The sequence below is a fragment of the Bombus pyrosoma genome, linkage group LG9, assembly GCF_014825855.1.
Source record: "Bombus pyrosoma isolate SC7728 linkage group LG9, ASM1482585v1, whole genome shotgun sequence".
NCBI lineage: Eukaryota > Metazoa > Arthropoda > Insecta > Hymenoptera > Apidae > Bombus > Bombus pyrosoma.
The window spans coordinates 13,720,953-13,972,385 of NC_057778.1; the positions used below are offsets into that span (position 1 = coordinate 13,720,953).

At 39.7% G+C, this 251,433-nt stretch overlaps 19 protein-coding genes, 3 long non-coding RNA genes and 1 pseudogene across 88 annotated transcripts in view; 15 read left to right on the plus strand and 8 right to left on the minus strand.

Annotated features, from left to right (window-relative positions):
- Positions 1-3,715, minus strand: part of LOC122571141 (histone deacetylase HDAC1) — a 4,855-nt gene extending 1,140 nt beyond the window's left edge. The window contains exons 1-9 of the mRNA XM_043734515.1: positions 3,563-3,715; positions 2,480-2,592; positions 2,200-2,317; positions 1,733-2,106; positions 1,505-1,652; positions 1,132-1,417; positions 817-1,045; positions 597-687; positions 1-515 (exon numbers count right to left, since the gene is read on the minus strand). The exon at positions 1-515 is cut by the window's left edge and continues 1,140 nt beyond it. Coding sequence (XP_043590450.1) covers positions 445-515; positions 597-687; positions 817-1,045; positions 1,132-1,417; positions 1,505-1,652; positions 1,733-2,106; positions 2,200-2,317; positions 2,480-2,592; positions 3,563-3,611 — 1,479 coding nt within the window. The 5' untranslated portion in view covers positions 3,612-3,715 and the 3' untranslated portion in view covers positions 1-444. The remainder of the gene's footprint in view (positions 516-596; positions 688-816; positions 1,046-1,131; positions 1,418-1,504; positions 1,653-1,732; positions 2,107-2,199; positions 2,318-2,479; positions 2,593-3,562) is intronic.
- Positions 3,716-4,416: 701 nt separating this feature from the next.
- Positions 4,417-10,954, minus strand: LOC122570556 (F-box only protein 32). The gene is made up of 7 exons (XM_043733047.1): positions 10,500-10,954; positions 7,985-8,031; positions 7,733-7,782; positions 7,132-7,318; positions 6,879-7,054; positions 6,562-6,812; positions 4,417-6,429 (listed from the first exon to the last, which is right to left on the minus strand). The coding sequence occupies exons 1-7, from the start codon at positions 10,619-10,621 to the stop codon at positions 6,231-6,233; spliced, it is 1,032 nt and encodes a 343-aa protein (XP_043588982.1). The 5' UTR covers positions 10,622-10,954; the 3' UTR covers positions 4,417-6,230.
- Positions 8,607-10,105, plus strand: LOC122570570. The gene is made up of 2 exons (XR_006317847.1): positions 8,607-9,748; positions 9,891-10,105. It is a non-coding gene; the product is annotated as an uncharacterized LOC122570570 (long non-coding RNA).
- Positions 10,955-11,090: 136 nt separating the features above from the next.
- On the minus strand, positions 11,091-12,383 carry LOC122570558 (18S rRNA aminocarboxypropyltransferase). The gene is made up of 5 exons (XM_043733050.1): positions 12,366-12,383; positions 12,088-12,285; positions 11,843-12,012; positions 11,379-11,766; positions 11,091-11,300 (listed from the first exon to the last, which is right to left on the minus strand). Exons 2-5 carry the CDS (start codon positions 12,209-12,211, stop codon positions 11,161-11,163), a joined length of 822 nt encoding a protein of 273 aa, XP_043588985.1. The 5' UTR covers positions 12,212-12,285; positions 12,366-12,383; the 3' UTR covers positions 11,091-11,160.
- Positions 12,384-12,731: 348 nt separating this feature from the next.
- Positions 12,732-17,756, plus strand: LOC122570552. Of its 2 annotated transcripts, XM_043733040.1 has the most exons (6): positions 12,732-12,891; positions 13,081-13,093; positions 13,424-13,727; positions 13,807-14,102; positions 14,886-15,110; positions 15,171-17,756. In XM_043733040.1, exons 2-6 carry the CDS (start codon positions 13,084-13,086, stop codon positions 16,169-16,171), a joined length of 1,836 nt encoding a protein of 611 aa, XP_043588975.1. In that variant the 5' UTR covers positions 12,732-12,891; positions 13,081-13,083; the 3' UTR covers positions 16,172-17,756. The 2 variants fall into 2 exon arrangements, with proteins under 2 accessions (XP_043588975.1, XP_043588976.1); XM_043733041.1 differs by lacking the exon at positions 13,081-13,093 and having other exon boundaries at positions 12,734-12,891.
- Positions 17,757-18,060: 304 nt separating this feature from the next.
- Positions 18,061-20,646, minus strand: LOC122570559 (nucleolin-like). Its single transcript, XM_043733051.1, has 5 exons — positions 20,406-20,646; positions 19,201-19,458; positions 18,977-19,117; positions 18,761-18,885; positions 18,061-18,654 (listed from the first exon to the last, which is right to left on the minus strand). Exons 1-5 carry the CDS (start codon positions 20,511-20,513, stop codon positions 18,636-18,638), a joined length of 651 nt encoding a protein of 216 aa, XP_043588986.1. The 5' UTR covers positions 20,514-20,646; the 3' UTR covers positions 18,061-18,635.
- Positions 20,581-24,224, plus strand: LOC122570553 (dipeptidase 1-like). Of its 3 annotated transcripts, XM_043733042.1 has the most exons (10): positions 20,581-20,705; positions 20,798-20,922; positions 21,011-21,261; positions 21,529-21,652; positions 22,160-22,331; positions 22,416-22,853; positions 23,025-23,283; positions 23,548-23,632; positions 23,691-23,766; positions 23,836-24,224. In XM_043733042.1, the coding sequence occupies exons 3-10, from the start codon at positions 21,064-21,066 to the stop codon at positions 24,068-24,070; spliced, it is 1,587 nt and encodes a 528-aa protein (XP_043588977.1). In that variant the 5' UTR covers positions 20,581-20,705; positions 20,798-20,922; positions 21,011-21,063; the 3' UTR covers positions 24,071-24,224. The 3 variants fall into 3 exon arrangements, with proteins under 3 accessions (XP_043588977.1, XP_043588978.1, XP_043588979.1); XM_043733043.1 differs by lacking the exon at positions 20,581-20,705 and having other exon boundaries at positions 20,784-21,261; positions 22,096-22,331; XM_043733044.1 differs by lacking the exon at positions 20,581-20,705 and having other exon boundaries at positions 20,784-21,652; positions 22,096-22,331.
- A 317-nt stretch (positions 24,225-24,541) lies between these two features.
- LOC122570550 (neprilysin-4-like) lies at positions 24,542-32,206 on the plus strand. Of its 5 annotated transcripts, none has more exons than XM_043732989.1 (18): positions 24,579-25,810; positions 25,889-26,087; positions 26,739-26,790; positions 28,176-28,246; positions 28,411-28,589; positions 28,809-29,054; positions 29,185-29,390; positions 29,486-29,662; positions 29,763-29,861; positions 29,939-30,083; positions 30,187-30,401; positions 30,499-30,675; positions 30,744-30,906; positions 31,007-31,055; positions 31,137-31,204; positions 31,322-31,464; positions 31,572-31,736; positions 31,915-32,206. In XM_043732989.1, the coding sequence occupies exons 3-18, from the start codon at positions 26,779-26,781 to the stop codon at positions 32,089-32,091; spliced, it is 2,292 nt and encodes a 763-aa protein (XP_043588924.1). In that variant the 5' UTR covers positions 24,579-25,810; positions 25,889-26,087; positions 26,739-26,778; the 3' UTR covers positions 32,092-32,206. The 5 variants fall into 5 exon arrangements, 4 of the variants coding, with proteins under 4 accessions (XP_043588924.1, XP_043588923.1, XP_043588925.1 ...); XM_043732990.1 differs by adding an exon at positions 27,687-28,102 and having other exon boundaries at positions 24,580-26,087; XM_043732988.1 differs by having other exon boundaries at positions 24,579-26,087.
- Positions 32,207-32,361: 155 nt separating this feature from the next.
- LOC122570557 (p21-activated protein kinase-interacting protein 1-like) lies at positions 32,362-33,955 on the minus strand. The gene is made up of 3 exons (XM_043733049.1): positions 33,605-33,955; positions 33,329-33,491; positions 32,362-33,226 (listed from the first exon to the last, which is right to left on the minus strand). The coding sequence occupies exons 1-3, from the start codon at positions 33,680-33,682 to the stop codon at positions 32,547-32,549; spliced, it is 921 nt and encodes a 306-aa protein (XP_043588984.1). The 5' UTR covers positions 33,683-33,955; the 3' UTR covers positions 32,362-32,546.
- Positions 33,956-34,856: 901 nt separating this feature from the next.
- On the plus strand, positions 34,857-36,955 carry LOC122570555 (mitochondrial enolase superfamily member 1-like). Of its 2 annotated transcripts, XM_043733046.1 has the most exons (7): positions 34,857-35,079; positions 35,192-35,294; positions 35,384-35,499; positions 35,612-35,766; positions 35,877-35,991; positions 36,073-36,460; positions 36,535-36,955. In XM_043733046.1, exons 1-7 carry the CDS (start codon positions 34,999-35,001, stop codon positions 36,831-36,833), a joined length of 1,257 nt encoding a protein of 418 aa, XP_043588981.1. In that variant the 5' UTR covers positions 34,857-34,998; the 3' UTR covers positions 36,834-36,955. The 2 variants fall into 2 exon arrangements, with proteins under 2 accessions (XP_043588981.1, XP_043588980.1); XM_043733045.1 differs by having other exon boundaries at positions 34,859-35,079; positions 35,877-36,460.
- A 116-nt stretch (positions 36,956-37,071) lies between these two features.
- Positions 37,072-38,411, minus strand: LOC122570564 (histidine triad nucleotide-binding protein 3-like). The gene is made up of 4 exons (XM_043733056.1): positions 37,974-38,411; positions 37,697-37,814; positions 37,421-37,614; positions 37,072-37,328 (listed from the first exon to the last, which is right to left on the minus strand). The coding sequence occupies exons 1-4, from the start codon at positions 38,046-38,048 to the stop codon at positions 37,272-37,274; spliced, it is 444 nt and encodes a 147-aa protein (XP_043588991.1). The 5' UTR covers positions 38,049-38,411; the 3' UTR covers positions 37,072-37,271.
- Positions 38,412-38,804: 393 nt separating this feature from the next.
- On the minus strand, positions 38,805-64,220 carry LOC122570549 (protein bric-a-brac 2-like). 6 transcript variants are annotated; one of them, XM_043732983.1, is made up of 10 exons: positions 63,703-64,220; positions 53,987-54,095; positions 53,678-53,822; positions 53,263-53,427; positions 42,607-42,870; positions 42,268-42,475; positions 41,828-41,983; positions 40,997-41,335; positions 40,424-40,874; positions 38,805-40,215 (listed from the first exon to the last, which is right to left on the minus strand). In XM_043732983.1, exons 2-10 carry the CDS (start codon positions 54,019-54,021, stop codon positions 40,011-40,013), a joined length of 1,968 nt encoding a protein of 655 aa, XP_043588918.1. In that variant the 5' UTR covers positions 54,022-54,095; positions 63,703-64,220; the 3' UTR covers positions 38,805-40,010. The 6 variants fall into 6 exon arrangements, 5 of the variants coding, with proteins under 5 accessions (XP_043588918.1, XP_043588920.1, XP_043588921.1 ...); XM_043732985.1 differs by lacking the exon at positions 63,703-64,220 and adding an exon at positions 55,166-56,224; XM_043732986.1 differs by lacking the exons at positions 53,987-54,095; positions 63,703-64,220 and adding an exon at positions 56,328-56,400.
- LOC122570864 lies at positions 59,799-63,099 on the plus strand (annotated as a pseudogene).
- A 1,683-nt stretch (positions 64,221-65,903) lies between the features above and the next one.
- LOC122570551 (longitudinals lacking protein-like) lies at positions 65,904-214,800 on the plus strand. Of its 50 annotated transcripts, none has more exons than XR_006317840.1 (8): positions 65,904-66,061; positions 67,581-67,779; positions 68,599-68,978; positions 69,057-69,300; positions 69,598-69,775; positions 75,694-75,834; positions 212,157-213,452; positions 213,679-213,820. XR_006317840.1 is itself a non-coding variant. In XM_043733028.1 (8 exons), exons 2-7 carry the CDS (start codon positions 67,606-67,608, stop codon positions 154,482-154,484), a joined length of 1,383 nt encoding a protein of 460 aa, XP_043588963.1. In that variant the 5' UTR covers positions 65,904-66,061; positions 67,581-67,605; the 3' UTR covers positions 154,485-154,531; positions 154,873-155,609. The 50 variants fall into 50 exon arrangements, 43 of the variants coding, with proteins under 43 accessions (XP_043588963.1, XP_043588942.1, XP_043588935.1 ...); XR_006317841.1 differs by having other exon boundaries at positions 212,157-213,135; positions 213,679-213,786; XR_006317842.1 differs by lacking the exons at positions 212,157-213,452; positions 213,679-213,820 and adding exons at positions 207,867-208,116; positions 208,468-208,577.
- On the plus strand, positions 82,523-220,357 carry LOC122570562 (zinc finger and SCAN domain-containing protein 26-like). Its single transcript, XM_043733055.1, has 2 exons — positions 82,523-82,603; positions 219,006-220,357. Exons 1-2 carry the CDS (start codon positions 82,546-82,548, stop codon positions 219,416-219,418), a joined length of 471 nt encoding a protein of 156 aa, XP_043588990.1. The 5' UTR covers positions 82,523-82,545; the 3' UTR covers positions 219,419-220,357.
- LOC122570565 (zinc finger protein 771-like) lies at positions 133,989-137,006 on the plus strand. Of its 3 annotated transcripts, none has more exons than XM_043733057.1 (2): positions 133,989-134,127; positions 134,719-137,006. In XM_043733057.1, exons 1-2 carry the CDS (start codon positions 134,118-134,120, stop codon positions 135,126-135,128), a joined length of 420 nt encoding a protein of 139 aa, XP_043588992.1. In that variant the 5' UTR covers positions 133,989-134,117; the 3' UTR covers positions 135,129-137,006. The 3 variants fall into 3 exon arrangements, 2 of the variants coding, with proteins under 2 accessions (XP_043588992.1, XP_043588993.1); XM_043733058.1 differs by having other exon boundaries at positions 134,029-134,127; positions 134,725-137,006; XR_006317844.1 differs by lacking the exon at positions 133,989-134,127 and adding an exon at positions 134,135-134,447 and having other exon boundaries at positions 134,719-134,858.
- On the plus strand, positions 142,332-142,726 carry LOC122570568 (longitudinals lacking protein, isoforms A/B/D/L-like). The gene is made up of 2 exons (XM_043733062.1): positions 142,332-142,470; positions 142,539-142,726. The coding sequence occupies exons 1-2, from the start codon at positions 142,464-142,466 to the stop codon at positions 142,724-142,726; spliced, it is 195 nt and encodes a 64-aa protein (XP_043588997.1). The 5' UTR covers positions 142,332-142,463.
- Positions 157,168-158,454, plus strand: LOC122570561 (zinc finger protein 211-like). Of its 2 annotated transcripts, none has more exons than XM_043733053.1 (2): positions 157,168-157,299; positions 157,773-158,454. In XM_043733053.1, exons 1-2 carry the CDS (start codon positions 157,227-157,229, stop codon positions 158,198-158,200), a joined length of 501 nt encoding a protein of 166 aa, XP_043588988.1. In that variant the 5' UTR covers positions 157,168-157,226; the 3' UTR covers positions 158,201-158,454. The 2 variants fall into 2 exon arrangements, with proteins under 2 accessions (XP_043588988.1, XP_043588989.1); XM_043733054.1 differs by having other exon boundaries at positions 157,169-157,299; positions 157,776-158,454.
- Positions 158,482-160,252, minus strand: LOC122570571. The gene is made up of 2 exons (XR_006317848.1): positions 160,164-160,252; positions 158,482-159,850 (listed from the first exon to the last, which is right to left on the minus strand). It is a non-coding gene; the product is annotated as an uncharacterized LOC122570571 (long non-coding RNA).
- Positions 167,463-169,243, plus strand: LOC122570560. Its single transcript, XM_043733052.1, has 2 exons — positions 167,463-168,695; positions 168,808-169,243. The coding sequence occupies exons 1-2, from the start codon at positions 168,196-168,198 to the stop codon at positions 168,830-168,832; spliced, it is 525 nt and encodes a 174-aa protein (XP_043588987.1). The 5' UTR covers positions 167,463-168,195; the 3' UTR covers positions 168,833-169,243.
- On the plus strand, positions 216,194-218,998 carry LOC122570567 (zinc finger protein 224-like). Its single transcript, XM_043733061.1, has 2 exons — positions 216,194-216,419; positions 217,461-218,998. Exons 1-2 carry the CDS (start codon positions 216,344-216,346, stop codon positions 217,763-217,765), a joined length of 381 nt encoding a protein of 126 aa, XP_043588996.1. The 5' UTR covers positions 216,194-216,343; the 3' UTR covers positions 217,766-218,998.
- A 3,798-nt stretch (positions 220,358-224,155) lies between the features above and the next one.
- Positions 224,156-231,624, plus strand: LOC122570566. Its single transcript, XM_043733060.1, has 2 exons — positions 224,156-224,924; positions 226,897-231,624. The coding sequence occupies exons 1-2, from the start codon at positions 224,817-224,819 to the stop codon at positions 227,188-227,190; spliced, it is 402 nt and encodes a 133-aa protein (XP_043588995.1). The 5' UTR covers positions 224,156-224,816; the 3' UTR covers positions 227,191-231,624.
- An 18,345-nt stretch (positions 231,625-249,969) lies between these two features.
- The window catches only part of LOC122570569, a 2,871-nt gene continuing 1,407 nt past the window's right edge, over positions 249,970-251,433 (plus strand). For both annotated transcript variants that reach the window (XR_006317845.1, XR_006317846.1), the window contains exons 1-2: positions 249,970-250,915; positions 251,371-251,433. The exon at positions 251,371-251,433 is cut by the window's right edge. This is a non-coding gene — a long non-coding RNA (uncharacterized LOC122570569). The remainder of the gene's footprint in view (positions 250,916-251,370) is intronic.

A 251,433-nucleotide genomic window follows, 5' to 3' on the forward strand; every position in this document is an offset into this window, starting at 1 on the left:
AAGACTGACCGATTACTCAAGATATCGTTCATCGCACGATTTAAAAAATATTTCAAGAACTGATTGCTTAATGGCTTATAACTTTGAGAATTTCGGCTAATGCTTATAAATTTAATGAGATAACAACTAAAATTACTGAGCGTCTATCATGTCAATTGTATGCTCGTAGATGTATATAAGTGATAATAATGTCTCTTGCCTCGAATTTAATAAAGATATATGTATGTGTGTGTGTGCATATATATATATATTCTATTGAAGTATTTATATGATTTTGAATCAAAGAATAAAAAAAATCATATTGTTTACAATGGTATGTTCAGTTCAAGGCAACAGGCATCTATTATGCACTACACGTTTATCTACTTAATTTATCTATACTGATTTATGATTAATTTAAATAAGAACTTTTTTCAATTTCTTTTCGGAAATAAATACCATTTATCAGGGATTCGACCCACCATCTTTCTTCGTTTCCTCATTTGTGACATTCGTTTTTTCATCTTTTTCATTTTCTATAAAATATTTTTTTTTATTATGATAAAAGTAAAAACAAAAGTACATCAAAAATATACAAAAATATTAAAATTACATACCTTTTGGTTCCGATTTTATATCCTCTTCTTTTTTTAGATCACTTTCTATACCTTCTTGTCCTTTTTCTAGACGTGGTCGTTTCCTGGAACCCTATTAAATAAAAAGAATGGTGACTTAAATACAAAAATATTTAATACAAATGAAACATTACACGTGCGAGGTGAAACGAAAATGTGAAATAATAAAATATCTATATTTACGAATAATAATGGATGTTACCTTAAATGACCTATTATCTCTTCGTCCCCCTTCACCTTCATCCTCACTGTCGCTATATTCATTTTCGTGTTGTATTCTTTTATCTAAATCTCGTTGTGGTAATCTTTCATCTGGATTTACCTTTTCCTCAGCCTCTGAATCTTCAATGACTGCACCATCTTCTGGAATTGGTTGAACCTGCACACCTGGGGCATGCGGCAACATTCTTAAATTTTCAAATAGTCTGGTTCTGTAGAAAATATAGAATATATGGAATTAACTACAATAAAAAAAGGAAAAGAAGTGGTCAATTATTATCCTTGAGATAAAACATACTTAATTTTCTCAAGATATTCAGGAGTATTTTGATTTGCCATGTTTGAAGGACTAATGTGCAGCTTAAAATCAGGACCAAAATATTCAAAATAATCATTATAGGGTAACTCATTTGCAATTTCAGAACCAAGAGCGACCGAAGTTTCATATGTCCAACATCTAGATACATTTCTAATTGTATATCCACCACCACCAACCATTAAGAAGGGTAGATTATATTTTTTTACAAATTCAACACATTTCCCATGACCTCTCACTGTTAAATTAAAACAGCCTAACCGGTCTCCTACAAATAACATTTTAATTTTTAAATTTAATTTAATTTTTATTTTATTTCCTTCATTTGATTTTACTAAATGATATTTATGTATACCAGTTAATGAATCAGCACCACATTGTAGGACCACAGCAGAAGGCTGGAAAGTTTCCATCACTTTAGAAATAATAGGTACAAATATTGATTCATAGCTTTCGTCATCCATACCATCTCTTAGTGGTATATTGACTGCATAATACTTTCCCTGTGAAAACAAGGTTTCAAATTAATATAAAATTCAAAAATAGAAACATATCAAACGTATACTGTTAACAAAGTTTTTACCTTTCCAGCACCAATATCACGCAGATCGCCAGTACCAGGAAAATATTCACCATATTTATGAAAGGAAACCGTCATAACTCTATCGGTGGTATAAAAAGCTTCTTCTACACCATCTCCATGATGAACATCAATATCAATATATAATACTCTTTGATGATATTTGAGCAATTCCAGTATTCCTAATACAATGTCATTTACATAACAAAATCCAGACGCTTCACTTTTTTTGGCATGATGCAAACCACCACCCCAATTTATGCAAATTTCTGAAGCCTGTTTGTTAAGTTTCACAGCAGCAGCTACAGAACCTCCAGCTGATAATTGACAAAATTCATATAAACCGTCAAAGACAGGGCAATCTTCTCCTACATTAACTAAAGGAAAAAGGAAATATTAAATGTAATCACAATTATCAAACATAATTCATATATTCATTGAACGTATAAATATTAGATCTATAATCTTACATCGTTGCATTTGTTTGTTATACTCTGACATGTTATCAGGTCTTATGGATCTCAAAAACCTAATATAGTCATCACTATGGAATTTTGTCATTTCATCTGCTGTAGCTTTATGTGGACGCTAAACGAGAGAAAGAGAATAAAATTAAAGAAATAGAAAGATATTAAAGAAAAAGAAAAGAACAACATAATATTTGTATTTTTGTACATTTTTATAAATTAGCAAATATATAAATATTGAAAATTATAAAAAAAAGAATATCATTCAATGAATAATTCTTACATATATTTCCATCTTCCTATAAAGACCATAATTCAAAAGTAAATTATGTGTCATCCTTATACGATGTGGCTTCATAGGATGTCCTTGTCCATAATAATAATTTCCAATATCACCTAAAATATAATTTACTTCTTTATTTATTTTAATGTTTGATATAAGTTTCAGGAAAAGAATTATGTTAAATATTTGCAACAATTTTATTAACTTAAGATAGTTTTGATTTTACATGTGCATACATATATATCGTTTCCTCTGATACAGGCAACCGAGGTACACTTGAGAATCTTTCACGTAATTTGCACGGAGAAGGTATTACCGTTTATCTACTCGACTCAAACTGTATTATCTTCCTCAAATTTAATAAAAGTATTAAGCAGGTCTATAATTTTATACGACTGCAAAAGTGCTAATATTTTTTCGAAATATTCTTAAATTATAACCTTCAATTAATCTGTTTCTTTGGAAAATTAACATTCTCACGTAAAAAGTATTAACAATAATATGTGAAATAAATATAGAGAATATAACCAATATATAGATATAAAAGATAATTATGATATTAATAATATTTATAATTCCTATCCTCTTATATTGGCTATATATTATTAAAATTTAATGATTGTTATTGAATTGAAACGTTAATATTAGAAAATAATTAAAAAATAATTTAGAAAGAGAAAAAGAAAAAAGATATATATATATAATATAACATGAAAGTATATTATCAAATGATAATTGAATGATTGTACGGATCGTGAAAAGCGGACGCTCTTTCTTGGTTGGAGTAAGGTAACATGGAGTAATAGCCATGAATCTTTCGCCTTAACGCGTCTGAAACCGTGGAAGCAATCGTAGGAAAGATAACAAAAAGCGAACATTGTATAAGAAATACGTTTTCTCAATGATTAAATAAATATGTTAAAATAAGAAGCGCGTTAGAAAAAGTAAGTAAATGTGAAATAAATGCATGATAGACGATACAAGCGCGGATAGCACAAACACATTTTGACAATCTCTCTATGCATGTACGATATTTTCGCGGGATATTAAGTATATCAACATTTTTTTAACTTTTTTACTCACTATCATAGTAGTAGCAGACACGCTTCTTGCTATGTGGTAACGTCGTCATCTTAACCGATTTTTTCTCCTTAATTGTAAAATACACGATATGAATTAAACGTGAAGCGTGGAGCGTCGCGTTACCCACCGACAGGACACAGCGTCACTAAACCTCTGAATTAGGCGTGCGCAATATTCTGTACTTAGCTTTTAAATTTGTTGTATAGGTGGCGTTTTCATCAAAAAATGAACTTAACCATAAAACGAATGAAGTTGAGAATAGATACATTGTTGTTTAAATTATTCTAGAATTATTAAAACTCAGTTCACTAAATAACTAAATTTATATACTTACACTTCTACCAATATAGCAAAAATGAAAAATCGCCACTGCATATATACGCATATGTAAATAAGATTCATATGTTTGTCTATATATAAGTATAACATGTGTAAACTTAAGTGTCGTATATTGAAATGCAAGTAATTATATGTATAACTCTAGGACTTCTTTATTTTATTTTAGGAAAAAAGAGCAGCATCACGAAGTAGATTATAATTACTTTTCTTATAATTTACTTATATAATTAATAAAATAAATTTAAGAAGAAATGAAATATCAAATTTTTTATCTATATATATGATTAAATATATTTTATGTATAACTTTCTTATATAATTTATATAATTTATATATCGTATATAATTTATAATTTTCTTATAATTTACTTATATAATTAATAAAATAAATTTAAGAAGAAATGAAATACCAAATTTTTTATCTATATATATGATTAAATATATTTTATGTATATACGCGATATGAACGTACATATATATGTACATTCGTATATAAACAAATTTAACACATATATATACAGAAATAAATTTTTTATTTTGGAGCATCTGGCACAACATTGCTTTACATCCTTTACGTAAAAAAAATGTTGCGTCGGTATAAAAAAAATTACAGAAATCGATAAAGAAAATTTTAAAAGTTATAACAACAATTTGATAAAATATTGGATTGATAAGCACAGCTTTCATGCTGTATTTTTAGTATTCTTACTTGTCAAAGAATGTATACATATTTTACGATACAACTACCTCGGGAAGATATACATACATACATTGATTGATTGCAATGCAATTGTATTAAGTAAAGAGAAGCAACATATCAAAAAAGGAAATTAATTGTGTATATAGTACTTAAGGGAACTGTACCAAGAAATGCATTGATATGGATAAATGCAGCAGTATTGATTTTGGCAGTATAGATTTCAGCATTCCAAATGAATCGCTTAATCAATTTTAATATCTATATAGTCGTGAAGCGCTTAAACATTCGGCAATATTACAGTTAAATGAACATGTGTGTAATAAATGCATACTAATTGTAACTAATGGAAATATTTGTATTCGTTACAACGAGCATATAGACCCCCTTCTCCTTTCTTCAAGAGGAAAAAAAGTATCAATTCAAGATAAATTTACAACGTATCTCTATTATTATATTTCATTTTAAGAATAAAACCTATTATATTAAAGCAACCCATTTAAGAGAAATGTTCGCAGAAAATAACAAATGTAAAGATTAATATTTTCCACTGAAAGTTAGCGTCAAGGGACGACATTATGTATAAAATAATTTGACATTTCTTTATTCTACGATGGTTATGACGATTGTAATGACGATGATGCTGATATACAAAACAAAAAAAGCTATATAAAATATGTAAGTGTACAAAATAGACGCAAAATTGGTAATAAGTAATATTACAAAAGTAATTAAAAAATAAATATTGATTTAAATGGATGAGAGAAATATCGATAAAACTATAGGGAACAGTAACATATTTAACTTCGTTGCAATAAACAATACGGTTCCAAAATAAATTCCACACATACATATATCATAAATACGTTCTCAATAAGTAACGTTTGAATAAGTATGTAGTACCATCGCTGATGATTATGTGTCTTTCACAGAAATTTTGCAACAAGATCAATGTTCGTTACACTTAATCAACGTAATTTATGTAAAGACGCTTCGATGGATAAACATAAAATATTCGTTGACTCAAAATAAAGTTGACACAAAATTTTTATTTTGCTTCAACTTTTCTTTAAAAGTCGAATGAAGAATTTTTTTCCATTTTGAGAAGGGTAGTGAGTGTCATAGTGTTGTACGATTACAAGTAGATAAAGAACGAACACACACAGCTAATTCTACGATTCACAATACACACGAATTTGTGCCATGTTATTACACTTCGTTCATTTTGTTTGGCGTCGGAAAAATCGAAAAGCATATGATAACATTCGTCAGGTAACGATATGAGATATCAAAGAGAGAACGAGATGGTTACGATATTTTCTCTTTCTTCTTCTTATTATTATTACTATTGTTATTATGTCGATGTTTTCGAAAGAACTGATCGAAGTAAGTCGGAACCATCGAGATCGAAAGGAGTCGAAAATTTAGGGGTTGGTGATCGGGAGATTTAAGCAGCGCATTTCTGAACGCATTCATCGGGGTCAAGACAAGGCGAAAACAAGAAAACGAAGGGCATCGAAGGTTGTTACGCAATGCGCGTATACCTTTCTGATCGTTTATTCCTTTGCCAAAGAAGGCTAGAAAAATAGATGCGTAGATCCCTTGTTTCCTCTTCTCTATCTGCCTGTTTGTTTCATAGGGAAAAGAATTTGAGAAAGGTCTGCGGAGGAATCGGAACATGAAGAGATGCTCGATCGACATCCGCTAGTTTCTCCTGAAAGGCTGGATCTTGATCGGCGATACAGGGATGTCCGAGCGACCGCCAAAACAGGCAGCGGCAATTGCGGCACAACTGTATTATCTCTGCATATTCTTCTCGCAGACCAAACGACCTATATGTAACATAATAAGTCCATTGATTTTGCGAACAACAAGACATAGGTGGTAACGGATTAAGCATAAGAATACCAAATGAATATTTGTATTATTTAAGAAATGTAATAGTATCTATATGTACGATGTACCTTCGTGCGATAGTAAAAATAGTCTTCCAGTCTTTTCCAGGATTATGTTGTCTAGTGGAGGCTATTTGTTGAGGCGTGAAGTGATACTGGGCAAGCTCCCGCCAGATTCTCTGTTCCTGTGCTAGAACAGCTAGATGTTCGCAAGCCTCCGAGGACGCTTCAATGTCTCGTGGATCACTGAGTCGAAGGAGAACCTCCCGGCGGCATTCCGCTGGCAAATCCGACCATTGCGGCTGCTGTTCCTCGTCCGGCTAAGAAACAGCAATAATGATCAAACGAATGTCTCGTCTCTCTTTGCCCTAGTTACGCTTTTCTACCTGAGTTATAGTGATGGACGAAGCAATTTGCAATATTCTTTCTAGAGCGGCTTTGTGTTTCTCCCATAAAACTACAGAACCCAAAGGTCTACCGCCCCAACAACAACCCGCGCTGAAAGCCCGAACTCTTTCGATCAACCGACGAAGTTTTCCGGTTTGTTGCTGCGATAATGATACTGCCGAACATATCGTAAGAACAGAGGTATAAGAGAGTTAATGTGATCGCGATCAATTTAGTAGCTTAAATCTTTACCTTCCAATGCGACTTCTTCCAACATATTGAAGAGAACTCGTTGAGCGCATCCACTAAGACCGCCCATCCTGTGACTGACCAGAAGATCCAAAAGTTGCACGATGTAATTAAAACGTCGGCAATCGTGCACCGCTGATAAAAAGTCCAAGCTTTTCAGCGCATCGCTTAAACCGTTGAAACCAGCGATCTACGAATTTAAATAGAACGCACAGTCGCGATCGTTTCTTTTTCCTTCGTTTAATCTTATTTAAATGTGCGCGTACCCTAGCCCATGTTCGCGATTCAACCCTAACAATATACCGTTTGGAATCGAATGGAAGAAGAGTACAATCGTTCTTCTTTTACTTTCCCGTTCTTTTCGTTTCGTTGCTACCTTTATCCTTTTATTTTTTTCTTTCATTTCATATCTCTTCTCTCTTATTCTTTTTCTCTTCCTCTTTCTTTTTCTTCTTCTCTTCCCATTTCTCTTTTTCTTTCCTTTCCTTCCTTTTCCTCTTTTCCTTCGATTCTTTCTTTCTTAACCTTAACGACCAAATCCCATTTCTCTCCTCTTTCACGAGGCTAAGGTTAAATATAAGCATGGATGGAACAAGTCACTCACCTCACGAGTGCATTTCAGCGTGATGCGGCAATGCGGCTGGACGGCGTTTTCTAAAATTACGTGAAAAAGAAGAATTAACCGAAGAAAGATTCAAAGGACGATCATATACTTTGCCTTCCAATCGACAATCAAGTAACGTTCTACTTTCAGCCGTTTTTGATAGCGCATGAAACGCGCTAAAAAAGGGAATATATACATATCGAAAAAGTACGAATCGATAGCTTCGATAGCTTCTACAAATATTCCGCTCACCTTTCTTTTTATCCTTCTCCTTTTTGTCGAGCACATCCTTATCGCCGCTGCAAAAAAGACGAACCATTAATATAATTCTGCTCCTTACACTAAAATTACTCGACAATTCGTAAACGCGATTCTCGCGAATTCAATATATGTACATTGAGTATGTATACTTATGTATTCATGTCATGTAAGCACAAACGCATAACAAGTTTGTAACGATCTGTCGTTTTACAGATGCAAAAGATACGTGTTAAAATACCGTTTACCATTTAAATATCTTTTAAATTCGTTCAATACTAGCCACTGAAAAAAAATGCGAAATTAACGGATACATTTATCAGACTTCTGTGGAAAAAATGCGACTTTCTTCGTTCAAAATCTATTTCATTAATTTCTTTCTCGTGTTTTTTTCCATTTGGTTGATTTTTCAAGTCAAAACGCAACGTGCTTTTTCAAACTTTATGATATACAAATTATCTATACATAATGATCATCACAAAATGAAAATCGGTAAAAACGATTTATATTGTTCCCAGGGCGAGCAACTTTTTAGCCAAACTATCGTCTGATGCGAAAGATGCTATTGGAACTCGAGCAAGAAATTTTCTTTTAAAGATTCGTAATATAAATACATAGGTCCTTATCTTGAAACGAGCGAGACGGGTGAAATGATCCAGTTGTCGATTCGCGACGATACATGATCATCGAGGGAGACCTTGCAGTAATGTGCTTACGCGTCGCGGGGAGAGAAACCCCGCGCCAATAATCCGTAACATTATATAACTGTTGGTAATGCTCCATTCGCGCGTGAAACGAATCGCGTAGTAACTAAGTACTACGCCTGTATACAATAAATATTACTTGTGCTGTTGCTTGTTGCACATTACATATTGTAGAAGAATATCTAAAATTTCGAATCTCACCATTCTGTCTAGACACATACTCAGGTACATTTATGCGTTCGCGATCTTTACGTAGCTGTTCCAATGCTTTCTAAAAATCCACGCCTTAATACATGGCCTATTATCGTATAAACGAACTGTTCACTAGGTATATGCTAGTGAAAAATACACGAAACTATGGAAAATCGAAGATAAAATAATTTACATCGTGCTGTTTGTTAAAAAGTATTACACTGCCGCGAATTGAATGTATCAGAACAGCATGGTGATGAAAAAGATTTACAGAATTGATACAGATCGTATTAGCTAGGTTATGATCTATTTCAAATACATGCATGAACGAAAGCACGATTTTCTTTCTGCTATTTCGGGAATTTTCTTATCCAAGGATAAGATAACTACTTAAATACTGTCTCAACGTTCGACAAATTTCGTAAAGCAAATAATAGTTTTTCTGCTATGCTTTACACTGGACTGCATAAAACTTCATCAAGGCAACGTATTTGATAACGGACATATTTTGTGGCAGAAAACCAAGATTTTATACGAAAAAAGAGAATTATTTTCTTTTTTTGTGAAGCGCGCGAAAGCGTGACTATGCACGATGCAGCTTTCTCTCTCTCTTTCTCTTTCTTTGTTGTACGCTTTGCCATAAGCTTTCACGGTCTCGCGACACCAGTGCTTAGTTCCAGTATGAACGCGAGAACGCGTCCAAGTCCAAACTCATCGTATCGTACGAAGTATATACGTACATACGGCAAGCAAAGAGGGAAGACGTTCAGAGCGTGCACTATGCACTACAACGGTTAGACACACACACGTACACACGCACGCGCATTTCTGCGTATGCAATATAGTGAATAAGGAATAAGGAGTACGTATTATTAAGTAGAAAATTCAATCCTTTATCATTGTAAAAAATGACAAGACATAATAAAAAGATACGCTCGAAATTACATATATATTGTAAAGTATTTTTTTCGCTTTCTTCTGCAAAGAAAATCGTGCTGTTTTAGAATGAACCAAGAATGCATGAAGAACAACATGGACAGGCTATTTTTGGACTTGTGTTTATACCGATATAAAATGAATAAGACAAGATAGAAACTTCTCTAACAAGTCAAGGAAGGGTACTTATGAAACATTGAATTAATGGAAATCGCGATAACAATGTGATGCGCAGATCGAAAACGATATGTATTAAACAGGAATAAATCGTATCATAAAATAATGTTTAAAAGTTAAGGATTGTAACTCCATAACTAAAAAAGCGCGTGCGATAACTAATATTCAGTATAATATATAGGCATTTCTTGAAAAATGGGAAAATTCTATTTTCGCGTGGTATCTCATTCTATTATTTATTAATTCCATTCACATTAACTTGATTTTGGTAGCTATTTAACAATAGACACATAACTACTAGTGTATGTCAAGTTTGCAAGAGTAAACAAACTGAGAACTGTCATTCGATCGATGTAACAGCTGTGAGACAGATGGAAGATTCGGATAGAAACGATTGGTTGTGTTTCTTCGGTATTATTTGCAAAGAAAAAATATATTCTCAGCGAGAATGAAAAAAAAACAAAAGGGAAAGGATAAGAATCAGTGATGGCAGTACTCACCGAAGTAAAAGAGAAAGTGTTTTATTGTTGGCGCATTCGAGGATTTTCTTCTTTTCCCAACCTTCGACAGTTTTTACCCATTCTTCGCCAGGACTGCGCCAATCCTTCGATATGAATGGCATCGTTCGCAAGATATATAATTGCACGAGATGCTTGCTCTGCTTACGTGTGCAAACCACGAGCGATCCTTCGACTAACGATCAAATATATTAAGGAACGCACCTCACTGGACCACGGACGCTCAATGTTTGCTCACAAGACAGTTCGGTCTGCTCGGTTTACTTCGCGGCTGCGATCGACCGCGCATGGCTTTGTTTTACTGACGTCACTTTGGTATCAGCTGTGCAACTGACGTGACAAACCAGTGCACTCTGAACAACTCTGAACCACACGTTCGGCCATTTTAAAATGTATATGTTACGCATGCGCAATTTTGTCTTGAAGAAGTTCGACATTCACACGTTATTCATTTCGATTTGTCATCTCGTTCGATTTATTTTCTTTCTCTCGGTTACTTTTATTAGTTACAAGTAATATATCGATTGGTTATTTTTTGTTAACTATCTGCAAAGATGAAATTTTACAAACGTGTGTCATAACCAATATGTTTTTATTATATAAAGAAAATACATATGTATATACAACTATATTTGAGTCATTTTTATACTATTTTCGTGTCCTTTACTAGCTCATCTATTTTAGAAATAATATTTACAGGTACAGATTCTTCTTTCCCTTCCTCTTCTTTTTCTTCTTCTTCCTCTTCCGTTTCCGAATCGGTTGGTGGAAAATCTGACACAACTATTGAATAAACACAAATTATAAATACATATTAATAAGAAGTGATAGGTCAATAATCAAAAAGATTATAAGAATTACCATGTCTGTTTAACTTTTCTTTCCTTGCATCTATGAGAAATTTTTCTTGAACAGATATAATTTCTTTTGCATTTGTACAAAGCGAATATTTCTTTAATAATTCGCCATTCAATTGTAAAAACGAGTGACCCCAGGAGAATTTTCCAAGATAAAAATTTGCTTCTTCGGGAAAACCTGTTATAATCAAAGTAGCAGCTATAGCTTCTACACAACTTAATTGACATGGTCTGCCATAATTTATCGGATTCGCAGCAACTAGAAATGGTAAAAGACGAGGATTGGGAGTTTTCATTCTACTAAATGGAGTATCGTCCAAACGTGCCCAACTGCAGTCGACGACCGCACAACCATAATCTTGTATGATATCGCGATCTGTGGGACTCACACACTGCAACATGATATTCCAATTTCGAGTATTAGAAATCAATTTATCTTCTATATTGCAACAAAGATATTTTCTATACCTTTTCACCAACTGGAGTAAGAACTAATCCTGAAAATCGAGCTCCTAACCTTAATATTTTTACTAAGCCATGTCTAACCAATTTTTTGCCGGAACACTTTTTAGGGTCACAGTGTTCGAGATCCCACATAGCGACGGGAAAAGGAAGGGACCATTCTTCTTCTTCTTTTTCTGAAAATTAAAACAGTCGAGTCTATTTCGGAGTTTCTTATGAATCTGTATATAACCAAACTACTTTATTCTAACCTGATATTTCATCTTCCTCATCCAACTTATCCCTTTCTTGACGATATTTTTCTTCTTTTCCAACTACATGTCGCGGTCGTCTTGTTAGTATTCGTTTTCTATTTTTCTTCCCATGAGATGACATTTACAAAACTTCAAAATATTTCCTAGTACAATGAATTGTGTAAATATATGTACACGCACGTCAAACTGATCTCCCTAATTCAAAGGTTACTTGTTATTTTGTCATTGTCACTCAATGCGTACATCTATAAGAAACTATATATACACATACGTACATATACATATGTATGACAATAATATGTAGGCATGCGCGCAACTAATTTGTTTTTACTCAAATAAATATTATACTATCTGAAAGTACTTGCTATAACATAATAATTCACTCAATACTGGTTGTTTTACTTGACATGTATACATTTCTTTTATAACATCGCTTACTTCATGTACCAATCTGTTTATACGCATTGTTGCGATCGAATATTAGTATACATAGTATTTATGATTATAAATGTCAAATTAAATTTATATATAATACAATTGTTATTTAATAAAAGCATAAAAGCTAGATATATGACAATTAGTTATATTTACTTACTTAAATGTTAAAATTTGTAAAAGTACCACTGCATTAGACGGCCCTGAAACCCTGTTAGAGTGGTTAACAAGTGGCTGTTCTATTCTCAATCGCTCCGCGGGACACAAATCATTCAATGAATAGAGATTCTTCAAAACATGTGTTTAAATACGATTTGATTAGAACAGAAATGTCTTCTTTATTCATGTATTTCTCTTAAATTTAAGGTAGGTGTTGGTTTGTAATATTTTATACCCATAGTCTTTATAGTATATCAATACGCATTATTAAAATTATTATTTCGCAATCATATACATATAAAAATAATGACTAGTTAATGCGTATCTGTGCAATCGGATATTTTCAATTTTTATTTAATATTAATTCTATTTATATACTGTTTACGCCGCTTAAAGGATATGGATCCAGGTACATATTGTAGAGGAAAATAAATCGTTTGTTATTTTATAACATTTTCGTGTGCATATACACTGCATCTAAATATTTAAATTATTATTAACTATTAAAATTATCGTTTAAATCCTTTTAAAGAAATTATTTTTAATATTTATTGTGCAACATATGGATGTCATTGAATTTTACACATATACAACAAACTTCTTGCATTTTACGGTGGCTAATATTAATTCAATTTACAGTTAATTCTATCATAAGTAAATTTATTTTAAATTTTATATTATGTCCATCATTGAATTTCTAATACTTTTATAATTTTATTATGTATCTATATTTTGTAAGAAAACACAAGGAAAGAAACAATTGTAAAGGTAACGGATTGGTTACGTGGAATTTGGGAGATGAGACGTCAAACTGGGCCTGTTCAGCAATGGATAGATTCAATACCATCACCTATAAAGTCTAATTTTTCAATGAAAAATGATAATCAAGGAGAATCAAGCAGTAAAAAGCCTAATATTTCATTGGCACTAACAGAGCCTAAGGACATTCCATATTCTATGAGAACAAAACAATTAACTATGACAGTGTCTGCACCTATTAATGTTCCTAATACAACATCAAATAATACAACAGGATTACCTAGGTATAATAAAAGGCATAGTACAAAAAATATATAATAAATTCAAAAACATTATACTTACAATTATATTTACTTCATACAGCTCATTGCCTCATAAATTGGTTCGGGATCCAAGTCTACAATCTGATAGCAGTCATTGTAGTAGTGTAGAAAGCTTGTTAGAGCTAAGAAAAGCAGATCCAGAAGCAATTTTGCTAGGTCTTGGATTTGGTGGTTGCTCAAGCAGTCCACAAGAGAATGGTTCCTTTTCTCGTATACCGAAAAGATTTCTTCAGCCATCAAAATTAAAAGGCATAGCTATTAATGATTTTATGAAGCAGCAACAGGAAACTAGTGAATCCTTTGATTCTGTATCTCTCGGATATAGAGGTTTGACAGGTGAGCTGCTTATCAAAAACTGACACTTAAGAGAAACACATAATGGAATTAAGAGAAGAATAAATAGTAATTCAAAAGTTGTTGCACCTTAATGCAGGACAGTCCAAATAAGTTTTATAGTTAAATTATTAATTATGTTAAAAATAAATTTGTGTTACACAAATAGTAATGTTATAGGAAGTGATGACACATTATCTGTGTCTAGACTTCATCCACATCGCAGACATTCTGGACCAATTAATTTTGTAAGTCTTGTGGAAGTTAGATTTTTTCTCAAATTTTCTTGATTCTTAAACAACTTTCGTTTAAAGCATTAAAAGAATTACTTTTCAGTACAAGCAAAATATTTGACTTGATGTGCTTTAAACTATTTGCGTTTATGGGTTTGTTTCAAGTATGTTTGATTTTATCATAGATAACAAGGAAACAGAATTTGCATGAAATAGTTATATTACCATTGTGAAAATATCTAATGCCTGAAATAAGTATGTAATTGTTTTTGTATCATAGATGTGGTGTGATTATAATCATTTATTTAGATTGCAGGACATTTCTTAAAATATGACAAATTGATCATCAAATATTTAGGCTGGTAGTATGTTTGATAAAAAAAAATAAAGTTGCATAGTTTTTATAACTTGCGTATTGTGTTGTATTTTCATAAATTGTCATTGCTTCTTGTTTACAGTTACTTTTAGTATTGTACTATATTTATTTATTGTTAATGTGTACTGATATTTAATTACTAAGGGATGTGAAATCATTATTCTCCTTATGTGATAGGCTCACCGTATGTAGCGCCATCGGAAATTGTGCAAAAGATTATGCAGCGTTTACGAGAGCATGAAAGTCATGAACACGATCCATATGCAGTGTATAATTCATATGAACAATACAGTCCATTACATTGTGGTGGTACACTTTCTGTGTTGTCTCCTGATAGCAGACAATTTTTGGAACGACCACGTTCAAAAAGTCCCGACATGCGTAATAAACGTATGATTATTGGTAAGAATTGTATTTTATATACGTTTTTTATTTGTAGTATTGAACATTGAACATTTTCAGGACAAAAGTCATTTGCATTTGGTCATGATGGTGATCTAATCGAAATTGATCCTTCTAACGAAAAAAAATTGTTCGAAAGTATTCCAAGTGATGATTCTAAGGCCGTAGAAAATTCAGGAATATTTAATGATTTAGCTGATAATAATAATGAAGTATATGAGCAAACACCTATCCAGAAAAAAATATTACCAAAACGATTATTTTTTAACGACAATACGGAACTTAATGACACCGATGTTTCTTTATCAGTAAAAGTTTTTGAAGAAAGCGAAGACCAGCAAAATGAAAATTTGAATAAAAATACTGACTACAAAGATGATATTTTTCCAAACACAGTTTCAGAAAATGTGTCTGATATTCGAAGAGCCAGTGATGGATTTTATGATATGAAAGACAGAAAAATATCAATAGTAAATAAACGAAGACACAGCGATGGCTTTGTGCAAACTACCGAGCATGTTGACGATACTGTACTTACTCGAAGGAGAAAAACTTTGAAGCGACAGTCTAGAATAAGTGATACAGATGTGGCAAATTACTGCAATATAAATTTCAGTAAGTCTGATACAGCGCAATGCTTGGGAATGAATTGTAACACGAATAAAAATTTACATGAAGTTTGTAACCAAGAAAGCATTTCCACGAAATTTTCAAGATTAAAAAATAAAACTAAAGATTATGACGTAAATGAATGCGGAGAGAAGTTACTTGAAGGAATGTATAAATCAGCAGAAGATAGTTTAAGTAAAAATAAACAGGAAAATAAGAATGAATACTATGTTGAGGAAACCAAGCCTGTAGAACAAGTGTGTATAGATAAAGGTGAAAAAACAACCTGTTGCTGTCATTCTGGTACTAAAAAATATTGGAAGAAAATGGAGAAAATTATTCAAGAAAATAAAAATTTGGAAACTATGGTGACGAAGAGCAGGAGAGAAATGGCAGAAATTCGAGAAATGTTAAATAATGTGTTATCTGTACGATTAGAACCCGGTTTTTGACCTAAATTGATTTATGGATTTATGAAAACATGTTGTTTTCATATTCATTATGATGTTAGGATATCTAAAACCTTTGGAGCAATTTCGATTGTATATTTTCAAAAGTATTTCGCGCATCACTTAAAGTGATTCATGAAATTATTCCAGGTGATAAATATTATAATAGATATCAATGCAACAAGAATGCATTTTTGCTTATAGCAATTATATTTTATTCTGTTCTTAGTTCCAAATAAAGATGTAAATATTGTTATATAATTTAAAACTTTTATTACTTAGTAAATATGGATGAAATATCAATATTCATTATCTTATATATTTACAAATAACATATTGATTCCATTACTATGAAATAGTTTTAATGTTTCGTTATGTTTGAAAATTATTGCTATTTTGTTATTATTTTTGTTACTATATTTAAATCATATTACAATTTTGCTTGATGCCGAGAGTTTAATTGTAATTTTATATTGATATATAAATCGTTTCGTTTTATTCTTGTTCAATCATACATAATGTACGTGTATACATTCAAGTATGATTGAAATGATTTTTATGACATTTAAATCTTAATTAAATTTTAAAATTGTGCCAATCAAACACTACATATTCTTTAGTGAAAAAAAAATTGAAATTCTTATCTCATATACTTTCGTAATAATAACGTGCTCCGAATATATTACCATAAAAAAGGAAAATAATGATGATGATATCAGTAATAGTAGTAACCATAATAATAGTGGTAATTGCAATAATAATAATAGCAACAATAACAAGAATAAAAACTCAAATTCAATGCTTTTTGATAAACATATGCCACACACACAGACATATTTTTTCAAAGATATAAATTAGTTTCAAAATAATTTACAACTTATCACACAAGTTAGTACTATATCAGCGAATGTTTGGAAAAAAGAAAATTAAGAAAGAAGATAATTTCACTTTGATTGAAGAACTTACAATCTTATGCTCTTAATTGAATAAATATTCGAATTTTCGTCTATTCAAGAATATATATATGTATAAATGAAAGAAATAAACTTCTTGTTGAAATCTTTTTATAATAGAAAAAGTTATCTTGTATAATTATTTTTATAGAGTTATAATTTTATAAGTTCGTTAATTGTTTTTAATGCTCAAGTATTATATTATATATTTTTGTTATTGTAAGTTGCTCGTAATACGAACTAAACATAGTTTTATTGGGGCTCTTTGCTAACATTAACTACATTTCAACACATAGTCTTTGTAATTAAGTTAGACATAATTACAAAAATTATATTTACGTATTATTAATCAAAATATTTAAAGTACAAATTAAAATGGAAATTACAACAGGACTTATTTATATACGTGTGTATATATAAATATAATATATATACACACATTTTTTCTTTATCTAATGTATCATTTAATGGTTTAAAATTTATTAAACTCATAACGGAAATTGTATTCCTTATTATGTGCCTACATTCCAATAAATTTAATGTATACAAATTATATAAACAGGGTAGGAGCTTTGTAGAAAATATGAAATGTACAAATAATATAGGAATATTGAATAAATATTTGACACGATTAATTTTTACTCTCTCTCTCTCTCGCTCTCTCTCTCTTTTTTCTTTCTTTTATATACGTAAAACATAATTTTTATCCATAAAGCTAGATCGAACATGACATACCACTGAACATGATTGATGACAGTACATATAATTAATTTCTTATTCACACTGTTGCCACTAACAGAAGTTCATCATACATATTATTTATAGCCATGAAATTTTCGAGGTGTAATTCAAGATAATTAAAAGTATTTATAATATGATTTTCCAATATGAATTTATACGGCAATAGGAACGTAAGACCACAACGGTAACTGACACTGATTTATTTTCTATATCTAAAGTTTTTTATTTCAACGACTAAACATAACACGAAATCTAGTTACTGAAGGTGTTCTTATAACTGGGACATTGAATTATTTAAAGTGCAACAGAGGATCGAATAAATTTTGCAATTAAAACTACGCCGAAATTTGTATATCAAGATTATTACCAATATTGTAAGCAATACAATAATATTTTGAAAGTAACATGCAGTCTAAACAAGAAATTTTAGACACGTCGAATTTATAAAATACGAAATATGAGTGGATATCATATTTTTTACGGAAACAAATAATGTTTGAAATTGTTTGATAACTTTTATCAATTGAAACATACACAAACAGCTCATAAAATTGTCAATTATATGTAAAGCTACCCTTAGTAAAGAACTGAGATCCATGGTCCACTCAATCTTATTTTAAACACGAATCTGCTAGGATATCATTTTGTAAACTGCATCCACGTATTTACGTAATATGTCTGTAATGTTGATGTGTACCTGTGATTGTAAATGTATTCTTCCTTAGCATACCTTAAAATGTATATAAACAAATATGATCAAACATGATCTATATTTAGTCTTCTTTTTCTTCTCTGAAAAAATAAGAGATAGAATATCAGTTATTGTTGCGCATTATTCTATAATTATAACAAAATAATAGTATAAAAATACAAAAGAAAGTAGAAGGAAACTACATACTTTACAACTTCTTGTTGATGTTGATCAAGGTGAAGTTCAACAATGGTTTCTGTTCTACTTTGCACTTTGAAAGTTACTTGGGCTGCTAAGTATTTATCTTTGTTATTTACTGACCATCCAGAATACTATAGAATACATATAATACTTATTAGGCACAAAGGAAAAAGAGGTGGTGTTGATTTCATAATGGAATTAATAATTATGTTAATAATTTACCGTCGATGTGCTTTTATATAACGTTTTCCCATCTTCTTTGAATGGCAGAAACTTTTGAAGTAATGCCTTCCCATCTATCCTCCACAATGTTGGATCCGTATTTCCACCAATGTCAGCTTTTGCCACAACGAATGCACCAGACTAGGATAACCAATACAAACAACATTGTATTCTCATTATGTAAGTAGACAAATGTATAGAATTTTATAGACTAGATAACTAACGGTAAAATCTTTTGGTGTTTCTCCCGACGATTCATTGAAGCTATTATCATCGGAGTCTTCTTCATCTTCGTCTTCTTTTTCATCTTCTTCTTTCTTAGACCGCCTTTTTCTTTTGGGTTTCTTTCCTGTATCTGAATCAGATTCGTCATCCTCTTCATCATCATCTTCCTCATCTTCTTCTTCTTCTTCATCTTCTTCTTCTTCTGAGTGTTGCCGTTTTTTAGCAGCTTCCCTTTGTGGCCTCTTTTTAGCACCACTCTAAATATTAAAATTAGTATTACTGAAATAATCGCTATTTATACCATTTTATTAAATGTCTATGTAGGTTAATTGAATTGAGACATACGATAACGAAATAAAGTATCTTTTGTATATTAAATGTTCAATTTTTATTGTTATTTGAAATAATTTTTCTCGTGATAATATAAATGTACAAACAATTATATAATGATATATAACAGAAATGAATAACAATTATTCCATTATAAGAGAAAAAGTGGTTAAATAATGAAAGGCGTAGATAGTAGAGTTGCATTGTTTTGAAAAATGTATATAGCGCCCGGCGCCACCGACCGGCCGGCGATGATAACTCGCCAACTGTAATAGCATTTCCAAGAATAACTGATCTTCTAAGCATATAATGAAAAGTAGGGTTTAATTATAAGTTTCTCGCTGATAATAAATATTAAGAATCATTTCATGATAAAATGTACTTTTTGCGAGACATTTCATTAGTAGTAATAGATTTGGTAAAGTACGGTATATCGTGTAGCATGTTTGACACAGCAACGACACATCACTACTATATATATATATACATAACTAAATCGACTTGTGTTTTCTCGTTATCTACTCAGGAGAATTGATTGATTAAAAATGATCATTTTTTCTGACAATAACGGAAGGTATTAAATTAGGAGTAAGGCGCAAGCATTAGAAATGATAAGTTGAATGTTATATCTAGAAACATTTGCGTTTCTTGTTTTTACTTGGATGGAAAATATAATGTATTAAAATAAGAGCAACTAGCCGACTGACAGAAGTTTATTTACGAATAACTAAACACAAATAAACGTTTTAACATATGAAGAAATTGGCAGAAAGCATAAGAGAAAAGCGAGAAAGTAGGGTTAGTTAAAAAACAGTTACAAATTTGATTGCGATAACAGCAAAGAAGAAGAAAGTATTAGTAGCGTGGGCTTTACTTCAGCTCCGGCTTCTGGAGTCCACTCTTCTTCAGAGGCTCCTTCTACTTCTTCCGGATCATCTGCGGAATATTCATCCTCGTCTGATACGTCCTTCGTTTTCTTCATGTTGCTTTTTCGCGAAATGTTTGCAAATTTTCCCAATGGGGCTCACCGAACAAGAGAAAAACTCCACGAGACCACGTACAAGATAGACCAGAGCACAATCACGATTTGTCGCAAACAATATGGCGGTATATAGCGGTCGGAACTGACATTTACGCATATCCTCCTGCGCAGCCTGGAAGCGACGCGTGCTTTGTAATTTCCTGCGCGTCCATAGAACCGCGAGACACGGAATTTTTTAGGTAACCATTTTAATCATTTACACAATTTTTCTATTATACTTGCAGATTGCGGTAATACAAAGTAAAAAGTGGCATTGTGGAAAAGAAGTAAAAGATAAGAGAAAATAAGTGAGAGAAAGGATGACGAGAAACAGAAGAAACGAATATATACGATTCACGATGATTTAAAAGTATGTCTAGTCACGTAAATAGATAATTTAGTTGCAATATAATTAAGCAGTTATGTAGTTGTTTTTAATACCGATTATTTTTTAATAGCATGTATTGTGTGAATTCGTCTAAATTCAAAATGTTTTTCAAGTCGGATCGATATGAGAGTTGGCGCATGCGTTAATATTTTAGAGCATAGGACGCTCCCTTTGATATTTACGGAGGGAAGAACTCAATGTACAGAGGGAACAAGCGATCGTGGAAAGAAAATAAAGATGTTTGAGCTATATGGTGTGAATAAAGATGGTATGGTTTATCGGTCACCACCGCCGAGAAGAAAAGAAGTTGATATATTAGAGGTAATTAGATAAAATAGTCTAATTCTAATTTGCTTAGTTATTTGTTAAGCGTTATTATATTCATTAGTGATGGTTTTTCAATCGATATATTTAAGACTGCTAACTTGTATAGAATAATGTGTATGTCTTTTCATCAAATATATAGGTTGGGTCGTTGACCGAATTTTATTGACACAATGGTGTCAATGGTGGTACTTCGAACGGTGACTAGTTTGATTGTTCGTTTTTGATAAGTAAAGTAATATTTGCTTGCAACTTACTTTACAGACTTGCTTACAATTATCGTCTCCCGAGTTAATGAGAAAACTGCCAAACGGTGATGCGGTACACCATACAAAGGATTCAGTTTCCACCTCTTTCGATAAGAATAAAGATCTACCAAGGGAAAACAGTAAGTTTGAACGACAAATTTTTGTATACCGTTAATCGTAGGAATAGAGGCGAGAATATTACGGATGAAATGAAGTGGTTTAGAAAACAGTTAGGACAGATTATGTCTGTTGTGGTGATAGCTAGTTGACCACTTCAGTTTCTTTTGTAATTTCGCACGTCAGTGAGTTTATTTAATGCTGCGTAACCGTGTAACTTCTGTAGCAATGAAACAATGGTAGGGCAGAATCGTAAAAGTGGTTAATTTTTGCTCGAACTTCACAGAGATCGGAATTCGTTACGGTTTTCATTCTTTCCACGTATTGGCGATGTTATCGCAATGATAAAATCGCGTTATCCAAAATGCGATAATAAGAATCATCTATTGATTCGTCACTGTGGTCGGCAAATAGGAAGAAAGATAATTGCACAATAGAAAGTTATTTCGTTTTTATTTATATTTAGCCCGCATTCGTCGAGAATGAGATAATGACATAACCGAAAGATGTGTGCATGGTATGATATACAGGACGGAACGTGTTAAGAAAATGGATAGTGATGATTGGTTCCTTTTTCCTTGGATGCGCTTTGGTCGCAGGCGTTGGATTACCTTTAGCTTTGGAACTACGAAGCTCGCATTTATTGGAAGCTAGACTTCAAGTTGTAAGACGAATGCTCTCTGAAGTTCCTTTGATCGATGGGTAAGAAAGTATCTCGTAAAAAAGCTTTTGATCCAAGCAGTATAAGAGTTTATGAATTCAAGCGGTCATTATTTCTGATATCAGACACAATGATTTCGCATGGAATCTCCGAAAACATCGGGGAAACACAAAGTTGAAAGACTTTCCTTTCGACGAGAACTTGTCGCGAAACATAAGTTGGGGCTCTCAGTGGCAAACCGATTTGGTGCGGTTACGGCAAGGTATCGTGGGCGGGCAATTCTGGTCCGTTTATGTTCCGTGCGAAGCACAATTTCTTGACGCGGTGCAACTCACCCTGGAACAGATAGACGTAGTACGTAGGCTAACTTCGAGATATCCAAAGAAAATAAGAATGGTAACGAGTAGCAAAGAGCTTGAAAAAGCGCACAAGGATGACGTGATTGGGAGTTTGGTAGGAATCGAAGGTGGTCACAGCATTGGGACATCCATGGCTGTGCTAAGAAGTTTTCATCAACTGGGAGCTCGCTACATGACCCTGACACATAAATGCAATACTCCATGGTAAGTTTACATTTCTCATTCTCGCGTTCTACATCAAGTCTGATGTAGTCATCAAGTTCTGATATACGAATAATACAAATAGGATAAGGGAAGTATCAATCGTATCAATCAATGTGTGCCGGCGTTCGTATACATAAGCAGATGATGATAAGCCGTTGTAATTGTCCGCAGGGCTGATTCGTGTTCGGTAGAAGATTCAAATTCGGATGCGCGATTGGATTTTCACAGCGATGGATTATCGGTATTCGGCAGAGCGGTAGTAAAAGAATTGAATCGATTAGGAATGCTTGTAGATTTGTCTCATGTTTCGGTAAGGACCATGAGACATGCATTGGCGATGAGTAAAGCACCAGTGATATTTTCTCATAGCGCGGCCAGAGCTCTCTGTAATTCGTCCAGTAACGTTCCAGACGACATACTCCGTAATTTGGTGAGAAAAGAACATCGAACAAAACAGTTTTTCCACTGGAGCCTTAATTTCTATTTTATATTTTCTCTTATATTATTTTATTTACTTATTTTACTTATTATACTTATCTTATATTACACGTGTACGTGTATGTACAATTTATGATTATTCCTTGTCTTATTTTCCATCAATAGCATTAACTGTTTGTGTTAATCGATGACTCGTACACATACATGAAAAAAAAACAAGAAAGTTAGCGTTATCGTGTTTTTTCTCTTGTTTCAGTCGGTGAATGGAGGTCTGGTTATGGTAAGCTTTGACAGCGCGCATTTGAGCTGCGGCGATAAAGCTTCTATGTACGACGTGATAGGTACGCCTGCATGGAATTCTATTTGAGAAATGTTAAAAAATGTTACTTGTCTTTACAGCTCACATCAATCATATCAGACGAATAGCTGGCGTTAACCACGTGGGTCTTGGAGCCGGTTACGATGGTATATCGAAGTGAGTACAAACGATTAGTGGCTTATTTTAAAACAAAATGTCGATAAATAAGCTTCTATATATCTTTAGTCCGCCGATTGAACTGCCAGACGTTTCTGGTTATCCTTTGCTACTGGCTGAATTGACCAGAGATAGAAGATGGTCAGCTTTGGACATCAAGAAATTGGTGGGCGGAAATTTATTAAGAGTGTTGAAAGAAGTGGAAAATCATGCGACAATCATGTCCCATCAATCTCCAGCGGAAGAATTGATTCCTCAGGAGTTGATAGAGGATACTGCCTACTGTAGATATCAGGACGCCTAGAGACGATTCGATATACAACGTTCCTATGGCATCGGTAATCGTTTATCTTCGATCCTTCAGAACGTCGAACCGTGTGCTCCTTATCATTTCCTCTCTTTGTACCTGGATTACTCCGTTTTACATTTTTTAATAAAGTAGCCACGGATCGTACGAATCTTCGTTTCCTCTCTATTCCTTGCTTTTCGTTAATTAGCCTACTATCTTAACATAGCATCATATATACAGTATAGCTATAACTCGTAATATTATCGTGTTAGAACGAATATATTTTACTACAGTGAAAGAGTAGCGGCCGGCCCGTTTAAACGTAGTGCAATGAATAGAAAATAAATTATAATTAATTGTGATCGTTTCGTAATCGACTCGGCCACTTGTGATAAACGTCACGACAAAACGTGTGTAGAATCAACGGTTGTTTCCGCATATATATAAGTATACATATTTTTCGTACGAATAGCGTCGAGATTTACTCGACGTAATATCATAATTACGTCGCACAATTACAAAGTTCGCAATTGAGTTGTAGCGATAGGCGCGACACTCCGATAGATCTTTCGTCCAGTCGACGTGGTTATAATTAATCAGTCTTTCTGCGAATTTAACATGCCATGTGGTTACACATGGACGGCTGTCGGCATACATTAAAGCGGTGTATTATTTACTTTTGAGATTGAAAGTAAGAATTGTTTCCTTCGAACGTAGGAGAAGAAGATAGAGAAGAGGGGAAAATGGAAAACAACCATCAATGATTGATTACACGTGACGTATTTGTCGGATAAATCGAAAAGATCGAGATAAATCGTAATTGGATCGAAGCCTTGTTGTGAACGAGGGAGAGAGAGAGAGAGAGAGAGAGAGGGAGAGAGAGAAAACAATCAAAAGAGGAGAAGGCGAGAATGAAGGAGATAGTAGCAAAAGAGACGAAAAATGACAAGGTGGTAACACGATTGATAAAAACAAAATATTCGTGCTGTAGTTTTACAACGGATATCAATTACTAACTATCGATCGCAGACTATCAACTACCAATTGTCGACTATTGACAGCAAGCGAGTTTTCTTGGTTTTTCAAAACACTCGAGGTCATATACAAGCGCGAAATCAATACGCTGTTACGCATTGATCCCACAACTACAGAACTGTACGCGTTCACGTAATACTCTAGCTGCTAGAGTTCAGCAGAATCAAGTTTAGTATTTGTATTAAATAGTCAGAAAAAATGATTTTTGCACGCAAATGACACTGAATCGAAATAATTTATAAGCAAAATATGTTTCAAGAGATAGTTAAGAAAAAAACACGAGCCACTACAACTCTCAACTCTCGTACAAAGCACAACGTTTCATGAATACACGGATTTATATCGTAGCAGAAATTATACATCTCACGTAGTGTTTTTGAAATCGATCTCCTGTCGATTTTTTGATGCAAATAGTCCACTGTGGATCACAGTGTGGTGCGGTATGTTATTGTAAATCGAAGAAAGTTTGCGTTCGAATGATCGATCACGGCTCGATTCAAAGTGGAAAAAATCCATTCCTAGACAACATGGTTTCGTCGCGCGGAAGTGGTAGGGGAGTCGAAGAGTATACTCGCTGGTTCGTACGCCGAAAGCTCAGTTTAGTTTAATAGCGGTTTCGAGTCACATTCTTCTCCGAGCTTCGAATTTTGGAATGTCCGAATATTGAATAAAATTCGCAATCATCGAAGCGTTGAAACCGGGATCGAAACACAATCAAACGTAAGGAAAAGAAAGAAGAAACGAGGACCAATGGCTGTTGAGCGAATTTTTGAATTGACTGAATTTCATATACCATAGGAAATTGGTTTATTGTGTATGCGTTTCTTTGATCACTTGCTCTCCGACCGTTTTTACTATTTCTATTTTCTCCTTCGATTTCAATCTCGTGTGATCGCCTATGAATTAACGAAGATACCCGGAGCAAGGAAACATAGAGAACGTATTAAGGCTTAATATTCGTATGCAAAACGGAAACGGGGAAAGAAACAAAATCGAGGTGAGTCTTTTGCGATCGTATGCTGTTTTAGAAGCACATTGAGTACATAGTTTAATCGACAAATACAAGTTCGAAGAAACGATCATGCTGCGGTATGACAAACGACAAGAAATAGCCTTTGCAATGAACTCGAGACCATAGATCATGAATATGATTGTGATCGTAAAATGTTTCTTTTTTTTTGTAAACACCTATTCGGTCATTTCCCCTTTCTTTACTACGACTCAATTTCAATTTTCAAGTTCGATGAACTGTGTATACTACAGATGAAACCGAAGGTTTCCGTAAAAATAGCCATGGCTTATTTCTAATCAGGGAGAGCAATATATACACTTGTCATATTGTGAAACGCGCATAAATCTCTTCCCATTCGTCCTCTTCTCTATTCCCCTCTTTTTTCTACGATTTTCAACACGATCACCACTTTTTCATAAATGAAAATTTGAGTCCAAGTACATGTTTGATGTGTACTATTCGGTGTAATATTTCCAGACAAACGACAAAACGTGGAAAAATGTATCGGATACGATTATATCGTGATGCATGATCAACCTCTATAACCCCGGATGGGTACCCATAACACTGTATAATATATATATGGTACATTTGGATCACCAGACGATCCTGTTATTCGATCGTTCTTCGTTTCAGATAAATCCGATCGGCAAAGGAAGAAATAGAGGGGCGAACAATGAAATACAAGGTAAGGCAACAAATTTCAGCAAACTTGGGATTCTTTATCATTAGCATCGTAGCAGTTTCGTTCTCTCGTGTTATTGAGAAATTTGAGAACATTTATATATTATTATATATGTATTTATTATACATTATAGTTGCAAGCGACATCGTCGTTTGTCTCCCATTGAATAGCCGAATACTGAAAAACTGGAAAAGCGTCTTATCGTGACTCGTGCTTTTTCCTTAATTACGTCGTTAGTTGCATAAATAAGTCGATAAGCGAATAAGGAAGTCTAATTAGAACATTTAATCGAGGCAAGCGTCGCGATGCGTCGATCTATTTAGAAGAAAATATCACGATACGGCGATTATGTTCGCATCGTTACTCGACACTCGCATCGTCTCTTTTAAGTAGCGCAAACGAAGAAATCCTCGGATCAACGCAAGAATAAGAAATCAAACGTGAAATTTGAATAAACGCGCAAGGTCCCCTTGCAAGATTAAAGTTGCGATTGAATTTTCATCTACGTAATTGTACATACAAACGATTAGATTTTCTCTAGAAGGTCATAGTTGCATTGAACCAACTACTTTTCATGTGTTTCTGCTATCTTGTAGTGTACATCTAGACATTCGTTCTATCTATAGTACACATTAGTCAACTGAAAATACAACTATCTGTTTGCTGTTTAATTATCTGCTATGCTACTTTGTATCGCGTCTTTCTTTTAATTAGTTTCTCCAACATCGTACGCTTGTATGTGTACATCTTTCTAATCAATTAGTAATTTTTCAAACATTAATATTCAATCGAATTCAATTTATTAACTTCTTCTTCGCAATCGCATCATCTGTTTGTTTCATACCAATCTGATTACACATGGTAATACTATTCTTTCTTTCCAATTTCTTTTTTCATAGCTTTCGTTTTCCAAATAGAGCATTCAATTTGACAATCGTCGTTTTCGAAAATTCAGTTGCGTGCAACGAATCGGAACACAAGAAGAGAGAGCATGCCTCTACAGCGGATTAGATTTGTTCTTGTAATACGTGACACAGCCGATCGGATTAGACGGATTGCACGACCCGTTCAAGTTTATTTACGCTGCCGACGCATCGTCGACGAGAATCAATTAAAATTCATTCGCTGTGCCGATTGGATTTCGCAAGTATAGAATAAACAGCTGATTAACTTTTAAACATTAAAAAGGTATCGGCGACGATCCATCTACGCGTAACTGTTCCGTGTCCTTAACCACTCTACGAATGGAAGAAGAACTATCGTTGTCGGATCTCTGTCACGAATCTAGAGTAAAAACGGCAAAAATAATGTCAAAGTAATTTCAGTGATTCTGGAGCGAGGTAAAAGAGCATCGATCCTCGCCACTATTATTATTTTCGTTTTTATAGGTAAACGATCCGGACGCAAACGACGAAAGGAATGGCGCGATTGAGATGAAACAAGAATCGATATTCTCGTGGTAATTAGCAAATTACAATTAACTACGAAAGACTAAATTTGAAATCTTAAGATACGCGTTTTTATTTCGATCGAATTAGAAAATACGTTTATTCGATATTTCGATGAAATCAAGAATGTGGGTTCACATGTTGTCGACGTTTTACTTAATTTTGATTCGAACAGGCAATATGGGCCGAGAAACGAAAAGGAATTGGACAAAAATAGATGGAAATTGATCATAATCGTTGGTATATTAACGGTAATCGTGGTTGCGTTGCTACTAACGCTGGCCTTGCAGATGGTTATTTTCCGCAAGGAAGTCTACGATGAGATGTGCCAGAGCGAGGAATGCGTGAGGACAGGTACCGTAAAATCAAGGTTTCCTCTATTCCTTTTCTATACTTTTCCCTATCCCCACCCGAGTTAGCCTCGCGATGTAATCGAAACACAGAAATATCCCATTTCAATTTCAATTATCCTTATATAAGAAAAATAACAATTTATGCTTGCGTCGATCCTACGTTTATTCGCGATGAGCAACTACCACATTGGCGCGAAACAAAAGTTGTTGGACGTTCCAGCCGCCAGAATAATAGAGGCGATGAACAGATCTGTAGATCCTTGTCGAGATTTCTACAAATTCGCCTGCGGCGGTTGGATTTCAAAGAATCCTATACCGCAGAGTCAAACATCCTGGGATCAATTGAGTCTTCTTAAGGAACGGTTGCTGAAGGATCTAAGGATATTGCTCGAAGAATCGGACGATGGAAACGATTTGAGATCGGTCAAGTTGGCTAGAACTCTATACAGGACTTGTATGAATTTAAGTAAGAATAACCGATTTATCCTAATTCGAAATAACTAACAGAAGAAACATCGATAAACGTAAAACGAGAGAACGCACGCAACTCGAATTGTCAGACAAACGTAAAATAATACGAGTTATCGTTGTTTTAGCGAGCATCGAAGCTCTGGGGTTGAAACCCGTCTATGAAACGTTCAACAAGCTCGGATTACCAAAAGATCCGCCTTTACAAAACGAAACTTTACCTTTTGATCTTCCCGGTATTGTCGGGAGGATACAGAGAGTTTTAGGTTTGAATATATTTCTAAATTTTTATATTAGCGAGGATATACGAGACACGACGAAAAATATGATGATGGTAAGTGTAACAGGTAGAGCAATTCGTTTGATTAAATTCTACAACCACACGACGATTTCAATTTCGGCTTCGTCAACTAATTCGGACAGTTTTAGATAGAACAAACGTCACCAGGATTTAGCGAGCGTTATTTGCTCGATTCTTCGCGATTTCAATCGGAATTAATGGAATATAAGAAGTATATAGAAAGCATGATCGAACTGGCTGGCGCAGGGAATAGAAGCACCGAATTTGCCAACGAGATCTTAAACTTTAGCACGAATATCGCGCGCGTTAGTATTCATCGAAGCTTATTGCATTATTAAAATTATATTCCATCGAGCGCACATATTCCGAGCGAGTAAATCCGCCAATTGTTTTACATTTGTTCAGATCATGGCGACTCCAGAACAAAGACGCAACGTAAATCATCTTATTTACGATGTAACTATCAATGAATTTCAACAGATGACAGATTTGCACGTACAACAGGTGATTGAATTGAAGCTGGAAAAGCTTATGAACGATATTAAAGAGAAAGAGAGAGACTTTTAATCAACCCGTTTCAGTGGAACTGGACCAGATATTTGGAAGCGGTGTTCGACGATACAAACGTAACAATAAATACTGAATCGGAGCGTGTGATCGTAATGGATCTGCAGTATTTACAGAAACTACCTAAACTGTTAGCGACTACTCCATTCGCCACGATAGGTAAGTACATACATATATCAACCATTTTACTGTGAAACTTTACCTGTCGCCACTTATAATTTGAATCGTATCAAGCGTTATCGATAATCAACTGTTGATTTAGCGCGATTCGTATGGTGGAACGTCTATTCGGCGATTGCTCCATTAACGTCACAGCGATTTCGTGATCTTGGTTTCAAATTCTCGCAGAAAGTTTTCGGTTTAAAAGAAGAGACATCGAGATGGAAAATTTGTACTGGAAATGTAAACGTAAATTTTGGTATGGCTCTCAGTTATATTTACGCACGAAAACACTTTGACGATAATGCTCGACAAAAGGTTCGTACGACATGATTTTCTTTTATTTAACGATCGCTATATGTACAATTACGACAAGTATGTAGAGAGAAACAAAGAAAGGATAGACGGTTTTCAGGCTCTAGAAATGTTGTTCGACATTAAGGCAGCATTTGAACAAATGGTTGCCGAACTAGATTGGATGGATGCTGAGACAAGAGCTCAGGCTCATAGAAAGCTGCACGCGATAAGACCGTTCGTAGGAATTCCAGACTGGATTACTAATTCAACAAAATTGGATAAATTTTACGAGGGGGTGAGTTATCTTAGCTTAAATCTCGGTCAGTGAGAAATCTGGAAATCCAAGATGAAATTTTGTTGCAGAAAAACGTTGTGCCTGGGCGATTGTTCGATACATTTTTGATGCTAACTGACGCAACAGTCAGGAAAAGTTTAAATAGTTTGCGTGAGAAACCGGACAAAAATCGATGGATATCGACTGGAACAACAGTAAATGCGTTTTATAGCGCGATATTAAACTCAGTCAGTAAGTATTTGAATATTATATGGATATTATATTTTATAAATATTATTTTATCATTTCGTGTTCCTGTTGCGATCTAATGCCTCACTTTTCTCACACATAGCGTTTCCAGCTGGTATTTTGCATCCTCCGTTTTATGGAAATGGTTTACAGTACGTATAGATCATTGATAATCAACGAATAAATTAAACAAATTTTCAATACGAAATTGAAATACCAAACATATTCCGCAGGTCTATCAATTACGGTGCCATGGGCGCAATCATGGGTCATGAACTAACTCATGGATTCGATGATCAAGGTAGTATATCGATGTCGATGCGCTGTATCAATATGTATCGTAATAAATTGCAGAAAATTAAGTAAACTTCATATAGATCAAATACAATTTCTACGAGCCGATCTGTTTATATGCAAGGTCGTAGATATGACGAAAACGGGAATCTTCAACAGTGGTGGAGCAACGAGACGTTACAACGTTATCACGAGAAAGTTGAATGTATAATCAAACAGTACGGTAACTACCATCTGCCAGAGCTAGGCAGTAATAATAATTTCACGGTGAGTATCACCGTCCTTTTAACCCTAATGCAAATTGAGCCAAGGTGAAGATGGCGTGTGTAAGTCTTTGATCTGTAATTCAACAAAGCGTACGATACTCTGTCTAGGTAAATGGCATAAATACACAGGGAGAGAATATAGCTGATAACGGTGGTATACGAGAGGCCTACAAAGCGTATCAACGATTTCGAACAAGAAATGCTAATCGACTAGCTCTACCCGGCCTCGCTAATTATAGCCAAGAACAATTATTTTTTATAGGTTTCGCACAAGTAAGTAGTCGCCATTTATAAGAAATGATACAACTTTTATTGAAAAATCGTGATAATTCCTAAACCGAAGATATCGTTGAACGTGTAAAATAAATGAATTCATGAAAAACATGTACATATTTACAATATATGTATACGCTGCCTATATGAATATGTACACTTCTATACATTTTCGTAGGTCTGGTGCGGCAGTTATACGAATGGAGCGCTAAAATCTAAATTGATACAAGGAGTTCATGCACCAAATCATTTCAGAGTCATCGGAACTTTATCGAATAACGCGGATTTTGCGAAAGCATGGAATTGTCCGGTTGAAAGTCCCATGAATCCGTCTCGCAAATGTATTCTTTGGTAATTATTTGTAATTACACAGCATGCACGTATCCGAACATTACTGAACATACGAGATTATGTTATTCTTTAAAAAGAACGTTGTATAATATTCATAGTAAAATTACATAAAGAGCAAATCGTGTACTGGAACTTATTCCCAAGACGAAAAAATTGGCAAACAACAATGTCAAAACAGAATATCAGTGAAATGAATTCAGAAACATTATATTCGAATATAACGTCCATAAAAGTGGATATTGTTCTCTAATAGAAAATATCGTATCTTATAGTATATTTAACTTAACACTAAATTTACCACTGCTGGTCAAATTGACCATTTTCAAACTTCTACACAAATTTAAGCATATTTAAATGTTATCATATCGCTTCATAATTTCTGACTTTTCATAAACACTTTGACCGGACTCGGTCACAAAGTGTTACACGAAGTGGTAGGTTTAGTGTTGAACACTAATTCTAACACAACATTGCAAGAGATAAACAGGTAATTCTAGCACCGCAATTAACTTTTTGCAACATATCTAATCTGCGTCTGCGATACCTCCATAGTTTAATTTCCCCATTACTCGAAGCTGTAACTAACAAATTATCTTTAAAAGCCATACATTTCACTCGTTTATCATGTGCAACTACTTCTACAATTTCCACAGATTTTTCAAGATCAAAAAACTTGATTTGACCATTTTCCAAACCAGCGGCAATTAAATCATCATTCAAAAATTCTACGCAAATAATTTTTGAGTCGAATTTTAATTCATTATCGATCCCCGCTGATTTTACGGAATATACGTCTATTCTCTGATTTACAGCTAATAAATACTTTTCGCCATTAGGACTCCATTTAAGAACGTTTACATTTCTAGCATCTGATCTCAATCTTGGGACTAGATTTGTGGCATATGCTTGTCTTCCTTTAACTAGATTCCAAGTTCGCAGAATTCCATCTGCTCCAGTAGACAGTGCTATTTTTCCTGTTGGGTGAATAGCCAAAGTATTAACAGCTGAACCCTTATGCGATTTTTGCCAATGTTTTTCTGTTTGCCAATTTCCACATCGAATTGCAGCTATGGTTCCGTCGCTACTGCACGAAAACAGATGAGATGTATCAGGAGTAAACGCAATGCAATTGACGGTATCTGCATAAACATATAAAAATATGTAAAACATATTAAAATAAATGATTTCATCCCCTATTTTAACATGGCATGCAAATAACGATCTTATATGATCACACCTACCATTATGGTGCATTAATCTACCAAATTCTACTCTGTTATGTAAATCGTATAAATAAACAGAATCATCAGCTCCACCAGATGCTAAAATATTTTTGTTACTCGCAACGCTACGTATGCTACTGACATGGCTATGTGTTGCGAAACTTTTTACTATGTTGTATTCCTGAAAGTTCATCAGATTTATCAGTAAAATATGAAATTATATTCAACTGAAGTAAGTTCCATGCACCGAACATAACCTAAAATATAACAACGGAAAGGAACTTGTTCACTTACGTTATCAGTATTGCTTATTTTGTAACCGAGTAAATACTCTTCGTATGTCCCTACGATTATTTCGAATAGATCCGGCATGTTGGAATTCAAACAAAATGATACGTACAAACTGGACTACTTTATTCGTGGAATCGAATTAATTGGAATGTATGTAAATATGTACATTCGCAAACTGGTTTGATAGGTACATACATACATACATAATTGACGTTTGTTACAATTTCTGTTGCTGATGATAACAAAATTGTAGTTGTACTTGTAGTTGTAGGGAATAAGAAAGAGGAAATGAGAGTAATCACACTATGATCTGGTTGTTCCCGGATTAGTACTGCACCATGATGCTAAATACTGAAGATAGCACGCGCTAGCATATACAAGATCCTATAAAATTACAGGTGTTATGAACTGGTATAAGCCTGTGGCTCCCTCCAGCGTGAATATCTTGTATGATAATAAGGTAAACTCTAGCGCGGCGAATTTAACTGTAGAGCAGTGTAGACGAGGCAACGAATACGTTAAGCGTCAAGCCTGTTTTGCCTTCCTTTTTATTTAGCGAGCGATGTCCGATTTCACCAATATGCTGGCGGCCGGAGATCTGTGTAAGGTTGCGATAAGACAATAGAGGGACAGATGTTTTCAATCGTTTATGTAAAATATAACAACAAATATATAACATGGAAATAAATTTCAAAAAATATTATGATTCATCTGAAGTTATGTGTATCGATGAATCTTTGATACCATTTCGTGATCACATAATATTTAGGCAATATTTAGAACAAAAGCGCCACAAATATAGTATTAAATTAATAAATAAATTAATTAGTTAAGTCGTGCTGTGGATCTGGGTATGCTTTTCGTGTATATGCAGGGGAACGATGAGAAAGAGAAAATACGACTAATGTTATAATGTCTTTTTGTAGAGATATATTCAATAAGGAACACAAAAGAACACACGCGTTGTGTTGGATTTCGGATGGTGGAAATTAGACAACACGCGTTGAAAAGTTAGAAGTTTTATTTGTAACGAGTAACTGCACGATATTACCGACTGCAGAATATTTATTTTAACATTATATATATTATATATTATATTATGACATTCTGTGATACCTGCAAAAAACAATCATTTTTCTGTACATCGTGTTTTAATAATATTCATAATTTTAAAATTTCTTATCTGTAATTACACTTCTTTTTTTCTTTTGTACGTATCAAATTTATCAGAGATTATATTTACGTCATGCATATGATAAAAGAGATGTAATATCTGACGGAATCCATGTTGTCCTACTGATATTCAGGGAAACGTTGCATGAAATTATTTCGTTAGAAACACCGCGATAACCCATTGTTAAAAAAAATTGAAAATTCAGAAGATCTTCACATAAGCGATGGAGATTCTGATAACAGAAGTGGAAGTGAAAGATGTAAGGTTCCCAACATCGTTATTAGCTGACGGAAGCGATGCTATGGTACGTGGTATATGCTTTAATCTTCCTTTCGATGGGATGTTGTGCGTATTTCGCATTTCATGTTAAAATTTAATTTTATAAGCTCTGGTTGTAATATAATATTCAATTACAGCACACTGATCCTGATTATTCTTGCGCGTACATTACGATTAAGACTAACGAAGGAATCGAAGGATATGGATTAACATTTACTTTGGGTAGAGGCACAGAAATTGGTATACATATTTATTTATCTTCTAAAACGACTAATTATTGTTTATGGGGTAAAATGATATTATCAAACTTTTCTTTGAAATGTTCATAGTCGTACAAGCTTGCAAATCAATGTCGTATTTAGTGAAAGGACAAAATGTCAATGAAATTTTTACACACTTTGGATCTTTTTGGAGAAAACTAACGAGTGAATCGCAATTAAGATGGGTAACGTATTACAAATACGTGATCATATAAGAGAGTTACTGTTACATGTGGGAAATGTAGAAGCACGCTAGGAAATTCAATGTGTTTAATATAAATGTATGAAATGTAATAGATCGGACCAGAAAAAGGCGTTATTCACCTCGCTACGGCTGCTATAATAAATGCATTGTGGGATCTGTGGGCTAGAATAGAAAATAAACCTGTTTGGAAATTACTTACGGATTTATCCCCTGAACAATTAGTCTCTACGATTGATTTCAGATACATGTAAGTTGCATACATGTGCATTTTACGAAATGAAAACAGCTTTGAAACGAAGAACTCACTATATTGTTATTTAAAACTGAAACGAATTTTTATGATATTCTCTTCCATAGTACCGATGTTATTACGAAAGAAGAAGCAGTGAAATTACTGAAAGAGAATCAAAAAGGAAAAGAAGGACGCGAAGAAATGCTACGAAGAAATGGATACCCGGCGTATACAACGCAAGTGGGATGGCTTGGATATAACGATGCTAAAGTTAAAGAGCTTTGTAATAAATTTTTATCTCTTGGCTTTACATCTTTCAAGGTAAAAGTTGGTCAAAATGTAACGGACGACATAAGAAGATGCCGATTGGTACGCGACGCGATAGGACACGAAAATAAATTGATGCTAGATGCTAATCAAATATGGGATATCAACGAGTCGATCGAGTGGATGAAACAATTGGTAAAATTCAAACCAATTTGGATTGAAGAACCAACATCTCCTGATGATATATTAGGGCATGCGAAAATCGCAAACGAATTAAGACCGTATGGCATCGGTGTCGCGACCGGTGAAATGTGCGCTAATCGCGTGATGTTTAAGCAATTATTACAAGCGAGAGCAATCGATTATTGTCAAATTGATTCAGCTAGAATAGGAGGAATCAATGAAATATTAGCTGTTTATTTGATGGCAAAAAAAATGGGCGGTAGGTTGCACAAATAATAACTACTTTCTGAAGATACTAGGTTGACCATTTTATCATAATTTTTATTATATTAGTTCCAGTATGTCCACATGCTGGAGGCGTAGGTTTATGCGAAATGGTTCAGCATCTCCAGATGTGGGATTTTATATGTTTGAGTGCATCTACCGAAAATCGTGTGATAGAATATGTCGATCAACAACACGAGCACTTTGAACATCCTGTATGTGTTCAAAACGCTTCTTATATGCCACCCATGAGTCCAGGCTATTCAACCAAACTTAATGAAGAATGTATTAAGAACTATTCATATCCAAATGGAGAAAAATGGAAGGACATGTACGAACAGGGGCTTTTCTACAAATCATTTAATTAGAATAAATACAAAAATTTATGTCAACTTAAATCTGTATAATAAGCTATATTTTAATATAAATGAATTGAAATGGGCATCAGCACTTTAAATACTTAATAAAATAAACTGATTTATTATTTTTACATTGTTTTAATTCAATATTATTTCAAAGTTTTATTCTTTATTTAATGATCATGATAATTTTAAGAACGAGTTTAGGATGATTTTTATTATCATTGTCAAAAATCCACACCTTAAATCCACTTAAATTTCCTTTAGTTATTTTTCCTTACATTTAACAACAATGGAAATAATTTACATATATAAACCATGTTTATACATTTACAATGTACAACACATAAGGTAATGTCTGTAGTGAATTTAATTGTTAAAATGTCATAATCATATAAAACTCCAAAAAAATATATCACAGCTATTGATCTTGCCTTTAAGCTTATTTTAGCTTGATGTACTAGGATTATTTTTGTCTTTAAAATAAGACTTCACATACTCCGTCTATAAAACATAATAACAATTACTTTTAAATCAGCTAGAACCAACGAGATATATGAAAATGAAATGATATATGAAATATGTATTATACGTACGTTTACAAACCAATACGAGTTGGGTTTGAACATAAATCTTTTAAATAAGCCTATATTGCATATAGGGGAAATAACGTGTAAATGCAAATGATGTATTGTATTAAATGGTGGCCAATGAAAACCAGTACGTGTAACTGCAAGGTCCAAACCTTGTTTTTCTGCTATTATATCCACTGTAGAAAGGATTCTGTCATCTAAAAATTGTCATTGTACAAGTAAATATGCAAAGCTTAAACTTAACATTTAACACAAGTATTTATATTTGGTCAGACTTACAAAGTGAAGCATCTTCTGGTTGAAGTTCTTTTGCATTGCGTATATGTTTATTTGGCAGTATTAAATAATGATGGGTCGAAGCTGGATTAATATCTTTAATACACGTCACATAATCATCCTAAAATGATATGTAACATTCCAAATTTAACAACTATAAGATAATGTAAAAATATTTTTTTCTAAATGTAGACGTCATTATATATCAGGAATAAAATTGTAAAAATTTAGTTATGCTACGTTATATTATGCTAAACAACAAAGGTTAACTTTTTCATACCTCGTATATCTTCTCGCTTGGTGTTCTGTTATTTATGATATCGCAAAAGATACAATTATTTATATGAGTTTCCATGCCGACAAAGATATAATCACGTTAAATAGTTTCCCCAGGAAAAAATTGTTTCCTTGACAAATTAAAAGAAGTTGATGTCACTTGACTACTTGATGTAGGTGCTTATACATAACATATGTATAGGATGACTCTCTCGCTATATACGTGTAAACTCATAGGCAGTGTCGCCGTGTCGGTCACATCGTATGTAGATCGACACATTCTTCTTTTCATATTACATATAACATACACACAACACACACTTCTGTCTCAACTCTGGTACAGAAAAAATAGCAATTTCCGATGACAGAACATAAGTAAAGACTTGGTGTTATCGGTAGTTTTTTGGCTTCGACGTAACTAACGGGAGTATCGTCCCGTACTTATTTACGTAGATATGTATGTACGTGTTCCAAAGTGTTGTATGCTGCTAGGAACATAAATAGAAATAGCTATAGCATATCAGTACATCTTTTAGATTCTATCGTATTTAAATATATTTTAAAAGCTTTTCTAAATATATCATGTTAAATGAATTAAAGGATTATGAATAAACCTGTCAAATTAAAAAAAAGATAGGAAATAATATATATTATACATTGCTAACGAACCTCAATGTTATTGTTTATATGCCAAGCAAAATATAAAATAAATATATAGGTAACTGAGATTTCAAACTATTATTATTGATAATATTTATCGATAATTGAATCACACTATTGATCGGTGATCATTAAAATAAAAGAGCAATATAATGGGCATTAAATACAACATTTATTTTGTCGCATTACTTTTTAATTTAAAATATATAAACTGTACATATATATATTTATTTATTTATTTATATTTATAAGTAATATATGTTTTCATATAATAGTCGTGAGCATGAGTAATGGATGTAATATATTCTTTGCATGTGGCAGTTTATTCGAACGTAAAAAGTATCTTTGCTCTCAGAAATTGATCTGCTGAAATTTCCACGCAATTTTTTCTTCAGTTCTGTTGATTCCATATCTTTGAAAAAATATTGAAAATATCTTACTCCTGATGTAAGTGGAGTTGTATACGTAGAGTTGAAATTTGAAATTTTGCAATGTAAATATAAATGCGAAGAAAACCATTAGAAACACGTATACAATATTTCATCGTCTCAGCGAACAAATTGTTGGTGAGACGTAAGAAAATAATTGAATCTTAGAACGATTTGAAATGCAACGACACACCTGTTTATATTTTAGTTAGAATCTATTTTAGTTTTTCAACAAAATCTTTTTATTACTTTTATATATAGTATTTGATCGCGTGGTAAGTAGTGAATAATTTTGTAAAAAGTTTATTTAATAAAGTTATAAAAATAATGTAGCCAACCAATAAAGAAAAGAAAATGAAGATTGAGCTAACAGAGAATTTTTCATCAAAATTGCTAACATAAAAGACATTAGTTCTTAGAATGTTTTATATCATCTTTTGAATGTCCTCTATTGGCCCATCGCATCGGCAACTTACACACTACGGTAGGTTCATCGGTATTATCCCGACTGTACAGCACTTTTTCTTTTTTATAAATAATTCTTATAAATTATAATTAATCTACTTTTCCGATTCGACATAACAGTCATACAATATACATAATATTTGCTTACGACAATCCATCTGTAATACTGCAAACCCTTCACGACCATTCCCTCGAGAGAGAGATGATCATGTTTCGCATCTATTAGTTTAGTCACATTTCAACCCTTCGGTTGTCACTGTACTGTTTCGTGATGTCACAAGTTCCTGCTTCCGGCTTTAAATTGTCGAGAAGAATTCGTTCGCCAATTGTTCTCGCACAATAAAACGCGTTTTTGGTCGGTGACTCTTGTCATCGTTTGCCGTTTGCTCTCGTTCAAAGAACGATACGCTGAGTGTAAATTGCAAAATCGCAGCAAGAAATTGAAAAATTTGAAATAAACTGAAACGAATCTAATAAAGAGGCAAGTTTCAGCTGCCTTGGTACGGCATTTGATCGGGTACAGCGGACGAATGATTTTGACTCGGGCTTTGATGAAAGTGAGGACTGCTACCGTCTTGCGATATTTCACCCACCGCTGGTTCTTCGTACTTTCCTCTTTTGAAGCGACCGTATAAGGAAGAGTAGGGCAGGTTGTAGTGAATAGCCGCTTGGTTGATGCTCATATGGCCTAACCTGAAAAGTCGTGAATAAATGGAAGAAACCACTGAATTTCTCGTGCGTTTTTTACGAAACCACCGATCTTATAGATGATACATGCTTAGAGAAGTTGCGTCACGGTAAAATAGAAAAAGAGAAAAAGGAAAAGTAGCAGAATGAAACGTGTCGTTTGAAAGGATAATATGTATTATAAGAAGAACGATATGAAGAAACGGTAATTTACCTGACAGCTTCGAGAGCTTCGGTCATAGCATCTTCGCTCCACGGTGTAGGATTACTCCTACTGAGTTCAATGCCTTCTCTTTTGCATCGACCATATAATGTTCCCGTCGGTATACCGAATTCCGTGGAAGCTCTCTGTACTGACGTTTGACCAGAACGTATCGCTTCGAGAGCACGATCTAGATCGGCGGGCGACCAGGTTGTGGGACTTGCGTTGAATGGCGCAGCCAGCCTGATACCTTCTCTTCTCGCGATTTTGTACAAGGTACTCGACGGTATACCAAACGCCTTTGAAGCTTTGTTCGCCGATATCGTTCCGGTCCGTAACGCTTCTAGCGCGCTGTTTAAACTCTCGTCACTCCACGACTTAGTAGGCCCGTCTTTTTTTGGAGTATCGATGCCCAGTCGATGTGCTCTTTGCCATAAAGTTGTCGACGGTATACCGAACGTTGCTAAAACGATCGCGACACCACTGGATTAAATAAGAGAACGCTGAGAAAGTTTGTTAACGGACTAACCGTAGGCTCGCGTGTACTAGCCGAGCGAAAAAAAGTGGTGCGTGCTTTTGAATTACCGGAGGCTTTCGTAAGGCTCATATCGTGATTTCGTAAGGCTTCCAAAGCGGCATCCATATCCTCTTGCGTCCACGATTTCGAACCATGATGATGAGAGCTGGATTGTCCGGGATGACCCCTCGAGTTATTTTCACCGGAATCCGAGTGAACCGAACTTCCAGAAGGCATTAATCCAAGCAACTCCGGTGTGATCATCATCATGTTGTCGCTATCGGCCGCGTTCTTTGAACTGACGCTCGCTCGATCCGACATGTGGCTATCGATATCGATCGTGTCCGACGAATCCATCGTGTGCAACGTTTCGAACTTGATCTTCACACTGTCACAATTTTGGATCTCTGCGAACAGATCCGAAAAACAATACAGTTTCAATGAATGCCTCCTTCGGTTAAAAGAGTCTGCATAACATCGAGCCGCAATATCGTGCCGGAATAACAAATCGCGGTGTTTCTTCTAATCTCGTTTATCCGGATTCTATGATCTAGACCGTAGACGATATCGGTATCGTCGACGTCGCGCATCGCAACCTTGTGCCGGAGAAAGGAGCGTGCCACCGAAAGCAAAGTTGAACGCATGGACTAAACGAGGTAGCGTGGGCTGTTGCGAACCGAGCAACGTAAATCTAATCGCAACTTGTTAAGCTCGATTAGACCGATTATTTTAATTCCCTCCCTGTCTAATAACCAACTACGGTTTTATTTCCCCCCCATATACGATTCACGCCGAGTTCGACATAGTGGAAAAAACGATACAACATCGATACACGGACGATCATGGGGTACTGATAGAGCGACCGTGAATGTCGATATAAATATTAATAGCAACCGCACCTGTGGAATGATGATCCGGGTCCCTTAAATGTGTAATCGTAGTACCGACCAATGTGGCACTTGGTGGTGTAGGTTGAGTTTCTGGAGGTAGGTCAACCTCTCCGGGATCCGGATGATGACCGTAATGACCGAGGCCTGTATGACAAAACATGTCACCTTTTTTATTTCAAGTGAAAACGGTCTGCCCAGTGCGTTGCCGTAAATCTGTAAGTCGCCCCACACCTAAAATCCGCCACGAATATTTCGCTATTCTTTCGTATAATTTAGTTGCAAATTAACAAAGAAGGAGAAAGAAAAAAGAGCTTAATGCAATCTATAGTAATAAGTACATACATATGTACTATACTGTTGACACAGATGTGTGATAAACGATGTTACGCTTTTACGTGGAAGCAAAAGGATCCAGGTGTGGGGCCCGTATCTCATTATCGATTACTTACCGTTGTTATTGTTGTTGCTCGTATTGTTACCGTTGCCGTTGCTGCTAGCGTTGTTATTATTGTTGTTGTTGTTGTTGTTGTTATTGTTATTATTGGTGGTGCCAGTAGTGGTACTATTGTTACTGCTACGTTGGCAAGTTTCCAAGACTACTGCTCCCGCGGTTGCCTCCGTGCACTCCTCATCTTCGGGTTGCCAGTCTATGTGATTCTGCGAAATATCCGGTACGAATTTAGCGACGACCGTGACGAGATCGCCTCGTCGCTTTCAAGACGGCTGTCGCGTTCTTACGTTCTTTGGTTTTTCCAAAGCTTCGCGCGTTCATCGACATCGCCGCTTACCTCTTTGTTCTCCCAATCGTAGTTTTCGTTCGATTCCTCTTCTTTGTACCGATCGTAATGCCTCGAATCCGTAGCGCGAGGTTCGAACGTGGTTCTGGGCCTCTTATACCTTGGATGATGTCTCTTCAACTTGGTGAAATTTATTCTAGGAGTACCGGGTTCTCTTGGCGGCGAACTCAGACTTACCGATGGTGGCCCGTCTCTGCTTTCAGGTACCTCGCACAGTCCTTTGATCTTTAGCTGATCGGCTGTTTTTAACAGTGACTGTAACATAGATAGCATACAATTGTAAGCAGGTTTATTCGACCACCATATACTCGATTTGTCTTTGAAATCGCAGATTCGTTTTTATAAGATCGCCGAGAATGCAACTAAATATTCGCTTAGACTGACGATTAGATAAAAGTCCGAACGACGTAATCGTCGCGATCAATTGCAAAGAAGTTTCGGGTGTATTTTGCTTGCACGACGAATACAGCAAACGTACGGAGATTCGTCGATTAAATCGGGAATGAAGCAAAAAGTAGCCGATCTAGATGAATCGTACTTCGAAAAAGAATAAAGAGAGAAAAAAAAGAAGAGCACGAGAACGAAAGAAAAAGAAAAAAAAGAAAAAAAACAGACTGGCTAGACTGGGTTCGCATATTCTGAGTAAAAGCTCGTCATCCTTACGGCTCGTTTCAGTGGGTACGGTTTCATCTTGCGATTGCCGCTTGCGGTGGCTCGGTCTAAAATCAGTATTCGCGATCCAGTTTCGGCGTACGACGACGATTCACCGGCACGGTGCGTCGACCCGTATCGAGCAGCGCAACGGGCTCCTCGCAAGAACGACATTCACCTCACCGGTCTCTTTAACCTTGAACCGCTAGTAAGGGAACTAGGCAACTAAACGAGGAAGAAAGGAGAGGCAAGAAATAAACGGGAAAAAGAAAGTGGAGGAAAAGAGGAGACAGAGAGAAAACCTAAATAGAAGAAAGGGGGTAAAAGAGAGGAGTGAACGTTAAGAAGTATGGAAGAGTAAAGGGAATAATAATTTGTAAGTTAAGTATACTCGTATTTCTAAGATACTGCATTCGTCCACGTGGCAATGACAATGAATTTAAATTGCAAGCAACGAACAATAGAAACTATATATATATATATATAATACAACATCGACATGGATAGACGAATATAAAATAGGAAAAGAAAGTCAATGAAAAAAGGATTCCTTACAGGAAATAGGAAGTAGGAAAGAAAAGGAACGAAGAACGAGCGGGCCAACGAACGAACGAGACCGAGGTTCGCGTTGAAGTTGAGGTTTTCTCTTCTTTAATCAAGGCAGGGGTGGTGCGATTAGGCGGGGTCGGCAAAGAGACAAGCAGCATGAGAGCGCGGCTATGGTAGCGGCGGCGGCGATGGCAACGCGGCGGTGGCGGCGATGGTGGTGGTGGTGGTGATGGTGGTGGTGGTGGTGGTGGTGGTGGTGGTGGTGGTGGTGGTGGTGGTGGCGGCGGCGGCGGCGGCGGCGGTAACGACGCGGCTAGGAGGGGGTGAGGAAGCAGAGGAAGAGTTAGACGATGGAAACGGTGGTTCAGGTGGGGGTTTAGGCAGACTGTGTCGGGGGTGTTGGCGGCGACTGGAAACGTGGAGCGTGGGTGGAAAACTGGGTGGCGCTAGGTAGGACTACGTTTGCCAGTGTCAGGAAGAGAAGGAGAGTAGTGTAACGAGAAAGCGAGAGGTACAAAAGTGGAGAGGACGCGGAGGAGGAGATGGGAAAGGAAAGAGAAGGGGGGAGGGAGTGAACCAGCGATTGAGTGAGCGACGGAGAGAAAGAGGGGGACAGAGGCAAAAACGCCCGCAGGAAGAATGGGGAGGCCTCCGACGCGGCTGTCGCGGCCCCAGGGCCGTATCGACCACCCCAAACTCTGATCCTCTTCTCAACATTCGCGACGGCATGGGCACCGATATGACTTCCAGCCGTTTCCACCTATACATGCATATATTTTGAGATTCATTCTGTGGGTCTTGATCTCTTTCTTCTTTCATCGTTATCATCATTATCATCGTCATCGTCGCCGTCGTCGTCATCACCATCATCACCATCATCACCACCATCATCATCATCATCATCATCATCATCACCACCACCATTCTTTCACACTTTATCCCATTCGCTAAATGCAAAGAAAGCTTCAGAAAGCAAGGATATGTATAATCCGGTTGAAATATTCACAAATGTTCTCAGGCTTGACGAGATATGAGAATTCATGCTATCGATTGAAAGGTAATCGAACTTTCACGTTGGATGCATGTACAGCGATTACCGACACTAGCATCATCTTGACATGAAAATACAACTTGCACTCGCAACGATTGTGACAGGACAGTTTTAGAAGCGGTCTCTGCAAACGATCTTTCGATGCTACAGTCTCTTTCCCGTAACTCAACGATTTAAAATTGGCGATGTCAAAGTTGCAAACCGATAGCCTATGTAAGTACAAAGATTCGATTATTGTATTGCAAGCGAACGGAGAAGATGCATTTGTTCGCGGATTAATTAAACGAATAAAGAAGGAAAGAAGCGTTTAGAAAGGTGCGATGCTTTAACAAACGATAAAGGCAGCGGCGATGACGACGATGACGACGACGACGACGACGACGACGACGACAACGACGACGATGACGACGACGAGAGCGAGGACGAGAGCGAGGATGAGGGCGAGGGCGAGAGTGAGGGTGAAGGTGAGGTTGAGGATGAGGGTGAGGGTGAGGGTGAGGGTGAGGGTGAGGGTGAGGGTGAGGGTGAGGGTGAGGGTGAGGGTGAGGGTGAGGGTGAGGGTGAGGGTGAGGGTGAGGGTGAGGACGAGGACGACGGCGACGGCGACGGCAATTTGGAGAACCACGAACGTTGGGCGATGGGTAGAGTTGTACGTGTGCTGGTGTAGGGGTTAGGGAGAGTGGGTGGGTAGTTGGTTGGTTCGGCGGTGGATGCATAGGGGTGGTGCCATCGGTTCGGAGGCAAGAGGGAAAGACACCGGCAGAATCCAACCTCACCAATCAATACTTAGGGTTCAAGGGCATCGCCCGACCAATTATCCCAGACTAATTGACACGAGACAAGGAAAAAAGGATTCCTCCTATACTTCCTTCCTTTCGTGATTTTCGCGACCGACAACGATGACAAGATTTTCCAGGATCGTTGCAAGAACGGCGCGCCACTGAGGCCGGTAATCAGCGAGTAAGACGCTGCGAGAAACGTATTTCCTTCCGATAGAATCAAACCGAACGAACGTTCGTCCCGTTCATGCCTTGGAGAATACTTTCAGAAAATAGGCTTAAAAGAATTTGTTTTTCAAACCGGTAGACGAGAGCGTGTATGTATCTTTTAAATGTAAATTAGTAAAGTGGAATCAAGCTAAAGTGGATAAAAGGTGAGAGGGATAAGGAAGCGTTGGCGAAAGATTCTTACACGGAAATGGAAGGATGTGGATTCGTGTTCTTTCGTGAAAAGAAATAAGGGGGCGACAAGAGAAGTTCAACAGGTGTAAATCCGCAAAATGATCGACCGTGGAAACGTTTCACGAGAATAGGAAGGACGCGAAGGGGTGGTTGGGGGCTTGGTTCGTAAGAGACGGCGAAAGGTACGCGTTACACAACCATGCTGGTACGAAGAGACTTCCCGGTTGGAGAAGAAGAGCAGAAAAACTGAGAGAGAGGGAAAATAACATGAAAGAGAGAAACGAGAGAAGATAAGCAAAGAGGAGAACGTACGGGGGAATCCCCGAAGATAGTCCTAGGGTCGTCTCCGCTATTACGAATACGGCGTCATAACGGAATTGATAATGTAACGGGCGTCACGAACATAACCTTCCTCTCTTCTTCTCCACGCTACATAACCTCCTTTCTGAATGGGAGTGTGACTCTCGCCACCACGTGCTTTTCGAACAAGTAGCGACAACAAGTAGATGCCGGATCGTGGAATTTTTATTATTTTTGATACAAAACTCAAAATTTACATCTTAACGTACGTCTTTTCACGCGACATTCTATGTTATTTTTTCCCTTCGCAATAATTTCGTCCCTCGTCTTCCGCTTTTGCGACACCATATTTTTTTTTATTTTATTATGCCGCGAAAGTTATTCGAAAAATCATCGTTTACGCGTCGATTTGTGTTTGAGAATTTGACTAGCAGTTAACAAAAGCGTGCGTTAGTTTACGACCATTTAAATGGTAAAGATTTAAGCGAGTAAGATAAGGTTCTCGTCGAATGTTTACAAATGTGAAGCGGAGAAGCCTGATAATGCGAATGGTGTAATTTCGTACACATTTCACAGGATTCTTACGTTATGCGCACGTTGCATGTATGCATAGACGCATGCAGACATGTAAACGCATTAACTCGATCATTATCATACTCTATAATTATTCATCATTCGCAGAAAATCAATAAATTTACTCATCCAGAACCGAATGAGTTAATTTTATAACTCACAAATCACATAGGCACTATATGTTTGACGGAAAAGAACGGGACTGAATGCACTTGACACGAATTCATTGATTCAAGCACTTTAACATTTCACTATTCGAAACTCGTAAACTTTCTATGAACGTACCTTAATTTAGCAAAATTATCCGAACAAGCGATGCCGTTTGATTAAATCATCGAGGGTGACGATTATGCGCGACATGTTGTTTCCACTGCACACACGACACTTCACTCGTTTGATCGATGCTGCGTGCATCGTAATTCATATATTTATTCCAAAGTAAATTATCCAAATGTCGCACACTTGGCAAACACTTTGCGCCGAGTCGTTGCATCTTTGCTTCATTCAGAAAAACAGACAAACACTAATAGATAATCACGAGGTTTCTTCGTATTGGTAGATTATCACGTTATAATTGATCATGGTATAGATCTAGTTAATAATATGCAGATTTGTTATGCTTCATACGCACTGCTATGTATACTAAAATATTTCGAACCACGATAGTTCACGTGCACGATACGGTCGTCCAAGATTCGGCGGGCAATAGTATGTGTCGTGTATCCATATAAAACTTTCGCCTCCTTTTCTCTTTCCTCTGCTCTCTCTTTCTTCCTTTGTTCCCCTCACCATCCGCCTCTGTCACTTTCTTTGTGAGTTGCGAAAACTTTATCGCAGCAATACCCATTCTATGGCAAGTAGCAATAACGCGACGCGTCTGCCGAGACATACTCCTATCCTGATGCAAAGGAACTTGTATCGTTTATCACTTACCTGACTGCGATATTCCGTAGACGAACGATCCCTCGTTGAAAATGTAAAGATGTACACAGAAGGAGGACGGTGAAGACAAAACAGGATGAAATGGAAAATGAAGCGAGGAAAGAGAGAGAAATGGGAAAAATTGGACGAATGGATGGAGAATAAACGATGGAGTGAGTAACTATGACAGGGAAGAAAGAAGAGAAAGAGAGAAAAGAAGAAACAAAGCGAAAGATAAATAGAGAAAGAGCGGAAAGAAGAAAGAACGGAAGAAGGAGAGGAGGAAGAGAAAGTGGACGATAAGCTAGAGAATGAGGAACAGGTAGCGAAGGAAGAAGAGAAGGAGAAAGAGATAGAAGAGAAAGACGAAGGATGTGGAAAAGAAAAAGATACAGGAGAAAGGGTAATAGGATGAGGAGATGAAAGAGAAGGAAGAAGAAGAGGTGGAGGAGGAAGAGGCGGAGAAGGTGAAGAATGAGAAGAAGAAAAAGGGGAAAAATAAAAAGGAAAGGAAGAGGAGGAGGAGTTGCAGAAGGAGGAGGGGGAGGAGGAGGAGCAGGGGGAGGAGGAGGAAGAAGAAGAAGAAGAAAAAGCGGCGCAGAAGTCACGACGAGAAAACGAGGTGATATCAGCGTTAGTAGAGTCGACGTCGTGAAAAAGCCAGACGAAACCGTGTACGAGGAGGTTACGACCACGTAGAACGAGAGGATAATTCCTGGCAGGGCCCGATCTCCTACGCGGCGAAGCCCAACGAAAGTGAAATGGCATTCGGCGCTCCGTGCTGAGGGCGCACGGCATTCGGAGGAGCGAGGAGATGAAGAGGACGCGGCGAAGAGCGGGAGGAGGCAGAGGCAGAGGCAGTGGCAGAGGCAGCGGCAACGGCAGCAGCAGAGCCAGAGCCAGAGCCAGAACCGAGGAGGAAGAGGAGGAGAAGGAGGAGGAAGAGGTGGCGGCGGTGGTGGTGGCGGCGGCGGCGGTGGCGGCGGAGGACGCCGCGAAATTCGCCGACGCGACGAACAAGGATGGATTCAGGCCGCGCTCGAGCGCGTACAACGAGGAACAGACTTGTGGGGGATGCGTGCTCGGCAGTGGACAGAGAGCGATTGAGCATACGCGTGGAGCGAGCGAGCGAGCCAGCGCACCTGACCAGTCCCCGAGAGAGCGGGGAAAGGGGTTGAAAACCGGCGGGTGGCAGGCTCGTTGGAGGAAAGCGGCGCACGGTGAGGGGAGCGGGACGACACAAGTCCGTTCAGTGGAAGGGTGATAGAGAGCATCGAGTACGAGAGGTGGGAACGGGGATCGGCGGAGAGGCAAGTCTGCGGTGTTTGAGAGAAGCGCGCGCTCGCCTCTGACGGTTAAGCGACGAACATCGACGAGCAGTTCCCGTGGGAGCGAGTAAGACTTTCTCCGGCCGAACAAAAACAGAAATACAGTCTGTGCCCGAATGAACGAGACGGAATATAGAAGACGAAGAGCTGAAACGCGTTTGGCCACGGCAGAACGGAGACGGATGCAAGGTTCGCGAGAGAATAAAAAAGGATGGAATCGTGGCTCTACCATCGGTACGACAAAGCTAGCGTTATATACTCGCGTGAACACGCTGGTCGTGACTATATGTGCATATATGCGTGCATACATGACATAGACAAAGAGAGGGAGAGGAGGAGGGGATGAGCGCTGCAGTGATGTATACCTAAAGTTAGGATCCTGTTTTCCATGCGTTATAATTGAACTACGAACCAATTTATATTTTTAATCGGCTTTGAGATGCAAATAAGAAAGTACGATAGTGTTAAGTAATATACATTATGATAGACTTTTGCTTACACGAAAGAAGGAAAAGCCGTGTCGAGAAAGAAGATTTGTAGCTTGTTTTTGCTCAAGTTTATATATATGTGTATATTTGTGTTTTCAAGAAAACTACAAGTTTATTAATTGGATGGCATGTTGAAAATGCGAAGAAACACTCGACGAAGATCAAATCGTCTTCACTTTCGATGAAATTTGTTAAATAGAGCCAACGTGAAATAATGAGGGTCCTTCGAGGCCGGCCCTGTATCGAGCAGACTCGACTTTATTCCATTCGATTCGACGTAACTCGATTCACGATCGAGACGATGAGTTGCATGGTCGAGGAAAGAGAGCTTGATTTCGGGAGAGCGAACAGCGTAGGAAAGGACAGAAGGACCGAAACAAAGAAAGATAGAAAGGAAGAAAGAGGACACGAGACATGAATTGCAGTGCTTGCGCGGACAAAGGGAATCTGCGGCGGCTCCAGGCGCGTCCCTACGCACACGCGAGTTTACTGTACACTGTACACGCATGCATGAATAACGTCCAAGTATGCGCACGCATGCACGCCACTGTAGAAAACCGCGTGTCTAAAGTCGACGCGACGGAAGAAGCGCGAATTCTCTTGTTTCTCCCCGTTCGACATTGCCGCTTGCCCTTCCACCCCTTCGCAGGATCTTCTTCTCCGTCACTCTTCTCTGCGTTTCTCTTCTTGCACTCCTTTTCATTTCTTCTCCTCTCTTCGCTTTTCTTCTAGTTTGCATCTATTAAGAGGAATAAAGAAAGCACGATCACGAACCCTGTGGTGCGAATCACGCGTACGTTGCTTACTTTGGTGCGTTGTCTTGCACCCTTCCGATCCCTTTTCCCGCTCCGGAACAGAAAAAGATTATTAGTTGTAATTACCAATAATTTCGACTATGCGTACAGGCTTACCGAAAACGCGACGACAGAGAGTAGGTGAGTCTAGTAGCAATCGAGACGCATATCACGCATAGATGTTCAAAATGTCCGTCACGATGCTGTTTTCAATGCTTTCGTTCAATAATCGCATTCTACGCTAGTAGTGCCGAAATAATGCGATCGTTCTATTTACGATCTGTTCCGGATCTCGGTACCCGTTAAACATTGAAAGTCGTCGATTTGATCTCCGATCAAAACGTATATAGTCAAATTGTCTCCAAACGCAATGTTAACAATTTCTCGTTGCATCGATCTAGCATAACAGCAATTATTTATTGCTAAGAATTGCAAACTTTCAAAAGCTTAATCCGGTACCGTAGCAACTTAAATTTAAGTCGCGTCAAGTTCAAGGTAACGGCAGGAACAATATCAATATAATTCTCCGATATGCCTCTTCCGTTTTTGATCTCGTTACGGAACCTGTAGGTACGGAGATCCTCGACAACTAGTCGAAAACGAGGTCAGTAGAGAATACTAGCCTTGTGCCTGCGATACTCGCCCCCTAAATATATGTAAGTAGTACGTGTGCGTAATCCATCTCGCTTTTCTACCGATCCTTTCTAATTCGATTCTGTCGTTAATTGCATTTCGAAAATGGAGAATCAGCGACGATAATTCAAACTCGTTCGTTCATCGATACAAAACCCAAACCAATTGGCGATCTAACGCGTGCTGGTAAGTGCACGCGTACGTATATATAGGGTGAAAAGTAATTTTATCTCGATTACCATAGACATTTTCTACACCTCCGGGTCGGTGCAGATCTGTGAAAAAGATCTGACGTAAAATTGACCTTGTCCTTTGAATTCGAGGTCAGATGTTTGTTTCGTGGTATCGTATTCTACTTATGATAAGAATCAACAGTCTCGTAGAAACCATGGGTCCCTTCCCATGTAATACATACGGCGGTCGAAAGACCATGCTCGATACTTCTGACCATCCATTAATGTAATAATATCCATCTTGGATGAGTGGTTAGAATTATAATTTGTCCGATCGTGAATTTTCCTTCGGTTATAATATTTTCCACAAGTATTCTCCCCGCAGGGAGGTTAGAATCTAGTATAATTTTTATATCTGAGAAAACAATACTAACACGGTGGTGTCGAGGCGAGGAATTTTAGCAAATAAAAGATAATAATAACGATAAAAGAATATCGAGCAACGAAAAAGCAATGAAAGGTCAACACGAAACACTCTAATACACATGTAACAAGAACAACAAATAATCAGGTATCAGGAAAAGGAGGTTAAGAGTAACACGGACACGACGGAGACATTAGTGAAAATACAGTAGATAGACTCATGCAAGATATTTTTGCTACCGAACAGTGCATAGGATACGAATTGTGCCACCACGGAGATCTAAGACGATGAAAAGCACGAAGAACAGCAAACTACTTCCCCTAGTAATTGGGGATCGTTGTATTTTTTTAGTCTTCTTGTAAAAGGTGGGAAGTTGCTTACTTCGTGACAAGCGACGATGCGATACGTGACCTTTTTTCCGACAATTTAAATTTGGCTTGTCGAAGCACGGCGTGCCAGTTCGATTTAAACGTTTAGCCAACTATCTTGATCGTACATTACGAACAAATACAAAGAGACTTGATAATAATAGCCGAAGGGGAGGCTCTCGGAACTGATTGTATCATTGACGAGTATCGGTACTATTAGCAAATTAATAATCGGTATCGGCAAATAACATTCTTAAGTTCATCGAACGGTGATTCAATTTTAACGCGAGTTTGAAATTACGAATAAAATATAAGATTAAATCACGGTGAACGGGGCACGCGCTATTTCTGAGATTATGATAACATTTCAGCTAGTTACTAGTAATAGGTCTTAATAGGGATAAAGAATGGGAAACAACAAAACATGAATCGGGAAATAGGAGACGAGAAACGGGAAATGCAGAAAGAATACATGATAAACGAACGACCGATGGAGAGGTCCGTACTTAACGCGTGCAGAAAGATGCAATCGCGCCATTTGAAAAATGCAGAAAATCTACACTATCGACAACCGGTTTGCAGATGACTGCAGCAAAAACGAGAAGAGGAAACGAATCCTGATCGGTAAGTTAGGAATCCGTATCGCGAAACTATTCAAAGTTGGTGTCGATGGCAATGGGTTAACTTCCGACGGATGTGTAGAGTCGATGCTTGGCGCGTGGCTCGACTGTCGCCGTCGTCGATAAAAAGGTCTGTAAAGGTCGTGCTCGTATACCAGAGATACGAAACAATGTAGGGGGGAAAGAGAAAGTTTCGAACGTCTCGTCGTTTATAGACGTCTTGACGTCGAGTCAAGAGGTCTAAACAATGCGACGTTAGAAGGGCTTATGACACGGTTGCACGGTATGGCGCGGTTATTCGCGCGACGCAAAGTATAGTCAACGTTTGTTCGTGCCGCAAAATCTCTGTTTTCCGATTTTTATTCGTCTCAGAGTGCGTATACGCGATCGAAACTGCGAAGTCGGAATTACCTTTGTTCGTCTAACGTCATTTCGCGCACTGTTGCGTGATCGCAACGCCATTGTTTTAACGGATAAAATGAGAAAAAGGAAGGAGACGCACAAAACAGAAGAAAGAAAAATAGAACGGTAAAACATATCCAGGGTTTAGATATATAGTTGACCAGAGTATAACAAAGTACAGTGGTTCTTACCTGAAGTTCCGCTTGCGAAACGTCGATCTCTCCTCTATAGACGAATTCTATGATGAACTTGAGATCATTGAAGCACACATCTTGGGGCATAATGATTGTCGGATGTTTGCAGGGATTTGAAAGTAGAAGCTTTTGAAAGTAGGAACTGCACGCCGATAGTACCACCTGCGCAAACAGAAGGAGTTGTATCGAACGATCAATAAGGTAGGTAGAGGAAAATCGGTGCATCGACCTGGAGCCATGGTGAAATGAAACGACACGACGTGACGCGACGAGCGGCCCGCAACGTCGTGCGCTATAGGTATGTATATCGATTACAATCGAGCGAGGATTGGCGAGGAAGAATCGGTAGGAGGATTATCGATCATACGAATCTAATTCGGATTAGATCGACTGTCGGTCGCGATTCGCTTACCTTGTGTGCCTTTAAAGAAGCTTCGTTGCATGCTAAGGTAACATCGACGAAAGCTTCCGTCTGAAGGAGTTGGTGGAAAACGGACGTCATGTTCGACTGATAGTTATTCCAGCGCAGGCAGTAGTGCTGCCCGGCCATGCCGCCGCTGCAACAAAAACAGTAAAGGAACGATCACTTGTCGGTTTTTGATCGTGAACCAATTGTTTCGTCGATTTATCGTAAGTGGCGAGCGATGGATCGAGCTGTTGCATATGTCGTAACGATGCTCTTCTTCCTTCCTTCAAATCGATCCGTAAAAGGGGACAGTACCTGTAGTGCACGCCCCAATAACGATCCGTCTCCATGAAATATTCGTTCTCCTTTCCGGCACAGTATCGGCGGCGCGGAGATCGTTCGGTCGAGATCGTATTTGCGGTGGCTGAGAAAATAAAGAGATAGCGAGAAACCGGTAGAGAAGAGAATAAGAAAGATAGATAGAGATCGGTAAGAGGATCGAAGAGTGGAACGAATCGAGCGCGAGTGGCCGAAGGGAACGGAGGCGGATGAGTCAAGGAAAATAAAGACCGATCGGAAAGAGAAGAAGCCAACTGTTGGTAGCGGCAGCGGACAGTGCACAACCAGTCGCTGTTTTCGCGGTGCAACGATATGGAGAAACACTTTCGCGGTTTCACCAACGACGACAACGTGAACAACGGAAACGATGATCTAGAATGGAGAATCGAGGCCCGCGTGTAGAGGATCGAGGATCGAGAATGAAGCATCGACGAACGACGAACGACAAACGACGAACGACGAGCGACGAACGACGTACGACGAACGACGAACGACACGAAGCTTCGTCGCGATAACGTCAGCAACGTTCGCTCGTTTGACGGAAAGGAGGAAGAAACGTGAACGGCAAGACGGAGAAAAAGGCCGGTAATACACGGTGAAGATGTACGCGGAGAAAATAAACGATACGTATCGGTGCGAATACGCGACACTGTAAAAGCTACGAAGAAGGCCGGGCGTTGGTCTGTCTTGTAACATTCACCTGTTCCGTGGACCGTGCTTTATCTGTCTCTATCTATGTGACTCTTTATACGGACCATTCCGCGTTATCTATCCGTAGGAATACGGACTTTTATCAGTTGCTTAGACGTGCGCCGATAACGCGAGAACTTTAAGCTTTCCACTCGTTTCGCGCCTCCTTTAATTCCCCCCTGATTCTTCGTTCACCGATTTCTCTTCGCGCGTTGATATGGCATAGAAACCACGCCGCTCGTCTCAGTCCAACACGACTCATTTCATTCGCGATAACAGTAACTCGGATTGCGTTTTCGGCTCTTCGCAAATACAATTCATTCATATCGATTAAAATTAAGCGTTTACCAAAGATGTAGGTATATCGTCAGCGGATATTCCATTCTACGATCCACAGCCTCAAACTCTTTTCACGGATGTCGTAGATAGAAGTCGTTGACAAATAAACGTAGCTAGCGTACTTACTGATCGGTTTTTTTTCTCCGCTCGCTGGTCGTTAACAGCGTTTTCTGCGCGTGCTTATATTCTTGCTTCCGCGTTTCCCAACGAGTTAAGCGCCAACTCGTCCGTACACGATGATACGATAGCCAGTCGCGTCGCGAATAGGCGTAATGATATCTAAAAATTCGGTTAACCGGTACGCGTAACGTTCGAAAATGAGTCGATAATCAGCGATAACGGATAAACACCAGTCGTAATCGGCAATCGTTTGATCGTTTCCTTTGGCCACGAACCATGGTAAACGTCCGCACGATCGACATTTATTCTCAAACGTACTATAAAATCATCGTTTTCTCGTGATCCGACAAATCATTCGAGAAGCCTGATATAATCAAGAGGGAGCAGGGAATAAGAAAGGAAGGAAGGAAGGAAGGGAGGGAGGGAGGGAGGGAGGGAAGAAAAGAAGGAAAGAAAGAAGAAAGGAAGGAAGAAAGAAGGGACGGAAGGAGGAGAGAAGGAAGAGACGATCAAAGTGGCGGAGCGAATGAAGAGAAAACCGGATGTAATGCGAGTCGAAGAAACGGAGTGAGACCGCGCGCTCGCACAGTCTCGTTCGGAAAGCGTGCTGTGCCGTGCTATGCTGTATCGTCGATATGTCTGAACGCTTGCCGATGGTTTGGAAAATAAAGGATGGATCGAAAATAGAGTGGGGAAGAGATCGAAATCGATCGCAACCGTTCGCGGCTGATCGAATCGATCAATACGCTTTCTCGCCGGTCGATCTTTCGCGCATACTTTCATCGACGATGCTTTACTTGCGCACCTTCTCGCTATCGCCATATCGACCGTATGTAATTACATTTTCATTCGAATGAACGTTATTTTATTACTGCGTGATATAATCTCTGTTGCTCCTGTTAAATGGTGAATTATCGGATAGCGATTCGCGGCGTTCGTAGCCAGGCTGAATGCGAAATGGAAAATTGTAAGAAAAGAGTAGTTACTCGGCCGTTTCGCGTAAACGTTGACCGTGAAAGAAGCAACGAGGGTAAAGAGAAGCTAAACTACTCGAGCGGGACACGGTAAACGAGAGCGCGCGCGTCACTCGCCAGAAGGTGTAGCAAAGGTACGGTGATGGAAAGAAGATAAGCACAGAGCTAGACAGAGCACAATAGCGTTCACTTACACGATCGACGTATTTGCGGCACCAGTAGCGGTCACAGTAACGAAACCAGTAACGAAACCAGCAACAACACCGATCAACAAAAACAGCGACGCCAGCTACGTTCTTATATCGGGTGTCGCAGATGAAGACACGCACGCGAACAGAAATACACAGAGAGCGGGCGATCGAATCTCGCTTAGCGATTATTAAAATTGGCGATAAATATATCGTATCGGTGAACGTTCATCCCTCGTGTGTTCGCGCTTTCTTTCGCGGTCTCGAAGAAGGACACTGCGTTGGTCTCTCCCTTTCAGAGAATCCTCCCTTCCATCTTCCCTTCCACGATTCATCTCAATTTTTCTTCGAGCTTTTTGTGTCCAATTTCACCTCGCCTCCCTCGGATCCCATCCTCTTTCTTTTTCCCCGTCTGTCTCTCTGCCATTCGTGGAGTAGACGAGCGCCTGCTCCCCTCTTCTTCTACCCTCGTATCGTTCTCGTTCCATCTCCTTCTTTTCTTTTCTCTGGCCCTCCTCGTCCCTCGGTCGTTTCGTCGTTCCTTTCTCGACCCTCCTCGTCTCTCGTTCCCTCTTTCACCGCGCGTTGGCTCCATTTACTCGTTCCCTCGTTCCCTCCCCACGAGGCGAAGACGCTATTTTCTCGTGGCCCCTTTTCTTCCACGGTCTCCGCCACCCTTCTCTCTTTTTCTCCTCTCCTCTCCTCTCCTCTCCTATCCTATCCTCTCTGCACAACTCTCCTATCCTATCCTCTCTTCCGCTCTCTCTCTCTCCACCGCTCGGGCACTCCGTTTTCTCGGTTCGCTCGATGGCAAGCTTCTACCCTCTCTCTTTCTCCTCTCTTCCTCTCCTTATACTACACGCGGCGTTTCCTTTTCCTCCTGGTCGGTGCGCGTTTTACGTTTTTCCAACGTTATCGACGTTCTTCCTCGGCTCTTCTCGGACTTTTTCCTTTCGTCGTACCATCGTACCCATCGTACCGTCCGCGTCTGTACCGTCGTACCGTCATTCTCGAGACGACCAACCAGCTCTTTCTCCGGGAAAACGTAAGCGGAAACGGCTTCTCCCCTCCTGCCTAGTCTTCCAGTCAGAACCGCGTATCTAGGGGGAACACTCTGAAATCTTCCAGAACAGTTTCCTTCGCTTCTCGCTTCCATATTCTCGTCTTTCTTTCTCCGTAGAAAAGCAGCGGCCGATAAAACGCGTCACTAATAAAATTTTCATCGCCACCGGCCAATTCTCCGCACTACCATCCTTTCTTTTTCTTTGCACCCCACCTGCCTTTTCCCTAAGCATATCGTCATTTCCAACATTTTCCACGTTACCGCCATTCGTTACCGATGTCCGAACGTCTCGCCTACCGCTCTCGGATTTCCAATCTTCTTTCGCGTTACACCATGACCCTGCTATACCTTGAGAAACACGACGAACGTCTTGCTATCATTTCCAACATTCCCAGTTTTGTACCTTCGTTAGGAACGCTTTAACGTTCTTTCATTTTCAAACGGATTCTATGGATTCTCGTTTGGATTTCACAGGTATGTTAACGTCCAGAGCCAGGTAAAATATCGCGTTTTTCGACTGAATGCGCTGCTCGAGAATTGGAAAATAGCATTTATCCTTATCGATAGTGAGAAATCGAGCGAGAGCGAGTCGCGTTAGATAAAGTCTGGTTTTGATGAGTAGGAAAGCACGCAGGAGAAGAGAAACAACGCGTTTTCACATTCGTTCCTCTCGTATTTATGGAAGCACCAATTTTTCTTTTCCAAGATTCCGCTAACACCCTACAGATTTCTATATTTTCCTTATAACGCGCGGTTCGTGCTCGTTTTTCTGTTCGAGAAGATGTCGGCTTATCGTCAAATTGTCGAATTATGGTAATATTTACAATCGATGTATCTTTCTGACAGAAAACTTAGCTTCTCTATCGATTCGTTGATCGCACGACATGGACGAACGTATTATAAAATGCCGAGTTTCGCTAATATCGCGTGGATATTGGCACCGTTCTCTCACCGACTCTTGTGCGAATAGGACGAACGAAAACAAGAAGAGGTAAAGAGAGAATCAATGTACGAACGAAGTAAATAACGAGCAGTGGTCAACGAGTCGAAGCAGTCCTAATTTCCGTCCTGTCTGTACCGTAAGGCATAACAGTACCGCATTCCAAATGCCCTTCGTTTCTTCGTTTCTCTCCGTTCACCTTTCCGAGAGAACCGGGCTCTCTCGGCCTCTCACCTGTTCCCCTTCGCCCTACCACTTGAAAGAGCAGTCGTATATATAGTGCTGGCTACGTTGTCTCCGTTCTTCCTACCGCTTTTACATCCCCGCCATTACCCTCCGATGCCGTTTTCGAAGAAAAGGTAAAGAGAGAGGAGGAAGAACGAGCTGCGGAGACATGGAGGGAGTAGAGAGACCCGGAAACGCCAATTTCACTGGAACCGAATGAGAGCGGAAGAATTGACACGTGGAGATGCGCAAGAAAAGAGAAAAGAAAAATGCCCGGTATGCACGAGCTGCTTTTCATCGTCCTTTAACGTTTCTAATCTGCGTGAAAAAAAAAATCTGTTCGACGAATGCTGATTCTACCAAAGGAAATTTCTATATTAGACGAATCGTGCATCTCTTGTAATCGTTAGGTTTTTTCCTTGGAAACTGTTTTTCGATCGAGGCTTTGCGCGTTCTTACGTATCGCTGTACATCTTCTCTTTCCATTTTCCTCTCACAGAACAAGGATGAACGAGGGTTAGAAACCACCCCCGGGATCCACGTGATCAGGGTTGCGTCCCTTCGAAGGGTGCAACGTAAGAGGGTGACGTGGACTTGTCCAAGGTCGCACGTGGCTTGCCCAGAGGGATCTCTTCTTCCTTACAACGAGGGTGCACAATTTTTTTCTTGTTCGCTCGATTCTTCCACCGTCGAACAACCATTCGCGTCACGAATGAAAAACATTCTTCTTTCGTTGCGATATTTTCCGTCCTTTGATATATCGATGCCGTTCCCATTCCAAAATTTCCAATTTGCATTTCCAACGTTGCCTGCTATTTTAACCTGAACGTTGTTTGTCTGTCTCGCGATAATTATCAATAGATACTGGTTAGCCGACGAAGGAACCTGGTAAAGTTTCGAGGAAAGAGAAAGGAGTAACGAGGATGCGCAGGAGTAGTCGGCCGAACGGAAGCAACGAAGAAGAAGGGAGTTGGAGAAAGGGTGAAGAGAGGGTGGTGAACAGCGGATAAGAGAGTCTCTTTGTGTGCTCGTGTACAGCGGAGGGATGAAAGCGGAGGATGAAAAAGCCGGGGGACAGATGGCCCTTTCAGACAATGAGAAACTCCGGAGATAAGGGGAACGCGAGCGAGAATCTAAGGGGAGATAGAGAATGAGGAAGAGCAGCAGGGAAAAGGTTTGCGAGAGAAAGAAGGAGAAGAGGCAAAACTGCTTTTTTGAGACAGCAATAGAGAGAGGGACATAATGAACGATGAGGCAGGAGAGCGCGAGGACAGGAGAGCGAAAAAAGAATAAGGGAAATAGGAGGAAAAGAGAAAGGAAGGCTGAAGGAGTAAGAGAAAGGATAGCATACAATTGACAATGAGTCAGACGCGGAATCGGTTGTACGAACGATCGTTTAAACGCGATTAACGATCCAGCGATACGATATTTTTCGGACACATGTATACTGCACGTTTAAACTGTTTTCCAGCGAAACAGGAAGTTTATGACGTGACTCTGCATTTAGGACGCAAACAAATATAGATAGGGATGATTTGAAATTTGTGCTTTTATATGTTTTCTAATCCAAAAGCTTTAATGTTACATCGATACGCGAATAATAATAATGATAATATTATTTTCATTCACGTAGAGATATCTGCCCTTTTGCATTCTTTCGTTCGTTTAAATAACAATTATTGTGATGTTAGCAATAAAGCTGTTTAAAAAACATTTAACGCTTGCGTACTTACGTAAAAGTTTAATCGGTCTGTATAGACTTTTATGTAAATAACTGGTGAGCAAAAACGCGAAATGATCGATAAACACAGTTCTCTTTCTCTTTCTCTCTCTCTCGCCTTTTCTTTTTCTACCATCTTGTTCTTTTCTTTTTGCTTACTTTTAAAGGAACAGGACATATATATGTATGTACATAAGGTTAGCAGAATTAGGAACGAAGGATATAGAGTAGAGGGAGAAAAGCAAGAGGGTTACCAGTGGAAAAGATCAGTTTCGAGGTGTAGGATAGGAGGCAACGAAAGAGGAGACAACGGCAGCGCTAGCGCGCCATGACGGTGGTAGTGGTAGTGACGGTGACTGTAGCAGTAGCGACGACAACAACAACAACAACAACGACGACGACGACAACGACGCAACGACGCAACGACGACGACGACGAAGACGACGACAACGAACGAACAAGACTGTAGAGAAGGAAAAAGAGGTAAAGTGGAGGTGGAAGTGGAGGTAGAGCTGGAAGTGGTGGCGACGAAGAAGGTTATCGAGGAAGGGGAATACGGCAAGGAGGCGGAGAGGAAAAGGAAAAGATGGGTAGAGGCAGATCGAAACGTAGGAAAGAAAGAAAAGAGAGGTTAGGGTGGTAGACAGGATGCTTTGTGAGAAGCCAGAGGGTGAAGAGAGAAACTGGACAAAGCCGAGCGAAGCAAGAGAAATTTCTTGTCTTGTCATCTCCTTCTACCTTCGTTCGTCTCTACTCCATCTTCTCGCACTCGTCTCTTTCTCGATGCGACAAAGGCGCTTGCCACGGATCAAAAAGAGAAGGAATACAAAACGGAGGAGAAAGACAAACACGAGAAAGCTGAAGAAGAAGGAGAAGAAGGAGGAAGAGAAGGAGAAGCAAGAGGAAGAGGAGAAGGAGAAGCAGAATGGAAAACAAAAGTAGCCATCGAATGGGAAGAATGGCCAAGTTGTTGGTTGTTTCGCGTGAATTTGGCTATATGCAGGTATCGTAGGAGATAAAGAAACCGAAAAGGAGTGAAGCAGCGGCACGAAAGGAAAAGAGAGACGGAAGGAAAAAGAGAGGAAAAAGGGGAGAGAGCTCTTCGAGAGAACGGCGAGCCCAAAACGAGGACAAAGAGAAAATGACAAAGGCGAGAGGGGCGTTCGATTCGATTGGAAAGGCAGGCAGAGGGGCCTCTTTCCTTTTACCAGCGTTTTCTCCGTATTATGCTCCGTACTTTCCGTTGTTCCTATGCGCGCGCGTACAGCGGTGCACACAAACGCGTACGAATACGAGTACATGTTCGTCTGTACATGCATATACATGTATATACAGTATATCCTATCCGGAGGAACATACATTCACCTGAGTTCTCTTTTTTTCCTGTTTCTTTGCGTCCATCACCTTTCATTATTTCTGTCTCTATCTTTTATATCAACATATTACATCTATCTCTATGCCTGTGTTCTTAACACTTGTACAGAATTTTTTCCGTTCGTCTCTCTGCTTCCTCTCTCTCTTTTACTATCTCAATTATTATACGAGATTTCACGTTATGTGGCTCTATGCTTTTGCGGTGAGAGGGCAGCTTTATACTTTATACGTGGGTGAACGGGAAAATGTCTTTTAAAACCTTTCTAGGTCGCTCTCGATCGCCCCACTGTCAGTCATATACACGCGATTCCGCTTGGGGCTCTTGAGAAAATAGTTGATCTCATCGTAGTTTTCTTTTAGAGATAGTACGACTTGAAATTATAACTCTTGTACTTCCCTTTCCTCTAGATCTTTAGCCCTTTATCGAGAAACCTTGTTGTCGCTGCAAGTATACACCGCATATTAAAGAACTAAATGACTCTTCGTGCGTATTTACTGTTTGTTAAACATAAGCTTAAATTTTACAAATTTATAAATGCACTTACTAACATTATCCCTTATAGTTATAGTCGCGTACGGCGTCTGAAACTCGAGTCTTGGATCGTTATAAGAAAAAATGGAAAAGGGGGGGGGGAAGAGAGAGAGAGAGGGAGATTAGCAGGAGGATGGGAGAGATTGAAAGGCGACGAGAAGAAGAAATAGATGAGAAGAGAAGAGAAAATATACGCGGTTCTCCCGGTAGATACGAACGCGGCAAGGCCGAGAGAAGGAACAGTAAAATTGTGGAGAATGTGTACGCGCCATCAGGGTGGCCTAGATTCAGTCAAGACCTGCTTTCTAGGCAGCATTTCTCTTTATCATCGGTACCGCTGGTACAATGTATGGGTAAACCGTTGCTTGCCGCACGATCACGGAGAAAATCTCAGATGCATACAGTGCACCTTACTAATGATTATACATACTTATTAACGATTCTTCCAATTGTTTTATCAATGATTTATTAAATAATTTCTGCTCGTATAAATGCGTAAAATTACGTTTCCTTTCACCCCGTACATTTATCGTAGCCTATCTTGATCTATTGGAAACAGTCAACGAAAGACGTATCGTTGTTATAGAATACAATTATCATAGAAATGTGGCCATCGTTTCAAGCTCACAGTGCAGTATATTACGAATAATAAATACTGCTGTATATTCTTTATCCAAGAGTATCCTATTATAGAAAATACACGCATAATATTTTCTTTAGGTGAAAAATAAAATTAATGAGAGATGAAAAATGAAACAGGAACAGAGGGAAATAGAGAAAGAAAGTTCGTGCGAATGATTTGCGAAAAGTAATTATTGGTGCACGATTTACGTTTTACGAGTAATTTTGCACCAAGACATGATACTAGTTGTGTTTTCCTTCGTATATGGCTACAGAGTACGCGCAAACATTAAATAAGTGTTTCCTGCGCATACGTAATCGTTGATTATTGGACAGTTATCGTGCACGTGACCTACCGTAATCGGCGACAGCGATTCGAACGTGCACGCGGCAACTGTTCCAAATCCTCATGGAGAGAAGACACGAGGCGCGCGTGGAGGGATGTGTAATTCGTCTTTCCGAATGCGACAGGTCGTTAAACGTCGTGGATCATTGCCACGCACACCTATACAAGTACGCACACCGAATTGACCAGCTGTTCGGGGCTATAGGTGAAGCGGATGAAAGTCAAAACAATACGCGCGAGCCATATATCCGTAAACTCGATGTAAAATGTCGCTTGTGGAAGATCGACAGAATTTTCACACCCAATTCTCTACACAGCTATCGTTTACAGATTCTTATTCGCAGAGCCAATATATCTTTCAATACATTTCAGTAACGCATGTATACACGCGATATGTCGGAATAACAAGTAGCGACATGAAACTAGTAGAATTTTAATGCGTATATTTATGCGTTTGTTCTCGAACAAAAGGAATAATTAAGATGCGATCGTGAGATGTAATGAATAAGAGTGAACAGGCTAAAAAAGGTCGTAGTATAGAAATTTATAATTGCTCTTACCTTACCATGACCTGGCCCGCGAATAATATCACCACTGGAACTAAAGTTTGGCTGATGTTTGGCAACTCCGTGCCAAGGTTCGCAGAAGACACTCACTTTTGCTATAGTTATGACACTTGGTATAGAGAACTCCGCGCAGAAAGATGTCTTACGAAGAATTTTCAGAAAACGCGTGTTCACGCGATGACACACGGACTATTGTCAGTCGTCGCGTAAAGCACGTACTGCGCTGACGACTGCCAGTTGTCACTCTCCGTTTGCCCGTGAAAACGTCGCGACACGAAGTGGCGTAGCGAATCACGGAGAAAGATGGAAAAAGAGAAAGACATAAATGCACACTAGGGGGCACCGTGATGGCGGCGGACGACCCGTGTTCCGTTGCGGACGGTGGCGCAAAGCGATTAAGCGATTTTGTTGTGGACCCCGATTCTTCCCTTCGTCGGCTCACTCTTCCCGGCTTTCCACTTCTCCCGCGTCGCCTTTCGCCTCTCCCGCCGGCTGCGCTACGCCGCCGTAAACGCGCCCCTGAACGGAAATCTGCCTTTCTCCCCACTACCTTCACGCAAACCCCTTCCACCACCACGAATTGCTATAATGTTCAACCGGCAAAAATCAGGATTGTATCAACTTTCTTCTTTACAACTTGTCAATTTCTTTACCCTTATCCCAATCATTATCTTTTGAAAATCGTTTATCTGATAGAAAATGATGATCATTGCGTCAAATCCCAACGCGTATCGTATATTGTACCGTTGAAAACGGTTGTTACTACAGGACTTCGCTGTTCCTATACGTTTATATATCATATCTGTGGAAAATTTCGGCATAGAGTATATATTTACAAATTTATTCTTCTATAAAAAAATAATTAACAATTATATGATCGACAAGCTTTTTCGCTTATATTTATCAATCTTCTTTCGTACGAAAGTGATCACTAGGTTCTAAGAGTCTTTCGACGGTCCTGTGTTAACCGGCCGTTCTCTTTACCCCACTATTCGTAGCTTGATGCGCACAACACTGAGTTGAATTCTCTGCGCCGCGTCTCCCCATAAGAAGCACACTGTTTCCGAGCATCCCGGCTATCCCCTAGCAGAGCGGGTCGATCGTTACGCGTAGAAGTACGGCCATTGTGTAAAAAGAAGCCACGGCGCTCGGATAGTGTACGCTGAGGACAAGACGTGTAGTTTTTTTTCCAAGTTTTCCTCTTGTGATATTTAGATTGTGCCAATATAGGTGAGTAATTTGCATACATATCCGTTGATTTATGTTTCAATTGTATATTCAATTTCGGGCAAGTTTATCGTCCTAAAAAATTGATAAAAAATCAGGTCGCGCTGTTAAACCGATGGGCAGTACTTAAGTATCTTCGTCATACATGCGTGATCTTGGAAGAGTGTGTGTGTAGTGTTTGGAATATCATGATGGGGATATTTCGTTCGCGATTTAGATGAACTATCTGCTAATGCGAATGCAATCGCTATCATTTTTCATGTATTTTTGTACGCTTTTCGCCATTTTGCCTCGGTCAAGTGTATAAAGTCGGCCATTACGTTACGCGTGCTAGGTTGTGGTCCAGGGCCGGATGACGTACATACAAAATACTTTATGATTTTTATCATTGATTCATGAATTTTAATTACGCATCATTCCTATCGTTCTAATGATGAATAAGTCATTATGCGTGAATATATTAAGCAAATTTTCTAATTCAAACATATCGTTTGCATCTCGTTTTCTATCGATCAGTCATTCGCAACTGACATATATTTCTTTCTTGTTGCTTTACATCAAATGATACAACTACATAATGACATACATAAATTATGCACTGCAGATTTAAACAATGTGTGTGATTTCCGTGATGTTTGTTTCAATATAAAACAATTTTGTTGTATTATTGTGTCAAACATTTTTCCATTGACTTTTCAAATAAAAAGGAACATGTCTGTCAGAACAGGATTGTAATCTGTGATATTTTTTCCTGGTAGCTTGAACATTATGTCAAACGTCTAATGTTTGTGTAAGCTATTAAGTAAAAATAAAAAAAGTAAGTATTTTGTCGGTTAGCGTCCTCTGGCTGTAGTTTCCAATCACGGCAAAGATCGTGATAGGTTGTAAGAGTAGAGCGCATGCTCGTTAGTTTCGTTCGCGTTTTTTCTTCTCTTGTTCCCTCTTCCGGAGAAGCCTGCGCTCTCTGACGGCCGGCATAGAGGCAACCAAGTAGGCAGTCGGCTACGCCATTGTTGTAAAGGGCAGCGCTTGAGGCGCACGCCGAGTTCGGACGCTTACGCAGTTTATTTTCACTTATCACCCATCCCGTTGCTGTGATATTAGATTGTTTTATATTCCATATTAGGTGAGTGTTATAACAAGTAGTCAATTATTTATTTTCGATTTCGGCGAAAATCTTCAGAGAATTTCGGGAAATCTTCTTGCGGGGTGACATGGCGCGGGCGGATCCTCTCCGTACTTTTAAGAAAACATCGTTTTTGCTTAGTTACCGGTCAAAACAAATTTCCCAGTGGAGCAAGTGTTTGCGATTTTGATGTTTTCGTCCAGACGATGCTTTAACGGGAAATTCGAATAGCGGAGATCGATCTGAAATCTTGTTTCTTCTTGTGAACTTTTCCTCTATCGCCATTTTGTCCGGGCGCGACCTCGCGGGCGGCCATATTGCGAACCACGTTTCCTCTCTTCTCCTCTTCTAGTTTCTGGTGGCGGTATGAGGAAAGTGTATGGTTCATTTTCGCCGGTTGGTAGTCGATTCGCGATTGAAAAATTATCTGTCGCCAATTTGTTTTTGTTTCGCACATGTTGCTCGGCGTCATCTGACGTAACATTCAATACGAGATAACAATATAAATAGATTACGCAATCGGACGTAAGCCGTGGTGAATGCACTCCCCTTTATTTCGTATTAATCTTTACGCGCAAGTATCTGTATACTTATGTTATACATTATGTTATCCCCTCCATTGAGAGACTTACGCGTTGCGCATGTGAAGAGAGTAATCGATTTTCCATTTTATTGCGCGTTAGTGATGTAAACCTCGGTGATGTATATAAATTGTGTTACCCTTTTTACCTGAGAGATAAACTTTATCGTGGTTCTTCAGTGGTCCTATCAAACTTTGTGTGCTTTATTGTTCCAAGTGATGTTTATATATTTATATGGTACGCAATTTTGATACGCTGTCGCATGACGAATAAAGATAGAAAAATTACAAACCAGCGCCGCTCGCAAAATATTTTGATACCAATACTAGGACATTTATGTATTCATATTGGGGATAATATAGCATTTTTTATTTCCCAAGCTTTATTCTAACAGTATCTTCTGATATACAGTTTGTAATGTCGATCGTCATATCATTAGTTATTTTCATTACAACTGGCTTAATGTGGGGTTTTCTCGAAATTTGATATTATCGTTAGGGTACTGAATATCCAGCAGACGTCCCTGAATTCCAGGGGCCTCGAACTAGTGCGCAAGTTAAATGCGCAGGTCGGGCGCAGCTGCGCATGCGTAGTGCTTGCGCGTCCTTCTGCATCATCCCCACCAAATCGTCCATTACCGTTATGAGAACACGCACAAAGGAAAAGGCCAGAAGACCAATTCGACCGACGCGCTTGCACCGTACGGCCATTTTGGAAGCTTTGCTGCTTCCTCGCGGAGCTTTTATCGTGGTTACACATATCAATCGGAATAATATAGATATCATTGGTCTTGCCTTTTATTTCCAAATCATCGGCCTCGATGTTCGTGTTAATTCAACACAACATAATTAGATAGCATTAAGCACGGTCGATCATCTTGAACGACAAACGGATTTATTTGGTTCATCATTATCCCGAATATTTCCTTCCTTGTTCAGTAACGAGGGAACGAAGCCAGAAAGAATGGAAGACGACCAGCAGTTCTGCCTTAGATGGAATAATCATCAGAGTACATTGATCCAGAACTTCGACACGCTTCTCGAAAGCGGGACGCTTGTCGACTGCACATTGGCAGCAGAGGGGAAATACCTGAAAGCCCATAAGGTAGTTCTATCTGCGTGCAGTCCTTATTTTGAGGTAAGTGAATCTTGCGAATATTTTAATTTTAATATCGTTTTTATCTCATTATTATTGCCATCACGCGATTAATTTTATTATTATTATTATTTAAATTATTATTATTAATATTGTTTGTATTTTGTCAATTACATTGTATTACATCTAATACTCGTACTTGGTTAATAGGCTTGGTTGAATTGAAATTTAAAATTGTTTCATGGTCTTGAATTTTTTCCTGTTAAGAGATTGAACACCTTATGTATTGATTCTCATATACGAAGTATAACTGTTATTTAGTTTGCTAGATAAATAGAAAAGGAATTCGGATCTAGATTATCAAAGACATTGGTTATTTAACATTTAGGCTTTTTTTTGGTATTGATGTATCGTTTTCATTTATTCATCGTACTTCGAATTGTAAGAAATTTTGGAATTCAAGCTAAAAGGGGGGAACCTCAAATTGAAACAAGATGGCTGCTCTTGTTGAATGTGGCCTGGGCAGAAGCCAGAGAGGCAGGGAGACTGAAAGCCCAAACCCCCTCCTGGTTCCTCCTGGTAATCAATACAGAGAAAGCAAGATGGCTGATTTCCAGGGCACTTGCCCTGGGATTTTACCCTGATGTGGGAGGAGGGGTGTATAAAGGAGCAATACATCTTTGAATTAGGAAATTGAATTCTATTATTTAGTATTATTTGACTTTTCTACATTAATTTCGATTGTTAATTTGCTAATGTGACATCTACTTGTTTATTATTATTATCTATTAATATTTAAGTCTAAAGTATTTGATAAAATTTGTGCAATTCGGAGGTTTAATGGAAATATTTCCATTATAGGGGCTCCTCAGTGAACATTATGACAAGCATCCTGTCTTTATACTCAAAGATGTTAAGTTTAAAGAATTAAAAGCAATGATGGACTATATGTACAGGGGAGAAGTAAATATCTCCCAAGACCAATTGGCAGCACTCCTTAAAGCTGCTGAGTCTCTGCAAATTAAAGGTCTATCGGAAAGTAAAACAAGTGGTAGCAGTAAGACGGATTCTAGGCAACAAAAGGTCGTTCCGCAAACATCACAGCCTGACATTCCAATTTCGTCTTCCGGTCTTACGATAGAAAAGAACAAAGTTCCTAGGCAGGGTGTGTCGCAAGGTCCCCTGGGGGATTTACCTGAAGACTCTGCCAGTCCTCAAATACCGAAGGGTTTGTCCTCTAGGTAAGAACGTTGGAACTTTTCATTTGTCATTCGTCATTCGTTGGGAATATAAAATTATTATTCTCGTTATTTTTACAGGGAAGGTTCCCAAAGTCCCACATCAAGGAAAAGAAAAAGATTTAGACGAAAAAGTATAGGTGATGATAATTCAGTAGAAAATCACGAAGCTTCGAATTCAAGTGACATGCCTCAACAAATGGGTGTTCCTGCGCTTGGAATTGCACCTGTAGCAGATGAAAAATCGCATGCAGACCCCACAGATTCCATTGGCAGGTCAGCCTTAATGACGCAGCTGACGAAACCTGCCGATGAAATGTTACAGGTGAGTCTTATGAAATTCGACGTTGAATTTTTACCGTATGAGATCATGTATTAATTATTCACCAACATCTAATAGAAGCTGTTATCTAGTGATACTGTTTCTTTCGCGTGTTGGTAGAGCAAATGATATCGTACTTAATCCTACTATTTGATGTCATATCTACTTGATCTTATAGAGTGGAAACGGTGCGATACATGATAGTAATAATTCACATGTTTTATATATTTTGACAACATTTAAATAGATAAATGATACAAAGAGAAATACTGATTCTTATAAAATGATTTTCTCCCTCAGTTGCCGCTAGAAAAACCCGAACCAAGTGATAATCTCATTGAACCAAAGTCTGAATATCTCGAAGATCCAGAAGAAAGCGTCGAAGATCTGACGCTGGATGACGACATGAATGATTTGAACGAGATGGAACAAGATAACAATAGAGCCGGCCCATCCCACGACCCCTCCCAGCATCCTGGTAAGTTGAACAATCGTATTATTTTTATATTTTATTTATTCTTCTTTCGTTATAACGTAGTAGCGAAATACAGGGTATTTTGACGAATTTACGCGATATGTGAGTCGATTTCAAATTTTGTGCGCATACGTTTCGAATTCTCGTTTGTTGTCCAGATATATACTTACATAGTTTCACGCACGGCGAGTTTCCCATACGAAATTAAGCGAGAAATGATACCATGTTGTGCACACGTTATGCATGTATGTAGTCCAGCAGCAAAACTTCGATTCAAAGAAACTTTGAATCGAAGCGTAGCTGCTCTCTCCATCTGAGTGAAATAAGTTTGATAAAAGGATAGGATTTATATATATATATAATATGTAAACGTATCACGTTAACATAGGTTTATGAATTTAAAATGTAAAATTAAATTAGAGGAAGGGACTCGTTCATTAATGACTTGTTCGTTCAGTTATGCGAACGTTTCGTTTTTTGTTTGTTAAATGTTATACGGGTCGTGTAATGATCGGCCGACACTAGCTTGGGTTTCCTCGTTGCAGGTGGGGGGGCGGGAGCGCGGTCTCGGTCGAGAGGGAATTTGATGGGTGGTGATGGCGGTGCCCTCTGGGCGTCTCATTTCCTCGAATGTAAAAAAGGGCCGAATATGAGGCGGCCGCGCACAGATGTTGACGTAGGCGCGTTGCTTAAATCGCTGGAAAAAAAACAGGGCAGAAAGTATAGTTTAGACTCGGTTAAAATGTCCCTGGATGCAATATTACAGCAGGGAGTTAGCACCACTCAGGCATCAGAGATGTACGGCATTAATCGTTCAACCCTGCAATTCTATTTGAAAAAGTTGAACGTCGTCAGAAGGAGATGGAGACAACAACCTAGTAACCTGATCCAGCCTAGACAGCCTTAGTGTGGTGTATGCTTTTACGTGTGTAGTTTATATAACGTCCGATAGCATCGAGACTTGTCAGTGAATAATAATATGCCATTGATCGACAGTGAACCGTTCGATTCTATTCTGCTCTGTTTTCTTGTATTTTCATTTCCGCGTTTGATTATAAGTATATATATTTATTTTAGATTACATATATATACATATATACACATACACATAATAAAAATTGGATAAGTGCCCGAAACGAACTACAACGTAAGTGCTCGCTAGTCATCCCCACCATTCGGGGGAGGGTTCCCTTCGATATACTGCGAAGCTCGATAGTAGAATGGCGTAACCTCTGATCCGACTTTAAATGTCAATGAGACAATTCAATGATAACACATTTTTATTTTTGACATCTTTTTAATTAAACTTATATCGCATTTTTGAGATCTTTCTGATTAACGCGTTGACGCCATCGCTGATATTCATGGTTTTCTCTGTGAGGCGGCGCCCGAATGCACGGTTTGCTTCGTGGGGCGGCGCAGGGTCACATTAGACTGTTCGACACGACCGCAATTTTTCAACTTTGACCTTAATTTATAGTTAACTTACAAAAGCTATACGATTCCTGTTGGGTTCAATGAATTCCATGGACTTCAATTAATACATTGATATACAATAGTTTGGCAATATCAATTTGCCATATATCTATAAATGTTAAGTAAAGCCAATGGGGACCAGCTGTGGCCCTAATTTTGTACTTTCAATTTTTCTCAAAAAGTAGAGGTCTGACGCGAATTCTGACCATCGCACGCAATTCTGTGAACATTTTTCTATAAGAAACGTTTATAGCGCGAATCAAAAAATTTTTCAATTCCGCACAGGAAAAAAGAATAGTCATGCATGTTCGTCGAAGAACAACGGCGTAAGGAACATGCACGACGAAAATAGTGTTAGGTTACGTTAAATTTTTAAAATGGACTGACAAAAGGCCCCAGTATGTATGCTAACTACTTCTAAAAATGTTATTGTTCAGGAGAAAAATAGTAAATTAAAGCCAGACACTTTTTTTTATAATGATGCTAAAAAGGGGGTTGATCTATCCGATTAGATGTCATCCTATTATAGTTGTTTGCCCAGAACCGTAAAATAGTATAGAAATATTGTAATAGAATTAATATGCGGGACTTACCTCGTAAATGTGTGGTGTGTACATAGAAAATGGGGTACTAAAAGTTTTAAAATCTTAAAATTTCGCGAAGAAATTATTGATCACCTTTTAGGTACAGTGAATCCCAACAGAGAAGAAATGCCAAGTGAAAATGAAGTACTGCCCAAAAAACAGTTACATTTTCTGCAGTCGTACCAAGGGCCCGCGAGCAAAACGAGACGTCGGTGTAAACAATGTTATAAACGCATTTCTAAAATAAAAGGTAGAGAGTATGCCTTGAAAAGAGCCAAAAAAGTAACAACATATTGTGATCGTTGTAAGGGCCAGCCGACACTTTGTCTAACTTGTTTTAGAAAATTACATGAAGAAAGGAAATAATTATGTTAAGTTTATAATATTGAATTGTTATGTTTTTATTATTGTATGTCTGCTTATAATGTTGAGATAAATAATATAAACATATTTTGTACTATCTATTTTGTAAAATACATGTGTGATCCATCGCGATGCACGCCGCCCCACGGGACAGACACGTGTGACCCGCCGATGGTGCATGCCGGCGTCAACGTGTTAACCCCTTAACCTACGATTTACGTTCGATAATTTTGGGCCGAAAACGTAAACAAGCTCGAGCAGCCTTCGAGCCATTCGCATGACTTGTGTAGTACGATGATCGGGTCAATCGTAAATATTACGGATATGGCTTGTGGTATGATGGTCGCGGTTTGTAATTTGCCCCACCACAAATAGCGCAGACAAGGCTCGTGATATATTCTTGTTATCTCTTCGTATCGTGATCAGTTTCAAGTTATTCTTGGTCACATTCGCACATCGAAATTTATTTTCATAAATTCTAGAGAATTATAGAGGACGAGGACAATTATCTTCCGGGGATATGCCAGAGAGACTGCACGCGAAGCATTGGGCTCATTTTCCAAAACACATTGACCCAACAGCATCAAAATTAAGACCGTCAAAACCTTGTAGAGTTTGCCAAAAAAATAAAAAACGTAGAGAAACAACGTGGGAGTGTAAGAAGTGCAAAGTTTCCTTACATCTACCAGAATGTTTCGAATTGTATCACACCATTGCAGATTATTAATTTTGTATTAGTGATTTTTGTATAAATAAACTTTTTGTAGTACTTGCATCTACCACAATTATTGCATCAGGTTGTAGTTACTTATCAAATATTCCACAAATATCTATAGCTTTAGGAGGGCGCCGCCGCTAATATTTATATTTGGCCCGATCATCGTACTACGGGCTATGCCCGTAATATTTACGTTTGGTCCGATTATCTACTACGGGCTATGCCCGTGATATTTACGTTTGACCCGATCATCGTACTACGGGCTATGCCCGTAGTTGTAGGTTGAGGGGTTAAAGTAAGGTCAAATGCGATATACTTTAATTTACATTTACCTATTTAATGAATTTGTTATTCTTTCAATCAGGGGAACTTCAGAATTACATTGGTGAAAGTTTCACTGAACAAAATTGAAAAATGAAATTCAATCGTTGCATTAGTATCGTCTCATCGATGTATTTCATTCGCATTGTTCTTTTCTTCGTTTGGTAAAATCTTGAATCGTATCTATCATTCTGATTAATAGCTTGACTGAGTGAGTGTGCGGCTTGTATTCAGATTTTTGGGCACTTATTCAATTTTTACGGTATATCTTTTTTTTCTATAAAGACTGTTCATTTTTATTCTAATACACCACCATAAGTAATTTTTTATTTTCTTATGTTTTTCATTGATGGTACTTATGCGTGTTTTCTTGCAATTTCTTGGAATTATCAGAGAGAGAGCAAGAGAGTGACAGACAGAATTATTGTCAGAAAACGTCCTTACACATATCGCAGGTTTTTTCAAAGAAACACAAATGTACGTGATGTTTCATGTCGCGTGAGCAAAAATGTTTAATTTTTTCAAATTATTGTCTTTTTGTTATTTAATCAATTTTGTGAGATACTTACGTAAGAAAATATGGGCTTTAAATTTCATTTATTCTCTGGATTTTCGATTACTGCCTTCTTAGAAATATCGTCATGTACTGAAAGAATCACATGCTTAGTTCTTTCATTATTGTTATATATTATGCATATTAGAATGAGATATGTATGCACGTTTAGACGTAATTCCTTTTCTTTATCGGTACATTTAAACAATTTTCAAAAGCTGAGCTTCGTTGTGAGGGTATCAAGGGTACCGATAATATCTAAGCAGTATATTGAAATCTCGTTAATTGTTCATTACATTTTGTAGTCGTGTTATCTTTGTTATAGAGTAGTCATTAAAATTTATATTAATCACCATTACTATGAGAACTGAAGTACGATAAGGAGTGTACAAAATGCCAGACTGTGAAATAGCTTGAAAACGATCAGTATTACTTTGTCCTAAGTGTTACCGTAGTCGTTTAATTATGGAAGAAGTATTTGAGATATATCAAGAATTGTGCGCGTGTGTGCGTGTTGTGTGTGCGTGTGTGCGTGCGTGCGTGCATGCGCACAACGACCGAAATGAGTTTAACACGTTGGTCGTCCAGCGTAATTTGGTTAAGTTTCCCGCGGGATCCAAATCCGACCGTCAGTATGCAGAACGTAAACAGGAATTAATTGCTTATCGCCTTCGATCGATTGTAAGGAAAGGATTTAGTTCTGAAATGGAGAAAGCGATAAGCTTTCCGGCTAGAGTATTCCGAGGGATGTCATGGCAGATATCCCAGATTTTTCATTTAGTCGGGAAGCATATTTCTTGTGAGACGCATGAAAATATATTTGAAAGTGAGGAGAATAGTATACAATTTGAAAAAACTGGTATCGACAGAAGTGACCTGATGGTCTTATATGCCACTACGATACGGAAAAGCATCGAATGCTATCGGAAATTAGCACTAAATTTACTCTTAGGAACAGCTATAGTAAATGCTCATATTGTGTACCAAACAGCTACAAACAAAAAAATACAGATAAGAAAATTTCGGGAAATTCTCGTTTCCGAATGGTCCGATGTGTCCTCAGAAAATACTGTGCCCGACAACCATCGGAAGAAAACGACCAAGGTGTTCCACCATTTGGAGATTCGTAAGAATCAGCAGGGCAAGCCTATAAGAAGGATGTGCGCCCTATGTTACGAGAAGAAGAGGCAAACTGTCGGACGCCAAGAAGCGAGAAAAAACGTAAAAAAAACTACAACATATTGTTCGAAGTGTTCAAAATCACCCCAAATGTGTTTGGAATGTTTTAACGAATATCATGCGACATAGCATACATAATATAATATTTTATCCAGAATATAAATTAATGAAGAATATGATATAATGTGTTTAATATTTTTATGTTGTGTATCCTATATATATATTATCCTATATTTAATTAACCCGAACAAGAAAAGCGTCACCCAGATATGGACGATGTGGCGACCAACGTGTTAATAAAAATGTAAAATGTTATTTGCGGAACATCATTCTCGCAACAATAGAGGGAAACTGGGATTTTAGGGGTTTGTTGTGCTACTTTACACTATATGTGACACTGCCGAGTGTACTTATTCTATAAGAGGATATGTATGAGATTTCTGATATCACCGATACCCTGTATTTCACTACTTCGGATAATTCCAGAAGTATTTTCAATGTTCTTGTTTGAATATGAGAAGAAACTAAGAATAATAAAGTTATCCTTTGTTCCTAGTATTTTGTTGATTTTTTGATATGATAACGCACAATCCATAGCGATTATATAGTTATCCTTTTTTTCTCCGTACTTAATTTCATCTCTTGTTTCATATATAGAAAGTATTTGGTGTGTACTATTGACATCAGGAGGAAAGATTTTATGAGTACGGTTGTTTTGTTTCATTAGCAGGTATAGGTGCGTGGCACGTTACCGGTGACCGAAGTAACGCGGGAGGAGTTGTGGGCTCGGTGGCAGGAGCTCCCGGAACGACAGATGAAGTCTTTCTAGCAGCTCAGGAGGCCGCGCAGGCCCATCGCGACTCTCAAGGTAGGCTCACCCATATCATTTCTTTTAGATCCTGCCCGCTGTAACAATAGGCACTCGCGTTTGACGCAACTTTCTCTTACTTACGTGTTGATATTGATGGAAAACTGAAACCTTTGAATTTGTCAAATACAATCCAGATATCATGTAGGAACAAATGAGTAAATGGATATTTTGTCAATGTATTTAAGAATTATTCGTAACTTGCTTGTACAGTTTCGTTCATTATTGGATAAGCCATGAATCGAAAATGGCCTTGTATAAAAGCATATTTTGGATTCGGATAGATTTTCCTATAGAATAAACAAAAGTGATACGAGTTATGTTAGGCGTTCAATTGCAAAAAGTGCCTATTGCGCAGGTATGACAGGACTTACATTTTTTTTCACTGTCGAATAACGTGGTTCAACCTAGCAGCCGGGGTCCGTTCAAGAGTAGCACGGTCTCTGAAAGAGCTTTTTCATTTCCTATACAGGGCATGTAGCTCCTTGTTAATTTCAAAGTTCCTTGTATCTTTCTCAACCTTTTTTATTTTTATCGCGATACCACGTTACGAGGTTAACATAGGATTCGCCACCATCGTTTTACTTTTCTATTGCATATTCTGTCGTTTCGAACTATCTGATGGTTTTTGGTCGGTGGTGCAAGATATACTGGCATTCATTCATGTTTATAACAGTTTCCGTTACATCTTTTCCCTGTTCCTCTCATTTTATTCTGCGGCTAGTCCTTATCGTTGGCCTCGCAACGCGATATTGCACGACCTCTCTCTCCTCTGCGAGGAAAACTTGGAACGTACGGAGGAACTCTCCTCCGCGACCACCGACCAAAGGAAATACGAAACTCCTCGCTTCTTTCATACCGCGCGCGTAACGAACAAGTAGTTGCTATGTACATACATACAGGTATGTATGTATATATACCCTCTCTAATATGATCGGTACTGTGCCTTACTTTCTCGTTAGTAAATTATCGTGGTTACGTATATTTTATACGAGAAAATAATATTATTAAAGGAATAGGTTAGGAAAAGTTACGTGTGTGCGCGTGTATGTGTGTGTGCGCGCGCCTGCGCGTATGTGTGAGATAACAATAGGTAAAAGATCCGCGGAATAAAGGTGTTTGCGTGTCCTAGTTCAGAAAGTAATAAAAGTGATATTTATATTCAGAATTTAGGTGTGTTCTCGTTTTTAAGCATCTATCTATTGAAAATCGTATAGAATTACGTATAATAACGATGTATGTGATTACCCGTGAGTTACGCGCGGAATTCGATGCGGATAGGCAGTCTCTCCAAAGTATCTCTTCAAAGTCTTAAATTTGGTGTACCTTTTAGTACCGGTTAAGTATGAGAATATGCACTTTGCATAAAAGTATTATTTCTACATTTGATCGTATTTATTTTAAGATGGGAATTATATAACTATGTGGTCTTAACGATTTCATTATTCGATTAGATCAGCTCTTTTCATATCGTTGCATTTTTGGTTTAGACACACGTGAATATTTGTATAACGCAATCAAGTTAGACGTCAACCAACCTTTCCATATTAGGTACTAAGAAACGTGTTGTGCGGATCGACAAGGGGTTTCCATGAATTTGAAGCAGCATCGTCTTCAAAAAAATTCGAAGTTCAGGGACCAAAAGATTTCACCAGAGATTCCATAAAGTATGCGGAAAACGCAAGAGTACATGTTATAAGTAATGGAGTACTATACACTTTGCTCAATCGAGCGTTCTAAATGCTATCATACGAAGGGACAATACTAAATTTTTGTTATGCGGTTTTCTATCTATTTTTTATCTAAAGCTCCATTGTTAACATTCGTAACTTGTGGATGGTGTTCTAAGATAAAAAGTGCGTATAGTATGACAATTCTATTATATCTCAGTTGATGTAAGATGATGAAATTATAAATTTTGAGCGCAATAACTAAAATTTTTGTAGCTAATCAAACTGTCTAATTAGAGAAGAATTTATTATATCGCGACAATTCATCTTAAAACATTAGAGCACGTGTATTGGTCGAAATGGCTACTGAACTGGTCACATCGAAACCGAGTGGGGTAGGGCGATAACGATGCTGGAACTTCAAAGTATTGGCTTGATGTTAATCATTATTACGTATAACAGAAAGATTTTTTTCTCTTTTACAATATATTCAGAAAAACTATGTTCCATATAGATAGATAGATAACTTGGCGAGGTTCTTCTAGTAAAGAACAATTTAAACAAAATCTCGAATAAATTGCTCATAATTAATATCCTAAGTGAAAGGATTAATTTGAATTTCATATTGTTATAACTTAGGGAATTTTTAGTACTCTACTTATTCGCGAATGCGTATCGTATGTGCAGTTTCATATATTCATCATAATGGTTGGAATTACATATTACTCTGATAAATACGAACCTTTCACGACTGTGTCCAAGCTTGTGTTGCGGTCAGAGTATACGTGAGAGCTTGTGGAGTAGGCCTTTGATACAACGAGTGGAAAAAATACTCTTACCTTTCTTATGAACGACGCCCAATATGTATATATGTGTATTTGGTGCACTTTTTTTTGTTTTAAGAATTAGTACATAATAAGATACGCCAAAAGTGTACACCATATTTTCGTGAATAGAATTCGAGTATCATATATAAATTATTTAACAAGGCTTAGGATAAATGTACGTATTTTCTGAAAATATCAATTGCAAATTCGTATTGTTTCTGTATAATACGGAATAACATTGTAATAATAGAACAGGCAACAGAACTTATTATAGAAATTGGTTACTTTGGCGCTCGATAAATCTACGGGAGTATATAGTCGTGATGTTAAGAATTTATACAATCCCGATTTATTAGAAGATTTAGATTTATTAGAAGCTATACGAATTGCAAACATGTGACGATAACATCTATTGTTTGAGATCGGCAAAGCACAGCTCGTTAGATAATTTTCGAATATGTGTACGGGAGCAGGAAAGAGAAAGGGGCAGGAGGAAAAAAAGGAGAGTAGAAAAAGAGGAAAAGAAAAAGAAAAAGATACGTGCAGCTGTTATTTCCTCCGGCTGATGCATCTGCTGTAGTAACTATGCAGCTGCTGGTGGCAGATGCAGCGCAAAGCTGTTTCGTATATATGCAGTGGGCGCATAGTATGATGACATTGAGAAATGAGAAAATTAAACTGGCAGACCCTTTGGTGCGAAAACTTCTTTCGCCATTTCTTGTTGAACAAATTTTTCGGGATACGAACCGTAGTTTCAGTATGAAAGAAACTTTTTTTAGAACAGAATGAAACGAAAAAGGAGAGATATTTTTGGAGAGATCATTGAGGATTTCGATTAGTGGTAACAAATTTCGATATACGTAGCAGAAAAAGAATAAAAAGGACAACATTTTTCACGCGAACACGGTAAGGATTTCCCCTTGCCGCTTTTTTCATTTTTTTTTTTATTATCGTCGAAGGAGGCGTTAGGTGAGAAACGTAAATGGTCGCCTAGAAAGGTGATCCTACGCGGGAAGCAAGGTAACTTCGGAGAGAGAGGAGCGGCCTCTCTGTCAATGCTAGTTCTTGATTTCGAAAAAACTTGGTATTCGTTTTCTATTAGTTTGAAATCAATCGTTCTTACAACATGATAGGATTGTTTGTCAAATGGAATACGACTCGCACATTTTTTATATGTTCTCATGTACGGAAAGTTAATTCGTGAAAAAAGATTTGAGAAGTACTCGCATTGATGGGGAAGGTCGTTGGTTTTGTCGTCAGAGACTTGTTACCTTGAATCGATTGTTCGCGTCGAATCGTATTAAAATTTTGAAGGAGCTTTTAGTTGAATATAAGTTTCACATTTTCTACTGTGTTTTAACACGTTCCGTGATTGACTCATGCTGTTTTACGATTTCTGTTTGCGCCGTTCAATATTTCCTTTATCTGGAAAAGTACAAATAATATCGTACAAGAGGTATTAACGAAATATTAGCTAACACAGTAACTGTTGCCTTAACCCTTTCGCTTCGGATGCCGCTTATAGGCGGCACCGGCTAGATGACCTGTGGGTACGGGTGCCGCTTATAGGCGGCAACCACGCGACGATCGGCACCCCATATATCAGGCATACACCATTGCCATCTGTAGTCAATAATATATTTTTTCGTTATCTGCACAATGTAGTACAGCGTCAAAGCAGACCCGCTGACAATCCAAAGAGGTTAACAGAGAGACATTTTCCCTCATTCTATGAGCCAAAAAATAGAAAACGAAGATGTGTCGTTTGTAGAAAAAATGATAAAAGATCCGAATCACGATATGAGTGTAAAGATTGCAATGTTGGCTTATGTATAGATCCTTGTTTCAAAATATATCATTCAAAATTATGTTACTAATCTTTACATATTAATATATTAACTAATTTACGTTTCGTAAACAATTATATTAAACATTTTATCGTAAAGTCTTGTAAATATGTAATATATTACCTGTAATTTTGTAAACTTTTTCATATTAAAGATGCAAATTATACTTATCATATTGGAGCAAAGATTGTTTTATTATTGTTTTATTCAGCAAAGTAAGACGACCTCGTTTTTTTGGAAGATTTTATCACAAAAATGTGAAGCCTTTCGGTGGTCAGAATGTATAAAATTCTTCTAGTTCTCTTTAATAATATTCTCTTCGCAAACCTTCTATCTGTTTTTTTTTTCAATAAAATTATTATTTCCCTTTAAAGATCGTATTTTGTACATGAGGGATCTACTATTATCAACAAATTTTAACAGTAGTTTAGCACAATACATATTTATAGAGATATATATTTATAGGGAAGGGAAAGGATAAAAGCTAAGGACAGATACGAGTGAATAGAATGAGTAAGTGAGTGAGTGGATAATAGGGATAATGATGTTGGTGGATGGAAGGTTCTTGAGAGCAGATGCAAACGGCGCAAACAGATATGTTATGTTATTCATAATAATTATTTATAAATATATATTGATGTAAATTCCGCATAGCATGGAACGTGGTTTTTGCACCCGATATTGCGTTCGATTCTATCCTAACCAAATAGCACGCCATTATATTTAATTTGACCTAGATGGTCGTTTCAACCATCTGTCGCAACACGTACCTTTGTGTACTTGGACTCCCGGTATTTTTGGGGAGATACGAAACGAGCTATCACAGTTTGATCGTTTCAAGCTGCGATCTTGGCTCAATGATATTCCATTCTCCACGTTAACGCGTGCGTAGGTAAAGCGAAAAGTAGAGCCGGCGTTGCGCCACGTTATTTGCAGTGCGTAGAGTATCTTTTCTGTAAATGTTGTGGAAACAAATATATATATATTTCGGTAGAAAGGGTAAAGGTAAACACGCAATGTTGACTGGCCAAATGACATTACCTTCGTTTCTATTTTGCTTTATTTTGTAATATAGAACGTAAACGTACGAAAGCTATCGAGGCTTTTTTTCGGACAAGAGATATCGCGTGTTTACCTCTGCTGTCGAAACCGAAATCAAACCCTCGTATCCTAAAGGAAAAGAAAATACCCATTTGTAGTTGTTTACGTGTTTTTTTTGTTGGCCGTAAGATAAAAAAAGTCCATGGAGATATATGGTAGTATAATGTGTAAGGAAAAACAATCGGACGAAAGAAGGGATTGATGCGTATTCGTGTATCCACCGCGCGTAATAATGATGCACACGAGATGATGTCAAATTGGCTGCGTTTCTCTCGTGTACATTTCTTCATTGCGACGTAAAGCCAATCGTTATGCGCGTGTGCATTAGAATTTCTTTAATTTTGCGGTTAACCGGATACGTCGGGAGAAATGTGTACGTAATTAGCAGTATCGAAGTAACTCAACGTTATTTTTCTTTTTTTTTTTTCACTTGCATGAACGGAAGGATCCGATATGTACATCTCACTCATTTTTTACTATCATTGTCGTGTTTTTGTTTTGTCGCGTTATTATACACACGGTTGCTTCTACATCGTATTTTTAACGGCACAATGAGCGCACCGGTTGGCAGTGCGTCGTCGATTGACGGACGTGTTCTCCGGTTGCACGATCCTCGCATTGGAAGCGCACGGCGTATGTTCGAAAGGTTATCGAATATTTAGTTACTCGTTCTCGTGACGAAGATGAACGTCTCGTGAATACGGCGATGGGATATGTTTTTCCTTCTATTGGAACACGATATACGTGTGTTCTTTCCGCACATTCAAATCTGTAGGTCAGTGTAACATCAACGATCTAAAAATCAAAACAAAAAAAGCACGTGTTCTTTTGGTAGCCGTGGCACGCGTGATACGCGCTGCGCACGTATTCGCATAAAAGCATGTGATACACATGCAGCGTTGAAGTCACGTGTCGTGTGAACGCGCGTTTCACGCGTGTCCAATCTTTTCCACGCGTATCGATAGTGTGTGCGTATTTGTATGTGTCTGCTGTATGCATTTGTATGCTGCGTGCGTATACATGTGTATATGTATATGTATACACGTAGCGTACATAAAACATGCATGCATACACAGGTATACGTACAATACATATAATACGATGTGTGACTCAACGTACTTTTTCTTTATCCATCCGTGTATGCGTACACTCGATAGTTCTCAATCCATTGCGTTGTGCCATTTTTTGCGTAATTCGTCTTGCATGCTACGCTTCCTTCGGTAGTGTAATTACGACTCTTTAACTTTACGGAGGTGAGCGAGCGCGATGCGTACTCGTTGCGTGAAAAATCTTGTGATTTGCCTGCAGTCAACGTATTTTTCTCGTGGGTAGTTATGTATATATACACACACGTACAAACGGTGGTGGTGCTCATTTTGCGAACGTATGTCTTCCTTTCTTGCATTTCTACGATAATATGCGAGGTATACTATAGTACGAGGCGTACGCGCTTGCACACGTTCCATTACATTTTGATTTTTTTTTTAAACTAACCCATGTGTACATAACTTGCTTCTTTGTTCGTAACGCATATAAACATCAAGTATTTAATTAACCTGATTTAAAATGCATATTTTACATGTGCGCATGTATGTCGTGTATGTACATGATACGAACGTATATCGTGTATTTACTTGCGTGCGTTATATGTATATGCAGATGTGAGTTTATATATACATATAAATACGTAGCAGGTACATGCGCGTATATGTCTGCATGTACATGCATACGTACATTCACACATACCTACATGTATACGTAACATTTAAACATACATCTATTACACAATGTTTTCCACTCGATATATGTACTATTATCATATATCTATACTGCGTATGGGAACATTTATTTGTATACAATTGTTAATACTTTTTATGATGTTATATTTTATGGCATTCGAATTTCGTTGTACTATGCCATGTGATTTTACGATGTACGTTGTTGCTATCGTTTTACCTTCCAAGTGTTTAGGCCATTTTGCGAAGAGAATAAATAAGTTAAAAGGAAGATCGAAGCAGCGAGATACGAGAAGTTTTTTTGGTCACGATCGAGCGATTTCTCGATCGAGACGGTAAACGCTCGTTCAAACTCTGATAGTGCTAATGCTACGGAAGAAGAGGAAAGAAAAACCAATGTACTCTTTTTGTGCATTGGTCGGCTTCATGAAATGTGTTTTCGTTTGGCCTTTTGCTACGAAAATGCTTCGGTTCTTAAAATTTCGACAAAGTATTACGACGGTATTACTTTATTGCATTTTATAATGAGCAATACGCGGAAATACGCGTGAAAGATGAATTTAGTGCATGGTAAAATTTGGCTCGTAACAAATCGGCTTTATTTTCCCGATTTGTGCGTTGACCATTACCACCATGCCGTGTGTTGTGTTTCCACATACGAATCTAACGAAGACGAATAAAGAAACACCAGAGGAAAATATTGTATAGGTTGAACAGGTAACGTGATGGTAAAGGTATTAATATCTAGTCATATGATAGCACGATAATATAAACAAGGTAATGTTTCATTGATATTAGTACGTATATTTCTATGTCATGTGACAATTACTGTTTCTGTATTTATATCTTCGTGCATACCGCTCGTACATTTCAATTGTTTGATATAAAATTTCTACATACGTATAATTTTTATACGTAACAAGGTTTTCATTTTGCTGTTGCTGGATTCAAATTAATTTGTGGTAAGAAGATTAAAGCCTATATCTCAGTACCATCATGAGTTTGGTATATTCGTTGTACTATATCGTAACGATGCGAGATAAAAATTTACGTTTCTGATGTGATATACACATAGTTACAGCATTTTGTAGCGATGTGTTCGTTATTTTATGATAGTTCCTTTGAATGGGTATGCTTATTTGATATGTGCAAAAGATACCCGCAGTTCAATTTTTCACATAATGTTATTTTGTTGTCTCTGATATATTGAATAACTGTATCTATCTTAATGAATCAATTTAATCATTCTTTTTAATTATTCCTACACGTATGATCAGAAATTTGTAAGAAATCATTTTTCTGACTCTTTTTATTTATTCAGCTGTGATATGTGTTGGTGCTGTGTTCATGTTTTTCGATTGAAGAAGAGGAGGCCAAGGACTAGTTTTATGAAAGATTTATTCGATGTAAGAAGACGAAAAGACGTTTTGCTGTATGCTTTTATTTCCGAAAATTTTCCATTTGAAATTTTTTGGAAATAGAAACAGCTAAGCAAGTAGAATTAATTTTACTTGTGAAACTTGATATTGTAGAAGTTTTGGGTTTAGAAGTAATTTTTCTTTTTTAATTAACCGAGTTGCAATTTCAGTTGCGCGGTGTTCAATTCTGCTGTGCACTGTTTTAAAAAGCAGTTACAGTTTCATGACCATTGAAAGATATCGAATTTGATATCTTTCTCGGCGAGAGAAAAGCGAATGCGACAAATGTGTTATCGAGTTTTCCAGTGTTCACGATAAAGCATATCGGATATTGAAATCACCGGAAAGATTTCTCAACTTCGTGGGAAAATCGCTATGTTCATTGACAAAAAGGTGGTATGATAATTTTAATAATGTTTCCCTTTCCTTATTAAATTAAGTCTAACTGCAGTTAGATTCATATTTGTTATTTCATACTGTATATTTATACATCGTGTTTCTTCCTTTCCCTACATATGGCTATATTTTTGCAATCAAGCTTTTATGTGATTCTTTTACTGCTCACATTATGTAAATGTCTTGTTCTTAGCATTTTAGGTTATTTGATTATGTTCATTATTGTTCATGATTGACGATTTTATACGCATTATTTTCGTTCAGAACACTAATGATCGTTGGCTTTGTATATCTCCTATTATTTATGTATTCTCGATTGATGGCGATTTCTATTTATTCTAATTGATATTCATTACCACCGAGTTTAAGGTATTGAATATTTATAAGCACATTAATGTTGCTCTTTCAACTCTGAATAATTTGAAGCGTTGACGCAACTTATGTACCTTGCATAACGTGTGTACGTAACTCGATCGATGCTTATCACTACAATAATTTTCTGTAGTGATTTGATCCCCGTGATCTTGTTGTACTTTGTCGGTACAAACGCACTTACAGTCTTGTTCTTATTCTTTATGACAATGCAAATTTTCAGACTTCTTTGTCTGCTTGGTAATTTGGTATTCGAAGACGAAAGTAGAGGTGGTGGCACTTGACGGATTTGGAGCTGTGGAAAATTCGTGTCGTGTGAAGACAAGTGCAAGAGAAGAACTTAAGATGTGCAGTGTGCGGTAAACGCGCGTGTGACGTGTTCAGAAGCGATCGATGAAAGTTCACACAGGTTAAGTATTTAATCTTGCGTGTTGTATCGTCACGCAAGATGCCTTACGTTTCAGTATGCTTTAATATAGTAGTACTTTTCGTAAAAATGATTGCTTGAATACTTATTACTTGAATTGTTAATTCCTGATCCGTTGTAAACAAGTGTATTCAAACAATCATTTTTATTGTAGTACGATATATATAATATATATACTTGCGATTATTATAACACTTGGTCACGTTATAAATTTGTATTATCTTTCTTTGCAATTATTATTCCGAGGATTACAACCGATATTTACGTCTTCGCTGGAAAAATTACATCTCGTTATCTTTTTAGTCCAGATAAAATTAGGATATAGCAGGCTTTTAATTTGTCTTTTTATTTGTCATATCGTAATCGATCCTTCATTCTTTCATGTAATTGGTATGTTGCTTGCGACACATATATAAGTGTGACGAATACTGTCTTTTCCTCGATACAAAAATAATATTGGTAAAGCTAAAGCGATAAGAAAAGGTGTTGGGGCAATACAAGTCTTTTCTCGTGGTCGCATTCGTATTCGCTTGTGGTGCAAGATGTTATCGTTTTTGCTGGTTCGATTTTCTGTGTGGTTGGAGTTATGAATGTGTCGTTTTGTGCGTCTGAGGAAACGTAAGATAATTTAAGAGGTATCGAAGCATTTAATCGTGCGAAGAGGAATTCAGAAGGAAAATCACAAGATGGATGTGCGTTCAATCTTTACCTTTCGTACTCTAAGGCGCCAGATGACGAAAGACCGATCGATTGTGCTTTCATCCATCGTGATTGTTTTCTCTGATAAAAAGTTGCACATTAATTCAACGTATTCAGCGACACAGTTATGAACGAATTATTTATCGACTCTCGATCGATTTTGGTAACCAGCTGTGTGGCTATGTTAAAGAGCATGTTTCGTCCCGTAACGTACGTTATCTGTCAAGTATAATCATGAAATACGTAGGGATTTCCAACAAATTTAACGGAAAATAATCATTTACTAAAAGTTTTCTACTTGAGATACTTGAAGGAAACATTGTTGTTCAATTTGATTCGAATTTCTCGTTGCGGGTATCGCAGAGATATTGTTGTCATTTTGAACGTTAAATGTTAACAAGTATCTATCGGAAAAATTGCAAGTCAAAAAACAATGTTCTATTTAAGATTTATTCGGAAATTTATTGGTCACGTACTACGTAAGCATTTGCGATTAAGGATTGAATACATTATTCGCACTGGTAAAAAAGGAAGGGAAAGAGGGAGAGGGTGGGAGACATGTTTGTTATAAATTATCGTTAATGGTGTAAGATTTGCTAGAATGTTGCAAATATTATAAAAGTTCTATTAGATTAGTAGCAGGATAGGAAATTGTTTGCTGTTTTGCGCTCGTCTTTGATAAGACGACCTAATTTTTTTTAATCTAATTTTGGAGTTAATCGTTTTTGTTCGTGATAGATTAATTATTGAAGAAGCGAGCGTTTCTCGATACGTCGAAATCGCATTTTAGAGTAGACAGTACTAGATTGCACGGAACGAAATGCGAGAAGCCGAGACGAAGCAGGGAAACGTCAATGTGTATCATGTACATATTGTACAATCATTGTTCCTCTGATAATGTTTGCTGCGCAGTGATCATTATTGGAGTAGCGATGTATTGTAGAATGAAATGTGGAACGTGTCGTTTCATCGCTATGGACCTAGGACTTACGTATACAAGATGACCTAGCTAAATGGGATCATCTAAATACCTGTTCATTGTACGAAAAAACTTGAGAACAAAATTACATTATTTCAAGGCACACGTGCAACGGTGGGAAGAATTTTTTTTGAGTTCACTTTGTTGTCTTTAGAAGATATCAAGGTCGTCGGCATGTTTTTAAATAATACTTCTTTGATCTATCAATTGACGCGGTTTTTTATTCTATATACAAAGGTACTAAAGTATTTATTTACGTGAGAAAATGCATAATTTATAAGATATTTTCATTTTAATTTCATCGAATTTAGTGTACGAAAGACAAGGAAAACAAACACGAGTTTCAACATTACGTTTTTTTCTTGTTTTTCGTATGCGCAATTTTACAAAATTAAGGATTAAATATCTTCTAAACTACGCATTTTCAGGTATAGTACTTTTGTACAGGAGATAGAAAACGCATCAATTAATGGATAAAAATACAGGATTTCATTGAAAAATGTACCGATGACCTTGAAAGTAAGTAAAGAAAGAAACGAACTTGAGAAAAAATTTATTCCAGCGTTACATTTTACCCTTTGAAATAGTGCAACTTCATCTTGAGGATATTTTTCATACAATAAATAAGGCAGGTTATCATTAGCTGAACCATTCTGTGTGTGTTTTGACGGGACAGGGACATCCAGACAGATGAGAGAGATACACGTATGTCGGTATAGAGAGACGACTAGTAGAGTGGTACGAGTGTTGGCGTGATTGTGGTAAGGACCACGGTGTTTCAGAGTCGATTCTTGGGTATTGTTGCTCGCGATGTGGTCGACGTTACGCCGTCCATTACTCTTTGGTCAGGCACCGGAAATATGAGTGTGGAGTAGAGAAGCAGTTTGCCTGCAGAACTTGCTGTCGTCGTTTCACTCGGCTGGACTCCATGCGGGTACATCAGAAGCGGACTGGTCATCATATGGTACCTTACTGCAGAAGAAGGTTTCCCATCTCGAATCAACAGTTCTCCGTTGTAATTTTCCGCGACTCTCAAGGAGAGACTAAGTGAAGGAGAATTGTTCCATAATACATTTCCCTTCTCTTGTTTCTTACTTATCTCGTTACGCACGTTTTATCAGAAACCAGAGAAATCAACCATGTTGCGATGCCGAATATGTTTTACGTTGCTCGTTCTCTCAATCACACGGATTCGCGATTGTTTTACAGATGATTATTTAATCTTCGAATACGTATACGTTATTGTTACATTTGTCGTAAATATAAATACGTCTATTTCCTTAGAAATAAACTTAATCGACGTGTCTGTTTTCGAGTTTCTTGCACTTTCGATGTCGTGAAAGGTTATGTTGTATTTTTTTTCAAGTTTTTTGTTATGTTCTTTTCGTTGTAATATTTGTCGAGTTGATCACGTCGGTCAAGTTAGATAAAGTTCAAGCCATTTTGGCCCGTGACATGTTAAACGATGATTTGTTGTAAGTCTCGATAACAACGTTACTTGAAAGACAGCAAGTAGGTCGCAGATAATAGGATGATGGCTATAAAGCAGTGATTTAAACTTTAATTCAGGGATCAAATGTAATTTTATCTGATATTTCTAACCAATTAGAAATCATAAGACTAATTTTCTTTGTTACATTTGTGTATAAGGAAAAGGAGAACGATTCTAACGACTGTTATTGTAAATGAGACTAAAATTAAAAATTGGCAGCGCGTGTACGATTTTCCTTTGGAAAGTCGCTTGTCCCGCGAGCAACCGACGTAATAATTGTTAAGTAATTCTGTACGAAAGTAATTGCAGTAAGATATTGTACCAATTAATGTGTTCCGACAACACGTTTATCTGGTAGAATGAACTGTGTACTCGTTTTACAGTTCATGAACGTATAAAATACATTTAAATTTCAATGTTCGTGTTTGCTACTATAAATCAATATATTGATCGCGTGAAAAACGGAACTATATTGACGAGCTTGAAGTACCAGCAGGCAGGGAATGTGTCGCTAAAATGGTTTTGAATAACGCATATCCGCGACGAGAACTCTTAATCGAAATGCGACTATGATATAAATTACGTATATTGAAGTACGAATATCCTAATGGATACTGTCTGGTTCAATACTGTCGAGCTTTTCGAACTAACATTTAACGAAAAGGTGGTCGATTCCATTTTTCAAACTCTGTTTATTCAAACGTATGTTCATAAGTGGTCAGAATATACAGCGTTTAGGAGGAATATCCTGCAGTTCGCATTCTTCGATTGCACGTATTCCAGCTGTGTCGTCCAGTGAAGTGGAGCATAAGAAGATATGCAATAAATTATTTGTCATAAAGAATAATTGTTTTTCATCGCTTCTTTTCATTATCCTTCTCCTATCCTCTATTCTCTTTTTAACTTTAAAGTTATTTTATACTTTAAGCGTGATATTAAAAAGAGTTTCTAATCGGAAAACGTAGTTAAATTATTTTTCTTTGAAACTCGCGGGCAATTTTGTAAATATGTCATTATTTAACGATGCTTTCGTTCAAAATTTTACGTAATGTTTTTCCATGTTTCTCTTTCTAATACATCACTCGTAACATTATTAAAAGTTTTCATAAAGAAAGAAGTATGGAATGCCTTCGTTTATCACTTCGCGTATATGTACAATTAGATTTTATTGAATAGCGTTACAATTTTTTTTTTAAATGTAACACGAACGAGTTCGGACAAAATCTATTAGGGTTCCATCACGCAGTATATGATCACGAGATGTAATCAATCGATCTCTTCTGCAAGAGAGAGCTATCTTGGATGATTTATTGCTACGGTATTATATTCAAAGGTTGCCACGTAAGTTGTAACGTATCGATGCAGACACTGGACTACGTCGTCACGTATTTTTCGCAAATGAAAAAAGAAGAGAAGGAAGGAGGAAGGATAAAATAGGAAACGAAGCTCTTCTACTATTCAAATGGAGTTGCAGATATCTACAAAACTCTGTATTGTACAACGAAATTTGCGAACTGTTATTTTTCGTCGTTAAGGCTGTACCAGGTGGGTTTCCTTCTGTCAATGTTCGCAACAACAGTCTCTTCGTTTGAATCTATGACTTAGATTTGAAAGCCGATGTTTCATTTCCTTCATTTTCTACTTCATTAGTCTTGAAGTAATGATTAACTACGTGTGCGTGCGCGTGTGTATACGTATGTATGGATGTGTATGTATGTACGCGTGTCATGCGTGCGCGTGCGTACAGCTTATATGCCAAAAAGAAAACTATCACCAGTTCATAGGAGTTTCTATAGTGAGTTACCTGAGAATAGTTTTAAAGTAATTTGCACAGTGGTAGGGAATAACAACACGGTCTTTTTTCATCAATATATTTGAAAATATTAAACTATATAATAGTCGTTCCAATGACTTAACTAACGAAAGAAATTTAAATTACTTAAGAGATTGTTACATTTGTCGAAACGAATCGATTATTCTTTTGTATATTAACTGTTACAGAAATGTGTGTTGCTCGCACAAGTGTGTAATAAAAAATATGTTTTATAAAAGTTCGATGTTACGCTTAATTGATAGAATTATTGAAGAAAACGTGTGTTCGTTTACGATGATATCTGACAATGTATACTGCATGCTGATTCATGGTCTGCCGCGAATTTAAGCTTCATAATCATTATTGTGATGCGGAATAATACATCAATCGAATTGAGGAAAAGAAACGACCTGGCGAAATGCAATTACGATAGATTGTTTTAGGTTTAGGCATATACGTGTGTTGTTATGGGCATACGTTGGGTGAAACTATACAAGGAGGCATTTTTTACGTTGGGTTTAATTAATGAAGTATTACGGTTGTAAAAATGGAAACACTAATAAATGCGATTCATTTTGGAGCAGCATGTAAATAACAACGGCTCAAAGTAAAGAAGACTGCATATAAACACCGATTAAGCGCTTTGCGAGACCGTGGTTGCCTTTTTTTTTCTTTTTGCTTGATCTCGGTACTTCTCCAAATTTCTGAAGCAAAATTCCAGCAAAGTTCTAATACCACGTTATCTAACTTCACATTATGCGTCGTTATTCTCCAAACAAACGTTCATTAATGTTTTGTTTCTCTTTGATTTGTTTCTTTTCGTTTATTGATTGCAATTATGAACCGATGCGGTAAATGCAGCTACTGCGTTGAGATACGGTTACTATATTTCGTCAGTTGCGAATAATTACAACTTCAGTATTTTACATCGTACTTCGAGTATCGCGTCACGTTACAGTGTAGTGATTTTTAACGTTCGATCAAAGTGGTAAGAAAGATCTTTGTGTAATAGAGCGCGCAGTCTTCTTTTTAGAGCGAGCTTCTTAAACCTTGGTCGTATATCGTCCACATGCTTAGCTCGAGCTTTCATTTTCCCCATTATTCGTTGTCGAGAGACGAAACCCGCTTCGAAATAGCCATTGTCGTTCACTTTTTTTGCACTACCATGCAGAGGGAAATCGGGAGAAACAAGATGAATGATTGAAGAGGGAAGAAGGGTGAAAGTCCGAGAGAGCGAGAAGACGCGCGGGAGAGAGAGAGAGAGGAAGGAAGGGAGTGCAAAACGAGGTGTAATTCGTCAGGGATGAACGTGAATTTCGATTCTCCCGTTAAAGATAGAGGAGGATAACCCATATGTAAAAAGCCTCCGTGTATGCTTACAGCAAGCCCTATGATGGAGGGTGTCTCTGCCAGCGAGCTGAGATTTCGGTGTGTCATGTGTGGACGTGAATATAGGTCACGATCCTCTCTGACACGACACTCCAGGTACGAGTGCGGAAGACTCGGATCCAGGTATACTTTCACGTGCACTCTCTGCGGAAAATACTTCTGTCGACCGGATCACCTGAAGCAGCACATCCTCAATATTCATGGTGGATCGGTCACTAAGTAGCTTCCACTTCTCACCGACAATCTTACTTCAAAGATGCTCGATCACACGGATTTACGCACCTATCGTAGTTCCAGTTATTCGACTTTCATCGTTTTCTTCGAGCAATCGATTCTCCGTATGTCGGTGTTTTTTTTTTTTTTTTTTTAATTTATTCGTCTTTTACGATACGAGTTCACGTTGCTAGGCCACGTAAATATGTATTAAAGTTGGCGAACGGCGTCTACATTATTCTTACTCTTTTTTTCTTAATAGTTTTAGCTCCTGCTTTTTCATGTTTTCCTCTGTTTTCAATTTATAGATTATTTGCTCTTAGTTCTTTGATTTAAAGCATAATGTATCAATTATCGTACGTTTTCTTTTTGTAATTATTATTTTGGAGATATTCTATTGTCCAAAGGCGAACCAAAGGTAACTTTTGTGATAAAGTTTAAATCGTATGTACAAAAATGTCAATTGTTAATAGCGAGAAGAGTTTTTACTAGTTTCGAGTGTATAATATTTATTGACGACAAAATTTCTCGTTGATCGATTAACGCAAGGATATTGCGTCTCGTGTAATGTTATTAATACGCGAGATTAAATAAAATAACTGGTAATTATACTGTAATTAAGTATACATAAATATCAAGCCATTCGGATCCTAGGTCACGTCATCTACCGAAATAAATTTGGAATCGTTTGATTTCACTCAAAAAGTAAATTGGAGATGCACATAGTGCGTCTTAATTTTGTTGCTAGTTGATATTTCTGTTAATCTTAGTTAAGAACGTATAAGCTGGTGTACTTAGGTCAAACTGAATTTCATTCGAGAGAAATTTATGAAATTAACACATTCGCATCGTTTCATTTGCAGTCGAATGGGATGCAGGTGCCGAGGAAAAACTCGTAGAATTCTACAAAATCAAATTATGTCTAAAAGATGCTATAAATTTTTCGTCAATGAATGCTTTCCAAAAAAAATTGTAAGCAAAGTCGTAAATTATTTCACAGTGACCAAAGCGTATATTGAAATTTTAAACCCTCGTTCGAGAGATACAGGGACATTTCGACTCATCGGTTACCATGGCCCTATTCTAATGCTATTAATAAACGGAACGCATCGAAGTGACATCGAAGAATCAAACGATATGTTGTTTTCCTTCAACGACATAGCCAGAATTATCTGCTCCCTGCAATTGCATTATGGAGCAAAGCCCAAGCATCGAATCGGATCTTATCGTTATAACGCAATGTACTTTTCCAATGAACTTGTAAACATATTAAATATACATATAGTCTTTTTTTTTTATAATTCATCGAATTTTTGTCATGACACTTCTGGGGAGAATTTGAAGTGTTTATTACGTTTTATAACTCGCACGTGCGTCATTCGGGTGCTAGTAAGAGAACCCAATTCAAATATGAGGCATCCGGTGCGAATGTGTTAACGAAGAATCATTATTTAAACTGTACAAATTGATAAATTTATATAGCATGGGTGCGCGCATGTTATAAACTGCCAAATAATTTGATTACAAATAATGCCAAATAAATAATATTCCTATATTTTATTTGTTTTTTTTCTTTTTTTTTTTTTTTAATATTTATCAGAATAATATATGTGTAAGTTACAAGTGCATGCAAGTGTGTACATACGTAACCCACTTAAGTGGACGTTTCATATTTGTTGATAATATCAGATCAAACGTATATCCAATAGTTCAAGAAGAAGTTATTAATTGCTAGCAATTTTACCGAACGTACTTCATACGGTATTGAATACATCTTGTGTGCACTTTTACTCTTGGATGTGACATACATATACATATAAGAATGTGGTACACGAACAATTCGACTAGAAAAATCAATCTCTTGTAGTGAGGTTAGTACAATACGTATTCAATTGATCGAAGATATACATATTTATGAAATGTTATATTTTCACTACTGGCATGATGCACATCAGAAAGATATTTTTCATCGTGTGCAAAGATTGTTCGAATAATATATAATTTTATTAGATATATATATAATTATATATATATATATATATATATATATATTAATGAAGTATATAATTTTGATCATGGATTTATACAACGAGAGAATGAACAATATATTGTTATCGTTATCATTATTGCCAGCGTTATCATTAATGTTATCGTTATCGTTACCGTTACAGTTATCGTCGTCATCGATGTCGCTGTCGTTGAGCATTAAATATAAATATATATTATTGCTCTGCGAATTTTACAAATTGTTATGAAATTTAAATAAAAAGAAATCTCTGAAAAAAAGTTTCCTTTGGATCTATAACCTTATATATTTATTATATGTAACAAATACATATATATATATAATACTACGTAATATATATGGAATAAAAGCGAATAAAACGAAAAGAAAAGCGAGATATTTTCACGTAAATAATAGGATGAATTTAATTGTGCAAGTATGAAAATGGTTTAAACTTCGTATAACGTTCATAGGCTTAACGGTTGTCGCCGTTTCTGCCTACTACTGCGCTTAATTTCACCTGGATTTTAATTGTCATCGAACTCTTGAACAAGAAATACTCATCTGCGAAAGGATATTTGGAGAGATGGCTTCGCGAGCGCAATATTCTATCCCACAAAGACACTGATATTAAAATCAACTGTGATCATGATACAAACTGATCATGATCTTTAGGCAGCAGAATTTCACTGTCCATATTGTGGCTTCAGGAAGAGATGTCCATCCACATAATATTGAGACAAAATGAAATCTAAGGCTATGCAAAGACAATGCGAGGCTGATCTGCGAGACTGTCCTGCGAGGCAGCCTCCGAGATGTATACCGTATACCTGCTTCGTCCCTAAGCTTACGTGAGGGTGAGGCTGTCTCGGGGTGAGCCATCGATTTTAGAATTCTTGGCGAGATAAAAGATGTCTCGCAACTCCTCATTTGCTTCGCCTGGACACGTTTTGAATGACTTTCTTGAATGATTTCTTTCGAGAAAGTAACTGCGGCTCACCCTGCCTCGCGCATTCTATGTAACGGCGGAGAGCAACTTGAGCGAAGTAGCTGCTGGATGAAGCAGTTTCATGGATCTGCCTCACACTGTCTGTACATAGTTTTAGGCATAAAGACGAGGATTTACGTATTCTTAATCAATTGTGAATCAAGATCGAATGCTAAATATTAGATCTGTTTGTAGATTATTTCATGGCTCTTCACCGGTTTTCATAAATTCTTATCGATATCGTTATATAATTTGTCAGATCTTTTACAACATATTTATACTTTCTGCCGGTATATATCATCCATTTTACAATTAACGCGTGTATACAGGGATTATAAGATCGTATTTATCCCGAGATATTCCACGTATGACAAAGTCACATGATCAAGTTTTTCAAAAGGATTTATTGCAACGTATAGAGAATTTCTATGTTTGTGTTCCCACGTGAATATCAAAATGGATACCTATATTTCTGGCAACCAATCAATTTCATTCTCTTTATGTGATACTTTCTCCTCTTTGACTTGTAATTGTTGCTACAGCTGTAATTTTAAGCTATAGGGGTTATCTAGAATTATTCGTTTTATAGGTGTTCTTCTCGAATTCAATGTAACGAAGACTTTTTAAAAAAGACTTTATGCAATATTGTTTTATATTAGATCGCAAGCTGTGACGGTGCCCGCGATTTATTATTTTCAAAACGATTATTTTCGAAGCAGAAATTGTCACGGCGACGCTAAGGGTCGACCCGCTCACAATCAGTCGGAATATTGGATTATGCTTTCGACCGAGCGATACTGATCATAGATAACGCTATGATCGATTGCTGTAGAATAAAGGTGTGGAGAGAGGGAATTTCCCTACGTGTTAGCCAGCTTGTCACGCGATTGAAGCCGGCAAGCTAGCAACGCACTTCTCGAGTGCAAACACGTACAACACGCGCTTCATGACACCGCTATTTTGAATAGCTTCCTTTGTTCGTCATCTTGGTTCGTTCGATACGACCGTAGGCTTCCACATTATCCGTTTGAGTTTCAAGCAGCGCGATTGCACTGTTTAGATTTTGTGTCGAAAAGTCCCAGTATGTTTAAATGCTACGGATGACTGACGGTATTTCGTATTTCATTGTTATCTTCTCAATAATTTGTGTTGAACAAAACTTGAAATATTTATAATCTAATAATACGCATATATAATAATATAGATGTATTTCATGAAAATAACAAATATGACAAACGCTATCGCGCTGTTCGAGATTTTTCGACCCTGTTTTTTCAAAGATCCCTGGAACTCAAACGGTTATATTTTTATGTTTATATTTTCCGGTTAAGTGTGCGTTTTAGAGCGATCAGAAATGTGATGAAAACAATTACTACAGCATCGGAATTACTTGTTTGCAACGAGTTTTCTTTACCGAGGGCTTCTCCTGTGTCTTTGAGCAGCGGTCGAAGAGAACTTGTGGGAGAATTTTGACTTTCAACGAAGAATAAAGAAAAAGTAGGGTACTTTATCTTCGATGACAAAGGGTCATTTCCCATGTTTCTCGCGTTCTTATTTTCACTTCGCGGTTAACTACAACTTTATATCGTTGGATTATCCTTCCGGTAACGCGGTAGAATTATCCAGGACCTTTAAAAGTTGACGAATTATTAACGCTGTTTCGGTTAGATGAGATCCGAATGAACTAAAAATCTTCTTTGACGTTCCATCCTTGTTACAAATTGGAAAAATAGTTTCTGCTCCTGTCGTTTTAGTCGACCATTTTCTTCTCGATGACATTTTTGTTTTTATGCTTTACCGAACATTTGCTCGAGTATCATAATACGTATCGTTGTTTATTATTTTACCTATTAATTATCTATCGGTCGATATTTGTCAAGTATATAGAGTTCACTTGTCGTTAATCCCTCGTCCTCCGAAATTCTCTCGTCGGATATTTGACTATTATGTACTATTACGAACGTTGACAGCAGGTTTCTTTTTGCTTTCAACTGCTTCCGTACATAATGTTTACCTCTTTGTTCGAAATTTGATCACAGTGGTTAAAGGTAATCTATCCGGTTACTCTCTATCGTAGTAATAGTGGAAATTTAGAATAATCCAAAGATTTCTAGACAGAATTCTAGCAATAGAAAAAAAAACGGCTCAAGAATACGAAAAATGAAGTTGCAGCGAAATAAAGGAACGCGAACGAACATTTCTAGAATAAAAATAAAAAATGAGAGCTTTAGGAGAGAAGGGATTCTAATAATGAAAGCGAAAAAATCACGAAGATCTGTGGCTAGTAGAGACGTCCGTGGCTTCCAGAAATGCCTTCCAAGGAGGCAGATATATCTGCGCGCGCGGATTCCACGCGCTTTTATTCGAAACAAGGAATGATGCCACCGCAGCCAAAGACAAAGCCACGTGTACTTCTACCGACACCGTAAATATTAGGTGATTCCAAAAGTTCGTTCCGCTCTTATCGTGGTATTTAGAGAAAAATTTGTCGTAATCATACTCTAGTTCTATAATTTCTTTCCATGTTCTTGGCAAAGTCATTTTCGAAGTTATTTTCACCACGTATCATTGCCATAATGCCAGGCTGTTTGTAGCAAGGAACGTGGAAAAAATAACGAGAATAATTTGGTTGGGAAACTTTACCACACTCTTAGCATTCTCCGGATATTGCCCCTCCTCCCAAATTAGCGCTTATTTCGTTCGTTACAACATATCTTGGCTTGTAAAAGATTTGACAATACTAACGTAAAAAATTACTTTGAAAAATATTTTAGCGAGAAGCTACAAAAGTTTTACGGTAACGGTGTAATAACGTGTTTAGCAAAAAAGTGAAGAGAAGTTACTTTATAAAAGATATTTTCACAGTATATTTACAGGCATGTTTCAAATTTTGTTCTAAATACCACGTCCAATAAAAAGACGGAACGAATTTATGGGATGATCAAACCCTCGAAACAGAACAGAAGTTCGAACGATAGACATTCATCGTTCGCTCCGCTATTCGCAAACAAGATAGCTGCGATTATCGTAGCTTTTAAGTGTCATAGTTATAGTACTTAGATTAAGTTTTATTCGAATTTTACTAAGAGTCGCGTTTCTTTACTTTTACGTAATACACCCATCTAGGAGCATCTCAAATCTTTTGCGATTAAAAGACAGCAACGATATAACACATGTCGTGTGTTTCTATTGTTTTTCTTTTTTATTCCATTTCCTATGCGTGCCTAATTCAGGGAGAATCGATGATTTTTCCTTTGATCTTGTGATTGTCGTAAACATCGAAATTGCAAGTTTCGTTTCATTCCTTTCCGTTTGATTACGTTCGATCGTGATTTTAATCAGGACATATTTTAATCTCGCACGTCTCTTCGAGTTTCGTCTTCTTTCAATTTGTCGATTTATTCGTTCGTGGGCCGATCATACGTGTAATCGCTATTTGTTAAGTATTTGTTAAGAATTTTATCAAATATTCGCTTGTACATGTAAACAAATAAAACAGTATTGGATGCGTCTTCTCTAATTCTTATCCTTGTTTAACAAGTTTTACAGATTCTTATCCTCTTAACACACATAGACACGTATACACGCACACCCTACTCTATCTCTCTTTCCCATCTCTCGCTACTATATTCTTTTTGATTCTTGAATGTATAGGAAAGAGAGGAAAAAAAAAAGAAAAAGAAAATTGACAAATAAAAAGAATAAAAAAAGCAGCGGGTCGTTCCGGAATGTTTTTAGTATATTTTGTACTATCGATCGTTCATGACAGCGACGGGTGATGTTTCGGGCGGGAAATTTGATCGTTCGTAAAAGAATCCTTTATTGGAGAGTTGTTCTTTATTAGCGTTGACGGTTCTAGTTAAGAACGGTACGCATTCGCTAGGAATTTCTGCAGTTTGAACTGCAATTAATGAGAAAATACAACTGATTGATTATTAATAATGTTGCAGAGCTTTTCGCGGACTCGATATGTGGAGACGACTCGAAAAGAAAATACAATTGCAAATACTGCGGCAAGGGTTTCACTTTTTCCGGTCATTTGAGGAGTCATCAGAAGAGTTTCTGCTATTGGAATCCTATATCAACGTGTCATCAGTTGCAAAAGAGCCGGCCATTTTCCTGCGGCCAATGCGGTGCCTGTTACGCGAAACAATCTCATCTGATTTTCCACGTTAGGCACGACTGTGGTAGAACGCAGAAATGTCCCGTCTGCGGAAAAACTTTTCTTCATAGTAGCAGCTTGCGAAAACATCGTCAACGGCCTCCTTGCAATTTCCAAACCCGTTAATCGGCGTACGTAAAGTAAACATTGCCATCGCAGAAAAATTATGATTATATTGTATACTGTCCAGAAGCTGTTTGCTCGTATTCTTTCCTCGCGTACAGTGTGTAAACCATGCGAAATGTCGCGAACCTGTTCGTCTATAAATATTCGTTAAGAAGGGAAATACTATAAGAAAAAAGGAGACGAATCTGTATTAATCCATTAACATGACTCGTCCACATCTTCGTTACTTCGTTTCTTTTGTTTGGATTATCTCTGCTCTGTCATGAGTTAGCCGCGCGTCAGCTGATCCGCTGCTCGATATTTCAGGTCTGTTCGTGTCGGAGTGCTTGGACAACGAGTTTCTACTATTCACCGAATCGCACCATCCCTGCTCCGAACATTGGAATTTCCTAGAAAGAATCGATATACTCTACAAAGAAACGAAAGAAAAGAGGAAAAGATCGGAAGATTTTCGAGAATATTTGCACGCGACTCGAAGATCGTTTTTCTAGGTGTTCGAGTTTACTTTATGTTAATAAAGGGAAGTCGATAGAAAATATAAAAGCGATCGTAGCTTTCACTTTAGAAGCTTTCGCAAATTTTTGGAAATTGTATTATGCGAATAAAAAGAGAAATTTGGGTGATCGGTGGGACAGCGAACAGTCTGGCCAGTTTACTTCTTTCTCGTTTCTTTTCCCTTCCTGTTTTCTTCGTTTTCATTTACTTAATAACGTACACGACTACAATGGGTCTTTTCGTTTTAGTTATCTTTTAGTTATCCTTTAGTTACCATTTAGTTACCCTTTAGTTACCTCGTTGTTTGATTTTCGTAGAAGCTTTAGTCGTTTTCAGGATCCAATGGGATAGAGATACTTATTTGATCGATTATGTTACAGGATGTGTCAAGAAGCGAGCAATTACCAGCAGTTTAACACGCCGGAAGGAGCAGCAAGCCAGTGGAATCATCGAGAAGTCTGAACGTAGCGATAGTTGGGGCTCAGAGGACGACTTTACGCAAATAAATCTGGATGACTGGGGCAATAATGGCGATAATAGTACTAGCAACGAACACGAAAGAAATGACGGTAACGATGGAAATGAAAATACCAATGGAAGGAGTGGAACAGTCCCGTGCAATAAGGAAAACGACAGGAATCGTAATGATGAAAACTGTGAAGGAAATTCTAGCGGAACGAGTGGTTCGATTAATGATTTAAGTACTAATGAAGGATGGGTGCAACCTTTAAATCAATTATCGCCGATACCGATAAATTGCAGGTATTGCGAAAGGACATTTATTCGGCCAGCAAATTTGGCAAGACACGAGAAAAATAATTGTCTTAAAAATAAGATTGCCAAGTGTCACACAGAAAGAAACGCGAATCCGTTTGTCTGTATGGAATGTGGTGCTCGTTTTAAACACAAAAAGGCTTTGAATTACCATGTACGTCACATGTGCCAGAGAAGTGTTAAGTGTAATATTTGCCATAAAAACTTAACAGGTACGGTTGTGTCGGCAAGGCACTTAAGAACGTGTGCACAGAAACACGCGAAAAAAACTGAATGTATCAATGATAATGGAGATCAAGAGGATTTGTTAAATTCTGATAGTTTCGTAGTTAGTGAAATTTCTGACAACGATTAATTTATTCTTCAGTATATACTTGTTTTATTTCCTTACTCTTACTTATTTACTTCTTGCTTATACAAAAGTGTCATGCAGTATATTTCATTTATATGACCGAACATTTCGAGAACAATAAAGCAATCGTTAAAAGTGCTAGATATCAAATTATTGCTGTAACATTATAGACACGACGTGCCTTTTTACAATATTATTATGAAACTCTTATTTATTTTCTACTGTTGTTGTTGTTATTATTAATACTACTACTACTTCTACTACAATTATTATTAATGTTATTATTATTATTATTATTTTATTATAAAATATTGAAGATTATTCCACGATTATATTAAATGAGATATTACAGTTTCATCGAATGTTCTTCTTCTTCTTATTGTTATTATTACTTTATAACAATATATATTTCTTATCTTTGCGCAAATTTGAATATTACGTGAATAAAATATTTTCGTTTGTATATTGTCTTAATCTCTTGATCTATTGTCGTGTTCTATTATAATGTCGTTATTTATTAATTATCAATGTAATTTGGTCGGTAAGTTACGACTTGTCTCTTCGCGACGATATCGATCAAGATATGGCTGGAAGAAATTTTGCAGCATCAGATTTGCAACGTCACGCGAATGAATATATTAAAATGAATTGACGTTCGTGGAACGAGTGATGTAGAATTTGTGCTTGCGCGCGTGATTCTGTGTAAATTGATTTTAATAAATAAATCAAGTAACCGAACTCCCGTGATTTATCGTCGTAGAATAGCCCTCGTAACTTTAATGCGAAGGAATAGCTAGTCTAATAGAATGATATATGCTTGATTTCTAGTTCTCGCCTTTCTTTCTATCTTCCTTTCCTATATATATTTCCTCCTGTTTCTTTCTGTAATTCACCGTTAACGATACATACGATACGAGGAAGGAAATAAAGTACAAATTGCTCAGAATGTGTACAAAAGTGTATTTGTACAAAAGTATCGAATGTATGTTCGATTAGAAAGGAAGTAGCTTGAAGGCGCACGCGTGCGCTTAGATGCTCAGAGCATGGATGAAAATGTGTTTCTCTGCGATGTCGTCAGTTCGTTGGTTCCGTTTTGTTTCTATTAACTTGCAACAAAAATTCGATTCTTTTTCTAGATCCGATGTACGGCCAGTTACACTCGTCGTTTATCCGGGCTGAAATGATACCAAGGGGATCGATGCGGACCGAAGGTTATCAGCCAAGAAGAAATTTTGCCAACGATCCGAAGGATGAGTCGTTTCTCTACATGGAAAGTGGCTGTCGTCAAGAGCTTGTATCTTCGGTTTCCAGGACACACTGGCCTGACAGTGTCTCCGTTCAAAGTTCCTTACCAAGGAAAAAATTTTATTGTCCACGATGTAACAGTGGCTACACTAGACTTTCGGACATGAAAACACACTGTCACTTCCAATGTGGTAAGGAGCCGCGATATCAGTGTCCATATTGCACGAAGAAGGCGAAATTCTCTTCGAATATGTATGTTCACGTGCGACGAATGCATAAGGACGAAAAGCTACAAATTATCGACTTGTATAAGCAATTGTCGAGAGTCCGTTATTAACAACCGAATCGGGACGAGTATAACTCAAGTAAAAAGAACGAAAACAAGAGGCGGAGAAGAAAATTAAAAGAATAAGGAGTCGAAGCAAGGATACTACTAAACAGTTGATACATATCTCTGCAATTTATTTAGAAATGTTACTCTATCTCTACTCTAGTTACAGTTATTCCAAGTATTATTAACGCATTTTCCTCCGAACGCATAATTTTCTTCGAACGATAAGGACGAGAATAAAGCTAACGCGATCATTTTTTCGTAGAATCGTCTGAAACTGTTGGTTAAGATTAGAGCGACGACGACGCCGCCGCCGCCGCCGCTGCCGAGGCCGAAAATGGCATTCATATTTTGATATTTTATTGAAAATCCCTGACACAGTGTTAACTCAGAATGCTTTTCAATGATTTTCACTATTGTTCAAAGACGGATCGTTGTTGTCGATTCACCTTGTTTAATGTTTGTTACCGACCTACTCTGAATAAAGTACCTTTTCAAAATAACTGTCGCATCTCAACGAGTCTCATGTTATTTACGTTTTGTGGGATTTTTATTTGTTCGTTATTTTTCGTTAGCATGATTGTCGTTAAGAAATAGCAATGTCTTCGATTCTTTCTCCGCCGTTTGCGAAAACTCGAACGCGATACGCGCGGCGACGTATCGTTACTCGTCGCAATCCTCATTTTCCATTTACGAGAAAATATAAGGTACGCGCTTTCTTCCTCCAATTATCGAAAGTTTCGGCCCTCTAATTTTTAAACAGCAAAAACGCTTTTCGTGCTTTGTCCATTGCCACATTGTACTGATACCGATCACTGAATTTTTCCAGGTTTCAGACAATTTGCCGCGTCAAGAATGTTATTGAGCGCAGGACAGCGCGGCAGACTTTACAGGAGTTTCGTACCGAACAGTAACCAGAGGTACCCTTGCGGCAATTGCACGAGCGTTTTCGGCCAGAAACGAAGTCTCCTTACACACTTGAGATACGAGTGCGGCCAACCACCGCGCTTCAAATGTCCGTACTGTGATTTGATCTCGAAGAAGACATCCAACGTACAGAAGCATATACGACGGAAGCACGAGGGCAACGCGGTCTATGTTCAGGATATTTATCGACTACCAAACCTGGCCGTTTGAGCGATTATCCAGCGACATAGTCTTTTCTTTTTACCAGCTTCGTTCGTACTCTTCTCAGCTATATCTTCCATTTCACAATCTTCTCCTCTGGTTACATTGCGATACAACAACGTTACTAATATGTGCTGAAAGCTTTTGGTAAAAGTGACAACATCGAGATCTTTCTACCGATCCGATCGCTACATGGTCAAAACTTGCAAAGAATTCTTCATTCTTCCGTGGATATATGGAACGTAACGATGCAACCGAATACTTTTTATACAATATTACTTCTAATATTCTTCAGATTTCGTCCCTATTTCTTTTTACCTTTCTTCCTTTATCTCTCTTCCTCCCTCGTTCTCGTTCTTTTTATTCTCGTTCTCCCATCTAGACATAACAACTATAACAGTGAGATCGCGGTGGAAAGAAACAAAGAGTGAGAGAGAGAAAGAGAGGGGGAGGGAGGGAGAGACGATATAGTCGCGGGGGAAATGCAAGTTTGATTAGTTTTGCGAACAACGCAACAATTCAGCATTTTCGTTCGCCATGCGTGTGTCGTACTCGACGTCTACGTCGAACGTTGAAAATGTATCGTCTACCACAGCGATTTTCAACTAGTTTGCCGCGAGTATTTTTAAAAGCTTCAATGCTCAACTACCTTCTTTTTCTTTATTATTCATTCAGGGCTACTGACCTCTTATCCCTTAGATCGTCAAACGAAGATATCACAACAGCCGAAAGAACAATAGCCGCCCGATGCGAATTCCCTGTCTTGAACCACATCTATCACATTCTTCGACATGTCGCAGAATCTTAGCAATTGCTTTGCGTGTGCCGTGAAATGAAGAAGGTTGAAAATCGCTGGTCTACCGTGATCCACGTGCACGTTTCACCAATAAAGAAATTATTTGAACATTGAAAAATGTCACTTCTGTCGCCTGCTCGAAACTTGATATTAACCTGAAACGACGATCATTTTAGGCATAGTGTTAATATTAAACGAGAGACGTTTTTTCGGCATAACGAGCATTTATGCTTTCAGCTACCAAGCTACCGAGGTATGGAAGCGAAAAGATTTGGCTGCAGAATTGTACGAGTAACTTTCTCAGATGCAAAGGGTGTGGAATTGATTATGTTTCGCGTATGTGGTCGTTAAGATCCTATGAATAACCTGCCGTGTATAGTCATCGATCATAATCACGATCTCGATCACGTATAGAAACACGTGAACACATACGGTAGAAGAAGTATCCTGGTATCGATGTCGGCGTGCATCGATTTGAAAGCTCGTTCGAAGAACCCGATTCTACGTTATTTCCTCGTTTTATGTTTCGTTTCGTTAAATCCGACGTTTCTCGATCGATTGACAAATCCACGTTCGTGAATCGTTCAAGGTACATCGACCTACTTCTTTGCAATTTGTTTCTTCTGTTCGCAGACGAGTCGCTTACCTTTGAAGCTCTAGTGGATGAACCAGATGCTTCCACGTCCTTCACTGCGCAACACGTACGCAACGTCAAGTTTCCCTGTCCAAATTGCAGCAGCGTTTTCAACCGGAAGAACAACTTGCAGAAGCATCTCAAGTACGAGTGTGGACAGCTGCCGAGGTTCAAGTGTCCTCATTGCGAGTATCTTTCGAAGAAAACGTCCAACGTCCGCGCGCACATCCGGTCCATTCATTTTGGTTCTATCATTTACGTGATCGATCTTAAATCGAGCTGTGTGTGATTGTTTGTAAGTTGTACTTGCAAGTTCGAGCTTTGAATATCGATACTCGTTAAGGGACAACAAGAGATCTGAGGAAATTAGAAAGTAAGGATGAGAAGGGGACAGGGGGAGAGTTGCAATATCTTTTTTACGTTTAAGTTCAATTTTTATATATTTTTGTATACAGTCGCAATAAAGTTGTCATTTACTTAAACATAACGCACGCACGTAAAGAGAGCAGCTTGGAAACGATCGAGTAACATCGTTCAATTCCTTTATCGTACGATGCTTGTTGGTGTTTTATTTTCAATCTATCCTTTCCTTGGTATCCTATCCATCGATATGAAATCAGGCGTCCATAAATGGAACGTGTTCGTTGCTCTAGAGCGGACTCTGACGAGTTCCAAACATTTTCTTGCAGATCTGGAACATCTGGGTGGCTTCAAGATACCGTGCAACGTGATGTCAAGACCAACGGAATTTCAGGACCGCAACAAAGACCGATTTCCTTGTCCAAAGTGTACGAGTACTTTCAACCGGAAGAACAATTTATATTCACACTTAAAGTTCGAGTGCGGCCAATTACCAAGATTCGGTTGTCCGTATTGCGATTACGCGTCAAAGAAATCTTCGAATATACGCGCGCATGTACGTCGAAAGCATCACGGATACAAAGTCAACGTTATCAATGTGTCGCGTAACGCGACCTGTGGTACTGCAACGGAAGATGAAAACTCTGAAAAAATCGAGCAAACCATTTAACAAACGCGTTTTGAATTTGACTATTGCAAGACGTGTCATCTCTCATCGCGTTATTCTTCTACCATAGTAGTCGAACCCGTCTTATAAATCGTTGTACATACGCGCAAAAGTATGTGCACTAGGTGTTTTTTTTTCTGTATAGCATTTTGACGTCAGTTCGCGATGATCATCTACTATGTAAATACATCAAATTACCACCCTTCTTCTTCTATACACCACTTTCGAATAGCGCCGTTTCTGCTTTGACGCAATAATTTCATTTTGTAAACAATAAAATATCAAGCTGTTATGTAATTATGATCATATAGGAGCGGTCTTTTTATTATTTCATCCTTTTCTTCATGGAAGATGTTGCGTCGCGGAAATCGAACATCTCGCATCCTGGCGTGTCATTGACACCCTGGAGATCGACGTCCGAAGAAGGTTTGACATCAGCTCCGATTCTTATTTTCCTCTAGTTCCTCTTTGTGTACGCAGAGTTCCCGATAGTATGAACCACTCTGACACGGGTGTCGCGTTCTTGTTTCTGTTCCAGGTATAAATTACTGTGTGTTCACCGATGCGGCAATGCACTCGCAAAACCTTCTTCTTCAACGACCAACCCACGGCTTCTCGAGGAACGCTACGATCGTTTCGACCTCCGATTCCTTGAGAATGATCGCACGGAAGTTCCCTTGTGGCAATTGCACCAGCGTCTTCAGTAGAAAAGGCGGTTTGACCTATCATCAAAAATTCGAGTGCGGTCAGAAGCCACGATTCAATTGTCCGTATTGCAACTATTGCGCCAGACACATCTCGAATGCTCGACGACACGTTCGCAAATGTCATCCAGGAAGAGAAGTGTACACCGTAGATCTTTGCCAGTTGCAACAGCACGTTGCTTGAGATTGCGCTCGCCTAAGATTCGAAAATTCGTGCACGGAAGGATACGGAGAAAGGAAGAAGAAACTTGGCAAGAAGCCGGGGATCGTAAAATCTGAATCGATTAGACGCGATGAACGCGACGAACGAATGCATTCCCAAATGAAATTTTCTGTATTGTTTTATAACATCCTCGTTTTGGACATTGTCGTCGGCATCGTCGCCGTCGCCTCGTAGAACGGTACTGATCGATGCTCCTGTAAAAGAAAAGTGTTCAAATCGTACGCCATAAATAAACTGGTATCGAATCGATTCGTTTCAACAGGCATTGCGTCAGACTGTTCGAATTAATACCGAAAACGATTATGTTCTTCATGATGGTTCCGAAAGAATTTGATTTACTTCTTACAAGGGGGAAAAAAGGAAGGACGTGGGAACGCGTAAAGATGTCGCGTTTAGGAGTACGATTGGAGCAGTCTTTTCCTATTTTAATGTCGCACTTGCTACGTTGGACTTGCGACGTTTCAGAATTGATCACGATTTTCTTTCCTTTCTTTTTTCTAGGAGTTCCAAGCACCTCGTCGCGCGTTACGGTTTGTCGGTAGAAGCTACCTTCTGGGAAGAAGAATCTTGGAAAACAGATGATTGAAGCCGGATACGTACACGTACGCGAGAGTAGCCAGTATCGAATGAGAAATTTCGTGTTCGACGAAATATGAAAATTTGTAGCCTTGCATCTTTTGTGGGTCTCGGCGAGTAATCGACCAAAAGGCGTACAGTATCGACCGATTCCGTAAATGGAACGTTTAACTTATCGTGATACGGTTTAGAGGAACAGAAAAGTGCCATGTATATTCGACACATCGTATTTGCAACACATTTGCAAACACCGAGCAAGCTTTTCATAAATATATGAAATGGTATCTTATTTGTTAGTTACATTTATTGGCAAAGGGATATATATGTATATATTTATAACACACATACAATTATATATTCGTAATAATATATATATATATATCTCCAATTCCCATCTTTTCCTTTTGTGATTATCAAATATACCTAGTTGATGACTGGTTTGGTGACACACAAAACGTTCCCCGAGGTATGTCCCTGCAAGCAAACTTGAAATTACTTATCGAACCGCATTGAAAAACCGACGGTTGACCAGACGAACGCAATATTTGACGAGATTTTTGTGTTGTTTTTGTTTCAGAGTATTTCCAATCAGCAGATTTTGCGTATGTTTTGGCTGACCGGAGAAGACGTCGACCTTATCAGAAAACCAGAATTTCGGTAAACCGATATGCGGAGAAGCGAAAGTTTCCTTGTCCGACTTGCCCGAGTGTCTTCAGCCATAAGAATAATCTCTACTATCATTCCAAATTCGAGTGCGGCCAGTTGCCGCGATTTAACTGTCCTTATTGTGTATATAGGACGAAACACGTGTCTAATGTGCGTGCTCACGTGCGTAGAAAGCATCCTGGTCATAACGTTTACGCTATCGACGTCTGTAAAATTTTGGGAGCGTAAATATACTACGCGGCACCAGTTTCAACATGTTGGCCTGTGTTCTTAGAGCGCAAATGCGATTGCGATTATTATGACGACGATAACGACGATAATGACGACAATGATATGACGAGAATAACACTTTTTCGATAGTTGTCGGCAATGGAAAATTCGTAGAATTCCTTACGTGTCCTCAGACGCATCTTACTATTATCGTTATCTGATTATATAATATAATACATTGCTTGTTCTTGCATCGTATTACGACATGTACGAAGCAGGACGGTTTAATTTCCGAACATTTGCAGATTAAATGTCGTTCAAATTTGTTTTTTATATTCGATAATCAAGAATGATATTAGCCTGATTAAATTATAAGCCAGTGCTAACTTGTACCATACCGATAGGTTTACTTCTAATCCTAATTCGCAAAGAACGTAGCGTGCTATATTTATATGTATCTATATCTATAAAAGTATTTTTAAATGTCCAATGTACTTCCAAATGAAACATGTACTACCAGTGAAGTTATGAAGACGAATTCTATAAAGATCGGTTTTTAATTCTATCTTCTTTAATAGAGATTCCGTTTCATTCGCACAATTCTGTATTTTTTTCTTTGCCCGGAGCATTAACAGTCGTGTTCTGTTGTCCCTTTCTTCTTTCCCTTCTCATTTTACTGTTTTGCCTCCAGCTTGTGCTGTCATATCGAAAGGATGGACATTTTTGGATCCGGAGACGGTAGCGAAACGAAGTAAAGTCGTCTCGTCGATCCATGGATCTAAACTTATGCGCAAAATGTCATTTCAACATGTACGAAATGCCCTGTAATGAATGCGAAAGATAATAGTATGAAGCAGAAAATCGCAACCACTCGACTCGTTCATACGTTGCATTTTTTTCCCAAATTTCCAACAAATTGTGTTCATTTAGTTATTATATATCGTGATCTGTAGTAGCGCTTGGGCGAAGCAAGTATGTTCGTGAAACGGAAACGATTCTCCGAGCGGCAAGCGTCGCGAGCGGCTTAGTTGTTATATGTTTGGAATTGAAAAACGTTGAGCGTTTACTAGAATTAACCGTAAGAACGTCTGCATTTTCCAGAAGAGGTACCAAGACCGATCGAGAATTATGGGTGGAATCGAGCGGTGGCAAACCGCAAGGCGACTACTCATCCTCGGGCTCGACACAAAGTGCTGCACATTTGCCCAAAATGTGGCAGGCCTTTCAACTGGCGATACAATCTGCAGCACCATTTGAAGTACGCGTGTGGACAATTACCGCGATTCAACTGTCCATATTGTGCTTACAGGACTAAACACACATCGAACGTTAGAGCCCATGTGCGTAGAAAGCATCCGGGTAAAGAAGTCTACGTTGTCGATCTAATGAGCGCGCAACATTAAACCGTGACTAGAGCGCAGCGTATATTCTCGCGAAACTGCGAATCGATAACCGGACGAATCTTCAATAAAACAGTTCTAAGCCGAACACTCGCCCTTTGAAAACTCCTTGTGTGCATGTTACCTCGTTCGTCTATCGTATATTGTGATTAAACGCAATTGATGTGTATGTACATCGAAATTTATTGTTAGAGAAACGATGATCGAATCCGTCATTTTATACGAAAATTGACTCGATACGACGAATATCGTTCCTGCTAATGTTTCATGCAGTTGCGTGTACGTAATGTCATAAACCGTGAATGAAAGACCGATATTTGTGCTTTTTTCAGAGGCAAACTACTTAGTACCGCACCAGAGGCAGAAGAACGTTCGTTGGTCGTACTCGCCGACCAGAGGAGGCATGTTTTCGCGAACGAACGACCAGCACGGACAAAAGTTTCCTTGCGGAAATTGTCACAGCGTATTCAGCAGAAAGTACAGTCTTCAATATCATTTGAAGTTCGAGTGCGGACAATTGCCGCGTTTTAATTGTCCTTATTGTGTGTATAGAACGAAACATCCTTCGAACGTGCGAGCCCACGTGCGCAGAATTCACCCTGGCAACGAAGTTTACGTTGTAGATATAAACAAAATTGGTCAACTTCTATGATTTTCGTAGCGCATACCCGTTCTGTTACTTTCAGGGATAAATATATTCATCTATCTCTATATTTTGCCTCTTAACGATGCAAGTTCCTTAGTTTCAAAGGAATTACTCTTATGTGAATCAACTTGCCATTGATTCACGTTTGACAAACATTCACGAACTAAGTTTTTACCATTTGCAATGCTTCTTCCACTGTATTTTTGTGCTTGAGAAAAGCTAATATTTGCTGGAACCCCATTCTCTCTCTCTCTCTCTCCCTCTGTCTGTCTGCCTCTCTCACTCTCTCTCCTGCCTCTTGTTTCACTATGTTACGATTTAATTTGTCTTTTGTATATAATGGTTTTTTTTTTTTTAAGTAGTCAACTGTTTACAGCGATATTATTAATGTTAAGGGATTGCGAAGCGAAAAGAATACATAGGTCGCGTCGATTGGAAAGTATGAAATTTTTTCTCGTTTAAGATGGAGACGAAAAGTCGACATAGTCGAAAGTCATTTGGTTGACCTTTTCTGTTCACAGGTGTTCAATGTCCGGTATCGAATTGTACGTGTTACCGTGATGGACCTCGTTGCATCTACGATCACTATCGAAACGAACGAAGCGAAAATTATCCTTGCCATAAGTGCGGTAACGTTTTCACGCGAAAAAATAATTTGTATAATCACCTAAAGTTTCAGTGCGGCCAGTTGCCGAGATTCAATTGCCCTTATTGTCCGTATCGTACGAGGCATTCTTCGAACGTCAGGTCTCACATACGTAGAATGCATCCTGATCAGGTGGTGTACGTTCTGGATATACACGGTGACCAACAGAATAACGAAGCTAGTAACAACTGAATTTTTGAACGATCAACGAGACGATGCTTGACAAGCTGTCATCAGATTGATCCAATGATGCAGCCAAATTCTTTCTACTCTTATTGTTAGCTCCTCCTTCGTTTTCTTTTCTTTCTGTTTCTCTTCCCTGCGAAAACGGAAGAGACGCAGTCCCGTACAAAATAAATCGACAGCGCTGAGACTGCCCGTTGCGCAATGTGGCATAAACTTTTGTATTTCTCGATAGCATTTAACGTAGGACAAGTTGATCGGCTATGCGAGCAAGCGACAGCCAATTTTTCTGTATCGTACGACAAGCTGAACATTTGTTTTGGATGGTATATCGCGTGTGGCAGCTTCTACCGGTTTGTAAGTTCGTTACACCAGAGCTATTGTCATTTTCATCGTCTTCACGGATGATATATAATGTTACTTACGATCTCTGTACTAGTCAATGATCGTCGATCGTCTAATTTTTGCAAATTTCCTCATTTTATCATTCGGTTTTCGCGAAGAGATGGATTCTTTCGATACGCATTCGTAGATCTTTTCCACGAACGAAACGCACGTATAAACTCGCAATCAGCCAGACCCGTTTCGTTCCAGATACTACGGGCCCGTTCAGCGTGTTCGGGATCAACGTTGGTATCGAAGACGACCAAGGCCAAAGTATCGGCAAACTCTGGTCCCGATCGTCGAACCAAACCGATTTAGACAATAACTTTAAGACGAAGAGGTTTCCCTGTCCGAACTGTACCTGTGCCTACAGCCAGAAATACTCGTTGAATCGGCACCTGACCTATGAATGTGGCCAAGAACCCCGATTTAAATGTCCCCACTGCGAATATCGATGCAAGAAATCGGCCAACATTTATGAGCACGTGAGAAGAAGACACAAAAACTGTCAGGTATACGCGATCGACGTTCTAAAGATCGCTCGTAAGGAAGAGACTTAACCATTCGTTCCTCGTACATTCAACGATGCTTCACCGAAGTAGCAGCTGCCATTTTCTACTTTGCTCCTTATGCGTTTCACTTGATTAGGGGAATTTTTAAATTCTCTTTTTATAACGCCATTCTTTTTTTTTTTTTTACCATTTACGAATTATATCAGTAACTATAAATAAAGACATACGTTGATTGAAAAACGGTTGGTCCTTTGTCGTCGTTTATTTCATCTCCTATCCTTTCCACGCGATATCGAGACGCAACGTGACTCTTCTCTCTTCCTCTTTGCTCTACTTTGCTTCGCTCTGCTCTACGCTGCTTCTCTCTGCCCTGTTTCGCTTTACGCTCATTGTCGGTTCTGCCCAGCCCTGTCCTGCCCTTTTCTCTTCTCTGTCCCGCTCTGCTCTGCGGTCTTCGCGTTCTTTATATCCTTCATTGTTGTTATCCACGTTAGAGCGAGTTAACGAAACACGCTTTACAAACGATAGCTGTTTACGTTCAGTGGTGAATCTTCTTTTCCAGGCGTCGTCTCGCGTTTGGTTTGCGCAACTTGGAGACAGCGCAAATCGACCGCCCAACGACTCTCCGCTGCTAATAAAAGGTTCTTCTGCTCTAACGCTTGCGGCAGTTCTTTCACTCACCGCGGCTCCCTAACCAGACATCTGCGTTACGAGTGCCGACAAAATCCACGTTTCAAATGTCCGTCTTGCGACTTTCGTTCTAGATGGACGTCGGACGTCTATAGGCACGTACGTAGAAGACACGAAGGTAGCGTCGTACGTTGCATCGACATCGGTAGAAACTAACATTGCGCAAGATGCAAATAATTGTTTTCTTGTACTCGAAGAGTAAAAATGTCTCACAATAAAAGCTTGTTCATTTGTCATTGTCGCGTTCTACTCTCGACTTGGGAGGCGTGCGAGTTGCGATGCGGTGAGTCGCCTCATTTTTACAGCGTCGAATGAAAAACAGGGTGCTGTTGTAAAACTTGTGGTGTATTCGATAGGAATCGAGGCTCGTCATCATGTTCGTTGAAGCGTCGTCAACCGTTCGGAGCATGCCGATCGGACGCGTTCGTGCACAGGCACAAAAGAATCGAATCAGACCGAAACGCGTGTTCACGAGGGAAAGAGGCTATCTTCCGCTAAGAGGGCTAAGAGCGTCTCAGCGGGTATAACGTTTGGAATTTCGTCTTACAATGTATGCGAATAGAGTAAAGGTGCAACGACGCGTGCGAAATTCGCGCGTTGTTGTCCTTCGCGCCTCGTAAAGAAGAAGGAGCGCGCGAGGATCGTCGAATACGCACCGTGGACGTTGATCGACCGGACGTTTCGATCCAACTTAAACGAGTAAACACGCAGCTCCTTCACGCCGCTTCTCGGACTTTTATCGATCCGGATAATTGACCGCGAGTATTTTGTTCTGCTTTCAGATTCTCGATATCACGCGAACGCTTGCTACAAGAAGCGACGAGTACGGTTCAACGACGCGACTTACAAGCAATATCCCTGCCCTAATTGTCCGAGCGTTTTCGTTTGGAAATGCACGCTGAAGAGACATTTGCGTAACGAGTGTGGACAAGAACCGCGCTTCAAGTGTCCCTACTGCGTGTACCGTGGTAAATGGAAGGCCAACATATGCAGGCACATCAAGAGAGTTCACAAGGATTGCAGCATCTACGTTCTCAGCGCCTAGAATTCTTTTATTCGATCGATTCTTTGCGATTCCATCGGTCGAACCGTGTTTTGTCATCCCGCATTAATTCCTCTTAATAAACTGAGTATATGACGAAGCGAAAAGTTGCGTTCTTTCTGCGCATACTCCAAGTATCGAAACGACACTGACGATGAGTCGAGGTAGCGAACGAGCCAACAACCGATTTATCGCAATGAGAAAATTTCGTCTGTTCGTTTGTTTCAGATTCCGTGCAAAGTTGGTGGCCGTACAGGGAAGTTGGTAGATCGACGAAATGCAGATCGACGAAACTGCGCAACGCGATTTACATTTGTCCAAGTCCTAATTGCGCCAAATCGTTTAATTGGAAGGGAAACTTGAACAGACATCTGAGATACGAGTGCGGCGTGCAGCCACGATTCAAGTGTCCGTATTGCGAGTATCGTTGCAAAGTTAAAGGAGACGTGAGCAAGCACATACCAAGAAGACATCACGGTTTGGTCGTCTACGTGGTCGACTTGTTCACCGCCTCGTCTTCCAACTAGTCGACCTCCACGGAAACCCGAAACCTGTATTTTCATTCGAATAAATCGCCTTATAATGTAATTCGCCTTTTCCAAGTCGCGTGCTAGTTTTTACGACTAAAACACGTTACGTAAATCGCACGGTTCCATCACGAGTATACGTTACTTTCCTATCGCTGTTTTCTCGCTGCCTCTCCCTTCTTTCATTGCAGGTAACAGCAGGTAATTATAGGCGTACACAACGATTATGCACATGCTTTTTTTCGCTCCTGGACGGACGATGAAATACGATCGCGATCCGATGGTATCGGATCATCGGATTTATAGGGCCACGTTTCCTTGATTTTTCTCGCACGTTTATAACACATACTCGATGCCATATTCCAAGAAGCGTTTGATCGCGGACGATTCCTTCTTTTTCAGGGCACAATGGATCTACGTCATTGAGCGGTCACCAACGCACGAATTGCCTCGTGAAAACTACCAAGTACGCCTGCCCGAATCCCAACTGTCGAAGCGTATTCGCTTGGAAGAGAAACTTGACCAGCCATTTGCGCTATCAATGCGGCCGACAACCGAGATTCAAGTGTCCTTATTGCGACTACGTGTGCAAAGTTAAGGCTGATATACGCAAGCACATCAGGATCAAGCACAAGGACAAAGACGTCTATGTGATCGATATTTGTAAATCGTGGGAAATTGTTAGATGAATCGTCTTGAGACGAGCAGCGAAGGTCAACGAGAGAAGCTAGGACCGAGCTTGAGATTCGATGAGAAAAGAACGCGCGGCCGTGTTGTCAAATGATCCGGTCCGATACCTTTTGTCGACTTGCGATTGCGACGAAACATCGTAAAATCATCCATAACGAGAATCGAGGTTCGCTCCTTGCCGACGCTTTGCATGCAATCGTGGCCTTTTCCCCTTGTTGCTTTAGGGTTTCGGCATTTATATCAGCTACACGCAGACACTAACAACGAATCAAAGTTTTTCACACGGTTCGGAATCATGTCCTTCCATGTTTATTTCTCGTTTTCCACCTGTTGTCGTCGAACCTTCCACTATCGCGATATTTTCGGAACGCAACGGAGCCGACGAGTTCGGGTTTAAACTGAAATTAAATTGTCCGTTTGAAATTGTTTGTCATAAAGTTAACGTATTTTGATAACTATGCGACTGAACCTTTTATTTCACTGTCGTCTGTCTCAAGGATATTTTCGCTCAGGTGCCTAGTATACAGTTTTCTCGAGAACCACAAGCGCCACACATGGGCGCAGATCGAAGTTACGTTCAATAAAGTAAATCAAAATTCAAAGTACTCGCGAGTCTTTATTTCAAGCAAAGTTCACCGTTCACTCCTTTATCCGAGCCGAAAGGCTCAAAACAAACTCAGATCGCTAATTCGCGAGATCGTGTAGAACACGTCCTTTCCTTCTTTTTTTTATCTCTCCTTTTTTTTTCTTTGTCTTCCTCTCCTTCGTCTTTCCTCCATCGTCTCTCGCTTTTCAGGACATTTATACTCGTTCTTATTTTTCGATTCCTTTTCTTTTTCTATTATTGTGCTGGCATCCTTTATGCATTGTGTACGCTATTTATACTCTGATGGGAAGTAGTCTTGCGTATACGCAATAAATAAATGGAATTAAATTAATGTGAAATTTTCCTCCTTTTAGGTATCCATGCCCGCGTCGTCGTTCAGACTAGAACGAGAAGGTCGGATCCGTTTACCAAGACAAAGAGGTTTCCATGTCCAAATTGCACGAGTGCCTTCACCCAGAAACCGAGTCTGACCAGACATTTGCGTTACGAATGTAGACAAGAGCCACGATTTCAGTGTCCCTACTGTCAACAGAGAAGTAAAAAGACGTCGGATATATACACGCACATCAGAAGAAAACACGCGAATTTGAAAGTTTTCGTCATCGATCTTCATGAATTGATGGCGCACAACTCATACAACTCGTACAAAATGAGTCGGCTATGAAGCAAGTTGCAACAGCTGGTTGCTTCGTTTCGCCAACATTTTTTTCAAGACCGAGTTTACCACTGTCTGATTTCTCCCGAATTATCTTCTTCTAACTTAAATACTATACAGACTGATATACGTGTGAGCGAGCATGCGCTTGCCTCTGTGCATGCACAAGTACGTGATTATGAACATAATGGGAATGGAATTATCTTTGAAAATATCAGGCAGAAATTGATTTTAATAAAATTTTATTCGTTTCGATCGTATCGCATATATATACCATTTATTTGAACCACGCGTTCCAACCCTTTGTCAGCGTCGTTTCGTGTTTCTACGATGCAAAGCGATTCTTTTCAGGTCACTTTGCCCAGCGATACAGCCAACGGGAATCGCAACGCGCGGTTAAAATCGTTCGCTGATCTTTCTGTAGCGCGTGATTCGAACGTTTCCAGTATTCGATCGGTTATCGATCTTTCGATACGTCGGCGTCGTTGTTTTCGTCGTTGTCGACCTTCTCCTCCTCCGTCTGCTGTAGTTGTTGCATACGCGAATTCTGTCGTCGACGATCTATGCGACTCGAACTAGCTCGTAGACTGTGCGCGAGTATTTTGCTGCGTTTTTTGTTTCAGCTAGTCGTGGTTTCGGCGTCTGGCGGAACAAGTCGAAGAAATTCTGCTGTCCTAACTGTCCAAGCGGATTCACTAGGGAAACGAACCTCCGAAGACACGTGCGGTACGGATGTGGCCAAGGACCGAGGTTCAAGTGTCCCTACTGTGAGATGCGTTCGAAAGAGATCTCGAACGTGTATAGACACATTAGGACCAAGCATCGAGGAATGTGCGTCTTTCTCATCGACATCGCTACCAATAGACAGTTTTACGCACGAAAAAATTAATCGATATGGAAATGATGTTCTGCATGCAAACGAACTGCCATCGAACGTACGCGATACAGAAAAGGAGACGTACTTTGAAAATCGCGCGATAAATAACGTTATTTCGAGCAACCCGATCGCAAAAGGATTCGTCATCTCGTTTAGCGAGCCCGTCCATGCGCATTCTCGAAATTCCCACCAATTTTCGTGGAATATTGGAAACGAAGAATCTGTAAGCTCAAGTAGTATGTATACAATAAACGTTGATCCGTTGGAGAAATCGGAAGAGTTTTTCGATTTTCTAAGATTCCAATTGTGCCAACAGAAACAAAACAAGTACTGCTGTGGGTTTTCTGTCAATTATTTTTTTTTTCTGTCTGTCTCCTTCTCCTCCTTCTCCTCCTTTTCGTCCTCCACCACCTTCTCCTCCTCCGTCTCTCCTCTTTTCATTGTCTCTCTGCCTTTTCCTCGTTCCCCTTTATGGCCCTCACAATCGACGACAATGTTACGGCAACAAAAAGATCGGCGTTACATCAGAATCCACTCTGCTTGTGATTTCAGGTGCGATGTATTTACCGGAACCATCGATCTTCCAGTATCACGTGGATCACTGTCTGCAGCTGGAACCGCAACAACAGCGTTGTCGTCGGCTGGGAAAGAAGCACGGAAGCAATGATAGCAATAGGTTAGTCTGATTGGTTGTTTCGTCGCGATCTCGCGTACATTTGCCGCGTTTCGATGACGATACCCGGCATTCGAGTCGCGTGCAAACGCGATAATTCGCGATTTTTCTGTAACGTTACGATGATGCATCAGGTATAATTGTCCAAAGTGCGAGAGGACTTACCGGCACTTGCATCACATGTTGCGTCACTATAAGTTCGAGTGTGGCAGCCCACCGAGGTTTCAGTGTCCTTATTGCGAAATGAGGAGCAAGCAGTCCAACAACGTTTATAAACACATACGCCTGAAGCATCCAGGATCGAAGCTCGAAGTCGTCGTACTTCAATACGATCAGCAATGAACTCATTTTTTTCCCTTCCTTTAACTAAGACAATTTGCTAACAATAAAGAGTTTGATTGTGATAAAGAAATAACTAGTGTTTTGCGTAGACCAACCATTATCCTTCGATTCCCACGTGAAAAATATATCTCATGCAGCGTGGACGAGGTGTAACGATTAAACACGCGTTCCAGTTAATTTACTTACGCTTTACAGGTTGGAAATCGGCGAAATCGGTTAAGCACGTGGAAGAAAACGGCAAGGACAGTGTTGGCGGCTGTCGAATCATCGACCGCGTGTTTTGTCAACTCTTCGATGAATTTTGTTCTCGTACATACAGCTTGAAGATGCCTGCAATCGCTTTATTTGTTGTGTGTCTATAACTCGACGAGATAGTTGAACGTTATCGTGAGGCGCGCGTGTATGTGTGTGAGCCTGCAAGCACAATTTCCGAGTTTCCCCCACATAGAAACCATTCAGTTTCATTCATCTTTACCTGTAAATCTTCTTGTTCACCGACGATCCTTCGCACACGTGGTTCTTCCGTAGCGGCTCGATCGTTCGATCGAACGACTACCATCGCGTGAAACGATTCGCGAGTTTTCACGTGAAATCGGACGCACGGTCATACATCGTTCGTCCGCGGACAAAAAGCGTGGAAAAGAAAAGCAAGCCTTGTTCGAATCGACGAGGAGCGTCTCGGGCGAGATTTTCACAAATCACAACTAACCGATCTATTCCGTTTTTGTTTTCAGCATTCCTACAAATGTTGCCGCTACCTTGGATCGAGGACAAGTACCCGGAACGAAGCTCGAGAAAAAGTAAAACCCGATTCCCTTGTCCACGTTGTCGAAAGAGTTACACGACCAAGAGCGCGGTGACGGCCCACTTCAAGTACGATTGCGGCAAACCGCCGCGCTTCGAGTGTCCTTATTGTGGCAAGTTGAGCAAGAAAAAGTTCAACATCCAGGATCACATACGGCACAAGCACCCATCCAAGCCGGTCATCTGTAACACGTTGTTTTAGGACGATTCTTCTAGCGACGCGATGTATGACGCGCGTCGATGTGTGTTGGCCGCCGTTTCTCGAAACGATATCGATACGAATGTCGTTGATCAACGTTACCTCTGTGCGTTACTTCTTCGTAAACGAAACGATTTGCCTACGAATCGTCCGAATGGAATCGAAAAAATCGCAACTTTCAAATCGCCAAATCGACCAGGATCGGTTCGCGACGTTGAAACGACGCGTAGTGATGATCTGGTTTCGTTCGTGGAATCGTTGATCGATAAAATCGTTAAATAGAAGAGCCCGTTAATCGAAAGACATCTGAAAGCTTGGAAGAATAAAGAAACTTTTGTGGGAAAAGCGAGAATAAACGTGTTCGGTTCTATATTCTGTATCCAGTTTGAAAGAGCGACATCGGCTTTGATATTGTTCGTATTGGTCGATGTGTACTCTACTCCTATATGCTATATCCTACTTTGCATGATCCACTGTGTTTCCCTCTCGTTTGCGTGCCAATTGTAAGGCGATGTTGGAGAAAGCTGTTCGCGGGAATTAGGGCTAGCTTACGAACTTGACCGTGATACGATGTTTTGTAGGTGACCGACTCGACGATCTCCTCCGTGTCGCGCATTCGAGGAAGTACGCGAGGAAACGGGACAAGCTGTACAACGCGTTCACCGGGAAATTTCACTGTCCCAACTGTAACAACGGCTATGGCAGGCGAGACACTATGTTGGGTCACTTTAGGTACGAGTGTGGCAAGGCGCCGAGGTATAAGTGTCCTTACTGCACCATGTGCAGCAAGAAGACATCCAACGTTTATCAACATATCAGGTGTATGCATCCCGAAGAACCTGTCACCCTCGTTAAACTCTATTGAACCGTTACCGTTCGCGGCTTACCAAGCCAACCAACATTGGATACAGCAAAAAGTATTCAAGCGTTAAAACCTCCTCTTCCTCTATATTTCTTTCGGACACGTGCAATCAAATGCACGATCCAGATCGTGTTGTTCGATCACGCGTCGTAGACGTCCAATATTTTCCAATTGTCGTTCGAACGAATAAAATTGCTGAAGAACAACAAACTCGTTTCTCCTACTTTGATCTCGTACAATGTCTCCTCTCGAATTTTTAGCAACGACGACGCAACAGCAGCAACAACGCCCAACTTTTCGTTTCGTCTCGTCTCGTCTCGTTTGGTTTTCTTTGCTTTCGCCGGTTACTCCACGTTCCACGAACGTTCGTTCGATTAACCAGCCTTTCGGTTTGTTTCGTTTCAGATATCGCAGAATGGCGACCGAACGAGAGGTTCGTTTGTCAGGTTTGCGACAACGGACTCGATCACGAGAAATTCTTATCACGGAAAACGGGGCGAACGCTGATTTATCGACGCGCGAGAAGACCATGGCGAACCATCTGCATCGAATGATTTCCAAAAAAATCAACGACGCTGTGCCAGGGATCGCGTCGTTCGTTCCAACGGAAGCAAACCTTGATTTTAAACAGTTCTTATTCATTCGGATGCCCTCGTCGATTATTGGACGCGTGCTGCCCTGTCTCGCGCGAGTGGCAAACGATCGAACATATTCTCACTGCGATCGCGCGAAGAAGATTCCAATTGGAACGCACGACTACCAGCGTATGGCCAGTACCAAAGCTTCAAACGATGGACTCTATGTATTCCTGTCAATAAATGAAAACACGTAGGACACAACAACACACACAACCAAGTTTGTCTCTCCTTTGGAAAAAAAATACGTGTGCGAGAACGTACGCAACGTATCATCCTTCCGATCCCTTTAAAGATCGCGAGACGAACGACGGCTCGTCCTGAAATTGAAATTTTCGCTGGCTCGCAGTTATATTTAATTTTCGTCACCCGTTCCCAATTGGTCGAACGAGTCAGAGGAGATACGACTTGCTGCTTTCACTTCTCTCTAACGGTCCATTCTCGTCTCTTTTTCTGCTTACAGACTTCAGGCCAATTGTCTTGGGAAAGTTCCACGGTGTCGTTCGAAATTCTCGGCACATGCTGAGGCTACAGACGTCCCTTAACCGGCGCGGCTTTCCATGTCCAAGATGCGCCCGTACATTTCACACTTCCGGCGGCATGAGTCGTCACTACAGACTCGAATGCGTCGATCTGCCGCGTTTCAAGTGCCCGCACTGCGATATGCGCAGCAAGTATACTCAGGCTGTGTATAGGCACATTAGGGCCAAGCATCACAACATGGAGCTAAGATTCGTCAAGCTTTACTGAATCCTCCTGGCGACGCTGCGACCTATTGCTTCGATTTCCAATCGTCGATTCAACCTAATCACCTCCTATTTATACCGAATATATCGATCGCCGCAAACCGACCGTATACCATGTCCATTTCGTGTTGCACGCGCGTGCGCGCTTTTCCGCTTACGGCGGCGGAACACGGTTCGTGCAGGCTGCAACGCGCGCATAATTCGATCGACCGAACCGGCCGAGTTGTTCGGCAAGAAGAGACGGAAGAAGAAGCACGGAAACGATCGGAGCGAGAGACGAGAACGAAACGTAGGAACCTGTTCGATTTTAACGAGTTCCGAACGACGTGTAGAATGCATGTACCGAGGTTCATCGAAATTCCGATCGAACAGAGATAATGAACCGTCGACGCGGTGAATAAAAACCAACGATGTATGCTTGCGAATTGCGAACAGAATCATATTGTTATTAATATTATTACTATTGTTATTATCATCATCGTCGTCGTCGTCGTCGTCATCATCGTTGCTATTATAACAGCAAGATTTCGATATCGGTACCAAACCGTGGCAATGTACCGTCGTTGTATTGTCCGACTAGATCTTGTATTGTACATTTGCGTGGCTGCGCTTCGACGTAAAGCCTGTTTTTTCATAGTCTTTGTACAATTGCCCATAGTTTATTCTCGAGGAGCCTAGGAACATTTTTACCTACCAAAGGACTCGCACGAATAAGTTAGCGTAGGAATTGTGAATAATTGCAGTGAGGAAAATTAGACGAAAAAAAGGAAGAACAGAAGAGATAAGAAAAGAAAGGGAAATGTCGCAAAGGCAACTGTCGTTCTTTTTTTATGTTTTACGTATGTCTCTTTTTTTTTTGCATCTCTGTTTTTGTCCGTTTTCAATATTTTCTAAGCTCTTGTTCCGATTCCATCTTCACAGTTTTCATTCTCCTTCCCTACGTAGTAGCACGGGCACTCACGAACAAGTACCGTCTAATTGGAAATTTTGCCACTTGCTACATCTTGCAAGCTCGACCGAGTCACCGGCTTGCGATTTTCTGCGCTTGTGCTTTATTCGTCCGATTTTAACAGTGTACACACGGCTGGGTAGATCACGATACAGTCGATTTTCTGTTGTTAATAATCGAGTGATATTGAATTTCTTGGTGTTGAAATAAAACAAATGGCGCGCGAGCAATGGCGAGGGAGAGAGAGAGAGAGAAAGAGAGAGAGAGAGAGAGAGAGAGAGAGGAGGGGAAAAATTTTGATATCCTTCGAATAATCGTTGATCGTGTGGCGAAATATTTGAATGTTGATATGAAATCCGTGCTTGCAGGTAGACAGCCGGCAAATCACCACGGTTGGTTCCACTGCCCTCGTTGCACACACAGTTTCCTGTCGAAAGACTGTATGATACGTCACTACCGGTCCCATTGCAACCTCCACGAGACTCGTTTTCGGTGTACGTACTGCGATTACGGGTCAAAGTATAGCTCGAACGTCTACAAACACGTACGAAGGGTCCACAAACAGTTGCCTTTGTTTAAGCCACATCGGCTGCTTTTGCGTTGACCAACGAAGAGCAGATGTTGTTGTTTTCGAAGGACAACGGTGATAAAAAGGGAAGAGGAAACGCGGAGACATGGACGCTCCGATGACAACGACCTCGCGCTGCGTCGTTTCAACGAGGAGATACGGACGCGCGGCTCAGCACGACCGTGCGTTGTTTTCAACGATTTGTGCTGCGACTTTTCACCAAAGATTGCTATCCTTCTCTGTCACCATAAGATTTGTAATCGATCAACCTTTTTCTTTCTTTAACCACCATCCGCCAATAAAATTCGTTTATTTCGTTCGATCACCGGAAGCGTGTTAATTATTTGACAGAATTTAACGATTGCGTCTACGTAGAAACACGCGTTCACCCGACAACGAAGAGACCTTTGAAAACGGTTGAAAGCGTCTCGCTGTCGCAGTTTGAGATCGAAATCGTATTCTCTGAAATTCGTCGCACGAACCGTAGACAAGCATACTGACTCGGCCTGTGATTTGCTTGTCTTTTGCAGGGTACGTTGAGGAGTCGCGGCCGGGGCAAACCGATCAAGTTCAGAGATACTTTTGCCCGAGATGCTGCAGTTCGTTCAGTAAGAAGGCGAACATGCTGACACATTTTAGATACGAATGCGGCAAGGAGCCACGCTTTCAGTGCCCGTACTGTGGCAAAAGGGACAGAAAATCTTCGAATACCTACAGGCATATCAGGACGTACCACAAGGGTAGTAGAATTCAAGCGTACAAGCTCTACTGAATCGATGTATCGATCCTTGGAAGAAAGCAGGAAGGAAGGAAGGAAGGAAGGAAGGAAGGAAGGAAGGGAGGAAGGAAGGAAGGACAGGAAAGACAGGAAAGAAAGGACAAAAGCACGGAAGAAACGAAAGCAACGTATCGGTGTGCATTCTTTCGTAGGCGTGTGATTCGGGATGAGTTGGAATCGAGCGAAAAGCGCGAGCAGTTGTGTGTACAAGATTACGAAAATAGATGTGTTCCTTGTCCCGTGAGAATCACTGTTCTCGTTCTATCCCGTCTCTCAGCTATCTCATTTTACTCGATGCTACTCGTTTCAGCGACTGCTCGACATTTAACAACAGGATTAGATATTGGTTCGCGTATTGCAGCATTCTTAGGGGTTTGTTTCTCTCGACTTACTAAGCGTATCGGTTAATTCGTTTCTCTGTTGTATTTATTTCCTTGTTCCTTTCCGTTCGGTACCGACGCCGGTTTCGCTGCTTGCTAACCGTTGGCTCTGTTTTCTTGTTCGTAGGACGGCCCCTACCAGCTTACGATAACACCGCCGTTCTGGATAATTTGAGAGCGGACATGGAGTACAGGGGGAGACGAGCTGCCATCAAGCACGAAGACGGTGTATTCTGGGACTCTGGCAAAATGTCCTATCATTGTCCTATATGTAACGCAGGTTACACCTATAAGAAAACATTGAAGACGCACATGAAATACGACTGCGGAAAGGAACCGAGATTCAAGTGCCCTTATTGTAACAAGAGGGACAAGTGTTCGTCGAATATTTACAAACACATCAGAATGCGACACGACGGAATGCCCGTGATCGTTCATCGAAATTAAAAACGATCGTTCCTCCTTCATCGAATTTACGAGTTTATCTCGTCAGTCTCGCGATTTCCATTTAATCCGCAGATTAAATTCGCGGTTGCCTTGGCTCGACAACGGCGCTGATTCCCAGTTGTAATATAGCGATCTGTTTCGATCCAATCGGTGTCAGTTGGTCGCGTCAAGTTTGTCGATCTATCGATTTATGCCGCGTTTGAAAACACAACGATAACGGCGTAATGTTCGACGCGATTCGCATCGAAGTAGATAACAAGTTTCCCTCGTGTCGCGTATAACTCTCCGCAGTTTCAGAGACTAGGCTACTGGCAACGCGTGTACGCGTATTTCGGTATTTTCGTAGGTGGCAAGTTTCTATGAACTTTCTATGATAGAAGAAGACGAAAAGGACGGAAGGAAGAGGGAGAGGGAACAGAGAAGAGAAAGAAGAAGGTGGAGAATAGGAAGGAGAGAGAAAGCAAGCGAAGCGGAAAATAAGAAAAAAGAAAGAAAAGAACAAAGATAGTAGAGGTTTAGGATTATCGAGATCGATTAAAATTGCAAGTATCGAGATGGTCGAACAGATCGAATGATTGTGAGTTAGATACGCGCGATAGAATGATACACGATGTATCGTTTACCTCAATAAAATCGTCATATCTTTAACCCGTGGTATATGATATATACATTTGCGAGTATAATGTTAATTTCAATCATTCCAGACAGTCGTTGGTGTTCCGATCGCTGTCCCTCTTCCCTTTTCACAGATTCAAGTACATACAGAAACACACATACACACACACACATAAACAGCAGACGCGTGTTTGAACGCGTGATAAGGTTGGACGAGGTTCGCAACGCGATGGGCGTAAACTGTTGGTAAATCGAGGACGCGTGTTAAACGACGTCGAGGCGACGGAAAGCCGAGAGAGGAGAGCAGTTTCGTTACAGCGCAGCGGCTCGACTTTTTCTTTCTTGTCCGTGTTACTTTGTTACGTTTATTCTAATCGCGACAGCGATTAGACACGCTTGTCGATAGCCACGTTAGATCTGTTCGCAGGGCCTATTCGAGACGATATTGCATATAGTTTTGGCAAACGGTAGCCAGTGACATGACGCAGGACTAATTGTCCTGATTCTTTTCAGATGTACGGATATTGGAGTGGCCAAACGCGAGGACGCAGGCCGCGGTCTCCAGTTACATCTGTTCAAAGTGCAACGCAGGATTCCGAAGGATGTGGGACCTGATTAGACACAAGTGTGGCCAGATTCCTAGATACGCGTGTCCTTATTGCCATAAGAAGGACAATTCATCCTCGAACGTTTACAGGCACATCAGACGATGGCATCCTAAATTGCCAGTCGGTGTGAATAAAATGTTTTGAACGGTGTGAAATACTGCCGGTGAAGTATCATAGATTAGAATCATTGGAATAGACAGATCAAATCGACACGAATCCAACTCCACTGCCAGATTTTTCTTTTTTCTTCACTACGCGTATTTTATTCGAAATAGCGATACTATGCGCGATCAAGTTACACGGATGACGGTAGCAAGGCTCCATACGCGTGTTCGAAAAAAAAATGATTTCCGTCGATCTGATATATCGTGTGGCTGTGTGCGCGTGTACGTGTGCGTGTGTGCGTGCGCGTATCGCGTATTTGCGTATTTGTGGTACGTGCGAGCGTCTACGTGCGTCGTGCTTATGCGGATGTGCATACGCGTGCATGTGCACTTGCGCGAGAAAGGAACTCGCGACGAAACTGTCGTTGATATACGTTCGAGTCACGAAACGATTGGTCCGTATGATCAGGATCTATAATAAGAATCTACGAGCATTATAATGTTTCCTTGGTGTCCTACTTTCATTTACGCGTAACTATGTAACGCTTTGTAGATATGTATCTATCTACGCTTCCATGGAATGAATTTGAATTGCTGATTTTCTTAACGCGTACACGTCTACGTGGACGTGCACGTGTACGTATTTCGGCATAGAAATCGTGGATCTCCCTGCGCGCGGATGCGTTATAGCTCGAACTTGGCTATATATCGTATTTGTGTTTTAATTTTCAGAGTGGAACGACACGTCGTCCCGTTCGAAGACGAACGCGACAAAGTGTTCGCAGTGCGGCAAGATGTTTCCCAAGCAAAGGGACTTGGTCTTCCACTTGAAGCACGCGTGCGATCAGAAACGCAAGATTCGTAGCGTGAAAAGCGTCGCAGCTTTTCTCTATGGCACCAATTTGGACTGCAATCAATGTGGGAAGACGTTTAAAAGGCGGAAAGATCTGAATTACCACGTTCGTCATTTGTGCGGTATTCGAGGGATACAGTGTCCTTATTGCAACAAGTGTTACACGTATACATCTAACGTCAAATATCACATAAGTCGTTACCACGAAGGAAAGGAAGTTTATTACAATAAACTGTTTTGAGCGATTGATTGCCGCGAATATCAGTTGCCACGGTACATCGATTTCTAATCGGTATTTCCAAAATCGTACTTAATCCACGCGATACCTCACTTCGCACTATCGTATAGTTCGTTTTGTTTGGTCCCGTCTCATCTCGTCTCATCTCGTCCCGTCTCGTCTCGTCTCGTCTCGTCTCGTCTCGTCCCGTCTCGTCTCGTTTCGTCTCGCCGCGTCGCGTCTCGCCGCGTCGCGTCGTGGCGATGCCGTTTCTGAACGTCTTTTCAGAAAGAAATACTTTGTCCCTTTGCCCGAATAGGACATGGCATAAAATTGGAGCCGTCATCCTCCTCTCTCTAGTCGTTCGAGCATACGTTTCAAAGCTGAATGACATCGTCGGTGATAATTGTAAAGGATCTCGTAACCATCATGTATAAACGTGTTTGAAACGATTAAAAGCTCGATGAATTTTCAGTTTCCGTTGTTTTTCTCTTCTCCTTCCGTGCTACGCGTAATCGGTTATCTCGTAAGTTGCCCTTACCTTCGTCTCCCTTTTTTCGTCTTTTATATTCGTAACAATTACTTGGTATCCTCTGGAACCAAATTTCCACAAATTACTTTCTCATCGTTCCAAACTCTCTCTCTCCTCTCTTTTTCCTTCTCTGTCTGTCTGTCTGTCTGTCTGTCTCTCTCTCTCTCTCTCCCCTTAGTTCTCCCCCTTCGTTCTCTGTCTCGTGCGCGCATTTCTTCAGGAACGTTGCCCATTGCACGGTATAAAGCTAATGGATCCGTGGCTTTGACGTGGATTAACCATCGTGTATCTTGGTGTTTCCAGGTGACTATCAAAGGGAGCAGTTTTTCAAATGGAACAGCGTGGACTTTGTTAACTATTCGTCGGAGATGAAAAGCTTCTTGGATAGGTATAAATATCATCCGAACGAGCGTAAAAGATTCGAATGTCTCAACTGTGGATGTCGTTTCACCCAGAAGACCACCATAACCAGACACCTGCGGTACTTTTGTGGCCAAGGACATCGCTATCAGTGTCCTTATTGTGAAATGAAAGCCTCGTGTTCGTCCAACATTTATAGACACGTCAGATCGAGACACGTCGGATACAAAGCTCACGCCATCAAACTCTTCTCTTCGATGAATCCTCGTAGAAACATGTAAAGCCGATATTTCTCGTGCTGGCTAAGGAACGAAGCGCATTCCAAAAAGCGATTGGAAACGAATGTTTCAAGGTAGATACGGTAGACAATACTAAGACGGGACGAGACCAGACAAGACGAAATTTAACCCAATTAAAATAGAGGCACAAACAGAAACGAATCGAGGCTAATATTCGTGAGGTAGAACCGTGTAAAATTTTTCACATGTTCTCCAATGTAAAAAAAAATATATATATATATATATATGTCTTTCTGCATCAGTCTCTGGTCGCATTGCTCCTTCGGTACATCGTCCCATACTAGCCAGCTTTGCTTGATCGACGTTTCAACGAGGATTTTCCCCTATTTTCTTTTTTTTTTTTTCTTTTTTCGAATCTCGACCAAGAAGATCCTCGTTGAACGTCCCCTCTTGCCGATCCAAACGTAAAAATGGATTCTCCTTCGAGCCTTGATTTTCTTTTACTTTCTCTATGTCACGACGACACGGAACGATGCACTCGCACATGCTCCTGGACCGGAAAGTGCTTCGAAAATGGCTCGTACATCGTGCTGTTTCCTGCTAACACGTTTCTTCGATATTTCAGGTGTTTGGCAGCATATTCGACCACGTCCGAGGAGGCGGCCGAAAGTGTACTCCGTGAACAAGAATCACTATTGTCCACGTTGCAATCGTGGTTTCACCCTAAAGAAAAACATGTCGCGGCATCTGCGTCACGAGTGTGGTATGGCGCCGAAATATCAGTGTCCCTACTGCGACAAGCTTTCCAAGTTTACCCAGAACATTTACGCCCACATCAGGAAATATCACCCTGACCAAGCGCTGTGCTTTAAACGGCTCTACTGAACCCACGATCGAGAGATTTCTTCTAATACGCGGCTCCGCTCCACCGATGTGTCACACCAAGTGAAATAAAGTTGTCAAGCCCAGTCTCTCGAGTCTTTTTATTTATATTCGAGAGTGTTAGACACGGTGAAGGGAGGAAAAGAGAAAAGAGAGAAATGAAATGCGCTTATGCGTCTGGCTAACCGTGTTGCTAAATTTGATTTCAGGTGTATCGCCGATCGCAGACGGAACGGGATCCCTTGTCGTCGAACGGTCATCCCGCAACAGTGGCAAACTTCGAGCAACCCCTTTTTCCACGCTGAATCGTTCGTCGTCGTTTCTTTTTAGCGAGAAAGACCGTCTCATCCGAACATCTTGCCTCTTTTTTTATGCATTTGTCAAGGAGAATAAAGCGGAAAGCAACACTTCCGACCGTTTTTCCTATTTATCTTCTTCCAAAGAGCGGCAGACATGGGAAAGTGTGCGCGATATGCAGTCAACTCGCCTGTAACACACGGTTAATGCGTTCTGTGTCGCATCAAAATCTTGTTACAGGAGAGTTGTCGCAATTTTTGCACCGTGTTATATCGACACTGTATTTCCTACATCGATGCGCAACGGTTGCTTTTAAACGCCTAAGTTTTGCGTCTACTTTCTTATCGCAGACTAGAGTTGCCGCGATCGACATTTTTCGATAAACGGCCAACTCTTTGTCGCAGCATGAGAGAAAAGGGGAGGGTGGGGTGGGGTGGGAGGGGAGAAAATACTGCTGTTATATGTGTCGTCGAGCTAACGTTTGCCTGTTAATATCACTTACCGAGAAAACTACCGTGTAATTTCCAGTGATGTTCAACCTGTCGACATTGCCTTACGTGACCGTTCTGGCTCCGGATCGGAGACGAAGATGCTACAACACCGGTATGCTTCCAGCAGTGGACACCACATCCCGAGGTAACTTTGACTGTCCCAAGTGTCAGAAGACCTACAAATGGTATCGAGGACTTCACAGACATTTGAAATACGAATGTGGTAAGGCGCCGCGCTTCCAATGTCCGCATTGCATGTACACTGGCAAACACAGGTCGCACGTGTACTCGCATATTAAGAGCAATCACAGCGATCGGCCGATTTACGCTCTGGATACTCAGCAGGGCTGAAAGCCGTCCGATATTTGCTCGCGACAATTCTCCTGATTATCCAAATGGGAAGGGCATCTCCTTCCTGCGCTTTAGTAACCGAACATTGCCGATACGCTTCGAATCGTAGCGATACGCGACGGATGCGAATATAGCGAAGAATGCGCAACATCGATTCCGTAGCTGGAACCGATTTTCTCCATCATATTCTGTACATTTCTACTCGTAGTCACTCTGTATAGAAAATAAAGGATTCCTTAGCGATAGCAACGGCTCGCTTTATCCACCTTCGATCGTCACGTTTTTGCGTTTCTGTATTGTACATCGCACTCGTTGATCGCACGACCACCATGTACGACGATGAAGAAGCGTAGAGGAAAGTGAAGTGAAGAGCGACATCTGCTGCTGCGGTCCACTCTTTCGTTTCCTTTCATATTAGTGTTAGAGTAAATGAACTGTTCATGTTTTCCATTTCGCTCGACGTACGAACGCTTGAACCGTCGGAGAGTTAACATCTCGTCGTTTCTTTCACCGGGCAGAATTTCGATTTCGTCTTGTCTCGAAGCTGAGTCCACCGTCAGCGGTATATCGAGTGTTGAACGTTATCGTTCGTCGATCTTTCGCAACTAACCGTTGGAAAATTTGTCCTCTTTTGCAGATTCCGGCAGACGTACTTGGAACATGAGACCTAGGACTTGTACTCAGCTCTACGAACGAAATCGACATCCGTGCCCGAATTGTTCTCGTACCTACAAACATCGAAGTCACATGATACGACATTATAAGTACGAATGCGGGACATCTGGGAGATTTGAGTGTCCTTACTGCAAGAGTCATCTTCGTCAACGTACCAACGTGTGGACGCATATACGCACACTTCATCCGAAATACAAACTTTATTGCATCGATATCGCCACAAATGCAAAACTCTACCATCAGGAGAATCGGACCGATTAGCTCGCAGATCCTTCTTTCGTCGTTCCAACCAATTGTTCGATCAATTTCTCTCTCGTTTTCTTTAGCTTTCGATGTTATCTCGTCTCGTGTCGTCTTATCTCGCCTCGACACGTCTCGTTTCGTCTCGTTTTATCTCGTTTCGTCTCATCTCATCTAGTCTCATTTCGTCTCGTTCAATCCTATCCGTTTCCCCTTCATTTCTGATCGTCCTTCCGGGATTGCGTTTTCCAATGTCTAGGTGCATGCGTGAACGTTAACTCGGTGTATTTTATCGATATATCGACTGTTCCACCTCGCACCTGTGTCTGTCCGATGGTAAGAATTTTCACATTCTACTTTTGAGAGTTGCAATAAGCGTTAAAACAGCTTCAACGTGAATAAACAATCGATGCCAATTTCGAACTTTGCTATTTTTCTATCGACTGCCATCGACTATGATGTACTTATTATACCGTTCCATAGTCGTATGGAAGCGCGTTAAGTTTCGTTCTGGGAAACTTGATTCGACTAAAAAAAAAACGTCGATAAGCAGCGGCCGACTGGACGAAGCGGCATGAAACACAGGTTTGTGGAAAATGGTAGTAGAGTTTACGAGGATTGCGCTAGAAAGAGAAAGAAGGAAGAAAAGCCTAGAGAAGATTAGATTCGGCAGTCGAATTGCACGAGATGTGCAGTTCGAAACGAAGAACGCGGACTTTTTACTTGGGATTTCTTTCTACGCTGTTTCTATACAAAAAAAAGTACGTTCAGGTAACGAATCGAAATAATGGTTCACCGATAATAACGTTCTTTTTGTTTGCGTGTTTGTTTCAGAAAGAGGAAAAGGGAGCACGGAGATCGAGCGGTTTCACGGTCGTTCTGGCAGAGAATTTACGATCATCAGACGAGACGGAATGTACGAGTGTCCCAGTTGTCGCAATCTCTACAAATGGAAGAAATCGATGCTGTCGCACTTGCGGAACCAGTGCAGACAGCCTCCGCGCTTCGAATGTCCTCACTGCTCCATGAAAAACTACCAGAAGTCTCACATGATCCGTCACTTACGCGTACATCATCCTCAACTCGCGCAAACGTTCTGGGACCGAAAGTTCAGTGCTTTCTTTCGATTTTAACTTTAATATTTCCACTTCCATTGTCGTTCTTTCGATTGTTGCTCGCAATAAAGCATCGTGGTGAATCGAAGGAAGAAAAAAAAAGAGTGAAGAAAGAAAAGAAAAGAAAAGAAAAACAATATTTATTCCTCCCCTTGTACACGAGATCCATTGGTTCGATCGCCGTGTATCTTGGCGCGTGACAAACACCTACCGAGCTCCAATATTTCAATCGTCTCCTCGATATGCTTCAACTAACGAGCGATCTTTCTATGGCTGGTTGTAAGGTGTGGATGCTTGGTGGAAAGATGGTTCCACGGGATCCATGTGCTAGCACCGACCACGTGCACGCGAGAAGTCTCATTTGTTGTTGCATCGCGCGAACACCGATTTTGCCCGAACCTATCGAGAGAAACGTATCTGTAAATTGTTACTTTGAATTGCGAGCACGCTTCGCTAGGCGTTTCGAAGAGAGAATCGAGAAGAAGTGCGCGTGTTGAAACGTAGGTTCCGTGGAATGCGTAACTTTCCCAATTGCGTGGCTGCTCGATGGCTGCTCGAGCTTCCGAGCAGAGTTCCGACGCAGCTCTGTGCTCGCAACGACAAAGTGGTCGAATTACTGGCGGACAAGAGGGTGTATCATTTCTCGCAGCGAACACGGAGCTACCCGGAGCTAAATAGTATAAGGGTTGGTAGGGAGTTTGCCGTCGAGCGGAGCCCTTGAAGAGCGACGCATTCGAACGGAACGTCCGTTCGACGGGGTGGCCAAACTCCGTAAGCTGTACAGCCTCTTCTGTACAGCGGTCGAGAGTATGCTGTTCAGTATTTATGTCTCCGTGTTTCAGGATTCCCCCATATTCTACCGCCTGCGCTCGGACAAAACCTAGACTCGAAGAGCCGATTGGAAACTATCGGGAAACGTTGTTTGGAATCGAGCAAAACCGCGAAACGGAGGAGCGCAAAGATAAACGTTTCCGACAAGACGAAGCCGTTTCAGTGTCAAAAGTGCGGTCGCGGTTTCACCTTGAAGAGAAACAAAGATCGACACGTGAATTACGAGTGCGGCCACGAACCAAGATTTCAGTGCCCGTACTGTGGTCTTCGCAGTAAGCAAACATCGCCGGTCTACGCTCACATCAGAAAAAAGCATCCGGAAGAGGAAGTGTTTATCTTCGACATGAAGCTTTGAACTCGACGTTGAAGATTCGACGAAACGACTACTACCGATGATCCATCCATTTTGCGCCCGATCTCGTTCGATGTAATCGACACGTGTATTCTTTCCACTTTATACTCGCTTTCTATGGAAACGTATTTCCTTACCGCACGCGTTCATCTCGAAGGTATTCGCGGAGCAAAAATATTTCTCAAGCTATCGACGCGAAATATCGATTTGCAATATAGTCTTCGAACGACACTTGCGTGTAAATATTTCGGTTAAAATGCATGCAGATTTGCACACAAATGACAGATACGCACGAACGATCCTTTGTAGTTTACTACTTCTTTTTATGGTATATGCAAATTTATACGACAACGTACACGCCGAATATCCTTACGATTATCAAACGGCAACCCGTCGTCTGCATTCTTTCGCGCACGAATGGCTAACCGAACCATCAGGGATGTGGCCATCGGCCGAAGATGGAATATGGTACACAACGATTTCTATTCGATAGATTTAATTACCGTTAACCTAGCCTAAGATGCATTTTTCCCTAGTACGTATTAAATTAAACGATTGAGAATAATTAGAAATAATGTCCGTTAAAATCGTGCGATTTCGATTCGTCTGCTTTGATATTAACAAAGAAAGACAAAGAAAAAGAAAGAAAGAAAAGACTGAAAGAAAAAAAGAAAGAAAGAAAGAAAGAAAGAAAGGGGTGAGAGATAGAAAGAGGGGCGGGGGGATCTGGAAAATGCTCGAGACTGGCTCGACGTTTTCATCTAGAAGATCATCCGCAACTTTTTAAGGTATCCTTCTTTTATTTTTCCATTTCCAATGCTCAACGTCGTCGATACGAAGCATGTCGCAATTTAAATCAAAGCCAACCGAACCAAACCGATCCGATCCAACCACCCCCGGACCGATTTAGTTCGACCCAATCCAATACGATCGCTACATCTCTAAAGGAGAGTACGGCTCTAACCGACGGCGATCGATTCTCGGATCCAGCGATCCCGCTGTCTTCCCAAATCGTTCGTCCGCTATTTCGCTGATTCCACTAACCAGCCAATCTTGAAGTTTCAGGTTTCTATGCCGCGGTCCCACAGTTGGATTTAAACTTCGTTTTACAATCTTGCAAAGCATTTGAGAACGAGGAAAGCAACAGGGAGATTGGTCAGACTGATTCCTGTGGTGCGACTGCACCGAGATCATTGCCGAATTACTATTCTCAAGGGAGGGAGAAGAACACGTACGGGAAGGGGTCGCTAACGGACTGCTTCACAAAGCCATTCGGCTGCCCCAAATGCGGAAGATCCTTCACCATCAAAGGCAACATGACCAGGCATCTCAAGTTCGAGTGCGGCCAACCGCCGAGATTCCAGTGCCCTTACTGCGAATTCCGTAGCAAACAAACGTCCAACGTGATGTCTCACATTAGAACCAGGCACGTAGGTCAGCCAGTTTACGTGGTGCACCTGGAGAAGTGAAGGATCAGCTGTGAAAAGGATCGTCCGGGGCTGTCGAGAAGACACGAATCGGGAGATTTAGTACGTGTTCCTGTTGCTCGTTCGTTAACGAACGATGTCGTATAAAGTGAAGGCCGAGAAAAGGCGACGCGAGGTGCGAATGTTCGATCCTAAGATAATCGACCGCTTTTCGCGTAATAGTTTTCCGTGTTTACGGCAGATCCGATCTCCGTCCCTTTCGAGATGTTTCTGTCGTCGGCTGACTGTCTCGAAAGCTTGCTGTTCGCATCGGAAACGTAGAGGGTAGTTCCGAGCGAACGCCGCCTTTTGCGATTGTCGCCTCTTATATTAGAAAGATAATAACATACACGCATTTGCGTATACGTTATATGCATGTAATACATGTAATATACGCATATATACCTACACACACGTTGACACACAGCCACACTCATTGATACACATCACGCGTATGTGAATATTATACAATGCATACATTTAATATATGATACATATATTTTCCGTTGTTATCAAATTTTTAAATGTTTTATAAAATTAGGGAACTATCGTTTACGAGATTTAATCGTGAAACGAGACGATGCTCAAACGAATCTCGAATTTTGGGATACCGAACGCGACCGTCGGTTAATTTGTCGCACGTTGAAATAGCTCGTGTTTTCTACGAATGGTACACGTCGTTGGCGACGTAATCATTAGCCGGTAACCGGTTTGCCCGAGAAGTCGAACGTAAAGATGTTTCAAGTACAATTGCATTTAAAGTTCCACGATGCACACGAGCTGTCACACGAAAAGTTCTTCGATTTCTAGACGTCCTACTAGATAAAATTGTATGTTTTCTATGGAGGAAAAATTGAGAAAGAGAGTGTGTGTGTGTGCGCGCGAGAGGGAGAGAGAGAGGGGGGGCTAGAGAGAAAGAGAGAGAACGAATGAGAAAGTGTGCGTGTGCGCGAGAAGAAAGGAGTAATGAGTCGATGGGAAAGATAGTAAGAATAACGATAATAAACGACATCCTTAACGTTCATAGCAGAAAAAGAAATGGAATTCAACGTAACAGTTTCATCCGTCGCTGAAATCGAGCCAACTATAAGGTCAAGAAATGACGAGGAAAAGCGAAAAAGAAAAGTAGAGAAACTGGAGCAACAGAAAACACGCGTTCGTCAAATAATATTTAAAAGTTGTTTCGGGTAATTGCGCGTCCGGCGTATCGTTGGATGTTCGAAGGGTGAAAAGGGGAGGAACAGAGGAAAGTGTACCTTGCGATTTGCCGGTACGCTTTCCGCTTTAAGACTGAACGGTACAGGGTGAAGCGGTCGGGGCAAACGTTGTATTCTTTCACTTTTGTTTCTCGTTTATCGAACCGAATGAGAATCACGATGAAAGATAATGCCGGGCTTTTAAGCTTCTGGGATTCGATGCGCGGAGACAGCAGGAGGATAGTAGTGTACCTACTGACGAACGTTTGGTGCAACCACGTGCTCACGGCGGAAGCGTCGCCGTTCGCACCGCAACCGAAATGTTTTCTTTGATTCTCGTTTTCTTCTATCTACACCTAGACGTTAGTGGCCGACTGTTTTTGTTGCTGTGATATAATTAACGATGTTGTAGAGTTAAGTGCGTTTATTAATAACTGTACACGCCCGATCAGAGTCGGGCTAGACGCATTTCTCCATTCATGGTACGAACAAGTTGTCCTTTGCCCGTTTCGATCGGTCTCGTACGACCGATCGTTTCCTTCGGGAATTGACTACGAATAAATGTTCGCGAATTACATTCGATGTCTAAACAATTACTATTCCCCATTTTCCACGATGTTTTGTGATCATATATCGTCGTCACTGTGGAATTGTAAGATACGAATAATAAATCGATGTTCAAACACTCCAGCGATTCTATCTGCGCTCGATTACCGAGCGTACACTGTGTGATATAATTCTTTGATCGTTTACCACCCGTGTTTGTTTGTCTTTTTCCTATTTCATCTTTCGGTTTTTCTCTTTTCTTTTTTCTTTACTTCTTCTTTACTGTTTTTCTTCTTTTTTTTTAATGTTTGTCTTTCTTTCTCGTTTCTATCTCGCGCCGCTTTGCTAGATCAGGAGAATCCTTTGGTTCGGTGCTACGTATTTTGCTTTTTTCCCCCGCGATACATATGTACTAACGAACTCATCGTAGGTCATGGATGCGTCTGTACATATTCCAGACCAACTTCGTAAACGTCGTCAATCGTGTTCCCTTGTCCGGCCGACAGATCGATTCCTTCGATCGGCGAACGCGAGAGAGGAACGCGAATTGGCGCGCGAGTTGTATTATAGTCGCATGCCCGAACACTTTGAACGGACGTTCACCGTACTTTGTTTCTTCTTTGCAGATCTGAGCATGTTGGACTCGCTGATGAGCATGGTAAAGTCGGGCAACAACGTTGGCAAAGATCGCTCGCTCTATTACTGTCCCAAGTGTTTGCACAGCTTCACGTTGAAAAGTAACCGTAATCGGCATTACAAGTACGAGTGCGGACACGAACCCAGATTCAAGTGCCCTTACTGCAAACTGAAGAGCAAACAAACGTCACAGATCTACAGTCACATCCGCAAGAAACATCCGGAGGAAAGGGTTTGCGTGATCGACCTTAAATTTTAATCGTCATAAGATATATTGTATTCATAAGTAAAGTAATAAACATTTTATTCAATTACAACTTTCCACCCAAGTCCTTTCACGCGATCCTTATCGTATATTTCTCCCGAAGAGAGGAGCAGAACATTTACGAGAATGGCGAATATTTAAATGGGAGCGGAGTGGTTCCCGAAGGAGGAGTGCACGTGTAGCGGATTATGAGTTTCCGGTTCTCTTCTAATTCTCGCATCGCGATCGATAGTCGCGATGATCGTTACGGTCGTCGTGGGCGTTGCACCATCGATTCTCGTATAATTCTAATCGTTGCGCTTTTTTGCTTTCAGTGGATCGTTCGTTTCGACTATTGTACGGAAATTACGGAGCCGGTTCGTATGAGGAAGCGAGCAAGTACCACGCGTCCGACGATGCCTGCGGATCTCTTCGACGCAGAGGCAGCAAGAAAAAGAACTACGTGTGCCCAAAGTGCGGGAATGGTTACACCGTGGTGAAAAGTCTGAATCGTCATCTTCGTTACGAGTGCGGCGTCGCGCCCAGATTCAAATGTCCGTACTGCGGTACTCGCAGCAAGCAAAGGGCACACGTGAACGAGCACATACGTAGAAAACACTCGGGTCAACGCATCTACATTATCGATTCGCCTTGATGACCAGCTCTTCGTAACAGCTGTTCCCCGTCCAGTCCATCATCGTCATCGACGTTCTTCCGTTTCTCGTTCTCCCGAATGTCCACGTTTTCTTTTCGCATTCTAACCGACAACGAACGTCTTGTAACGAAAAGGTATAGCGTCGTCGTTGTCGCCTCGTCGTCACGATCTGCGTCATCGTTATATATATACACACACATGTAAGATCGAAGGACGGGAATACGGGCCGTCGCAACGTGCGCGCGTGTGTGTGTGTGTGTGCGGTTTTTCACGAATGTACATGTGAAATGCGAATAAAGCATTGTTACGGTGCTACTGGACTCGAACAAGTACCACCTGTTGGCGATCGTTCGCGACAGAGTTTTTCCTTTCGCTTGGACGCGCGACGACCATAGTTCGCTTCTCTTTGCCGTCGAAATCGAATTCGCTAAAACGACGCAGCTACTTGCGGTCGCTTTAGCAGCCGTTCTTTCAACTTTCCTCCGCTTCGCCGGTTAACGAGTTAATCGACGGTTAATCGACGGTTATTCTCGTCCCTGGGCCGAGAAGCTCCGAACACGGAAGCTCTGCCTTTGCGTGTTTGCTCGCTCAAAGACACTGATAAAAGGTCAGCTTGCGGTCTTCTCGGGAACAAGGTGGCGGGAAAAATAACTCGCGGTAACCCGATCCTCTTCGTAACGATAACCGCTTCCATCATTTTTGTTTTCTTCGTGTATCTGACCGGTCATGCGAACACGTCCCGAGACTGCGACTAATTGCGTTTCCTTTTTACTTTTCTTTTTTTAGACATCAAGAGGATCAAGATAGAAACCGATCTGGAGAATCTTTGCTCGGTGGTGATGGAAGAAGCGAAGGATTTCGATTACGAGGAAGAGAAGCCGCTCGGCTCGAGGAGGCGTAGGGCCACCGCTATTCGAGACATTGAGAGGCACACGTGCTCTAGATGCTCCAAGAGCTACATACACGCATGGCATTTAAAAAGGCACACCAAGTTCGAGTGCGGACAAGAGCCAAGAGTTCAGTGCCCTTACTGTGCAGCGCGAATGAAACAACGCGGTCACGTTTATAGACACATTCGTCAGTGTCATCGTGGTCAAAACGTATACGTGATCGATCTGAATTGAGATCGAACTCCACTCCGATCAATCCGATTCGCCAATCACACGGGCAACAAGTTCCTTTTTCCGCGACTTTTGTACTCGTACTACTCGCCGAACGAACGACGAGAAACAAACGAGACGACGAAACGATCGTCGAATATCGTTCCTCCTCTAACGCCAGTTCTTTCTGCCTTTTAGTCGCCGGCAGAAGAAGAGAGATCGATTCGAGTTTCGCGCGTAACGTTGTTTCTATAAGATTTCACGCGACAAATGCAATTGTTTGCCTTTGCAGAGAATGCCGCAGGACCGTGCTCGCTCAACGAGCACGCATCTAACTGAAGTTGCGTAGCGAATGTTTAGAGCGTGTTTGAAAAGTAAGAGAGAGTGGACGGAGAGAGAATAGCGAGACGACGAGAAAGGAAACACCTGGACCGTCGTCGATCGGTTTTCTAGCGAACGTGTTCTCTGTTGTCCTTTCGTTTCTGTCCACCCTCCGCTATCGACTATCGATTAACCCTATTGTATCGTAAGAGAATAGAACCGAGGAAGAGTATTAGAAACAATAAATCACACAGTACAATGTTTAAAGTTATTGCGTAAATAACGTACGAGATAACAGACAAATATTTTAATTAACGTCCGCGCGTTCCCGCTACTTCGATTTCCCTCTAAATCGCCTTGATAGTAAGACGATAATCGTTGGACGATCGATCGTAGGTCGTTGACGAGACGATCGAAAGATACGAAAGAAGGAAAAAACGGAAGGAAATTTCTAATTGGCACACGTTCGATTTCAGGTTCGCGTCGAAGCGCGTTGTTTAACATTGGGAAGGACGTGACGCGTCGACGCGGAAGGATCCACGCCGGACCGATGGAAAATCTCTACTCGAGAGTAAACGATCGTTCGTCATCGTTGCGGGGCTCGAATTTCTGTCCAAAGTGTACCGTAAAGTTCGATCGTTTGACCGACCTTCGCACGCATATGATACGAGTATGTGGATTCGAGTCGAAGAAGATGTGTCCCTATTGCGATACCGTGGGCGATACCATCGACCAGATCCACCGGCACATCGAACATCGTCACCCGAGGCTCCGTTATGCGGTGCTCGAAGTGTATAACACGAGCGGAAATTGAATAGCCATTTTTCCTTTTCAAACTCCTACCGGCAATATTTTCGTACTCTTGTCTGTATACTTGTCTAGATAAAGATAAAGGTCCCTTTCGTTGCTAGTTAATAAAACGGAAAATAAAGAAGAATAACGAAGACGTAATTCTCGTTTAATCTTAAACGTTTTGACTCGATGTAGTTTTGATGTCGATTGAAAGCTATTGTGCCGTAATTAAACGAAACGCAATTAAACGAAATGTTCTTGATCGTAGTTGGATTTCTTATCTGACAAAGTATTTCCCAATTCGAAGAGTCGCTCGTTTATGCTCGTCAACTAACGCCCCTCGTTTTCTTCTTCCTGTGACTTGCAGACATACCGATCCCGTGCATGACTATGCCGAAGAACTTTCAAAGGAATTGCAACTACCCGATGATGCCACTGATCAAGGACCTGGCGACCCTTTGGATGGCGAAGCGGGTCGAGTTTCCGTATCGGTGCGAGACGTGCGGCAAAGGGTATCAGCATCGCGCCACACTGGTCAGACACACCAGGCACGAGTGTGGCAAGGAGCCGCAATTCAAATGTCCCTATTGCGCCCACAGAACCAAACAGCGTGGCAATCTCTATCAACATATTCGAACCAATCATCCTGGCAAGAACGTGTTCTCGAGTAGCATCTAGGAGGCTTTCCTCACTCCCTCCTTCCTCCACCCTTTTATTGCCCTCCCTCGTTTCTCGTTTCGTAAGCCTCGTACGCTTCGTACGCGTTTATATTTTCTCGTACGTTACCATACCGTTCGGTGATCTCGCCAATGCATATATAGAGAAACAATGACGATCGCCTGTTCTCGCATAGAGTCGCGCGAATCGAATCTTGTAACGCGATAGAGTAGAGAGCAGCTAGAGAGATGTTTCACGCTGCGGAACCTTCGTTTGCAGATAGAATTATTCCTCTGCTGTCGAGTGAAAATGAGATTTTACCCATCCTACGTACCATATTGTACGCCTAAGTGTCGTGATCCTGTATAAAGCCATGTGCCAAACGAATATAACGAAGAATAAAAAGCGACGTTTGTAAAATATTTGAACACGTTCTGTTCCAACAGCGATTTATCGCCACTGTCTTCTTCAGTTTATTATTATTATCGACGTACGAAATTACGCGGCCAGACGAGAATTCTTTCTAATAATAAAATACACCCGTTCTTTTTCCAGAACTGTCCTGGTCCGGATACCGTTACCAAAGCAGAACTGCCGGCCATCACAAGCTGGTGCTATCCTCGAATAACCCGAGCTTGAAGCTACCTCGGAAATCGAGCAGCTGCCTGGACAAGAAGCCAGGTTGCTTCAGGTGCCCGAACTGCAACAAAGGTTATCGCTGGCTGAGAAACATGAAGAATCACTTGAGAATCGAGTGCGGCAAAGATCCAAAGGAATGTTGCCCGTACTGCCCGCACAGGACCAAGTATAAGAGCAGCTTACAAAAGCACATACTTCGAATACACTTTGGATAACGAGCCACGTCCCTCGTTCTTACACCTCGTTAGTTGCATCCTCTCGTTGAACGATGAAATCACCGATTCGCCGACCACGATCGTCGTATTTATTCGCAATCGCTCCTGGAACCCGGCAAATTTGCATTTACCCGGCCAAAATAATCTGCTGTACGAACAATAAATTGTTGGCAGATGGAGAAAGCGTTACGTTCGTTTCACGCGTATTCGATTCCAGTGTCTACGTTGATGAAACCGGGTGCGACGCGACGTAGTATCGTATCGCGTGGTGCTTTTGCAACGTGGATTTTCTACGTTGAAAAAGCTGGATTAGCGGACATCGAGGAAGAGGAGAAGAATGGAAAGTCGGTTGCGAACGGTCTTTGGAAAGCCTACGCCTTTGCCAATGCGCTGACTAAGATTTTTGTTTCAGGTAACATGATGCATACGTGCGAGTGGTGCGGTCGACCATTCTCTTGGCCCTCCAGCTTGAGACTGCATCAAAGAATGGCTTGCGGGAAGCCACCAAACTTCTGCTGCACTATCTGCGATTACAAGTCCAACTTCAAGGGAAATTTGAAGAGGCATTTACTTTGTAAACATCGGATACACATGCATTAGCGAATGGATTACTGTGCGACCGATCTGCTGGCCGATAATAAAGTGTACTTTTACTCCATGCGAAAACCTAACCCTTGACGCTAACATTCTCTCGACCGTTTTGCAAATATTTTCAGGCAATGGCAGCCGAACGAAACGATCCGGGGCACAATAAACAGAACGTAAGTATATGCGCGTGCACGAGTACGAAAGTACAGGTGTGTTAGCATCGTCGTTTTTTTAGCTGCTCGAAACCGGGAACATGCCCTTTTCGAGGAAATCCCGAAGCGACTATTCGTCCCGATCGCCGTCGAATAGAATCAGCTTCGCAGGTTTCTGCTCGAAGAGCGCGTACGATTATCGGCGACTAGACGGGACTGTCGTCGCAATCCGTTGTGTTCTATTAACCTGGCAAGGCATGCGCTTCGATGTCTAGAAGCTAGCCACTGCGATCCCCGATCTTTTCTTTCTTTTCTTTCTTCTAGAACCTGCCCTCCTAAATAGTCCTTTCCGGTTTGCGCCACGTCGCATCGCATCGCATCGTATCGCATCGCGTCACGCCCGTTCGCTCGTCGTTCCTTAATAACCGAGATTTCTTTCCAGATGCTCCTTTATTCCCGATCGTGAGGCCGCGGCTGCACGTTTGTCCGCGTTGCGGACAAATGTACTCCTGGGCGTCGAATCTACGGAAACATCTGAAGATGGGCTGCGGAATGGTTACGTTTGAGACTCACTTCTCCTGCCAGTATTGCCCTTACAGATCGAGGATCGAGGCCTCGTTTCTCAAGCACCTGCTCTCGGTGCACAACATCAAGTAGACAGCTGTTTCGCTGAACGTCATTTATCGTCTACGACTCTTTTCGTTCAGCGATATTTGTACGAAGCCAAAGCCTTTGGATTTTGCGATGGAACTCGTTTTCCACGCGGGAAACCATGCTGTTCGCAACAATGTTTCTTTCATACGGTTTCATTGGTGTTTGTAAATCCGTCACTACGCATACGTATTGGTTTGTCCTTGTCGAGTCGATATTTCAACACTTGAACGTTTGAACAACAATTTTCCTTTAACTCGTTGCATAACGTACACATTGTGGATCGGCCGAATTTTATGCGAAGCCAAAACATCTCCGAAATGTTATTGTCATCGACGATCAAATATTTGTAATCGTTAGAGAGTGTTGAAAGTTAGTGTCGTGTGTCGATTTGCGAAAAAGGATTATCCGTATATCGGTATGCAGTAGCGCGACTCACGAAATAACCGTAGCCGCTCTTTGATAAAACCAATCTAGTCTACAGGCTGTTTTTTTTTTCTTTTTTTTCTTTTTCTTCCACTTTGTCGTTTCTTTCATTTCCTATTTTTCTTTCTCTCTCTTATTTTTTCTACCTTCGTCGGTCGAATCTAGCGACATAGATTCGTCGTCGGATCGTGCAGTCTACAATTTTTCGTACGTATTGTCACGATTTTTACCATATCGAGAAAAGTAACGATAGCGCAGTAAATTCTAGCAACCGATTTCCTACCTATTTGATATCGAAGCGATCGTAGTATGGACAAGCATGCATTCGCAGCCGTCTTTTCCTATAAAAACCGTTCGAGACTTTACGAGTATCGCGTTTCAAGTGGTAGAATTGTAATTACGACGTTGTACGCTCAATTTCCTCTCTCTCTGGCGTGTCTCGAACAAGAATTCACGGCTGCAACGATACGATGTTCGAACGTCGCGATTCCTTGTTCGAACGAACATGCTTCTACATCTCGAGAAATTAACTTTGACGCGTGTCGTACGAGAAATGCGCGGACGCGTTCAACAAATTCATCGTCTACGTAACATTTGCTCTGGAAGAGGGATGAGAGACGAAACAGACAGTACGATGATTTCTTTCTCTTTCTTATCCGTTTTTATCAAAATCCGAGTATTAAAGAGAGACAAAAGAGGGGGGAAGGTGAAGAACGAGAAGAAGAAAGAAGAAGAAGAAGAAGAAGGAGGAGGAGGAGGAGGAGGAGGAGGAGGAGGCGCAGGAGGAGGAGAAGCAGGAGGAAACCGTTCGCTCTCGTGTGTGACAAGCTACGATCGATCGAGATCGTATCATATAAGTATTCACGCTAATCAAGTAGTGAACGTCAGTCACCTTTCATCTCATTCTTTGTGTAATCGTATGAACGCGGAAGATGAATCGTACTTGTTATCGATAGTTTAGAAGGAATAATGTACGCGAATCGTTCGTTTACGATGCATGAACATCTAGCCTATCTTATCCATTCGATTCGATAGATCCGTAAATCTATTAGATCGAGCAAGAATGCTGCGCAGTGATGGTTAAGTGTTCCTGTGTAACGATGTCCGGCAGTCGATTGCTTTTTAAATAAATACCTGTGTACAGATCCAACCATCTGAAAAAATTCTTCGAAGATTCGTCCCGCTTCGTTATCTTTCACTTGTTATTTTTCTTTTCTTCTTTTCTTTTCTTTTTCGTTTTAACGACGATTCAACTTTGACGATCGTTGCGAATCGCTGGTGCCACAATCCGACCGAAATTAACCGACGTCGATGATTTGCTCGTAGTCGATCAACGCTGGACAAACGATCGTACAATGCTTGTTTGTTTTTTACCGAGTAACCAGTTTCTAACGATGTTTACAAGTCCTTAAGGGGTGAACGTTGACCGGTCGTTGAAGTAGACTCGTTTGTAACGAAAGTGGAAACGCAAATACCAACGGAAATTTCTGTAATACGACTGTTGATATAATACGCTTCTTTGATATATCCCTGTGTAGATTCTCATGTTGCGGAACGTACGGTTTCGCGTATAAACGCAGTCCTATGTAAACGCGCGTGATATTTTGTTTCAGATTCCGTGGCCAATTTCAAGATCCGAGAAGGAATCGGCGAACGCATGGAGTTGCTCGACGTGACCGACGTTTACGTCGCAACCGCACGGATTAATCTTGAAAACGAGAGTGTCAAGGGGTATACAGACGATTGCGTCGTAACGGAAGAAACTTGCGAAGACGAAGACGACTATGAGATGGAAAGTATGGAATACGCGTCAGACGATTTGAAGGAAGATAGGCAAGAATATAGATACTCTTGCTTCAAATGCTTGAAAAGCTACAAGAGGAAGGGTCATTTGGTGGAACATCAAAAAATATTTTGCGGCAAGGACAAACAGCAGTGTTGTCCATATTGCAGTTTTCGTACATACAAGAAATCTAATTTGAAAAAGCACGTCAGTCGTATGCATTGCAACGACACCGACACGGTCGTCTGAGTCGATTTTTTGAACGAAACATCGTCGGAAATTAAACGGAATGAAACGAAACGAAATTTTGCACGACGATTATATTTTAGTTCTACGATATCGATGTTAAATAGACGACAAGTAAGGGAATTGAGGAGCAGATCCGCAAACTGATCGACGCAAAACGCTTTGTGTGTAAGCTTTTGTCATATTGTGATTTGTAAATGTCGTACTTGAACAGTAGAGGGAAAGGAAAGGAAAAGGAAGAGAGAAAATAAAGTTGATTCCGCTTGATATATTTATCCAATGTTCCCAGAGGAATTGTAATCTTAACCCTCTCGTGTTTTTCATATTTATCGCTTGGTTCCCTTATCCATTGACCGTGACTGTTTCCCCATTGAACAAACGATTATTCGGCTACTCTTAGATTTTCGTTAGACGATCGTCGACGGTGCAAAGGCGGTAGAACCTGTCAGTGTCGAACGCTGTCAATGACAAATTGAATATTGTGTTTCAGGTGAACTGGTCCTTTGGGAGGAGTATCAGGTATTCGAGCCTACTACGGTAACCGAAGCGAGCGAGTTACGATCTGAAAGGTGCTCTTACGAGGCTAATTATTTCGGGTCTGATCGCAAGCCTACCCGAATATACAGGAACAAAAGCACGGATCCCCTCGGAGGCAGATACAAGTGCTCGAAATGTTCTAAATCGTATCGTTGGAAGCATCATTTGGTGGAACACGTAAAGGCGTCCTGCGGCCAGAAAAAGGCCGAGTGTTGCCCTTACTGTAGTTACAGAAGCAATCGAAAATGGAATCTCAAGTCTCACATGAAGAGAATACACGCGGATATATAGATGTTCGATTCGTTCGCGTGGTTCGTGGCTGTTTCACCATCTTTTCCTGTATACAATAAAACTAAGCTTATGGACGTTTTCTTTGTATTGGATCGTCTTGAAATCGCAATTTCCAACGTTTGTTTTCATCCTTGTCGCCGTAACAAGCACCTTCGATAAATCGGAATTTTGCAAAAGGTACGTTACAGCCGATCGCGTTTTTCGGTATTGCGTTTTCCACGCGTCTTTCGATCGCTGCCATCGGTACGTTTATCACCGTTTTTCCTTCCTGCGTCTTCTCTTCTCCGATCCCATCGCCAGACGCACGCGCATTCCGCTTCGATGGGAATCGAACGGCACGAGGACAAGCCAGATAATTCTCCGTAATCACGGTGGAACGCGCTTTTGCGTTTCTGTTACAACTGCGATTAATTCGTGTTACAGGACGAGGCTATTACAGTGACAGAGGGACGAGATCTTTCGGAGGAAGATACACGAAATGCAAGTTCGAACTCGAACGAATCAGATCAGCTGTCGAAGCAGTGGCCAGTGGGTTGTCTTTCAGGAAGGCAGCTAACATGTACTGCATATCCAAGTCTGTTCTTCATCGTTACAGTAAACTGGGAATTCCAGTTTTAATGCAGAAATACACGCGAAACGATTCGAAATCCTGGAATTACCATACGCCTTGCAGCGACTAATTTTTTCACGACTCGTTCTCTCATTGATTTCCTATACATATATATATATATATATTAATTTATTTATTTGTACAAAAATAATAATAACAATAACAACACAACACTAATATAAACAGATACAATGAAAAATATGTCTAATAGCAGTTAGTAACGTAATAAAGTATGACTGATTCATCACGTATCGATCATGTACTTGTAATTGACCTGCGTTGTAACTGTGGTAACTGAAAGTTAACCGTCTGGGTAAAATCCGATCGGTTTACGAAGGAATCGAGTCGAAGGAACGCCAGAAGAAGAGAAACAGGAGAGAAAAAAGAGTTGGACCCAGTTACCATAGAAGTAACGTGATCGTATTGTTTCTCTTTAGGAAACGACCTGACAAAGACTGCATGAGACCCTGCCTCATAGTTCCTCGCGGTACTTTAACCTGTCGTGCCTCTGCCAACGAATTCTCGAAAGCTAGTGCACAGTTTTTCGAGAAAAACGATCAAAGAGGCACGTGGCTCAAAATAGTGTCGTAGCTATTTTGCGTTACGTATTTTCCCGGATGAATTCTCGAACAACGATCGAAACCGTTCGAACGAAACCGCTCGCTCGCGAAATCTACGGATACGAGCTTCGGTACTTGCAACGAAGCTCGCTACGACACGAATGGCACGGCTGCCGTATGAATATCGCGAAAGTGCCATCCTCACGAACGAATTCCTCGGTATTTTCGTCGATCGTTTCTAATATCCGTCTCTTCTGTCTTTCGAATTTTTCAGAGTCGCGTTCCGTGGGCTACCTGAACTGCCAGAAAGTCACCTATCCGTGCAAGAACTGTGGCAAGGTATACAATTACTACTCCAGCCTGGCGAGGCATTTGAAGCACGAATGTGGCGTGGAACCCAAGTTCCACTGTCCCCTCTGTCCTTACAGAACGAAGCACAAGTCCAGCCTGAACACCCACTTGAATGGCAGGCATATGAAACTTTTGAGCGAATTCTACACGATGCCGAATGGGAATAAGCTGTCATCCTCCATGGACGCTGGAAACTAATCTACTTTGTCAACGACTATTTTACTTTCTACTCGAAACACGTCGATCGACATCTCTTCAAGACTACATCGATGACGGTCGATCTTTTCTCGGTTTGCGTGATAGTCCCATTTTCCCTCAAAACTCGTGTCTTTTAATTTCGCTGGTGAAGTGCAGTGATCAGACAGAGAACGAGTTTTGCGTTAATTGCCGGACGATGTGTAACGCGCGACCTTAAACGCGATTAGCGGCGAAACTTTTTTACTTTTCACAGTAGCTCTATTTTCGCGAAATTTCATACCGTGTAACGGTATGCGCACTGTTACGTATTCACAGTGTGTCGTTACTCGTAAGAATTTGTTCGTCGAGCGATTATGAGAAAGAAAAGAAGAAGACGGTCGATCGAGTAGTCGCGTGCTCTTCGTGCGTCCATTTCTACAATGTACAGACAAATTCGTGCATCGGTGTAACGCGATGGAGGACATAATTTGGTAAAATGTACGTGTATCTTTGAAACGCTACGGTACATTCGCAACTTGCGTTTGTGGATTTTGTGGAAACCGTGAAGAAAGTTGACCGAGACGTTGATTGCCACGCGCAATGTAAAAATCTATATCGGTTTGTGAACGAAATTAGAGAAGGATCAAGTAGGTTAACGGGCGGTAGTAAATTTCCTGTTGAGAAACGAACAATCGCTTACGTTCAATTCACTTACGCTTACTATACATATACGCGATCGACAATAAACGAACGAAATAAAGAAAATTCCACCGGTGTTATAGCTATGTACACTGCGTTCACGTTCTTTGAAAGTTCATCGACCCAATTAGACTGCAATTAGATATCGATTGTACCACTTACGCGTTCTACGTGCATACATAAATATTTCTTACCAATAAAAGAGAAAACTTTGAAATTCGGGTATTTCTTCGAAATTTGTTATTTTTCACCAAAGTCGATGTTCATCGTTAAAACAGGATGTTCCGTTCTTCGGTAAGGTGACGACGTTTCGTTCTTTCCGTTCTCATCGATCGACATACTCTCGAATCTGAATCGAAGGCATCTTTCCATTGAAATTTCCATCAAATTAACGGAATCAAAATCGAATCGTACGAAATTCCAGCATGACGTAACTCGGCTTAATAGATACCAAGTTCCTCTTGGCGAATCTTCGAATTCCTTTCCCTTCTACCCTCTCTTTTTCTTCCTTTTCATCTTCGCCAAATTTCTCAGTTCGTTTTCCCCCTTTTCTCTTCCCCTTTCGCCCATTTGCCTCGTATCTCGGTTACCCAATGCACGCACGATCCTCCTTTAATCTGACGATCGACGATTCCCCAGAGTGCAGTTTCGACCGTGTGAGAGGTTTCGTGTCGCGGAAAGGCGAGCGAAACGAAAAGCGACGGCGAATCGGACGAGAAACCGTCAGGTTTAATGATCCTCGAGACGTCGCTTCATGACCGAGCGTGGAAACCTGTGAAAATCAGAAGATACAAATGCCTATACCGACAACGTCGCAGCAAGTATAGGAGCAGTATATCGAAGCATGTGATGCGTATTCGTGCGTGTCTCCTCTACTCGTGATCGAACGATGCGATGGTCGCGTTAGAAAAGACCTAGAAAAGTGTAACCCATACAAATACAAATATCAAGTTTACCGTACAAATATCGGGCTCCGACAATAGCGATCGTTGTGTATCATTCACCGTTACGGTCGTAGGTGAAATGTAATTTGAATTTTTCGAAAATATACTTCGCCTGACATACTTAACCTGATGGCTATTCGTAGTTGTTATGGATCGATTCGGGGATGCATCGTCGCAACGTTGCTCGATGCTCGCCGCTCGACACTCGAAAAATTCACTTCGAGGCTGTCGACGTGGCGGCACGTTCTCGCCTTTTTTTCTTTTTTTTTTTTTTTTCTGTCAAGGATCTGCGATCCAAAACTACGACGATTGGTCCAATCGTGTTCGATACCATCTGCATGTAACGAAAACGTATCTCGTTTGTCTTACATTTCGGACAAATTACAACGTTTAATTCTTTTCCTTAGCCCCTAGTCTCCTTTTCGTTTTGCTCGTAAGTACGGCTAGTTCGTACGCTTAGAGGCGTACGTACGTCATACGTTGATCGATGAAAGGACGTTCGTTCCCTTCACGCAAATGATCCGTTCAACGACGATCGAAGGAACGACGATCGCGATCTGTAACTTGGAATTTTAACCGAATGATTTCTTCCTGGTTGCAGATTATGCGAAAATGAGGTTCTACGTGAGTCGATTGCCCAAGGATCGAAGGAGATCGCGCGGACAAGGGCGATTCGCCTGCGACAATTGCGATCGCCGTTATCACCAAATGAAGAACCTGCGGAGGCACGTGATAAACGAATGCGGTAAACAACCAATGCATCAATGCACCTTCTGTCCCTATCGAGCTACCTACAGGTCGTATCTACAGGTGCACATGATGAAGCACGCCAGGTCTGGGTTTACGCCGCGAACAGCGAATATCAGGCAGCAGAGAAATCCCTGAACAACAACTAGCAGCGATCTCGCGATTACCCGTCGATCGATCAAACGTACGAATCGAACATCGCGTAAACAGCGCTGGATGTGACAATTTCATTAGAAATGCAAAAGCTGACGTATTTGTTCTCTCTTATGTACACGCAGACACATGAGGCAAGCAGCCACGCACGCACACAAATACAAACATATATGTGTATAATACATTCGATAATGTTCGAAAGCGATCGGTCCGTTCTCGATTCGTATGCTTCTCGATGTTGAGCGTGAATTAATAAAACGAGATGGAAAGAGGAAAGAATAAGTAAACGGAGAACGAGGAACAAATTACGAGGATGCGAATTTTCACGCTACCGAACGTTGCAAGGTTTTCCGTTTAGCTGGACCAGCTTTGCGTGACTTGCGTCGTCGACCGTTGAGAGAAAAAGTGGCACGAATCAAATAAAAATCTGTCACGTTCTATACCAAAAACGATTGTTGTCTGTGTTTGGTGCGTTAATCATCCCCTCCGAGAGACGTTATCTCCTATTCACGTTCCTTGTTTTCTTGTTTGTCGGATCGTTCGAGCAACAAGTCGTTTCAGATCAGTCCGACGACTTAAGTTGGCCAACTGTTTCGCTCGGGAACCATCGATTTCGACTAATCGATGAAATTTCATGTCTGTTTCAGTGGAATCCCAGTATCCTGCGATTTCGGTATTCAAGCATACCTGTGCCACCTGCGGCAAAACGTACAAGCATAAGCATCATCTGAAGAGGCATCATGATTTCGAATGTGGCATCGATCCAAAGTTCAAATGCGCTTTCTGCCCACATAGAACGCGATACAAGGATAGCCTGATGAAGCACATACTGGCCAGACATCAGCATTTTCTCGATCAGAATCCTCGCTATAGATTGCAACAGGTGGACGCCCTTGCCGATGTCGAGGGTAACGTGCACATTCAGGGAACCATGTTCGCCTCCTATCACGAGTTTCCACAAAATTTATAAGATCGTTTGTGTAGCGCGCGGCCAAATTTTCCTTCGCGTTCGACCGTATTTTAAATACGTGTGGAATTTATCGTTTATTTACATCATTGTAGACACGCCATTGCACGATATCCTGTAAATAAAGATCCTCTGTATTTTACATTTGCAGAAGTTTCTGTCTTTTGAACGGAGCAACGTATACTGCCACATATACTACGAAATTGTATTTGCCGATCTGAGATCTCAGATCGATAACGATAAAATGTGTGCGGATCTACGATCGCACGCCGCTCTCCGCTTATGCGTATCGACGAGAATGCTAAAAGTCTTTTATTTCGTTTGTTCGTTTCCAGACACACAGAAATACAGCTCCTCCAATTGGACGGTACTGGCGTTGCCAACATTGACACCGGTTAATACCGCCCTGTACACCAGGCACCTGCGGTCCATGACATTTAAGGGCGATCAAGACAAGATGCGCCGATATGGCCCGAGGAAATACCTGTGCACCGATTGTAATCGAAAGTTTGCGTTGATGGCCTCGTTGAAACGTCACAGAACCTTTGAGTGTAACAAACGAACGGCAGTAAGCGAAAAGAACGTTAGGGAGAAATTGAGCGAACAGGAGAGAAGAAGGAAGAAAAAGCACACTTGCCCCAACTGCAATCGTAGCTACAAGTTGTTCACGTCGCTCTGGAGGCATCAAAACTACGAGTGCGGTGTCGAACCCAAGTTCAGTTGTCCCATTTGCAAGAATAGATTTTCTCAAAAGGCCAACCTAGAACGACACGTTAGAACAAAGCATTGAACGTCGTCGTTGAACCTCGTTCGCTTTTCTTTCGTCGATAGATGAACGCTCGTACCAAAAACTGTACTTTTCAAACAGGTGACCAGCTATCAAAGAAATATAGCGAAAAGCGTATCGCGAATATCGCGAACGCTTGGTATCCATCAGTTCTCTTATTTAACATTCAAATTACAAATTCAAATTCGCGGTATGAAAATAGCGGTAGCAATTGCGATTAATTCCGCAAGTTCACCTGCGCCGTTGAATCGCCTGTTTTCCGATTAGAGCCTGTATAAGTAAAATGTACTAGAAGCATACACGATCCTCTCACGAGAACCGATTCGTTGTTGATTAAGCCGTAGCTTCGTTAGAACCTTCTAACGCAACGCGTCCAAAGATGAAGTGTAATTATACGAATGGAATAAACGTGTACGATTTCTGAGTCGATACGTTCCTCTACATCCAACGAAAACCAGTTTCTTTTATTAATGTTTATCGAACTGCTGCTGTCCAATCGACCTTTCTCGATCGGTGTACATTGATTTTTCCTTACGATAACACAAGAGCCTTTCTTCGAAGGGAGTTTCTAAATGTGACAGTGAAATCATTCTTCTCCTGTTTTGGTGTCCAATCCACGTAAATCGTGTACTCCATTAAATATCGATTGTTTCTCTCTAATCGGGATCTCCCGTTTATTTCTAGGATTCAGACGGAGACTCGTGTTCCAGAGTAACGTTACATGTACGACAAACGCGACAGAGGCGCCCGTCAAGTGTCCACGATGCGGAAGAACGTATAAGATGAAGAGAAATTTAACAACTCACATGAAATTCGAATGCGGCGGACAGAGAAACTTCACGTGTCACGTTTGTCCGGCGAGGTACACGCAGAATATCGGGCTGCGTCGTCACCTTTTGCAAAGACACAACATCTATCTTCCGCCAAAGTTTTCCGTTCCTAAACGAATATTTGCTCAGTGATAGAAATGGAATCGAACGAAACGAACGCATCCTTCGAATAGGCGCGAATCGATCGTTGTCGAATAGTTTATAACTAACGCGATTGTTTGCACCAACAACGTCTATCCTTCGTTTCCAGAGGTTTCAACGAATATTCGCCGGAGTATATATACAAAATTATAACGACAAGACGAGGTAAACAACCAAAGATAGATATACTGTAAGGTCCTTATTATACGAACGATATTGAAATAAACGTTGCGCACGAGACAGCTTGATTTTCTTTAATCGTCCAAGTAAGAGTGCCGTTCCTGGTCATATCAGCGACCGACAGACAGGAGACTGCTAGCTACTTTGTAGAGAGAGAGAGAGAGAGAGAGAGAGAGAGCACACACCTTACGTCGACTGTTTTTTTAAAGTTCAAGGACTTCAAAAGCACCCCGATAGATCCTACTTGACGCTTTCTTTTCATTATTTTACAGAGACGCAAATCACCGCTTGGGGATCCAGAAACGGATGCTTGAGGAACGTGGAAGCGTTCACCTGTCACCAATGCGGCAGGTCGTATCAAATGAGGCACAATCTGGTGAAACATTTGAGATTCGAATGCGGTGGGCAGAAGCATTTTGCCTGTAACCTATGCCCGGCGAGATACACGCAGAATGGAAAGCTAAGACAACATATGCTAAACGCGCACAACATCTTTGTTCCGCCGCGCAAGACGTGGATGAGATCCGCGTACGGTTAAATGCCGTATATTTCTCAACGTCTTTGTTCGTTACCGTCACGTTCACAGTAAGATACCTTTTTGATACAAGCAACGCGATTCTTGTGAAGAATCTTCGTTCATGTAACGTTTGTCTGATTAAACGGCGAAAGGAAAACAATAAATCGGTTAAAAGCACGCGAACTTTCGCGAGAAGCTTTGTCCTTATCTACCATTGCTTCCCACGCATCGTACACATTCGTCGACGGCATCAGCCGTTTACGTGATTCGGCAACCACAGTCACGCCGCACTACTCTCGTTCGGATTCGAGGCAAAATTTGTTCGCGCAACCGAATTCATCGGACTTTGTGGGCCATGTAATAAAGTTCGAGCGTTTTCATAAAATTTCGAACGTTTTTTCTTTTTCAGGTCTCCACAATTAGATCATTGTCACTGATACTTCATCGATTGGAAGATATTGCTTGCTGATCATCAGTGAAGAACGAAGGTTTCACTTCCGGAAGAAGAGCTACTTTCAAGCAGCGCAAATAAAACAGACGATAAACACGATCCACGAAGATTCAGTCGAAGACGCGTGTCGCGCTCTCCTAACGTTTTCAGTGGCTCTCTCCATGTAGAATTAAATAAACGATTATCCACCAGTCGTGCTCGTTTGGTCGTTGATTCATTTGACACGTAGCAAAAGTGAAAACCGTAATCGTGACTATTCGTTTGAACTTAAACGCACGCGCGTCCCAACTAAAGAACCGTTTTACAATAACCGTTTCTCGGTTTCTGTGTAGTTCACATTTCATGGACACAACGCGCCAACGAAAATTAATGCCAGTTTCACGATACAGATTTCTCCTGGCCTTCGAAGAACAAATGTAAACGATCGAATCGCGGTCGGGAAATTTTCTCCTCTCCCTTTCTCTCCGTTTGTCTATCTTTTGACAGAGACTGGCAATTAATTTGGACGTTTCGTTGTAGTAATCGACGAACAAATGCTCCGCTTCTATCGATGGCTGGGAATTCACTCGAAGACGGAGCACTCGTGGCACGTTTACTGGTCGATTAGAAACTTCCATCCATGTCAGAAAATCGATAGCTTCTCGATATACCAATTGTCCGGTTGCTCGCCTGTTCGATGAAACTTTCTGACAGTAGTATTTTTCTTTGCATTTGACAGATTTCGTGAGGTCTCCGTTCATCTGTCAGCAATGCGGTCGAGCATACACGATGCTGTGCAACTTGAGGAGGCACATGAAATGGGAATGCGGAGGAAAACGGCAGTTTCCCTGTTACTACTGCAGCTACAGTTTCACTCAGAAGACGAGCCTGCAACGACACGTGACCGCGATTCATAAGATCGACGTTGCCAAGGAGGCGAAACCTAAAAATTACATTATCCAAACCCTCGAACAGAGCACGTCGAAATTCAATCGCTAAATTGTACTTGCACGCTATCATGCAGTTCACTTTTAATGTCGCGAACCGCTTAGTATTCGCGACGCAACAATCTGTACATGCTATAATACTAAAGATTCATTGTTTTCTGTTGTAGAGCAGCTACAACATTCGATTCTAGTTTTAAATGGCAGTCAATCTTAAGATTTACGAGAGTGCCGTTCAAATCACTTAGAAAATTCTCATCTCTTTCTTTCCATAGCAACAATCCCGCGTATCCACAAGATCCACCTCCATTCGAATCATTCGGAACGTAGGTTGCTCCTTGTGTTTGCCTTTGCCCACGTTCCAACACAGTTCGTCCGTTTCCTTCCGTATCCTTTTGCCATAACTGCTAGAATTTTTTCATGACAGCGGCATCAACGAGCAGGGAGTGAGAGAGATTGTCCTTGGGAGGATTGATGGATCGATGGATCGATGAATCGATTCTCCCAAGTCAGCAATGAAACTCTGGTCCCCATTGGTGCTACGTTGATTGTTCTGATATTTCTGTTTCGCGAGTAACACAACTTTACTCTTTATGTTCCTCTAGGTCTTGAGAAGCTAATCCATTCTTCGATTGTTCGCGTTCAAGCATTCGGTTTCAGTCAGTCAAACAGAGGAAGAGAGAGAGAAAGAGAGAGAGAGAGAGAGAGAGTGAGTGAGAGAGTGAGCGAGTGAATTTGTTCGTCGATAGCAAAGTCATCCTGCATTCTGAAGAAGCCTTAATCCTTCGGCGAAGAAACCGCATTCACGTCGAGAAGATCGCATTATCGTGAATCTGGCTCAACATTACGATCGAAGATTGGCTCGAAGACCGACCTAGTGACGTTACATCATCAAAGAGACAAGTGGCCACCAAACTGCATCCTCGAATTCGAAGATATTGCGCCAAGGATTTTATCGAAACACGCATAAACGCCTGCAAATTGCACCGTGTTTGATGGTTCGAGTCTCTTAACAGATTTTGGCTGAACGCATTTAACGTAGTCAGTGTTGTTTGTTTTTAATGCTATATTATCAAAGTCCGTTTTAACTTGTCTTCTAGAACGTCGATAATAGTTTGATGTGACATCAAGTGTCTAACAGAGATAATAAATATAATAATACAATTTTCCGGCAATTTTCAAGCATTTTCCGTAACGACCGCTCGTCTCCCACTCGAAGATTGGACGTGTAAACCACACGCACACGCACACACAATAATTTAGAAAGAAAAAGTTCCCGTTTGCAAATTTAGCGTTCGCCTTCTAAGTTTGTAGAATACCATCTAGTTTATATTCTCCGATAATTTATTTCCTTTATGTAACACGGAAGAAATAGAAATCGATCACAATATGTTCTTGCTCGTCCTAATCGATGCCGACACCTATCGAGGATATTCGTCCTGCGTCTCATTTCGATGTACAAGTATGTATACAATAATTATTACCGATCAATCTCGTCTTGAAGATCTTTAATTGACCGTTCGATCGTTACCGTTTCTCACCGTTGTTTGAAATGTACGTGCGAAAAGAATAAGCAAAATCGTTACTGGTCTCTTCTTTGTCTCTTCTTCCCTTCTCGTAGTTGCAGTGAATGTGGGAATGAGAGCGCGAGTGAAAGCAAGAGCGAGGGTGAAAATGAGAATAAGAAAGTCAAGGAAGAAACGCCATTCCCTAATTAATCTTCTTTTATTTTCCATAACATCTTTCATATCTGTAATTTTTGTATTCGGGACACGTATCTCTCTAATCGCGAAGAATGCTTAAACTTGTTTTCTTTCGGTAGATTATTCTCTCACTATCGACTACTTTTCGGTTCGATAAACTTTCTTCTCCCCTTCAAATTTTCACGTTTCCTCTCGCCTTAACGTGTGAAATTTATTTGTTTTTTTTTGTCAGAAGCGCTGGGTGACGAAATGTACCTAAAGTGTCCGGCGCCGGTCAATGTCCACAACGATGCCGATCCATTAAGCCTGAATCCGAAGGATATCTTCGAGGAGATTGGATACCGGGCTTCTCAACATTGGGTACCAGAAACGGACAAACCTTACATATGCTCGAACTGCGGCAAAGGATACACTCACATATTCACCCTTAATCGTCATCGTAGAACAGTTTGCGGTAAAAGAAGGAATAACGGGGGCAAATGGAAGTGTACGCGTTGCAAAAGATCCTACGCTACCAAAGGGAATCTCGATCGCCACATCCAATACGCGTGCGGTGTCAAAAGGAAATTTTGCTGTTTCGTTTGCCACAGCATGTTCACGCAACGTTGCAGTCTGATCAGACATTTAAAAACCTTCCACAACAGTAACAACGATGATTAATTTCCCTAAGAGTATCAACCGATGAACATGTGCCGTGCGGAAGCAAAAGAAAAGTCAGAAGATTCGGGAGTATGAAGACGCCCGTTTCGGAGACAAGCATTAAATTATCGATTACGTTTAGCAATATCAAATAGTCAGTAGATCATCGTTTTTCTGACAGAATATTTTGCCAACTGATTTTTTCAGACCGATGGTCGGGTTCCTGAATGTGATACTTTCACGTCAAGGTAACCCTAAGAAATCGCCGAAGAAAACATAAAACGTTTCCATCGGAAAGAAACTTTTCTTTTCTTTTTTTTTTCTTTTTTTTTCTTTTTTTCTTTTTTTTTTTGTCTGAGAAGAATGTTCTCTAAGGAGTTGCTGGTTTTCAAGATCGCTTACGAATTACGATTTTTCATTGTGTTACGTAATTTTAGTCTATAAAGTAGAATTTAAGTGAAAACAACATGTAGTCGTTGCTGTGATTTCAGTATTTGAAGCTGTTCTGTGCACGTACATAAAAGAAAGAGAGAAACTCAAAAAGTCTTCGTAGAAATTGTTCAACACGTCGCATGTCTGTTGTTTATGAATATAAGTATCTGTCCACGGCTTAAGTAGCATATGTCCTTTTGATAAACTATCGGCTATTTAAAAAAAAAATATATATATATATATACATGTATAATATATAAATGAGACGCAAAAAAAGATTTTTTCTAAAGGTTTGAGATCATAAGCATGCTATCGTCACGATGTTCGCGATGGTTATGTGCCCTTTCTTTGACAAATGTTTTATAGTTAGATCAATGATGTATTAAGGTACAAAACAGTGATACGCTTCGTTGTAATTTGGAAATGTTTTACGGGTACGAAAGCACAACTTGACACGAACATTTTGTCTTCTCGTCGTTGATATTCTTGTAGTTATCAGTGTGTCATATGTAGCCTCGTTCAAAAGATTACCGAACTACTGGTTCGGTATTCGTACACTTGAGCTAGGGAAACGCCATGTATTCATTCTACGTACTTTGGTTCGTCAAGCGATACGCAGTCGAATATTGCGTATCTTTCTAACGTGTAACTTTGGATAGATAACACTTTGATGATGTTGAATTATTTTATTCTTTTTTTATTATGATTATTACTTTTATTATTGTCATTATTATTACTACCATTATTATCACTATTATTTCTCCTACTATTGCTATAATTACTGCTACTGGTACTATTACTACGAATATTGCTTGCAACACGATTATTATTATTATTATTATTATTATTATCATTATTATTATTATTATGTTATCATATTCTTATGTTAATATTAAATTTTTAAGATTGTGCTTCGAAAAAAGTTAGGGTATATATTGGAAATATATACTGAGGGATTTTATAACGATATATAGTAGAATTGGAAGTTGAAACAGGAAGTGGCGGTTTATACTAGGTTGTATCGTAATCGTCGAATTGTGCTAAATTAAAAAAACTAAAAATTGTTAATTATCTTCGTTAACTCGTGTTTGGTAATGATTTGGCTGTGAGAATTGTTTGCCCCACGTTTGCTATTATTTTTCTCAGTAGTGACGTTAAAGACGAGTGATGTATCCAATGAGATCCAAGTCTGCATCGACTTTTGCTTTATCTCGACACCATGATATCGACAGACACGATCTGAAAAAGAAAAATTTGTTGTTGTATAAGGCGTTGCATGAGAATAATAAATATACACGGTTTACACATCTCGTATGACGCTTTCCTTTTACACTGGCGCATCAAAGTGTAACGCTCCTTTACATGAAATTCGGAACACCTGCTTCTAAACGTCATTTCCTGTCACACGGCAGTACGAAGAAAGGGAAAAGGAAGGAAATAAGAAAGGAACTATGTGAAATCATTGCCGGGTACTTTTTTATTCGCGTCTTCCATCGTTCTACTTATTTACATGATACATTTATTGACATCGAGAGATGTCGATATCGCATACCTTCTGACGACCCTCGTTTTCTTTTTTTTTCCTTTCTTTCTTTTCAAGCGAAAGGTCACTTCACTGATGCAACTTTCCGATGCTGTTTCAGCCAAAGGCCCGTTTTTTTGCGATAAGCTGCCACTCGATACTTGGAAGCGTTGCAAGGACGAACTTCTCTGTTTGAAGTGTGCAAAGAAGTACAGCGACTGGAGGAGTTTGCGGAAACACATGAATTTTTTCTGCCAAATGGAACCACTTTATCCTTGCCCTTATTGCACGCACAGAGCTAGAATACCCACTCTACTCAAGTACCATGTGCTGCGCGAACACAGAGCTCGCGCGTCAATGCAGGAGATCTATTAGCGTTTCACGATGTCCATGTTACTTTTTGTTATGAATTCGAGATCGGTGTGCATCTCCTTTGTGAAAGAAAATTCAAATGGTGTGATTTGAAATCGAACGAATTTTATGAATAAATTGTTGTTGTTGTTGTTGACGCTATCATGATCTGTAATAAACGTATCGTTTATGAACATTTTCGTACTTTCACGCAATGGTTAGTACGGACTCATAAACCGTATCTCGATGTTCTCCCTTAGCGAATGCAATTAGCTATCGTCACGTTTCACTGGTATTCGGCGTCCACCGTTCGCCATCCGTTTCCTTTTCTCTGCGACACGGTAAATTTGAAATCGGTGAGACGCCGTGCATAGATCGAAGCTTACGTGATCGCATCGCATTTTTTTTTTTCAGACGGGCGCGCTCTCATTTCAAAGCGTTGCAACCACTTCGATGTTGATTGGATTTGATGAGAAAACGAAGAACGGGCATCATTTCTAACCCGAACGCTTTTGGTTTTTAGGGGGTGGCTTGTCGGGCCAACAGTTGGACGACTCGCTGACGCCGGACCAGTCCGGCAAACCTGTCTTTGTCTGTCCGAAATGCGGCAAAGGTTACACCTGGAAGGCAAGCCTTCAGCGTCACTTGAGCACTGGTTGCGGATTACCACCGATGTTCTGCTGCAAATTGTGCGACTACAGAACCAGCAGGAAGGACATACTCTTCAGGCACATGAGACACGTGCATTCGCGACTTCCGGCTTAGCGTAATTTTACCTTTGTTCGTCGTCTTTTCCGTCGCTTCTCCAACCGATCGCGCGCTTCCAGAAGAATTCCGAAGGATTTTCTTTTCGCCAAGGCGGACGTTGAGAATTGAAAAACGTTCGAATTCGAACGACCGTAAGATCATTGAGGTGGAATGACTGCGTCAACAATGGTACATCGATACGAAACTCTTTCACTCCTTTTCACTCTTCTCTTTCAAGTATCTAACAAGCATATTATTTTTCAATTATTTAATAAACATGCGCACGTCGAACGATTCTACATTTTAACGTGTTTCTCTCTGTAAGCTTCGCTGCAAGTATCGTTGCAAGATTAAACGAACGTTACAGCGGTCCGCAATCTTCTTCTCTTTCTCTAACGTTAGTGCACGTATGCTGAATTCTGGTTGTTCCTTGGCCCGTTAAGCGTAAGCTTTACATCACAAGCAGAAATTACGGTGTACGACACTTCGTTGAGAGTTTGAGAGGCGATCGAAAGATGCTCGTGGAGCGTTTTATTCGTTGAACGAGATTTCGATGCGGCGTCGTACGAGTTCGCTCGATCCGAAGAGAACAACGACGTCGTCGAGGCATATTCACGAACTCTGCTTCATCCATGTTCTTTTGCTTTGTTTCAGGCGTTTGGAACGTACAAGGTTACGTGACTGACTACGGCCCCGTCGATGGTCTCCAACTTCCTCCGGAATTCGATAAGTTTAAGATTTCCGCTGCCACACAGTCCCTGTTGAACAGTCACAAGAGGCACATGTGCGGTTTCTGCAAGAAGGTTTTTCCCTTGAAGAACTTGTTGAGGAGGCACGTGCAATTTGGCTGCAAGATGAATCCCAGAAATTCGCAATTCGCTTGTTCCTTCTGCCCATACAAGAGCACATATAAGGCGAACATGGAAAGACACGTGCGAAATGTTCACGATACCGGCGTGTTAAAGTTTCGTTGCGATCTGTGCAACTTTCGTAGCAATTATTCATTCTGCGTGAGAAGGCATATGAAGACTTTCCATCGTACGAGTGATTCGAACGAACCGAAGCAATAGTCGTAGACCGTTCGCGGCTACTTGTTTATTTTTTCCATGGTGGAATTCGAAAGGCCTATCAAAGTCGATTTACCAACCATAGACTATGTCGTAGCACGAAAAGAAAAGAAAATTGCCGGCGGTTACGTGATTCGTACGCAAGATGTGCTTTGCATGTACATCGTCGTATCGGTGACTATACACGTATCGTAATATTATTCATAAGCAAAAGTATTTGTAACTATAACGAAAATCAATATAATCTCACGCTCTCATATATTACGGAGAGTTTCAGAGAGATTCACAGAGTTTCACAAAGTTTTAGATAGTTTTAGAGAGTTTTAGAGTGATTTTGTAAGGAATCAGTATTATTCCCGGAGCAAACGTGTATCGTCGTTTGATTTCTTCGTTTATAGAGATCGGCGATTATGCTGTCGCGATCGTTGTCGTATCGTATGAAGAGCGAATAATATAATAAGCACGTATTATTAATTAACGCGTGCCGTTAAACCTTCGTCTTTTGCTTCACAGTTTCCGTTTGTGTTTGCTAAAGTATTTATTCTTGGAGAAGAAGGATTCAAGTTAAACGCGATTGACAAAATTCTCGCGTGAATTGGTTTTTATCAACGTTGTAAATGTTATAACATCGTTTATCGAAATAAGTAACAACTCTTTGTAAACTCGTCCGTGGACACAATAAACGATTCTATAGGTTTTACCAGCGTACCATAAACATGGTCGTCCCCTTGAACGTATCAGCGTTTGCTGAAAAACAACTACGTATGTGTATGTACATATGTACATCGATCGCAATAATGTTTATTTCGTTTCTCGCGTTTCCTCTAATAGTGAGCTGAAAAATGTGCGATGGAATTCAAGTATATGGCGGAGGTTATTTTCAGGCTTCTTCGTATGGAGTGGAATCGTGTCGACGTAACAGAGAGAAAGGAAATTTCTCGAATGTCAACGATGCGTGTTATCTGTGTGTTCGATGAGAAATTGTTATGTATCATTTCGCGAGGTTCGTGGTCGATCGATCGCATTAACCAATATCTGCTGTTGTTGTTTCAGCGTTATTATGGCCTTACAAGACCATCTTTGCGTTCGAGCCAGAAAATCAACTCGCTCGAAGGAACGATTGGCAACAACAGCAACAGCAGCAACAACAACAGCAACAACAACAACAACAAGTTCGTCAAGCTGGCAATTCGGATACTCGAGAGAGGAATTTCGTTTGCGTGGACTGCGGCAAGGCGTACGCGGTTCACAGGTCGCTCTGGAGACACCTAAAATTCGAATGCGTCAATGCCAAGCCGAAATTGGCGTGCGATGCCTGTCCCTATAAAACTCCTCACAAGTGGTGTATAGAGAATCACAAAAAGAGACATCACAGCAACGTTTGCAATTGATAGTTTGTTCCTTCGTCTGTCTACGAAGATCGATGCACGAATTGAACGAGATACCCGATGTTTGCTCGTTACGAAGGATATTTTTAAGAATGTTCTTATCGCCTCGGCCGCACGAATGTAACCAATCCCGACAGTTTATCTCTTCGACTTATGGATTTTTCGTTCTATTACACGAAATAAATTTTATTCCATGTTAGACGTCGACAACGACGTTCGATTTGTGCGTGATTACACGTTAAGACTGCTAATGTCTCAAGGCAGCCCGAATACCTGCGATAATCCTCTGTGTATCATAATATTTACAAGCATAGATTCTTCTTTTTTTATTTTTTGCACGCGTAAATATTTATGTACAAAAATATTTCCATACGTAAGAAAGTAACTTGTACGTACTGTTTTTCTCGACTCCACGGATAGAACGAGCACGAATGATCGCGGTAGATGTAACGAAACATCTACTCGTGCCGCAACAAGTACTACGTATAACGGTATTTTAATTAAGTCGAAGCTTCCGGTGGGTGGTATCGAGTTTGCACGTGACAACGAGGCGATAACAGGCGGCCTAGGGCGAGATAACAACGATCGAGTAACAATGCGAAAGACGAGGGACAGCGGGTGAACACAAGCGATTGGGAAGCAATCCTTGATTTTGATAATTGGTTGAACATAGTAACTTACGCTTGTCGTTTCGTAACAGTGATTGACTTATCCGAATTTTGCAATCACGCTTACGTTCGAGTGACGATTACTTGATTTCTATAATAAACCGATTCCGCAGAAATGCGTTCTATGTTGACGATTTCTAACCTCCGGTTTCCTATCTATGCCCACAGATTCATTCTGCCGATCGAATCGAGTCATTCGCGAAGAATAATTTTCGCGACGATCGATGAAACGACGCCCGTTACCGTTACCGTTGCCATTACCGTGACGAATCGCGGATTACCATCTTTCAGATTTGATAGGGGACGCGATTCGATCGAAGAAGCCGGCCCTCTTTCTTTCCTCCGTACGTCTCCGTAACTCGGCTATTACTAACTTGGTCCCTCTGCTTTCAGCCTACCGGAAGATGTACATGGGCGACCAGGTTCTCGGCTATACGTGCACAATGTGCAGCAAGTTCTACAAGATGTGGAGCAACTATTTGAAGCACAAGTGCGAACCACCTCAGTTCAAGTGTCCCTTGTGTCCATTCGCTGCGTTCAAGGCCTTCATTCTACACGCCCATCAGGCCGAACAACACTTCAAGGTCACGTCACCGAACACCTGAACCTTCCGCTTCGAGCGTTTTCCGATCCGCGTCTCATCGACGCGGTATCCGATTGCCTTAATTCGCGTCGAAGCTTCCTCGTGCCTGCCTGCTCCTCTAGCGGAAACGGTTTTCGAATCGACGACGAAACAACCGGTGTATAGCGGAACGCGCATACTTTGATTCTTACTGTTTGTTCTCGCTTCACATCACCGATTCGTATCAGAGTCACGTCCGTAATTTGCTTTTCGAGTCTTCCGTGCTTTCCACACCTTTCGCGCTTTCCCAACTACCAACCTCAATCTCCACGATTCGTTCTCTTCGGACCTCTCGGACAACGCTACGTATAACCGTCTATTATCATTTCTTCGCGTTGCATGTTACGATCTACGATTATTCGATCGAAATCGATCGGCGGCAAGAAGTAAATAGCGGACGTGGTTACGATTCGATCAGCGCACGCACTTCGTTTTCAGCAAAGAAGAATACGGACTATCTCATCGGGAGTGCTAGGAACGCCGGGCAGATGTTTACGTTTGATCCTGATTCAAAGATTGCATGCGTTCGTCGGCCAATCGTAATCGCCGTTCATTTTGTTCTTTCTTCGAAAAATGATGAAAAATGCAGTTTGCGTGGTGTTTCCAGTTGTACGGAAATCGTCCCCGTTGATCGACCTTACGTACTAAACCTTATCGAGAGGATTAAATCTTCTTCTTGTACATCGCTAGTCTCGATTGTGTTCCAAATACGAAAACCTTATTTTCCATCTAATGTTGCTTCGATCGTTATATATAAAATATTTACATCGTTTGACTCGTTCCTCCAATACGTCTCGTATTTTTTCTCGGAAACGGCAGAAGCTACGTTCCGAGGACACACACACACACACACACACACACACACACACAGAGTAATTTTCGCCAGATGTTCGTTATGCAAACGCGTGACTGATTTTACACCGCTTAGACTTAAGAAAAATTAAAATTATATAATTAAGGATAAAGCATCGGCTCGAACTGCGTTGCTCCGCGTCGAGCACTGGATCGCACGAATGACGCCGTCGTCGCCAACTTGACGCCTAATCCCCGCTACTCGTAAATGCATGTATTTTCGTAATACCAAAAATAAAGAAACAGAAGAGTATCGTAAACGATCGGAGAAACTGTATTTTTTAGGCAACCGACGCGACGACAAGAACTTTTCTCCTTGTATCGACCTTTCTCTTTTCTTTCTCTCTCACTCTCTCTTTTCTTTTACCCCCTTTTTCCTCGACGGTCATATTAAGGGAACAGATTATAAATAGGGAGACTGTGGAGAGATCGTTTAACGACAGGAGCAAAGGACGACACGATTTCTGCCAGGATTCGTAATAACGAGTAATTCGTTTTACGTGTTTCAGCTATCGTCTATCCTTGTGGTTGCTGCGGCAAGGCGTTCAAGTGGAAGAAAAGCTTGGTGCGCCACGAGCGAGAGGAGTGTGGGAAGAAGCCTTACCGCTGTCCTCACTGTCCTTGCGTGATGAATCTTAGGAACAGTCTTGTTCGTCATTTGCGACTAAAGCACGGGCAAGATTGTCGCGTTAAAAGGCGACGAGTGCACCGATCGAGTCTCCTGAGGGCTCAGGGTCGAAAGTTACATTGACACCGCGCCGGATGACGAGGTTTTTCGATTATCGAGATAATTTATCCGTACGGTGTTGATGGATCAATGTTTTTGACCAAACAACAATCTCACTTCCGAGTTCTCGTTGGTCGGAGCGAACTTTGCTTTTCGATGCTCCGCAAATATTTCTCCACGAATAAGAGTGCGACGGAGCGTACATACCCTGTTATATTCATTCGTAACGATCGTTATTTATTACTCGTTCAACGAATAGAATATGTATGTTCCTTAATAAATGCAACATCTATATATATAATTACAATTATATATATATATAAAGATGATATAAACGTAGAAACCTATATGAACGTTGATATTTAGATACGTTGTGTTATCTATGTATGTATACGATAAGTGTCGATCGTGAATGTCGATTCGTGGAATGTAGGAGAACATATCGGAATCGTACTGTTGAAAACTTGGTTGTTGTTGGAAACTTGGTTCGACGATATCGTCGAAATTAACAAAAGAGTTCGAATCGAACCGAAAGAAGAAAGTGCACGAAAACGAAACGGCTCGACGAAAGAGGAAGCTAAAGCGAAGGGAGAAAGAAAGGAAGTAGTACGCTTTGCTGATGCTTTTGTGGAGCGACAGCTTATTCGTGAAAAGCGGCATTGAACGAAACGTGTTATACTCAAAGATATCTCTCTTCCTTCCTTTCAGGTTTCCACACGTGCTGCGAATGCAAGAAAACGTACAGATCGAGAATGGCTCTAAATCGGCACGTCCGAGAGGAATGCGGCAGAGTTTTGTACACGTGTCCCTTTTGCCACAGCATCATGCCTATGAAGTTCAATCTGGTCAACCATCTGAAGAAGGAACACGGCTGTGTAGCTAGAATTTGAAGCGACCTGATCTCCGAACGGCGTCCCTCGAGAATAAACATTTTTTCTTCCATACCGTATCTTTTTTCGTCTACAACGACAAAGCTACAACGAACTGAACGAACGTCATTCGCGATGATCGCTACTCGATCGAATTAGTACAACGATCGTAATGTATATACGATGTCAAAACGTTACACGTTCGTTGAGCGCCACGATAGTTCTATCGGTGGAATGACTAAATTCGACAACAAGAAAGAAGCGTGATATCGGTTCGACTCATTTGTTTCAACTAAAACGTTTCCGATCAAAGTATAACGTAGTCAACGTATATATTGTGTTGGCAACTAAGTGATTGCGGATTTTATTATTACGTGGTATTGACAAAATCCAGAATCACTTAGTTGCCAACCCAATACTTGTATCGCGCAGACATACGTTTCGAGGTAAAGAGCAGTCAATAAAGTGTCATCGAAACAACCACTCGTTTCTCGTTTGATCTCGCCGACGAGGTGCAGTACAATTAATGTAAAATTACCGAGATGTGCGCGGGACCTGAATCGAATTATACACAACCGAATTACACTACGCTTTCCTCTTTGCCGCGGCTCCATCGTGGTCGTTGTCTTTCATCGATATATAGGGGGTTGATCCGGTCAAAGATGCCGTCAGTTGTTAGATAGCTGCACGCACACAACACATACGCGGGCGATAATATTCTCTTTGATCCATCGATGAACGAAAGGACAGTCGTAGATATACTTGTCGATAATGAATACGGTAACAGGTGTATACTCCAAGCGTTTGCCGAAAAGAACGATCGATCAACTGGTTCTTCGACTTGGACTAACCGAAGTTTGTGATTTCTTTCTTTTTTTTCTTGCAGATTATCTAAGTCTAACCGGGAATCGATCGCACGCGTGCAAGAATTTTGGGTACGCGTACATTATAGGTGCATATGCACAGTGTCCCTATTGCCCGAAAAGAACCGAATTACTAGCGTGTAGTTTGTTGGAACATGGACAAAAAGCACGATTGAAACGGAAAGTTGTTCGAGAGATGAGATCGCGATCGGACGCGCGTGTTCAGAAAATACAAATGTATTCGATCACTGAAACTGCTAGATGTGAAACCGCGCAGCTATTGCAACGCGACTGGACACTTTCGCCGATTCAAAGAAACGTTGTCAGTTTAATTCGATACTATTGTACCGATAAACTCTGCCATCAGACTGGATATTCGCGTTGCTGGCAACCGTTCCTCTGTAAGAGGTAATCTTTTTCACGTGCATATCCCTCATTGTGCGTGTTTCTCTTTTTCTTGACAAGATAGAGAGAGAGAAAGGGAGATCGTTTGTAATATAATGTAAATTTTTCTCGATAGCATGCACACACATCTTTGTAAATAAATAGCAGAAATTAGCTGCCGAGCGAAGACGAAAAGAGAATTTTTAAATCGATCGATTAAGGGCAAATACAAATTGCCGGTACACGTTCGAGCAAGAGGCTGACATATCGTCCAAAGGATTGCGACGTTGGACACGATAACGTCGTTATTTATATAACGGAAAGACGATCGGTGTTTATAACGAACTCGCTCGAATCTCTTGGCTCTTGGCTCTAATTCTGCCTGCATCGAGCCACTCTGCACACGAAACACACCTAATAGAACGTAATCGCAATCGCAATCGCGTGAGTGGTTTGATTTCTGTAAAGGAACGATCGACCTCAGCACCAGCCGCGAGATTTTAGAGCACGTCCATGCGTATTTTGCTGTGAAATCTGTTCGAGCGTATCACTGACGAAACGAACGCGTTTCTTTTTCAGAATGGAACACCTGTTTGGCCTGCTCGAAATCGTACAAATGGAGGAAGTCCTTGCATCGGCACGTGCGAGAGAGCCCGGAATGTTGGCCCGTTCTCCTAACATCCGGAAACGGCGAATTCATCCGACAGATTCACTACAAAATGCTTTACAATGTTAACAATTGATTCGCCTCGTATCCCATGACCCGTCGATATTTGCGACAGTTGTAAAACGATTAAATGGATGCAGCCGCGCGCACCGTTCCTGCGTGGCCATTTCTCTTGTTACTTCGGATATCTTTTTATAGAAATAAATGTTGCATTATATTCTGATACAAAAGGCTACTGCGTTACGATTACATCGATACTAAGCTCTCTTTACGGACGAACAACAAGTATGCTGTGCCGTGTAGTGGCAGTTGTCAAGATGATTTTCCATTCTCTTTTCAGATTACTTCTCACGGGGATGTCTCGCTCTTTCGTATCTCTTTTCTTTTGATTATTTATGTGGATTGGAGCCAACCAATTTATTTAGCTTATCGTAGTAGATGTGACATTTAATATTCTTTTTCGTGTTGAACGCGTCTCATGTTCTTTTAATCTTTATCTCTAATCTTTATTTGTCTGTTTTAGCTGTCTCGTTATTCGCAAATTTACTCGATCACCTCCCGTAAAAAATCGAAAGTCGCGAAAGTGTTTTTCTTTCTTTAAATCTAAATGTCATCTTTCTTTCACAGCGGATATATAATCTGGCTGACGCAATGGTTTTTCACAGATTTCTGGCTACACTGTTCGACTAGGACAACGAATAAGCCGCGAAGGAAGTACCCTTGTGGAAAGTGCCAGAAGGTCTATTCGAACGCCTCTTCTCTGTACCGGCACTTGAAACTCGAATGCGGCATGCTTCCACAATTCCACTGTCCCTACTGTCGCTTCAGCTCAAAACGGAAATTCAATTTGGATTCTCACGTGGCGCACAAGCATAGGAAATTGCTCAACAGCTATGTAAATAAATAAGTTAGAATCGCGTGGTGTTTATTTTCTCTGACCATGATGCATTACGAAAAATGCGTCAATACTCCGATAGAAGATAAGAAGATTTCTCGCACGTACAAAAATGTTACACGATCGATATGAATAAAACATATTCGTGTCGCTTCCTGACTATAATCGACCCTTATAATTCCAATATTATAAGAATAAAGCCCATGGATAATTACGTGTGCGTTCTTTACAACTGTCTAATTATTTATTTTGTATATTCGTTATCCTTGATATTAGTTTTGTAGCACGTGTGACAGTACCGTAGCGTTTAAAAAAATTGCTAATCGTTCGTTTGATTTTACAGGTAAATTGCATCGATAAGATTTTTGCATTTAAAACAACGATAAGTATCGTTCTTTCTGAGATATATTCATTGAACACGGATTTATCACAGCTGCCGTTAAACTTGTCGATGCATGTTTTTGTTTCAGGAAATCGCGTAGCACATTTTGTGTAAGCGTCGCTTAGCGGTTGTAACGTCACCGAATCGTCCCAGTGGTCGAAAAAAGGTTACTTTCCAAGTGTAGACTACGTAAATGTGTAGCGATTGCTTGCATTTCAAAATTAAAACGATTCGCCTGTCTTTATCTTCTCTCCCAAGAATACTCGTACGTGTTTCAAAAGGAGATACACGTACATATACGTATACAATGTATAAACTCATTGATTACAACAAAGTACATATCTCATATTGTACATTAATAGATATAGTTTCCAATATATATGTACGAAAGCAGATTATTTTACGATGAGCGAAGCATTCTGTTTGATTATTTTATTGTGGAGGGTTGGAAATTGGCATCTTTTCATCAATGAACGAGGTTGCGGAGAAGATGGAGAGACATGATTGAGCGCAGATCGTTACGATCAAGTAACGATCTATATTAAGTAAATATCGAGCAAACGTAAGCTCACCGTTATTCTATATAGATTTGCCACGTAGCTGTGCGAGCAAACCTGTCTCTCCGTCTTTTTCTCTCCCTCGAAAACCTCACGCCTATTCACGTAAACACGACAAAATTTTACCACTGGGCGCACTTATTTCTCGGGGCTATTGGCTGATACGTTATGTGTTGGGTTGGTTACGGGTTTAATCTCACTGATCTCTCTTGCCGCATAACTATTCGTGCATCGAACTCGACAGAAGAAACTCGACATCCTTGACATCCATTTTACCACGCTATCCTTCTCGTCACCTACGACCGTCCGTCATAATTTGCGTTTTTGTTTCTCGTTGATTTTCTTTTAATTTAGTCGAATAACCTTTTACCACGATCTCGCGTCTCGCTTGGCGTCGGGACCTGTTGCAGGAATGGTTGCATTGCTGTCGTTATTACGATCGGATTGCAAGCAGCAGCAGCAGCACCAACACCAGCAGCAACAACCACAGCAACAGCAAACCAGTAAGAGAGGTCGCCCTTCGACGTCGACCACTGCAACCACGACGAGAGGCGGTGTAGTTTTGGCGAGCAGACGCGCCAGCAACACTTGGGACAGTAACAGCTACGATAGCGGAAACGACAATGGTGGTGGTACGCGTACGTCTACCCGTGAGGTGGTATTTCCTGACTCGTTCGAGGTATTGCCGCAGCCTTGTGATCTTAGTGTTGTATATATGGGCGTTCCGCACGAGCAACAACGAAAGTTTCGGTGCCAATTTTGCGGAAAGGGTTATAGATGGAAAAGCACGATGCGTCGTCACGAAATGGTCGAATGCGGAGGCAAACCGCCGGCCTTTCAGTGCCCTATGTGCCCTTACAAGGCCAGGCAACGTGGCAATTTGACGGTACACTACAAGCGTCACCATCAAAAAATCGAGTACGACGAAAGCGCCTAGAATCTAAAATTCTAAAAATTAGAATTTTATTGGATTTACACGATCGTCCTAGAAATCGGAACATGTACACGTGCACTTATCTGCTTTTCTTGTTTCGATTCGACCTATCTTCCTTCTCGTACCTTATCGGGTTAATTTTGCACTATTTCCCTTTTTTTCCTTCGTTTTGTTTGTCATCTAGAGTTAATTGCATTCGGGCGTTGTAAATAGCAGACGACGAAATAGTAAAAGGAATCGTTCGATTTTCTTTTTCCCGAGTTTGTTACCTCAATACAAGGATTTATTATATTTTGATTCTATACCTGTACATAATTTCAACTTATCTGTCGTTATTTAAAGTATCTGTTTACTCTTATCTTGTAAAAACCGTTTCTTAGAATTAGTTGATCGAATCGACAACCAATTGTGCTTTTTGTTTCTTTCTTCTTTTCTTTTCGTTTCTTTTTTTTTCTCCCGTTTCCCTGTATTTTCCATTGCCAAACGAAGGTCGAACTGGCATTTACTTTATCGTTTAAATCTCCTTTCAACTTGTTTATTATACGTATATCGAGTACGTACGAGGATCGTACTACAATCGGTGCAAACTTTAATACATTATCCACGAAATGTCAAGGAATAATTTATTCTAAAAATGTACGACTACTCGTGGTACTTTCGTCTCTTACGATATCGTAAAGTGAAAATAACATTATCAAACAACGCATTTATCTCGCACGCAAAAGATTAGGATAGCCGCTTTCTCTCATCGACTGATCAACGTCGAAATTACATTGACGATCGTGTTACCACTTATGAAATTTGTTATCTTAGAGTCGTGTACGTACATTTTCTTGTACTTTCATATATACTTTAGACATTTTTGTGTTTAGATACTAAGTTAAATACTTTCATGTTAAAACATTACAAGGTACGTAAGGTAAATGGAACTGAAGAAATAGTACACATGAAATTATATATCATTTCGATGTAATAGGGATAAGCGATGATAGTGCCTTCGACAAAACTGAAAAAAGAAAATATGTGTGTGTGTGTGTGTGTGTGTGTGTGTGTGTGTGTGTGTGTGTGTGTGTGTGTGTGAGAGTATACACGTACATGTATAAGCGCGTGTGCGCTAGATATGTATAAAAGTAATCTTAGGCGTAAAGCGATCGTGTATTTATCGCGAGCATTTATCTCCGGAAAATCGGTTACCTGAAAACACTTAGATTTACGATAGACGATAATAAAAGTACCAAATCTTTCAACTTTGCCCTTCGAATGCCGTTTGAATACAACGCGCGATAGCTTTGATACCTTTGTGCAATGTATACTTCGACTATAGCGCGTGCAACAAACGAAATGAAATCTAGTGGCAAAGTGAGAGATATAGATGACGATGAGTCGTAAGAATCATAACGGCGTACCATATATTTTTTTTTCTTTTCAGATCGCTACGAATCTCTGTGAATCGTAATCGCATTCAGAATGTCTGATTTGACAAGCAATCGTAATCGCACAGTATCAGCGAAATACTTAATATAATAACGATTAATATGATAACGATGGTTATCATTAACGGACGTCCAATTTGATACTGCGTAAACTCGTTAGGATTAAACACGTTACGAAGAATCGCAGACGGGACAATCGACATTATAATCTTTAGGAATTATTATACTTTTTAAACGAATTTACCAATGCGGAGAAACTTGCTCCTCTTAATCTTAATTCAGCGGAAGGATCGACTAAATTTGCTCAAGCGAACAAAAGAGTCGATCTCTGCGCTATTCTTTCTACGAATTACCCACGCGGTTTGTGACTTTCATTTAGGCGGAAAAACGCTTTCGTCGGAAGATGTAAACTACTTGAACATTCCTCACTCGAACATTCCTTCGTTTTATCGAGATCGACTCGTTTGTCCTTCTACGTACAAGTATATATTCCTAGCCTTATAAGTAGTAACGTTTTCCCATTTTTATATGAACATTCGTACATGCGTATGGTAGAAAGAGGCAGAGGTGGAGAAGTATATATACATTTGCAAAGAATGAGAAAAGGAAAGGATTCGTTGGGAGAACTTTTCTAAACGAAGTCCAGTATTTTTGATATCAGTATTTACGGATGCTCGCATCGACCTGCTTGGCGAATTAACCTAGGATATACTCGTTCTACCCAATTTCCCCTTGTACTTTCCGTTGTTAAGTTCGAGGCGACTTTGCGTTTGGCGTGCTTTATACCACGGGGACCAATCGACCAACCAACCGCGACTAATTCCGCAATGTATCCGACTTTTATAACCGCTGGACATTTCAAGGAAACGGGTACCTTCCGCATGTTACTCGTGTCTTTGATGTTCCTTGTTTCAGTTCTGTTACAGATGAACAATGCATTAACGAGGAAAGAATGCAAGTCGTCTCTCTCGAATACTCGTTCCGATATTTAGCACTTTAAACTCTCTTTTTGGAAAGATTTATCTGTCGGATTACGAATATCTATTACGATTATCTGCAATTAATTTTATTATTAACATTATTATTATTATTATTATTATTATTATTATTATTATTAATATTATTATTAATATTATTATTATTATTATTATTAATAAAAAAAATAATCTTTGTTGCGGGTTATTTTCTAAAGAGCGTAAGTGTTATTCTACTCTCCTATACCTCCATGTTTTAGCGTCTTTTTACGTTAACGATTAGCAAGCGAAACGAAAATTCAACCGTCCTCCGGTCTATGACGGAAGAAAATATTTCGGTGACGAAGCACCGAATCTGCCGCTGTCGAGAAAATAATTTTCCAACAGACATTCAGCTAACCAAGGATTTCTGTTTTCAGCGTGTTGGTACCGGCTGCCCATCGGTTTCGAGACGTATCCTTGCGACACCTGCGGCAGACAGTACAGGAGGGTGATATCATTGCAGCGGCACAAGAGACTCGAGTGCGGAAAGGAGGCTCAGTTCGAGTGTGTAATATGCCACGCGAAATTCAAGCACAAACACAGTTTATTGAGACACTATAACGTTCACGTGGCGGACGTGAAGAAATCGAGCAACTTTGAACGCGAAGAGAGGTCGGCTTGACAGGCGAAACTGGAGAACCGGATGCGTGAAAAGAGAAGTTACGGCCGTTAACGCTTTCCATGCCTATTCTTTCATTCGTTACCACCACGATCACGAGTTTACGTTTTAAAGTGTATTATCTGCTCTCGAATTGCCAATTCGAGATTTCACATTGACGATTTCCGAGGATTTTTATTCGTTTTATTGGTTTCCATTTTAATCGAAACTGTATGAACATCGAATCACGTTACTAGTTTTTGAAGAATATCGAATAATATATGAGCGATGGTCGCAATTACTTTCGATCAAAGCTTACAGTTCAACGCTATAACAAAGACGAAGAAAGAATATGACGATGAATGTGTTTGCATGATTTATAATTGACAAGGAAGCGGAAAGTTTCGTTTGTATTATATTATCGTCGTTAACTACATCATCGATAAATGTTATGAGATAGAGCTTATTTTATGTTTGTTCTTTCATAGATATGAATTTCAAGACGCATTGAAATTTGCAAGAATTTGCTCTGTTTCGGTTATTCATTTGCGGAATTTGATCATTTCCTTAAAATGAATAAAAATTACATTTTCCAACGTGCTTCTTATTTGTTACACGACACGTTATATATTTTGTTTGTTTTTATTTCTAATTCGCTAGCCAACAACTTCCAATCAACACCGTTTCTGTCGCAACTTCCTTGTGTAAGTTTCATTTCGTTGTTTCCTAGGCGAAGGTGTTATGCTGTTTTTTGTGTCGAAAGTTCGTGATATCAACGATCAGCCGGAACATTATCTACATCGTTCCTTTCCGTTTCAGGTTATTGGCTGCAACTTTATCCAAAGAATGAAAATACGATCGAGGTACAGCAACCGGTACTAGCAACCAATTCAAGAAATCGAGGCATCTTCAAATCCAGTCGAATGACACGCGGACAGTTAACGTACAAATGTACAAATTGCAATCGTTCCTACATGAGAATGTCTTGCTTGAAGCGGCATTTGCGAGTTGAGTGTGGACAAGCACCGAAATATCAGTGTAAAATATGTCATGGTTGGTTCAAGTACAAGCATAACTTGACGGCGCATTGGAAACTGCACGTCGAGGAGCCGAAACATCATTGCGACCTATGCCCAAAAAAGTTTTACAGACGAGACAGATTGCTGGAACATCAAAAGAGGTTGCATAATGTTCTTCCAACGTTATGAGATTCTCATTGGATTTACAGACGTTAACAAAACAATCTTGCAAAGTTTCAACTCTATATGCTGCCTTTCGAAAGATGCCAACAACGCTCTTACATTTTGTTTCACATTGTATCGCAGTTTAATCGATCGTCGTGTTTGGTCTATCATCGAGAAACAGTGTGTAATAATTTGATCAAGAGAAAGAAACAGAAGCGGAAAGAAAGAAAAGGGCAAGGAAGGACGCAGAAACAATATCCACGTGTTTCGTAATCGGTACAGTTCGGTTATTACGAATGCCATCCAGTTTGAACAGAAAATTCCGGCGAATCGCTGATCGTTAGTTGGCCATTTTCTTCTATTAGATATTTGCGCTGCCTTATTCTTATGAGATTAGGCGAGTTTAATAGAACAAGGATTTTAACGACAAACACCTACGTATTTACATATGCAGCTCTTGAGTGTGGCCATTAATCTCACCAAAGAATCGAATATAAGTTTGCAAGCCGGTGAATTAAGTTTATGCAGCGATTTCTTCTCTTATAGTACTTGCACGCGGATAAAGCTTGTAGAAACGTATGCTGCAAAACGCAAGATACAAAATCGTTCCAGATTTAATTTTGTTACGAATCAGTGTATCTTTGTTGTTGTTGTTGTTGTTGTTGTTACTCTTGAAGTCTTGTAGGAAAGACGATAAAATTGAGGCGTTATAGTTGCTCTTTCCTACAACAGTGCAATGTACGCTTCAAATAAATGACAATATATACGAATCATGCTTTCTTTGATAATTTAACTTTTCATCGTGTTCTCTTGATGTATCATTTGTTCCTCTTTTCTTCGTCGTATATAGGTGTGGATATATTTTGTAATGAAATAATATATGGATATGTACGTATTGTTTTCGTTCAGGAATAAACATTGAACAGTGGTTCGATCGTGTGCGGTACAGTATATATCGTTTTGATGAACGAGTCAATCATGTAGATTACTAGTAGCTAATACGAGCCGAGAGAGGAATAGTAGTATATCCATATTTGATTTTTCAGGTGGCGCAGTTCGCTGGAAACTCGCAGTGGTCCAAGTGACGCCGTACCAGTGTCCAAAATGCTTCAAATATTTTAAATCGTCGAAATCTTGCTGCAATCATCGAAGCACGTGCGGCACAGACAAGAAATTTCGTTGCGCTTTTTGTGATTATCGGTCTCATCAAAAGGGAAACGTTCTTCGACATCTTGCCACGCAACATCCTGAAGCGGGTCAGAAGAAACGAGTCAACTGCGTTCTAAAAACCAATGATAGTGAGAAGATTGCTTTATCGTCGAATGTAAAGTACAAGTAAACGTCTGGGAGTAGCGGAAAGAGTGTGTGTATCGAAAATTGCAACGTAATTCCACGATCTCTTCGATTTCGTCTTCGTCATCGAATTCGTGTAAATTATTGTATCGTATGCTTGGCATGCCCTTCAAACGATGTAAAGTTGAAGAGTGATGAAAAAGTGTGGACAAAAGTAGTGTTGTATTTATTGTAACTAATCCTAAGAAGGTCATTTCTCCGTCTGTTTCGTGCTGTATTCGTACGTCCGTTGTGCGATTTATTCCTCCATTAGACGTAGATAATCGAGAATTGGATTGTTTACCGACTCTCCAGAGAAGTACGTTCTCCTATTCTATTTATCTGCGAACGATCGTTTGCTAAAAAATAATCCGACGTGGTACAACGTGACATCGAATGTGTACATTCGATCGGTGGCAACGAAAGCTAACGCGCGTAAAGTTACGCAAAGAGAATAAAAGTTTCCCTCGTACTTGATGAACATTGCACGTTATATACGCATATTACGCGAGGAAGGCTACGTTTCGCCAGGTTACAAGTTGGCTTGTTTGTTGAGACTAAGCCGATCGAAACGCAGCGATTATCAGGTTGCTTCGAACACAGTATGTATTGTATACTAAATGTGTGCTCGGTTACAGTGGTGCAGAGACGTGGCGCGAAACACAGGACAGATCTAAAGTTCTTTTTTTCTTTTCCCGATTCCAGATGACACGACCGGGAACAAAGCTATCGAGGAGAACGCCGATCTGCCCGTTCAAGCATGGAAGATCCAGGAACAGGGGCTACCATTCGCCGAGTTGAAGATACCAAAGGCCTACAACTACGTTGGCAAGAAGCCACCAGGACAATTTGGCTGTAGTAGATGCGGAAGATCGTACATGAGGAAGGATTCGTTACAGCGGCACGTTCATTGGGAATGCGGCAAGGAACCTCAGTTTCAATGTCCGTTCTGTCCTCAGCGATGTAAACGGAAGGCTCACTGGTTGCGACATATTCGCCGACAACACCTGGACAGAATTGGAGACATGGAGGCCTATTTGCTAGCTTACTCGCCGAAGCTCGAAATCGACTAAATGTGCAAACATTTCGATTTCCATTTGTCGAGAACTCGAACGATCAACATTCGAATTTTGCTCTATGCTATAATTGTCCAAAATTCGTTGCGATCGATCTCTCACGTCTGCCATTTACTTTTTCCCTCCTACTTGGTGCCAGCTTTCGGAAAAATTATTATCGACTTAAAATATAAATTTCTCCCGTAAAGCTTGGTAACATTCGCGTTGTGCGTATTTGCTTTTCTTTTTCTTTTTTTTTTTTTTTTGTTTTTATTGTACCAAAATATTACGAGCAACGAAACGAAAACGAATCGCGAAAGCAGCTTGTAGGGGCGTTCGATAAGATTCAAGAATCGATGTTAGTGGAATTTAGTTTGCTTCTCGAGAATTGAAATTAAGACAAAAAAGTATCGACATTTTGACCTGTGTTTTAACGATAAATTTTATCGATGAATCTTTTTTTATCTTTTTTTTACACTATCCTCATACATATATATATATGTAATATTTACATTTATTTATTTATTTAGCGAGAAAGGTTGTACTAATGAAATATGCGTCTCAGGTTGTTTAAAATAAGCAAAATTAGCTTTGCTCTTAAAACAAAAGTAAAGCAAAGAAAAAAAGAAATGTCGTACTTTATTCTTAAAAGCGTGCATCGAGCAATCGTAATCGTGAGTCTTGTATTTCGAGCTTAAGACACCGACTGATATTTATTAGAGATATGTACATCGGATTTATGTGTGGTTAACATTTTTATATTTTTAATACGTTTTGCGATATTCTTTTCCTCTCTTTCTGTTCTTTTTCTTTCCCCTTTTCTTTTTTTTTTTTTTTTGTAAAACCGAGATATTTATGCTTTTCATAGAAATAGTTTGTCGATCGTATCATGTACTCGATCTCCAGTGCCTTATCGATGCGCGTAGATGTAATCGTAATGACTCACCACGACAATAACTACGAGTTTCTAAATCTCACGAGCAGAAGGAAAGTACACGAAAAAGAATTGGTCTTAAATATTAGATCTTAAAAACAATACGAACAAGAATATTTTCTATGGACGTGTGGTAGGAACAGAAATGGGTTCGTAAGCGAACTTTTGTTAAGACTGATATTTAAGCGCGACAATCACGAGTCGCAGTGTTGCATTATGATCTTGCGACCTAGTATTAACGTTTTAAGCAAGCCCTATCGTATTTCGTACGTTTGATTAAATAAATGTGTTAGAAGACGAAAAGTACCAGAACGTTCTCCAAACATCTACCTTGTCATTACACGCGCTGATTTTACATTTTTTTTTCCTCCGTACTTCTCACGATCGAATGCAGCTACAAAATTTTTCTTTTCGTACAGCAATTAACCGTTCGTACCTGTTTCAGCTTGACGGATCAACGATTTTACCGCTCCGAACCATTGCGATATATACCTGATCTTCCATAATTTTTTTTTTTTTTTTCCCCAGCGAAAGGAGTATTTCTCACCCATGTTTGCCAGACTCTACTTTCCTTTTCGCATTGTGCTCATTTCTCTTTCTCTCTCGTTTTTTCCTATCTCTTGCCCTCTCTTTTTTTCTGTCCCTCCTCTCTCATCTCTCTCTGTCCCCCCCTCTCTCTCTCTTTCGCTGTTTCTATATCTTATTCTTTCGCCGGTTCTCCTTGTATCTCTCTGAACCCTGTTTTAAATACAGAAATACTTGTACATTGTTGTAGAAAGCGACGATCGCATCGATGTACCGACGTATCCAATTGTGGGAAATAGAGTCGGAAGTCGTTAGAAACGTGGAAGAAAGAGAAAGAAAGAAAGGGAAAAATACGAAAAAAGTGCGTTTCGACTGTATTTGGCCCACGGTTCGTCGTACGACCACCACATCGTTGCGATCCTTCCCGTCATAATCAGACGCGTTTCTCGCAATTGCATTTCTCTCTTGAATTTTTGATTTCTTTTTCTTCTTGTCGATATTAGGGGAGTAGCATGTGCACTAACTCTTCTCGAAACTTGTACATAGAAACACGTCTTTTATCGCTTGTGCGTCGAAAGGAACAGACTATTGGACTCGGAAAGGCACGGATCACTCGCTTCGTTATACCTGTTTTTGGTTGAACTTGTATGTACATTCTGTTTCTTTCGTTACGCACAAATACCGCTCCTTCTTCGTATGCGAAATTTATAGCTAGCTGCTTGGGGCTCGAACGTAGGGATACGACAAACGTGCATTACTCTCTTCTCCCTTGTCATAATAATTTACGCATTTCGATCGCGTGGAGATGATCATGCTCGAGAACGAATCGCACGGATCAGACATACACGATCGCGATCTTCCTCTAGTCACGACGATTCGGACGATTCCTTCTCGAAGCTATCGAACAAAACGCGATCGTTTTTCAGGATACTCGCGAAATCGATCTTCTGCTTGGAATGGCGATAGCTTGCGAGTAGGACACGGGTGGGAATGCAAAGAGGATCGAGAACGAAAGGTAGGAAGAAAGGGAAATGAAAAGGTGTCCTCGTGGTATCGCTGTTCTAGGTCGAAGGTTGTATTTTCGCAGCGCTTAGGCGTCTATTGCCCTAACAAAATTAGCGTGGAACGATCGCGAGTCGTGTCGGGTTGTGTCGATTCAAGTTGGCTTAGCGTCTAAGCTTGATACACGTAAGTTCGCATTTGCGACGCAACAAAGAACGAAGAGATCGGGCTTCGGTACTGGTCGATACCCGTATCTCCAAAAAGATGAACAAGCGAACGAACGAACGATCGCGTTCCAGGATTTAATGACCGTCCGATTCTCGTGCGGTCGTACGAACAGCATACTAATAAAGTCGTGAATCCTGTGTTCCAGCCGAAGACCTGAGCATCACTGGACTAAAGTGGGCGGCTGCTTGGCACAGATGGAGCGTGCCTTCGATCATGTGGCGGTCCGGCGGAGGATTGGGCAAAGGGCTTGGTTCTAGCTCCTCGAATCCCGAAGGCTTCAATTGCCCGGCCTGTGGCAGGGTGTACAAGCTGAAGAGTAGCCTGAGAAATCATCAGAAGTGGGAGTGTGGCAAAGAGCCTCAATTCCAGTGTCCTCACTGTGTGTACAGAGCGAAGCAAAAGATGCACATCGCGCGGCATATGGAACGAATGCACAAAGAGAAAATTTACAAGCAGGAGCTCGTCTAACGAGGGTGGTGAACACGGAAACCGTCGACGTCGTCGTCCGAGCGCGAAAGAGGCTACAGAAACGACTACATATTCGGTCGCGTGGCACACATCGCGGGCAACGTTGAGAACGATGTTAGGAAAAACGCGCATCCCCGTCTTCTTTCGCGCTTGGTTCACGTTCCAATAACGATCGCAACGAGAACGTACGTATACAGAGGCGCGCGTGGAGAGAAAGAGGCGACAAAGAGAGAGAGAGAGAGAGAGAGAGAGAGAGAGAAAGAGAAGAACGGAACGAGGCTAATTCAGCAAGGATCGCGATCGAAACCGATCGAGAGCGGTGAGACGCGAAGACGACGCGGCTGGTTCAGCTATCCGCGGGCAACCGCGGTAGCCTCCGAAAACGGCAAACTGCCTAGCCTCCTTATCTCGATTCTCCATTCTATTTTTTTTAACGTTTTTCTAAGGTTTATTATTATTAATTATTAATTATTATTACGTATATTGATTAATTAATTAATCGATTGAATAATATTATTTTCGCGTAGCGAGATGTACCGCGCATTAACGAGAGACCGCGTCAATCTCCCACTCGGGGCGATGTCTTCGGAGACAACTGCGTTCACTCCAATTACGATATACATACATACATACGTACATACACACGTACATACACACGTACATACACACATACATACACGCGCACACGCACGCACACACACACGAACACACACACGCACGCACGCACGCATACATACCAATCGACAAGAAATGTTTGTCGAGATCACATCGCGGCATTCCTCCATCTGGAATCGACGCGCGTTTTCTTAAAACACGATCGACGCGTTTTTTTCAAAACACGATCGACGCGTTTTTTCAAAACACGATCGACACGATCAACGAATCCTCGATCGCCCGACACGGGCCAAGTACGTTCGTACGACGTGTTCGGCGGATCCCAGAGGAGCTAGCCAAAACGACTTGGAGCAAACATAGAGAAAATCCGAGTCGAATGAGAATCATTAAGCAGAATCGTCCCGGTAAAGAACAGCCCGCCCCGAGTCGGATTAGGACCGCCCGGTAAACCGGAGCTCTTCCAATAGCAACCATTCTGGTCACACTGGTTCCATATTTTTAAACGAGCTAAGCCGTGCGCGCGTGGCTCACCAGGGACACCAAAATCGCGAGGGAAAGCATTTTCCAAATTTCACTGAATAATTGCTTCATCGTATCGCGGGATCGTTCTTCGATCTGGTTCTCGTGCTTCGTGTCAAAGTTAGATTCGACACACGCCACATACACCAAACTTTTTTAAGCGCTAAGTTTACACGATCCGACATACGTATTGAGCGTCGCATCAGCGAACTCGAATCGAAAACACTTACACGATAATATCCCTTCAAAGCAGAACCTGTCCGCTACGATGTGACGAGACACGGATCTGTCATTCCGACTCGCGTTTATCTTTTCGGCCTTTTCGACGAAGGCAGCCATTTTATTACATCCCTCGCTGCCGCTCTCAAGCGGTAAACTACAGAGGGTACAGTATTAAGCACCGATTCGGTCTTTTCTATACGATCGAATCGCGCGTCTTTTGCTTCTCACTAATGCTTCCTTCCATACACGGGACTTTAAAAGTGTATATGCGTACAATCACGTACGCGTACGCAATACGCACATACACACACACACACACACACACACACACACACACACACACACACACGTTAGCGCGCGTCCCGCGTGCCTGTATACTTATATACAGATACACGTACACAAGGTTACATATATTTTAAGTTCAGCGGGGTATTCCTATAGCATTGTGATCATCAGACTGCCAGATACACGAACCTAGTAGATTCCTATACGATGCATTTAAGTATATACATATATTTATATTATATAACGCGTATAATATTATTGCTTTTTAATTAAGTGATTCTCGAGGTTAAGATCATTCGCGTTTCTTCGTACGATATTTTGTTATGCACTGCCGACAAACCTAGAAGCACGTTAACCGGTTCGATGGAACGACGCATCGCGTTTGCCGAGCGCGGGCCCGTCGCGACGCAATCGTCGTTCACCTTCTATCCCTCCATCGTCCGATCTTTTCTACAACGTTCTTCCACTTGACGAATAACCGTAAGTAACGTTCCCGATCGTTCTTCATCGATCGGTCGTATCTTTTCGCATCTATCGTTATCGGTCTCGGGTAACGCTTGATCGTGATAAGTGTACCGTCGCAAATGTTCCTCGAGCAGTTGGTTTGTTCGACTATCCTCGGCCCATACACACATACACGGTAACGGTGGGGCGGACCAGAAAACGTGCCCGTGCTCTCGGCGATTACCTGGCATCGAGTCCCGTATTCCTACGCCAAATACGCGCGCCACGGCTGCCCGACTTTCCATACTGTAGACAATATTTATGAGACAAGCTAAACTAAACTAAACTATACTATGCTATACTTTATTATATTACTATACTATACTATACTCGTAACTCATATTACATACAGTGTAAGTAAGCGCAACGTCTGACGCGAACGAAGCGGTAGATTTAATTCTATTTTTTTCTCGTTGAGCGTATTCGCTTCGCGGTTTCCTCGAACGAGTTTTCGATCGGTCTTTCGCGCACAGCATCCCCGTGTCACGAATCGATCCTCGTACCGTGAGGTCCGTTCGATGCAGAACAGCCGCACGGATTCCTCGTCGAAAATAGTCCCGAGTCTCGACAACAGCGATCGCGGTTTAAACACAAACGGAGGGACGTTCGCGCCAATCTCTTATACGCTTTCGAATCAAGCGACACGTAGCAGGCCAGGATCGACTCTCCTCCGTACGAGTGCAATAACTAAGCCATTCCTTATTTTCGACCCGTTTTTTTTTTCTTCCGATATCGTACCAGTCATAGCATTTCTCTTCGCCAACCTGTATTCTATTTGATCGATCGACAACTCGTTCGTCAATGCGTGTATTGTATGCTAAGCGAACAAACAGCTACTGTTTCGAAAGTGTGTGCGCGTGTGTGTATGTGTGTGCGTGTATGTGAGAGAAAGAGAGAGAGAGAGAGAGAAAGAGAGCTTACGTTCGAGGAACGGGAGCAGATGAGCGCTTCGTCGCGAAGAAAAATCCGAAAAGAGGATTAGAAACAAGAGTAGGCTTGAGTAGAAGTAGTAGGAGCGACGACGACGAAAAGACGGTAAGAGAAGACGATAGATACGTTTATGGATCGACTTGATGCATAGTAACTAAATAAATATTAATCGATAATATTACTGCCTTGCGAGGCCTTGATGCGTGACGGCGGTCGAAACGAACGAGAGCGGAGCTGGTATCAAACGTTCGCGGGAATATATGTAGTCGGGAGGGATGGTAGAAATCGTAGAGGTCGGCAATTTCGATGCCGACGAACCAACCGACGCGACCGCCGTCATTGACGGAGATTACTAGATTATTAGACATGTAAGAAGTACTATTAGCTAGATCGTAGAATTTAATGACTACTTTCTTTTTTTTGTATCTAAGCAGAAGAAGAAAAAAACGAAGAGACGCCTTAGCGTTCTCCGTGCGAGAATCTGTGGTCGGCCAAGCCGACCGGACGAATATTAACAAATAATGGAGCGAAATTTTTGGTAGGGAGCTGGTAAACTATGAGCAAGACGAATGGAAATAAAGAGTGAAAGAATGAGTGTGCGTCTGCGTGAAAGGGTAAAGATCGCGTGGAGGATTTTCGATCTGGATAAAAGTGGTACTAACGATCGCGATAAAGAAGAAGAAAAAAAAAAAGAAAAATGAAAAGAAACAAACGCTAGAGACCGTTTGACGCGAAGAATAAGAGCAACGGGCATAGAAGAAAATATTGAGCGGATGATACGCGCCGTTTCTCACCATTTCCCCTGCAAAACCTAAAAACGAATCCGTCTACATGCAAGCATACGTCATGTTTTCTATCCCTTTTTTCGATACTTATTCCTATCATTGTGATAACATTTTTGCGACAAAATTTGCGGATAATCGATTTATTCGCTCGTTTCCAATGTCAGCTTGAACATGACCACGCTAGTAATCTTTCTAGATTCTAAAACATAGAATCTTGCGTTCGATTATCTCTATCGTGTGTTCTTATCGATTCTGTATACCTGTACAGGACTTCCTCCTGTTTCGTTTATTTCTTCTTCCCTCTCGAAACATTTTGCACTCGACTTTTCTCGTTTTTCGCTGGATGGTGAAAGGCGCGTATCGAAAGCTCTTGCTTAACACTTTCCGTAAGTTAATCGATCGATCAAGCTGAAAAACGGCAGCGAGATGATTGGGATAACAGCATACGTAAATCCGTTCATTTACATGTGCCTTTCAAGCGATTGTCAAGAAGGAAACGCAAATATTAAATGGTTTATTAGCATGGCATTTTCCACGGCTGAAATTTCCTGGAATCGTTTTGCTCAACTGTTGCAAGCGTTGATCGTGATTGACGAAAAAGCAAAGTAACATGGGAAAAGACGATGAAGATGGCAAAAGTCAAACGTTTGCAATCTTAAGAACAATGGATGTCGCGAGAACCATGTAATTCGGGATCGCCGTCAGTTTCAAAGCATTTAAAAAAAAGCTGAAAAAAAACGTATATATAGTAATATAAAGATATCGCGATTAAAAAGTGGGAAAGGAAGGGTAGATAGAAAAGAGGGGATAAAATTTTTGAAATAAATAGACAGAAGCATTGTGTGTGCTCATGTACGTAAACAATACATACACATACACTTACATACGCATCGTCACACAGGGAAGAAAGAAAGAAAGAGAGATACACGCACATATACACGAACACATCATATGGATACACAAGGGAGTCGTCGTAGTAAATGATTAGCTTCTTTACAAGTTATCCTTCGTGCTAATTATTACTGCTTTTAATCAGGTCTATCTAACTCGTGTCTTACGCATTATAATTGGGTTTATTATAATTGTTTACTTATTTTTTCTTTTTTGTTTTTTATAATTAAGTTTTCATTACGCAGGTAAGCAAAGGTGGAATACCTTGAATTTTCTTTATTTTGGGTGTCGGTTTGGGATTGGGAACACTCTAACCAAAAGCAATTGAAAAATATGAACTATTATAAAAGTCGATGATTTTCGACATTTGAGATATCGAGATAGTATTTATAGAAGGGACGGTGAAATGAAACGCGACGTCGATAATTTTTAACAATTTTTGTTTGGTCCTTTTACCAACCCAGAGAGTTTGAAATCTTTAACGTTTCGAAAGGCGTAGAAAAGTAGAATAACCGTACTTGGACGGGGTACGATCGTTTAAAAAATATGGGCTCCATTTATTAGTAACTGTTGAAATCGGAAGTATTTTTATATGGTATCGAATGAATGGGATTTAATAACGTCCAGCTTAAAAGAAAAAGATATTTTGATATTTTTATGTTATAGTTTGGCATTAAAATGCATTTAAAGCAAAAGAATATTTCTAATGGTTCGAATTACCATTAGTAATTGTCGTTCGCCTCTTCCACAGAGTTTTGATTAGATGTATTTAGCTCGCGATGGATCGCATCTATTATCGAAAATTTCACGGAAATTCCGTACGATCGATGTTGCAAAATTTACCAAGATTTTGTTTGCCGATAGGAATTCTGTTAAGAAATTGTTTAACGCTTTGTTGCAATGGAATTTTTCGATCATTCGACATTTATATTATTAGAGATAACAAGGCGAATAAAAAGATCAGTAAAAGAAAAGCGAAATATAGTTATATAGTTTTTATTATATATTAGGCGTAATTGGCATTCGTATGATGTTTCGAGGGCAGAAACTTTTCTTTTTTTCGCGGGACTTATTGCGAGAAAATAAACTAATCGTAAGAAGAAGAACGGTTTCGGCAAACATAGATCGAAAAGATTCATACAGTTAGGTATACGGGATAGGGCAATTTAGGAAGAGCGCGATCAACCATACTATCCAGAAATTTAGGAAGTATAGTGCTTTATTTTTTGTATAACTTATTGTATTTCTATTATTATACCTCGAGCGACAGAATTTCAGAAATAAGATTCGATTGCAAAGCATTCGCTTTTTAAAGAGAAATTTAGTGGTTAGAGAGAAAATTTGTAGGAAGGAAAATAAGAGCCAAAAAATTGCCTTTTCAATCTGGCGATGCCCCATCGAAAACTTTATTCTTCGTTTCTATTTGGGCAAAATATCTGTCCAAATTCGTGAACATTCTTCAGCCGTACTAGTTCCGACGAATCGGTTGCTCTTGTTACGCGTGACGCGTACGAATGCTGTGTGCACGGACATGAAACAATGCCAATGAAAGAGAGGGAGAGAGAGAGAGGGAGAGAGAGAGAGACGAAAGGTATCAGCGAGACAAACGTATGACGTTCTATCGTACAGACGTGCATGGTAGGAAAGAGGAGAGAAAATAATTGTTAATTTCCCGTAATGAAAAATTTCAGGAAAAGATAGGTAAAAAGGGAAGGCCTGTGAACCCGTGAGAAACAGTTGAAACATCTATTTGGTGCATCGCGTCCAAAAATGAAACGCGTTTAGATCTTAAGAAGATAGAGAAGAAAATTATATAAAAGATACTTATGGACAGGCAACGTCGAAAACTTGCGTCAACTCAGAACACGGGTATGAAAAGAGGCAAACGAAACGAATTACGAGACTGCGTGTTCTGTATAACAGAAAATCGCTCGCATATTCGTTTCGCCAGCTGTTTGTCTAAAAGAAAATTTTATATTTCTCTTATATTTAAAAATTTGCTCGCAACGCGACGACTCGTACTTTTGTCTTTAATTACCCAGTGTTCTTCGAGTCTAATCGAATGCTTGAAAATATCTAATTCGGCTCTCCACTCGAAAGACAGTTACACGTGTGAATGTATTACATTATACATAGCGAGGTGGAACGCGAACGCGAGGTAGGAGGGGGTGAAACAAAGTGTTTAGTGTAGAAAGTGAAGAAAGAAGGATATTATCGATTATCCTTATACCAGGGTCGTATTGAAAACGTCCTGCTATCAATCACCTATAAGCGAATCTATATCATAAGTAAAAATTTATGAGCAGCAGTCAGGCACTGCGATGCACTCGTTCGCGTTACACCTATCTTTCAAAAGACACGTCTTGTGATTATTGATGAGAAAGAGAAAAAAAAAAAAAAGAAAAATGTGAGAATAAAAATGATTGCGATGTGTAATTGCGCGCTAATAGATTTAGCGGAATCAGTCGATATGTTTTCTTGGTATGTTTGCGCAACGTACGTTCGAGGACTGTGTAAAAGAAAAGAACAGGAAAGGAAAAGAAAGAATGGAAGGAGCGATAATGGAAGCAGGAGTGGCGTAACGAGAGCGAAGCGAACGAAAAGCGTCACGAGACATGATAATACCGAGGGAAGTGTGTATAGCTTTTGAACCGAGAGAGCCTTGTGTTAAGTGCCTTCATGTAACACTTAGATTTTAGGATAGAAGAGGGAGGAAAAAAAAAAAAAAGAAAAGAAATCAAGAGGCGCTGGGCGCATCCAGCTGTGAACGAATTTCTACGGTATTATCGGCCGGGTGTCACGCACAGAGAAACCAGTTGACGCGTAATTTCGATGGATTCATCCCCTAACCTGCTGTTTTAAAAAAAGATAGTATCTTTAGAAAAGATAGTATCTCTAAAAAAGATATATTTAAAGATGTGATTGAAGATGTGGGCCGGTAGGGAAGCATTGATTTCCTTTTAGGAGAAATACTTTTGTTGCGAAACGCGACGCAAATAGGGTTAGAAGGACGAATCTGTCGAAAAATACAGCGAGTTAATGTATCATTTACGAGTGACACTCGCCGACCCTTTTGAGACCAGTGATATTTTTTTAGAAATTATTTATTTACGCCGAAGGAAACAGAATTTAATCTCGATCACTCGCCTTTATACTGCCAATGTATCCGCTAAGACGTACTCATCTTCGTTGTCGATCCATATACATACATAGTGACTACCATCCTTTACGCGTTACACATTTGTTCCTTTTTTCCTCGATTCCTAACAACCGCAATGTGATTCCCATGTCTTTATTTTACTTCGGTTTCTATTTATTCTTATACGTTTCTCCTTGTTCTTTTGTTTTTCCTTTTTATCACTATATATTTGTTTTTGTTTTAGTAACAAGTATAGCGTTTTAGTAACGGCTGTACTCGCGTTCCTTTACATTTCTTTCGTTCGTTCGCGTTTAATTACACAGTACAATTATTTGTAATAAATAATAGCGAATTTACCGCACGTGGAGCGAGGCCGCGTGGAAAATATCGAGATCGAGACATCCCTTGGTCCTGTACCGTTTCTCTTTGACATAAACGTGCATCGAATCGAAACAATTCTCCAAACTATGACAAAAGTATTATACAGTGCCGCGAATGAAATTCATTGCGCCGCACCAAGGGAATCTCGCGCTCGACATCAACTACGATATTCTTATAATTAGTACAAGCACCGCTACCGAACTGTATGGTTAGTGACAGAGAGAAAGAGAGAGAGAGAATGAGAGAGAGAAAGAGAGAGCGAGAGAGAGAAAATGAGCGTGCGAGCGAAAGCAACCGTTAATATCAGAGAGACATAGCACAGGGAGGAAATGAGAGCGAGAGAGCAAATTCACGTACGAGTGTATGTATGCGCGTGTATGCAAGAGAAAGAACAGAGAGCACGTAAAAATAAATAACGCAACTATAACTTCCGCTCAGCGCCTCGAACGCAAAACATATTTGTAATCGTAATTTCTTTGTCGCCATGTATTTGCCAACGAACGATGATTTATTATTACACATTTTTGTCTCCATTTTATATTAATATTATTTAGAGAGCAATAATTATTAACGATTACGCTATGATGATAACGAATATTCTTTCTAGATAATTTTTTTGCTTGTTCTCTCGCGACAAATCCGCATGCATGTAAACGCACGTACACCTACGGTGTACGGCACACGAGCAATCGAACGTGCGCTGCACCGAGATTGAAATCGGTCGTGAAAAGCGGAAACGGATGTCGCAACGTAGCCACGACAAAGCGGAAGCCGGTAACGCATCGCCGTTTACCCGCTTCGTTTTACTATGCGAAAAAAATCGCTTGCTTGTGAAATTTATAGAACAATCGGTCGGTGGATCGGAAAATCGCGACTCTTCTTCGTTGCCCTTCCGTTTGCCACAAGATTCCAACGATGTATACGTATATGATGATACGTATCTCTATGTCGTCGCCTGTGTCGAATCGCGTGACTCCATTCACTGGCCGATCGTTCATTTCCTATTTTCTACACCACTGTGCTTTTTTTTCATTTTGTTCTTTTTTGTACACGTATCGTTTCGATTTGTCGAACATTCCAAAATGCTTGTTTCCCTCCTTTTTTTTTTTTGTCAATTTGTAGAGAGCCTTGTATTCGATTTAGAGCAAAATAAAGTCTAGAAAGGCAAATGCTTCGAGTTTCATGTTTCGCTCATTTCGTCGCTACCACGACGTATGACGTACGTGTTCGTGGGTTGGTTTGGCGGCAACGATTTCGATATCGTGGTGATGTGCTGTTCGACGTACTCAGGAAGAAACATGGTGAGAAACGCGTAATTTCCGCATACTGATTGCTTTCGTTTTCCACAGGTGACCGGGCCGGTTGTTCCATCCACCTAGGAGACGATCTTCTGAGAAGAAGGAAGCACCGACAAAGAAATCATATGAGAAACTACGATTATCCCAAGGACAAGCTGCAACTTGTCGCTTGTTTCTTGAAGGCGACAACATCAGCGAAAGCCAACGAACCCATGTATATGTATATACACGTGTTTATTAATCGATACGTTGCTTGAGTGTTTCAGGACAGTAGTTGGATTGGTGCGAATACCAGAGGTCACATGGAAACATAGACGAACCGTATGCGAAACATGCGCGGCACATGAACGGAAACACGGACAAGGTATGGGCAAAAAGGATGGGGCGAATGCCGAGTAAGCACAAGAGAAATGCTCGAGGTACGAAAGAAGAGTAGTTTCATCGGAGACGGCTGAAAGTCCTGTTCCTTTTTCCCTTCGCCGGGAAACACTGCGCAATTTGCCCTGGAAGTGTATCGTATCATCGAAGACCAGGATGCGTATATAGAGAATAGCCCGTGCAAGAAGAACATCTACGAGAACGTAATCATTCCCCCCCGTTGATCCTGTTCCCCTTGACATGCTCGTTGTTGCTAAGCTTGAAAACTTGAATGTTTTTCTTTTTATCGCATGGCCCTCGCCGTTGTAAACAGCAATCGTGCAACGAACATACCGACGACAGTCTATACGATAGGGCAGCCACTAATCGACCGTTCGAAACGTTTGTTTCGATTGATTTCAGGTTTCTTCGCGAGTCTTGGTTGGAGTTCTGAGGGGACGAGGCGCGTTTCGCGATCCTCCGCGAACGAGGTACCGGCCCCGTTGACGCCTCAACGACGCGCAAGGCTTCATTGCCCCTCTCGTCATCCTGGGAGAAACAACAACCGGCCGATCGGTACAGTCTCCGTGTCCGGGATCGATCGTCGACATAATTGTTCACGTTGTGGCAAGAGCTACAAAAATGCTTACATACTCAAGAGGCACTTACTCTACGAATGTGGCATGGCGCCTTCCTTTAATTGTCCCCATTGCGCGTTTAGTTCCAAGTATGAGAGGAACTTGAAGGCGCATATCAACCACCGCCACGTGGCCTCCCAATCTGCCGGCACAGCCGTTAATCAGAGGGCCTGAAGGAAAATTCTCACAACCTCCGGATCTAATCCTAAAGCTAATCCGCGAGGGCGAACGAGGAGTTTCGGTTCTCGAGGGAACCTCGAATTCGAAAAATCTTCGTGCTATCTGTCATCTTAGATCTTTGGTATTTTTATTTTTCACCGCTCTGTTCTTTCTCTCTTCACCGGCCACAATCTTGTCGTGTTTTTTTTTTCCCTCTATTTTTAGATATCCTTTGGAAAATACGCGCTTAGAACGGTTTCAACAATTAGTCGTCTATGCTTTCTTTCTATACGTACGATACTCGTATCGTGTCCTATCGTTTCCAATCTTTTCTTTATCGTTTCCTTGCATCGACGTAGTTTTACCACTACGTCCTGTTTCGATGCAACTACTGTTGTCTTTGGTGTACTATCCGAATGGTAATAAGCATGTGTTCCTTATTCACGCAACCGAAAACAGCCGTAATACACAATAATGACAATACATTTCCGTCATACAACTCGGAAGAATTTCTTTTGTGTTTGCTTCGTACTCGGTAGATCGGGTAGAGCATATTAGAGCGAGAAGACGGTTTTAAATAGAGAAATTAACGATCCGTCTTTATCGTGGCATGAAGTCGTTGTTGGATCCCGTTTAACGATGTATAAAGTGACGAAAAAAGGAAAAAAAGAAACAGAAAAAAAGCCGTAAAGAACATTGTTGAATATTTTGGAAGGCTCGAGAAGAGTGTCAGAAAAATTTGGAAAGAAACGCGTGATTCGTTTCGTGGTTTTGTCAGACGTTGGAGATTAAGTTTGAACGAGTATCGAGAGAAAAAGAAGCTTTTCCGGAACCTTTTCGAGCCTTCGATAAATTGCTAAATCGCCCAATTATTTTTGTACTAATTATAAGGGAAGCAAGAGTTTTTACACGAGCTATCGCGGATATAGAAGTGGATATTTCGCGACAAGGATTCCGTCGTCCATTGGTCGAATCGAAATACACAGATAGGGTTTGTTCGATGATCATAGTTGGAAACTGAGTTCATCGATCGTTACCGATTTCCCGAGTTACATGTCGATTCTTGCAATTAGTCGGAAGGATTGAAATTCTCGATGCAACGAAATGTCTCCGACGCTAGTAATATCCCGCTAGTATTGTAGTATTCTAGTTCTTTAGCGTAGTCTAGTTGAAGTAACGTTCGGAAATTCTAGTCAAAAACAAACGGTGTCTGTAGGCTCACCGAACTTGACGATGAGGGGACAGAGACGAAATAATCGTGCCCTTAAGCCTTAAGGGAAGAACGATTATTCTTCCACACTACCGACGATTCAATGTGAAATGGAAAGCGTGACTTCGCATAGCGTCGTTGCCCTTTTACTCGTTTAACGCGACAAGAGGGCGATGTAGAGCAAGCTTTACAACGTTCGTTGTTGTCGCATAAGATCGAAGTTATATTATTTTTGTCGATTGAATCGGAGATTGTAAGTAGTTTGAGAATCAACGAAGCGATCGAACGAATTTGATCAATTCGTTCGATAACTTGCGTTGATTCCTTTTGTTTGAGTTAGTATCATCTAGTTTAAAATCGGGCCTAAGCAGGCCGTTACCTAACGTAGAATAATATCCAAGATAGAGAATCTATTTAAATCAAAAAAATATTATTATATATATAATATATTATACATATATACATATACATATACATATATTATACATATTGAATAGTAACTTTATGGTGAGGACGTAAGTCGTACGTAGTACGATGGAAAAAGAAACGTGTCTTTCCATGCGACTTGGCCGGAATAACGGATCCATCGAGTTCGACTTTTCATTGCACTCTGTGATAATATTGAAGATTACGTAGATGCACGATCAGTGCATGAAAGGAACGGTTCGTGATCATCCGACAGTTTTGACACAGCTGATCTATCGTCGATTTCATATAGCTGGTATAACTTAACGAGAAGGCTATTTTCTGAATAAATTTAACCGTGTTTTTTCTTCCTTTTTTCTTTTCTTTTTTTTTTTTTTTTTTATTACCTTACGTTGACGAGAACTCTCGATCAAGGACCAAAGATTCGACAAAGAATTATTTCAAGTAAGATTCTAGTCAAATCGAAATTCGATGACGATTCGTTTACCGGTCAACCGCAACTCAGCGAAGAAGCGTATGGATAATGTTCTATAGAGACGTTGAATCTCGTATTTATCTTGTTGTATGTACCTATTGGCATAAACTTTTGCCAAACTTTTCACTTTCTCTATTGCCTCTTCTCTACCCGTCGTATCTTGTTCCTGCTCTGCGCTTTGCCCTGTTCGAAATAACGCGGCGAGATTCTCCAGCTTTTTGCCTGATCCTATCTATTAGGAAACGTCTGTCTTGAATTTGACAAATTGTTCGATTACATAGAAGCTAGATATAAATCATCGACGACGATCTATTTCTGGGTCTCTCTTTTACGTAGTCGTCGTCGATCACATGTTTCTCCGCTATTCCTTCGCTCGATTTATCCATCTTTTGTCCGATACGAAACTGATTTACGGATGTCGTTTCGCGAACTTTCCTTCTATTCGATCGTTCGATGAGAAAACTCGACGAGATTTCCGAGACAACCTGTGCGAACCTCTCAGCTTCCACGCGCTCGTTCTCGTTCTTGTTGTCGTTCTTGTTCTCGTTCTTGTTCTCGTTCTTGTTCTCGTTCTTGTTCTCAACCATCTTGAACGCTTCGAAGCACATTCGTGCCAAGCTCAGCCTCTTCCGTTTCTTCGTACGAGCTTCTTTGCGACAAAGAATTCAAAGTAATTTTTTAAAAAGGCTCCCGCGTGTCGCGTTCGAGTCCAACTTCATGTGCCTCAAAATACGAACGTTATTGTTATCGATGTCGTGTTTCATATCCATTTTTCTATTCGAAGAGAAAGAATCATAGAATCCGAGTCCTAGTCTTTGCGAATTCGCAGAAACTCGTGCTATTTTCGTTTTATATACTTAAGCCAAAATATAAGATTGCTTTAATGACTCCGATCGTTAGGCGTTTCATTCCTTCGTTCCCAATGACAGCTAACGTTGTTCGATGATACACAAATGAGAAGAAGTTTTGGACAAGAAATTCGCGTTGACGTCTCGTTGACGACTTTATCAGCGACTCGAGAGAAATAGAACGCGCGTCTTCCAAGATTGATCAGAGCGAAATGTAGGAAAACCTGTATCATTAGATACAGTTTACAGATTTAGTGGACTAAAGCGAGGTCTATGACTAACGTGATTTAGAAAACTATGATTTGCTATCTTCCGTTTGCGTTGGAATCTTTGCACGCATATAAATACGAATAAAAGCGTAATAGAAGCGCAAAGACTGATTATAAACATCGTAGGAAGTGAGAGGTGTACGTTTATTACAAGCGTTTAACATGGTAAAACATAGATTTAGATACGCGGCGCGTTTAAATGCGAAGCAATTTATAGTGCAAATAGTGTAAATCAGGTATCGTTTCTGATTTTTTCTTTGAAGGATGGAGTGGCGTACAAAGAAGAGTCAAAAGAAATGAATAATACGGTGCGAGGGAAGAGGTTTCATCGAATATATTCGTCGAGCCGATAGGTAAACGGTAACTGTTCTCATCGGATAAATTTGATAAACATCCCTTACCCTTGTTGACGTTACAACATTTGTGCCAATATAAACGAGGCTATTTACGCGATATTCGAGTTGCCGCTTATGCCGGCGGGTGATTGTACGCGAAATGCCTATGAAATTATTTTCAAACTACATACTTTATATGTATGATAACGTGATTAACGTGCGCGTGTGCAAACTATCCGATATACATACAGAATATGGGGCATGTCTGTACACGCGAATACGAGCAACCAATACCCATGTAGAAGGATACGTTTAAAGTCTAAATAAAAAGTTATGGTTATACGTGTAATGCGCGTATGTTATAATATGTAAAATAAATATCGATGATTTTTCCGAGAGACAAGCGAGAGACAAACGAGGAACAGCGAGAAACGGATAATAGAAAGCTTAAACGCGAAGCCCGAATGAAAGAATACCTCTTGCTTTTAAGAAGATCGATGACGATAATAATTAGCACGTAAGCGTTCGATACATTTTTCTCTGTTTGTGGAGAGCTTTCAGAATTGCTGAGGATGATAGCGACAAGTAGGAGGAGAAAACATTATTCATCCACGTAACATGTGTAAAGTATACACACGTAATAATATGACGACGCTCAGGCGACTTCAATAAAGATCGTATGTTGCGTATACAAATGTTACATATATACGATATATTCTTTATGATTTATGATTTTTTGCGAATTTAAAAATATAATTACCATTGTGAGTGTATCACTGATAACCATTGTGTTAGCGAGGATACTCGACGAACAATAAAGAATTTAATTATTCAGCAACGATTTGTCTCTTACAATTAGACTCTCGTACGTTGTCGTACTGTTTCCGTCTACGTAACCGTTAGGGAAGTAAACATCTCGTTGTCTTATCTCTTTGCGACTGCTCAAACCAATTAACCTTTTTAATTTTTTGTTCAAGCCAGCGACTAAATGAAAATGGGGATGGAAACGGAAATGAAAGTGGAAATGGAAATGAAAAACAATACAGATATGCTGTTTCGTTGGCGATGAAATCGCGTCGTCCAACCGCCCAATTTCCAAACCTATTTATCTCCCTCTAGTGACACGGTTCCGCTTTTTTTTTTCAGGTCGTCTAATCTGTGATTGCGGGAGGCGTTTCAAGTACCAGTTCTCGATGATGTGTCATCAACGTAGCGAATGTGGAGAGGAATATCGGTGTGAAAAGTGCACCTTTAAGAGTAATAAACTTCATTTGTGGTTACGTCACGTCAAGACACCAAATTGTACGCAATAAAGAGAACGTCGTTATCTATTTCTTATTCCACACGAAAGTTCGTTGACTGTAGAAAAATATTTAGTATATTTTTTATAACTTTGCGCGCCAATTTGCAACTCATTGCTGTTTCTCTGTAGTTTTAATAAACATACAAGACTATGATACAAATCCGTTTTCTATCCGTTCAATTACGATTAATTTATCGAAGAATTGTTAAAAGATAATGCGAATGAAAGCAGGAGATGCGACAACCGCTTGTATGTATATATGTATATCCAAGGTTTTGAAAAAGAAGAAAGAAGACACAGTGTGTTTCGACCGAGCTCGTGAGAAACAAGCGTTGAACCGTAAATACGTACGGGATAGGAAAGTGACTAACGGAAGGCGATATTTCTGATTTCAGATGACATGGGCTTGTTTCACGTAAAAGGTGCGGGGCTTGCGTTCGACAACTTTCCAGAGCTGCCCTCGATTTCCATAAACGCGAAGAAGCACGTATGTACTTGCGGCAAGGTGTACAGTCAAAAGAGTTCGCTCGATCGTCATCTGCGGTACGAGTGTGGAAAAATGCCGAACGTACCGTGTCCGCAGTGCAGGAAAATGTTTAAACACAGACATCACGTGACGCAGCACTTGAGAAGCTGCCGCCGCAAAGATTTAAGAAACTCGGACTTTACGAATTGTTAATCCATCCCCTGTTACTAGGATTTCGCGTCGATCCTACTTAATCTCGGTTTCGTCAGTCGGAAAATCTAGGATCTGTTATTTTTGTAATTTATCCAGCGAAAAGCATCCTCGTTTATTTATTTCACGAAATAAATCAGACATTCTCCACGGAATTTTCCGCGGCACTTTTGCGTTCGATTCATTTGAAATGGTCGGCACCAATCCTTGGAATGACATTGAAAAATCAGAAAAGACAGCGTTTCGAACAAATAATCTATATGTATAACATTCTTTAGAGATAATCTCATTTGTCAGATCCATGTTCGCAATCATTTCCGTGATTGAATTATATTTTAATTCGATTAACGCTTCTATTACCGTTTGCATGGTTTTGCAGAATCGATGTGGCAACGACGAAGTCATCGACGCCAACGATCGGGACCGCGTCAAGGAACAGAAATCGCAAGCCAATGTAACGAAACGAGATTTTTCTGCGAGGCTTGTGGCAAATCGTACAAGTGGAAGGAGTCTCTGTTTAAACACAGGCGCGTGGAGTGCGGGAAATTGCCGCAGTTTACTTGTGAAGTTTGCGGATACCGATTCATGCACAAACATCATTTGATTAAACATTTGACTTCCATTCACCAAGTGACTCCTTTGAATGGAGCCGCTATGTTAGTCTTCCAATAGAGGAGTTCAATGTTTTTACTTGTGGAAAGGCCTGTAATATTGTGAAATAAAATTTTACCACGTCTCAACACGACTCGCTGCAACGGTCTATGCATCTTTACAAAGACTGGATAAAATTAGAAAGGATAATCTGGCGGGCAGTCATAACAATGTTTCTAATTTCTACCAATTTTTGTTTTCAGGTTGGACCGTACGCACCGATCATACGTTGTTCTCCTGCACGGTACAAACACGAAATAAAACTCGAGCTTGTACAACAATCATATCTCGTTTAATCGAATAAATATGGAACTCGTAGGCGTATTGCAAAATAGATTTCACGATAATGAAGTAAACACGATAAAATGTTTTCGGCAACAACGTTGTCTCGAGTTTGCTCGTGTTGCAGCATATTTGTCTGAGATTTTCACAGGGATAAGAGAATCTTTTATTTTATGATCAATGCAATTCGAATTTTTTTCTACAACATTCTCAGCTCAGGAAAAGATTGTCGTTTGAATAAATTCGTGGAAATAATTTCGTAAATGTTCCGTTGAATTTCGACTTCTCCGTCGAATTTCTTTATTTGTTCTTTATTTAATCGATTCTAGAAACGATAGGATAATTTTCGTTGCAAAGCTCCCTCGTAAAAAATCTCAGATAAGATTGCCATTCTTTCTTCGAGAATTATCGTAATCGTTTCGAGTTTCCTGCAAACGGAACGATACCCGTTGCGACAATTCAAAGGATCGACGTTATCGCGACAAGAGTATATACTCTTCTGAAGATGACATTTTCTTGATAGTTTCTGCATCAACTTTGGAAGCAGATTTCTGTTATCTGTAGTTATCCCACTGTTACAATTTTTATCGGATCAATCAGATCTATGGCGGTGGAAAGCAATTGATCATGTTATGGAACAACTTTACTTTTTTTTTTTCTATTACAGAACGCAAAGTGGAGAAGAGACTGACAATGGCTGAAAAATCGCAATCTCCAAAAAGAAGACCATTTTGGCTACTTCCGCGGAAGATCTTGCACTTGAGAAGATGCCACGACGTTGCACCGTCACATACGTGATGGGTGCAGGAAAATTGTGTATCTGTTATATCTACAAGAGGAAGACTTCGAATGGAAGTCGTACAAAGTCAAATGAAACGTATATTTTTGTTCTTCGGGAACGAGGAAGGTGGAATTCCACCTTTTCCGTTTAATTTTCAGAATTAATAAATTTTTATTTTATTCGCGAGTCTGTTTAACGCTCTGAATAATAAAGCTTCCGAAATAGTGGAACAAGCACGCATAGCTGATAACTCATTTCACATCCGATCATCATCCGAAGATACGCAGCTATCAAAGATCAAGATCAACCTTCACATTTCAGTTTCGTTAGTTCAGTTGGGGCACACTAATAAATTTTTAATATTCGAAACGTATCGATCATTTTTTCGATGCTGGAGTATTGTAATCATTCGTTTGAAAACACACACGTAAACTCATTTCTATATATATATATATATATATATACATATATATTGAGACGCGCGTCGTTGGTTTAGCGAAAAGTGAGATGAAAAGAACGAAAGAGAATTTTGAGGGAACACGCTTTTAATTTAGCTCAAACGAGATTAGTTCGAATAATCGAAGCTCTTTTGACCTCTAAATTACAGGTAGTTGCTCAAGGAACAGGTATCCGTCACTGCGGGGCCAAGATTTCTTGCCGAAACCGTTTTCTTGCCACAAGTGCGGTAGATTGTATAAGAACAAAAGCAGCCTAAAACGTCATCTCCACGACGAGTGCGGTAAGCCGCCTCAGTACATCTGCAGTATCTGCGAGAAAGGATTCAAGCAAAAAGCTAACTTTCAACGGCACAATTCGACGATTCACGGCCGTATTTTCCTGCTAGGATCCTGAAAGGTCGATGCACCCATGAAGACATCATCGTCGACCAAACTTAACCATCCTTCCTCGTCGTCGGTTTCTTCGAACTTCTCATGAAGAGAATCGAATTTCACACGATGTTCGCACTATCTTTCTTCTTTCTTACATGTATAGTTTCACGCAACATTTCTTGTTTCTTTATGTAACTCGCTACGCTACCCTTCTATCAACGATCAACACATAGTTAAATAGCAGAAACAGATTAAGCACGTGTAAGATGTTCGTTTTCCTTTGAAATATTTCTTTTTTTTACCCGCGGCACTTTCTTTTGTTTTAATAATACTATCTTTTTCGACGGAAGTAGAAGAAGAGATGAAAAAAATTCGATTTCCTGGAAAATACGAAATAACAGCGGTACGATGTGCGACACTGTCGACCGGCTTTGAAGAAAGTTCGATTGATTTAAAAAATTTCATTCTACGAGAAATGTTCTGTGATATGTTGAATAATTGGTGTACAATATATGAAAAAAAAAGTCGTGAAAACAATGCCTGCTGAGGCCTTGGTTATATATAAACTAGTTTCTCAACGTGTTATTGTAGTTTATTATAATTCTATTATGATTATCGAAGTACGCGAAAATAAAACTGTAATTGCAAGGGTAAACCATGTCTCAGATCTTTCGAATTCGTCGTTCAGATATTCTTGCGTTCGAACTACTTGAGTGTTTTACCGACTGGAAGACCAATGGAAGACAAAAGGAAGAGCAAGAATCTTCACGGAAGATCGACAGTCGTGCGAATTGCTGACTTTTTCTTTCTATTACCAAGTGGTTCTAAAGCAATCGCGTTTACTATCATTTACTTTCTCGTATCTGTTTCCACGAAAACAAAAATGACAAAAGAAGGAAGAGACTATTTCAGCTTCTTTGTTTTCAATTTCTTCGCGGCATTAGAGAATGCAACCGATTTTGAAATATTTCCATCAGATTTCCTATGGTTACGGGCTCGTGATCGGAACGTATGTGAGATCGATTAAACTACCACCGAAGATGTTACAGCTCTTTTTAAATCGCGAGAAACGCTCTCTAAATCTGATTGATCAGCTCTGGATTTTGATTTCAGGTCAGGCGAGATTTCCGGGAAACGTTGCTCGGGACGATTTCCAGAAGCCGTACCCCTGTTTCAAGTGCAACAGGTCCTACACGAACAAAAGCACGCTGAATCGTCACTTGCGAGAGGAGTGTGGCAAAATGCCGCAATACTTGTGCCGTTATTGTCCGAAAGCGTTTAAGCAACGTTCGAATTTTCAGCGACACATCTGGACAGTCCATGGATGCATCATGTGACCCGATCGTTTTCCAATTCTCCGAGCTCAAGTATAATCGAGTGACGATACCTTATAATCCGAATGTAGCGCCAAGTTATATATTTACTTGTCGTTTCCCACGTTTTCGCTGATAACGAAAGAAAGTAACTCTCTATGTATGTGTACAGTGTATACTGATCTCGTACAGTAATTTCTGTATTCGACGTTTAATCGAGACTATTTTAACTCTTCACGCACCGCAGAATAAAGACAATTTTCCATGCATCGCCAACTACTTTTAATCGCTTTTAACTTTAACGATCGCCGTTTATTTGCCGGTAACTGCTTGTTGCTTCAACTTCGATTACATTCACTTTTCTTCTCGAGTCGACGAAACGACGGAACACATGGTAAGGTACCATCTTTCCGCTGTTTTAGTTTAACAACGTGTTAAAACGATCGAAATCGCGGTCGATAAGGGAAAGATTAAAAGCGTAGATATATGTACACATATATTCGAAGCCAAGTCGAGATACAGGAGAGTTCGAAGGTAGTAAGGTGGTAGATGGTAATACGAGGGAAACGTTGACGTATCTAACGGCTGAAACTACGATTTCAGGCTGGGTGGCGGCTGTAGGGCATGCCGGTATGGCGAACAACACTCTCTACCGATGCAGCCTATGCGGTAGAACCTATTCTCGGAAGACTTCGTATCATCGACACTTAGGAGAAAAATGCGGCAAGCATCGAAGAGTAAAAAGTGTAAAAACTGCAAGTACGGTGTGGAAGCGAAATAAACGTACTCGGTGTGTTGTAGAAAATTCCGTGATAAAAATCCTTCAGGAAGCGAATCCGATATCGAAAGAACCGTTCTACGATTAACTTTTTTTTTTTCGTTAACGTCGATAACCTTTGAACGTTGTTAATGTTATCAATACACGCACAAATGTTGCGTCATTTACCGAAATTATTCAGTTATTTTTCAGGTAGTATCTATACGTAACACGAGCTGCAAGAGCAATAAAGAAGAGTGTACGTACATACAATATTTTTTTTTGTTCGCTTCCTTCTTGATCCCTCCTTCAGGTTTGCTTCTTAACGCGGTCCTTAATGCGCCTCGAAGATTGCCGACGAATGATAAGCATGACCTTTTTCGTGACGAACGTATCGTTGGAATACCGTTGCTTCTTGCAACGAGACACGACTTTCAACGTGAAATAAAATAGACGACTCGCGCGCGAGATAAAGGATACTGAACGGTCAACGAAACTCCGTTAATCTCGTTAATCTCTCGTTCTCTTTCTGATCTGTTTCAGACTCGAAGAGGGACCACAATCGTGTCAACTACGACACTCCGTTTACCTGTTACAAGTGTGGGAAACGTTACACATGGACGGACTCCTTGACCAGACATCTTCGAGAAGGCTGCGGGAAGTTACCTAGGCACAAGTGTACCCTCTGCGGCAGAAAATTCAAACGCAGAGATTACTTGTTACGTCACGAAAATAACGTTCACAAAACAGAGTGAGATGATTAGAATTGGGAAACCTTTCCGAAACCATGAACGTCGAGAATCTCGAGCTCCTGTGTCCCTTTGCAAACCGATCGGAACACTTCGGACGGTAATGTTCTCCCTTTCGGTAAAAAAAGAAAAGAAAACATTTTTATATCGCGTTTTCCCGACAGCTTTTTTAAACATTCCGAACGTGACAAGAAGAGTAGGATATTAGAATGCGTTTCACCGTCTGCGTTAGCGTATCTCGATACTGTAAATTCATACTGTATCGATTTGCACGTTTATAAGACTGACACCGTCGATTTCAAATAATCGATACATTTCATTGATAAACACAAAAAGAACACTTTTCCATGATATTACTTCAGTTGACTATAAATTCTGAATTCTGAATTCTAAATTCCGAATTCCGAATTTCGGTTTTTAAATTTGTGAATCGCGGAATTCATTCGAAATCGTGTTTATAGAATCTTCTGACGTTGTAAAGAATTGTACAAAAATGTGACTTCAGCTTGAATCCTTCGAGTGTTTATTATCCCAAATTAATAACGAATCTCCTAATTTATTAACATCGGACCGAGAGAGCGAATCATCGTGTTTATACCTGTATCTTTCTTAACGTCAGTTTACGTATTTTCATACGTTTACAGTGTAAATAAATATTTCTATTGCGTATAGTGGTCCACGCGTTCATACAGATTCATCTGTTTAGATAACACACCGTCTATCACCGTTTAATAAGACTCGAACGATTACTCTGAGAATATGCGATTTAAAATAAATGGAACGTATAGTAGGGTTTCGATTGTCACAATAGCGTGGAAACGTTGTAGTACGAATAATCGATTGAAAGGACTACGCAGCAACTGCTGCAAATGAAACAAGAACTGCTTACACCGAGACAGAAAACCAAGCCTCAACTGGAATTAACACGGACCGAACGTTTCACGAATGGATCAACGCGGAATCTGATTGCTAATGATTACATCTGAATAATATTTGAGCTTTTAGCAAGCAACTATTTTAACGCAAAAATGGTGATGGACCGATTAATTGAAAACAGCTCGCAATTTTAATAAAGCGTTTTCATCGAAAGTTTCAGTGTTTTGAATTATTGCGCTCGATACATTTTCACATTAGGGCGATGCTTTTCTTTCATTTTACGTTCAAAGGAGCGTAAGGATAAGCGTAATAGGAAAACGCTAAGAAGCTATTCGAATAGGCGTATACCTGAACCTACATAATTACAGAAACTGCATTGTTCTTTCAGCTTACTACGGTTCAGACTATTACAAGAGACTTGGGAGACACTCCTGTTCGAATTGCGGCAAGGAATACAGATGGATGCAATCGTTGGTTAGACACGAAAGAGAAGAATGCGGGAAGGGCCCGCAACATTCTTGCCCCGTTTGCGGGACGAAAATTCGCCACAAATGGATGTTAAAGAAACATTTGATCAACGTTCATCATTGGATTATTTCGAACGGGAAAAATATTTACCTCGATTCGAGCAACGGTGCCGCGCAATAGCATCGTCAAGTTTCGAGATGAAAATGCGTCGGTTAAAATGTTAAAACATAGCTGTTGCGTAGCTACGCTCGTTTAACTTTTCGTACTACGATAACACGTATCGTGCGTAATGGCGGTAACTCTTTTAGAGAAAACTTGTACTCCGCTCCGTGTTTCCATCGTTTAAATATGTACGTTTTATACATGAAATTGTATTTATATACGTTATGTAAAATTTGGCCGCAATAAATAACTTAAAGAAACGCGTAATACGAATTAGTAGCGAATTAGTCACGACGAATATCGTTTCGATCTATGGCGTAAAATGTAAAGGGAAGAATCGGTTAAAAGGAATTCTCTGTAAGGAAAGAGAAAGGCAAATGTCTCGTTAGCAGGTGTAGTAAGATCTAGCGTACAACTCTGTATACCGTTTCGAGCGTCATCCTGGAATCAAGAAAGATCTGCGAATACACTTTAGAATATCAAGTACCTAGTTGTTCCCTCTAAATAGTTAAGCATCTCGTTGGAAGGACTGATCGAAATGGTAGTACAAATTCGGTGTGTTAATTTTTAGGATTGCACCAGAAGCACGTCTGTGTCAAATGCGGCAGGTCATACAGGTGGAGGGATTCGTTCAATACACATCGTCGACTGGAATGTGGAAAAGAGCCGCAGTTTGGCTGCATCTTTTGCAGCAGAAGATTCAAGCATAAGCACCATTTGAAAGAACATTTAAAGAGACGCCATCATCATGATCAATCGGAACTCGTTTGGTTGAAAAGATACTAATGAAATCGACGCGTTTCTTCGTTTCTTTTTCTTTTCTTTTCATTTCCATACTGGCAACGTTATCCGATGAAGAAGCAAAGAAACGATATAAAATCTTCAAGTAATAGAACGTTGTCGATCGGCTCTATATCGCATCCGCAATTATCACGAAATAGATATCGGCATTATCTGTCGCGCGATAATTTTTCAGCGGTACACTCTGTCATATTATACGGTATACATACAGAAATTTGTGTAAACGTTCCTTGGGTGTAATAATAAAAGATATTGTTCATTGAACGTCCATTCAACGTGCTGTTAACAGGGTAGTTTTTCATAAAATATGGAAAGTGTATAATTGTGTTCATCGAATAAACAGCGGTCGATTCTTAGTTCTAATAAAAATGTATGTTTTTGTGATTTCAGGTTTACCGATTTTCGTGTTTCGTTCGAGCTATCTCTGTAACAACTGTGGAAAAACGTATAAATGGAAAGAATCGTTGAATTTACACAAGCGCATGGAATGCGGTATCGAGCCACGATTCTCTTGCAAAGTCTGCGGAAGAAAATTTAAACACAAACACCATCTCGCGAAGCATCACAAGTCTATCCACAATTACGTCGATCTGCCTGTGCTGCGAGCTACGTTTTAAAATCGAATATCGTATATTTGACTTGTCCAACGTATTGTCGGTATTGAGTCCCGGACGAGTATTTTGCACGATAATTTCGACTCGAAGAAAATGAGACTGACGAGAGAAAGACTTTGAGAGAAAAAAGAAACAAGTAGAAAGTGATATTTTAATAGCATCCGAAAAATTTCGTATTTTGCTAGATTTTCTGGATGTACCACCGCTATACGTGTACTATGCTAACGAAAACTATGCGATATGCTGCTGGTTCCAAAACTAGAGCAATACGTAAAGAAACGGGAAGTTGAGCAATAAACAGAAACAAAATATTTCGCTAAGAATAGATGTTGATGTAAATTTCTGCAACAGTCGCCTGCTCACTATACTAAAGTTTCTTCCGACTCTATCCCATAAATTTACCGGAAAATTTGTTACCGGTTAATGTTCCTTTCCGCTTTACGCAAATGTAACGCAAGCGCTTGAATTTCGAGTGTTTTCCCGCGAAATAAACGAATCGACGATACTTGCGGTTAATTTAAGTAATTTTATGGAATCAGGTATGCATCGTGACCAATCAATGTAATGGGGTGGATTGTCCGGTCTGGTCGGTAAACGCGAAACGCTTTGCCTTCTGCATCCAAGCACGACTCATCGTTTGTGTTTCAGGTGAGCTGGCCGCTCGGGAAACTGTATATCCGTGCAGAGTGTGCGGCAAGATCTACTCGAGAAAATCTTCCATGTATACGCATCTCCGCCTTTGCGGAAAGGAACCGAAATTCAACTGCGTCCTTTGCGGAAGGAGATTCAAGTACAAGCACAGATTGCAGTCGCATCTTACCTCGAATTTACATAGTCAAGGATTTCGATAATACGTTGGAAATGAATTCTAATTCTCACGTCTCATCGCGCATTTTTTTTTTTTTTTATGAATTATGTGTTATACACACTGATGCTGACCTATTTCTTTTTTTTTTTTCAATATTTGATCGTCTATTCCATATTTTTTTGTCGGAATATTTCAGAATATCAATTTTGTACAAATTAATCGGAAAATCTTACCATTACTATACAAAGTTTAGAAAATTGAGGGCTTCCAGCAGATTGTAAGCAAACTTGTTAGAAAATGAATAAAGGCTCGTTAAAAATTTAACGATGAAACGTCTAATTTCTGCACAAAGTTATCGAGAATAGACCTCGTCGTTTGATAAGCGATTAGGAAGCGTCTTGCATTAAATTGCTCGATCGAATGATCCGACGAATAATTTTGAGCACGGAATAAGAGTAACGTGTCAATGTTGTATTGTCTAAGGTGTAATCGTTTCGTTATTGTTACTCGTTAGTACTAACGATGAAGTAACGGGGGAAAATAGTAAAATCCGCGAACTTATTTACCTCCTGACAAAAGTTTAAAAATTGAAGGCTAACCAATCCGCTTTACGTTTCTTCTTTTGCAGCTCACTCTCAGATGGGATGGATCTGCTTTCAATGTGGCAAACGTTATCAATGGCGTGGTTCCTTGAAGAATCATATCCGAGTGGAATGTGGCAAAGAACCTACTTTCAAGTGTCCAATTTGTGGCAGGAAGTTCAAGCATAAACATCGATGGCAATCTCACGCGAAATCCATGCATCATATTAATTTATAACGAACGATTCTCAACGATTATCTGTCTCTTCGGTTTTCTTGGAAGATAATGCAGCAGCAGTAACTATCGACGATAATAAATCCGCATAATACCTATAATAAGTGCGACTCCTCTTTTCGCATATTGTGTTAAAACGAATCAAAGAGAGGAACGTATCCGAAAAGTATCTTTCGTATCTTTTTGTAATTTTGTTCCTTGCCTGTTAATGAAACGCTCATTGTCACAGGCAAATCGCATTTTTCACTTATTCGGCCGCCGAAATTTCGTCACCGACGAATCACAGATTACATGAAAGCCATCAGTTTGTGTTACCGATAGCTTTTAATTGTTTTATGCGAAACGTGGCGTGCTTCTGCCAGAAAAATTTCTATGTACGGCCGTTCAAGTAATTTCTGAATTTTTCTTTGCAGCGAAGAAATTGTGGTGGTGCTTCCAGTGCGGCAAGCGATACCTGTGGCGAGACTCGTTGAAAAAGCACCTGCGAGTCGAGTGCGGCAAGGATCCTACCTTTGAATGTCCTATTTGCGGCCGGAAGTTCAAGCACAAACATCGTTGGCAATCACACGCTAGACTCATACATTATCTTAATATATGACCTACGAAACAGTCGTGAATCTAGCTAGTCATTGACGATTAATACGAATCAAACAAATCAGAGAAGCATAACAACCATAGCATACGCTTCTAATATGCTGTGATCGTATGTTGTTACTAAATTTACTTCTTATCGAATCTTGACAACTTTATCTCGTAAAATAAATGTTAAGCGTTGCAAATGAAGTTCCACGAATAGTTTGTGTGTATATAAGAGGTTGTTTCTCATTAAATTCGTAAGGTAATCGAAGAAAACCAGCAAAGCAAGGAAACGAAAATTCGTAAACGAAATCCTCACGCGTTTCCCCCGTGTCTCGTAAGTATTATACAATTAAACGAAAGAAATCGAATATGTGTTACCTCTCTTCTCTTCTCTTCCTGAGAGGAAAATTCGGCAAAATGTCAGATATACGCTGCACCTGTATACGCACGAAATATTTTGGCTTGCGCCAGAAAACGTGGTTTCTCGTAAGTAAATTATTCAAATTTTTTTTCGTTCTTGCGCTGTGCCCCTCCTTGTCACTGCTGTCGTTCGCCTTTATTTCCATTCTACGATATTAGAATTCACGTACTAAACGGTGAACCTAACATATACATAACTACGCTCGTAGGGCGTGTAACGATCCTCTTTCTTTTTTTCGCGTATAAATATCGAATGAAACGCGTTCTCCTCTTACTGACAGCCGTTTCGTCTTTTCTCTATTTTCCAGTACCAAGGCTGACGGTGAAGAACATCGAAAATCTACGATATAAGAGGCGACCGGTGATTCACAAGTGCACCAGGTGTGGAAAGGGTTATCAGCTGGAAACTTCGCTGCGAAGGCACCAAAGGCTCGAATGCGGAGTTGAGCCAAGACAAAGCTGTCAAATTTGTGGGAAGAAGTTCACTCATAGGTTCAAGCTAACGCATCATTTGGCTTCGTGTAGAAGAAAGCGGGAATACTACGGAACGATATAAAATGCTGCCTTGTGTATCACATTCGTCGTACTAACAGAAAACACGGAGAAGCGAATACATAAAATTTAAGCCTGTGAAAACGACAGCTAAAACTTCTGGAAAGCGACGATAAAATTTTGAAGCAAGGCAAGAAGACCCAGCGAACATTTTACGAAGGAATCGTAACGCAAAAGCGACAACACAGCTGCGGCGTTGTATAGTTTTTACACAGTTAAATAAATACATGTTTTCCTCTACATAACGATCGCGTTTCCCCTGCTTACAATTAGTACTATGTAAAAAGACTTTTTACAGATGCAAGATACCATGTTCTTTTACGTATTACCTTCTCAACTTTAAATAACACGTTTATTCTTTCGCTTGCTTTTTTAAGGACATTTCCGCACTTCTTTATTATATCCTTCTTCCCCTGACTTATTTAATCGGTCTCCTTACATCCAAAGCTGCACCGACCACAAACACCCGTGGTAAAAAATCCAACTTCCCAGGGACATGGCACACTTAAAGCTCGTTTAATTCTCGAATCAAGGGAAAATATTTGTTCTTGCTCATCTCGTTAAGGACGAAACTATAACGGATAAGGACGCGAAAGCTTGACATCTAACGAATGAATCATTTCGTTTCAGGGCTTTTGGCGACAATGCTGTTATCACAGGATATACAACAACCGCAGGACAATAGCGGACCATTGTGGGTACGTTATCCGGGCATGCCTTACAATCCGAACAGAAATCGAAGACGAAAAAATGGAAAGGATAGCGGGCCGAAGTACGCTTGCAACAGGTGCGGGAAAACTTACAAGGCCACCACGTCTTTGAGTCGTCACAGACGACTCGAGTGCGGCGTTGTACCTTGCGAAGTTTGCCCGTTATGCGATAGAAGATTCAAGCACAGATTCGTCTTGAATTCGCACATCGTCGGATGCCGAAGAAGACTGCGACACGTGGAGAAAACCGATGATTTGCCGGTATTCGCCAAAGAACGGGAGTAGCTGCTCGACCGCGATTCCCACAGTAGTCGCGACGCATCGATTGCGATCAATGCGCTAAACAAATCTTTTCTACGAATATCTAAAAGCGTTCATCTTTAATCTTTGCAGCTCTATCCTTTTCTTTCGAACGACAATCCTTCCCTTCTGTGAATTACATCATGTGAGAGGCGTGCGAATCTTTGATCTTGAGTTGTTAGTTTGAATTTTATACACGCATACATGTATCTTATGATTAGATTCATTTTAAATTCGATTACGATGGAAAATTTCGTAATTGTTTGATGGTTCTCTTTTCACTCGAAATAAATCGTGTCGTATGAGATCTTTCTTTATACGAAATAGATTTGCTATTAATCCACCATGTAAATAACATTTTGGATACGTAACGAGAGAGGTAACGGGATGTAATTGTATGAGAAAGAACCGAGGTGTACACTGAAGATGCACAATGTACGGAAATACTGTCATGTCCATTACATTCCGTATACTTTGTTTCAACGGAACGGATACCAAAAAAATGTTTCAACCGTAACGCTTTATATCTCATCATAACGTTTTATATGTATCGACAAATAAACGAGTCTGAACGATTAAAACATAATTATATTGACGTACATATAATCGAACGGCACCGTTTTCCAGCATTTCTGTGACTGACAATGAGATTGATTCTCGTAGCTCGTGTTCCTTTCATCGCACCAAATCAAATGCGATTCCTTCGATCACCTACTCGATCTGTCCGAATTCACCCAATTTGACCGTATACTTTTATCTAACCCTGTTTCGCGAAACCATTCCTCTGTCCCGAGGTATTTCCTCTTTTGATCTAATGCTGCTTGTTCACCAATGTGTTACTTCGACAGGTGTTCTATCGAAGAGCGTCTGGAGCACTTCGAACGATTATCGAAGCAGTTCGATGGACGATCTGTTGCTGAAAGAAAGGAACTACAACGATGCGTACTACTATCCGTGTCCCGTGCTCGATCCGAACAAGAAACAACCGCTGCAACAGCAACAGCAGCAGCAGCAACAGCAGCAGCAGCAGCAGCAGCAACTACAGCCACAACAGCTCTTCACCTGTGCGCTTTGCGGCAGAGAGTATACCTGGATGTACAGTTTACGTCGACATCAGCTGCAATGTGGCAACAAGGAAGCGAGAAACAAGTGTCATTTTTGCTCGAGAAAGTTTTACAGGCGCGACAGACTGAAAGAACATTTGCTGGTTCATCATGCAGACTTGATTTAGAAAAGTTTACTCGCACAGATGCTCTCTCTCAGTTCGAAATAACTTTTGAGTTTGTGTTTAAGTTTACTTTTCTTTCCATTTTGATTGTACATCGTCCCCGTATATCGCTCGTACAGCGAAATGTATTTTGCTTGAAATCCATCGATTCAATAAAATTATTCATACTTGAAATGCTTGTAAATTATGCGCGTATAAATATCAGCAAATATAGATGTGTCCAATTTCTCTAGACTCTTGCCACTTTCTCCCACGTTGTCCTCCTCGATAGGTTACGACGAATTCGCAGTAATCGATGTTTCTCGTATTCCAGACGGTTCCAACCTGATGAACGAGCTTGCTGCTTTTGAGTCCAAGGATATCAAACCGATTCCGGAAACGATTAAACCACGCTTGACTCGCGGGCTTACCTCCTTGCAACGTTACATGTGTGGAGAGTGTGGGAAAGGATACTCGTGGATGGCTAATCTCCGCAGACATCAAAGACTCGAATGCGGGAAATTACCCAAACATCACTGCAGAATATGTCGAAGGGAGTTTTATCGGAGATACGAATTGACAAATCACTACAATACCAAACACACCGCTCCTTAACTTGTCGACGATCCTACGCATTTTTAACCTGTCGAGAGCAAATATCATCATCTTCATCGAACGTTCCGCGTTCTTAATCGCATCAAACGCTCTATACGTATATGCTACGCTACTTCGCCAAGTTAGTAAGCGAAGGGACAGTGGGCTTTATATTCGAGTAGTCAGTAATATAGTAATATCACTTCTTTTCTCTTTTCACTTAATCCATCTATCTTTTTACACTTTTGCGTAACTTTACTCGATGTGTTTATTCTTGTAACTAGAACATAATCGACGATTGTAATTTATTTGTACCGCATCAACTAACAGTGCAGTATTGCTATACTAGTGTATAGTATACGTGTAAGAAATCAGTGACATTATTCCGGGCTCCTGATGGAAAAGAGCTTTATGAAGTGGTGGCACAATGTTTGCTTTCGCTCCTTATGAAATGATCTTCTTTATAACCACTAATCTTCTATGTTAATGTAATCTGTCTCCGCTTATGTTTGAGCTTTGCTTTCACTCGTTGCCATCGATTCGATCAAGCTATATTTCCTCTGCGACATATTTGATCGATGTCTAATTAGAAACAACGAACGATTTGCTTTTAGGAAAGCTCGTCGAACGTCCTTCGTTTCGTACAAAGCAGTTGTCACCGACTAGCAACAAGACGAATAAACTCTGCGTTTCACGCGTTTTGCCGGAGCTTCGCGGAGGTTAGAGAAACTCAAACGAATGTATCAAACGAATGGTTCAAGTACTGCTGTCAAATGTTATGAGTGCGTTCTGCGTGGGTAGAAATTTGAAACTTTTATTATAGCCTTACTCTGATCGAATCTCGAATAAACATAATCAAGCTACCTGACGCGGGTATAGCATATTTTTCAATTTTGTTACGTTCGATCAATAAACACATCTGGCTCCGCAACAACACGTTCTGTTTGCTGTTCTTTGAATGTGGGATAAGGCATGAACGCGACGAATAAGCGAGGAATAAGTGACGAATAAGCGACCTACGGCAAAAAAGAGAAAGGTGTGTTTCGCATCGCGTCGAAATCGATTCTATGCCATGCCGTTTCCCGCAATATCGCGGGAACACGATGAAATTAGTATATTTACGTGATTACTGCCACCGAAGCAGTAGTGAAAATTTGTATCTTTTCCGATGCATGTACTGTCCTGTGTTTCGTACGATCAACCGACTAACAATAAAACCCACGTAATTATATTTGCTAACGCGAACCGTTCGTTCTTCGCAGGGAAACGAGCGGACTTGAGCGATTGGTTCGTGAAGCAGGAGAACGAGTACGAGGAGCCGCAGACTCTGTTCGAGTTCGTTGCCAGCAGTTACGATTTGGCGGAACGAAAGAAGGCTGCAAAGAGCGTGATCTGCGAGGAATGCGGCAAAAGCTTCTCGAGGCTCGACAGTCTTCGAAGACACGAGAAGAATTATTGCAGAGTAAAAGGAGACAGAATGTACTGCCGCTTTTGCGGCAAGAAGTTCGCGAAGCCGCTCTCGCTGATCTCTCACGTGAAATCGGCGCATTCGACTCTCTTTTTAAAATCGCAAACATCATAGGAGAACCTCGTGCATCAAAAATACTGAAAGTTTCCTTTAACAAATTTTCACCTTGGTTTTTCTCTCTTTTGGCCGTTTCCCACTTTCGTGATTCGCTTAAAGCGAAGTATATAAAATTTATACGTTGATCATGTTACGCGTACGATCTTCCTTATCTTTATCAATCGTTACCACGTTATGGATTAGCTCGTTATAAAGAAGATTGAGGGGGGAAGAGAAAAAGGAAACAACATATACGCTCTGTATCAATTCAACGTTTTCATCTTTTCAAATAAGTGCCACTGTGTTACGTACCTTGTTATACATTCTATATTATACGAACCGTGAAATCGCGTTACATTTATAAGTATTTCTTGTTAAAAATATTATATAATATTGTATAGAAAGAGGAAGAAATACAAGACGACTTACATTAAAGAACGTGACTACGATAGTCTGGATTTTCATCTATTTAGAAAAAATACTCTTGCATCGCGCTACATAGTGGTGCTTATTTTCTATAGAGTGGTAATATTCTATCCTATCAGTGTAAATGGTTGAAAATCCACGGCATCAAATACTCTAATAACCGTCGAAGACGAAGCAATTAGCGTAATATCGCAGTACGATAATTGTAATATTTTGCTTTGTGAGATGGTTTTTGTCAGAAAAAAATTTCACTTTCATGCGCTATGTACGTGTGTATATGTATATCGAGAATGCTGTAAGTGTATCACAGTAAATAACCGCGAAATTAAGCGCGTTCGTGAAGCTAATGTTTCTTGGTATGTTCGAAATTGAATAAAACGTTTTTCAAACGACACTCTTTAATCTCCGCTCATCTGTTCGATGAACTCTCTCTCTCTCTCTCTCTCTCTCTCTCTCTCTTTCTCTCTTTCTCTCTCTCTCTCTCTTTCTCTCTCTCTCTCTCTCTCTCTCTCTCTCTCTCTCTCTCTCTCGATAAAGAACGCTCGTTTATAGTCGTTTTTCCGATCGCTAACGAAGTTAGTGATATTTGCGTTATAATCAGCGAATAGTCACGTATGTCAAGCTTTTGCTGAAAGGCAAGGTGAATGGAAGGTAATTTGACTATAACAAAACACATGCATGCTTCTCCCTTTTTGAGGAAAACTAGCGCAACAAGGTGCTTGCGATCTCCCATTTATAACGAGGAAATGGTATTCTTTGCAGGTGAGAAATCGGAGAGCTACTCGGAAAAAGAGCAAGAGGACGACGCCGAGGTTTGTGAGATCTCGTTTCACGGACAGTTAGCGATGAACTATTTGCTCTGTGACTCGTCCATCTTGAATTCCATGGAAACGAGCGTGCTGCGGAAAAGCGTGAAATCTCATCAACAATTTCGATGCGACGGTTGCGACAGAGCGTACACGCGAATGGACAGTCTTAAACGGCACCAAGCCAAATGCGATGCGTCGTTGGAGAAGCTGCAAGAGGAAGTCGAATGGCTACATCGACAAAAGTTTTATTGCAATCAGTGCGGCAAAGGTTACAAAAGACTGGACACGTTGAGGAGGCATCAGAGGCTCGTTTGCGGCGACAAAGACAACGCGTCTACAGCTACCGACAAGCCGACCGTTTAATAAAAAAAAGCGTGCAGACAATTTTCTTCTCACTTTGAGACTACTCGGAACCTTTGTCGCTTCGTGATCGTTCATTTCTGATGGCACGAGAGAATGTGAATTTTCTCCGTTTTAAATGGAATTTTAAGTTATCGAAGGAAACTGTCGAATCGCATTTGATCGATACATTTCCTTTTTTGTTTCCTTTTCTTCTCTCGTTCTTTCTGTCTTCTCAAAACGAGAAAGAGGAATGTTTTTCACGACTTTGCTCGATTAACATTCTGCGAAACTTATACGACCTAACGGAAATGTTCACGCTTGTTTATTTCCATGCAATTTGTATTTGTATCTATATTTATGCGTCAATTAAACATAGAAAAAACACTGGAAAGCATTCGAAATTATATTACATTGCCTTTAGTTTACATGATTCGCAATAATTATCGGGCATGAAACGTGATCGCTGCCACTGAACGTTTTTCCCGCAGGTATCGAAGATACGAGAGATTACAGCGCGTTATGGGTGCTGAAGAGAAAGGCTCGTAACATCGGAGAAGACGAGGAACCTTCGTACTTCCTTAACAAATCGTACATCTCGGAAATCGGAGGATCTACGAGTTTCGCGAGCGGTATGGATCCACGTTACGAATCCAACTCTTGCGTCACCGCTCCTGGACCGCGATTCGTGTGCCTTCATTGCGGAAAAAGATACAAATGGCAGGATAGCTTGAGGAGACATCAGAGAGTCGACTGTGGGAACAAGGAGAAGAAATTTTCCTGTCATCTATGCGACAAAAAGTTCAAGTACCGATACGAACTACGGAATCACGTCGATGCTTACCACGACCTATAAATCCGCCAGGTGCTAAGTTTCTCTTTTTGCATTCGAATCTTTTCCATCGAGCGATTTGACCAGCAGCCAAATATATCGCGCGTGTTTATAAACATTTTTATATTGTCAATAATGTTTTCATTTCATGTCTGCCACGTTACATGGAACTTGATAAAGTTATCCGATTGACACATGGTTACACACACAACTATATGTGCGCGCGTAATTTAACGTGTCTGCTATATAGTCGTACTATAACGACTGTCGACAAATTACACGCATATGATGCTAATGTTCTTCTCAACTATTTAGAAAAATTCGTCGCAAAGCTACGTCGGATGAAGCTTATCGAATAAACGTTAATTACTAAATCCTGAAGTTGACGCCAACTGGTATTTGTAAACGCGAAAATATAAATGGCTTGACACGTAGGTTTACGTAACGGAGGGACTAGACTCGTTCGTACACTTGCCGCTTTTCAAGTCTCGCAATGGAAGTATATCGGTGTCTGTATGAGAACACAAATAGAGAGTAGCGACTTAAGAAAATCACCAGTCTGTGTAATATTGTAGCCGCGAATTGAATTTCGTAATCGCAAACCACAACGAAGAAATCGGTTTTTGGAATTCTTTCCGTTCTTTCTACCTGTTTTCTATTTGAATGTTTCTCCTTCGAATGATCGATCGATGATTATTGTACCTACGTACGATCTGTCGCATTTTATTTTCGTTTAATAAAGTTGTTTCAATGTTTTATCTTATGTTATTGCTCCTGTTCAACGCTTCGTTTAGTATAGAATTTTTTAAGCGGCATTTTAGCGAACCGATTGTAAGATCGACGAAAAACTATAGAATCGCGTCGTTCAGCTATCGCACTTGCACCACGCGTATCGATCGATATCGTTTGACATTTCCGTAGCGTCTAGTATTATCGATATGGTTGATCGTAAGAACTTTTAACAGGTTGAAAAAGTGCTCGAATTACGCTTCTAAGATTCTTTCGCTATTATTCACTGTCGTGTAACAATTCGGCAATACTGTCTAAACGGTTTATTTGTTTCTTGAATTTCAGATGGCTACTTCTCGTTGCAACTGCCATACGGTTTGCCATCGGGATTTCAACATTACGCGGCCAGCATGAATTTACCGCAAAAAGATGAAATGAAATATTTGCGCAATGATGGCAACTTGATGAATATTTGTTTCGGTTGTGGCAAGAGGTACAAGTGGAGAGACAGTTTATTAAGGCATCAGAGGGTTGAGTGTGGTAACAAAGAGAAAAAGTTTTCTTGCAAATTGTGTCCGAAAAAGTTCTATCACCAGTACAAGTTAAACGAACATTATCAGGGCCGACACAAGATACCCAAGTCCCATTAAACTGCATAAACTTTAGTGATCTTTGTTTCACGAATGATTTTTAGAATATTTTTATATCGATATTTTAACCGGCAAAACAAAAATGTTCCTCGAGAATATACTATTGCGAAAATACTCGATATGATTATCAAATTGTCTTTTTATATCGACAGCATCTGTCGTAGTATCTGAAGCCGATGAAAATATGTTAATCGCAACAAGACTGCTTTAGAATACGTTTGTTGTACCGCTTTAAAGATATTATTTTTCTTATCGCCGGTTTCTTTCACAGACATAGATCGATCAGATCTTGCCGACTAAAGCTGAGCTAAGTCATAATCGGTTTGTACTTAATAGCGTGTAAGTACGTAACGATAAATTCTTATACCTGAGCGTATAAATACTAGGAAGCCGTGATAAGAATGAATAAATATGGAGAATTACAATTGTCATTATATTCTTTAATGACATCGATACCATCTTAATCGATTTCAAGTATAACAATGCCAATAAATTGCAAGTTGCTGTTCCTCTCTTTCCTATCGGCCTGTTGTCGTCGAATCGCTTGTTCAACATTGTATCCGAATCGGCGACGATGCTCTCCGTTTTGTGAAATAAACTGAATTAGAAAGAAGAAAATAGAAAGGTGAAAAATCTCGGTGCAGTTTTATAAATGTTGCAAGTAAAGTGTGGCTGCTTGTATGAAAACTTAACGTGCTACTTAATCATAACACGAAGCCTTGTTTGCGGTGAACCTAAACCTCGTATATGTGTCTGTGTCAATTGCCAGAAAGATCAACTTCATATTCGTAACTAATTTTATGAGGCGGGTTTTACATTTGCTTAATAACACGCGCCATCCAAAACGTCAGGAAACGTAACAGAATCTTGAAGATAAGCCGCGTTCGACGATATTTGGACATCAAACAGAAATACAAGGGCGTAAACGATCTCGATATCTCGTTGAATCTTCATGTCTAAATAGCACTCGGAACGCGTCTTACGTTCAGGAGTTTCGAAAAATTGATCGCAGACTTGATAACTGGAAACGAAAGGATATAGAGCTGGTGATTTAAAGCCGCAGGTAATCGTTTTCGCAGGTGATCGGTTAAATGTAACACGATTCGTGCTTCGCGTGTAAATCCACTTTCGCGTAATTTACGTTTCATCTCTTTTGAACGACTATCGATGTAAGAGAATCGTCGACGAAACGAATAGCAGACAACGCAGAACGATATTGATTCTGTTATCTATTTTCTAGAACGCAAGTACTCACCAAGTGCAGCGATCGAATGGTATTATCGATACCAGAGCTTGTATCTTCGTCTGATGGCGGAAAGTCAAGTGACGGAGAAGCCAGGTTCCGACAGTAACGAGTATTCGAGCAAGATACAGCGTTCTGGAAATTGCCTAAACGACGTTGTTGCGTCGGGGAAGATGTCGGAGAATGGATTAGACGAGCCATCGTTGGCAGGAAATCACGCGAATGTTCGCGATACTTCCAGCTACTCTTGCTCGCGTTGTGGAAACGCTTACACGAGGCCTCACTCCTTGAACAGGCACATTAGATTCGAGTGTGGTGTCGAGCCGCAATTCGAGTGTCCCATATGTCACAAGAAGTCGAAACACAAGCACAACTTGCTTCTGCATATGAGAACTCATCAGAAACCTTAAGTACATTTCCATTGATAATTAAGTTTGCAGAAACGTTAAATATCTATAGTTTGGATTCAACGGTGATCTCGAAGGTTACTCGCCATTGTATTAATATTCGACTGACAAGAGTAGACTGACTTGTTGCCATTTTTCTGTTGAATTCCACCGAATTATAATATGTGCTCTACGTGGTAAACGTAGTAAGTACAGGACAATAAAGTAAAGAGTAAACGAAACAAAGATGAAATATAGGTAAGATGAGTCGAAATGAAATCAACGAACCCTTATTCTATATATATATAAGATATATTAAAGGAAACAAGGGAGAAGTTTGTTCGAGTATACACGCATGTACTTACATACATAGATAACTATGGGCATCGATGAATACTCACAATTGTACGATAAAGAAAATAAATATTTTGTATTTACGAAAAGTTATCATATCTCTGATCGATTTATTATCGATCTCTTGTTACATGTGTCTTATTGCGTCATTAATGTTCGTATCATGAAAATGAATAGCAGACCGTGAAGATCTCATCGTTCTAAATCTTCATTTAATAAATGTTAACACCGTTGAGATACCGTGTATAATAGTTAGACAAACGGATGTATTCCACGATGAAATTGCTCTTCCATAGAAATGTTGATAGTTGCATGCGAGAACTGTTCTTTGCGATTGATCGAGAATATTGTTTATAACGAACGTTCAGGTAATTGTGCGCGAGTGTGCAATCATCTTCACACGATTATCTAAATTTCGTTGCGATCGAGAGAAAAGGAACACGTTTATTTTGCCACAGCATGGCTCGATGTAAGGCCCTCGAATTCGTTGTATTCTTTCCCGACATTAATATTATTTTGCCGTAAAACGCTTGTTTCTCTACTTCCGCCACGTCTTGCCAATCGTTGTACCAAATGCGTGACAAACGTTTCATCGTGTGCTTAACAAAATGTTGCAGTTTGGAAGATGCTGAAGGATTTGGAAGATGGGCCACCGTTTTTGTGTCCGAAATGCGGTCGTACTTATTCCCACAAGTGCAACTTAACCAGGCACTTACGGCTGGAATGCGGCGTTGGGCCAAGATTTCAATGCGCCTGGTGTAAGAAGCGATTCAAGCATCGACATCACCTGCGGGATCATCAGAGGATCCACCTCTATTCGAATTGCACGTTTGAATTGCGGAATTGAAATAGTACTCTCCCTATATTTATACGCCTGCTTGTTTTTTTACATTTCACGCGATAGTCTAATTATTCGATTATTTATTTATTTATTTATTTGTATTGGGTTGACTAAGTGCCAACTTAGTTGCCAACCCGATATATCGTTTATTTATCTGTTTTGTTTATGAAATCGTTCATTCGTTTGTTCGACTATTTGTTAGTTTAAAGGAGACATATCGTTGTAATATTTTTATTCGAATTGTTTGAGGTATTTTTCTAAGGTGCAACATGTACAAGTTACCTAAATGCAATATTTTCTCGTTAACAGTCCTGCTAACGTGTGACTCGTAACGTTATGCATAAAGCGTAGTGTATTAGAGTTATTTTGTAAGTTCTGCTGTGCAATGCTACTTGTAATTGTTTTACGCCTCATTGAGATTGCAATATTCCCGAGGAAAAGAAAAAGAATTTTTTCGTAAAATTATTAATTAACCCTTTGCACTCCTATGTCGAGTGTGACTCGATATCAGCTTTTATCAGCAGCTCCTTCGTCGAGTCCCACTCGACATTCTTTCATGTCCACATTTTTTTATCAAACGTGAGAAAGAAAACCAGGTTTGCATGCTGGAAATTGCTTCAAGATATATCATACACTTAAAAATTACAAAATACAGCAATAGCGTGAATAGAAGTGATATCTAAGTGAATTTGTTTCTTCCTTCGTTCATTTGAATTGTCTTATTTTTTAGTTAAAGTAAATTTCAAATAAAACGCCTAGAAGCGTTGCCAACTGTTGCCAACGAAATTGAAATAAAATTCCGAGTGCGAAGGGTTAAAGGTACACGGGGCATTTAACAGAAAGAAGGAAACTGAGAAACAGAACGGTTATCCATCGGTATGATTCGAGAATTAAATATGAAATTCGTTTCTCACAGTAAATTATTAAGGAAATAATGCCATTTTAAAGAGTGTTCAATACGGAAATATATTATTTTTATGCGCATCGTGTATATAAATAGCTCAAGTACTTAAACTAACAGTGACTTGGAATCATCCGACTTGGCATTAAACGATTGGATATTCGAAAATTATCCTGTTAAATATTCAACGGTATCTAAGAAACGCAAAGTTATTTATTCAAAGTTACAGTACTTTTGATGTTTGTGATCGGTGTGATTGTCAAGTCTGTGCCAAAAAAGAGATATTAATATAGTATTTGCTAGCGTGTAAGTCGTAACTGTACACTAAACGTAGACGAGATAAATATATTTGCACAGAGAGAGACTGGAATGTTACGCGTATAGAGGAGGAGCCAGGTGGCCCTAAACGAATCCGTCTCAAGTTTTTGTAATTTGGTGCTTCTTGCGTATTAGCTTATAGATCACCGAACTATGCGAACGGAAAGGTGTTTCGGAAAACAATTGCAAATACCTCTTAACCGTGCCAAAGATACGCCCCCTAGTTTTTATGTTTTATGAAAGATCCACGGGAAATGACAGAGGATGGTATGTTGATATCACTGTCGTTAAATGATAAGATAATATTCGAAGATGTATTTTCATTGAAAGAAAAGAATGTAGCGATTTTACGGAGTAACGATATTGCGATCGTGCGATATAATAAAATACCATTTAGCCACGTCGAAGAAGTATAGAGTTGAAGAAAACAAATTCGTAACAGTTTGGCGACTAAAGCGATTATAATACTACGCCGTGCGAAACGTATCTGTCGGTAAACGCTTCTTTTATAATACGCATACGAAGGAAAGGAAAAAAACATAACTATTTTATCGTAATATGATAATATAGAATTTGCTTACTTTCCGAGTACCGAGTGGGAAAACGATGCAACTTGTCTGAGAGCTTCCGAAGGTCTGATCGCGGCGATACTAACACTGCAAGTACAAGATTACACAAGTCCTCAAAGTATCTATTCGCGAAAGTTTTCTCGATGATGTTACTTGAATGAATTTCCAAGGAATAATAAAAAAAAACAGTGTTTTTTACCGTAGTATCGTTGTAATAGTATCGACGATTATGTTGAAACTAACAATAAGCCAGGTCTTACAGTTCCTTTATTGTCCGATGCACGAACACGAAGCTACGTACTATCTACTTATAGTTAAGGAAAGAAGAAGAATTTACGAAATGTTAGAGCAAAGACAGTCCTGTTGTCTTTTACAGAGGCAAACGGAAGCAACATAGTTATCGAATATATCGCGTACCTATACTTTCTTTCGGTCACTCAACGACAGCACGAAACAAACGAATTGCGTTTATTTAAACCAAGATCCCTGTACCTTTGCGAACGAAATAAATTTACTTTTTACAAAAATGGCAATGCATGATCATTTTACGTCTCTGTATTGTTTATAACCGTTGGAGTCGTCGTAGTTTCAAAAATGTAGAAATTCAGGTCGTTACCTACCACGTTAGATCAAATTGCTGACAAACGAGATCGCGTTTGCAAATCGTTGACTGTATATGCGATATCTAGATCTACCATATTTCTATTATTACAGTTTATATTTTCTTTATTCTATTGTTTTTTAGTTCAATAAAAGTTCGCAATCACGGAAATAATGCTATACATTGGAAAAGCTTGTATTGTATTGTATCACATATATAATACTCTTGCGATAAGTTACCATTATTTTTACTGTTACGTCTAGTGACCGACTGATGATACGATACCGACCGTAGATACGTGCACTCGATATCAACCGTTGATCAAGATATAAAACGTATTTCTGTCAATTTTACGTGCAATTTACCAGCATAAAATACATTTTTCTGGTTTGATCGGGTGGTACATTTGTCATGTATCATCGCGCATCGATCGATCGGTAAAAAAATGATCGCAAATTGGGTACAATTGGTTTTCTAATATATACCTATCGCGTACCGCGCAATTTATTTTAATATTGCATCACTATGTGTCAGCCAATTATTAGCGTTAAACGATTATTAGCGGTTTGTTGTACGTCATTTCGCTACTAGGATGAAATTACGTCTCAAGGTTTCCGAGCGCCAGCGTCAGCGCCAACGCTAACGGCCAGTAGTATTCCGTATCCAATGAAAAGTTTCGAAGGATACAATAGCTCAAAAATAGAAGCTGGCAATTCCTAATTATATCGCGAAAGAGAAGCGGATCGTAATGGATGAACGTGCATCGCACGTGTACTTACGTATTTGGTATCTGCGTTTGAACGCGATGCGATTTGCCGTAAAGCGACCTTGAGAGAGCGGAAGAAAACAGATTTTTGCAGGAAGAAGCGGAAGGGTCGAGGACAGGCCAGAGAGGAAGCTGGGCGCTCGTTAGGTCGAAGCGAATCCTTCTCGGAGGGAAGGAGACATTCCTACGCGTTGACGTAGATATATACCGGGATCGGGGCAACGTATACGTGCGATCCAGCAGGAACCCCTGCCAGAAAATCAATCCGGGACGTCATGCTGCCGTGTGTATCAACATTGGAAAATCAATGGTAACCCGTGACGTAGGAGTCCCGCCTCAGAATGGACCAATAGGGTCGGCCGCTGATCCCCACCATGGCAACCTTTTACACCTACCCACACGAGCAGCAGCGTGCTCATTCCGTAGCAGACTACCGCATCGACCGGACGCGCGTGATCGAGAACGTTGTTGAAAAGGCAGCACGCCGAACTACCGTAAAAAACGACCAGCTATCCGTGAAAGCGTACGACGTGTATGCAGTTTTCCAGTCGAAACAGTAGCAACAGCGATTGGGAGGTTCAGTTGGCAGCGGTACCAGCAACCACAACAACCTCAGTGACGAGTCATTGTTGTCGTCGACGACGGCGTCTATTCGCTCTATTGGAGTCAGAGAATCTGATCGAAACGAACACTGCGCGAATTTTGGATCGACTCGATTTCCAGACGAAAAACCTAAACCAAAAATCTGATTCGCATCGCGACAAACGTTTCGTGAAAAGAACGAACAAATTTGCACACGCGTTCCGAAAACTGACTCGTCAATTCCCGCTACAAAGAGAAACTGTCTTGTCAATCTGGTGAAGGGAGAGCACACAGTGGTTCAACTGAGTCTCTTGGAAAAACTATCGACGTTTAGCGACGCCAGGAACCGTCTCTGGTTTGAACTTTCCAGAAAGACGAAGCGAGAAAGACGACGGCTAGGTATAGTGCTAAGTGAAAGAAAAGGAAGGCAACTTGCCGCGGAATAAAGAGAAAGAGAGTGTGTGCTCGGTCACGAGTGCCGGCTATCGAGATGGCGTTTATGATGCCCGTTATGAAAAACGAGTGGGACATTTACAAGACCAACCGCAGTCGTCGATCTTCCGAGTGTTCCAATCCTCAGGCCTGCCGCAGTAGAAAGGTGAGTGGTTTATCTGTTACGAATCCGCCTGAAACCGAACCTACAGAATCGAAACAAACGGACCGAGTTGCGCGTTCCGGTAACTGGAAGTTGGCGCGAAATTTTGTTCGCACGATGTGTGTTCGATTTTCCATATCGTTAGGTTAAGTTTCGAGCATTCGTCGCGCTTTTTGGTTTGCGAAAAAAAATTTCCGTCAGATAGCGATATCGCGTGGAAACGATATTCAAAGCTCGAGAATATCGTTGTTAACTCAAGCACGTTGTTAACGCGTGCCGTATCCGAAATGCATTTCTTAGATCGCACGAATTTCGATCACGAATATTTCTCAAGCGTGCCATATAGATACGTAAATACGTAGAGCGGCGGTCGGAAATAATTTCACGGTCAGGCAGCGAATGGTCGATTACGCGCGACGAAAGTGACTCGACGACGGATACGAAACATTCCGGCGTTTATTGTGGCACATACTTACTTACACTTCGTGCGCGAGGTAGTCGCATTGTCGGCATTCTGGTAATGCTGACGAAGAAAACAGAACGGAAAACACGCTTGCTTGTGCGCTTTTTCGTGAGAAAATAGTTTTTTCCGCACGTTCGCGACGCGACATTCGTAGGCATATCTTTGCTACGGCGTGATACATGGTTGCGCAACGTTTGTTCCTAATTTCGTAACGCATCGCGTGCGATAATCTTTTCGATAGTATCGCTTTGATCGCATCGCGAAATCGCAACTCGATCTATCATCGATAAGGCTATTTAGCTATACTTCCGGCGTCAAAGGCGAAATTCTTCTCGCGTTTCATCGCCGATCTTATCTTTATCGCTTTACATCCTTCTAAATTTTGCACCATCGATTAACGTTCCTTCGAGCCAAATCTTTTCGTTTAAAAACGCATTCGTGTTTCGCCGATACGTGTCGTTTTGAATCGCGGCGATATCTTCGTACTCGTTATGGTCGGGCAAAGTTCGAAAAATGTAAGCGCGAGACCTTGCTATAAATCGCATGGGGCTGTGAACGCGTTAACCGATAATTACGTGTGTATGTATGTTGGACTTGATCGAGCATTTAGCCGAGTTTCAACGACCCGTGTTAACTTTCGATTTACACGACGTTGTAGTGAGTTTCGTAAAACTTTCGAAATATTCGAATCAACGAAACTCAGCTGGCCATGCGTCGGTGTCTTTGCGGTATAGCAAGGATCGTTTGATCGGATGCTAATTCGTATCGGTCGTAGAGCCACGCGCGAAGCCAAGAATCGAGCCAGTGATAAGAAATTACGTAATCGCGCGTAACCGAAGTACGTGAATCTACGGCGAGAAATTCGTCGTGTCCGAGGTTGTGGCGCACGTGCGCACGTGCAACATCGATTACTCGATGCGGCGTGTTTGATTGCGAACCACTGTTCCATCGTAACGTTGCATCGAGGGCATTCGGCCTTGTCTGCAACGCAATGCAACGCTAAATTCGCTCCGCGAAGAAACAATACGTCGATCGTTTGCCGTGTTATATCCAGTATGGCTGACAATCGGTACACGTTGCCTCTACGATTCTATTTACCTGCCTAAGTATCTACTTGTGCTTACCGATATCGTCGACTCCTCGTGCCTGCTCTTCGAGTTTCTCGGTCTAGTTTTCATCCTCGAACTTTTCAAACGCGTGATTATCAACGAGGACTTTCCATCAGGAAACATGCGCTTTCGAGAAGATTACTGGGTAAATTTCTCCGTTGTTTTTGCTTCGGAAAATTCGAAAGCGTATACGCGTAGCGTGAAATTGCAAAGTATAGTGTAGAATATAAGAATCTTGTGAACCGAGTCGACCGCAGAAGATAGGACCAGATAGAAAGTGAAAGTAGTAGGTATGCAATGAAGTTGGCGCGCGTTTCGAATCAATATCATCCGATCGATACATTTTTAACGATTTCCGTGAGAACCAAGTAAAGAATTACGAAACGATTCGTTTTGTTCGCAGGTTTCGGAATGTTCAAAATCCGAGGGCCCATCGTTGTCTACCTCGCCAGGGTCAGACTTTCTGACATCGCCGGCTCACCGTTCCGTGCCCCTTACTTCTCGGCATTTCTCGAGAACGTCATCGAGGGCGTCTCAAAGCTCGTTGCAAAGCCCGAGCAAGAGTACCGGTTCGTCTCCGCCGAAAACCGGCAGTTCTAACTCTCTGAACAAGTTCCACAATCGGCTGGTGGACAAGTTGAAAAGGTCGTTGAAAAAGGCTGACGATACCGCTGAAGATCAGCGAAACTTGTCGTGAAACAGTCAGGCGGTTTTGGGCCGGCCACCGATTTCCGGCTCGAAACCGATCGAGATCCGACGTACCTCTGCACCCGTTACCACGTCCGCAACGATCCACGAGGGGGTGGTACGATCCTGTCCGGATCCGCCGCCTTCGGCGTGGTAAAACAGCACGATAACAACAAAAGTGACAACGACAGCAACGGGAATAGAATCGGACGAGCCGTAAGAAGAAAAAGTTTCCCGCGATTCGATTGCCAGTGACGACGATGATGATCGATTCTTGCAACAGTGGCATCTGATAAGAAGGAGCGAAGGACCACAAGCACCGGGAACGAGCAACAAGAAGGATCCAGTGAAAGAGGTACATAATCACAATGGAATTCGTCGTTATCTACGTTATCTACGTTGGCGCGTACGTTGGACTGCGTTTATTTCGCATTCATTTCGCGTTCGTTTCGTACGCGTATAATTGCATAGTTCGTGGCCAGTCGGGGTCGGTATAGGATCTTAATGTCCAGACCTAAAAGCTAGTTCCTTCATTGTACATATATTATTGCGCGTATAAAATCTCAGAAACAGCTCAAGCGTTACACGACCTTCGCTTCTTACTAAATTGATCAAAATTGTTCACGCTCTGTTCCTTTTCTCTCTCTTTCTCCTTCCTCTATTTTCTTTCTTTCTCTTTTTGTCTTCCTCTCTTTCTATTAAAGATATAGCTAAAACAAAGTTGTATTTCGTTCGAGCTTCTTCCTACTTCTTTGGAATTTACTTACAAGATTCTTACTTTCCTTGTATCATTCGTGTAACGTCTAGCCAATCAAATGGTAACTGTGGTAAATATGTTTTTAAAATATTAGGGCAAGCAGAAAAATGGGGTGACTATGACGTGGCGTAAGTCGCGTCCGAGTCAAAGGAGTTCCCGTAGAGGTTCTCGCATACGACAACCGGAAACGCTTGTTTTCATCGTTAAGATTACTTGCTGCCTCCAAAGGGAATGTGCGTGCGTATATGCGAAAACTGCGAAAGGGTATACGAATGCGCATTATATACACGTACAATATAGGTGAGCTAGTGAGAGAACGGAGCCTAAGAAAAGACTTACTTATTTTAATCGTATATGTGCGTGTATGTGTATATATATATATATACACACACTATCGTTCGAGCGACATTAACTGTACTTATATGCGTAAATATTTATTTGACGCTTTCGTTAAACTTCGTCTCGCATAAAATTTAACAAACACGCGAGCAAATACTTTGTCTTTGAAACGATGCACGAATATATATATATATATTTTTATTTATAAAACGTTGGTCCCACATGAAAATTGCTTGTTTCAAACTTTCTTCCCGATTGATCCGTTTCTGATTTTTTGAGATCGAACTCCCCGCGGTATCGTTTCGAGGTAAACGTATTTGCAATACATACGAGACTTATTTGCTAGTTTATATCGCAAAAAGGATACATTTTTTTAAAGAATCCTCGCAGTATGTATCCAAGTGTATCATAGCGGTTTTCCTTTGTCCCGCGCCCGAGGTACTGGATTTTGCTGTTTTGATTAGTCGTTACGAAGCGTTTGTTAAATTTCTTTATAGTATAATGATATATCAGTTGCGTCGAGGTAAATGGTCAAGCCTGTTACTTGTTATATGTTGAGCAATCTGTTTGACGAATAATCCTGGAATATAGGAACGAAAGAGTCCTTGAAAATTGGACGCAGAACGACGTCTTTCCAAGACATCGAATGAAATCGTAGAGATACATTTATGTGCAATTCTACAAATACTAAATTCGCGTTTTTTCCTATCCTTCTCCTCTTTACCTTTGCTTTTATTCGATCGTCTCATACACGATGGAAGGTATTGAAAACCAAAGAACGGTATGATTGAAACGTCCTGCTGTTTCCTAAAAAAATTAAAGTTCAGACAGAACTTTAACGACGATATAATTCGATCGAAGTTACAGCAACGTATCGTTCCGTTTCATAATAATTGAACAGTATTTAATTACGTGTAAGATAAACAGAAGTTTGTTTTTTATATGTGTAATACGGTGACATCGTCTGCGTCCATCTATATATTACCGCAATTTTCAATCTTTCGAATAAGATGATCACGCGCTTTCCTTATCGTTTTGCGAAATTACGAAGTGGGAGCAATTATATGATACCGCGTGTAACTCTGTGATACCGTAAGCTATAAGGTAGAATTATTTTGCAACAATCATATAAAAGAAAAACGAAAAAATAAAAAAATGAAGGTAGAAGTTGGGGAAATGTTATTGTTACTACGAAAATTCGTACGAACGCTTCGATTCTCCGTCAATCAATGCGCGTCCTTTGATAGCAACAGCGACGAGTTCTTTCTTCGTTCAATAACAATGTTGATCCGAACGAGAACAAAGGGTCAAACGATTTTTCCATAATTTTCGATCGAACATATTTTCGGAATAATTTATTTTCTACATAGATATCGTTCAACGTTAAATTCTAAAGGATTATCAAATTTGACGTGAGAAGCACGTCGCCTAATTTTCAAGACGATTGTCCGACGAGAGTATTTCTTCTCTTTGTTTCCTTCCCTTTTTTCTTTTTTTCTTTTTTTTTTTGTTCCTTTTTCTTTTCAGTGAAAATACGGGGTGAACGAGGAAAGAAAGAACGAACGAAGGAAAAGACCAGATCCGATAAGAACGAAAGGACTAATTCAGAAAAATTGCCGTTATATGTAAGACTGCTTTAGAGAACAGAGAAACAATAGAATTACTGATCTGATGTTAAAACGTGGTGCTTGACGAAGTGTTGGGACGCGCGAAGGATCGAGAATGTTGCGCGAACCTTGGCGAAATTTCGTCCCATCATTTCGTTGATTGATTTGTACTGATTAGGAACAATGGTGTTATTAGAATTTAGAGATTGACGAGATAATACGATCTATTTATTACGGCGGCCTCGGACCGCGGAGTAAACGTGGATTGGAAGCTTTGACCTCCTATTTTTTTGTATACAATATTTTTCGCGTTGATTCGAAATATTTACATAACATTTGTTACTTTTCAATTCGATTTATAAAACACTTAGCTGTACGTATCTTATAGTTGATCTGTTTCAGCTCGATCCACTTTCATTCTACGGTCACAATGTTCGCGCAACTATAAAGCTATATGAATATATACAAATATATTTATATATATTTGAATATGTACATACGTATACATCGACACACGCACACGCGTTCGCCGCGCGCCTGTTGTGTGCATATATACATATACATTATTCGACAATTTGACTATTTTTTGTATAACTATTGCAACTACGTTATGGTTATTCGTTATACCTCACTCGGGACATTTTGAGCTGATTTTTAGCGCGTGGCTGAGGAGATGGGAATACGAGTCATGGGGAAACGGTCACCAACAGTTTCATACGAAAGTACAAATTGATAGTTTCGGCTTTGATTGAGCGATAGAATCGAACGTAAATATCAAGAAATAATTTCTATCGCGTTTAGAGATATGCGTGGTGAGCTTTATGTTGAAACGTATAGGTACTTTACGTGCCTATTACGTACCTTTTACGTATTTACTTACGTATGCTTTACGTATAATAAAACGGCCTGAATAACGCTTTTGTATTATAAGTAGAATATGCTCGCCGTTATTTTGTCTAATATTTTTGCAGTGTAGAAGTAGAATTGTCGCTTTCGCGATTCAAAACGACATTATTCGTCGGTATACATAGCATCGTTGATCCCTCAATGACTTTCTCCTCAACCATGACGATTGAATGTCACTGCCAAAATCCCCAGGATCGCATAAAAATATAGCATCTATATGCATACATGATAGACTTCACGAGCGGCTGTTGCTTTTTCCGCGGCAACCTGTTCGTTTTCTGCCACCACAAACCTCTATCATTCTCTCGCTATTTTTCGATCTTATGTTGTGTATTTATTTTCTTTTTCTTTTTATAAAATAGCAGCTTTTGTTATTGAAAAGCCCGTAACGCTCGTTCTTCAACGTAACTTCATCGAGAATGAAATGTCGGGTACATCATCGAGCTTCTTCATTTCTCAAAATTTAAAGATTGAAAAAAGAAGAAATGACAAAATATACGATACTAAGCGAACATTTGAAATTTTTTGTCAAAACCTGTTATCGATCTTTTTCTTTTTCTTCTTTTCCTATTTTTCTTTTCTGGACGTATGTACGCACATGGACGTACAAAATGGAAAAGAAAGCGAAATGACGGGTGCACATTCCATGAATATAATTATACATGTATAAAATAACGAGTCCGTTAGCGTTTGTTAAGACATTCGAGTAAGATATTACAGGCGAACATTCAAGATGAATAATATATCTAAAGTTTGAAAGCTTACAATAGACTCGGTTCATCATTATCATATATCGTGATTTTTATGTCATGTTCAATAAATGAGTTTCAAAGAATTAATAGAGTATTTCTTAATTTCCTAAAGTATTTTTTTTTTTTCAAAGACAAACCTGTGACAGCGAAAATTCCCAACAGCTTCTTGGGATGCTCGCGTAATTTTTTCATACTGAGTCATACGCAACAATTTCAATATGACGACAATTAGTTGCTTAATACGACGATGACACGTGCAAAATAGCATTTGATATTCGAGTTACGAATGAGCAATCGTTGTGACTCATGATTATATAGAATTTTTCAACTATGATTTGCCAATATTATCGATAAGAATAGAAACGATTGCATCGATAAGATCGACGAACGACAGACCGATTGTATCAGACATCGGGCATTCAATCTGAAAAATATGGCAGATATAAGAACGATATTAAGTTTTAACATTGATTTGACAAACTTGTCAAAATCTAATGTGCAATCAAAGTTTCGTCGTTGAACGATTTTCAGCATCGAAAATAAGGCAAGCTAAACGTATAGTCGAGGAAAATTTGGAACACGGAATTGTCGACGTAACCGCCTGTTGCAGATGACACCTATAGGCTGAGGTATGTATATTGTGAAATAAATCGTTCGTTCTCAAGAAATTATCGCATACGATATAAGTATAAATTCGTATTACCGGTTGGTATTTAAATGCATTGTGTTGGTAAACTAATCGATATATCGTCTTGACTGAAATAGTACCAAAAGAACGTTCTTGGAGTTCGTTATACCTTAAATAAAATCACCTTTGCCGTATCTGTAACACATTTACATAAACGTCGCGTGAGTATGTTGATTTTTCGATTGCAATCGACCTCTACACTAAGTTTTTTCGTTTATGCGGTTATTAATATCGTTAATGATGGCATTAACTACGTATATACTTCGTTCGTTCGAACGTTTAATTTGAATGCACAAAAAGGCAGCAGTCATATCGTTAGATAGATATACTTGGAGTTCTCAAAGTAAAATCTAACTAAAATGATATTTTGCGTTAAAATAACACTGTGTGAATGTAACTCAATCGTACACAAGCCGCTTGTAAGAATACTTTGCCTGCAGATCTTCCACGAGTTTCGTGTGATAATTGCGGCAAACTCGTTCTTTTCCTGATATTATTCCTGAAAAGCCTAGAGGAAATAGTCGTATTTTTAGTTTATTCTGCGGTAGCTAACGTCGTCGTAGTCGCCTGCAATCGTTACTTTGACGTAATACATGAATAACAATGAATCGTACGTAGAAAACTTCGACGAGATTTGCATTGTCAAAATTGTTATACCGTTTAACCCGTTTTTATCAGAAATTTAAAATGAGATAACGCACGATCGACATTGCGCAACTGAAATTCACAGCCAATCGTTGAAACCATCTGGCGTTCACCATAGTTCGCTGTAATATTCGGATTGATCTTTTATATGCTTTATGCTCAAATTTAAAGGCAACTTAATTCTAGTAGGTATGAAATGAAACTCGTGTTTCGATAAACTGATATTTCTAAATAAATTTAACGAGGTCAAGAGTAAAGAACGACGTTAAAAAATATGTAGCTGGTAGAGCTAAAAATAATTATTATCAAAACGACCGTAGTCGATAATTTTTACATATTCAATATGTCAAAGTTGTTGGAATCATTGGATCGCGATGTTGCAATACATGGATATTCCCGTTATCTTCCACATACTAATATAGAAACGAAAAAATAGATTACCATGCTATGAAAAAAGTATTAATTTATCAACGCGTGATTTATGGCTATCATTCTCGATAAAATCATTGAAATAACAGATAATGGTGACATAAAGAATGATTCGAATTCACCCTACGAGTGAATCGAAGATACCTACGATTGGCATTTATATGCAGGCTGGACGCCAAACATTTTGGATATGTCGAAATATGAGTACGGGAGTTGAATGCAAGTGGAAGAAGTTTCAGTACGGAATAAGCGGTTGACTACGCCATTGGTTTTCACGAATGGAAATTTCCACAGCGTGACGAGCCGCCGCGTACGGTGGTGTGTCACTGTTTGGTTTATTAGCGCGAAAATTGTACCAGCGCAACAGAAAAATACTTGGCGTAACTACGCGCGAAACACGTGAAAAACAATATCACGTGTATAGTAGTTCGATGCTTTTGTTCCACTTATGGCTGCAATTTGCCGCATGACACGATCAACTTCGTTTCGGTTTCTTTCATATTTAGAAAATGCAATTCTATCTATGAATAACTAGAGGATTTGGACAAGAACGTCGAGTACAGAGATGCAGGAAGGAAGTTAAGCAGCGTGTAGGTAGTCACCGGATGACACCCACCATGCATTATCTCGTCTCATTCCCATTGGCAAAGTGTAAGTAAGTATGTATATGTTGTGGGCTCATTCAGCCGGACAGCTTAGAAAGCACGCATCCAACGTCTACCGACCGACTACATTTCATTCCATTCTCCCCTCTCTGTTTCTTCATTCCCGATCAAAGCGATTCCTATCATTCGCATAGGTTAAATAACGATTTCTCGACTCGCAGCCTTACGCGTATAATGCGCTTCAAGATGGACAGGTACATGGGACGATTGCTAGCACCTTGTCCTTGGCCGAAGAGTCATTATTACGTCCCGTGACCTGCTGACAAAACGGACCCTAACCCCTACGCAAGATGACCGCCAAATGTTGGAACATCTTTACCGCACACACTCAATGATCAAATCTCAACATTTTTCTAGTTCAGGTCCTTTAGAACGGGAAGGTACGGGAAATCTGGTTTTTCTCACGTAGATGCCTCTCGCTAGCAACTTTCTCTCAGGGGCAGCTAACATCCTTCCTCTCCCACCAACCTCGTAACTTAATCAGGTAGCAGCTATGTCCGTCGCCCTCACTTTCCTAACGAAACATTGTCATCAACGAATCCGCATATCTCGTGTCCTTAGACACGTCCATCGCCAGTTTTCCTCCGCTGCATCGTTCTCACAGAAGTTTGAGTTGCTTTACGTTTTTTGACCCGTCAACATTTTAACTTGCGATCAAATCTTTGTACACGCGATACACTCGCAGACTTGTCGTATTCGAAGTTGTTAGAAATAAAGTGCATGTTTTAATTTATTAACTAGGTGTTAGCATCAATTCAACCACCTCTATTATCCTAACCGAAATAGGGGATCGATCATTTCGTGGTATCGATTATCAAATCTTAACGGGAATTTACGACTCTCGTTGACGCGCTTCTTCCCAATCGCGTCTGTCCGCGAACAGTCGAACAGTCATGCTGCTGATGAAATCCTATTGATGCGATTGCGATGAAAAGGTAGGTTCGACGCGTGAATAATCTCGATTCAACAGTATTTAACCGAGTCGCTTTGCATACAAACGACTTTGCTTTAAATGCGATCTATTTAGGGAGGCGAAGCTCGAGACCTTGCTATTTGTAGAACGATCGACGGCACGCCGCGTCGCACCGCGCTGTTCCGAAACGACCATGGTGGAAGAACTCGTTGAACTCCGAATGCGGTTGACGAGTACAGAAGCACAGGTAGAACGCGGTTCGGAAAAGAATTCAGGTCGATGGACTTTCTGGCTGGTACGGAATAGGGTCGCCGATCAATACGTTTGTACGGCGATACTATTTCTAACTCGTTGTGAATTATTCTTAGAACGCAACTTCTCTCACGTTGATTCGTTAACATGCAACATGGCTGGGAAATTCATGAACCGCGATCGACTTCTCTTCGCACACGAGAAGACTCACGCGATCAAGTCAGGTCATCGGCTCAAAAAATTATACTCTTTTAAACTTTATTCGCGGCAACAATTGTTTTTTTCTTATGGTTTTTCTTCTGCTTAATCTTTTCAACTCGTTATCTACATACGTGTGAGCATAAACGCTCAAAATAATTGATCGTTAAACAAAGGCAAGATAACGCGATATCGTTTGGATAATTGCTTCCTAAACCTTGCGTTTCTCTGATTAACTAATTCCTAGACCTCGCGTTCTTCCGAGTAACCGTCATACGATAGATTTGCACGAATTTCCAATCCGATCGATCGAGAATTGCTTTGTGATTACAAATCGTACAATCATTCGCGAGATAAGGAAGCAACGCAAATAAAGGCCTGTTTTAAAAAGTTGCCGAAGCATTCCAAGGTCCTCTTAAACCTAATCCAGACTGATAGGCGATTGTCTGTAGACAATGTAGACATCGTACATACGTTCGTTTCTCCGCAGATTTTCCGCGGACAACATTATTCCACTGATTGGCTGCTAACAACTGTCTGTCAGTTTGGACTAGGCTGTACACGTATATATTTACAAGTATCGATTTTATGCTGAAGTTTAAAGAGATCCTTCCCGATCGAGCAAGGAGCCTTTAGTGTAAATATCTCAATTCGACATTCTATCAGTATGTTTCGTATATTATATTGTATTCTGGTAACATAACGCGATTCAGATTACAATAATTAATATAGGATTTATTTATTCAGAAATATTAGAAATTAGGGTTTCCGATGATTTCTATCCTATACGATAAGTTTAGTGATAGATGGATCTATATTTACAATGGATTAAACAGGAAACGATGGTTATTTATCGTGAATTAAATACAGTAATGTGCTATAGAGACAACTAAATGAATAATTCACAACTCATAACTAATAGTTTACGACTCATAACTCAGAAATTCTCTCTCGACTCAACTCTCGACTCCTCACAACTCGACTCTCCGTTAAGCATCCCTTTGTCGTTCTCTACCACGTAGGTGTTCCGCAATCGTCCGTGGTGTGGTCATGGTCACGTATGCCTTTTTCCGTGTAAATATTCGACTGAAGGACCGACGATACATTAATGGGCCGCACGGCCTGTTGAAGTTTCCAGACCTTTTTGGCCTGACAGCACTTATGCTTTCTCGCAACATTGTGTATAATTCACCCGATATTTCTTAAGCAGTCTGTCCAAGGTATTACAATAGTTTACAGCGATAAAGAAAATATAGCTTCCCATTATGGATCACGTTGGAAAAGGAAGCAGAAACTTTCCACTGTTGATACCATGACTGAACTGCAGGCTAATTTTTTTTTCTTTACGACACATCGTAGATAAATCCAAACAACTTAAATTAAAAGTAAAAAAATTCTACTGGCTCACTGGCAAACGTTCCAACTTAAGCGTGCAGAGTAAAATAATGCTATATAAAGCCACCACGCCAGAATAATTTATTTATAATTCTTAATGAGAATTGATTGTAAAATTCTTGCAAATAAAAAAAAAATTATAAAGCCATATTAAAACCTGTTTGGACCTACGGGATCCAACTACGGGGAACAGCGAGTAATTCCAATATAGAAATTCTTCAACGATTCTAATCAAAAACTCTAAGATCCTTAATAGATGCACCTTGGTATGTTACCAACGAAACAATACATCGCGACCTTAAGATACCTACAGTTGAAGAAAAAATATCTAAACTCAGTAATAGATATAACATAAGAGTTAACAACCACCAAAATCCATTAGTTACTAAATTACTTTTTTTTTTATTTGGTAGACTTTTTACAGTCAATTCTCATCGAGAATTATAAGTAAATTATTTTGACGTGGTACTGTAACTTGGATTATAAGAGTTTATAGTATGTTTGATTCTAGTTGAATCTAATGCTTAAATCTAAAGGTTATTGTCTTTTTAGTCAAGTAATTGGGTAACTAACGGGTTTTGGTGGTTATTAACTCCTGTATTATATCTGTTACTGAATTTGGATATTTCTTCTTTAACCGTGGGTATCTACTCAATTACTTGACACGACGGATCAGATCCGCAGGCTAAAAAGACATTACCCTCTAGATTTAAACATTAAATTCAGTTAGAATCAAACACACGATAATCACTTATTATTCACGTTATAGTACCATACCAAAATAATTTACTCATAATTCTCAATGACAATTGATTGTACAATACATCCAAATAAAAAAAAAAAGAAATTTTCTTTAATTTTTTCTCGCATTGGGACGTCGCTATCTGTCATCCTCTTACAATTCGTAACATTGTTAAATCAAACTATATATATTCGATGTACTTCAGGTTATCGGAAAACTTCCCCGGCGTTTTGCTATTTATCGCGACGAAGAATTTGTACCTACTAAAACGGCACGACTTTTTTTTTTATCGTTTATTTTTAATTTTACAATTTGTCCAGTGGGACATTAGGTAAAATGCTGTAACATGTGATTGAATAGCATGTGGATGGTTACCCCCAGCGGGGTACCATCTTCGTGTTTGTTACGTTATATCCTTTGTGAGATCAGCTGGTTGTTTCCTTTTCAGTCTTCTTTCTATGCTTGTGTTGATCGTTTCCGTAGCCAGCCGGTTTGGGTGTGTTGTTATTCTTTCTCTGTACCTTTCCGCGCATCTGATAATCTCCTCCTTGACCGTTGATATTCCTAGGTCCTTCCGAATATCCTCGTTTCTAACGTACCATGGGGCGTTTACTATTGTTCTAAGAATTTTTGCTTGTAATGTCTCTATTTTGTTTATATGGCTCTTTGCTGCTGTCCCCCATAGTGGTATTCCGTATGTTCAGATTGGTTTTATAATTGTTTTCTATATTTTTAGTTTATTTTCTATGCTTAGTTTGGATTTTCGACTTGTTAGCAATGCATTTGTCTCCTTGTTGTCTGTATTTTGTCTATTATTGATTTAATATGCTGTATCCATGTGAGTTGTGTATCTATGTGGAGTCCTGGGTATTTGACTTGTCTTGTTTGTGTTATGATGTTTGGTGGCGTCTGTTTTCGCAATGTGAATGTAATATGGTTCCATTTGTTGGGGTTTGCTTTTATTTGTTTAGCTTGCAGTCACTTTTCTATTTTTGTGATGTGTTCTTGTAGTAATGTGACTGCTGTTTCTGGGTTAGTGTGTACCTGACTAGTACAGCTGTATCGTCCGCGAATGTCAGTATTTTGCTATTGGTGGTTGTTGATATGTTGGCCGTGTATAATGTGTATAGTATTGGTCCTAGGACGCTTCCTTGCGGAACCCCAGCCTTGATGTCTTTAACCTCAGAGTATGTGTCCTTGATTTTTATTACGAAGGTTCTGCTGCTTAAGTAGGATTTTATTAATTGGTATATTTGCTCCGGGAATTGTTTTCTGATTGTTTGTAGCAGGCTTTCGTGGTTTATTTTGTCAAATGCTTTCTCGATGTCCATGAAGAGGGCTGTACAGTATTGTTTGTTTTCTAATGCTAGCATTATTTCATTGATGAGCCCGTGCATTTGCTCTATCGTGGAGTGTTTGTTTCTGAATCCAAATTGGTGATCTGGTATTAATTTTTCCTTCTCTATTATTGGTTTTAGGCGGACGTATATTATTTTTTCTAGGATATTTGAAAACACAGGAAGTAGCGATATTGGTCTGTAAGATGCTGCTTGGTGTGGGTCTTTGCCTGGTTTAGGTAGCATTATGATCTGTGCTAGTTTCCATAGTTTAGGATAGTATTGGATTCTTAGTATTGCATTGTATATTATTGTCATTAGTCGTATCGCTTTTGGAGGAAGGTTTTTCAAGATTTTACCATTGATTAGGTCTATTCCATGTGCTTTATTGTTTTTTGTTTTTTCGATTATGTTTCTAATTTCTTGAGCTGTTGTTTTAGGTATGGTGTATTGCTTGTCAGTTGAGGTACAAGTGGTTGGCGCATCTTCGTCCGTATGACCATTGAGGTTGCTGTTGTTGATATTATGTGGTGTAAATGTGTTGCATAGGTGCTTGGAAAATTCTTCAGCTTGCTCTTCGTTGCTTCTCGCCCATGTGTTATCTGCTTTTCTGATTGCTGGGGCTAGTTTAATTGGCTTCTTTATTTTTTTCGTGGCTTTCCATAGGGAGTAGTTGGAGTTCTCGTGTGCAGAGAGTGTCTCTATGAACTTTGTGAATTCGTTGTTATTGTGCTCTTTTATTTTGTTTTTTATTTCCTTTGCAAGTTTATTTAGGTGTTTTTTGTTTTCTCGTGATCTATGTTTTTGCCATTTTGCTTTCGCTTTTCTTTTTTCTCTAATTTTTTCAAGGATGTCTGGCGGAATTATTTTTGTTTGTCTTTTGGTTGCTTCAGGTGTGGTGGTTGCCCATGCTGCTTCTTGAATAGTTTCTGTAAATGTTGTTACTGCTTGTTCAATGTGTTCGGGTGTTTTTAATGGGATGTTGCAGTTGATCTTACTCTCGATTATTTCTTTAAATGATTGCCATTTGGTGGTTTTATTGCATAGTATATCTGGATTGTTATAAATTATTGGTTTGTTTCTGTAAGTAATTATTATAGGTGTATGATCGGAATTAAGCTCTAGACTGGAAACGGCACGACTTGTTTCTGAACTTATCGACATAGTTGGTAATAACACAGACCTTCTGTTATTCTTAATAACTTATTCTGTTCTTATTAATATTAAATTTTAATATTAAATTAATATTTTTATTCTGTTATTAATAATAACGATCGTTTACCGACAAACGTCACTGCACGATAATACATCAACAAAATATCGCTTCGATGTACTAATGTATATATATACTTTTTTCATAATAAATCGAATTAAACGTTACGCAATTCGTCATCTGTCCTCTTAATTCCCACAATGTATATATATGTACTTTTTTTCATAGTAAATCGAATTAAATGTTATGTAATGCGTCATCTGTCTTTTTAATTCCCACAATGTTTAATTAGTCATCGCACATGAGTCTTAGTATCTACGATATAGTACTAATAAGTACGATATACGTATCTACAGCCAAAATTTTTGGCAGAAAGGTAAGTAAAGTTGGCACATAGTAGACTAGAGTGCTCAACTTCGAAGAGGTTGACACAGATTTCTGTGAATTACTGGATACAAACGTGTGTCTATAGGGACGCAAGTAACGTTAGGGTTAAAATGTTATTTTACCGTTTGAGAATTAATTGCATTATGATCTCGGAGGAGGAAGTTTCGCGATTTCACGCACGGTGAACGTGAATTGTGTATGAGTACGTTCGATCGGCATAGCGTCTGTACTTATATGTCAACCAGCCTACCTTGTTATTTTCGGCGTAATAGCGACGTAGGTCGCCGCAGCGAACGGCGCCTAGGGGTGCCGTGACGCGCCGTCTCGACACCCACGTGAACATTTTTGCAAGCACGCTGTCACGATCACTGCCAAAGCATGCAGTTGTGATACACACGATAAACCTGAGCATTGACATACCTATAGGCGAACATTGTAATACCTAGAAACCTCCCACCGTAAGAGCGACCGGATGTATAAAGGAGCCAGGCTACGGATGAAAGAATAGAAGGAGTTTAAAAGCGAATCAATGCGTACTGTCATTCTGCCCGAATTTCTAACAGGTCTTTCGTTGTATACTTCGTATACTTCTGCGGAAAGACAAGACTTATTGTTAGTACAACGTGTAACGCGCAGTTCGAATAAAATAAAAGAAAATAGCGAAGCGGAGTTTTAGTTTGTTATTTCTCATTTATTTTCAACGTTAACGTTTTAACATACAACCTCTTTCCGCTACAGATTTAGTGCGTATAGCACCGGCAGTTCCTTATCATTTATTTTTGTGATTAAACACTGACAACGTTCACGTACTTACGTAGCTACAGCGATTCCGCCCCATGAAAGATCGATTTTCTTTTTTAGATCGCCGTTTCTTGCCTCGATTCGAACATACGCCGCTAATCAATTACATCAGTTATTAATGTAATGCAAAATATTTGCAGTCTTTTACTGGCAAATATAACCTTCAATATTAAAAGAGTGCGTTGGAAGTCATTAAAATTCATTTTTATGAAGATTAAAGATTAATTTATCGTTGGAACGAGGAATCGGCTATTCTTTATGACGCATGTCAGATATCAAGACAGCTGTCCACTTAACTTTCTTGTATAATTTATACATTATGTTGGCTCTCTCTGACCTATTCTAATCCAACCTCATACATCTACATATACGTTATACATATGCAGATGTCATTAACAAACATGATAAATGCGGCTTTTATCTTCGTCGTGCGTGCAGCTAAATTTGGACTGCTTTTCTTGCAATTAATCGTATTAATAATTTCAATTAGGGTTAAGACATTCCGTCCACAAGTTTTAAATCTTTGCGACTGGCGGTCAGTACATCGACACAGTCAGAGACGTCTCCAAACTGTATGCGCTGGAAAGCGGTTTTAAAACGTATCGTTTATTGTAATTTGCACCAGTTTGCTAAATAATTCAGCCAATTTAGAAATAGCCGTATTTAGATAACAAGCAACGAAACGAAAATATCGTCATTATGATTTTTCTTCATGACTATACACGTATAAGTTCTTTACTCACGTAGTTGGTAATGATATAGACGTGCGTAGTTGACGTGACAATTTCATCTGCTTTGTATTACGTGTCCTGATTGAATTCGTACGTAACGCAACACGTTGCTATTTGACAGCTCTATCGCCGCGCACAAATACGCTTCCTGTTAACTGGATTATTATTAATACCTTTATAAAGAATCTGATAGATTTAGTGGTTTTCGATAACGTAATCTAAATCGGATCTTTTAAAGTTATTGAATTCTACAATACATAACTATTAAAAAAGTATATGAGAAATATTTTGGTAGAAGTTTTAAACGACCGATTCAGATTTGGGCAGATGATAACGATATTTGTCGAGGGACGATAAATTTGGTTGCGTACTCGAAGATGATATCCCACTGGGGATAGCCATCCACATGTTATGTAGCAATTAAGCTAGAGAAATTTACCAAATATCCAGCTGGACAAATTGTAAAGTAAAAATTAAATAATAAAAGAAAAGAAAAAAAAAATTTTGTCGTGCATTTATGTATCACGCGTTCGCCACACTTCGCTACAAATGAAATGGTTTCTAATGATTAAGAACTAGCATGACTGTCAATCGTGAACAACCTAACGCAGTTTGAACTTAGATGCAATAAATATAATTGACGCGACTAATGTCTATTGTGGAATTGTCGAGTATCATCAAAATAATCCCGCGATCTTATCAGGGGATTTCACGTATATAGTGATTTTGATCGCAAGCATAGAAAATTCTGCTGAACTGATAATTCGATCAAATGGTTCAACAAAGCAACAGGGAGCAACTTAATCGCGCGAAATCGACTCGACCTTGGTACAAGATCTTGGATTCTCAACAAGGACAATATTATCTGGCTGGGGAAATTCCCTACTGCCGTCTGCCGAGACCGATTCGCTTTTTCAAGGGAAACCAGTCTTAGCCATGTTTCTGTATCGGTTTTCTACCCTCCATACAGATGTCGGTGTAAGGTCTTGCCATCGACCGGTTACCGACCAGTTATGTAGCCGTTTAAAACTTGAAAATCACAGCACGAGCGCAGCATTTCATTCGTTTCAAATCGTTTTCTAACCATTCATCTTCTTAGAATTGTCGGATCGCTAACTGTTCATTCATGCTGAATCGTACGGATCATTTACAATTTATAGCGAATTATTTACCTGTTGAAATTAATCGAATCGCAGTTAATTGACAAATGCTGGTAAGTTTGGTCTAAATGTCGATTACCGATTTACAGATAAAGCGGGATTTTCAAATTTTAAAACCTTTCATATACCTATATATGTATTATGTATTTTCCTATGGCCATGTGCGTACATGGTATCTCCACGCAAACCTACACAAATACAGAATGGTATGTGGTAAAAAAATAGCTTGCGACGTATACTTGATACAAGTATCGGTTTTCGATTACGTTACATTTCTTCTTTTTCTTTTTTCTCTATTCAGTAATAGATTAATATTAACTACGACGAAATATTGCGATCACATCGAACTTATTTACTAACAATATGAAACAAACTTGCTTGTCATTCGTATTTTCCGCCAATCTTCTCATCATTTTCATTTGAAATTAGATCGAACAAGAAACGTGGTTTAATTCCTTTCCGATGTACCTTTCTAATATATCTACATTCTACGTCGTACTCAAATGACACTGAAAGCGCGGATGCAGAGAACTCCGACCGACCGAAATCAATACCACGTTGGCCTACTACGTCGTGGCCTTCTTTTCAGCTAAATCCATTTGCCGTGAAAGACAATAACAGACAACCAATACATCATTCCCCTTATTTTCCTTAGAATGCAAAATATCTAACTGACAAAATTTTTGCGCATCTTCAAAGATAAGACTCCGTGTGTTTAATCGATACTAATATCATCGTTGATATCTGTTTAGAAAAACTATAATTATATTACCGTATAAAATGAGAAAGATAATGAATAAAAATTGTAGCATTTAAAGTTAATAAATACAGAGAGGATTTGAAAACTTGCCTAAGGAGTAACTTATAGAAAGTGAGTAATTTATACATAAAGAAAGACGCGTTGTAGCATGCTAAGCAGATTTAACTCTTTGAGTCATTAGTGTAAGGTTTCTTTGAGGGAAGAGCGATTGAGCGTTCGTAGGAGGTCTCTCTTGAGCAAAGAAACGCGACAAGAAGTTTCATATTTTCTAATGGAGATGATTATTTGATCGGACTAGTGCGAGTGCAGTTGAAGTCATTTTATTAAAATATTGGAACGGATGGTCATAAATGAAAGATAGCAGTAGGGTATAGGACTGATATATCTCTATTTCATGTTATCGATCTTAGTCAAAGTTGTTGCGCCATCCTGGCGCCCGCGCCTGTGACTACGTCGTAGTCTTCTTCTATGATATTGGATCAGTCTTCATTTATCATTATTTGTATAAATTTTAAACAGCTTACGTTGTTTTAAAGGTCCATTTTTATCACATGGTTTAGCGTCAGTTTATACCGATCATATGTGGATAAAAAAAGGTTAAATTTTTATATTAATACCGAATTGGAGAGAGAGAGAGAGAGAGAGAGAGAGGGAGAGAGAGAGAATGATATCCTTGCAATAGGTGATTAGTTCTTAATTAAAACGTTACTGCAAATTGCATCATTTATTTTATTTAACCACTATATCAAACGAATGCTAACATCTTTTATCGAATAAAGTAGACGTATTAGATGATACACTCTGTATGTCTAGTTATATTTCACATCAACAAAGATATTATTAGAACATGGCGAATAATTGCATTTATTGGTTGACACATTTGTTATTCACTAATTATTATCTTTTTCATCGAAGATATGTTTGTACATTTTCGTGTTTACCGGCTGCTTCAGTAATTATAAGGTCTTACTTAATCTCTGTTTCTAAGCAAAACTTTTCTTTAGAAAATTGTTAATTATAGATAGTGATATTCTACGAAAATTAAATGCTGCAAATTGAAAAGATAAACGCTTATTATTACTATATGTTATTAATATTATTATTTGTTGTTTCGGTCTCGTACATGTCCCAAGATTCTTGGAAACCTTAAAATTTTATTTAACAACTGTTGCTTCGTTATCGCTCGTTAATTTTTTAAGGTCATTCTCTTATAGTCTCTACAGGATTTGAACGTTTCTTTTTCTTTTCATTAATTTTTTATCATAAGTCGACTATATTGTCGACGTCTATTATGACATTATATTGTCAGCTGAAAGCAATTAGCTTGATGACATCTATGAATGATTTTGAACTCTTCGACTTTGAAGTATTCGTTGATTACCGACCGAGGACTTAGGGTGTCGCTCGAACGATAAAACACGTTGATCTTTGTGCTGGAAAGGAAAGAAACCCTTCTGCACGTTTTATCGTGCAGACTTGTACTTTCGAGTTCTTTCCGCACTCGTTCGCAATAGTTGTGGCTTCTGTTCGCTTATGAAATTTTCGCAGCTTTGTGCATAAAACCATGTATATTTAAACATTTGTGAGAAAATCGCAAAATTTGATAAATATTGTAAGTGCCTTTAACATATATGGCAATATATAAAAATATACGGTACATTGTTTACAGTATTTCGGTAGTTTTTTCACTAGAATCTACCTGTATTATAAATTTGTTACCGCAGTGGCGGCAATGTTTATCGTAAATGTATATCATGATTAATTATAACGCGAATTGTTACAGTTTACGGTCTAATTTCATTCGATCTATTCAACTGTTTGATTTTGCATTTGCTCTGTAGCATAGGTTAGATTGTTAGATGTAAATATGTATTTGTTTAATTTGTTCTCAATTATTTTAGACAATAATTTTTAACACACATACGATGTACAGTAAACAAAATTAAATATTTGTATGTTTATATCCCATTTTTTGATTTGATTCATACTTTTGACACATACTTTTATGCGAAAATGCTGATTAGCAAGATACATTAATACACGAATACTCATAATTCGTTTATGCAGGAAATATTATTTACTTTATCTAACTATATAATTATAAAGAAGTATTACGTTACACACTGAGTTAAGTATGTTCATTGTTTACGCAGATAAAGTGCAATCTTTTCGTTTCTAATTAAAGAAATCTATATCAAAATATGGCCATTGTATGTGCCTGTGTAACGGTGTAGGAAATGGTGGTATTAAATATCGGTTGTGTTATTCGTATCTAAACGTGATCAACAATGGGAAGAATAATTTCCTCTTTGCCCGCATTCATGGGAGATATAAGCATTTGTGCATAGATAGATAGGTATTTAAAGATTCTCGCTGCATTCAGAATGTGTCACGTGACCGTTGGCTAGCTGCCGTTTCTTTGCCACAAGTACCAACGTCTACATACGTACGTAGTACATACTTACCTCCACGTATACACGTTGAATGTTGTGCTATGTAGAAAAAGAGAAATCTTCTATCTACAGGTCATTTCACGCGTCCATTTCGTTACATTTTGCAATTAATAAAAGAGATGCGTGCTGATCGTCAGTTTTGTTAAACGATTTTATAAGTTTAATTTTATTTCTATCGGCAAGATAAAGGCTCAACTGTTGCATTTCAAATATGTTGCTGACCGAAGTATTAACGATTTATTTAAATATATTTGTCCCTTGGCATATAGAATGAATGATTACATTGATTAATAGATCGGGAGTAGCTGGCGCCTGCTTGCCTGTTTATTAACCCGTGACCTTTATGCCACAATTAACAACGTGGTACTTTCCATTCAGTAAATTTCCACATTTATAATGTTTCCTGTGAACAAATGTAACAATGTTATATATTAAAAGTTCAAATACAGGTCCTATATTTTTACCAATTTATGAAAACAAAATGAATTGCACGATTACAATCACATTCGTTTGTCATAGATTCTAGATGTAAGAGACACGACTATTAAATTATTCAACGGAAACAGAGTTTAGTTTCTCTATGTTTCCGATCTCGATTTCTGTGTGAAAATTAATATCGATAACTAGTCAAATTTATAGATTTCAATTTCGTTTCAATTCGAGATATCTCGTCGAGATGGTGCTACTATCGATTGGATACTCCTATCTATAATAAATAGTTCTTTTCTTTTATTGGCGTAAAGTACTTACTACCAATTGATAGGAAATACGTAACGAACAATGTGATAAATCACTGAATGACAAGTTTTGCATATTTCTAGGTTAAATATGGTAGTTATATTGTAACTAGATAGAGTAATTCATCTACTAGGTTTTGTATAATTATCATTGATATCTAAATATGCAAGCATGTATGTACTTATGTTCTTCTCATTTGAAACTTCCTCTAGTTCGAGTGGTCCTTGTGTAGCACACGTTACAGCACGAAGAGAGTATTGACCGTCTCAGCGGGTACAGTGGAAATTTCCACTGCCCTACCCCAAGACTTTTAGTGACTACTACATACACTTTCTAGTCGCGGTCGTGGTGTATATGTAAGTAACTGAACCCTTAAGTCTACCATCTAATTTAAAGATCTCTTCAATCTGTAGTGATTTTATGTTCCTCTATTGGATAACAATTTGATATAGTATCATAAAATTTAATGGTAACTAATTTATCAGTTATTTAAATGTAAAATTTCATATATATTTCGTAGTTTACATAAAGTTTATAGACTGCACAAATTGATATTCAATAACAAGACTAAGTAATTTATGGTACTTTTTTATAATATTTGAAATATATGCAACGTTGCATTGTAAAACAATCACGAAATAATATTGCCTTTCGCATTTTCAAGTTACAATGAATTGAATGATATTTCATTAGTTAAGTCTACAAGTATATAAGGAGTTGATTTGATCGATATTTAAATTTTTAACATTATGTATCTACAATCTATTTATGTACATATTTTGCCCACAATAATGCGTTTTAGCGTTTTCTCACCGTATTGGTTTACATATCGACTTTGGGTATCAATGAGAACCACTGACAGGTATGTAACCATATAGCATTCGCTTCATTTGAAATGATATTCAAGATAAGTTATACAATTTTTTTGATAGATCATTTGATTTTGAATGAAATATTCCTGAAATATAATAAGTACAACATTGCGCATCTTTATGACTTTGCATATCTCTTAAGGCAGTAGTGTTAATCGCGGCAGAGAAAAAGAAAACCTAAGATTGGCGCTGATTCAATAAGTTAATCGAGAGAAATACAAGATACCAGTATGCGCCTATTTTTAGCTAAACACCGTCCTTCGGTTTTGCGCAACCACATAAAAAGAATGCTATTTGTTACACTCTGACTGCAACGTCATATTCAGATATCTATGCATGATAATATTTACATGCATATATTACAATACGTAAAATTATATTACAAGAAATATATGTACATATTACAGCTTTAAAGACATGTGTAGTAGCTCTTAAGATAATTTATATTATTTAAAATGACATGCCTAGTAAAAATAAAATTATTAAATTTTCTTTTTGTTAATCTATCATAAATATAATATATCAGTGGCAATAGAGGAGAACTATATAATGAATAGATTTCATTTATATTTAAAGAAATGTAATATTTGTTACTGGCTACTGGTATCGTAGAATTCTCTTCACCAATATCTGCGATGGCATCATGTTATAAATTGTAGGGGGCGTAGAAAACCTTTGAATGGTTGGCATTACAGAACATGAGACGCATGTTCAGTAAGATGCCAAGTACAAATCACAGAGGGCGTAAGAATCATTTTAACGTTTTCCGAGATCGGTATTTTCAAAGGAACTTCGGTATAATGTCAGAGGCAAAAAATAAAAATACTTTTGTGCTTTAATGAAAAATGAGGAAATTAAAATGTAAAAGCAATATTGATAAAACGAAATTCATTTTATTTCTTTATATTATATACATATTTACATCTATCTAGTTTCTTGTTGTATTTTGTCCACGTCTAGCTAAAACTATATAATAAAATAATGAACAAAACTTTTTTTACCATCAAACAACAAGTGAAAAGATAGTTGAAACGAACTAACAATTAGTTTAATAAATAAGAACAAAGTCGATAAATAAGAACTGCCAAACTGATGGTTTTACTTTTACTTTTAACCCCCGTAGAAAATTACTATTAACATCGGAGGATTGTCGGCTAATTGTTATTCTTTAATATTGTAATGAAAAATAGACAGGACTGTAATAGTTTTATTCGTGATTGGTATAGTGTATAAAAAGACACAGGAAAACGTAGGGTACTAAATAATCGTCAGAATAATAGAGTAATAATAAATATATCGCAAACGAGTGGAAAATGACGTGTTACATTATTTACTAAATTGCTCAACATGCATGGTGTGTCGAGCCACCTGCTCTCAAGCAGATGCTTTGGAGCACAGATTTTTTATTTATTTCCTCTGCTTAATGTCCAGATTACAGTAATGAGAATGTAGGGCGGAGAAATTTTGCTCTGTTTCTTCTGAATATTTTTGGTTACATTCGTCCGGCAAATTCATTTTACCAACTTTTGCCGAGAAACTCTTAAGTTCATGACCCATTGATAATACACTTAACCATACCTCTGGTAATAAAAAAACAAAGGATGTATTACCAGATTGAGATTTTTATGATCTACGAACTATTCTCGCTTACATAAGGTACAAGTAAAACTGGTTTTCAGTTTCTTATTTTCACTACCGCCAATTTATACCACTACAACGTTTAGTTTTATTTAACGCAAATGTAAACATAAACTTTTCCTTTTTTATCTTTAAATGTACTGCGGATTAGCTCTCACCCCACGCACCTTTTTCTTTTCATACCATCGTTTTATAATCATATCAGCCACAATTTTATTTGTATATTTGTAAAAAAATAGCTTTTTTACTTTCTATCTAATATTGGATAATAATAAAGCGTCTAATGACATCTCGTTGATTTAGATCTCTGAAATACATACACTCGAGTGAAAACGTAGCTACCTTTTCCTTAACGAATTTCCTTCGACGATGGTCTTAAAGAATTAATCTTCTGTAAATTAATCAGAAGAAATACGTAACAAGGTTTATTTTATCATACGTCTTCAATTGAAACACGTGATTTATAAGTCGATCTACATAGTTTGCTAGGATTGTTCTTGCACAACGATCGTTTCAAAACGCTAATAAAGAGGATGTTCGTGCTATTCGCTAGAGAAAAACCACCATACGAGTATAGAAATCGAAGTGAAGGTGAGATTGCAGTAACAATCGCTGCCGGATAAACATTTTCGTAATGACTCGTGCATACTCCTTACGTATTGATATTTCGTTTGCATCAATATCTAGTGAATTGATAACGTTATCGTGTTTCACTTTAATCGTGCAATACATTTTACTCCATTGTCGTTTTCTAATCTTCTAAACGCACGTCGGATAAAAATACGAAAGAATTACAAGATAATTTTCATCTACACGAACATACAATTATGATATAGTTATATAGTATTAGTTAAAATCCTCCACGATACTGTTTTTCGAATATAAAATGAAAGATATATTTGGAAATTTGTACACACCATTGAACACGAGGAAAGAGCAGGAAGAACAATTTTCCTTGCAGATAAGTCGCATTATATCATTCAGTATTAGGTATTTCTAGATCATGTAATTCGTGTTAATATTGAATAATTGTAATTTTCGAATAACTATCAGAATAGTTACTTAATAGGTGGTTAATTTACTTATAATTATCCACTCAATATGCTCATAACGAAATAAAATGACTTATTCTTAGCTTTCAGTGAAATATGTACTTTATTCTGCGCTTAAAATACGCGCAATTTATACTTAATATCTCACATTGAAACTAAAATTAATTATACTACATTTAGTATAACTATAATATAAATGATATTAGATTAAATTATTATATTTTTCAGCATTGGATAGTAGAGTATTTGCATGGAAAAGTTGCAAAGTATATCGACTTTCAAAAATTAATTTAATCGGATTAAAGGTATAAAATACACTTAATACTTAAATAAAATAAACTAAAATATACTGTTATACGTATGCAGCTATACTGATTATAAGGAATTAAAATAATCAAAGTTTAACTTGACCGTACTTTCGTTATCGAAGCATACATTTTTTCAAAAATAAATCGAATATAAAAAAATAATATCCGAATATTTTTTTGTAACACTTGCGTGTATTCTAGTGTTTTGTAACAGACGATATTATTAACGTACTATACCACAGTAGCTGTATGGCGTTATTGTATTCGAGATAATACTTTCTACGCGGTAATACTGTTTATTAAATAATATCGATCATACGGAAATTTCCTAGTGGTATATTATCATTTAAATAGAGCATTTATTAAGTCTCGTTTGACATCAATTATTTTGCCGAGGTGGCGCATTGTGCCGTAGTTGTCATATAGTCGTGACTTTTTTTTTCTTCTCGTAGGAGTCGAATAAATTATGTAAAATGCTAAGAAGCTGCGTAACAGATCATTGGGTGTCCGAACAA

What these genes read in the sequence shown, in the direction of transcription:
- LOC122570550 (XM_043732988.1), top strand. An exon ending in CGAGGAATGCGTGAGGACAG is followed by an intron (nt 28,590 to 28,808) that starts GTACCGTAAAAT and finishes TGGACGTTCCAG; the next exon opens with CCGCCAGAATAATAGAGGCG. An exon ending in CGACGAAAAATATGATGATG is followed by an intron (nt 29,391 to 29,485) that starts GTAAGTGTAACA and finishes GGACAGTTTTAG; the next exon opens with ATAGAACAAACGTCACCAGG.
- LOC122570562 (XM_043733055.1), top strand. Translation starts at nt 82,546, where the DNA reads ATGCGTACTCGTTGCGTGAAAAATCTTGTGATTTGCCTGCAGTCAACG. An exon ending in GCAGTCAACGTATTTTTCTC is followed by an intron (nt 82,604 to 219,005) that starts GTGGGTAGTTAT and finishes TCTATTTTCTAG; the next exon opens with AACGCAAGTACTCACCAAGT.
- LOC122570557 (XM_043733049.1), bottom strand. Translation starts at nt 33,682, where the DNA reads ATGCCGGATCTATTCGAAATAATCGTAGGGACATACGAAGAGTATTTA. An exon ending in AAATAAGCAATACTGATAAC is followed by an intron (nt 33,492 to 33,604) that starts GTAAGTGAACAA and finishes ATGAACTTTCAG; the next exon opens with GAATACAACATAGTAAAAAG. An exon ending in TAGATTAATGCACCATAATG is followed by an intron (nt 33,227 to 33,328) that starts GTAGGTGTGATC and finishes ATGTTTATGCAG; the next exon opens with ATACCGTCAATTGCATTGCG.
- LOC122570558 (XM_043733050.1), bottom strand. Translation starts at nt 12,211, where the DNA reads ATGTCATCTCATGGGAAGAAAAATAGAAAACGAATACTAACAAGACGA. An exon ending in TTACTCCAGTTGGTGAAAAG is followed by an intron (nt 11,767 to 11,842) that starts GTATAGAAAATA and finishes ATCATGTTGCAG; the next exon opens with TGTGTGAGTCCCACAGATCG. An exon ending in AGAAAAGTTAAACAGACATG is followed by an intron (nt 11,301 to 11,378) that starts GTAATTCTTATA and finishes TTTATTCAATAG; the next exon opens with TTGTGTCAGATTTTCCACCA.
- LOC122570566 (XM_043733060.1), top strand. Translation starts at nt 224,817, where the DNA reads ATGGCGTTTATGATGCCCGTTATGAAAAACGAGTGGGACATTTACAAG. An exon ending in AGGCCTGCCGCAGTAGAAAG is followed by an intron (nt 224,925 to 226,896) that starts GTGAGTGGTTTA and finishes TTTTGTTCGCAG; the next exon opens with GTTTCGGAATGTTCAAAATC.
- LOC122570556 (XM_043733047.1), bottom strand. Translation starts at nt 10,621, where the DNA reads ATGCCATTCATATCGAAGGATTGGCGCAGTCCTGGCGAAGAATGGGTA. An exon ending in GGAAGAAGTCGCATTGGAAG is followed by an intron (nt 7,055 to 7,131) that starts GTAAAGATTTAA and finishes TATGTTCGGCAG; the next exon opens with TATCATTATCGCAGCAACAA. An exon ending in ATTTTTACTATCGCACGAAG is followed by an intron (nt 6,430 to 6,561) that starts GTACATCGTACA and finishes TGTTACATATAG; the next exon opens with GTCGTTTGGTCTGCGAGAAG.
- LOC122570551 (XM_043732992.1), top strand. Translation starts at nt 67,606, where the DNA reads ATGGAAGACGACCAGCAGTTCTGCCTTAGATGGAATAATCATCAGAGT. An exon ending in CGTGCAGTCCTTATTTTGAG is followed by an intron (nt 67,780 to 68,598) that starts GTAAGTGAATCT and finishes TTTCCATTATAG; the next exon opens with GGGCTCCTCAGTGAACATTA. An exon ending in GGCCCATCGCGACTCTCAAG is followed by an intron (nt 75,835 to 100,369) that starts GTAGGCTCACCC and finishes ATTATGTTACAG; the next exon opens with GATGTGTCAAGAAGCGAGCA.
- LOC122570553 (XM_043733042.1), top strand. Translation starts at nt 21,064, where the DNA reads ATGAGAGTTGGCGCATGCGTTAATATTTTAGAGCATAGGACGCTCCCT. An exon ending in CATAAATGCAATACTCCATG is followed by an intron (nt 22,854 to 23,024) that starts GTAAGTTTACAT and finishes AATTGTCCGCAG; the next exon opens with GGCTGATTCGTGTTCGGTAG. An exon ending in TTCTATGTACGACGTGATAG is followed by an intron (nt 23,633 to 23,690) that starts GTACGCCTGCAT and finishes TTGTCTTTACAG; the next exon opens with CTCACATCAATCATATCAGA.
- LOC122570567 (XM_043733061.1), top strand. Translation starts at nt 216,344, where the DNA reads ATGCGACAAAAAGTTCAAGTACCGATACGAACTACGGAATCACGTCGA. An exon ending in ACGACCTATAAATCCGCCAG is followed by an intron (nt 216,420 to 217,460) that starts GTGCTAAGTTTC and finishes CTTGAATTTCAG; the next exon opens with ATGGCTACTTCTCGTTGCAA.
- LOC122570552 (XM_043733040.1), top strand. An exon ending in AATACAACAGGATTACCTAG is followed by an intron (nt 13,728 to 13,806) that starts GTATAATAAAAG and finishes TACTTCATACAG; the next exon opens with CTCATTGCCTCATAAATTGG. An exon ending in CGGATATAGAGGTTTGACAG is followed by an intron (nt 14,103 to 14,885) that starts GTGAGCTGCTTA and finishes CTTATGTGATAG; the next exon opens with GCTCACCGTATGTAGCGCCA.
- LOC122570555 (XM_043733045.1), top strand. Translation starts at nt 34,999, where the DNA reads ATGGAGATTCTGATAACAGAAGTGGAAGTGAAAGATGTAAGGTTCCCA. An exon ending in CTGACGGAAGCGATGCTATG is followed by an intron (nt 35,080 to 35,191) that starts GTACGTGGTATA and finishes ATTCAATTACAG; the next exon opens with CACACTGATCCTGATTATTC. An exon ending in ACGATTGATTTCAGATACAT is followed by an intron (nt 35,767 to 35,876) that starts GTAAGTTGCATA and finishes TCTCTTCCATAG; the next exon opens with TACCGATGTTATTACGAAAG.
- LOC122570564 (XM_043733056.1), bottom strand. Translation starts at nt 38,048, where the DNA reads ATGGAAACTCATATAAATAATTGTATCTTTTGCGATATCATAAATAAC. An exon ending in ACCAGAAGATGCTTCACTTT is followed by an intron (nt 37,615 to 37,696) that starts GTAAGTCTGACC and finishes GACAATTTTTAG; the next exon opens with ATGACAGAATCCTTTCTACA. An exon ending in ACTCGTATTGGTTTGTAAAC is followed by an intron (nt 37,329 to 37,420) that starts GTACGTATAATA and finishes TATGTTTTATAG; the next exon opens with ACGGAGTATGTGAAGTCTTA.
- LOC122570549 (XM_043732982.1), bottom strand. Translation starts at nt 49,479, where the DNA reads ATGTATGCACGCATATATGCACATATAGTCACGACCAGCGTGTTCACG. An exon ending in CTACGGAATATCGCAGTCAG is followed by an intron (nt 42,871 to 47,853) that starts GTAAGTGATAAA and finishes TCTATGTTACAG; the next exon opens with TCACTGTTAAAAACAGCCGA. An exon ending in GAGCAACAACAATAACAACG is followed by an intron (nt 41,963 to 42,267) that starts GTAAGTAATCGA and finishes TTTGTCATACAG; the next exon opens with GCCTCGGTCATTACGGTCAT.
- LOC122570561 (XM_043733053.1), top strand. Translation starts at nt 157,227, where the DNA reads ATGTTCTTGCTCGTCCTAATCGATGCCGACACCTATCGAGGATATTCG. An exon ending in CGTCTCATTTCGATGTACAA is followed by an intron (nt 157,300 to 157,772) that starts GTATGTATACAA and finishes TTTTTTTGTCAG; the next exon opens with AAGCGCTGGGTGACGAAATG.
- LOC122570560 (XM_043733052.1), top strand. Translation starts at nt 168,196, where the DNA reads ATGAATACGGTAACAGGTGTATACTCCAAGCGTTTGCCGAAAAGAACG. An exon ending in CAACCGTTCCTCTGTAAGAG is followed by an intron (nt 168,696 to 168,807) that starts GTAATCTTTTTC and finishes TTTTCTCGATAG; the next exon opens with CATGCACACACATCTTTGTA.
- LOC122570559 (XM_043733051.1), bottom strand. Translation starts at nt 20,513, where the DNA reads ATGAAGAAAACGAAGGACGTATCAGACGAGGATGAATATTCCGCAGAT. An exon ending in AAACACCAAAAGATTTTACC is followed by an intron (nt 19,118 to 19,200) that starts GTTAGTTATCTA and finishes TGGTTATCCTAG; the next exon opens with TCTGGTGCATTCGTTGTGGC. An exon ending in TATATAAAAGCACATCGACG is followed by an intron (nt 18,886 to 18,976) that starts GTAAATTATTAA and finishes TGTATTCTATAG; the next exon opens with TATTCTGGATGGTCAGTAAA.